Here is a 288358-nt window from a genome sequence, read left to right on the forward strand (position 1 = left end):
GAAAAGACAAGGAATTGGGTCCTTCCCAGAGTCTTCAGAAGGGAGGCAGCCCTGTCAATATATTGATTTGAGGACTTCCGACCTCCAGAACTTTAAGATAATTTGTGATTTTTATTTTATTTTTTTTTTATGTCTCACTCTTTAACCCAGGCCAGAGTTCACTGTTATGATCTCAGCTCACTGCAATCCCCACCTCCTGGGTTCAAGCAATTCTCCCACCTCAGCCTCCCGAGTAACTGGGATTACAGGCACCTGCCATCATGCCTGGCTAATGTTTTTGTATTTTAGTAGAGACAGGGTTTTACCATCTTGGCTAGGCTAGTCTTGAAGTGACCTCAGGTGATCTGTCCACCTTGGCCTCCCAAAATGCTGGAATTACAGGTGTAAGCCACTACGCCCAGCCTAAATTTGTACTGTTTTAAGCCACTAGGTTGATGCTAGTTTGTTAAAGAAACAATAGGAAATCAGTACATAGAACAAAGAACCTGCTCTAATTTGGGGCAGGTTCTAGACACCTCCTTTGAGAGCTGAAAGATGAGGAAATAACCAAGCAAATGTGAGGAAAGAAGGAAGCATTCCAGACTATGGGACTGGTCCCTAAGGTTGGGCAGGAGGACAACTGGCACATACAAATAATTAAGAGATCAGTGGGGACATGAAAGGAGAGTAGTTTTAGATGTGGGAGAGAGGGAGGCAGGAGCTGAGTCATTTTTATAAGCCATTCTATAGAATGGGGATAATAGTATCTAAAACTGTTGTTGTGAAGATTAAAATAATTCTTTTAAGTGCCTGGTACATAGTAAGTAATAAGAATTGCAGCTGTTATTATTAAAGTTTGAATTTAGAATCTTCAAGATTTGATTTTGAACATGATATGCAAGATATCCAGAGAGGAGAAAATGATTCTTTCCTGTGAATTATGGAGTATCTCACTTTTTATTGGTTTTATTCATTGCTTATATATTAGTCAGATATTGCCGTGATAATGCTGTGTAACAATATACCCCAAAACCTCAGGACATACAACAAAAGGATTTATACTCATACTCACAGACTTGAAGGCAAATGAGATTTTGCTGGACTTGAAAAGACTTGGCTTGGTAGCTCTTCTTCAGGCTGTGGACTGACTGAACTTGCTTCCAGGTTGTGTGCTGGGTTCAGGTGTATTCCACATGTGTTCATTCTAGGGCCCAGATTGAAGGGCAGTAGCTACTTGCCTCATGTTCTTCTCATGATGGAGCACTAGAGTATAAGGGCCAAGCCAAACTCATGTAAGGCCTCTACCTGGGTCAAATCGGCCAATGTTCTATAGACCAAGGCAAGTTATATGGCCAAGCTCAAAATTAAGGAGGTGGTAAAGTACACCCTGCCCTCAGTGGGATGGAAAGAGAGATATTTGCTTACCTATAATTCAGAGTCACACCTGCTAGTTCATAATACTTTTAAAATTTCATATTAAGGGATAACCTCAATTAACAACTATGATATTTTATCCACATTTACTAATATTATATTTAGCAGAAATTTGTAATATGAGGAATTTAAATCTATACATAATGTAACATAGTAAATAATCTCTACAATATGGAATTTTAAAATAAAATCACTGGCTTCTTTTCAAATGTCTGACAACACATTAGGCATTTTTCTTCTCTTAATTTTAATTTTTAAATGTTGTCCTTCAGCAATCATAACTTTTATTAAAGGGTAGTCACTGAGGATAACTACAGAGACTAAGTTTATGTCTTTCTGTGTTTTTGTTTTTGTCTTTTGAGATGGAGTCTCATTCTATTGCCCAGGGTGAAGTGCAGTGGTGCTCTTGGCTCACTACAACCTCTGCCTCCCAGGTTCAAGTGATTCTCCTGTCTCTGCCTCCCAAGTAGCTGGGATTAGTGGCATGTGTCAGCCACCACACCCGGCTAATTTTGTAGTTTTAGTAAAGATGAGGTTTCACCATGTTGGTTAGGCTGGTCTCAAACTCCTGATCTCAGGTGATCCACCTGCCTCAGTCTCCCAACGTGCTGAGATTACAGGCATGAGCTACCATGCCCAGCTAAGTTTATGTTCTTTTGGTAATGCCAGAAAATTCAAGCCAGAGTTAATTTCTATTATAACCAATTAAAAAATAAAATAGGACATTAGTATTCCAAATATATGTCATGAATGAGTTTGTAACATCCTTAGCACATTAAGTGGAGTCACATATAATTCCCTATTGCTTCGCCTAAGTGTGTCGACCCTTAATTAAGATAATTTCTCATTTCTGTCACATTACCTTTAAAGAAACATTTTTTACTGCAAAACATAACAAATCTGTAGAAAAGTGCATAAACATATAGACAGAGTTTTACAAGGAACATCTATATAATAATGAACTAGGTCACAAAATAGGGCATTGCCAACAGCACAGAAGCCTCCACTGCCTTCCTGATCAAAACCTGTATCCCTTCCTGATCAAAACTTTCGTCACCACCACAGGTACTCATACTTCTGTATTCCATAGTAACTGTTGTCTTGATTTTTCCTTATAGATACACCACCTATATGTCTCTATCCCTAAACAATATAACTGAATAAAGCCTCTTTGGAATATTATAAATGGAATGACGTAGTATGCATTCTTTTGGGTTTTGTTTTTCCACACAGCATTATATTTTTAAGTTTTATCAGTGTTATTGTGTGCAGTTGTAGTTAATTCATTTTCATTCAGATAAAATATGACATTATTTGGCTATATCACGATTTGCTTATCTTTTCTACTATTAGTTTGCATTTGGTTTATTTTTAGCTTGGGCTGTAACAAATAGCACTGCTATGAGCATTCTTGTATATTTCTTCTGCATTCATATTCCCTCCATTACACAGCAACATTATTCTTTCAGATGATTAGATTGTGTAATCACTTTTCCACTCTAAAACGAAAAAAAAATTACTCTGTCCTCATAAGATATAAAGCAAAAATCTAAATTTCAGTTTATTATTTCACAGATTTACATCAAATGTTTATTGTGAGGTCTAATGGCATCATGGTAGATTGAAAGGCTTACAGTAATGAACAAAATGTCAATTCAACCATCAAAGAGGTTATAGCCTAGTGAGGGAGAAGATATGCATAAGAATAATTTGTAATAACTAATAGAAAGTTTGTAATAACTAATAGAAAGGTACATAAAAAAATATAATAGGAGTCCAAAAGAAGGAGTGACTACTTCATACTGAAAGGAATGAAAGAATGCCTTGGAGAGGAGGTGAAATTTAAATTTTACCCTCAAGGATGGGTAGGAATTTGGTTTGTATAGATAGGAAAAAGACATTCCATGGCAGAAAGACCAGCTCAAAGACACAGAGGAAAGTCAGCCAGGGACATATATATGAAATCTATAGTAATTACAGTTGGCCAGTGCATAAGATAATTAATAATATGAACAATGAGAACACATGGAAGCAGGGAGGGTAGCATCATACACCAGGGCCTGTTGTGGGGTAGGGAGCCAGGGGAGGGAGAGCAGGGGGCAGGGGAATTGGGGAGGAATAATTAGGAGAAATACCTAATATAGATGACAGGGGTCGAGATGGATGCAGCAAACCACCACGGCACGAGTATACCTATGTAACTATCCTGCACGTTCTGCACAGTTACCACAGAACTTAAAAGTATAATAAAAAAAATTTTTTTAAGAATTTTTTTTCACTTATTTTTTCCATAAATATTTAACATCTGAAAAGTAGGCTCGGGTCAATTATAATAATGGACAGCAAAAAACAGATATGCTCTCTTGTCTTTGTGGAGATTACAGCTTAGGCAGGGAAACAAACATTAATCAAATAACCACATAAACATGCAAAATTGAGTCTTTGACAAATGCTTTGAAGAAAATACAAAATGAATGTAACAACAGCAGGATTCGTTCTAGTCACAGAGAACAAAATAATTTTTTAAGGAAAGGATATCTGAAGTGACAGATAGATGAAAAGCTAACAGGAAACTAGTTGAAATAGGGGAGGGAAGAGCATTCCAGGTAGAAGAAATAGCTGTGCAAAGAGCCTATGGCTATGAGGAACACAGAGTGTGAAGAGCATTTGAGAGACAGTGAGTGAAAGGTCAGGCCAAGGTTTGAGACTTTAAATGCCAAGCAGAGACAATTCTTCCTAGACTATGTGAGCTCCCTGAGGTCAGAGAACCTATCTTATTCAATTCTGTGCCAGACATAACATAGCATCTGATATGGAGTAGATGCCCAAAACATTTGCTGAATTGACTTGAGTGTAGATTTTATTTTGTAGCTAATAGAAGCCACTGAAAAAAAATTGGGGTGGGGAATAAGGTGGGGATCAAGTAAATTATAATAGGCTCTGGTTAGTGCTCGTAAGAAAAGTATGTAGGCCGGGTGCAGTGGCCCACACCTGTAATCCCAGCACTTTGGGAGGCTGAGGTGGGCAGGTCACAAGGTCAGGAGAGTAAGACCATCCTGGCCAACACCATGAAACCCCATCTCTACTAAAAGTATAAAAAATTATACTGGGCATGGTGGTATGCGCCTGTAGTCCCAGTTACTTGGGAGGCTGAGGCAGGAGAATCACTTGAACCCAGGAGGTGGAGGTTGCAGTGAGCCGAGATCACCCACTGCACTCCAGCCTGGTGATGGAGCCAGACTCCCTCTCAAAAAACAAACAAACAAAAAAATTGGCTATTTTATTTTTCTTTCTAGGGTGAAATTGTCATGGAGCCTGGATATTTCAGGTTCATACGTATGCATGATCAGTGTCCCACTGTGGTCGAAAACATCAGTGGACTTGGTGAACTTGGCTTCCTGGGGCAGCTGTATTTATTAACAAGCACACTGCCTGATTCTTATTTTCAAGAACGTTTGAGAAACCCTAGTATAGAGAACATTCTAGGGGAAATGAAAGGCATGTGCAAAAGTATGAATACATTACAGAACTAAAAGGCATATTCAGGAAATGGTTGGAGAGCAGGGAGTCCATGAGGAAGTGGTTATTGCTGAGGCTGGAGAGAGGGATGGAGGCCAGATTGTGGAAAGGCTTATTAGGCAAGCAAAGTAATCTTGTGAATAATGGGGAACCAATGGAATATCTTAGGCAAGATACTGTTTTGAAGGAAAAGATAACCAGAGAAATCAAAGAGTTCAGGTTTAAGAGACATCCTTTTTTTTCTTTTTGAGATGGAGTTTCACTCTTGTTGCCCACGCTGGAGTGCAATGGCACTGTCTCAGCTCACTGCAACCTCTGCCTCCTGGGTTCAAGCGATTCTCCTGCCTCAGCCTCCCCAGTAGCTGGGATTACAGGCATGCACCACCACGCCCAGCTAATTTTGTATTCTTAGTAGAAATGAGGTTTCTCCATGTTGGTCAGGCTGGTCTCAAACTCCCAACCTCAGGTGATCCACCCACCTTGGCCTCCCAAAGTGCTGGGATTACAGGCATGAGCCACCAGGCCAGCCCTAAGTGACATTTCTGAGGGAGAATTGATAGTGTTTAATGGCCACTTCCACAAGAAGTAAGAAAGGAGAGGTGGAGGATGAATCTAAGATAGGTTGAATGAAACAAGTATGTGTTAGGCTGCCTTTGCTACAAAGGGATCCCATTTTGGACTTAACACACCATGACAAATGACTGTACACAGATAGATCAATCAGATAGTTGGAAATAGCTACCTCATGTTTGGTCAAATGTTCTCAGGGCTGAGAATATGGGTTATGAGAGTCTTTAATATGGAAGCTGTGAGAATTTCACTTGTATGAGGATGTAAATTGGTAAGTGGACCAAAGACATAAACAGAGTGAAATAGATATGTTTAAGTAGCACCTAGAGAAGAAATCAGCTAAGGAGACTAAACAGAGATAGCAGAGGTAACAACTGCAGTCTTGACTACTCTAAATCATCAGATGTTCCATGAGGTATTCAAGAACTGAAAAAGTAAACAGAGATCCATAATGATTGGACTGATAGAACATATATTTGCCATCTATCTAGAGCATTCCAAGCACCTAGTAAAATTCTAGAAAGCCTGTTATTGAATGGCTTGATCAACTTAAATAAACATAAAATCTAGGTAAGCCACTGATCCCTAGATGCAAGAACACCAGAAGTCTTTAGAACTTGCATTTTTTTGTCCTGGTTCATCCACTAATTTGAGCCAATCATTTAACGTCTACAAATTGTTTTTCTCCTCTTAATAAAAGAAAAGCTATGGAGGCTGGGATTGTCAGATGACATCATAGGTTGCTTCCAGCTTTAAAATCTAAAGTCTCCAGAGACCCAAGCAATTCTGAGAGGGAAATCTTAAATAGACTCAAGAGCAAATGCTGAAGTAAGGATTCCTGTTTCCCAGTGTCACCCTTCCCCCTTCCTCAATGATTACTGATTGGGATTCCCAAAAGTAAATAGGAGGCATAGAATACTTCTCTAGTTCCTGTCATGCGTGCAGGTGATTGTCACCCATTCACTCTGAATGGTGCCTGGCATCACATTGGTGGAATGGCATTCATTTGTACCCCACCCAGAAGAGCCTCTCCTTCAGTACCTTTGCAGTGGCTCACCAGGCACTTGATACTCCCTTACATCCCAGTGGAATGCCATAAGCTTTCTTCAGGTAGTTACGTTAAATGAATCTGGGTTCTCTGAGGAACTCTGTCAGGTTCAGTACACATTCAAGGGCTCAGGAGTTAAGACGTTTTAAAGAAAAAAAGAGTTTTTTTCTCTCTATCAGAATTTTAAAGCAAGAAAAAAGTAACAAGATAAAGAACTATTTACTTTTTAAAAAACCTGATGACTGTTTTGCAAGGGGCATGCATGTTACACTATACAATCAAGTAAAACTGGCTGAGGGACGGCTCAGGAATTGTATAACCCATGTCTGTCTCTTTTGCTTGATGACTGCAACACTGTGTGCCGGGCACTGTGCTGGTTTCTGGAGTTACATTACTTTTTTAAAAAAATAAATAAAAGACAATTCCTGTAAACCCGCTGCGGATTTTCGTGGCCGCACGCAGGAAACTGCGGTACGCAATCTTTCAGAATGGCAGGTGAGTCTTTCTTTTTTCTTTTTTTTTTTTTTTTCTCCCCCCGAGACGGAGTTTCACTCTTGCCGCCCAAGCTGGAGTGAAATGGCGCGATCTCGGTTCACCGTACCCTCCGCCTCCCGGGTTCAAGCGATTCTCCGGCCTCAGCCGCCCGAGTAGCTCGGACTACAAGGCAGCCATGCGCCACCAAGACCGGCTCATTTTACATTTTTAGTAGAGACGGGCTTTCTCCATGTTGGTCAAGCTGCTGTCGAACTACTGACCTCAGGTGTTCCGCCCGCCTCGACCTGCCAAGGGGCATCACAGGCGTGAGCAACCGCGCCCGGCTGCAGGCGAGTATTTCTTCAAGGACTGGGATGGACGCCTTCGGCTCCGACTAAAACACTCACTGAGAAGCCAGCCGAGGCTACAGCACCGAGGCCACAGGGAACAGCTGACGTCCGGGGCCCGCCCCCACCAGGGAAGAGCTGACTTCCGGGGCCCGCCCCCACCCGTGACTCCGCCCCCGGGTCCGCCGCTCTCCCGGCAGGCGCTGCGCGCGCACGTTGCCTCGCTCCTCAGGCTGTGCCCCGCCCCGTGTGGCGCCGGAGAGATGGCGGAGTTGGACATTGGGCAGCGCTGTCAGGTGGAGCACTGCCGGCAGCGAGGTGATCGGGGAGTCCCCAGCCCGCATCCCCGGCCGCGGGTGACAGGAGCTCCGCTTTGGCTCCGCGGATGGTGGCGGCGGGTGAGGGGAGGCTACAAGGCTGGGCAGAGCCTGAGGAGCGGGGTGGGAGCGTTTCTTCTGGTCTGCAGTGAGATCTGTTGGTGCGTGTTTTTCTTGGCCGTGAGCCTTTGAAATGACATGTGGTCTCCCTGGAAGGGAGCCATGTAATTTCTGTAAACGTACCTTGCAGTGTTCATTTTGGTTTTCGAGTGTGCCGTGTCCGAGATGCGCACGGAGCCCACTGCTGGGTCGCGTGGCGCACACTTACTCCGCTGAGCGCGGGGATGGGGACCCGTAGGCCTGGTCTGGGGGAGTTCTCCTTTGGCTTTGCACTGCGACCTGCAGCCAACCACTTTCCCAAATTTTTTGTTTACTTACCTGTTACTTAGTTGTCAGAAGGAGTTGGGCGAGATCCACTCTGCCAACTGGTGTTCCGGTGCAGGTGTGTCCCGCAGAAGGCCCTTCCTTAGCTTATTATTGTTTGAACAAACATTTACAAATCATTGATTTTGATGCTTGGACCACATAAGGGTGTAAACTACAGTCTTTTACACAGAAGACCATTCCAACTAGTAAGCTGCATTTAGAGAGAATTAATTATATGGCGGTGGGCTCTCATTGCACTGAGAGACCTTGGGATATACCTAGTCCAAGGTAATGTGGCACTGGCTTCAATATATCATACACCTGGCAAAGGCAAGTTTTTGAAGCATTAGAACCACACAGACTGCTCAGTATTTGCTACTAGTTTTCACTCCAAGTGTGTGTCATATGTAATGACACAAACTACATAAAGTAGCAAACAGGTTTCATCTCCCAATTTAACTCCAGTCATTGATATCAAGTGCCTGAATCACTGTGTCAAGGACTCTGAGGTTTAGCCCAGTTTCATAGTGATGTCTGCTGTGGACATGTGTGACAGGACAAGTGACACAATCCCTGCTAGGTTCTTGTTAGCCCTCTATGTATGTGTCTTTCACTACTGGTTGTGATCACAATCCGTGTGATTCAGAGTGACTTTTTTCATGTAGAAGCTGAGCCATGTGGGTTTCGACCGTAATTTATGTATATCCGGTATGCCTGATCCCCCACTAGAGAGTCCAATACACATATGGCATTCATGACATGGCTCATTTTCCTTTCTAGCTATACATGTGTTTAGTGTCAATAACTGAGATGAGGCCAGGCCTATCTGTTTGGGACTAGTGGAAACCAGTTAAGATTTAGACTATATCAAGTGTATATCCTAAATTTTATCTACCTTCTGGAGGGATTTAAGGATGGTATCAGGTGCTGAGATATTGTCTTGACTTAACTCTTTGCCCTGGGTCCTTCTAATTTGTGTCTAATACTTTATTATCAAAAGTCTCAAAATAGTGAGCATCTCTACCGTGTCACTGCAGTATTGTTCTTTGTTTTGTTTTTTGATGGAGTCTGGGTCTGTTGCCCAGGCTGGAGTTCAGTGGTGCAATCTCAGCTCACTGCAGCCTTCACCTCTTGAGTTCAAGTGATTCTTCTGCCTCAGCCACCTGAGTAGCTGGAATTTATGGGCATGCACCACCATGCCCAGCTAATTTTTTTGTTTTGTTTTAGTAGAGGCAGGGTTTCTCCATTGGCCAGGCTGGTCTTGAACTCTTGACCTCAGGTGATTCGCCTGCCTCAGCCTCCCAAAATGCTGGCATTACAGGCATGAACCACCATGCCCAGCCCCTGGCAATATTGTTCTGAGTTGAATATACTCAAAAGAAGTTAATTGTTGTATTATTCTTACTAATTATAGTTACTGTATTACTATTCTGATCTTTTACATATATCTCATTTGGTTTTTGTAATTACCTTGTGAGATCAGTGTAGCATACAGCACAGATACAGATATAGATATATTCATTCACACATGCATACACACACATATACATATATACACAGGAAAGATGTGTTTATATGTTTATATCTATCTGCCTCTGTATCTACCTGTCTGTATCTTTCTATTTTTGTTACTCAGTAAGAGCTTTGCTTTTGTATGTGTTTATTTACATACATATATAGAAACACATACATATAATTTAGGTAAGTGTACTATGTATTACATCAAATATATATATTTGAAATTCCATAAATCTTATAGATGTATATATAAATATAAATGTATTTGAATAGTCAAGCTTTGGATATATATATATATATATATATATATATATATATGTTCATACAGGTATATATTAGTACACAGATATAAGTATATAAATAAATATATTGGAGATATATATATACGTATATATGTATATATATATATATATGCACATATCTGCAAAGTTTTACTGTTAAGTAACTTGCCTGGCATTGTTAGATTAGTAAGCAGTGGAATCAGAACTGAATCCTAGGTTTTTAACTGCAAATGCGGAATTTTTGCAGTATACAGTCATCAAAAACAACACCTAGTAAATCTGGAAAACAAAACAAAAAAGAAAAAGAAAACCACTAGAACTTATTTTTGTCTGATTTAGTAAAGTTACAAGTAACATCTATTAATACCTTCTGTTAATCCAGTTAATTTCTGTCACAGTTATTGAAGTTGTGGTTACTTTTGTTAGAGTGGTTACATAGTGCTTGCTACACTAGAATGTTAGTCAAAATGGGAAGTTTTTCCATAGAGGTTATGTTCTTGCTTAAGAAAACTAAATCGAAGTCAGATACTGACCAGTACATATATTTACTCTCAATTTTAGATTTTCTTCCATTTATATGTGGTGATTGTTCAGGAATATTTTGGTAAGTTGTTTTTATGCAGGATTTGGGAGTAACTTTAGTGTTTAATAATATAGAGTTATTTCTGAAAAGTAGAATGATTTAAAATAATTGTTACTTTAGCCATTGATTATTGATATTCATTAAAGTAATAGGCTCTGATTACTTTTTTGTATATGTGACTAATTCTTAATCTTCCAAAAGTGGAGTTATATATTTGAATTTTATATTAAAGTTGCATTTTAGTCTTTTAATTACAAGGAGAAAATAATATTTGCAATATAAATATTATAGTAAAAAATCTAGCTATAATTATTACTCTTTAATTAATAAAATAAAAAGAGCCCAACCTATAAATGCCTTAAAACAGGAATCACAGCATTTGACTACATCACATACCAAGTAAAACCTGGGAATTAACCAAGAAGTTTGGAAAATGAGTTTTCCTTACAATTAAACTTTAAAATGTCAAGCATTTAATTTATGAAATAGAGCACTGAAAGAATAAATTCTTTTCAGAATGTAATTCAAAATGATTTCTTGGAAATAAATAAAAGTAATATATGTTTTTAAATTATTCGAAATTAGAGCACTCTTCACGTTTTACTACTGATGATCTTTTAGAAATAAAAAGAACTGAAAGATTTGTTTATATTTTCATGTACCCTAAAGCATTCAAAGTCAATGTAAGTTAGGGTGGTGAATTGTTTTTACTCATATTTATGTGGATCATTTGTGTTTTAAAACTTTCGAGACTATAGATGCTCCACCTTTATCTGACATTTCAGTTTTTTCTCATATTCAAAGTTATTAACACATAATGCTTTAAGCATAATGTGTCTTAAGAATACTGAACATGAAAATACCACAAATTACTGCAGTTATCTTTAAGTATGTTATTTAAATAAATGTTTATTGTTATTTTTTAAGCCTTGAACACAGAAGCAGGGAGTCTCATGGTTGTCCTGAGGTATGTTAATATTTTTCCAATCTGATAAAATGTATTTATATTTACGTACTTTCATTCAGAATTTGATTAGATTTAAAGCCAGTCAGTATCACAGAGATTAAGGTTTGGCATACTAAACTGATTATGTAAAGAGTCTTTTGCTTCATTTATATTATTTTTCTTTGTTTGAAAGAAAAATTGTTTTACTTGGTATTTGTAAATTTTTATCCCATTTCTTATTCCTCAACATTTCTGCTTAGGTAGCACACTTACAGCATAAGGCTATATATTTATTTGTTTGTATGTTTTGTTATGTTTCGAGACAAAGTTTCGGTCTTATCGCCCAGGCTGGAGTGCAATGGCAGGATCTCAGCTCACTGCAACCGCTGTCTACCTCCTGTGTTCAAGCGATTCTTCTGCCTCAGCCCCTCATGTAGCTGGGCGTACAGGCGTGCGCCACCACGCCCAGCTAATTTTTGTGTTTTTAGTAGAGGTGGGGTTTCACTGTGTTGGCTAGGCTGGTCTTGAGGGAATGTGTTTTTTTTCCAGGTTCATGAGGGGGCGTAGTTTTAAGGGCAAGAACTTTCTAGCTCCATTCCCTCCTTCCATTTTTTTTTTTTCTATCCAGGAGATTTAACGGTTTATGTTTAAATTTTGCTGATGCGAGAAGAAACTAAAAGTTAATTACTCCAGCAGAAGTTTAAAGGGACTCTTTTCATTGGCCAAAGGAAGTTGGGAAGGTGGGAATTTCTTCTATGATAAATTGCTCTGCTTCTTTACCCACGCTGGATTTCCAACAATTAATGCCCCTTTTCCAATAAAAGTTAAATTTTCCTGTTCAGAAGGGGGAATGAGGGAATGTGTTCTCTTTCCGGGTCCATGAGGGGGTGTAGTTTTAAGGGCAAGAAGGTCCCAGTGCCATGCGCCCCCTCCTATCTCTCTCCATCCAGGAGATTTAATCATTTATGTTTCAATTTCCCCAGCACGGGAAGAAACTAAAAGTCAGTCACTCCAGTGGAAGTTTAAAGGAACATCTTTCATTGTCCAAAGGAACTGGGAAGGTGGGAATTTCTCCCAGGATAAATTCCCTGCTCCTTCATCCACACTGGATTTCCAACTCTCTGAAATCCCCTCCCACATGGTGGGAGCTCCTTCTGGGACTTCCCCTCTGGAATCCCCTTTCACACTCTTGGTGGAAGTCTTTCTCTTCTTCTCCTTTCCTTCTCTTTTCTCTACCTAAATAAAATCACCTTTCTGCAACACTTCTTGGGTCCAATATTTACTTTTACAAGCATATGGCACACCTGCAATGGTCCCAGTGCTTATTCCTTAAAAGGTTGAAGGCCAAGAACCCACAGCCTTCTCCTAGGGAAGCTGTGCCTCACCAACACCCAAAAAAACACCCAGTTACAGTCTCAAACTCCTGACCTTGGCTGATCCACCTGCCTCGGCCTCCCAAAGTGCTGGGATTACAGGTATGAACCACCACTCCTGGCCAAGGCTGTCTATTTATAAATATACACTGAAGTGAATGTCCTCCTTATATATTCCCTCCAGTTCACTGTGTCCTTTACTGTTGTGTTCATTTTCATTGATGCCTGCTGACAGGATCTGTGGTAGTAAATCATTCTGGTTCAGTAAGCCTAAGACCACCGGGAACAAATCTATAGTTTAATAAAATTCCTACCCTATTTTGCACAAATCATAATTTAAGAAAGATCTGGCAGATAGGAGTCAAAATATTACCCCTATTACTGGTAAAGATAAGTTGAATGATAAAGCTCAGCATAGAGCCAAATGGGTTTGCATAGAAAATCCAGAATTAAGCAGACTTGCCCAGCAGTCATGGCAGTATTGGATCAGGTTAGTCTTTCTCCCTGAAGGCAGTTCAATTCCAAGAGGAAGAGAGAAAGCTAAGCCCACCATGCCCAATGTGCTCTACACTTTTCAGTGGACATTTATTCCTGCCCATAATTTACCAAGTGCCTTACCAAGGATTTTCACATCTGTTCTCTCAGTTATAGAAAGTTAAAGTTACATGAGGTTCTGTTGAAATCTGATTCTTTCAAGTGTAAATGATCAGTCAAAATCGGACTCTTTGAAGTTTACGTGATCTATTTGAGGAACATTAAAATTACCTAGCATGTTGATTTTGTGCAGCATTAATTGGAGGAAATCTTTAGTCATAAATAAAACTTACTGATGTTTCTTATAGTTTTTAAATCTATCCTGTGTTTTCTTTTTTCTTAGGATATAATTTGATTTCTCTGAATGTCTCTCAGATAATTAGATCTCATTAATTAAATACTGAAATATAATTAGACCATTGCTACAAGTTCAAAAAGATACTTAATTACAACAAGATGTGACTATTATTTATAAAAAGGAATTCACTTTGGTTGTAGTTTTCAAGCAATTATTTCCCTAAGTTTACTCATCTTTAGAAACCTGCTTTCTTAATGCCCAGAATAACCTGGCTGATCTTGATCTTGGTGTTTTTTTTTTAGTCTTTCAAAATCTTTTCTTCCTGTAATGGAGTATTTGCTGGTAATAAAAATATAAAATAAGGCATAGAGAATAATATATGATTATGAAAACTGTCTTTAACCTTTTATCTCATGAATAAATAAATAATTTTTAAGTGTTTTATTCTCTGAGTTAAGTGCTTCATCCCCTAAAATTAGTGTGGAAAGTAGGTTGACTTGCCATTTGATGGTTGATGAGATAATTACCTGAGCATGTTATAGGGGCATCTTTGCGTGAGACTGTTACAAAGCGGGTTAATATTGTAGAGAGTAATTAAATAGTCATTTTAACTTGACTTAGAAGATAAACACACCACAGTAGGAAAATTATGAAAATGTAGAGCAGTCAGCATAGTAATCATTTGTCACACAAAATATTCGTTACGTTATAATCTTTATGTGAGAGTAAGTAACTTGTTCTAATAAGTTTAAGCAAAAATAATATGAATGCTGCCTTCTAGAATGGACATATTTATTTGGTTTTGGTCTGAAATGTAATACATTTCCTCCTTTTTGCATTTTCAGGTGACTGCAATCAATGAGAGGCCAAAGACAGATCAACATACATCTTACCCGTGCTCATTCAAAGACTGTGCTGAAAGAGAACTTGTGGCAGTTATATGTCCTTATTGTGAGAAGAATTTTTGTCTGAGGTAATTGCTTAACTGTTCAAACTTTGTATATCTGTTTAAGTCATATACAAATACATGAACTAGTGTCACTTTTCTGTTCCTCATAGACACCGTCATCAGTCAGATCATGAGTGTGAAAAACTGGAAATCCCAAAGCCTCGAATGGCTGCCACTCAGAAACTTGTTAAAGACATTATTGGTAAATATCTACAAAGCCCATTTTTTTTTTTTTTTTTTTTTGCTTTCCTAGTTCCAGAGCTCTTGCTTTTTATGTCTGCTTTTCAGTTATGGGAGGCATCATTAATAGCCCCAGTGGTATTCGTATTAACTTGTATTTTGATGATATTCTTGTGACAGTATTTCTTACAAGGTCTACCTGACCAATGAAAATGTGAAAATTATTTGGAAGTACTCCACCATAAATATTTATCTCTTTTGCTGAGCCACCTAGATTAGCTAGTTAACCATCCAGGCTAGAAGTGGTATTCATGAGATTGAAGTAGTCAGTTGCTTTCTCTATAGACTGAACTCTAAGCCTAATCAGCTGTGCTGTGAATGCTACTGCTAATTAGAGATACCAGGAAAGAATGTATCTGTGATGTAAATCAGTCTCTCTGTTAGTATGTTAGCTCAGAGTTTTTATCTCATATTAAGGATAGTACCTTTATTAAAATCTTGCATAACCAATTTTTAAGGTTGTCTGTAGAAGCATTAATGACTGCTTTAGGTTAGCTAGGCTTAAGTTCGAAAGAAGAACATTTTAGTGAATTTTTTGATGTGGAGATTGCTTGGATCAATCTCAATGATATTTTTCCATTGACCATGTAAATATAATACCTGTACAATGAATGTGGTCTCTATATATCTCTCTTGTGTGTAATTTTTTTTCTTTTTGAGACCGAGTCTCATTCTGTCACCCAGGCTGGAGTGCAGTGGCATAATCTTGGCTCACTGCAACCTCCACCTTCCGAGTTCAAGAAATTTTCTGTCTCAGCCTCCCCAGTAGCTGAGATTACAAGTACCCACAACCAAGCCTGGCTAATATTTCGTATTTTTACTATAGATGGGATTTCACCATCCTGGCCAGGCTGGTCTTGAACTCGTGACCTTGCGATCCACCCAGCTCAGCCTCCCAAAGTTTTGGAATTACAAGTGTGAGCCACTGTGCCCAGCCATGTGTAATTTATATATGTTTCAGGGTCATAATTAATAAATGCTATATAATAAAACTCTACTTGTAATATGAAAGTTTTATGTGATTACATGCTTACACTTAATTCTTAGATTCCAAGACAGAAGAAACAGCAAGTAAACGACGAAAAGGTGCCAAAAATAGTAAAACAGCTGCAAAGGTTGCATTGATGAAATTAAAGATGCATGCTGATGGCGATAAGTCATTGCCACAGGTTAGTCTTAGAGATTTTTAAAAACACAAAAACTTCAAATATAGTTGAAGTCCTCTTTGTATTCCTCGTTCCCATCAATTAACAACTAACTTAAACCTGGTATGTATCATTTTTGATATTGCATGGTATATGTCTGCATAAATAATACATAGTTTTGTGAGTTTTTTTGCTTTGCAGTTATGGCAGTGAACCATATATATCCTTCTTCTAGTTGATTTTTTTTTCCCCAGTTGGCATGTGCTGTTAACATTTATCCATGCTGAGACATTTATTCTTACTCATTTGTTTTGATAGCTGCACATTATTTCATAGTATTAATATACCCCAATTTATCCTTTTTTTTTTTTTTTTTTGAGAAGGAGTTCCACTCTTGTTACCCAGGCTGGAGTGCAATGGTGCGATCTCGGCTTACCGAGATCCTCCGCCTCCTGGGTTCAGGCAATTCTCCTGCCTCAGTCTCCTGAGTAGCTGGGATTACAGGCACGCGCCACCATGCCCAGCTAATTTTTTTTTTTGTATTTTCAGTAGAGACGGGGTTTCACCATGTTGACCAGGATGGTCTCGATCTCTTGACCTCGTGATCCACCCACCTCGGCTTCCCAAAGTGCTGGGATTACAGGCTTGAGCCACCGCACCTGGCCATTTATTCTCTTAATAAACAAAATTCAGATTTTTTCAATTTTTGCTATTATAAACTGTCTATGGTTACCATCCTTGTGTATATGTAGAAGAATTTCTCTAGGACTATTCCTTTAGAACTTCACAATGTCAGTTATTTTATATAACAACCCAATATATGTACATACCTTAACACTGTTTAGTTGCGTGGTACTTACCGTTAATATGTGTTATATATTATGATATTTTTATTTTCTACTTTAAAGACTGTTAGTCAAACCTATTAGGTTGATTTTCAACCCTTGATGGATTGAGACTACCAGTTAAAAAAATGCTACTTTAGGGAATATACCTAGAAATAGAAAACCTGGTTTATGGACTTTGCTGATCTTCAGCTTTACTACATGTGGGCAGCTTCCTGTTGTCAGTGGTTGTATCCATTTGTCTCTTTCTAGTAGTGCTTTCAACCATGTCTATTTTTGATCATTTATTCCTTCATAAAAATTTTAGGATCACTTTGCTGTATTCTATGAAATTACGATTTTGATAGAAATAATGCTGAATTTTAGATTAGAGACAGTTGACATCTTTAGAGTTTTGACTCTTCTCATCTACGTCTGTTGCATATCTTTCCAACTTTCTTTCTTTTCTTTTATGTGTAATTATAGAAGTAAGATTTTATAATGCTTACCATGAGTATTTACGTACCTTTTCTTAGTTTTATTCTTAGGCTTATTATAATTTTTGCTGTCATTATAAATAATACCTTTTTTAAAACATCACATTTTCTCCGGGCTCGGTGGCTCATGCCTATAAGCCCAGCACTTTGGGAGGCCGAGGCAGGCAGATCACGAGGTCAGGAGATTGAGACCATCCTGACCAACATGGTGAAACCCCATCTCTACTAAAAATCCAAAAATGCTGGGTGTGGTGGTGCATGCCTGTAGTTCCAACTACCCGCAAGGCTGAGACACAAGAATCACTTGAACCCAGGTGATTACAGTGAGTGGAGGTTGCAGTGAGCCAAGATCATGCCATTGCACTCCAGCCTGGTGACAGAGTGAGACTCAGTCTCAAAAAAATAAAAAATTACATTTTCCCAATTATTGTTGGTTGATGTTATATGTCCTACTATTCAGCAAATAAATTCCTAATAGTTCCCATATTCTGTAGATTTTCTGGGCTATTTTCTGTGTAGTCATATCTTCTGCAAATGCCAATTTTTGTGGATTTTTTTCTGCAGATTTTTTTCTTCTTTTCTTTGTATTATCATTTTTTGTCTTAATGTTGAGATCTTCAGAACAATGTTGAATAATATGGGCAATAGAAGGACTCTTCATCATGTTTCTGACTTTAATGCAAATGTGTCTGAAGTTTCATCAAGTATTAGATATACTGTAAAAATGAGTAGCCTTTTTCATGATACATTTTTTTCTATTCCTAGTTTGCTAGGAATTTATATTATGAATGGATATTAAACTTTACTGTAAATTTTTTTCTTACGTCAAGTAAGATCATTTTTTCATCATCAATGTAATAACTTTTATTAATCAGTTTTTCTGTCATTAGGTCATCAAATATTCCAGGATAAATCACTTGACTCTGGTATATAATTCTTTAAAATGCACTGATAAATTGATTTGCTAACATACTCTTTAGTGTGTGTTAGTGACATTAATAGCAAGATTATGCTCGAAAATTAGTTGAGTAGCTTTCCCTCTTCCATTCTTTGAGGTAGTTGTAGAGGGTGGGAATTATTTGTTCTCGAAGGTTTGGTAACACTTAGTTGTAATTCTTGGAGAATTTATAATACCATTCCAATGTGTTACATCTTGGTTTATCTGGATAATCTATTTCTTCTGAAGTCAATTTTGGTAAATATTTTTCCAAAATATTATTTGATGTAGATTTTTCAGTTTATTGTTACCAAGTTGTTCCAGTTATTCTTGTTATACTTCAGAATCTCTATGTGCCTTTTGTCATTCTACTTCTTTCTTAATATTTTTCATTTGTACTTTTCCCTTTTCCCTTTTTCCTTTTAGACAGAAAAGCTAGAAGTTTATCCTTATTTTTTCTTAGTGTTTTCAAATAACCATGATTTGGATTTAAAGACTTCCATGTTTTGTTTTTTGTTTCACTAATTTTTGCTTTTCTGTTATTTCCTTCTGCTTTGTTTAGATTTTTCTTTTTTTTTTTTTGAGACGGAATTTCACTCTTGTTACCCAGGCTGGAGTGCAGTGGCGTGATCTCGGCTCACCACAACCTCCGCCTCCTAGGTTCAGGCAATTCTCCTGTCTCAGCCTCCTGAGTAGCGGGGATTACCGGCGCGCACCACCATGCCCAGCTAATTTTTTGTATTTTCAGTGGAGACGGGGTTTCACCATGTTGACCAGGATGGTCTCGATCTCTTGACCTCGTGATCCACCCGCCTCGGCCTCCCAAAGTGCTGGGATTACAGGCTTGAGCCACCGCGCCCGGCCCCAGATTTTTCTCTAGTGTCCTTTTTCCAACCTTTCACAGAGAATGGTAATGTATTTATTTTTAATGTACTTGTTTAGGTGTCACAGTATATATACTTGTTTGGTGTCTTTATTTTGATACCATTTCAAACACAGGCAAGTTACAAACATAGAGTACAAGTAACTTTTCCATATCCTTTACCCAAATGTACCAATTATTTGCATTTTGTCCTGTTTGTTTTATTATCTACTATCTTTTTCTGTCTATATGTACTATATGTATATGTGTGTACTTAATTTTTGGTCCACTTGATTTATCAGTTTCTCAGATAGGTTAAAAATCTCCCACTATGGATGTGGTTCTGTTAATTTTTTTATATAACTCTAATGGTTTGTAGAGTTATATATTATCAAATGCATAGAATTTCTTCATTGTTATATGTTCTTTATAAATTTTGCCTTTAATCATGTTTTGAATTATAAGATTGCTTTACTAGCTTTCTTTTAGTGAATATTTAACAAGTATGTAACTTTTTCATCCCTTTATATTTCAACTTTTTTGTTATTTTGTTTTAGGATGTCTCTTGTAAGCAGCATATAGCTGGACTTTTTTTTTTTTTTTAAACCAGTTTGATAGTATCTCTCTTTTGTAGGTGAATTGAATCCTTTCTTGTTTATTGTGGTCATTGGTGTATTTGAACATATTTCTTCCATCATGTATTTTCTGCTCATCACCCTTTTTCTTTGAGTCTTTCTCTTTGCTTTTGTATTGATTGAATTTGTTCTGATGGCTTAGAAACCATTGATTACAATTTTTTATTTAAATGACTACCCTTGATACTTTCTTTTATTGAAATTTTATTTTATATTTTTAAAATTGCAAAGATAGTACAAGCTTTTAACAAGTATAACTATCAAAATATGCATATGGAGAAAAAACATACACTCTCCTATGTCTCTCGTTCATTTTCATCCCACTAAAGCAGCAGTTCTTAACTGGGAGCAGTTTTGCCCCCCAAGGGGACATTCAGCAATTCTGGATACATTTTCTGTTGTCACAGTTGGGAATGGGGTACTCCTGGTATTTAGTTGGTAGAGGCCAGGTACGCTGTTAAATTCATACATTGTAGAGGACAAGGCTGACAACAGAGAATTTCTTGGCCTAAAATGTAAATAGTGACCAAGTTGAGAAGACCTGCCATAAAGTATTCAGTAATACTTATATTATTTTGCAATTCTTCTGTTACTTAAAACATAGCAGTAAAAACTTCTACAAGACTTACTTTGAGACATTCTTCTAACACATTTTATCCTTGCAACAAGCTTATAAGGTATGCACTTTCACAAAAAGAGCAACTTTTTATTAACATAGCTAGTAAGTGGAGAACTATGAATTGAAACTAGGCAGTCTGGTTTCACAAACCATCTTCTTCACACACTTAACAATATATCTATCATAAAGCATTCTATAAATTTGTAGATAAAAGTTTTTCCTATATTATTAATGTTTGTGTGTATATAAATATAGATATACTAGCAGTATATGTGTGTCTATGTGTTTATACATATATGTATAATATATACGTGTAGCATATACATGTATGTTTAAGTGTGTATTATATGTGTGTGTATCTTTTTACATAAACAAACTAAAAAAAAAAATACTTTCTATATACCAAGCCCTGAGAATACAGCAGTAAAGAACAGGGTCCCCGCCCTTATGAACCCAGAGTTCCTGAAATTTATATGCCACTAGGCTGAGACAGATATTAAATACAATAGTTCATGTAGTGATTAGGGCTATAAATAAAACTAAAGCAGGTTGAGAGTAGATGACATATCCTTCTCTCTTTATATCCTACTCTGATTAATGCCTAGTAGAAACTCCCTCAAGTGAGTTCGTGTGACTCTAAATCATTTTCTTTGCAAACTGCATCCTTTTCTGTGGTGTGGGTATACTGTGGCTTATTTTGTCATTTTTTTCTATTAATGAGCATTCAGTTTGTTTCCAGTTTTCGCTACTGTGCTAATTAGCCTGTGTGGTACTTTTCTTTCTGTGAGATAAATTCCCAAGAACATGTTTGCTGTGTCAAAGGGTATGCCTATTTTAAATTTTAATAAAAATTGCCAAGAAATTGCAACAATTCACGTTTCTAATCAAACTTCATTGACTGATTGCCTATGCTAAGCATTGTTTTATGGCTCTAGGTTTTTAATCACCTTTAGTACTTAACAGCTCTTCTGAGATACATTTTTATTCTAATTTTACAGATGAGTAATCTGAAGTTAAGTATTTTTGAGAGCACTAACTTGGTAAGAGCCTGCCATTCTAACCAGTTCAATATACTGCCTCTCGTGGCCAAACATGAGAGTACCCTTTTCCTTTACGGTTTCCAGTAGCTATTAGCATTCTTTTTAATATTTTACAGACTGGTGGCTATAAAAAGATATTTCATAAATGCTTTAATTTGTATTTCCCTGACTACTGTTCAGGTTGGATAACTTTAATATGTTTTTTGGCATTTGGAATTGCTCTTCTCTGAATTGTTAATATGTATCCTTTGATCATTTTTCTTTTGGGATATTTGACTTTTTATTTTGTTTGGTCAACTTATAGGAGCTCTTAGACTATAAAAGATATAATCCTTTATAATCGTTCTTCTTTATAAACTGTTTTTCAAATCTATCAATGTATTGATTTTGCTTATATTTCTTATTGACATATCAATATTTTACCATTACATTTTCCAGGTTCTGTCTTTCCTTTCATTCCTGTTATGGTTTCCCTTTGGGTTTTGTGTGTGTTTTTGTTTTGTTTTGCATTAGTCTTTTTTTTTTTTTTTTGAGACAGAGTTTTGCTCTTGTTGCCCAGTCTGGAGTGCAATGGTGCAATCTCAGCTCGCTGCATCCTCTGCTTCTCGGGTTCAAGTGATTCTTCTGTCTCAGCCTCCTGAGTAGCTGGAATTACAGGTTTGTGGTACCACATCAATTTTTGTATTTTTAGTAGAGACAGGGTTTCACCATGTTGGTCAGGCTGGTCTCAAACGCCTGACATCAGGTGACCCACCCACCTCAGCCTCCCAAAGTGCTGGGATTGCGGGTGCAAGCCACTGCATCCAGCTTGTTTTGCATTAGTCTTCAACCCACCTGGTTTTTGGGTTAGCATGAGGTGTTAGCTAAGGGCTTAATTTTATTTTCTTCTAGTTGTTTAGGTAGTTTTGCCATCACTGATGAATAAATTATCAATGTTTTATTGGATTGGAATACCAAAATATCACCTTCATGAAAAGCTGAACATTTCATTTTCTGTATATGAGTTTATTTCTTAATTTTCTATTCTAGTCTACTCATTTATTTTTTACTCATAAGTTAATACCAAATTGATTTGGAACAATAGCTTTATAGAATGTTCTATATCTGATGATGCAAGTTCCATCTATATTTTTCCATTTTTTCTTAGTACTTTTTTTTTTTTTTTTTTTTGAGGTGGAATTTCGCTCTTGTTACCCAGGCTGGAGTGCAATGGCGCGATCTCGGCTCACCGCAACCTCCGCCTCCTGGGTTCAGGCAATTCTCCTGCCTCAGCCTCCTGAGTAGCTGGGATTACAGGCACCCGCCACCATGCCCAGCTAATTTTTTGTATTTTTAGTAGAGAAGGGATTTCACCATGTTGACCAGGATGGTCTCGATCTCTTGACCTCGTGATCCTCCCGCCTTGGCTTCCCAAAGTGCTGGGATTACAGGCGTGAGCCACCGCGCCTGGCCTTTTCTTAGTACTTTTATTAGCATTTATTCATCCATCTGAATGTTCAGATTTTGAAAAATACCACTCTTAGGATTTCTAGGTTATCATAATGGGGCAGAGTTGTGAATAATAGCCTTCAACATAGCCTGTTAAATAAGTTAGACTCTTTAAAAGCAAAACTGTGGAAACTGAGGATATGACTATAAAAAGCAAAAGTTAACAGCATAATCTTAGATACAAATGTGGGTTCGTACATCCCTTCATGTCTGCCACAGAATTTGATAAGTGAACACTGCCTGGAGGAAATGAGAATTTGATCATTTGCTTGGAAGCCCCTTTACCATTCTTGTGGGGATATTGTACCATCTTGGCCTCCTTTATTATGTCCTGAGGATTCCAGCCCCTTTCCTGCTCATAAGATTCCAGTAATTCATGCAAAATATCCTTTATGAATACCTGAGTGATTTCTATGAAGTTAGGTGAAGTACAGTTCAAATTCCCACCAGTATCTACTAGCAAGTCTAGGCTTTTGACCTGACTCAGAACCATTCCTGAAGGATTCACATTGGATTTGCTTTGTATGCCATACATTAATTTTGGAAGAAATGACATTTTTATGACATTGTCTTTCTATAAGGACCTTGTACGTCTTTATTTATTCAGATGTTTTATTGCCTTCTGTAACTTTTTATTTATTTATTTTTAATTTTTTTTTTTTTTTTTTTTTTTTTGAGACAGAGTTTTGTTTTTATTGCCCAGGCTGGGGTGCAATGGTGCAATCTTGGCTCACTGCAACCTCCGTTTCCCAGGTTCAAGCAATTCTCCTGCCTCAGCCTCCCAAGTAGCTGGGATTATAGGCATGTGCCACCAAGCCTGGCTAATTTTGTGTTTTTGGTAGAGTGGGGGTTTCTCCATATTGGTCAGGCTGGTCTCAAACTCTGACCACAGATAATCCACCCACCTCAGCCTCTCAAATTGCTGGGATTACAAGCATGAGCCACTGTGCCTGGCCCTCCTTCTGTAACATTTTGTTTTTCTTCTTTTATTTTGTATTCCATATTTTCATTGCTACTTAGTTTATGGGTTTGTTTAGATTAGAAACAGAATATTTTCCCCTCTTCTATTGCCAAGTACTTATTGCTAATAAAGAGAAAAAATCTTGAGTTCTGTATACTCATATTATTCAGCTGCATCACCAAAATCTTCTATTAATTTTAGAAGTTTTTTTCTATTAGTATTTTCAATTTTCTAGTTAAAAATTATACCTCATTAACAAATAAGAATAGCTGTAATTTTTTGAATAATTATGCTCATTTCATTTTTTATACCACATTATCTATAATCTCCAGTATAATATCCTAAAATGGTAATGATGATAACAACTATGTGCTCACATTCTTTATGTATATAATTAAATAGCATTTTTTTCTCAAAGCCTAAAGTTAGTTGGTATTATATCCTCCTGAATACGAGCTTGAAATGCTTCATCCATTTGACTATCTCCTATCCTGTCATCTTACTTTAACATATAAAAATTAATTTTAAGTTAATAGCTATTTAAATTTACCAATACTTCTTTGTTTTTTGTTTGCTTGTTTGTTTAGTTTCTCCTTCTTTGGGGCTCACTTTTATTTTGGCTAAAGTACATTCTTTAGCAGTTCATTCAATAAAGGTCTCTGGTAATAAAATTACTCTATTCGTCTTTTTGTTTGTTTGAACATGCCCTATTTTGCCGTTACTTTTAGCTGGATTGCCTATTGAACTTTCTCAATTCTTTTAATACACTTTTTCATCTATTATTGCAGAAATATCTGTGTCGTTCTTACTCTATGAATAATCTATGTTTTTTGGTAGCTTTTAAGATTTCTTGTGATATCTTCCAGTTTTTGTGGAATGTTTCTACATGTGGATTTATTTTAATTATTCAATTTGACACATTTTAAATTTTGGTTTTTTGGAAAATTGTACTCATTTTCTCTCTAAATAGTGCTACTTCACCACTTCTTCTTTTCTGAATCTCTTGTTGACATATTTTGGGAATCTATAATTGCTTTTGCTTTGAGACAGAATCTCTCTTTCACCCAGGCTGGTGTGCAGTGGTGCAATCTTGGCTTACTGCAGCCTCCACTTCCTGAGTTCAAGCAATTCTCATGCCTCAGCCTCCTAAGTAGCTGGGACTACAGGTGCGTGCCACCACACCCAACTAATTTTTGTATTTTTAGAAGACACAGAGTTTTGCCATGTTTGTGAGGCTGGCCTCAATCTCCTGACCTCAAGTGATCTGTCTGCCTCAGCCTCCCAAAGTGCTGGGATTACAGGTGTGATCCATCGTGCCCAACTTATAACTGTTTCTCTCTTTGTATCTCTTTATGCAGTGTTCTGGATGACTTCCTCGTATCCATCTTATAATAAATTAGGGCTTTTTATTGAGGATTATAGAAACTTATCTATATTAAATTTTGAGTGTTTTACTCCAGAAGCTATTTTTTAAGCTGTATCTTCATGTCTTTTCTTGTTTTATTTGTGCCAGTTTTGACTTTATAATTTTTTGTTCCTTTTTATGGATATTATCACTTTTTTATCTAATTGTACATCCTAAATACCTTATTTTAATGTCTTTTTAAAGTTCAACTGTCTTATTTGCCCATAATGAGTTAACCTTTAGTTTATTTTGAAATTTCAGTTACTGAATTTCACACATTCATCTTGATTAGGAGGTTCTTCCTATATTTCTCCTTCCCCTCACTCACAGATCCCTGTCTAGCAATTTTGCACTTAAGCAGGCTTTCAGCAGTAACTTCTTTAGCTGCCCTTCCTGGAGCACAGGTCCCTCACACTCCTCTGCTTCCAAGTAGGGAGCCTGACCCGGGAGTTTATACTTATCTCCCTGTGGTACTGTTATTTCCCACTTACCTTAAGCTAAAGTTACCTCTTCCTCTTCTGGAGCCCTGAAAGCCTGTGGCTCACCCAGCCTGTCACTTTGCATTTCTGTTTCATTTTTGATCGTCATACATATTTATCTTTTTTTTTTTTTTTAAGATAAGGCTGTATCTTTTAAATTTTCTCTTTCTCTGTCTTCCTCCTACTTTGTTTTGGAGCAGGGACTGTTTGATTACGGAGGTGGCTCACCATTTGAATTTCCAGTGATTTCGTGTTTTTTCTTTTAATACTTCTTACCTGTAATAACAAAACCCCCTAATGCCGAGATGGGAATTGTGTTGAATTTATTATTTCTCAGAATAATTATCCTCTTTCCCCCACAAGTTAGAGATGCTCCAGTTATGCCAAAATTTTTGTTCTAGCAAGAATTGATCTGTAAAGCCAGCACTTTTAAAAAGCAGTTTTTAGGAATCAGTGAAGATCAAAGGCCAAACCTTTTGCTCCTATTCATTCTTGCCTGCCTTTTTTTTTTTGTTTTTATTTGTTTTGTTGAGATAGGGTCTTACTCTATTGCCCTGGCTAGAGTACAGTGGCATGTTCACCACTTACTGCAGCCTCAACCTTCTCAGGCTCAAGTGATCCTCCCACTTCAGCCTCCAAAGTAGCTGGGACTACTGGTACACACACTTTTAAAAAGCAGTTTTTAGGAATCAGTGAAGATCAAAGGCCAAACCTTTTGCTCCTATTCATTCTTGCCTGCCTTTTTTTTTTTTGTTTTTATTTGTTTTGTTGAGATAGGGTCTTACTCTATTGCCCTGGCTAGAGTACAGTGGCATGTTCACCACTTACTGCAGCCTCAACCTTCTCAGGCTCAAGTGATCCTCCCACTTCAGCCTCCAAAGTAGCTGGGACTACTGGCACACACCACTCTACTCAGCTAATTTTTTTGTACTTTTTGTAGAGATGGGATAGAGTTTCACCATATTACCCAGGCTGGTCTTGAACCCCTGGGCTCAAGTAGTTTGCCTGTCTTGACCTCCCAAAGTGCTGAGATTACAGGCATAAGCCATTATGCTCAGCCATCCATTTGTTAATTAGGCAAGAAAATACAATATAAGGAGAGGGCAGATAGGATATAGAATACCAGAGAAATCCTTTCCAAATTCCTTCTTTTGTTGATAAGGTACTTGGGGTTTGGGGTCTTTTTCTATCTTTTTTTTTTTTTTTAATGTTTCCTTGTTCTGAAAAGTCCTTCTGTCCCAATGTATAGTGAGGTATTTCACACAAAAAGAAATGTTATATGTGTTAAAAAATCTTTGAATTATTAAATGGCAAAAACTCAGTTCCAACCAGAACAATCAAAACAAACTTTTTCCCTCATGTAATGGGGAATAATGAATTGATCTGGTCTTGAGGGATGACCAAATTCAGGGACTCAGATTATGTCAAGTTTATCTGTTTTTGTGTTATTTCTCTTTCTACACTGACCTCATATTTTCCCATTTGAGGAAACTTTTTCCGTATTGGTTCAGGAATGACTATGGGTAACAGGGTTCACTGTAGGCAACTCCAGGTTTAATTTGATGAAACTTAAACAAATTAAGGAGAGGCCAGATGTGGCTCACGCCTGTAATCCCAGAACTTTGGGAGGCCTACGTAGGCAGATCACCTGAGGTCAGGAGTTTAAGACCAGCCTGATCAATATGGTGAAACCCTGTCTCTGCTAAAAATACAAAACTTAGCTGGACATGGTGGTGCATGCCTGTAATCCCAGCTTGGGAGGCTGAGGCAGGAAAATCACTGGAACCCAGAAGGCAGAAAATTGCAGTAAGCCAAGATTGTACCATTGCACTCCAGTCATAGCAAGAAGAGTGAAACTCCATCTCAAAAAAACAGATCACCCTGGCCACGGTCTTGGTCCTATGCCCATGCACTTACATGTATTTTTGGCTACTGTGATTGATATTCCAAACAATAGGTACATTGTTAGAGGGTAATTCTGCTCTGACCAGAAGAGCGGAAAGGTTGGCACCAGACAAAAACTGATGTCTATTTCCTCTATGTAATGGTTGTTTTAACTTTTTCTTTTTACAGACAGAAAGAATTTACTTTCAGGTTTTCTTACCTAAAGGGAGCAAAGAGAAGAGCAAACCCATGTTCTTTTGCCACCGATGGAGCATTGGAAAGGCCATAGACTTTGCCGCTTCTCTAGCCAGTCTTAAAAATGACAATAACAAATTAACAGCCAAGGTAACATCTCATTATGATAATATTTCCATAAAGGTTTTATGATGCTCCATTCAAGCATGTTTATTTGTTAAAGTATGAATTACTTCTCCCTTCACAGAAATTAAGGCTGTGTCACATTACTTCAGGAGAAGCCTTACCTTTGGATCATACTTTGGAAACCTGGGTTGCTAAGGAGGATTGTCCTTTATATAATGGTGGAAATATAATCTTGGAATATCTTAATGATGAAGAACAATTTTGTAAAAATGTTGAATCTTACTTGGAATAATCATTCAAGGATTCAAGTCAGAAATCACAAGGAAAATTCTATTACATGTTTAAGTTCATTTCTTTTACTACAAATACTATTTTTGTAATTTTTTTAAAGTTGCATTTTAACTTATCTCCCGCTTATGTCACATTTTAGTTATGAGTTTTCTATTAAATTAGAGTGTTTTGGTTTTAAGTTTAACTGGGTATTGATCCTCAATTATTAGCAAATTCTTATATTTAATTAGCTTTCATTAGGTTGTGCTGTAGTGACAACAGCAAAGATGTGTTTCCCAATGAGTGATGTTACCTGCTGACTGACTCTGGTACCACTCTGTGTCATCTGCACTCCATGATCAAAAGTGAAGGAAGGGCCCTCTTTTGGGACATTGTCATTGTTTTAGCAGAGAGAGAAACAGAAGAAATGCACTTCAGTTTTCTCCTAAAAGATGCATGTGTCATATTTGCTTTAAGCAAATCATGTGGCCGAGCCAGAAAGTATTATCTGCTGTCTATCTACATCATAATGTATAAATTGATAGATGTACATGAATTATAGAAACTTAGAGGTCATCTTTATTCAGTCTTACAATTTTTACATGAAGAATCTTAGGCCTAGGAGGAGAAAATGATTGTTTTCCTATTACCTAACTGGCTTGACAGATATTTCTGATAAAGACCCACCTCTAGTAAGATTCTTTTTTTGTTTGTGGGACTATATCATATGAGAAGAAAGATGGGATAGCTCAACTTCATTATATGCCAAAGCAAAACACATGCCAAACGATGACTACATTTTACCAACAAATTTAGATGAGTGTTCTTGACTAATGTTTACTCTCTATACCCCCAAAACTACTACTATATAGACAGAATAGAAATTATTTCTATTTTTCCTTTTTCTTTCTTTCTTTTTTTTTTTTTTTTTGAGATGAAGTCTTGCTCTGTCACCAGACTGGAGTGCAGTGGCACAATCTCGGCTCACTGCAACCTCTGCCTCCCGGGTTCAAGCGATTCCCCTGCCTCAGCCTCCCGAGTAGTTGGTACTATAAGCATGCACCACCAGGCCCAGCTAATTTTCACTTATATATTACTAGAGACGGGGTTTCACTATGTTGGCCAGGATGGTCTCGATCTCCTGACCTCATGGTTTACCCACCTCAGCCTCCCAAAGCCTTTTTCCTTTTTCCACTCTAATTGTCATGAACATATGTTGTGGCTGTAGGTTTACTTAAAAAGAATTAACTTGGAATGCTCATTTGGTTTATTGTCTTTCAAATTCTCCATATTATTTTTATGTAAGGGATGGAGATAATTTCCAACTTTTATTGTGTGCTTGTACTTTCATTCATTAGCATAGTTATTTGAGTTCCCACTAATGGTAGGGATTTGTCTCTAAAGGCCATGATTATCACAATGAAGATGTTTCAACATCCCTACATTTAGTGGGAACTCAAATAAAAGGTATACCTTGGAACTATTGTGGGTTCAGTTTCAGACTACCACACAAAGCAAATATTCTAGTATATTGAGTCAGACAAATTTATTTTGTTTCCTAGAGCATATAAAAATTATGTTTACACTATACTATAAACTATTTAGTGTCCAATAGCATTACGTCTAAAAAAAGTGTATACCTTAAATAAAAAAATACTTTATTGCTAAAAAATGCTAATAATCATCTGAGCCTTCAACAATTTGTAATGTTTTTGCTGATGGGGAATCTTGTCTAATTTCAATAGCTATTGATTGATTGGGGTGGTAGTTACAGAAGGTTGGGGTGACTGTGACAACTTCTTAAAGAATACCACAATGAAGTGTGCCATGTCGATTGACTCTTCCTTTCATGAAAGATTTCTGTGTAGCATGCAGTGCTTTTGATAGCATTTTTTCCTAAGTAGAACTTCTTTCAAAATTGAAGTCAATCCTCTTAAACATTGCCACAGCCTTATCAACTAAGGTTATGGAATATCTAAATCTTTTGTTACCATTTCAACAATGTTCATAGCATCTTTACCAGGAGGAGATTCCCTCTTGAGTAACTACTGTTTTTTCATCCACAAGAAGCAACACCTCATCCATTCACCTTTTGTTAAGAGATTGCAGCAATTCAATCACATTATCAAACTCTACTTCTACTTTTTGTTCTTTTGCCATTTCCACCACAAGTATAAGAACACTAATTACAGATCACAATAACAGATGTAAAAATAATGAAAAAGTTTGAAATATTGAGAGGATCAACAGACTGTGACACAGATACACAGAGTAAATGCATGTTATTAGAAAAATGGCTCTGATAGGCCAGGTGTGGTGGCTCACAGCTGTAATCCCAGGACTTTGGGAGGCCAAGGCAAGTGGATCCCTTGAGGTCAGGAGCTCAAGACCAGCCTGGCCAACATGGTGAAACTCCATCTACTAAAACTACAAAAAATAGCCGGGCATGGTAGCAGATGCCTGTAACCCCAGCCACTGGGGAGACCGAGGCAGGAGAATTGATTGAACCCAGGAGGCGGAGGTTGCAGTGAGCTGAGATCGTGCCACTGTACTCCAGCCTGGAAAACACTGCATTCAGTTTAATCTGATGCACAATAAAATGGAGCACCATAAAATGTGCTATGCTTGCACTTAACAATAAAAAGTAGTGTAACAGATGCTAATTTAATAGATAAGTATGGCTATGTTCCAATAACTTTTATCAGAAAGTATTATACTTAAATATATTCCCAGATACCAATAAGTTTTAATGTAAACTAATACCATAATGTTTATCACAAATACTTGCACATAGTAGAAGATCAACACATGGTCATGCAGTTGACTAAAACTATGCCAGAAAAATAATAACTGGATGTTGAGAAGTGGCGAAGTAAGGTTGACAAGAATTGAGTTAAACCTAAGGAGAATGAAGTCCTATCAATTATTAGGTAGAAAAGAAACAAGGAGCCAGGCATGGTGGCTCAGTCCTGAATCCCAGCACTTTGGGAGGTGGAGGAGGGTGGATCACGAGATCAGGAGATCATGATCATCCTGACTAACACAGTGAAACCCCATCTCTACTAAAAATGCAAAAAATAGCTGGGCATGGTGGCATGTCCCTTTACTCCCAGCTACTTGGGAGGCTGAGGCAGGAAAATCTCTTGAACTCGGGAGGCGGAGGTTGCAGTGAGCTGCGACTGCGCTACTGCACTGCAGCCTGGGTGACAGAGCAGCAGTCTGGATGGAAGGACTTTTATTACTGTTGTTATTATTATTATTATTGAGACAGAGTTTCACTGTTGTTGCCCAGGCTGGACTGTAGTGGTGCAATCTCGGCTCACTGCAACCTCCACCTCCCAAGTTCAAGCGATTCTTCTGCTTCAGCCTCCTGAGTAGCTGGGATTACAGGCATGTGCCACCACACCTGGCTAATTTTTTGTATTTTTAGTAGAGATGGTGTTTCACCATGTTGGCCAGGTTGATCTTGAACTTCTGACCTCAGGTGATCCACCCACCTCGGCCTCCCAAAGTGCTGAGATTACAAGAGTGAGCCACCGCGCCTGGAGGAAGAACTTACATTTTGAATATTAGCAGGCTTACTGGTGGTAAGTTAGGTGTGATGCCAGATAGTGGAGCAAACTAGTCTGGAGGAGACAGGAGCTAGCATCCTTAGTACTGGGACCTGGTTGCTGCAGCAGGAGCAGTCTCCTAAAGAGAACTAGGTGTGGGAGAAAGAGGAAAGACTCAGTTGCTAGCTCTCTATTTCCACATTACTCAGAAAGCAGACAACTGCCTCAGGCTTTCTATTAGGGCTTTCAGTTGAAGATTCTTAAAAAAATTTTAAAGATTCACTCTCCCCATTCCACTCTAGCATCCTTCCACCTACTTGCAGATAAAATTGTAAGTAGGGAATCCACAAAGAGAATAAAAGTTTTAAATTTACATAAGTAGTGAAAATAACAGTATAATACAAATGAGTTCTAGTTTAGAAAATCAGGCAGCAAATATGAGAGAACTTCAAAAAGTTCATGGAAAAACTGAAAGATAATAATAGGCCAGGGCCAAGCATGGTGGCTCACACCTGTAATTCCAACACTTTGGGAGGCAAAGGTGGGTGGATCACTTGAGGTCTGAAGTTCAAGACCAGCCTGGCCAACATGGTGAAACCCCATCTCTACTAAAAATACAAAAAATTAGCCAGGCATTGTGGTGTACACCTGTAATCCTAACTACTTGGGAAGCTGAGACAGGAGAATCATTTGAACCCAGGAGGTGGAGGTTTCAGTGAGCTGAGATAGTGCCATTGCACTCCAGCCTAGGCAACAGAGCAAGACTTCATCTAAAAAAAAAAAAAAAAAAAAAAAAGCCAGGTGTGATGGCTCACACCTGTAATCTTGACACTTTGGGAGGCCAAGACAGCAGGATGGCTGGAGCTTAGGAGGTTGAGGCTGCAGTGAGCCGTGATCTTGCCACTGTACTCCACCCGGGCAACAAAGTGAGACCCTTTCTCAGAAAACAGATAAAAATAGAAAACATAAACTTTGTTTTTCAACATAAGCTCCATCAAGTTTAAGACACTTTTGTAAGCAATGATATCAGCTATTTAGTCCATCCCCAAATAAATTAAGGGTCCCGGCTATTTAATCATGTTAATGCAGTCTGTTTACATTGTTAACTAAAGAAAAATGGGTACCCCTTAAAATTTTTTTGTTTTTTGGTTTTTTGTTTTTAAAGATTAGGAAAGAACAAGTCAGAAGAGGCCAAATTAGAACTCTAAGGTGGATGCCTAATGACTTGCAACATTGAAATTCAAAATTGCCCGTGTTTGACGAGAGGAATGAGCAGGAGCATTGTCCTAGTGGAGAAGCAATCTCTGGCAAAGCTTACCTGGGCATTTTTCTGCTAAAACTTTGGCTATCTCTAAACACTCTCATATTTTTTTTCTTTCTTTCTTTCTTTTTTGGTAGAGACAAGCTCTTGCTATGTTGCCCAGACTGATCTTGAACTCCTGGCCTCAATGGGTCCTCCTGCCTTGGCCTTTGAAAGTGCTGAGACTACAGGTATAAAGCCACTGTACCCAGCCTCAAAACACCTTTATAATAAGCAGATGTTATTATTTTTTGGCTCTTCATAAAGTCAACAAGAAAAATGCTCTAAGCAGCCCAAAAAACAGTTCCCATGACCTTTGCTTTTGACTAATCCACTTTTATTTTGACTGCATCACTTCCGCCTTGGTAGCCATTGCTCTGTTTGTACTTTGTCTTCAGAATTGTCTCTTGGTAAAGCCATATTTCATCTCCTGTTACAATTCTTGGAAGAAGTGCTTCAGGATCTTGATCCCACTTGTTTAAAATTTTTGTTGAAAGGCAATCGAAATTTTAAGTAGGAAAACCACCAAGAGAACAAAAGTACTCTTGTCTGTAGCTGATCTGAGTGCCTATCAAGTTTCAGTACCTATCAAGTGGAAAGTTGGCTCAAGTTTAATTTTTCTGTCAGCATTGTGTAAGCTGAACCAACTGAGACATCTGTGATGTTGGATATTGTATTAGGCCATTCTCATACTGCAATAAATAACTACTTGAAGCTGGGTACAGTGGCTTATGCCTGTAATCTCAGCAGTTTGAGGGGCCAAGGCAGGTGGATCACCTGAGGTCAGGAGCTCAAGACCAGCCTGGCCAACATGGTGAAACCCAATCTTTACTAAAAATACAAAAATTAGCTGGGCGTGGTGGTGAGCATCTGTAATCCCAGCTACTAGTACAGCTGAGGCAGGAGAATCAGGGAGGTGGAGGTTGCAGTGAGCTGAGGTAGTACCACTGCACTCCAGCCTGGGTGACAAGAGTGAAACTACATCTAGAAAAAAAGAAAAAGAACTACCTGAGAGTGGTTATTGTATAAAGTAAAGAAGCTTGACTCACAATTCCACAGGCTGTACAGGAAGCATGGCTGGGGTGCCTTGGAAAATTTACAATCATGGCAGAAGGGGAAGACAGCTGATCTTCACATTGCCAGCAGGAGACAGCAAGCAAAGAGGGAGGTGCTACACACTTTCAAACAACCAGATCTCATGAGAACTCTATCATGAGACAGCACTAGGGTGATGGTGCTAAACCATCAGAAACCATGCACATGATCCGGTCACCTCCCACCAGGCCCCTCCTCCAACACTTCCTCTCATTACAATTCTACGTGAGATTTGGGTGGGGACACAGAGCCAAACTATAGTAGATATTGTCTGTGCTATAATCACTGGTACTCTTTAATGAGAGAACATACAAGATGAATTTTTTCCTCTCAAATTGCTGTGAATGATCTGCTTCAGACTTCATATTCAGCATTGTCTCATCTCTTAAAATGAGTTATCCATTTGTAAACTGCAGATTTATTTGGGGTATTGTCCCCATAACCTTATTTGAAGCATCAGTGATTTCACCATTCTTCCACCCAAACCTCACCATAAATTTGATGTGTGTTCTTGCTTCAATTTTAGCAGAATTCATGTTTCTCTGATAAAAGGGCTCTTTTCTAACTGTCTTATTCTTGTTAGTGTCCCTCACCAGGTCCTTTTCAGACATGCTATAAAAAGTTAGTTTATTCTGGTGCAAAAAAAAATTGACATCCATGCACACTTTTTTATAATACATATTTTCTATGAAAATTTTGAAGAACCCTTATACAGATGAATTATAGGTTATCAAAGTTTTCCTGGATTTTTCAGGCTTTATTCTTAACAGTTTTCAAATGAAAGGGCTTGGAAAAACCGAAGAACTAAAAGGGTTGCAGATAGAGTTTTGAGGGAAAGAAAAATTGACATACTCACATCTTCAACCTGGGCAACAAAAGTTATGAGTCAAGATATTTGGTCACATAACTTAGGTTTTATGATGAAAGTTATCACATAAAGATAACTTAGGTTTTATGATGTTTTTTGTTTTTTGTTTATTTGTTTGCATTTGTCATTTTAGAAGAGGGAAGTTTTAACTGCAACATCACTGAACAGTGTCCCATTCCCTATTCTCACCATTGGTACGGTGGATCTTGTTTTTCTTAATGTGGTACATATTAATAAAATTTATGAGATCTAAGGTCTATTGCACTTGAGAGATTAACCGACATAAATGGTATGCTTTTATAAAATCTGTTAAAATGACAAAAATGTTTTGACATCTTTAAGGAACAAAGTGATCTAAACTTCTTAATATGAATTGGCATTACCTTGAACACATTGCATTGTGATTACATGAAAGATTTGCTGAAATGGTCACATGTTCAGAAACTACTACATTTTAATAGTAAACAGTTGCCCTTGTTTGTTTCTTTGGTTTGCTTGTTTGCTGCTTAGCATCAGGACACCCACCCCTTGTGTGGGAAATACACAATTTTGTGACCCTATGGGTTGAAACCCAAAAAGTCTGATGCTTTTTCTCATTCCTGGCAACCAAGGGATAGGACCAAATTGGGTCAATTGAATGCCCTTGCCCCTAACTATGAACAGATTAGTGTTATGAAGAAGGAATAAGAGATTAGAACCATGCTGGTATCCTTCCATTGCCCCATCATTTCAGGATCCAAGTGTTCAGTAGCCATGGTCCCTTAGCCAGCCTGTACCTTTGGCCATGGTACCAGCTAACTACTATCTCTATGTTCCCAAGTTATCTGGTAACCATTCAGGAAATTATTTTCCTACTTAAGTATACAAAAAACAGTGTCAGTTTTCACCTGACGGATTCAGTCACCTTTCAGAGATGTAGGAAAACTATTAGCAGCTGAGGGATACTGCCAAGGCCAGTGTCTGGGCTCTGCAGTTTTCTAACTTGTTATATTGGGTCACCCCACTAAGCAGGAGAGCAGCGACTCCATCTGACTTAATCATTATGGGATGGCCAGCTCCCAGCTCCATGCCCTGGGCAAACAGACATTCAGTGTCTGTTTATTTGACTTTGACTTGATTGAAGAAAACAGTAACACTGAACTCTAGGTTTGCTCAGTATCTGTTACAGATTTCTTGATCCTGATTGCTTTTAGTCTAATTTTTTTTTTAGCAAGAAAGAACTAAGAATGATGACACTAGGCTTTAAATGCAGGTAAACAGGAGGCTGAGTTTTTTGCATAAGCAGAAATGAGGAAGTCAAGAGGAAGAGATTAAATTCTGTTGTAATAAATTGAATCTGCTAAATGCCATGGCTTTTTAATTTTCTTAATCACAAGTTAAACCGGTTATATTGCTGCCTAGATGGCTATATATTTGTTTAAAAGTACAGCAGTCCCTCCTACTGGACTTTGATCCTGCAAAAACAACTGTTACCTAACTCACCCTCAGACTGTCACTGGAACACCTGCATGAAGAATATTCTTTCATTTTTTAAAAAAGGTTTTGCATATATATGATTTAAGCTTTCAGAATGATTAGAAAACTTTTTATTCCTCTACTTTTGTTGCTTGTGACTATAGAAGAAGCAAGGTTATCATCTCTCAGTTTTCTGAACATAGAGAAGACTGAAATACTATTTTTCACAAAGACTGAAGAGACCATCATTGTAAATTCAAGCTACAAAGATAGACGGCCTAATTCCAGCTACCTCTTTGTAAAAATAGAAGATCCTAAAATGCTGCAAATGGTGAATGTGATCAAGAAGATCTCATCAGATGGTACAAACTTTACCATAAATCTGGTGACTGATGAAGAAGGAGAAACAAATGTGACTATTCAACTGTGGGATTTTGAAGGTAGGCAAAAAAGACTCATTGAAGAAATCAAGAATGTGAAAGTCAAAGTGCTTAAACAAAACGGCGGTCTTCTCCAGGCATCAATGCATATTGATAGAAATATCCTAATGCTTATTTTACCACTAATACTATTGAATAAGTGTGCATTTGGTTGCAAGATTGAATTACAGGTGTTTCAAACAATATGGAAGAGACCTTTGCCAGTAATTCTTGGGGCAGTCACACAGTTTTTTCTGATGCCATTTTGTGGATTTCTTTTGTCTCAGATTGTGGCATTGCCTGAGGCACAAGCTTTTGGATTTGTAATGACCTGCACATGCCCAGGAGGGGGTGGGGGCTATCTCTTTGCTCTGCTTCTAGATGGAGATTTCACATTGGCCATTTTGATGACTTGCACATCAACATTATTGGCTCTGATCACGATGCCTGTCAATTCTTACATATACAGTAAGATATTAGGGTTGTCAGGTACATTTCATATTCCTGTTTCTAAAATTGTGTCAACACTTCTTTTCATACTTGTACCGGTATCAATTGGAATAGTCATCAAACGTAGAATGCCCGAAAGAGCAAACTTCTTGGAGAGAATAATTAGACCTCTGAGTTTTATTTTAATGTTCGTAGGAATTTATTTGACTTTCAGAGTGGGATTAATATTTTTAAAAACAGATAACCTCAAGGTGCTTCTGTTGGGTCTCTTAGTTCCTGCTTTGGGTTTGCTGTTTGGGTACTCCTTTGCTAAAGTTTGTATGCTGCCTCTTCCTGTTTGTAAAACCGTTGCTATCGAAAGTGGGATGTTAAATAGTTTCTTAGCTCTGGCCATTATTCAGCTGTCTTTTCCACAGTCCAAGGCCAATTTAGCGTCTGTGGCTCCTTTTACAGTAGCCATGTGTTCTGGATGTGAAATGTTACTAATCATTCTAGTTTACAAGGCTAAGAAAAGATGTATGTTTTTCTTACAAGATAAAAGGAAAAGAAATACCCTAGTCTAACAATTAAAGCATTACTGAATTCCTACCCTGGGTAAGGCACCATGGGAGAGTCAAAGAATAACTGCAATGATACCTGCTCTAAAGCCAGTTATAATCTAGTTAAAAATCTGATATTGGGGATAGAGAATACATATATGTATACACACACACACACACACACACATGGATATTCATACATGCTAAGCGTTCAATGAGTGGTGGAGATGATAATACAAAAGTTCAAAGTAAGGAGACAACTTTTCAACTGTGTTGGTTTGAGAATGTTTTATAGGCTATGATGTGAATGTGATACTTCCAGTGGTCTCCTAAATGAGACAAAGCAATAGAAAAGTGATTATGATATATCCTAAGTATTTAAAGAAGGCACACCCATATAGCAGACATTTGGTAAATTCTCACTCAGTGAATGAATTTGTAAATTTCTATTTGGTGCTCTCACTAGCACATCAAAATGAGTATGTTTTAAAGTAAATGTGGCATCTCTGCTCTCAGAGCTGAGCTTTCTCCTGTCTTCCATATTAACCCACCAAAGGTATTACCGTTTACCCTGAAACACAGGGTCAGCTCTTCGACCCCTTCTCTCTTCTGTCTTCTTTCTTTATAGTCAATGTAGTTCCTAAGAAACAGTCTGTAATACAATTGCCAGTGCTCTTCTCAGTTCTCAGTGCTATCACTTTTTTTCTGCACTCTATTGTTTCTTCCCTAAACCTTTCTAAATTGGCTTCCTGCTTTCCCTATTTCCTAGCCTTATGATTGATTGTAGGCACATTCTTTAATCTTCTTATAGTCCAGTTTTCTCACATAAAAAATGAAGCTAATGGTGTCAACTCCATAGATTGTCCTAGGAATTAAGTGAGAGTATACAAGTACAGGGCTTAGAAGAGTGTCTGGGACATCGTAAGTGCTATTATTTTATCAGTTTTAACTTTCAACTCTGGTAGATCTGCTGCTAGTTTGAAATAGCAATCATATAAATATGTGTGGGACCTAAAACTGTCAACATTTTCTATCAGTACTGTTCACCATTTTATCATAGAATTAGAGAATTTTTACTTACTTTGCCCGTTGATAAGAAAACCAAGGGTTGTTTTTTTTTTTTAATGCCACCAAAACCCATATATGACTACCAAGATTTGTGCAAAATAATGCTAATTGCCTAAGTAGAATATGTTACTCCTTTAAACAGAAATACCCACTATAGGTTTAATTAGAATGACTTTTGTCCAAATTTAACTTACATAATGTTTTTGTTTGTTTGCTTTTCATTTGGAGATGGAGTCTCACTCTGTCACCCAGGCTGGAGTGCAGTTGGTGCAATCTCCACTCACTGCCTCCTGAGTAGCTGGGATTATAGGCGCCCACCAGGACACTCAGCTAATTTTTGTATTTTTAGTAGATACGGGGTTTCTCCATGTTGGCCAGCCTGGTCTTGAACTCCTGATCTCAGGTGATCCAACCTCACCTTCCCAAAGTGCTGGGATTACATACATACTCTGAATAAATGTATTTTACTACCTGGGAGATGAGATACCTACTTTCTAGTTATACTTTATTATTAACCTTGTGACCTTGACCAAGACACTTTTCTTCACTTTAGTTTTCAAATTTGTAAAATAAAGAGATTCAACTGAAGTTTAGATCTATACAACTCTGTAAGTCTGTGATTCTGGCGTAGAACTCAAGGACCTAGTGTTTTGAACAGGGTGATAGCATAAAGTAATAAAGATTCAGGATGATGAGAATAGTTGCATACACATTTGCTTTCTAATTAGGGAAACAAACAAACTATGAGCTTCCTTCAGACAAGGATCACTTACTGTTTTTTCAAAAATTTCCTAGTGTTGGCTGTGAAAGAAAAATAAATCTTGGGGCCCCCAAATCACAAAGCTAAAAGGAAAAGTCAAGGTGGGAACTGCTTAAGGCAAACCTGCCTCCCATTCTATTCAAGGTCACCCCACTGCTTATTGAGATAAATGCATTCTGATTGCCTCCTTTGGCGAGACTAATCAGAAACTGAAAAGAATATAACCATTTGTCTCACAACCTGTGACCTAGTAGCCCCCTCCAGCTTCCACTTTTCCTGCCTTTGCTTCCAGTTGTCTGGCCTTTCCAGATCAAACGAATGTTCAGCTTACATATGTTGTCTGATGTCTCATGTCTCCCTAAAATCTTTAAAACCAAACTGTACTCTGATCACCTGGGGCACATGCCATCATGACCCCCTGAGGCTGTGTCACACGTGTGTGTCCTCAAACTTGGCAAAATGAATTTTCTGAATTAACTGAGACCTGTTTCGGATATGTGGGGTTCACGCTGCACAATGATTGAAAAGAGTAGGTCCTTAAAAAACACTTATTGAACAAATTAATCAGTAGTGTCTATAAAGGTCAGGATCAGATGCTCTGGAGCTACACTGTGCTTGGGCTGCACTTCTGGCACTCTTAGTTTTCCAGCTGTGGAACATTTTGATCAAGTTACTTGATTTCCCTATGCCCAGATTCATGTTGAAAATAGCAATAATGGTAGCACCTACCCTGTGGTATTATTCTGACGATCAAATGAATGAATATGAGCAAGGTCTTTATAACAATGCCTGACACATGGTAAGCCCTCTTATTATTTTTGTTACTTTATGCATATTTAAAGAATCTTACAAAGTAGTTGAAAGGTCATGGATGGAATTTGGAATGTATTTTATTTCTGTAATAGATGTATCAAGGAGGACAGACTTTACATAGTAAAACTTGTCCAAAAATATGGATAGGGATGGGGTGACCCAAGTTATTCGTTTTTTTTAAAAAAAAAAAAGAATGAGAGGCATAAAGCAGATTGTCTGATCAGTTGAGTTCATACTTATTATTTTAAACAGCCATGATTAGATAGAATAAAGATCCAGAGATAGAATAGTTATGCCAGTTTTTTCTTAAAGTTTCCATCTCTTAAGAGAGACGATTCTATGATACGCTGTTCCAAGAATAACAATTTTATGATACATATTTTTATGTCTTGTAAAGCTGATAGCATTATAAGGGCATGTCAAAGTCCTAACCAATATATGCCACTCCAATCTGTTATATCAAAACACAAGGTCTGATTAGATATCCTTGCACACTCCACCTCTGAACAGCTGTACGTGATATATATAAATTTGATAATTTAAATAAAAACCCACTTAAATAATTATTATAATTATGAACGTTTTGGCATGTGGAACCTGTATTATTTTGTAATGAAGAGAGTGATTATTTAAAAGAAGTCATCTCCAAAGACTAAGTGTAGTTGGCAAGATGCCCACAATTTCTGGGGAATGAATTCCTGTGGTCCCTCTTTATCGTACAAATACAGAACAAGGAGGCACCTGTTGCCTACTGGGAAGGATGACCAGACTATTTTGTGGCCTCACAAAGGCCACACTTCCCTAGAACTCTCTTGTGTACACTCAGCTGTCTAGGGAGGTGTCAGGGGCATTGGATCTCACCTCTCCTTCATTCTGAGGTTCAGCGTAATTACAACCTCTCCAATAGATGGAAGTCAGCTGACAGGAAAAGATACCAAAGGCCTCCAAGAGGGAACTCTCCTTAGGGAAAGTCGGAAGAGTGAGGAGCTGGACATCATGCCAGGAAGCAGAGTTTGTGCTACTGTCCTCTGCCCCCTACAACCACCTGGACACAGCAGATTTCTTAGGTTTGGGAACAATGGGTGCAGATGGGACTGTAGTTTTCAAAACTGCCCCTTTGGGAACTCAAGGACCGTGCATCCCATACTGAGGTGTCTGCAGCCATCTGAACTACCTTCACAGCATCAGAGAAAAGATCCTTTGGATTTGTAAAACCAGTTTGCACTTTTGCCACAATTGAATCTGAACCCTAAGACTTCCCTGTGCACTGGCAGATTTTCATTTCACTTTCAGTAGCTATTTGAAAGCAGAAAGGCCTCTTTGGACTGAAAAAAAAAAAAAAAAGCAACCGAGTTACCTGAGAACAAATGTGAAGTAGCCGCTGAGGTGAGGCCTCTCAGAAAAACTGGATTTCCAGCTCACCTGATGTAAGAAGCTTGAAAGGTTTTCATTTGAAGGGATAAGATATTTGATATTTAATTTATTTGACTTCAAATTGGTTATGCTGATTTTAGCAGTTTTTCAAGTCACCGAAGCCATGTTCATTTACATAAACAGATGACTGATGACTTTTCTGCCAAAACTTGGGAAATATTAGTTGGTTATGAAGGAACACTTGTCAGCAAAATACCCAACAAAACAAAAAAACAAAAGCAAAAACAAAAATATCCCATACAATTGCTTGAAGCATAGTAAGTCCTCAATAAATAGTATCTAAGTAATTTATCAAGAATTGGGCAGTTGGTTCTGGTTATCAGTTAACAAAAAAAAAAAAAAATCTAGTATAGGTTTACCAGCTTTAGGTTAGCACCTAAAAACTGCACAATCGGAGTCATAGCTACAATTTGGGTTTTGTCAAAACAGTACTGTCGAATAAATGGGAGAACGGAGAAAAAAAGCTAAATGGGAAACCGTGAATGAATGGAGAATGAAAGAAGAAAAAGGCAAAATAAAGAGAGAAGTCATTTTTAAAAATTTAGAGGTGAAAGGGCAAGCAGGAGAAAAGAACCTTAAATGAAAAAGAAGATGCAATATCCGATGCTCCAGAGCGGGTCAGGACCAGGCCAGGCCTGGCAGAGCCTCGCAGGGCGCAGCTCGGGGCGGGGCCCGAAGCAGCCACGCCCCCTCAAGAACGGAGTTTTAAAAGGCGGAACTTCCTGTTGCGAGTAGCCCCTCTACCTCCGGAAGAGCCGAGCGTGGTAACCGCGGGCACAGAGCTAGCCAGGACGCCCTCTGACTCGAGGTGAGACTCCTGTTTTCCTCGCGCGCCGTCTCTACACCCTCCGGGTTCGGCGGGCGCTGTGGGTTTTCAGGGTGGCCCCTTCCCTCCGCAGGGTCGGGGAGGAGCGCGGTGCGCGGTCAGCGCCTGGGGCGGAGGCCGCATCTGGGTGACCCCTACCTGCCGCGTTGTCCGGGGCTGCCCTGGGGTGACGGGGAATAGTCCCGACGTTGGAGTAGCGATTCGCCCACGCGACCTCACTTAACCTCCGTGGCGGCTTCTGTAGAATCCTTGCCCCTTTTCATGTGCCCGACTCCGAAAAGCTCAGAGAAACTTGGCGCATCTCCAGGGCCAGGTAGTCACTGTAAGTGATAGGGCAGCTCCCAGGTCCTGTGCTGTCCGCAGTCGCGCTGCTGGGACAAATGGCAGGCAGGAAAGAAGGTGGTCTGACTCCCACGCTGGAAGGCTATGACCAGGACAGTAACAGCGGGAAACAGTTCAGGTTTTTATGGCTTTGGGAAAATGAAAGTGAGTAAACTGCACAACCTGCCCATCAATAAATATACCTGTGATTTCTGTACACACACACACACACGTTTTTATCCACCATTCCTGGCTCATAACTCCCATAGCCCTTGACGGCAACCTTGGACCACCTTTCTGTCTTAGAACTAGCCATGAAGAAATTCTCTGACCTGCCTTGTCTGATTGTAGATCATAAGACCTCCATTTCAAAAGGGGTTTGGCCCTGTATACAGGAGAAAGGAGCGTTGGACGGAGAGGCCAAGATGAATCTGAACAGACAGTCCTTGCTGGGTTTCCACAGTCAGTCTATTTTCCCTTTGGATCATACTGATGTTGTGTGGATTACATTTCTACACAGTTGTCAATCATGCATATCCAATGATGTCCAGACTCAGGACCTCAGTTGCTGTCTACCCAAGTAACTTACATGTTTAAATCTGCAGGCCACACCTCTCTTGTGAGCTCAGGTTCCATGATTCAGCTGCATAACTGACATCTTTTGATTTTACAGAGACCCCCTCATCTTCTGCTAATTAAACTCCTGATCTCCCAAACTCCCACCCATATCCCAAACTTGACTCTTTTTTTATTACTCCCTGTTTCAGTAGACTGTGACCTTTACCCGTACAGTTGCCAGAGTGGAAAATCTGGGCATCCAGATTCAGAGGGAATCTGACCTCTTCCTCTCCCTGGTACTCTGTAGCCAATCCATTGCTGATTCTCCCAAAACAGGTATCTCTTGACTCTCTTAACTTCTCTACCAGCAAAACTTCCTTACCAGGTTTGAGCCAATCGTCAGGTCTCCTCCACACTACTGCATCCTGAATGTAAATCTGCTAATCCTCTACCCACACCTATTTTCTACCTTTCTGTTCAGTAGCCACAATGAAGTGATTTCTGAAGCCTCTTTGATCAATGTGTTATCCCTAAGGCCCTGTAGGGGATGATCCCCACTACCTCCCCAGCTTTATCCCTTCTGTTTGCTTTGATCTCTGAGCTGTCACACTTAGGCCCTTCAGTTAGTCTTCACGTAGCAGGCATCGTGCAGTTGAGTGAATTCATGCCTGTTCATTTGTTCTTACCCTGCAGTTGAGTGAGTTCATGCCTGTTCACTTGTTCTTCCTATCCTGCAGTTGAGTGGGTTCATGCCTGTTCACTTGTTCTTCTTATCTTGGTTTAATCCTGTCTTCAGGGAAACCTGATCTGATGCCCAAGTCCACGTGGAGACTCACCTGTTAGATGCTTCTCATTGCACTTCTCCTCCATAGCCTTTGTTTTTCCAGTTATTACATTTTGCATGTAGTCTTTAGTTTTTGATTAATATCTGAGTCCCCTCCTAAAAAGTAAGTGTGAACAGGACCTGATTTTCCTCTCCATGGTGCAGTGTATAGCATATAATAGGTACTCAGCAAACATGTATTGAAGGGTGAAACACATAGTGACTTCTGGGTAGAGAATCTCTAGAAGAGACAGTAGATTTTGAAATGGGACCAGAAGAATTTGTAGAGTTACATTAGTGTTGTTAGAAGGTGGGGGTGTGAGTGGCTTGAGCTGTTTCTGGCAGGAAAGAAGCTGCAGCTTGAGAACATCTAGTTCTGTTAAGACTAGTGGAGCAGAATGGGAGTAAGAGTGAAAAAAAGGTTTGGAAACAATTCTTGAAGAGTTTGAAGGAGTTGCTTATATGACTCAGAAAGTGGCTTCCTTTAAAAAAAATTTTTAAAAATGTTTTTAACAGAAAGAAAAAGCAACAAGCAGAAACTCACCATGTGGGTCTTTTGCTCTCCTTTCCTCTCCTGTCCCCTTTCCTATAATGTGGGCCCCAAGCCAAGGGTTTCTGAGTAGTCTTCAAGGTCTAACTCAGTGTCTATTTTCTATTTTAAAAGAGACAAAATTAGTATTGCTTTATAAATGGTGCCACAGTTTTTAGTCTGACAGCTTAAAAAGCTTTACTGTGCTAGGTACAGACTTCTGAGTGTGATCAAGCCAGTGGTGTTATTTTAGTCTTCAGAAGTCAGTGGAAAGCTGGACAGTTTGGAACACAAATATATGTTGGTTTTTTTTTTTTTTTTTTTTTTTTTTCATCTCTGAAACTCAGGGAAATGAATTTGCTTTTTTATTTTTATTTTTTTGGTCCTGGAATTTTCTCTTCTCAGAATGTTATGATAATAAGAACAATGGAATCAGAATTCAGTTCAAGTTCTGACTGTATCATTTGTGTGTAATCTTAGGCAAATTATTTGTCTCTGAGCCATAAGTTCCTCATCTTTACACATAATTTTTTTAAGTACCCTTTGCTGCTTCCCTTCAAGCTTCTTTTATTTCAGTATTCCTAGTGTTCTTTCTCTTGTTTTCACTTTATTATCCTTCCAAATATTATTCTAGCTTTTAAGGTATTTCTTGTGTCGTTTCTTATCTATTCTCCAAACAAATGTTTTGTTTTAAATATAATATTATATGGACACACTGGAAAGCAAAGCAATTTTATAGAATAATCTTTATTATTAAAATATTTATATGTAGAAATGAGGTAAGTTAGGTAAGAAATGTTTTTTACTGAGTATAGGCATAAATCTTGGAAAAAACTGTAGGGCATGGGTGAATCCTGACATGACTGTAGGGCATGGGTGAATCCTGTTTCTAATTAAGATGCTTTTGACAATTAACTATTCTATAATTAAGACTTTTAAGACAGTTTTAACTACTTTGTACAGATATTTGTTAAATATTTCAGAAGATGGCTGATCCTTGGCAGGAATGCATGGATTATGCAGTAACTCTAGCAAGACAAGCTGGAGAGGTATGAACTACGGTTTTCTCAGTTATAATGTGATTGGTGAGGACACTGTGTTGTTGCTTTGTTTCATTTGTTTGGTTTGGTTCGGTTTCTTTTTTTAAAACTGTCTTGCTTGTCACCCAAGCTACAGTGTAGTGGCAGGATCATGGGTCAATCCAGCCTCAACTTCCTGGCCTTGGGCTCAAGCGATCTTCCCATTTCAGCCTCCTGAGTAGCTGCAACTACAGCAGATATGAGCCACCATGTGCAGCTACTTTTAATTTATTTTAATTTTTTTGTGAAGATGAGGGTCTCACTATGTTGTCCAGGCTAGTCTTGAATTCCTGGACTGCCTTGGCCTCCCAAAGTGCTGGGATTACACACGTGAACCACCACATTTAGCCTGCTTTGTTAAGTAAAATACTCATTTTGATCAAACTACATTTGTGTTCATTGTAATAAATACTTTAAATAGAGCATATACCCTAATTTTATATGATCAAACTTACTGTGATGACAGCTGTGATCTAAAATACGATGTAAGATTATATAATTTTTGTTTGTAGAAAGTTGTAACTATTAAAGGCTTATTTTATGGATATATTTGCAAGACATTTTTAAGATTTTTTTAAAGAATATTATTTAAGACAGATTGAATGTCTTAAGCCATTTCTGTATGTTATCTTTTTATTTAAAATTATTTATGCCTTTTCTATTTGTTCACCAAAAACTCTTTTTAGGTAGTTTGTGATGCTCAAAAAAATGAAATGAATGTTATGCTCAAAAGTTCTCCAGTTGATTTGGTAACTGCTACAGACCAAAAAGTTGAAAACATGCTTATCTCTTCCATAAAAGAAAAGTATCCATCTCACAGGTATTTTGATTTATTCTGTACAGGAAATGTTTATTATCTCATCATTTCCTGGGGTTCAACATATGAAAGTAGCTGAACTGCATGGTTCTTGCCAAGGTTTTCCATGAAGTTAGTCTAAGTGTTGGGGCTGCAGTCAACTGAAGGCTGGACTGGGACTGAAGGATCTATTCACTCATGTGATTGCTGACAGATGTCAGTGCCTGGAGGGGTTGTCTGCTGGTAGCTTCTCTCAGTTCCTTACCATGTAGCCTCTTCACAGAGTAGCTCACAACGTGGAAGCTGACATCTCCTAGTCTGGAGCAGGTAGCATATGGAGGGAGAAACAGAGTGAATCAGATGCAAACCAGAGGGGCATTTTGTGAACAAGTCTCCAAACTTTTGTACACTGTCACTTCCATCTTATTGGTTAGAAACAAGTAACTATGGGTAGCTCATACTCAAGGGACATGAGGCAAGGGACATGAGGCTCTGCGTCTTGAAGGGAGGAGTGTTAGAGTGTCTAGACCTATTTTTAAAAATCATTACATCTCCTTAATGATTTCTCATCTGCCGCACATGTGTGTGTGCATGCATCTTACCCTGGTATAACATGTTAGAATTTGAATTCTGACATTTTTCACATCAGTTTGCTCTGGAGGAAATAAATTAAAGCTTTACTTTTATCAGTCCTTACCTAAAGGAAGAAGAAGCAACAATAGAAAAGTGTAGGGTATAGACTTTTGGTATGTTTTATAGTACTCTGTGTAGCTAAGAAAATGTTATGATTTGGAAATGGTTGAAAGCAACGTAAAGATTAAGAGTTTGTCCTTCCTTTTAGGTTCATTGGTGAGGAGTCTGTGGCAGCCGGGGAAAAAAGTGTCTTAACTGACAACCCCACATGGATCATTGACCCTATTGATGGAACAACTAACTTTGTACACAGGTATGTTTTTAAATTTCTACTATCATTACTCTTTGCATATTAACTGGATTGACCTGTAGTTAGGAACATGTTTAGGAACATGTACACTTTAGAAAATTGCATGCTTTGTTTATGCTTCTTTATTCTAATAAAGTGTATATAAAGTGTAATAGTGGAGCAAAATGTATTATGCAGACTTAATCAGATATGGAGGAGGTAAAGAAATATTAATGTGATCTTGTCTTGTGGTGCCAAGTGCCCTGTTCACCGTTCTTTTTCTCACTGTTGGCACTATGTAAAAAGGGAAGCAAACAAGATTGCTGCTTCAAGAGTGGGAATGGCACTTTGCACTGCATGCGATTTTCTGTCCTTTGAGTATCACATACCATGTATCTATATGGATCTGTTAGTAGTAATTGTGTAAAAATACGGGGTTTTTTTCTTTTTTTTTTTTTTGAGATGGGGTTTTGCTCTTGTTGGCCAGGCTGGAGTGCAATGGCTCAGTCTCGGCTCACTGCAACCTCTGCCTCCTAGATTCAAGCAATTCTCCTGCCTTAGCCTCCCAAGTAGGTGGGATTACAGGCACCTGCTACCATGCCCAACTAATTTTTGTATTTTTAGTAGAGATGGGGTTTCACCATGTTGGCCAGGCTGGTCTCAAACTCCTGACCTCAGGTAATCTGCCTCTCTTGGCCTTCCAAAGTTTTGGGATTACAGGCATGAGCCACTGCACCTGGCCAAAAATATGTTTTCAGAAAATAAAAATAAATTTAAAAATTTTTAAACTGATTATGGTAAAAAAGAATGTATTTTAGGCTGCGCAAGGTGGCTCATGCCTACAATCCCAGCACTTTGGGAGGCCAAGGAGGGCGGATCATGAGGTGAAGAGTTTGAGACCAGCCTGGCCAACATGGTGAAACCCTGTCTCTAAAATACAAAAATTAGCTGGGCATGGTGGCACATGCCTGTAATCCCAGCTACTTGGGAGGCTGAGGCAGGAAGATCACTTGAACCCAGGAGGTAGAGATTGCAGTGGGCTAAGATAGTGCCACTGCCCTCCAGCTTTGGCAACAGAGGAAGACTCCATCTTTAAAAAAAAAAAAAAAAGAGTGTATTTTGGTGAAACTAATGAAGTCACTCTTGGAATGTTGTTGTTATAGAATGAATTCAGTCCAGGAGAAAAACAGGCTTAAAACGTGTAGGGGAAGCCCCTTCCCTTAGCCCTTGGGATGGGGCTGGGGCTGGCAAAAAATTAAAATAAAAATTACATGGGTGTTAGGATCAATAGACTTCAATTCTGGTGCTTTTTTACCGGCTTTTTCACCTTAAGCAAGTTAGTTAAACTTTCTAGGCCACCGTATTAAAAACAATTTATAAAAAGTCTGTATTAATAGTACTTGCCTCATGGAATTGTTTGTTACTTGACTCTGTGAATAGTACCTTCACATAAGAACTTAGTATAGTATCTGGCACAGGGAAGTATACGATATTACTAGAAGGAAGCCTGATGGAATTGCCCATGAGAGTTAAAATTAGTAGCCACTTGTGGTAGAATTACATATAGATGTCGTATTTGAGGCTCCCATGTAGTTGTACACATGTGTACTATATATACAGTCCTTGAAGTCTACAGAGCTACGATTTCAAAACTATATGTGATAGAACGTTCTATCTTTTAAATGTGGACAGATGCTACTGTATTTTCACAGAAGAGAAGATTGTACAATACAGTGTGTATAGAGTGATCTTATTTTTGTTAAAATAAAAACTAGCCTACATATTTAGAAGTTTTTATATCCAATAGCCTTAGCTTCATTAGTCTAATCTATTTTGTCTGTTTCCTTGATCTTAATTCTCTTGTGAGTCAGCCGTTACAACTTGTGTTCAAACTGTCATGCAGCTATAGAAAAATGTTGGCTTAACGTTTACTTTTCAGATGTCAAGCTCAAAGTTTGCTGTTGGAGTAGAGATATGTAACTGCAATTTATTTTGTTCAGTGCAGTACTTGTGTTTATCATGGTCTAGAACATAGGAGGAAAAAATCACTAAAATATATGCTTTTTAACCAAATCAATTTAAAAGTTTTTTTTGGATTTTTTTTAAGAGGACAGTGTCTCTGCAGCTCACTGCAGCCCTGACCTTCTGGGCTCAAATGATCCTTCTGTTTCCACTTCCCAGGAAAGCTTGGACTATAGGTGTACACAACCATACTCAGCTAATTTTGTAATTTTTTTTTTTTTTTTTTTTTTTTTTTTTTTTGGTAGAAATGGGATCTCACCATGTTGCCTAGGCACGCTGGTCTCGATCTCCTGGGCTCAAGCAATCCTCCTGCCTCAGCCTCCTAAAATGTTGGGAGGAGTGAGCTGCTGTGCATGGCCATGAAAAAATATTTTTACATAGTTACTATATTCATGGAATTTGACCTTCAAAAGGTAGAAAATGCTGGGCAAAATGCTCTTTGCATTCTATTTCTGGTTTCCCAGGATCCATCTCTGGAGATGACCATTGTTATGAGTTTCTTGTGGATCCTTTCAGAGATGTTTTATGTCTATAGAAGCATTGTGTGCGTGTGTGCGTGTGTGTGTGTGTGTGTGTGTGTGTGTGTGTGTAATACGTCCCCTTTATCTCCTATTTACAAAGGGTTATATACCATACAAACTGTTCTGCATCTTAAGATTTTGTGGGTAATGGAGATGAGAGTTTTTGTAGGAAAAATTTTATGAGCATTATATTATGAAAAGATTAATTTTATTAACAAAATTCTATGTTGGTAAATTTGTGTTTTGTCCTTTTTTTAAAAGATTTCCTTTTGTAGCTGTTTCAATTGGCTTTGCTGTAAATAAAAAGGTATGTTTTTTAAACATATGGTTAATTATATGCCTTGCTCTCATTTTCTGAGAAAAAGTAAATATGTTTTCATAATAAATTCAGGTTTGTCTATGTATTTGATTTATATAACTGCATTATTTTGAATATAAGCTACAGGACTGTTAAAATTTTTATGATAAATTTCGAATGAATAAAATTTAATGTCTTCTGAGAAGCAGGAGTTGTACGTGGAAAATACATGAAAGTAACTGAAAGACAACTCAGTATTTAGTAACCATTATATATGTGATAGAGTCAGATGGGATAAGAGTTGATATGTGATTTAAAATGTGTCGTGGAGGAGGTAAGATTTGAGCTGGGAATGCTTTAGTAGGTGTTAGTGAAGAAAGACATTAGAGACCAGCAAGTAGCAGGGGCCAAAGCATATTGGAAAATACAGAGTCTATTTAGGAACCTTCACATAGTTCAGGGTATGTCTTATATCTGGATACATCTGTCTAAAGTCCAGCGGAATAAAACACATAGCTATAGCATTTCCTTGCTGTTTGGCTACTTAGTTGGTCAGACAGTAAAGGATCGTTACTAACATTTTACCTACCTGTCTTCAAGGAACTTTTGATATGTAAGGTCAGCATGTACAAAAGCAGTTATAAAATTTCCGAACATAAAACACAAATTAGACAAATGACAACTTGGCCCCAGGGTTGTATTAATCAGTGAGAATGTCCAGAAGGAGCTAAGTGAGCATTCAGTATGTAATCAGCCCTAGGCTGTGTGCTAGCCCTCACATTGAACTCACACCTCAGCACGAAGTTAGGTGTGTGAACAGGTAAAGATGATATGTGGTGAAACCAAGAAAAAAATACTGTGGGAACACAGCATGTCACCAATTCTGCCAAGAGTAGATTGGGAAAATCTTCATGACAGAAAGGGTCTTAGAAGTTGGTCATGTGAGTTGGCCCTTAGAAAACTAGGAGTTTCCCAGATGGGGGAAAAAAAAGAGGAAAGTGTTTTAATCAGAAAGAACAGCTTGGAGAAATTGAAGATCATGACATGTGTGGGGAATGGTGAGATGTTCGTGGAGAGGGAAGCACCGCAAGTGGCCGGGGCAGGGGTTAGTTCGGCCTCACTGTGAGGCACAGTGGCCAGTCCGTGCAAGAAAATTTAGTTTTTATTTTTAGGTTGTTGGTTTTGAAGTGGAAAGTGACAGAGATTATACTGGGGTGTGGATGATTCTGAACTAAGTAGAGGCAGTGAGAATAGCCAAGGAAATGCCAAAATTGGAAAGTGTTTTTAAGATTAAATTTGAAGATTTATGGGAAAAGAATGGGAGGTAATCAGGCAAGGAGTGATTTTGTCTTTGACTGAGATTTTGCAAGACAAGGTTTGGAATCATAGGTTCTTCCCCTGATTATGAGGTTGATGGAAGCCAAAATGGAATTTGTGGACTGGAAAGAACCAACCTGTATGAATGTGGAGAACTGAAAGGGAAATGGAAGCAATGGGAGAAGGAAGAAAAAAGCCTGAGGTGCCTAACTTATAACGGTGAGGGAGAAAAGAATGTTCTAAAATTATAATTCTGAGACGAATTAGTAAGTGAGGTAGAACTAAGAGAATAATGCTGGGAACATGGAGGTCCTGAATTAAGTATTGAATAAATGTTGAGCCGGCAGGCTCCAATTCTTCAGACAAGGCATTTGAGGCAACAAACAAGAAAGTTTGTTGATATTCTCTTTGTGGGACTTTCAGAATAATGAGTGATCAGGGCAGAAGCCACATTGTGATGTATTAAGAGAATAGGAGATGTAAAATTACTCATTGGCAGTGAAGGGGAAAGGATAGAATAACATTTTGAAGGTTTTGTAAGGAAGAGAGAAACTTGATGAAAAGGTATGAGAAGAAAAATCCAGGAGACAAGGGAATCAGCTGATGGAGTAGTTTTTCAGAGAATGTATGAGAGGGTAGGAGTCCTAACACAGAAGTGTTCACTTAGAAAATCGGAAAGCTCTGTCTTCTGAGGCAGGAGAGAGAGACAGTAAGATAGGTATTCATAGATCTGGACTTGGACTTGGATGGGAGCAGAATCAAGGATTTCAATTCTGGTGACCTCTTTCTCTTGATTAGTCTGGAAATTAACATTTTAAATATCCCACAGTTCAGCCATTTCAATCCCTAGTTAATAGTATACCAGATTTTCTTGTTATTTTCTTAGAAAAAAAGTATTGGCTTAATGATGAAACATACTCAGGTTTGGTAAAGGAAACTTGTTTTCCTCTGCAGATAGAATTTGGAATTGTATACAGTTGTATGGAAGATAAGATGTACACTGCCAGAAAAGGAAAAGGTGCCTTTTGTAATGGTCAGAAACTACAGGTTTCACAACAAGAAGGTAGGATTAATTCCAATTTTTGGTGTTATTTATATTGTGTACTTATATTTTATTGTTTTTTAATGTTCACCTATGTCTCCAAGTATTAACTGATTGATAAATTGTGTTTATTTTCTCTATTCTTTTTGACTTCAGTTTTAAATTTGGAGTGGAAGCAGGGAAAGAAATGTAATTGACAAACACTTCAGGGTCAGCATTTTGTGATAGAGATAGGAATATGATTAAGATTGGCTTCCTATTGTGAACCCAAAATATCTGAGATAGGTCTCAGTGTTCAGGTTATAGGTAGATAAGAGACAAATGATTATATTCTTTTAAGTCCTGAATCAGCCTTTGAATATACAATTGAGTCTGGCTCAGTGAATGCATTTTTACATAGAGTAGCGCAGAGGAAGCAATCAGATGTGAATTTGTCTCAGGTGAGCAGAGGGTCGACTTTCTCTTCCACACCTGTGAAAATAAGCTATCAGGCTACATTGCCAGGGTGAAATTCAGCCAGAACTGTTTTAGGGTAAGGATATTGAGGCCACAAGGAATTTCCTTGTGGGCAAATTGTGAGGGAGTTATGTAGCTCTTTTGTCTTTGTAGGTGTCTTCATTTAGGAATTAAATGAGAGACAGATTTGCCTGACATAGTTCCCAGCTTGACTTTTTCCTTGGATTAGTGATTTTTGGGTCCTCAGATTTATTTTCCTTTCACACTGTCCTTGTGGAGTTCATGGTTTGTTTTATCTACTGCATTTAAAATTCTTTGTAGAATTCCTCTGATCTGATGTTCCTAGGACCAATTACTACAAAATAAATGGAGTGGGGGGAGTCCATTTAAGCTGGGAATCACTGAAAATGAGACATATATATTTTATATGACCTGAATGGCAATTTAAGTTTTCCTTTTCTATTACATCTGTTGGCCTAAAAAAAGGAAGCTCAGGCAAAATTAACATAGAGAGTTTATTTGGGCCAAAGTTGAGGACTGCAGCCCTGGACACACTTCCAGATTGCCCTGGAGAGTGCTCCAGAGAACTTAGGAGAGGCTGAGGCTTTTAAAGAAAAAGGGACACACTGGGAGAGGGGGTCATTAGAAAAGCTGTTCTTCAGGAATTCTCATTTGTTTACAGAAATAACATTGCTTAGTGATTGGCTATACACTGTTGAATTATAGGATGTATGGCATTTTATGACTACTTGGCATCAGTTAGTCTAGAGCCCCCAAAGCAAGTGGCTTCAAGTGGTAATTATTTAGCTCCAGTGGGAGTGAGACTGTCTGCTGGTATATTTTAAATGACTCTTCGGGCCTGATAATTTAAAGGGACTGGCATTGTGTAGATTAAAACTTTTTTTTTCTTTCTCACAGCTTACTGAAGTTTTAAGCTACTGTTCTTTCATAAACCACATCAAGCATTTGCCACTGTTTGCACCTTGAGATTCTTTTCAGTGCAACAAGAACTTAGAGATACTTGCAAAACAGTTCGAGTTTAGAATATTTCTAGACTTTTATACTTTTCTCTCTCAATCAAACACTTAATTAAAGAGCAGATTTTTAGGCTATTTACTTTTTATTAAAATCTAAGACCCCATGAAACAGAGGATGCATTCTTATTTTCTAGATGTCAACATGTGAGAAAATACACATCTTAGACCTGAAATAATGTGATAGCTTTCATAGAAACAACTCTTTTCCTTTGCATAGTCATTCTTCACTTTACAAAGTATTAAGTCATGTAACTTTTTTTTTTTTTCCAGACGGAGTCTTGCTCTGTCACCCAGGCTGGAGTGCAGTGGCGTGATCTTGGCTCACTGCAACCTCCGCCTCCCGGGTTCAAGTGATTCTCCTGCCTCAGGCTCCGAAGTAGCTAGGATTACAGGTGTGCGCCACCGCACCCAGCTAATTTTTTGTATTTTTAGTAGAGATGGGGTTTCACCATGTTGGCCAGGCTGATTTGGAACTCCTGACCTCATGAACAGCCCATCTCAGCCTCCCAAAGTGCTGAGATTACAGGGGTGAGCCACCATGCCTGGCCCTAAATTATGTAACTATTAAAAGTAGTACAGCAGTTACAAAAATGCTCAGAACAAATATAACTGGTGAACATACATCTTAACTGGTGGGAGCAGGTGAGATATGGGATGTTGAGTGTGTCCTGAGCTTCAGTCAGGATGTTTCAGAGGAAAATGGAAAGCCCTAGATAATCTGTCAGCCTTGTAAATGGATGTCGGAGATTTTTACTTTTGTCATAAAAGTAAAATTTTTACTGTAATTTGTTTTCTTACAAATCTGTACATAAATCGCTTATTGAATTTAATCTCTCCTTTTTCCTTTTTAAATATTTAAGATATTTGCTTGTTTCCCACCAAAGGTGTTATGTATGCAGGCAAATTGGTTACATTATGTACTTTTTCAGGAAGGGTCTAAGCAGCTGGACTCTGATGCTTATAAAAAGGATTACTTCGGAATAATAAATTTATCAGTATTTTAATATTTAAACACAAACATTTGATAAAACAAGGAAGAGAGATACAAATGTTCTCTTCTGAATTACAGGTGTCAGATATTTCCTAGAATTCTAAATATTGAAACCTAACATTTTCTTTTCAGATATTACCAAATCACTCTTGGTGACTGAGTTGGGCTCTTCCAGAACACCAGAGACTGTAAGAATTGTTCTTTCTAATTTGGAAAAGCTTTTTTGCATTCCTGTTCATGGGTAAGCTCTTTACCTTTATGCTGTCTCTCTTTGTGTATGTGTGTGTGCATACACACGCTTTTTTTCCCTTTATCGTTTTAGAGTAAATTACATACATCATGGTTTCTGAAGAATAGGGAGATTCTGTTCCATACCATGAAACCATTTAGGAAACCATTGATTTCATAAATACACTTTTAATCTAATTTGTCATCCATATTCAGTTTTGTCGGTTGATCTACTAATGTTCTTTATAACATTTGTCTTCTTATAGAGTAGGATTCAGTCTAGAGTCAGCGTTACTTTTAGTTATCATGTCTCTTTAGCCTCCTTTGATCTGGAACATTTTCATTGCCTATGAAATTACTGACTTCCTTTATGTTTTCAAATTATTTGCACAGAATTCTACAAGAGAGACTCTTATAATTAATTTCTGGCTTCTCTGTATCAGCAGTTATTTCCCCCTCATCACTTCTTATTTTGTCTATTTGTGTTTTTTTCCTTGTTCTTTTTTCTCAACCAGGATTTTAATTTTACCTGTTTTTTTTTTTCTGCACATTATTTTCATCCTTGTGCTTTCTTTTGGTTTTGTTTCCTTTTTTCCTTTTTGATTAGAAAATTTATTTAAATTCCTTTAGGTTTATTGATGTAAGTATTTTGGCTATGAATTTTCATCTGATCATTATTTTCATTGTATCCCAAAGATGTTGATTCTTACTATTTTCATTATCATTATTTTCATAAATTCTGTAATTTGCTTGTATTTCCTCTTTCACTGAAGAGTTATATTCTTACATTTTTACAAGGAGAGTCTGTCTTAGTCCATTTTCTGTTGTTCACAATAGAATACCTGAAACTGGGTAATGTGTATGTATAAAGAAAAGGAATTTATTTCTTACAGTTAAGGAGGCTCAGAAGTCCAAGGTCAAGGGGCTGCATCTGATGAGGGCCTTCTTGCTGGCAGAGAGTCTTTGTAGAGTCCTGCAGTAGCATGTATGACATAGTGGGGCTGAGCATGCTAGCCCAGGTCTGTTTTTCTCCTTATAAAGTCACCAGTCCTAGTCCTATGATGACCCATTAATCTATTAACCATCAGTGGATTAATCCATTCATGAGGGCATAGCCCTCTTAGAGACCCCACCTCTCAGTACTGCTAGACTGGGGATGAATTTCAGCATGAGTATTGGACACTACAAACATTCAAACCACAGCATTCCACCCCTGGAACCCCTAGATTTGTCTTTTTCACATACAAATACACTCATTCCATCCCCAGGATCCCAAAGTATTCACTTGTTCTATCATGAACTTAAAAATTTTAAAGTCCAGAGTCTCATTTGTGAGCCTGTGAAATCAAAAAAAGCTATCTGTTTCAAAGATACAGTAGTAACACAGGCATACGACAAGCATTCCCATTGCAAAATGGAAAATTAGGCAAAAAGAAAGAACAGGCCCTAGACAAGTCCAGAACCCAGCAGGGCAGACATGCAATCTTAAAGCTGAAGAATAATCACTTTTGACTACATGTACCCCCTCATGGACACTATGGGGGTCGAGGGCTGGGTAAAGGCCTCTGGCAGCCATGCCCCTGTGGCTTTGCAGGTATAGCCCATATATCTACTGGCACGGACTGGAGTCCAATGCCTGAAGCTTTCCAAGGTGTACCTTGCGTGTGGCTAGTGACTCCACAGTTCTGAGGTCTTGGTGGTGGTCCTGCTTTCATGGTTCTGCTAGTCAGGCATTACCCTTGTGGGGCCTCTCTGTGGTGGCCTTACTTCCTGGACTCTGCTAGGCTTTACATCGGTGGAGATTCTCTGCTACCTCTACCCCCACAGTTCGACTGTGGCTCTGCCCTTGAGACAAGTCTCTTCCTGGGCTCCCAGGCTTCTCAGGACAATCTTTGAGGCCAAGTGGAGGCTGGAAAGCCTCCACAGCTCTTGCTTTCTGCAAGCTTGAAGAATTAGTGTCATGCTGCCAAGATTTACAACTTACAGCTTGTAGAGATGTGGTATAACTCACACCTGGGATCACTTGATCTTGGCTGGGCTGCAGGGAGCACAGTCTTTGGTAGCTCTGGGCAGCCGGCATTGGAGAGTGTCCAGGCCTGTTCCATGAAACAAGTCTGCCCTGATAAGGGCAGGCCCATTGTGGACCAGTAGAAGGAGGGACAGTCTTGAAGATCTCTTAAATGCCTTCAGGTTCTTTCTTTAATTGTCTTTAGAAATAACACCTGGCTCCCTTGTAGCTGTGCTAATCTGTTTAGCAAATGGTTCCTGGCTAGCCCTTGGTTTCCTCCTCTGAACACACTTTTTCACTCTTTACTTGGCCAGATTGAGAATTTTCCAAGTTTTTCTGCTCTGCTTCCCTTTGTTTGTTTGTTTGTTTGTTTTGTTTTGTTTTTTGGAGATGGGGTCTCATGCTGTTGCCCTGGCTGGCTTGCAGTGGCACGATTATAGCTCACTGCAGCCTCAACCTCCTGGGCTCAAGCAGTCCTCCCACTTCAGCCTCCCAAGTAGCTGGGACCATAGGTTTGCATGACTACATGCAGTGAATTTTTGTATTTTTGGTGTTTTTTGTAGAAATGGCATTTTGCCATGCTGTCCAGGCTGATCTCCAACTCCTGGGCTCAAGCAATCTGCCCAAGTTGGCTTCCCAAAATGCTGGGATTACAGGCGTGAGCCACTGCATCTGGCTACTCTGCTTCCCTTTTAATTATAAATTTGTTTTTAAATTACTCCTTTGCTTGCAAATCTCAGCTTAAGTGGCCAAAATTAACCAAGCAGCTCTTTCTATAATTTGTTTAGAAATTTCTTCTGCCAGATACCCTAATTTTTTACTTTTAGGTTTAGGCTTTCAAGAAACCCTCAGTCATGGACACAGTTCGGACAAGTTCTTTGCTGTTTTATAACAAGGATGGCCCTTCCTCCAGGATACTTTGTTCCTCAGTTTTATCTGAGACTGAATCAGAATACTGTTCCGATTTCTATCAGCATTCTGGCCAGAGCGACCTAACCCAACCTCCAAGGTGTTCCAAACTTTCCATGGCCTTTTCTGATAAGCCCTCACCCAAATCTCCCTTAATGCTTTATTCACGGAAATGCAGGTATTTTGTAGCCTGCTTCCCCAAATTCTTGTATCTTCTACCCATTACCCATTTCAAAGCCGCTTCTACATTTTCAAGTATTTGTTATCAGCATCACCTCACTCTTAACCTATAATTCATGAACCTATGGATAGATGAATCCATTCATGAAGACAAAGCCCTCATGACCTAATCACTTCTTAAAAGCACCCCCCCAATACTGCCACATTCGTGATTAAGTTTCAACATGTGTTTTGGAGGGAACAAACATTTAGCCATAGCAGACACCTTTTTGCTTATTTAAAAATTTCGTCTTTAATCTGTAGTTTTATTACATTATAATAATTCTGCTTTCTGGAACCTACTGATGTTTTCTTTGTACCCTATTCTATGATCAATATTTGTAAGTTTCATATGCACTGAAAAATGGTATAATTCTCTATTTTCAGGGTATAACATTCAATATATAACCAAAAGATTTACCTCATTAATTTTTTTTTTTTTTTTTTTTTGGTCTACTTGCCCTGCCTTATACTGATAGTCTCTGATGTATCAGAGTCTTTCAGTGTGTTTCTCTGTATTTCTCCTTGCAACTCTGTTATTTTATGTAGGTGGAAGCTATATTATTTGATGGCTATTCATAATAGTTACATACATAGTTTATTGTGTAATTTTTATGTGTTCTATGTCTTGTTTCATGTTTTTTTGCTTGAAATTTACTTTGACATCAGAATTGCAATTCTTTTCTTTTTTTTTTTTTGGAGACAGAGTCTTACTCTGTTGCCCAAGCTGGAGTGCAGTGGCACAGTCTTGGCTCACTGCAACCTCCACCTACCAGATTCAAGCAGTTCACCTGCCACAGCCTCCTGAGTAGCTGGGATTACAGGCACATGCCACCACACCTGGCTAATTTTTTGTATTTTTTAGTAGAGATGGGGTTTCACCATGTTGCCCAAGCTGGTCTCAAACTCCTGAGCTTAGGCAGTCTGCCTTTTAGCCTCCCAAAGTGCTGGGATTACAAGCATGAGCCGCTGTGCCTGGCCCCCTAATCTCTTATTGTTCTTATTTGTCTGATAAATCTTTGTCCATCCTTTTATTTTTAGTCATTTTAATCACTGCATTTGAAGTGTGCCTGTTGTATACAGTATTTCATGGAATTTCACTTTATAAGTCAATTTGAAAATATTTTTCTTTTAATAGATAGGTTAGGCCTATTGATTTATTGATATGACTGCATTTGTCTCAATTCTGTTGTATTTTGTGTTATAATTACTGTCTGTATGATGTTGTAGTTACTGTGTTCATTTGATGTGCCTTCTCTGCTTCTTTTAAACTTTCTTTTTTATTTGTAAAGATTATGTTTTATTCCAGCGGGTTTCTTTTGTAATAAAACTTTTTACAGTACCTTTAATATTCTTTTCTTAATTATTTACTATCTAGAATGCCTTGGCTTTACCTAATGCCTGTGTAACTATCTCCCATTCCCTGTATCTAGTTCTTTATCCCATTTTTAAAGTTACATTCTGTCTACTTTACCAGAACATATTATATTTACATATTTTTCAACCCACGACCCTGCTCTTTGAATCCTAGCTCTTTATTTCACATTATAAAATGCTCCCAGTCCTTCTGTGAAGTGTTCCAGCTACCTTTTTAATTGGATGAAGTTCATCCTCTGGTAGATTCCTTGCAGGAGAGCACATGTGCACAGTTTTCCCTGAGTTTGGGTATTTTGCAAAGTGCTTTTCTGTGGCCTTGAGACTTGCAGGACAGCTTGGCTGGATATAGTATCCTTAATGAACCTATAAATTTCTTGAAAATGTTCTTTCACTGTTGCCTTGCTTTGTATATTGTTTTGGGGAAATCTGATGTGAATCTAATTTTTCTTGGCTTTTACATTATTTTATGTTTTAACTGGAGGCTGTTTTTTCCCCCTTAATTTTTGGCTAACAGTTTCTAAAGGAAATATCTTAGAATTGTTCATTCTGGGTCAGTTACCTGTTTCAGTATGTAGATTCATGTCCTTTTAATTTCTGGAAGGTTTTCTTAAGATGTAGTAGTTTACATACTAGTATACTTCTATTATAATATTTTTCTTTAAAGACATCAGTAGGAATGCTCCATCTCCTTGGTGTCTTTATTTCATCCACTTTGTGTCTGTCTGTCTCTTTTTACTTCTTTTATTCCTTTTCCCAATTTCTCTTTACTAAGTTTTCTTTTCATCTGTTTATTTATTGGTACCTTGTAATTTATTCTTTATTCCTGACATAATTTTGTCTTTTATTTATTTCTCCACCCCATTTCTTACCTGAGTTCAGTCATACTGTTTTTTGTTTGTGTTTTGGTCCATTTCTGCTCTTAGTTTCTGTATCTCTGATTTAACATAAAGTATTCACAAGTTTTTGTTTGAAAATATTTAACTCAGATTGAATTCATATTCATTTTATTCCCCTTCATTGTTGGTTTTGGGGAGAGACTTTATAGCAAAAACAAAAAGAAAAAACAAAACCATTTTTATTAACAGTGTCTGATGTTTTGCAGTAGTTTTGTGTGAATGTGGTCTACTTTTTTCTGTTTCATTTCATTTTGTAATCAGGGTTCCTGGTTTCAGAATTTCTTATTTTGCCAGTTGTGCCCTTCTGTCCATTTTCTTTTATGAATATCTGGTGGTTGTAGATGGAGTTGGCTTCTCTTGTTTATTATTCATTTCTGCAGGATCCTTAAGTTTTCACTTAGTTCCTGCTTTTCCTCTACTTGTTTCCAAGGAGTACCACCTCTGCTATCTTTATCTGATTCGCCTTCAGCATCACAGCTTCTGTGAAGCTGCCTGGTCAGGTTCTGCATGTTTTCTAGCGCCTTACTGTAGCCAGGACTATGAATTAACAAGTGCTGGTCTGTGCTCAGTGTTTTTGTGTTTATTGTCTCACTTACTCTTTTCCGAGGGTGGTTTTGTCTTTGTTCCCTGTGAGTCCTCTGCTCCTCCCTGCTCTTCCTTACAAAGTCTTTTCTGCCTTCTCTCCCCTACTCTGTGCATCTAGGGCTTCTGGCGCTCTGTTAAAATTCATTTATTTGTTTTCTTCTACTTAGAGGTAGTTAGAGTTTGTGCTTCCAGATTTCTAGAAATGCTGAAGGAATGGGTCCTATGGGCTTTATTTGTTCTACTTATTGATTTCATTTTATTATTTTCAAGGAGGATATATAGGAAGTTTCAAAAATTGACATGCCATTATTATTCTCCAAGCCTCAGAGGCTCTCTGTAATGACAGTTTTATATATGGAGAAATTAAAAGGAAATATTTACCCTTATTTTTATCCTTAAATCTTCAAGAAAAGCTAGAGGTTTGAGGTCCTTAACTTTAAAATAGTTAATGCTATATTTTATAGCATTTCTTTGACCATAGATGTCTATGTGAAAAATCACAATAAAAATCCGTTATTGAAAGAAATCTGGGGATTTTGAATAACCACAGATAATATTTTCACCACCTACTATTCTTACCTTTTTCTTTTTGAAAATATCATCAGTGAGTTAGAAGAGTCTTAGAACTGATCAAAAATCATCTAATAATCTAGCCTTATTTTGTAGATGAGTTGACTGAGGTTCAAGGAGGTGATGTGGCTGCTTGAGTTCGCATAGGTGAATGGAAATATTGACTACAATCCTGGCTCCCAGATCATTTCTCTTCAATATTGGACTTCTCTTACGAGTCAGAATCTTCAAAATACAGTTTGAACAAACTAATTATATACTCTGCACATGTAGTCTCTATAGTAATGAGTAAAGTAAAAGAGGGTCTGGTCAAATAGCTACAGAACCTCCCAGAATGATGCCCTTGAGGGAAAGGCAATGAACTTACTGCTGCAGTATGCTATCTTGAAGCAAAGACTTTAACCATGGGCTGTAAAATGGTTATGTTAGTCATAAAAGAACTGCAAGAGGTTTACAGCTTTAACCTTTAATTTTGCTGTTGGATGAAATAAAAACTAATTTTTACTTCAGATTTTTTTCAAAAGTATAACCAGGAAAATATTGCTAAGGAGAAATACTGACTTACTGATTTCTTTCATGATCTTTTGCATTCAGCTGATTCTTCAGTTTTGCAATGGGATTTCAAAATTACTTATGCAAGCAATGAAACTAAAGAGAGTTATAATCTGAATGAATGCTTTAAACAAGCAGAAACAGTCTAATAGTTTCCTAAGAACTAACATTTATGAGGCAAAGTAAATTATTCTGGATCCATTTCCTTTGTTTAATTTTCAGGAATTCATGTAGATGAAATGTACTATGTATGGTATATGATATTTTCTGATACAGTTTAGAGAATAATTTTATCATAAAAGTAGCTATTTTTATTATGAACACTATATGCTAGGCACTCTGCTAGGTGCTTTATAAATATTAGCTGCAGTCATTAGTACAGTTGTCCAAAGTAAATTGGAATCCTTATTTGATGACATGAAAGCAACAACTTAGAAAAGAAACTTCTTCAAGATTATGGTTTTTAAGCAGCTGAGCATGAGAGCAAACTCAAATCTTTGTTACATCAAACATAATCCTTTTTACAGTATACCATATTAGCTGTATAGGCAGACCACAGCTGTATAGGAGGACTACACTAAGATAGGATTCAGAACACATAGTACAGAATCTACATCCTAGTCTTAATTACCTGGTAGTTAAGTAATCTGGTAATCCGTTCATATTTTCCATAAAAGAATATTCTTGTCCTGATTGCAAGACCGCTTGCCTGAAATCCCATCATGCTCATTAGAAGTGACAGAAGCACCACTAGTAGGTATCATTGTTTTTACACTAGCCTAGGATTCTATATCTGAATAGAATACCAGGGAATTACTTATGAAAAACGTTGCTATTTGCATTCTATGATGTGAGATATCAGCTATTATATATCTCATGTGAAAAGTGGGGAAATGCACTTTTCTTTATAACTCAAAAAATGCCATGAAAGTTAATTTGATTTTATTTATCTGGGAAACAAACATCTGTGGAAATTTGATGGACTTACTACTGCTTTCTCAAATTTGATGTGCAGCAAAAGCATATGAAGGAAAACATGCCAAATCGATGACATTATGTTATTCTAATCCTTTTTTAAATTTCTTTGACTTGAAGGATGTACTTAGATGCAATATTTTTTAATTTTAATTTTTGGGATGTAAAAATTCATAACACCACATTATTCAGCAGTTTCCCATGTTTTTAAATAAATAAACTGTGAAAGATCTCACGATACAGAACTCACTCCCTTATATCCATCACTTTAAACAGTTGCAGAAGGAGTTTGTTACTTGAAAGTTACTTGCAAACATGATGATGTTTGTCTTCTAAATACACATTTCAGTGTGTATGTCTTTAATGAAAGGGACATTGTCTAACACAGCCACAGTACAATGACAAAGGAAAGGGAATTAACATGGATACATAATCTAATATAAAGACTTTATTCACAAGTTGAACATTTTAATCCAACATCCAGTCCAGAGTCATGCATTGTATTTAGTTGTCATTTCTCATCAATTTCCTTTAATTTAGAACTTGCTTAGTATTTGTCTTTTATGACCTTGACATTTTTCAAAAGTATAGGCCAATTATTTTGTAGTCTGTCTCTTGATTTGAATTTGTCTGGTTTCCTCGTGATTATGCATTTTTGCCAGGAATGCCACAGAAGTAATGTTCTGTTCTTCTCAGGGCATTTTATCAGGCACATTTCTTTTTGTTCCATTATGAGTGATAATAACCTGGATCATTGTAAAGATGGTATTTTTCCATTGTACTTACTATGTGTCTTGTGGAGAGACACTTTGACACTCTGTAAGTATCAAACTTTCACCCACTGATTTTAACATTGATGATTCTTTACTGAATAAATTATTACTGTAATTCCTTTTAAGCGTATTCATATTTAACTTAACTTGTTTTCAAGGAAGAGGTGTTATGAGAGGGAAAACCTGCAGTAATTTTCCAAGGCAGGCTTAGGTCTGTGCAGAGCCTGGTGTGCTGTTGTTGCTTTAGGCAGATGTATGATGCAAACCCAATTGGGAATGACCAATACCATGGTATTTTACGCCTCCTAGAGACTATTTGCATTGTGGGGTATATTTGTATGTGTGTAAAATAATATAAGCTTTAATAGCTGGATTTAGACAAATATTAATATACTTGTATTTTATTATAGTTGAATTAAGCATTATTTTCAGTTTTTTCCTGAAAATTTATTGTTTTAATGTTTAACTTTTTAACTTACTGCTTTGTGAGGGTTAGTTTTGTGATTTATATAACATACCATGATAATTAGATTTATACATACTTTTATTTTACAATTAGATATCACCTCTTAAAATCTTTATCCTCTAGATTGGTCCAAGTTTCTTCAATTGACACTTAAAGTGAAGTTAAGGAGGAATATCTTACTTGGAAGGATTATTTTTTTCAATTTTATTTCTAAATTGTATTTGCTAGGATCCGGAGTGTTGGAACAGCAGCTGTTAATATGTGCCTTGTGGCAACTGGAGGAGCAGATGCATATTATGAAATGGGAATTCACTGCTGGGATGTCGCAGGAGCTGGGATTATTGTTACTGAAGCTGGTGGTGTGCTGATGGATGTTACAGGTAAAATTATGGACAATGAAGCAGATCTCCACACTTCTGTTGGACTTTTCTCCATATGTAGAATTTAAAAAACTGTTTGATATATGTTATACTGCAGCTTTTGAAGCAGAAACAAGCTATATATTTATGTGTAAAATCAAAATAAGCATTAGGAGATAGAGGTGAGGATAAGAACTAATGGTAATGCGAGACTTACAATGGTAAATGGCTAATCCTTTTCTAGTGAGAGTTTCAGGTACTCCTGAAAGGCTGCAGAAAAAGCCTAGACGAAGCTTGTTCAGTCTGCATCCCATGGGCCACATGCAGCCCAGGATGGCTTTGAATGTGGCTCAACACAAATTTGTAAACTGTCTTAAAACATAATGAGTTTTTAAAAAATTTTTTAGCTCATCAGCTATCATTAGTGCTAGTGTCTTTTATATGTGGCCAAGACAATTCTTATTCTTTCAGTGTGGCCCAGGGAAGCCAAAAGATTGGATAGTCTCAGCCTAGACAGTCACTGATTCTGAAGCTTGTACCCAGAGCTCTTTGAATGGTGACAGTGGTGATAGTTGATGATGGATTTCTTCCACCATCACTCTCTGTGTGGCAACTAGATAAGTGAAATATTTACTTTGAGCTGATGGTGAAAATTTTAAAGCGAAGGGTGAATCTGGGTTGAAAGAATTCACCAGTGATCTGGGAGAAAGGCAACAAAGGAATAAGGAAATGGGAAGGACAATGGTATGAAAATGCACTGGATTTACATTTTCTGTCTGTAGATTCTTAAACAATAAAGAAGTAATAAAAATCCATAAAAATAGAAATAGAGAAAATATGACATTTTCTAACTGATAGGACTTCATTAGTTAATCAAAAATTATGCTTAGATACTTAGTTATATATTGCCTATGCTTCCACATTGTAGAAATGTAGCAGAGTAGATTTTTGTTTTAGAAAACTGAAAGTATTAAAATGTTACGTGACCATAGTACATACTGCTGTACTAGTTTTATACGAATTATTTTTGTACCAGTTAAAACAGTTTTCATACTTGTTTACTTTTAGGTGGACCATTTGATTTGATGTCACGAAGAGTAATTGCTGCAAATAATAGAATATTAGCGGAAAGAATAGCCAAAGAAATTCAGGTAGTACCTTTGCAACGAGATGATGAAGATTAATTACAGCAGCCTCATAGTCAATTGCAGATGCTTCTCCCTAGATTTGGTGACTCACCGATGGATATGTGTTTCAAGAGTATGATAACGCGTGGTTTAAATTCTCTTTTTCCAGGTTGAAAATTTGGCACTTGTTCCATATTTTACTATGACTAGGTTTGTAAGAATTGACATAATGTTTGTTTCATTGATTTAAAAAAATGTGTATGTTAGAATGTAGTTTAGGGAACATACCCAGGAAGTATAGTTGATAAGTCTAACATCAGCTGAAATAGTCAATTTGGTGTTTCTAAATATCTGTGGTCCTCTGAAATTTTGACTTACTTTATAGGTGCAGAGACACCCACTTAGAAAGTTAACTGTTTGGAAAAAAATTTCTCTTTAGTTTTAAGAACCATATATAATTAAATTTGTAAGGATATACTGAATACTTCCTAGGCCAACATTTTTTTCTTTGCAGAGAACCTTTTTAGTTTTATTCTTCAGGATTCATATAACACCTGGCCCATTACATACATATCTAGGCAACTAAAACATTGTATGAATGAATATTTTTAAGGTAGTAATTCCTAGTTGTTACAATAGATACATAAAGTAATGAGATCAGCATTCTGTATTTTTGCTCCAGGCTTGAAGTAAAAGTTATCTAGTTAAATTTTTTATATTTTACATTACCATGCCATTTCACATTACCGTACAGCCAGATAGCATTGCTTATTGTGGGCATTTATGCAGTGAATACGTTTTCCAAAACAGTTAAGTTGTCTATTTGGATTTGCTTTAAAGTTCTGCGTAAAAGAGAAGAAACTATTTCTATAATAAAAAGCACTCTCATCAGATATCAGACATAATTAGATAGAACATTTAACTAAATCCAGTATTCATGTTTTAAAGGTGTTTACACTGATTTGACTATGCTGGCAAATATACTGTATTGTTAATATTGAACTATTTATTTTTCTCTTAGTCTCTTTATTTAATTCACTTCATTGCTGCTGGATTCTCTTCAGCCTTTAAAAATATTTCTTAGTGGTTTGTTGCCCTGCAGAACTCAGAAAGAAAATTGTACTGGTTCGTAGACATTTTAAAAGGGTTAATTTATTGTTCAGCCTTATCCCTTGGCATGTGAACAGAGTACTAGGCTTATTGTAGGTTCATATGAGCTTTGTGCTGTAAAATGAAAAGTGCTTCTATAAAGTTTTTAAGGTAGGGAGTGATTTTATTATTGTGTATATCTAATAAATATGTGTGATACTAAGGTTTGAGTGCTATTATTTTGTACTGTTGATCACAACACTTAAAACATCTGATACTGTATTATTCTAGGACACTTTTTTCAATTACATTTATTTTAATTAAAATGATCATGAATAAAATTTTAAATTAATTGATATTTTTATTAATCATTATTATCGTTGTTGTTGTTGTTGTTAATGTTATTTTTAGATTTAGTATCTTGCTTTTGCCCAGGGTCTCACTCTGACCGTGCTATGGTGCAGTCATAGCTCACTGTATCCTTAAATTCCTGGGTTCAAGTGATCCTCATTCTTCAGTATCCTGAGTAGCTAGGACTGTAAGTTCATGCCACCGTGCCCTGCTGATGTTTTAATTTTACCTTTGTAAAGATGGGAGTCTTCCAATGTTTTCCAGGTTCCTTGGCCTCCCAAAATGCTGGGATTACAGATGTGAGCCACCAAGCCAGGCCATGATATTTACGTTATTAAAGTTAATAGTTCAAACTGCTTTTAGAGGTTTGGTTTTGTTTTGGTTTTGTTTTTTGAAGACAGAGTCTTGCTCTTTTGCTCCAACAGGAGTGCAGTGGCATGATCATCACGCATCGCAGCCTCAACTTTCTGGGTTCAAGATACCCTCCCACCTCAGCCTCCCTAGTAACTGGAACCACAGGTACATGCCACCATGCCTGGCCAATTTTTTATTTTTTAGAGACAGAATCTTTCTATGTTGCCTAGGCTGGTCTCAAACTCCTGGGCTCAAGTGATCCTCCCACCTCAGCCTCCCAAAGTTCTGGGATTACAGGTGTGAGCCATTGTACCCAACATACTTTTAGAGGTTTTGCTTTGAGTTACAAATATTTGAAACTTGCAAATATAACTTAATCTACATTCTTTTTTGCCTGTAATTTTTCCAACTTTTTCAAAAAAAGTAAATTTTTTTTCTATAATAGCTGTTATATCTATTTATTCTAAATGCAATTGCATGTTTTGTGTCTGAAATTTCTCTAGACATTGAAAAAGGATAATTGACAAGAGAATTATCTAATATTTAAAAGTATTTCTTTGAGTAACAGGACTTGTTAGATTTAGCACTTGTATGTTATAGTCAGTGTATATCATCTTTCTGTATTTGTACACATACATAGATACATATGTAAAATATATGTACTTGAACACCTGTCCCTTGCCTTTTACACGAAATTGCATTCATTCATTCTGTCCTATGCTTATGAAGAATTCTTTGACTTTATTATGAATTACCAGCCATTCCCAGAATTGGTTTACAGTGTCTAAGTCAGTAGTTTTCCTGGGATGTGTATTATTGTCACTCGTTTGTCCTTAATTTTAACATCTGTTAGAGCCTAAAATATGTTTGAAGAAAACAAAAGTAATTATTTCAAACCATTTCCTTTTACCACAGTTCCCTATGTTTACCCTGCCTCATTTAGTAAAAATACGTAGTTTTTATTACTATTTAATCACACACATAGTTTAAAATTTCAAATACTGCTACACAGCTCAGAATGAAACCAGCATTTTCCTGTTCCTTTCTTTCCCACCCCTGAGTTCGTCTCCTCAAACTCTTAACAGTTGTTCCTGGTATTTACCTCTATCTGTGAAAAGGATAGATATGTTCTACTAAATCATTATTTATTGGCTTTACTTCATCTCAGTTAACTTATTAGGCAAGAGGACCCCAGGAGTTACTTTTCCCTCCTTTCCATCCTTCTACAATAGTGATACATAATTTTTTGTTAAAGTTAATGTCCATTGTTTAACTTACAACTTTTATTAACTGGCTAACTAACAAGTAGTGTATTATGATTACAGTTTCTTTCCTGAGCAACTTTTTATACTTTCTGAAATTAACAAATTTCTCCCAGGATTGTGAAACTACTTTATTTTCCATTTGTTCACCATACTTAAGTATTCTGTTCTATGAGTACTATTCTTTTCTCTCTAGAGTTAGCCCTTTAGGGGCCCTTATCCTGTTCTTCTGTTTGAACTGGTTGCTGGTGGGGTGTGCCTCACCATCCTTCAGGGCTTGCCTCTGCAATGTTCCATATCCTGGATCTGTCTTGGCTCATTTTGATGAGCCCATCTCCAAGTGCTTCCTGTGAAAGGTACCTGGGAGGTATTTTTTTGTGATCTCCCATGTCAGCAGATGTCTATTGCTGCTTGCTTCATTCATAGTTTGCCTACATCTAGAACTCTAGGTTGCAGCAATGTTTCCCTCAGCATTTGTAAAGCATTGCTTCACTCTCAGAGCTTTCATCATTGCTGCGAGACATTGTTCTGACGGTCACTCCATTGTCTCATCTGGAAGATGTTAGGATTATCCCTTATCTGGAGTTTTCTGATTTTCCCATGATGATCATTGACATGTCTTTTTTATTCCTTGTGTTATTCATGTCTTTTTGTGCTGGAAATTCCTCCAGTCTTTAATGTTTTGTTTCTGTGGTAACTTCCCCTCTTCCTTAGTGTTTTTCTTCTCTTTCTAGAACGTCTGTTATTTAGTTGTTGAAACCTGTACATTTCTCAACTTATTTCCTCTGTTAAACATCTCTTTGCAGCCGGGTACAGTGGCTTATGCCTGTAATCCCAGAAGTTTGGGAGGACGAGGCAGGCAGATCACCCGAGGTCAGGAGATTGAGACCAGCCTAACATGGCGAAACCTCGTCTCTACTAAAAATACAAAAATTAACTGGGCATGGTGGTGGGCACCTGTAATGCCAGCTACTTGGGCGGCTGAGGCAGGAGAATCACCTGAACTCGAGAGGCATAGGTTGCAGTGAGCCAAGATCGTGCCATTGCACTCCAGCCTGGGCAACAAGAGCAAAACTCTGTCTCAACAAACAAACAAAAAAAGCACATCTCTGTTTTAGTTTCTAGGAGGTCCCCACAACTTTATTTTCCAACCCTATTAAGTTTAAAAAAAAAAAAAAAAAAAAAACTCTCTTCTTATTTCATTTACTGTGTTATCCTTCTCATGATACTCATTTATATATTTTTAAAAATTATTCTAGGTCCTGCATTGTCCCTTTTAAGTTCCTCAGTTTTTAGTTGCTTTTGCATTTTTGACTACATTTTTTATTTGTTCTTTCATTTTTGAGCATCCTCAACTATCTAATGGTTCTTTGTTTTATAAATGTACTAAAATGTGTGAGAGACTGGTAACAGTACTAGCCATAGGGAAATCTATAACCTTAGCTGCAAATTAGGGAAACAAAATAGAGGGATTGACTGTTTGTTAGAAATAAAAATATTCCATAGTCTTTGTGATTGTTCACTTAGAAAATCCAAAAGAATCTGCAGCAGAGTGATGTCACTAGAGATAAGGTCAGTGTACAAAAATCAACTACATTTGTATAAGCTAGCAATACTTAAGATAGAATTTGGTGAGGACAACATTTACAGTAATATTTTTTTAAAGCCATCAGATACTTAGAAATTACTTCTGACAGACCTGCAAAAGCTCCCACAAGAAAAACTATAAAACCAAAATATCATGGTGAAAAATTTTAAAAGATCATAGCAAATGGCATAATGTACTATGTTTATGGTTTGAAACTCAATATTGCTGAGATGGCAATCCTTCCCAAATTTATCTATAGATTTAATAAAATCCCAATAATGCTTGGGGGAGGGAGTAAACAGAGAGGACTGAATTTATTTGAAATATAGAGAGCCAAAAAAAGCTAAAACCGTTTTAAAGCAGAAGAGCAATGTTAGAAGACTAGACCACTAGATAGCAAGACTTGCTGTAGAGCTCTGCACTTAAAGCAGTGATATTAGCACAATGCTAGACAAATAGACCAGTGGGACAGAGTGTCCAGAAATAAACCCCAAAATATAGAACTACCTAGTTGATGAAAATGATGTCATTGCAATGTGGTAAGAAAATGATTGTCTTTTCAGTAAGTGGTATGGGAGCAGTTGGATATCCATGTTAAAGGAGAACATAGAATATTTGTCCCATCATGCCATGCACACAAATCAATTCCAGATAATCCTAAACTAAAAATGAAAGGTAAAAGAAAGCCTCCAGAAGATAGCATATCTTTTTGTCCTTGGTAGGCAAAGACAGGATACAAAAACCAAAATACAAAAAGCACTAATTCTAAAGAAAGTCTGATAAATTGGTCTGCATTAATAGGTCTATCATCAAAATACACCATTAAGAGTCAGAAGGGCAACCCACAGAGTTTGCAATACATCTATCTGACAAATTATATTGAGAGTATAAATAACTCCTATGTAGTAATAAAAAGATCCAATCACAAAATAGGCAAATAATACCTGTGCCGCAAAATGATGTATTTAAACAATAAACAAATGTAAAAGTGTTCAATGTTATTAGTCATCCAAAATTGCAAATTGAAATAATCTTATACCACTACATACATCAGAATGGCTAGAGCAAATAATAAATCCAGTGAACATAAAAACTAAACCCCCAATATCATATGCTATTGCCAGGGGTGCACGTGGTATAACTACTTTAGGAAACTCTGGTAGTCCCTACTAAAGCTAATCATCTGTTTGTCATAGGACCCAGCAACTTCATTCCTTTGCACCTATTCACCATAAATGCACACATATATCACCAAAAGGCACATACAACTATGTTTGTAGTAGCATTCTGTTATATTAGCCCTAAACCGTAAATAGTGCAAAAGTCTACCAATAACAGATTTTTTTTTTTTTTTTTTGAGATGGAGTCTCACTCTGTTGCCCAGGCTGGGGTGCAGTGGCTTGAACATGGCTCACTGCAACCTTGAATTCCTGGGTTCCAGCAATCCTCCCACTTCAGCCTCTTGAGTAGCTGGACCTACAGGCAGGTACCACTAATTTAAACAAAACTTCTTTTGTAGAGATGGCCCACTTTCCCTGATAAGGTGACACAGGTAAGTGGTGACACTCCTGCAGTGATAGTGCTAGGGTCTGCAGTCTTAACCCTGCTGCCCGGAGATCCTCCCCCTCCAGCTGCACATGGGAACCACCCCGGGGTGTGCAGAACCGTCCACGTCTGGGGTCTCTCCTGAGTGGATCTGACTGACCAGGTTTGGAGAGTTGCCTGGCCATCTGTATATACATATATATATTTCTTTTTGGGGGACGAAGTCTTACTCCGTCGCCAGGCTGGAGTGCAGTGGTGCAATCTTGGCTCACTGCAACCTCCACCTCCTGGGTTCAAGCAATTCTCCTGCCTCAGACTTCCAAGTAGCTAGGATTACAGGTGTGCACCACCACACACAGCTAATTTTTGTATTTTTAGTAGAGACGGAGAGGGGTCGGTTAACCATGTTGACCAGGATGGTCTTGATCTCCTGACCTGTGATCAGGTGATCAGCCTTCCCTGGCCTCCCAAAGTGCTGGGATTACAAGCGTGAGCCACCCACTGAGCCCAGCGCCATCTGTATATATTTTTTAAAGTTTTCATGTGACAATATCAGGCAGCCAGGATTGAGAATTATTTTGTTTTCCAGGAGTAATTGACTTCTTAGAAGTAGCCAACTCACCCACTCACCCATCTCAACAAACCCCAGAGGGTCTTAGGGTATGATTTGATACCTTTAAATTTAAATGTTGCTGTGAGTCATGCCTTTGCCACCTGATGAGCCTGCTTGGAAATTATCGTACTTGCCATTTTTATTTCCACAAATTAACACTAGATGGCAAACTACACACGGGGAATCATGTTAAGCATTTCCATTTCCGAAACACTTTTTTTTTCCTTCAAATAACCTCTTTAGCCAATATTTGGGTTTAATAATATAGTATTAAAACCAAGGGAATTCTTTGTAAATTGAATTGCTCCGGGTCATGGGTTAACTCACATTCCCTTCAGCAGACCCATAGTATACACTATGTATACACTATGTATACTCCCCTTGTATACACTATGGCCTGGATTCCAGTTGTCTTAAAGGTTCAGCTGTTAAAAAATGTTTATTAATCATAAACATAGAAACTAAAATACTTTTTTATCACACCTGCGAACACTTTTCCACCAATATGTGTCAATATTCCCTGTTAAACAATTGACTCTAATAAAAAAGTTTACCTGCTTAACTTTTTGGGGGAGCTGGTCGTATCTCCAGGGATACAAGGCAGGGGGCACTTATATACTACTATATGCCCACTTTCCTGTTCTTTTTCCTCAGAAACGGCTTGGATGATGAAGTAATGGAGGTGGGGCATGTGAGAAACAGTATGAGAGAAGTATACATGACTATGTTGAGGAACAACGTAACAACATTGTCATTGATTTAGTCTTTCGTAACTGGTAAAAAAAATCCTTCATATCCCTGACCTCAAAGTAGCAGCAGCTCATCCAGCTACCTCAGAGTTGGCAACATCACTCATCTGCCTTACACATACAGGTGAGGTGTGGGGGATTTGTTTTATTTTATTTTTAAATACTTTATATATGTGTGTATGAATGAATGAATGAATGAGTGTTTTGCTCTGTTGCTCAGGCTAGATGCAGTGGTGCCATCATAGCTCACTAATCTCGAATTCGTAGACTCAGTTGGCCTACTGACCTTCTCTGCTTAGCCTTCCAAATAGCTGGGACCTCAGACACGTGCCACCACAACACCAGGCTAATTTTTAATTTTTTTTTTTTTTTTTTTTTTTTTTTTAAGAGACTGGGTCTTTCTGTGCTCCCCAGGCTGATCTCAAACTCCTAGTCTCAAATGATCCTCCTGCCTCAGCCTGAAAAGTCCTGGGGTTACAGGCACGAGCCACCACGCCCGGCCAGTTGTGAGGGATGTAGAGTTTCAAGTAATCCTTCTAAATGCAAACATATGATCACCAACCTAATGGTTTCTCAGTTTTCTTGGGATAAAGTCTGAATTCCTTAATTTGGATTAGAAGGCCATTCATGATCTGGTTCCCCCTCCTTTTCTCTCATACTTTTCACCTCCAGCCTCACATACTCATGTAGAGGTCGGGTTGGATTTTTTTCAGCTTCTGCATCATGCTTTCTTCTAGCTTATGAACCTCCACAACAAGCTAGCTCATTTTGCTCTATTTTTAGTAAGACTCTCTCCTACCTTCCCCTTTGAACTCCATTTTAACTCAGGCTTCACCTACCTTTACACGTTTAATATCTATTTACATACTACCCACGTTTGGTTTTAGCTTACTTTTAACTTCCTCCAAGAATCCTGTGACCTCTGAAGTGTGGCTGTATTTCCTCTCCTGAGTGCTCTGCATTTCTTCATCCAGACAGCTCATCTGCTGTGTTATAACTGCCTCCTGTAGGTAAAGACAGTCCTGTGAACACCGTGGAGAATGGAGGCACTCCTTTGCTCATTCTTGTATTCTCAACATACGGTGCAGTGCCTGGTTATCAACAAGCCCTCTATAAATATTTGTTAAGTACTTGAGGTGTCAATATCTAATGACGCCTCTCTTATGCCATCTTGTACCCAGGTTTGAGAGCCATAATTTATGCATGCCTACAAATAACAGATTGTCTAGAACTGCCCCAAGTTTCCCAGAAAAGCTAAAGACCAGACCATCTAGTACTTGATTTGTTTTTTTTAAAGCCAAACTATGAAGAACCCCGAAGTCTTGCAGATTCACTTCAGATTCAAAGTGACAGATATGAGATACGAAAAATATAATAAAATTTCTGTCTGTTCTAAAAATCAAAATGAATGTAACTTCGTGTGATCATGCAAAATTCAGGTATATTGAGAACTTCACCATATTGAGAACTTATTAGGGGGGTCTAATCTTTTGGCTTCCCTCGGCCACATTGGAAGAAGAATTGCCTTGGGCCACATGTAACATACACTAATATACATTAATGATAGCTGATGAGCTTAAAAACAATAGCAAAAAAAGGCTTAATGTAAAAGTCTATCTTGAAGGTTATTGCTTATTGTAAGCAACAGCCTGTGACCTCTGAAACGCATCTCTGTCCATTATATCTTATAAGATTCTCTTTGTCACTTCCTGGAAGAAAATCCTATATGATTTTAATATCAAAAATAACTGTTGTTGTCTTGAGTGATTCCTTTGTTATCATCTGAGAGATCAGTGGGAACTTGATGAAATTATAAGTTCCAGCACCTCATCTCAGATCTATAGAATTTGAGAATCTTTAAGTGGGGGCCTCAGTGATTCTAGTTTTATAAATTCTTCAGGTGATTTTGATGTACACAAAGTTTGGAAATCCCTCGTATGGAGAGGAATTATGTAATTGACTAGGATTCTCTTCAAATTTGGCCACTGGAAAGCTTAGAGGTGAATTTGTGGTTCACTAGTAGCAGATGTGTGGAGCATGATTTTTAGTTATTTTCCTGTCTGTTGTGGGTTTACCTTTGGTTTGTTTTTATTTCTATTTTCATTTCACTTCTAATTTAAGTTCTTGTCATGTGACATATCCACATAAGCCATCTTAAGTCCTTTTTGGAACATGGCAAGAAACAGGCAAGTAGATAGCCAGGCAAATAGAAAAATAGTTATTACACTAAACTTCTGTAGAGAACAAGGTATTCTTGGCAACTGGTGCAGAGTAAACACCCTTGGCAAATCTGGAGAAGGCCAAGTGTGTGTGGGTGTGTGTGTATGTGTGGGTGTGTGCATATATTGTGTGTATGTATGTTTGTGTAGGTAGGTTAGAGGAAGTCATGCATGTGAATTAGAAAACGATTGTGTTTGCATTTGAATTAGAAAACTATTGTGTTTGTTAACCAGTGAATGACTTTTTACTTTTCCATCAAAAGGTAACTGTTGGCTGGGTGCAGTGGCTCCTGCCTGTAATGCCAGAACTTTAGGAGGCTGAGGCAGAAGGGTCACTTGAGGCCAGGATTTTGAGACCAGACTGGGCAACACAGCAAGACCCCATCTATATGAAATTTTACAAATTAGATGAGTGTGGCAGCATGCACCTGTAGTCCTAGCTAAGGAGGCTGAGGAGGGAAGGTGGCTTGAGCCCAGCAGTTGGAGGTTACAGTGACTTATATGGCACCACTGCACTTCAGCCTAGATGACAGAGTGAGACACTGTTTCTTAAAAAATAACAAATAACTGTACTTCCTTGTTGCTCTTCATTCAATTAATGGTACACGTACTTGCTAGAAAGCTCATGTGAAACAATCATGTGGATAACAGGACAAATCCTTATCCTCTTTTGTACCCTTGCTTGGCCACAAGCCTTTCCACCTTAGTCATCTTTGTTACCTACTAGCTAATCCCTATGAAGGCATTCATTTATCACAGCTTTAGAGACGAATTCTGAGAATTCCTGGGGGTGAAGGCCTCCCCTAGATTGTTTTAGTATGTTTCCGTAAGGGGAAACTCACTTTCCATTTTCTGTCTGCTGGTTGTAGTACAACCACCCTGCCTGTGAGAATCACCATAAATGGGGTTGAGCTCGAGAATCACACTGTTAGTGGTGGAAAGTGTTCAGCTTCTTGGCATCTTGAATAAAGACTTGAACAAAACCCACAAACAAAGCAAGGAAAGAATGGAGGGTTTTAGTTGAAAATGAAAGTACACTCTACAGTGTGGGAATGGGCCTGAGTATAGGGGCTCAAAGGCTCTGTTAAAATGGGGAGCTTAAATATCCCTGAGAGGATTCCCTTGGTTACTTGGGGTACACCCTATGTAAATGGACAAGATGAAGTAAAGGTACAAAGTCATTTATGGTGTATGCACTGTAGACAGGATATTTCCTATTACCGCTGAAGTGTGAGTTGGCCTTATATTCCCTTTCTCCAGACCCTATATTCCTGCCTCAATACAACCTAGAGAGACTGTCTGATTTACCTGAGAAGTGCTCGTGTGTTACGGCCAAGCCAGGTAAACCACATCTTCTTATCTTGTATTACTCTCCCCAGTCATTCCCACGAAGAACCTCCAGTGGGATCAGAATTTGAGACCTCTCAGCTAACCTCAGGGAGACATTAGTGGATGTAGCCAGATGCTACTTTCTGCCTTAGGAATTCAGAATTGAAGAGGCTGGATGTCACTGCATTTGCTGGGCTTGCACTTTTCTGGATACCTGGTTGTAACATGGTTCGATGTTTTCCAGAACACTGTCAGCTGGGCTTCATACCAAGAACAGCTTTAGAATAATTGAGTAAGAATTGGGCTGTTTTGGTCCAGCTGAAACCCTAGAGCCTGCTTAATTTAATGCAGGAATATCCTTTAGTTATCACAGTGCTTGTCAAACTGCTTCTAAATTCTGAGATAAGTATTAAACAAAGGGAGCCACCTAAAGACAAGGTCCTTCGGTTCAGTCAAGCACCTATTTTTTGGAGGTATGGGCCGGGCACTGCAGGGTCTGGAGATGGGGAGGCTGAGTGCTCTCTCTCTCTCTGGATAATAATGTTTAATAAGAGTAGCATTTAGTGAGAACCTGGCAGTTAATATACATGATTTAATTTAATTAGCTATATAATACATAGAAGAAGAATATAAGGAAAGTTTGATGGAATAAAACCAATAATGTGCTATAAAGATTTGGAGGTGCCAGTGTGGTGACTAATACCTGTAATTCCAGCACTTGGGAAGTGGAGGTAGGAGGATTGATTGAGCCCAGGTTAAATTAAAACATGTATATTAACTGCCAGGTGCTCACTAAATGCTGCTTTTATTAACTATAATTATCCAGAGGGAGAGCACTCAGCCTTCCCATCTCCAGACCCCTGCAGTGCCCTGCCCATACCTCCGGAAAACAGGCGCTCAGAACCTTGGTTGAACTGAAGGATCTTGTCTTTAGATGGGTCCCTTTGCTTAATACTTATCTTAGAATTTAGAAGCAGTTTGATAAGCACTGTGCTGACTGATGGAGCACTAAAAGATACTGCCCGATTATATTAATCAGGCTCTAAGGTTTCAGCTGGAACAAAATAGCCCAATTCTTACCCAATTATTATAAAGCTGCTCTTGGTAGGGTGAAGCCCAGCCGACAGTGTTCCAGAACACATGGAACCAGGTGTTTGAGACTAGCCCCGACAACCTCGGGAGACACGTAGTTCTACAAATAATTTTTAAAACTAGCCAGGTGTGGGGCATGTGCCTGTGGTCCCAGCTATTCAGGACGCTAAACAGGAGAATTGCCTGAGCCTGGGAAGTGTAGGCTGCAGTGAGCTATGATCTTACCACTGCACTCCAGACTGGGCAGCAGAGTGAGACCCCGTCTCAAAACAAAATAAAACAAAGATTTGTAAGGAAAACTCGAGGGAGGAATTGGAAATTCTCCATGGAAAAGTTGGCTTTTGAATCTAAGGCCATAAAGAATGGATGAAATCTGGAAAGCTGGAGGTGGGACTGGCATACCATGAAGAGGAAACACCCAGAGAAAACCCTGGGAGACAGAGAAGGACTGATTAGTTTAGGGAAAGGTGAGAACTCTGATCTAAGGAGCATGCAGCATAAGTCCTTGGGAGGGACCCTATTGTGCAGGGTCTTGGATGCCAGGCTGGGCTAAGGAGTTTCTCTCTAATTTGCCAAGGGCCAAGGCTGTTGAGCAGTGGAGAGATTGACAGCAGCTATCCCACAGGACTTAGATTGTTGAATAGCAGCATGCAGACAGGAGTGTATTTGGAAATAACTAAAGCCAGTTAAAAGACTTATGGTAGTCCAAGAAAGAATGAGTGAGGGAAACCTGGCTGTAGGCAGAACAGAAACTCACAGGATAAGGACAGATCCAAAACTCTTGGTGGAGATATCATCCATGGGATTTTGGCAAAGATTAGGGAGACAGTGACACAGGAGCAGATTTGGGGATGAGTTCTTTTTGGGGCATGTTGAGCTTCAAGCAAAATAGGAAGTCCAAGTAGAGATGTCTAGAGGATAACTGGAATCAGCACCTGAGTTTGGGAGGAGAGAATTAGGAAGATTGAGATTTTCTGCTGAGGTGAAAGGTGACACTATGGGAAAAGAGGTGAATGCAGAAATGCAAAAAGATTAGATCAGAGGTAAAAGATCCTCCTTTGGGGATCTCTTAGTGTGGATCCATCCTCTTGAAGAAAGGCTTGTCAAGAAAGTTATGTATAAAATAACAATAGTGACTGAGGCCAGGCACAGTGGCCTCTAATCCCAGCACTTTGGGAGGCGAAGGTGGGCAGATCACTTGAGGTCAGGAGTTCAAGACCAGCCTGGCCAAATGGTGAAACCCCATCTCTACTAAAAACACAAAAAATTAGCTGAGCATGGTGATAGATGTCTGTAATCCCAGCTACTTAGGAGGCTGAGACAGGAGAATTGCTTGAACCAGGAGATGGAAATGCAGTAAGTTGAGATCCCGCCACTGCACTCCAGCCTGGGTGACAGAGTGAGACTCTGTCTCAAAAAAATAAAGTGACTAAAAGCATTTAAACCCACTGGGAACTGATATCTGGACCTAAGATGTTGGCTATCAGCACAATTTGACTATGGAGGAAACAATCAGACGACATGAAGGAAGAGCTGCAAGAAATCATTTGGCAAATTTATTTTTCAAAACTCCTTGTACAGAAAAGACTTAACAGGAGAGGAGAATCACCCCTCTGATTTTAATAAAGTTCGGATGACAGGCTAGGCCTCCTGATTTATGATATTTGGGATCACCCTATTTGACTTTATTTTTATGACTGTTGTCCTGAAATAATCTCTGTTCTGTTTCCTCCTTTTGGTTTGTTTTACTGTGTCTGTTGTAACAGGAACAGGCATAGATAATTCCTCTTTAAAATATAAACCTAAATAACAGGTTGAGAGAGATCCACCATAAAACTCGTTCCTGCACCTGGTAATTTTTCCTGCTTGTTTCAGCACTGGAAGTTGCTCCCACATTTTTACCTAGTGATTACCGAGGCAGGGCTTACAACCTGAACAAACATTTATTCTAGCCAGAAAACACTTCAAATGGCAAGTTTCAATATTTACTAATCTGCTATTAGCTTAAGCCAGTATACTTCTAATGACTTTTAAACATATAAAGAAAGGTTAATAAATCTGAATGACAGCTATCATACTTTTAAGTCACTAGGTTAGTGGCAAATAATGGTATAGACCATATAATCGAAGAAATAACTACTATAAAATAAATAACAAAATATTACCAAGGAAATGAACCCATTTATACTGGCATGAGAGTCTACTCACAGCAGCTGTCTCAGCAAGTGAAAGGGCAGCTCCATTCTGTCCAGCTCCACTCTCCAGCCTGAGAGAATGAATGGCCCTTTCAGGGGAATACATTCCTCCATGGGTGAAGGCACTCTGGAGTCTCCCAGTTTTCTCTAGTGGTAAAACTCAGGAGAATTGGCAAAGGAGAATCTGTTTAAAGATTTTTAAATCTTCTACAGAATCAGATCTTGTTCATTTTAGACTCATTTTCTTTGCCTACTCTTTAAAAAAGTAGAACCAACATAGCTCTGAAATAATTCAATTGAGCCATCCAGGAAGGGGTTGCTTCCTGTTTTCTGGACACTTATGCAGGCAGTAGAGACATTGATGAGAAAGGCTTTGGTGTCAATTAGTCTAGAGTTCAACTCTCTGCTCATTTATTTCATTATGCTTAAGTCATTTAACCAGGGGTTTCTGGAGAATCTAGTGGCAGCTTTCAGGACCCAGGGTTATGGTGATGAACAAGTAGACACACTCCCTGTTCTCATGGAGCATACATTTTAGTTGGAAAGGACAGATAATTTTTAAAATACCATAATAGGCTTGGCATAGTGGCTTGAGCCTGTAATTCCAGCACTTTGGGAGGCTGAGGAGGGTGGGTCACCTGAGGTTGAGAGTTCAAGACCAGCCTGATCAACAGGGAGAAACCCCGTTTCTACTAAAAATACAAAATTAGCCGGGCATGGTGGCACAAACCTGTAATCCCAGCTGCTTGGGAGACCGAGGCAGGAGAATTGCTTGAATGGGGAGGTAGAGATTGTGGCGAGCCGAAATCAGGGTGCCATTGTACTCCAGTCTGGGTGACAGAGCAAGACTCCCTCTCAAAATAAATAAATAACAACAATAATAAACATAAACACAAGGCCACAAGCCTTAGATTTTCTGTGTGATCTTTGGCAAGTGTGTTAGTGCCTCAGTTTTCTTTCTTTCCTCTTTCTTTCTTTTTTCTTTCTTTCTTTCTTTGTCTTTCTTTCTTTCCTTTTTTTCTCTCTTTCTTTCTTTCTTTTTTTTTGAGACAGAGTCTTACTGTGTCATCCAGGCTGGAGTGCAGTGGCGGGATCTCGGCTCACCGCAATCTCCACCACCTGGGTTCAAGTGATTCTCCTGCCTCAACCTCCTGGGTAGCTGTGATTACAGGAACGTGCTACCATGCCCGGCTTTTGTATTTTTAGTAGAGACAGGGTTTCACTGTGTTAGCCAGTATGGTCTTGATTTCCTAACCTCATGATCTGCCTGCCTCAGCCTCCCAAAGTGCTGGGATTACAGGTGTGAGCCACTGCACCTGCTTTTTTTTTTTTTCTTTTTTTTTTGAGATCGAGTTTTGCTCTTGTTGCCAAGGCTGGAGTGCAATGGCGTGATCTTGGCTCACTGCAACTCTGCCTCCCGGGTTCAAGCAATTCTGCTGCCTCTGACAACCAAGTAGCTGAGATTATAGGTGCCCACCACCACACCTGGCTAATTTTTGTATTTTTAGTAGAGATGGGGTTTTGCCATGTTAGTCAGTCTGGTCTTGAACTCTTGGCCTCAGATGATCCACCTGCCTTGGCCTCCCAAAGTGCTGGGTTTACAGGCATGAGTCACCGTGCCTGGCCTAAGATGCTCAGTTTTCAAACAGGGTTGTTGGGCATTCAGTTCAATAATAATTGCAAATAACTAAGTATGTGATCTGGCATGTAGGAACCACACAATGGTCATCATCTGATATTGCTTTAAATTTCACAGTCACAGGATTTTGAATTATTTTGTTCACTCACTGCTACATCCCAAGGGCATAGAGCTATGCCTGGCACATGGCAGGTATCCAATAAATATTTGTTGGCTGACTGACATTAAAGATGAAGAAAATCATGATGGCAGAAAAAGAGAACAACAGAGATGAAATTAAATCACAAGGAAAACTCATACACTGCTTGCTGGAGCCTTTGTAAATTGAACATAACAAAGTGTTCTTCTTCTCCTTCCCCTCCTTTATCTTCTTTTCACATTGTGGTCTCATTCTGTAGCCCAGGCTGGAGTGTAGTGAGGGATGGGATCATGGCTCACTGCAGTCTCAGCCTTCTGGGCTCAAGCAATCCTCTCGTCTCAGCCTCCCAATTAGCTGGGACTACTGGCATGTGCCACCACACCTCGTTACTTTTTAAATTTTTGGTATAGATAGGGGTCTCACTATATTGCCCAGACTGATCTGGAACTCCTAACCTCAAGTGATTCTCCTGCCTCAGCCTTGCAAAGTACTGAGATTACAGGCATAAGCCACCATGCTTTGCCTCAAAGTGTTACGTTTTTGGAGGAAACCTAAGCCCAAAACAGAATTAGTGCTTAGAGATTGAACTCAACTAGCCCTGAGTGACTCAAATACTTTCTTCTCCATTTCATCCACTAGAGGGATTATAGGTACGACTTAATACAAGACGGCCTTTCCCAAGCACAGCTGAAGCTGCTTTAAAATGATGTTGATGGAACCTAATGACCTACCCCTTACATTTTCGCTTAGACAGATGATTAAACTAAACAGTCTCAAATTTAAAAAAATAGTATCTAAAAGAAATTATCAAAATGTTATTCTTATAGTTCCTCAAACTTTGAATAGAATAATAAACATTAAAGAAATTACATCAATTTTATTTCATTAATAGTAAAAAAAAACCCTTTTAGAGTTTTGGTGCCCCCGTTAGAGTTCAGCATTTCTACGGAGCAGGAGACTGCACCACTACTTTTTTTTCCATTTTTTATTTTTATTTATTTATTTATTTTTGAGACGGCATCTTTCTCTGTCATCAGGCTGGAGTGCAGTGGCAAGATCTCAGCTCACTGCAACCTCCACCTCCCGGGTTCAAACGATTCTCCTGCCTCAGCCTCCCGAGTAGCTGGGATTACAGGCGTGCGCCATCACACCCAGCTATTTTTGTATTTTTAGTACAGACAGGGTTTCATCATGTTGACCAGGCTGGTCTCCATCTCTTGACCTCTTCATCCACCTGCCTTGGCCTCCCAAAGTGCTGGGATTACAGGCATGACCTACCGCGCCTGGCCCGCCCCCCCCCCCGCCTTTTTTTTTTTTTTTTTTTTTTTTGAGACGGAGTTTCGCTCTTGTTACCCAGGCTGGAGTGCAATGGTGCAATGGCGCGATCTCAGCTCACCACCTGCCTCCCAGGTTCAAGCGATTCTCCTGCCTCAGCCTCCTGAGCAGCTGGATTACAGGCATGCGCCACCGTGCCCAGTCAGCTGTACCACTCTTGAACATCACCCTCTTCTCAATCCTGCTGCGCTCCTGTGGCCTTCCTCTTCCCCGTCTCAGAGGCTTCCTCTGGGATGTCTTTCAGGCCTTGCAGTACAAAACAAATTCTTATTTCTCCTCTGTAAGAGAAACCTCTAGGATGAAACAGCTGCATAAAAAATGTTAAGGAAGTGGGGGGAAAGTTCTCACTCTATCCTGAGCCTTACACAAAAGGAAGAATAAGATAAAATTTTAATATCTTTACAAATTATTCTACTGAAGTCTCTTGCCTCACCACAGCTTCCTTTCTGGAAACACTGAGAAATACAGGCAGAAAGACCTGGTATTTTCAAGGAGACAACTGGGCAAAGTGGACATAAGCCAGATTATGTGCCCAGGGTGCAGCTGAAATGAGTTTACAGAACTTTGGGTAAGTATATTTGTAATTAAAACCTGAAAATTTGCAAACATGTTAAATGTCTCCTCCTAACTTTAGTATCACTAGGGACTTGGGGAGGTATGTTTCGAAGGTGGCTTAGCAGTGGTATATTTGTTTCGGCGTCTGATAGGACTCTGCAGGAGCTGACAGCTGTTGACCAGTAAGGTCAAAATGCACCAATATCAGGTCAATTGTCAGGCTTTTCTCTTTCTGGCAAAGTACAAGGTGAAAAGTATGTTCTGCACATTATTTTAAAAAATGTTTAAACCAGTATGTTTATATCTGCCTTCCCTCAGAAGGACACTCAATTTTCCTTTGTAAAATAACTTTTATGAATCCACTGTTACTTTTTTTTTTTTTTTTCATTGAGTCAAAAAAAGAATAAATGGCAATGAAATAGGCATTTCTGTATTTTAAGAATGGAAACCCATCTTCAGGTCACTGCTGAAGGAAATATGATTAAAGCTTTGACTTTACATCATCAAAGAAGCATCTCAAGAAATTTTCCTTTCAAACATTTATTTGTTGAAGTCATTTTGTTTATATCCCAGCTCAAGATAACTCAGTTAAAATGTGCTTAGGAACAAAATAATGAGTAATATTAACATATTTGAGGACATTACACCAGTAACATGCCAGCAAGAGTATATTTTTCCATTTGAAAGAAGCTTAGCAGGTGCCAAAGAAGAATAAAAAATTAATTGCCTCAAAATGACATTTGTTTTAAGGGAATCATTATGTCATTATGTGATGATTTTATTTAGATCATATTTGTCAATCTAAACATTTAAGTTGTGCCTGAAAAAAATTGAGAAATAAAAAAGTCCAGAACACTTACATATTTTTAGTTTGAAACTTGTTTCTGGAGATTCTTTTTCACTATTTTAGTTAGTGGATCTTTTTTTTTTTTTTTTTTTTTTTTTTTTTAGATAGAGTCTCGCACTGTTGCCCAGGCTGGAGTGCAGTGGTGGGATCTCGGCTCACCGCAACCTCTGCCTCTTGGGTTCAAGCAATTCTGCCTCGGCCTCCCAAGTAGCTGGGAGTACAGGCGTCCACCACCACACCCAGCTAATTTTTTTGTATTTTTAGTAGAGACAGGGTTTCACCATGTTGGCCAGGATAGTCTCGGTCTCCTGACCTTGTGATCCGCCTGCCTTGGCCTCCCAAAGTGCTGGGATTATGGGGTGGATCTTTAATTATTTAAACTATAAGATACCCCCTCTTTAGTCAGGCAGTTGCTTTATTCCCTGCTATAAGAGAAGGAAAGAGTAAAATTAAAGGTATGAGTCGACTGAGATAACATTGCTTTCTTTTGACTTTCACTGGGGAATACTGTAGACTGAAAGAAAGAGTTCTTCTCCTGCTAAATATTTTACATCCTTAAAAATGAAATGGTGACTGGTCACCAAAACAGAAACTTGAATTGAATAAATGTGTCAGACTCTGTATTGAATATTAAATAATTATTTTGTCTCATGCAAATACTCATTTATATTCTGTGTAAACTGCTGTAACTTGCTATGTATTTTCTATTGTTTATTTCCCAAAAGCCTACAAACTACTTGAAATTAGGACTTTAGCCTCCTTTTCTATAAGCATGGAATGATTACTGTAGGACTAGAATATAAATTATGCTCAATAATTACTTGTTGGATTATGTTTTTAATACTGTAAGCCAATATTTTCCCAAATACGTTCTGTTGAGAATTAGGCTTTCTAGACAGAGGCTTGTAAAACATTAGGTCCATGGTCAAATAAATTTGAACTACCGGGTGTATTTTTTCTTCATTCAACGAACATTTATTTCGCTTTGACAGTCTAGGGTCTTGTTGGGTGCTAGATTGGTCTTTGCAGAAACAAGAGAGTATGGCAGAGAAACAAAGAAAGGCCATCGGGAAAAGTGACATCTGCTGCTAGTGTAATAGTGTGAAAATAAATCATATGTTATTGTAATAAAATGTATTTTTTCTGGATTTATCATATTTCTCATTTAAAATTTTTTAAATTTTTATGGATATATAGTATATATACATGTATAGGTACATGAAATGTTTTGATTTATGCATATAATGCATAATAATCACATCAGTGTAAGTGGGACATTTATTACCTCATTTATTATTTCTTTGTGTTAAGAACATTCCAGTGATACACTTTTAGTTATTTGAAAATGTCCTATAAATTACTGTTGACTGCAGCAACCCTGTTGTGCTATCAAATATGAGATCTTATTCATTCTATCAAAGTGTATTTTTGTACCATTAACCACCCCCACTCCCCCTGCCTCTCCTCTACCTTTCCCAGCCATCATTCTGCTATCTCCATGAGTTCAATTATTGTAATTATTAGCGCCCACAAATGAATAAGAACATATGAAGTTTGTCTTTCTGTGCCTGGCTTATTTCACTTAACATAATGTCCTCCAGTTCCACCCATGTCCTCCAGTTCTTGCAAATGACAGGATCTCATTCTTTTTTATGTCAGAATCATACTCCATTGTGTATATGTACTGCATTTTCTTTATCCATTTGTCTGTTGATGGACATATAGTTTGCTTCCAAATCTTGGCTATTATGCTGTGATAAACATAAGAGTGAAGATACTGCTTCAATATGCTGATTTCCTCTTTGGGATATATGTCTAGCAGTTAGAATGCTGGATCATTTGGTAGCTCTATTTTAGTGTTTTGAGGAAGCTCCATACCGTTCTCCATAATGGCTATATTAATAATGTACATTCCCACCAACACTGTACAGGGTTGCCTTTTCTTCACATCCTTGCTAACATTTGTTATTGCCTGTCTTTTCTATACAAGCCATTATATAACTGGGGTAAGATGGTGTCCTGGGTTGGAGTGCAATGGCTCAATTTCGGTTCACTGCAAACTCCACCTCCTGGATTCAAGTGATTCTCCTGTCTCAGCCTCTGGAGTAGCTGAGATTAAAGGCGCCCACCATGATGCATGGCTAATTTTTTGTATTTTTAGTAGAGACAGGGTTTCACTAGGTTGATCAGGCTGGTCTCTAACTCCTGATCTCAGGCGATCTACCCACCTTGGCCTCCCAAAGTGCTAGGATTACAAGCATGAGCCACTGCAGCCAGCCACAAATAACACCTTATAATCCATTATTTTAAGCTGATGATAACATAACTCTAATTGCAAAAACAGCCAAACTAACAAACAAGCAAAGAGAAAATTAATAAAAACTCTACACTTTATCTCCCCACTTTTTAAGCTTTTTATTTTCTATTTCTATTGTATTATAATGTATATGTCTTGAGAAGTTTCTGTACTTATTATTTTTGATGGGTTAATGTTTTTGTCTTCCTGCTCAGCATATGAGTAGTTTACACACAACAATTAGTGTTATGATATTTTCTAGTTGTCTGTGTATTTCCTTTTACCATTTAATTAGGTACCTTCAATGATTTATTTCTTGTTAATATCCTTTTCTTTCATAATGAAGAACTCCCTTTAGCATTTCTTGTAGGACATGCTTAGTATTGGTGAAATCACTCAGCTTTCATTTGTCTGAAAAAGGCTTTATTTCTTTTTTATGTTTGAAGGATATTTTTGTTGGATATAATTTTCTAGGATAAGTTTTTTTCCTTCAGCACTTTACATATGTCATGGTACTCTCACCAGGACTGCAAAGTTTTAACTGAGAAGTCTATTACCAGATGTATTGGAGCTCCATTGTATGTTATTTGTTTCTTTTCTCTTACTGCTTTTTGGATCCTTTACTTATTGGTCACCACTGGGAATTTGATTATTAAATGCCTTCGGGCAGTCTTACTTAGCTTAAATCTGCTTGGTGTTCTGTAACTTTATTGTACTTTATTGTTGATACTTCTCTCTAGGTTTAAAACGTTTTCTGTTATTAACTCTTTGAGTAAACTTTCTACCCTGATCTCTCTACCTCCTCTTTAAGGCTAATAACTCTTAGTTTTGCACTTTTGAGGGTATTTTCTAGATCTTGCAGGCATGCTTCTTTTTTATTTCTTTTTCTATCTCCTCTGCCTGTGTATTTTCAAATAGCCTGTCTTCAACCTCAATAATTCTTCCTTCTACTTCATTCATTTTGCTGTTGACTCTAACACATTCTTCAGTTTGTCACTTGCCTGTGTTTGAAATTGTATCAAAATAAAGATCATTTACAAAATCACATCTAGACAACTAAATTAAAAACAGTTAAGTTTGCCATCCTATGTGAGAAGCTGGAAAGAGAACATTAGAGAAAATTTTTTTTTTTTTTTGAGACGGAGTTTCGCTCTTGTTACCCAGGCTGGAGTGCAATGGCGCGATCTCGGCTCACCGCAACCTCCACCTCCTGGGTTCAGGCAGTTCTCCTGCCTCAGCCTCCTGAGTAGCTGGGATTACAGGCACGTGCCACCATGCCCAGCTAATTTTTTGTATTTTTAGTAGGGACGGGGTTTCATCATGTTGACCAGGATGGTCTCGATTTCTTGACCTCACGATCCACCCGCCTCGGCCTCCCAAAGTGCTGGGATTACAGGCTTGAGCCACCGCGCCCGGCCTGAATCTCTCCCAATTTTATCTCCCAAAACAGATCCTTGACTCTCTTAACTTCTCCAGCAGCAAAACTTCCCTCTTTAGGTTTCAGCCAATCATCAGGTCTCCTCCACAATACTGCATCCTGAATATAAATCTCCTAACCATCTACTCACACCCACTTTCTGCCTGTCTGTTCAGTAGCCACAATGCAGTGACACCTCAAGTGTCTTCCATCGAAGTGTTATCCCGGAGGTCCTGTAAGGAATGATCCCCACTACCTCCCCAGCTTTATCCCTCCTGATTCCCTTGCTCTCTGAGCTGTCACACTTAGGCCCTTCAGTTAGTCTTCATGTACCAGGCATCCTGCAATTGAGTGAGTCCATGCCTTTTCACTTGTTCTTTTCATCTTGGTTTAATTCTATCTTTAGGGAAACCTGACCTGATGCCGAAGTCTAGGTGAAAACTCCTCTGTTAGATGCTCCTCATTGCCCTTCTTCTCCTTGGCCTTTATTATTACAGTTATGTTTGCATGTGGTCTGTGCATTTTTTATTTAATATGAGTATCCTTCTGGATAGTAAGTGTGAATGGGACCTGGTTTTCCTCCCTGTGGTGCAGTGTATAGCATGTAATAGGTACTCAGCAAACAGCGATTGAAGGGTGAAACACTTAGTGACTTCTGAGTGCAGAATCCCTAGAAGAAAGGGTAGCTTTTGAAACAGGCCCTGAAGAATTGGTCAGAGTGACAGTAGTGCTGTTAGAAGGTTGGGGTATGAGTGGCTTAAGCCATTTCTGGCAGGAAAGCAGGTGCAGCTTGAGAACATCTAGTTCTGTTAAGACTAGCGGAGCATAATGGGGATCAGAATGAAAAAACAAGTTTGATAACAATTCTTGAAGATCTCTCAGAAGTTACTTATATGACTCAGAGAGTGGCCTCCTTTAAAAAAAAATGTTAATGTTTTTATCAAGAAGAAAAAGCAACAAGCAGAAACTCACTGTATATGGCCTTTGCCCTCCTTTCCTCTCCTGTCCCTTTTCCTATAATGTGAGCCCAAGACAGGGATTTCTAAGTATCTTCAAGACAGATCTCTGTATTAGCTATTCTCAGTTGTAAAGGAGACAAAACTAGGGTTCTTTGTAATAAGTCCACATTTTTGGAATTTGACAGCTTAAAAAGCTTCACTGTGCTAGGAATAAAGTGTGATCAAGCTACTGATGAATTATTCTAGTCTTCAGAAGTCAGTGGAAAGCTGGACACTTCAGAACACAAATAAGTGTTGTTGTTTTTCCTCCTCTCTGATCTCAGAGCAATACATTTCATTTTTCCTTTTTTATTATTCTTGTGGTCCTGGAATTTTCTTTTCTCAGAATCCCATAATAGAAAGAACAGTGGAATTTAAAATCGGTTCAAATGCTTACCGTGTTATTTCTCTCTATCATCTTGGGTAAAAAAGTTCTCATCTCTAAGCCTTAAGTTCTTGATCTTTACAATCCTATTAAAAAATAAATCTCCTGTGTAGAACACGTGCCTGTCTGGCATTTAGTTAGAACATGTGCCTCTAGCTCCGTCCCTTCAAAGTTTCTTTTATTTCAGTATTCCCAGTGTTCTTTCATTTTCCCTTTATCTTTCGCCCAGACATTTACCTATCTTTAAAAATGTTTCTTACGTCCTTTTTCTCAGTTTCCTAAACCAGTGTTTTGTTGTTGTCGTTTTTGCCTCAATTCCCTTTATTTCACATAGCTATGCAAATTGTGAGGTCCAGGGATATGATTGCAAACAATTAAGGTTTAATTTACATGAATAAGCTTTCTTCCTCATGAATATAGTATGTGTCACATCTCACTTGGTCTAATACACACAAAATTCCCACCCTATCTGGCACAGATACACTCAACATGCAACATTAACTACAATTTCCATTTTATTTTTCTCTAGAGAATAGTCCGTCTTCAGTCTTGAAGGACTCAGCTCCTTACATGGGTTTGGTGGGGGTCGTGGGGCAGCACCGCAGGTCAAATCGGGTGGGGTGTTGGGTCCTTGTGGGCTTCATGAGATCCATTCCTGACTACTTTGCTGTGAATTGCACAACTCACAGTCATGTAGCTTCACATACAGTTCTGTAAGCACATAGGCATGGAAGACACACGCTTCAGAAATGTCCCTGAATGCTGCGGCCTCCACTATGTTTCCAATGAGGAATTTCTTTTTTTTTCTTTTTTTTCCAGTGTCATGTGATACTACCAATGATGAATTTCTTAATGGCCTTGTCCTTGGGTATGTATCAGGCACAGTTCATGTCGCGAATAGACTGCATGAGGCCTCGGCCCTTTTTTGGCACGAACTTGTTTCCTCTTTTCTTTGTCGTCCTGGAGGCACGGACCGGAGAGCGTGTTTTGTTTTTTAATGTGTTATGATATAAACGCATTTGGAGACAATTTAATAGAATTTGTTTTTGTTTATTTCTGCATTAGCAGTGAAGTAACCAGGTAAAAAAAATGTTCTTTAATTGGTCTAGGAGTAAATCTTGGGGAAAAAAATTGAACTCTGGAATAGGGCAGAGGGATAAATTCAGAATGAAAGTCTGTTGCTAATTAAGATTTTTTTTGGTGAAAAAACTATTCTATAATTAAGACTTTTAGAGAATTCTAACTACTTTGTGCTAATATGTGTTAAATATTTTCAGAAGATGGCTGATCCTTGGCAGAAATGCTTGGATTATGCAGTAACCCTAGCAAGACAAGCTGGAGAGGTATGAATTAAAACTTTGTCAGCCATAATGTGATGTGTGTGAACAGTGTGTGGTTGCCTTATTAAATAAAATATGTATTTTGATCAGTCTACATTTGTTTTCCTTTTACTAAACACTTTACAGTGAGTACTTGAATTTTATATCATTAAATTTCTTGTGATGGCAGTTATGCAGCTAAAATGGCACATTAGATAATATAATTCTGTACCTAAAAGGTCACAATTATTGAAGGCTTATGTTATAGACATTTCTGTAAGAAATTCTTTAAGAATCTCTTTAAGGAATGTCATTTAAAGTCAAACTGAATGTTTTAAACCATTTTTGTGTTTTATCTTTTGTTCGATTTAAAATTACTTATGCTTTTCTATTTGCCTTCTAAAAATCCTTTTTAGATAGTTTGTGATGCTCTTAAAACTGAAATGAATGTTTTGCTGAAAAGTTCTCTAGTTAATCTGGTAACTGCTACTGACCAAAAAGTTGAAAAAATGTTTATCTCTTCCATAAAGGAAAAGTATCCATCTCACAGGTATTTCTTATTTTCATTTCAAATGATAAAATGAAATCTAAGTTGGAGTCACTTCTACTAGGCAAATATTTTGATTTTAGACACAGAAATTGACTTTAGTTAGTTTAAGCTGAAAAGGGATTTATGAGAGATTTATGTTGAGGGTGTGGGCTCCTTGGGCCAGAACCATGGGCGGGAGGAGGAGTATCTGGAGAAGACACAGGAGCCATGGCTTAGGAGGCCACTGGTAGCCTCTGACTCTGATGGTTTGAATACTTTCTAACTTACCTTGTATCTTTGCCTCATTAGTTTAAGATTACAAATCCTGTTATAGATCTATAGGAATACTTGTGATTTTTGCACGTTGATTTTGTATCCTGAAACTTTGCTGTAGTTGCTTATCATCTTAAGGAGATTCTGGGTCGAGACAATGGGGTCTCCTAAATATACAAACATGTCGTCTGCAAATAGACAACCATGGCATGTTGTCTATATAACAACCTATATAACAATCCTGCACGATCTGCACATGTACCCCAGAACTTAAGGTATAATGACAAAAAAAAAGATTACAAATCCTAGGCAGGAGTATGCGGTTTCTAAGCTTAGGTGCTTTTCGCATGCTCCAGCTGACAGGAAGTAGAAAAAAGGAGTATTTGGATTCCTTCAGAGCAAAAGGAATGGTTGAGTGCTGGGAAGCTAACGAGACAAACGTGTGCTGTTGGCTTGATTTAAAAGTTCAAATTCGTTCTCTGTATCGTAAACTTCTTTATATGGTAGAGTAGCAGTAGCTCTAGAAAGTCTGAGAGAAAATCCTGAAATTAGGGCTCTTTTACAGGCACAGAAATTTAACAGAAACATTATTTTCATTCTAAACTGTTAGCACTGTAATTCTGAACTTCTTCCTAGTCATGTTATTGGCCATTCCTGGTATTTTTAGCTGTTGAGAAGAAAAAGTGTTTAAAGCCGTGGCTAAGTATTTTTCTTCCAAATAAAAAAGATTTAGAGCTAAGAGAAAAAGAGATAAACGAACATGATGATAGTTATTATTAAGACAGTTCAGTTTTAAATGAAGAAAAATAATATAAAATAAAATAGGAAAGAAAAAAAACTAGTGAACTCTAGCACCATTTATGGAATTTCCATAAGATTTAATTAGAAACGAGTTACCAAGTGTAGTTCACACTCAAGGCAAAGGGTATTGGGTCTGCCTCTTGATGGGAGTAGTATTAGAGAGTGTCTGGACCTATTTTTAAAATCATGGCATTTCCTTAATGATTTCTCATCTGCTGCAAATCCTCTTGTCTAGGGTGTGTGTGTGTGCATATGCACAAGTGTGTGCCATTACGTACTCCAGTGTTACATTTTAGAATTTGTTTGTTTGTTTGTTTAGAGACAGAGTCTTGCTCTGTCACCCAGGTTGGTGTGCAGCGGCATGATCTCAGCTCACTGCAACCTCCGCCTCCTGGGTTCAATCAATTCTCCCGTCTCAGCCTCCCAAGTAGCTGGGGCTACTGGTGCCCACCACCACACCCAGCTAATTTTTGTATTTTTAGTAGAGACGGGGTTTCACCATATTGATCAGGCTGGTCTTGAACTCCTGACCTCAGGTAATTCCCCTTCGCCTCAGCCTCTCAAAGTGCTGAGATTATAGGCATGAGCCACCGTGCCTAGCCACATTTTAAAATTTTTGAATTCTGTAATTTTTCACATGACTTTGCTCTCAGTGAAATAAAATAAAGCTTTCCCCTCACTGTTATCCTTTTATCAGGCTTTATAGGGACAAAGAAGCAACAATAGAAAAGTAGGGTGCAGACTTTTATTATATTTTATACAAAACTGTGTAGCTAAGGAAATGTCATGGTTTGGAAATTGTTGTTAATAGAATAGGAGTGTGTCCTTCTTGCTTTTAGTTTCATTGGTGAGGAATCCGTGGCAGCCAGGGAGAAAAGTGCCTTAACCCTTAACCGACAACCCCACATGGATCATTGACCCTATTGATGGAAGAACTAACTTTGTACATAGGTATGCTTTAAACATTTTAATATAATTGCTGTTTGTATATTACCTGGATAGCCCTTTAGAGTACTCTGTGCAGGAACATACACATTTTAGAGAATTATGTACTTTGTTTATGCATCTTGATTCTAACAAATGGTATCTAAAGTGAATAGAGCGAAATGTATTATGCAGATTTCTCATCAGATATGGAGGTGAAGAAATAATGATGGTGTGACCTTTTCTTGAGGAGCAGAGTACACTGTTCACCTTCTTTTCTTACTCTTGAAGCCATGTAGAAATGGAAGCAAACAGCCTTGCTTCTTTGAGATCGATGAAGAAACTAATGAGTCACTATTGAAGTCAGTATTGCTGTCAATATAGAATGAGTTCAGTCCAAGAGAGAAAACAGGGTTAAAAATTGGAGAGGTGTTAGGATCAACAGACTTGGACTTGCATTTTGTGTTTTTTAATTGACTTTGCGACTTTGACTTTGGTCAAGTTAGTTAATCTTTTTAAGCCTCAGTTTTAAAAAAATTTATAAAATAGCCATATTAATGTTACCTATCTAATAGAACTGTTTATTGATGGGACTCTGTGAGTGGTCCATTCATGTAAGGACTTAGTAAGTTCTTAGCACAGAGTAAGTATAGGCCTGGCACAGAGTAAGTACATGATATCACTAGAAGAAAGCCTGATGGAATTGCCCATGTAAGTTAAAATGAGTAGCCAACTATGGTGGGATTCCATATATATGTTACTTTTCAATTTTCTTTTGTTTTTCTTTTTTTATTTAAGACAGGGTCACACTCTGTCATCCAGGCTGGAGTGCAGTGGCAAGGTCATGGCTCACTGTGGCCTCAAACTCCTGGGCTAAAAGGATGCTCCCACCTTAGCCTCCCAAGTAGCTGGAACTACAGGCACAAGCAACCACACCAAGCTAGTTTATTTACTTATTTTTGTAGAGATGGAGTCTCACTATGTTGCCCAGGCTGGTCTCAAACCCCTGGCCTCAAGCAATTCTCCCATCTTGGCTTCCCAAAGTGCTGGGATTACAGGCTTGGGCCACTATACCTGGCCTATCAGTGTTACTTTTGAAGTTGCCATGAAGTTGTACGCATCTGTACTATGTACAGAATCATTAAAATCTATAAAGTTTTATAGACTTTAGAACATGTATATGATAGCGTTGTATCTTTTAAATGTGGAAGGATGCTTATGATATATTGTAATGTAAGAGGAGAAGATTGTATGAAACAGTGTGTATAGTTTGATCCTGTTTTTGTTAAAATAAAAACTCTCACATATTTAGAGGTTTTTATTTTTAGTAGTTATGTTGACCCTATTTTGCCTTGATCTTGACTCTCTAGGAAGAAAGACATTTCAACATATGTATTCAAACTGTCATGCAACCATAAAAATAATGGTGAACAGTTTACTTTTCAGATGTGATGTTCCAGGTGTGGTATTGGAGTAGAGACAAGTAACAGCAATTCTGTACAATGCAGAACCTGTGTCTACCAAGGCTCCAGGCTGCAGGAAAAATGATGAAAATGGACTCATCTTAACAATTCACTCGTTTCTTAAATTTACTTTTACTTTTCGAACAGATATTTTCACATAGTCATTAGCTTATGGCACTTGATATTCAAAAGATAGGAAATGGCATACAGTAGAAGGTACCCTTGCCACTTCTGCCCCCAGTTTCTCAGGATCCATCTCTTAGGTGGCCATTGCTATCTGTTTCTTATGAATCCTTTCAGAGATGTTTCACGTCTGTAGGAGTATCTTGTGTGAATGCATGTATGTACATATAATATGTTCCCTTCCTTCCTATTTACACGAAGAGTTGTGTACAATATACACCGTTCTGCATCTTAGATATTGTGGAGAAGAGGGATCAGACTGTTTACAGAAAGTTTGAGTACTTACATTATGAAAAGATGCATTTTAGTGACTATATTAACAATGACTTCTATCTTGGTAAATTTGCGTTTTGCCTTTTTTAAGATTTCCTTTTGTAGCTGTTTCGATTGACTTTGTTGTAAATAAGAAGGTATGTTGTTTTAAATGCATAGTTGATTAAATGCCTTGCTTTCATTTTCTGAGAAAGAGTAAATGTATCTCCATAATAAATTCAGTTTGGCTTTATTTTCAATTCATATAACTGCATTATTTGGAATATAAGCTACAGGCCTGTAAAAATGTTCATGATGCATTTCCCTTGAAGAAAATTTAATGTCTTCTGAGAAGCAGGGGTTGTAAGGAGAAAAGGCACACAAGTAACTGAAAGGCAGTTCAGTATTTAGCCACCATTATATGTACCATAGAGTCAGATGGGATAGGAGTTTACATGTGATCTAAAATGCTTCATGGAAAAGGTGGGATTTAAGTTGGGAAGGCTGTAATAGGCATTAGTGAAAAGAGCCCTTTAAAGACCAAGAATTAGCAAGGGCGAATGCATGGTTTGAAAATAGAAAGTGTATTATGAAATTGACACATTATTGAATACTTGTGTCAAAAGCCCAGTAGAGTAAAATCCATAGCTATTGCAGTTCCTTGCTGTTTGACTGTTTGTTTGGTTAAACAGTAAAGATGTTTGCTATTATCTTACATCCCTGTCTTCAGGGGAATTTTTGATAGGTTTGATCAACCTATACAGAAAATGCTAAATAAATTTCTGAAAATAAAACACAAATTGGTAGAAATAGAGGCTTAGCCTGAGGGTCGTATTAATTGTGAGAATGTCCAAAAGGAGCTAAGTGAGTATTCAGTATGTAATCAGCCCTGGGCTGTGTGCTGGCCCTGCCATTGAAGTCACAGCTCAGTACAAAGTTGAATGTGTGAACAGGTAAAGATGATATGTGGAGGAACCATGACAAAAAATATTGTGGGACCACAGGATGTCACCAATTCTATAGAGAGTGGGTTGGGAAAATCTTTATAACAGAAGGGGTCTTAGAAGTTGGGCATGTGAGTTGACCCTTAGAAAATTGGGGCTTTGCCAAATGGGGGAAAATAAAAAGGAAAATAAAAAAGAAAAGTCTTCTAATTTGAAGAGCAGCTTGGAGAAGTTGAAGACCATGACATGTGTGGGGAACGGTGAGATGTTCGTGGAGAGGGAAGCACCACAAGTGGCCGGGGCAGGGGTGACTTTGGCCTCACTGTGAGGCACAGTGGCCAGTCCGTGCAAGAAATTTTAGCTTTAGTTTCTTGGTAAAACAGAACCAGTAGAGGTTTTGAATTTGAAAATGAGAGGTAATTCTAGCAATGTAGGGATTATACTGGGTGATTCTGAACAAAGCAGAGGCAGTGAGAAGAGCAAGGAAATGCCAAAATTGGGATTTTTTTTTTTTTTTTTTTTGACTCAGTCTTGCTCTTCTCTGCCAGACTGGAGTGCAATGGTGCAATCTTGGCTCACTGCAACCTCCGCCTCCTGGGTTCAAGTGATTCTCCTGCCTCAGCCTCCTGAATAGCTGGAATTACAGGCACCTGCCACCATGCCCAGCTAAATTTTGTATTTTTAGTAGAGACAGGGTTTCACCGTGTTGGCTAGGTTGGTCTCAAACTCCTGACCTCAGGTGATCTGCCCGCCTCAGCCTCCCAAAGTGCTGGGATTACAGGTGTGAGCCACAGTGTCCAGCCTGGGATGTGTTTTTACGATTAAATTTGAAGGAGATTTGTGGGGAAACAATGAGAGGTGATCAGGCAATGAGTGATTTTGACCTCCTTGATAGAAATTCTGCAAGGCTAGGTTCTAGAGCATATGTTTTTATCTATGATTATGGGGTTGATGGGAGCCAAAATTATTGTGAGTTGCATTTGTGGACTGGAAAGACCAACCTGTATGAATATGGAGACTTATAAGGGAAATGGAAGCGATGAGAGAAGGAAGACAATCCTGAGGTACCTGACTTTTAAGGGTGAGGCAGAGAAGGAGGTTCTAAAATAGTGACTCTGAGATGATCTGGTGAATGAGGTAGAACAGAAAGAGTAATTTTGGAAACATGCAGGTACTGAATTAAATACTAAATAAGTGTTGATGATGGTCAGCAGTCTCCAATTCTTCAGACAATACATTTGGTCAGGAAAGTTCATTAATAGCTTCTGTGAGACTTTCAGAAGAATAAGTGATCAGGGCAGAAGCCAAATTGTAATGTATTAAGAGGAGCATAGGAGACGCAGTGTAGACTAATCGTTGGCAGTAAAGGTAAAAGGAAGGAATAACATTTTGAAGGTTTTGTAAGGGAGGCAGAAACTTGGTGAGAAGATATGAGAAGAAAAATCCAAGAGAAGAGCGATTAGTTGATGGAACAGTTTTTCAGAGACAATAAGAGAGGGTAGAAATCCTCACACAGGACATGTGTTCACCTTAGAAAATAGAAAAGCTCTGTCTTCTTCTGGAGCAGAGGGAGAGAATGAATGCTATTAAGTCTGGACATAAATGAGGTGAGAGTAAAGGGTTCCAGATCCGATGACCTCTTTCTCTGATTAGGTTGGAAAGCATCCTACAGTATAGCCATTTCAATCTATTATTCCTAGTGTTTCTTATTACTGTCTTAGAACAATTCACTGATTTAACAGTAAAAAATACTCAGATTTGGTAAAGGAAACTTGTTTTTATCCTGCAGATAGAATTTGGAGTTGTAGACAGTTGTGTGGAAGATAAGATGTACACTGCCAGGAGAAGAAAAGGTGCCTTTTGTAATAGTCAAAAACTACAGGTTTCACAACAAGAAGGTAGGTTTATTCCCCAATTTTTAGTGCAATTGATACTGTATACTCTTATTGTTGTTTTAATGTTTACCTATGGAATTCCCTATTTGTTAAGTGATTCATAAGCTGTGTTTATTTTCTCTTGGTTCTGCTATTTCAACTTCAGTTTTGAATGTGGAGTGGAAATAGGGAAAGCAAATGTAATTGAGCAAACACTTCAGGCTCAGCATTGGATTTGGTGATAGAGATAGGAAGATGATTAAGACTGGCTTCCTACCCTTGTGGTGGTCATGGTTTATGTGTTAGCAATCATAGCTAAAATTAATTGTAAAATTCCTCTGATATGATGCCATTGCGACAAATTACTGAAAAGTAATTTGGGGCCAGGTGCAGTGGCTCATGCCTGTAATCTCAACACTTTGGGAGGCTGAGGAGGGTGGATCATGAGGTCGGGAGTTTGATACCAGACTGACAACATGGAGAAACCCATCTCTACTAAAAATACAAAATTAGCTGGGTGTGGTGGTGCCTGTGTATAATCCCAGCTACTTGGGAGGCTGAGGCGGGAGAATCTCTTGAACCCAGGAGGTGGAGGTTGCGGTGAGCCGAGATCATGCCATTGCCCTCCAGCCTGGACAACAAGAGCAAAACTCCATCTCTAAATAAATAAATAAATTCTAAAAAAGTAATTTGGGGAAAAAAGTCAATTAAAGCTGGAATCACTTAAAATGATACACATACATTTTCTATGAGCTGGATGATTGGCATTTGAAGTCTTCTTCCTCTGTGACAGCTGTTGACCTTTAGGAGAAAGCTCAGGCTAAATTAGTGTGGAGAGTTTATTCGGGCCAAGGCTGAGGTTTGCAACCCAGGACGCACTTCTAGGTTGCCTTGGAGAGTGCCACGGAGAACTAAAGAGAGGCTCAAGTTTTTTTTTTTTTTTTTTTTTTTTTTTTTTTTTTTTTTTTTTTTTTTTTTTTTTTTTTATGAGAGGGCGTTTTGCTCTTGTTACCCAGGCTGGAGTGCAATGGCGCGATCTCGGCTCACCGCAACCTCCGCCTCCTGGGTTCAGGCAATTCTCCTGCCTCAGCCTCCTGAGTAGCTGGGATTACAGGCACGCGCCACCATGCCCAGCTAATTTTTTGTATTTTTGGTAGAGACGGGGTTTCACCATGTTGACCAGGATGGTCTCGATCTCTTGACCTCGTGATCCACCCACCTCGGCCTCCCAAAGTGCTGGGATTACAGGCTTGAGCCACCGCGCCCGGCCGAGAGGCTCAAGTTTTTAAAGAAAAAAGGATAAATCAGAAGAAAAGGTGATTTCTAATGTTTTTTGGGAGTTACTTTGGTTTACTGATATCACATGAATTAGTGATTTGCTGTACATTGTTGAACTATAGAGCATATGGTCTTTTATGGTTACTTGGCATCAGTTAATCTAGAGCCTGCATAGTAAGTGGCTTCAAGAGGCAATTATTTCGCTCAAGGGGAGTGAGACTGACTGCTAGTATAATTTAAATGCCTTTCTGAGCCTGGTAATTTTAAGGGGCTGGCATTCCACAAATAAAAATGTTTTTTTTTTTCTTCTTTCTCACAGCTGATTGAAGTTTCAAGTTACCTTTCTTCCATAAACTACATCCAACATTTTTCACTGTTTCCACTTTTGAGATTCCAAGTGCAGCAAGAACTTAAAGATACTTGCAAAGCAATCTGAGTTCACAATCTTCCTAGATTTTTATTTAATTTTTCTCCTCAATCACTTCATTTGAGAGCAGATTTTTAGGTTGTTTTCTTTTTATTGAATTCTAAGGCCTCAAAGATTGGATGAGGCATCCTTGTTCTTGAGATGTTAACATGTGAGAAAATATGCATCTTAGAACTGAAGGAGGCAGGGCCAGAGGTCCTGGAGCAGATTCTCTTTGGCGCTCCTGCTGGCAGGAGGAAGCTGCACGAGGCTGTCACAGGGAATGCTCGCACCTCCCACCAGATGACCAGCGCTGGGCCGGGCAGTCTGTGTGCGCGTGTGAGCCATGGTACCCAGTGCCAGATCGTGGAAAGGAAGCTGGGAGGCTGGCCTGTGGACTGGGGTGAGGTCACTGCTCTTTCCTTTCAGGCTGGAGCTACTCTGCCAGGGCTTAAAATTTTAAATGGCAAGAAAGGGTTAGTATTTATGAGAAAAGAGAGAGTAAATCATACCTAGCCTCCTCCAGTCTTTTTTTTTTTTTCCTAAGGGACCAAATTAAACTTACACAACCTTCCAGCTGTGATTGTCCTTCAGTTATAGAGAGTGAGAGCAGAGCTGGACCGTGTCTGACATAGAGAAGCAACTCATTCCTTTAAGGACATTCACACTGATGTCCTATTTTCAGACTATTTGAAAATTGCATAATTCTGCCTCCAGTACTGGCAGTTTCTCTGTTCTGTGATCGATGCGATTCACAGGAACATTTTAGGTAACAAAATGAGGCAGGGGTGTGGAAATACGACTTTTATACTGGTCTGGGATTGGCTATGAGTGCCAACATTTTCATTGAAGGAAGTTTGATTTGGGGCAGGAAAAAAGGATTCTGCAATTTGCCATAGAAGGCTCTAGGAGAGCAGGTCAAGGTGGCCACATAAATCCTAAAGAATGACTGTAGTAGGCTGGACTGCTGTCAGTGGGAGCTGCCGAGGTGGCCAATTTACCTGCTTGTGGGTTTGCACCGGCCATGCTGGTGACTTCACCAAGACCTCTCGGCATCCTAGTAAGTGCCATTCTTTCTTCATACTTTCTAAAAACAGAATCTTTATGGGAAAATTGGGTGTTTGGTAAGTATTTGAGGATCTACAGTTATGATCACTCATCCTCCAAACAAAGAGGATATTGAAACTAAATATCTCACCAGCGAGGTGATCCAGGTTTTGTGGACTTTGCAACATTTGTGATCATTATGGCCGTGAAATCTCCACCATGGACAACAATCTTGTGTACGTAACAGTCTGCTCTGTCATCGGCACATTTTCAGTCTCCTGGGTTAAGAGCCTAGGCCATGCTATCAGAGAGCTGTTTGCTGGAAAGCCTGCACTGCCACATTCCCTGGCCTGTATTTTGCTGCTAAGCCTCATCATTTGTGCAAACACATAGATTAGTTACCTAAATTGGACCCTGGATATATTGAACACTTCCATCATTACTCCATTGTATTACATATTCTTTACAACATCTGTTTTTCAAGTTGTTCAGCTATTTATTTTTCTTACAGAGGTTTTATTGCATTTGGTCCACAGTTGCATGTCACATTGTTTCATGGAGCAGGGCACCTGGGTGGAGGGCCCTGTAAAGTACTTGGTGGGGCATGTAGAAGGCAGAGATGGAACAGTATGGCTGGTCAGGCCCAGAAGGGGAGAAAGAGGGCTGGGGGATCCTTAAAACCTACTGAGAGGCTGGGTATGGTGACTCATAGCTGAAATGTCAGCACTTGGGGAGGCCAAGGCTGGTGGATCACATGAGGCCAGGAATTCGAGACCAGCCTGGCCATCATGGTGAAATCCGTCTCTACTAAAAATACAAAAATTAGCAAGGCGTGGTAGAGCACCTGCAGTCCCAGATACTTGGAGGGTGAGGCAGGAGAATCCCTTGAACCCAGGAGGTAAAGGTGCAGTGAGCCAAGATGACTCCACTGCACTCCAGCCTGGGCAACAACAACTAAAAAAACCTACTAAGGCTACTGTGGGGAGTGCTTAGCATGGAGACAAGGTCAGGCTTAGCCCCAAAATCTTGGAATTCCACTTCCTTGCAGAGGCCTCACTTTCCCCACTGGGCCCCAGGGCAGGTCTGAGGGTCTGAGATCTGTTGGTCTGAGGGAAATCCAGCCACTTGGGAGCTGAGATATCTAGCATCGTGGCCAGGCCCCCTTTCCCAGGAGACTCATTTCCCAGCACCCTCTCCACTGTCCCCACCCCATTCCTCCAGGAAAAAAAAAAAAGTGTATATTTCTTTTGTTAATACTTCCTGAAACGTTTTCAGGTACAGAAACCACGAACTGGTCTAGTGACAAAAGGAGGGAGAGGCAAGGCAACCAAAAACCTCTGGGGACCATTTACCTCCAAGCCCAGGTCTTTTCTCTCCAGCTCAGCTCAGCCCACAGCCTGGACGTGCCAGCAGGAACCCTCACCCTACACAGATCGGGATATGACCTTGACCCCTTCCCCCATAGCCCGGTGGCTCAGTCCTGCGAAGGACCAAGGCAGGGGGTAAAAAAGCCCTGCTGCCTGATCCCACGATGCCACTCACATACCCTCGGCTGATTGGCAGCACTGTACAAGTTAAGGAAAAAAAAAAAGGTGAAAACACAGAAAAATCCCAAAACCCAGACGGGGAGATCATGTGAGGAGAGAGCATGCTGGGAACCTCAGTAGCCAGCCTCCTCCTGGTAGTAAGATGGATATTCAGGGACTTCCCTTGGGCCTGGACAGTCGCTGTGGCCCAAGGGAGCCCCATTGGCCTCCATGTTTTGTAGGCACTACTTGCCATCCTGTACCTGCCAGCCCAGGCCGAAGACCTGGCCACTCTGGTTGGTGCTTTGCATGTAGCCCATCTGCAGGGACATGGAGGAGTTGTCACACTTGTCAGTTTCCAGCTTGGTGTCACAGATGTGCCACCACATCCCAGGAGCCATCATGCCCACCTGGCTGGCACACTTATTTGTTCCTATCTGGAGGCTGATGGTGGAGTGGTCCATGGGGGACAGGGTGTGGTTTGTGGGGTTGTAGAGCTGCCTCCTCATACCTTATGCAGTCATGCCTGACTGGCTGGCACATTTGTTGGTTCCCATCTGCAGCCCAACGACACACTGGCGGGCCTTCATGGTAGCATCATTGAAGTTCTACTTCTGCTTTTCCAAGTACTTGACGGCGATGTCTACCACACTCTGCAGCCCCTTAGTCTTGGCCTTCCCTGACAGGGCAAGAAGAGACATCTCACCTGCATCATGTGCCCACCTTCAAACAGGTCAATGGGGTTCATGCCGTAGCTGACCATGGCCTTGATGAAGTTGGAGAGGTTTTCTAGCTGGTGCCAGTTCTGCACGGAGTGATTGATCTTGGGGACTGAGCCCAGCTGTAGCTTGTTAATGAGTATGTATAAGATAATCCTGTCCTTGAGGCCCTTCTGGAAGTCAGGACCCATGGAGAGGCTGGCGAGTCCCTCGATCCAACTGCGGAGCTCTGCCTCCTTCTGGGGGTCATATTTGTACAGGAACCAGTTATTGACCTTGGCTGAGGGGCTCTTGTTGAATTGCCTGGAGTTCATCAGGACTGGATGGTTAGATGGTTAGGAGTGGCAAGATATGCCCATTGATGATGTCATTGTTACTTTTGAGTGGCTTTACAATAATTGTGGCGATATTGTTGCATGCTTTTAAAGGTGTCAGCTTTAGTCTAGCAAGTCTGCCTGTGTCTCTTTGAAAGACAAAAAAGCAATGAATGGCAATCTCTTTAATATGTAAGAAGTTCTTAATAATGAAAAATCTTAACCTGTGGAATCAAACAACACACTAGTGAAAATATCTCCTGAAGAAATGGAATTCTGACAGCTTTTTAAGAAAGATGTAATTAAAAGGTTAACCTATAATTAAACTGAATTTGAATATCAGAATGTGTCTGAAAAAGTACTGTTCTCAAATAATGATATTTAAAGACAATCTTCTTAAAGGTTTCACTAATTTGAACTAAGAAATTACTTTTTAAAAATTTAAATGATGGTAGCTCACTAAGCTGACCTCAGTGCATGACTAATTTCTATTAACATTGTATTATTGTAGAGGTATTTTACATTTTGAATTCTTCTCCAAAATCTAAAACTGTCTAAAATGACAGTTTTAAGTCTATGGAAATGCTTTATTTTTTCATTGGTGATGAAAATCTGAAATGTACATTTATTTGTCATCCCCACTCCATTAATCCTCACCATATCAGGCTTTTTGACTTAAAAAAAGAAAAACAAAATTATGCTGTGATTTACCTTACCTATTATAATAAAATATAATCTGCATTCTATTTTATATAAAAATTATAATAGAATATATATTTATATATCAATATAATCTATATAAATAGGTAAGGTAAATCACAGGATAATAGAAATATATATGAATCAAAGGAATGTGATAGCTTTCATAGAAACAACTCTTTTCCTTTGCATAATCATTCTTCACTTTACAAGTATTAAATTATATAACTATTAAAAGTAGTACAACAAAAAGAATAAAATAGCTAGGAATACAGCTGTCAAGGGAAGTGAAGGACCTCTTCAAGGAGAACTACAAACCACTGCTCAAGGAAATCAGAGAGGACACAAACAAGTGGAAAAACATTCCATGCTTATGGATAGGAAGAATCAATATAATTAAAATGACCATACTGCCCAAAGTAATTTATAGATTTGATGCTATTCCCATTAAACTACCATTGACATTTTTCACAGATTTGGAAGAAACTATTTAAAAATTCACATGGAACCAAAAAAGGGCTCATATAGCCAAGACGATCCTAAACAAAAATAATAAAGCTAGAGGCATTATGCTGCTGGTCTTCAAATTATACTACAAGTCTACAATAACCCAAACGATATGGTACTGGTACAAAAACAGACACATAGACCAATGGAACAGAATAGAGAACTCAGAACTAAGACTGCACATCTACAACCAGCTGATCTTCAACAACTCTGACAAAAACAAGCAACGGGGAAATGATTCCCTATTTAATAAAAGCTGGGCAAACTGGCTAGCCATATGTAGAAAATTGAAGCTAGACCCCTTATACCTTATACAAAAATTAACTCCAGATGGATTAAAGACAAATGTAAAACCCAAAACTAAAAATCCTAGAAGAAAACCTAGGCAATATCATTCAGGACAAGGCAGAGGCAAAGATTTCATGACAAAATCGCCAAAAGCAATTGCAACAGAAGCAAAATGAGATCTAATTAAACTAAAGAGCTTCTGCACAGCAAAAGAAACTATCATCAGAGCGAACAGGCAACCTACAGAGTAGAAGAAAATTTTTGCAATCTATCCATCTGAAAAAGGTCTAATATTCAGCATCTACAAGGAACTTAAACAAATTTACAAGAAAAAAAAACAACCCCATGAAAAAGTGGGAAAAGGCCAGAGACACTTCTCAAAAAAGACTTTCATGAGGCCTATAAACATGTGAAAAAAATCACATCACTATTAAAGAAATGCAAATTAAAACCACAATGAAATACCATTCATACTAGTCAGAATGGCAATTATTAAAAAGTCAAGAAATAACAGATGCTGGCAAGGTTGTGGAGAAATAAGAATGCTTTTACATTGTTGGTGGGAATGTAAATTAGTTCAACCATTGTAGAAGACAGTGTGATGATTCCTCAATGATCTAGAACCAGAAATACCATTTGACCCTGCAATCCCATTACTGGATATATACTCAAAGGAATATAAATTATTCTATTAAAAAGATACATGCACGTCTATGTTCACTGCAGCACTATTCACCATAGCCAAGACATGGAATCAACTCAAATGCCCTTCAATGATAGACTGAATAAAGAAAATGTGGTACATATACACTATGGAATACTATGCAGGCATAAAAAGGACTGAGATCATGTCCTTTGTAGGGACATGGATAGAACTGGAAGCCATTATCCTCAGCAAGCTTACGCAGGAACAGAAAACCAAACATCACATGTTCTCACTTGTAAATGGGAGCTGAACAATGAGAACACAAGGACACAGGGAGGGAAACAGCACACACTGTCAGAGGGTGAGGTGGGGGGAGGAAGAGCATTAGGAAAAATAGTTAATGCATGCTGGGCTTAATAACCTAGATGATGGATTGATAGGTGCAGCAAACCACCATGGCACACATTTACCGATGTAACAAACGTTCGCATCCTGCACATGTACTCTGGAACTTAAAATTAAGTTTAATTTTAAAAAGTGGTACAACAGTTACAAAATGCTCAGGACAAACACACCTGGTGAACATACATCTTGTCTGACGGGAGAAGGTGAAGCATGGGGTGCTGAGTGTGTCCTGAGCTTCAGCCAGGATGTTTCAGAGGAAAATCGAAAAGCCCTGGATAGTATGTCTGCCTTGTAAATGGGTATCAGAGAGGAGCTACCATGTAATTTTGACTTTTGTTTTCTTTCAAATCTACATATAAATTTCCCATTGAATTTAGTTTCTAACTTCTACTTTTTTTGTGTTTAAGATATTTGCTTGTTTCTCACTATACGTATCATGCCTGCAGGCAAATTGGTTATATTCTGTACCTTTGGGGGAATGGTCTAAGGAGCTGAACTCTTTTTGATGCTTATAAAGAGCTGACTTGGAAATAATAAGTGTATCAGTTTTAATATTTAAAAACTTAGAAATGAATTTGATAAAACTAGGAAGAGGGATAAAAATGTTCTATTTTCTTCTGAATAAAAGTGTCATTTTTAAAAGAATTCTAATTATTAAAATCTAGTGATTATTTAAAACATTTCACTTTTAGATATTACCAAATCACTCTTGGTGACCGAGCTGGGCCACTGCAGAACCCCAGAAATTATAAGAACTATTCTTTCCAATATGGAAAAACTTTCTTGCATTTCCATCCATGGGTAAGTTCTTTTCATTTTCCACCTAAAGTTCTAGATCATTTAACATTTTAAAATAATACATATTCGTTTAGAAATGAAATATTTATTAATAGAAATGAGATTAGTACCATAATTCTAACTTTGTAATGTAGTTTTGAAATGTTGTCTTTGAAAATAATTTCAAACTTAAAAAAGTTATAGAAATAAAATAGTACAAAGAACAATTGACTTTTTTTCTTGATTTGCCTATTGTGAATATTTTACTCCATTTGCTTTATCATTTATTCTTTCTTGTCCTCTCTTTACATGTGTGTGAGTGATGTACACAGACATTTTTTTCTCCTAATCATTTTTAGAGTATGGTATATATACCATGGCTCTTTAAGAATAGGAATTTATTTATTTTTTATTTATGAGATGGAGTTTTGCTCTTGTTGCCCAGGCTGGAGCGCAATTACATGATCTTGGCTCATTGCAACCCCCACCTCCTGGGTTCAAGAAATTTTTTTTCTATAACAACAGTACAATTGACTTCACAAACTTACTTTTTGTCTTATCTGCCATCCATATTCAGTCTTGTCAGTTTTGTCAGTAGATCTAATAATGTCTTTTGTAACATTTGCCTTCCACAGGTGTAGGATTCAGTTTAAGGTCAGCATTACATTTAGATGTCATGTCTCTCTAGTCCTCTTTAATCTGGAACATTTCCATAACCTAAGAAATTACTCATTTCCTTTAAGTTTTCAAATTATTTGCATAGAGGTCTGCAAGGTAGAATTTTATAAACAATTTCTGGCTTCTCCCTATCAATAATTATTTCCCTCTTGCCACTTCTTATTTTGTGTATTTGTGCTTTTTTTCTTTGTTCATGTTTTTAGTCTTGTTATCTAGCGGTTCATCGGTTTTATTTTTTCAAAGACCCAGGATTTTTATTTATGTACTGTTTTTCTCTTTTCTGCCTTATTATTTTCATCCTTGTGCTTTCTTTTTGTTCATTTTGTTTTCTTTTTTCCCTTTTGTAGAAAATTTTAGGTTTTAGGCTATGAAATGTTATCTGATCACTGCTTTTAATGTCTTCCATACATTCAGATATTTATTGTTTTCATTATGATAAGTATATTTCATGACTTCTGTAATTGGTTGTAGTTCCTCTATCACCCAAGAGTTGAATTCTTAAATTTTCACAAAAAGAGGTGGTCTTAGTCTGTTTTCTGATTCTTATAACAGAATACCTGAAACTGGATAATGTGTAAAGAAAAAGAATTTATTTCTGAGAAGTTGAAGGTCGAGGGGCTGCATTAGGTAAGGGCCTTCTTGCTGGTGACATTAGGTAAGGGCCTTCTTGCTGGTGAGGACTCTTTGTAGAGTTCTGAGGTAGCACAGGACATCACATGGCAGGAGGGCAGAGTGTGGGTGCTCAGGTCTCTCTTCCTGTTCTTATAAAGCTGTATTCCCATGATAACTCAATGAACTACTAATTCATGAATAGATTAATCCATTCACAAAGGCAAAGCCCATGTAACCCAACCTTCTCTTAAAGGCCCCACATCTCAATACTGCTACTGGAGATTAAGTTTCAACATAAACTTTGGAGGATATAAACAGTCAAACCATAGCATTCACCCCTGACTCCAGAACTCATGTCTTCTCACATACAAATTTATTCATTCCATTACCACGATCCTAAAGTCCTAACTAATAGTTTTACAAGAATATCTTAGAATTGCTTGTTCTGTATCAATTTTCTATTTAATGTGTAGATACACATCTTCTTTACTTATGGAAAATTTTATTGAGATATAGTTTTAAATATTACTGTACTTCGGTTATCATTTTCTTCTTCAGAGAGACCAGTAAAAATATTCCATCTCCTTGTGTCTTCCTGATTTCCTCTAAGTTTTTTTTTACGTCTGTTCCCCTCTGGGCACCTTGTAATTTATTCTTCATTTTCTTCCCATTTCTTTACTGAGTTCACTTATCTTTTTTTTTTAATTTAATTTTTAGGTTCATTTCTGCTTTTAGTGTCTGTATTTCTGATTTAAGAATTTTTTTTCATATTCACAACTACAAGTATTTGTTTGAGGATATTTAACTCAGATTGTATTGATGTTTCAGATTTCTTCTGCTTCATTGTTTTTGTGTTGTTGTTGTAAAAGATAGAATGCTGTTTTTTATTTCCTATTGATGTGTTATAGCAGCAATTTTTTAAAAGTTTTATTTTACTTTAAGTTCTAGGTTACATGTGCTGAACGTGCAGTTTTGTCACATAGGTATACATGTGCCATGGTGGTTTGCTGCACCTATCAACCCTTTATCTAGGTTTTAAGCCCTGCATACATTAGATATTTGTCCTAATGCTTTCCCTCCCCTTGCCCCTCATCCCCTCATAGGTATGTGATATTCCCCTCCCTGCATCCATGTATTCTCATGGTTCACATTGTTGGTTTTTCTGAGAGACTTCAGAACAGAAAGAAACCCATTTTTATTAGCAATGTCTGATGCTTTGCAGTAGGTTTGTGTGGATGTTTCTACTTTTTCCTGTTTTGATTCACTTGATTATCAGGGCTCCGTGGTTCAGCTCTGTATTTTGTCAGTCCTGCCCTTCTGTGCAGTTTCCTTTATAATATCTGTTGAGTGGCAGTGGTAGGCAGGGTTGGCTTGTCTTGTTTATTATTCATTTCTGTAGGATCCTTAATTTTTCACTCTTAGTTTCAACTTTTCCTTCACTTCTTGGTCTCCAAGGGTACCACCTCTTCTGCCTTACCTGATTCTCCTCCAGAATCACAGTTTCTCTGAGGCAGCTGGACTGTGCATTACCAAGGGCTGATCTGTGCTCAGTGTTTTTGTATTTATTGTCTCAATTACTCTTTTCTGAGGGTGTTTTGTATTTATTGTCTCAATTACTCTTTTCTGAGGGTGTTTTTTTGTGTGTTCCCTTTGGGTGCTCAGCTCCTCCTTGCTCTCCCTCACAAAGTCTTTTCTGCCTCTTCTCCTCTATTCTGTTAGAATTAATTTGTTTGCTTTTGTGCTTACAGGTGGTTTGAGATTTGTGTTTTCTGATTCCTAGAAATGCTGAAATAATAGGTCTTGTGGGCTTCATTTGTCCTCCTTATGATTTTATTTTTCATGTGCATAATGGGGAGTTTCAAAATCAGCATGCCACTATTACTCTCCAAACCTCAGTCCTTCTGTAATCACAGTTTCATAAATGAAGAAATTAAAAGCAGATATTTATCCTTTCTTTTATGTTTATATTTTTTTAAAAAGCTAGAGTTTTGAGGTCTTTAACTTTAATATAGTTAACACTATACTAAATGGCATTTCTCTAACCTTTATTGTAGTTGTTTGCACTAAAGATGGTAACTTTTGTTGTTATTCAACAAAATCTGTTAGTTTTGAATAACAGATACTTTATTGCCTACTGTTTCTTTTTTTCCTTTTGAAAATACCATCACTGAGTTATATGCATCTTAGACATGATCAAAGATCATCTAATAATTCAGCCTTATTTGTAGATGAGTTGACTGAGTTTCACAGAGGTGATATGGTTGCCTTAGATTGCACAGCGGGATGGAGATGTAAGAGGGAGATGGTGACGCAGGAGCAGATTTGGGGATGAGTTCTTCTTGGCTCATGTTGAGCTTCAAGTAAGAGTAGGAAATCAAGGTAGAGATACCCAGAGGGCAGCTGGAATCATCAACTGAGTGTGGGAAGGAGAATTAAAAAGACCGGCAGTTGTCTGCTGAGAGGTGATAGTTAACACTGCAGGACAGAAGGTGTTTGCAGTAAAGCAGAAAGATGAAATCAGACATCAGAAATCAGAGGAATCCTCAGAGGATCCACTTAGTATAGATCTCACCTCTTGGAGAAAGGTTTATCAAGGAAGTTGTTACACACAAAATAAAAACTGTGACTCTAAAAGCACTTTAACCCACCAGAAACTGATATCTTGATCTGTCTCAGTAAGATGTTGGTTGTCAGTTATCATCATAATTTGACTGTGGAAGAAAACAATCAGGGTGAAATGAAGAAAGAACTGCAGAGAATCAACTGACAAGCTTATCTTTCAAAACTCCATGTACAGAAAAAGCTTAACAAGGAGGGAAGAACCACCTCTGTGAATTTAATGAAGTTTGAATGACAGGCTTGGCCTCTTGATTGGCAATGTTCAGGGTCATCTCACGTGCCCATGTGTGTGTTTTAAACTGTTGTCCTAAAATAACCTTTTCTTTCATTTGCTTTTTTGGGTTTGCTTTACTAATGCCTTGTGTAATGTGAGCAGACAATGATAATTCCCCTTTAAAATACAAACCTAAAGAGTAGGTTAAGAGAGGTCCGCCATAAAACTTGTTCCTGTCCCTGCTAATTTCTCCTGTTTGTTTCAGCACTGAAGGTTGATCCTGCCTTTTGACCATGATTACCCAGGCAGTGCTACAACCTGAACAAATATTTATTCTTGCCAGAAGACACTTCAAATGGCAAGATAACTCTTTCAATATTTACTATTCTGCAATTGGTCAGAGTGCTGCTAATGACTTTTAAACACACAAGCAAAGGTTAATAGATTTGAATGATAGCTATTACACTCTTCAGTTACTTGGTTAGTGGCAAATAATGGTACAGAGCATATAATGATTGATGAAATAACTACTATAAAATAACAAAATAGTACCATGCAAATGGGCTTCTTTATACCGGCAGTAGATTCTACTCACAGCAGGTTTGGCTGCACGTGCAAGAGCAGCTCATTAATTTTTTTCCAAAAAGATGTATTTAATAAAAGCTTATTATATAAAATTAAACACTTAACATTGTCAACATTTTATCATAATTCAAACTCACTGATATCTAACTGGGAGTAGTTTGTATTTTGGAAGACTTCCTAAGCTAAAAGTATTTTACATATTTACAACACATGTATATATAAGTGAAGAACTACTTCAAATAATGTTGAAATTCATAGAATTCTAGTGATTTATAGTTACAGTTTAGAAGTATCACCAATTTGTCTGCAATCAAATGTACAGGCACTAATTATGAAAAATGTTTTAACAACTATTAAGCCAAAAGAGGAGAAAGAATGGGAGGGAAATATATGCTTTTAAAGTCCTGTGACAAAGACCTAGAAGATTAAAACGTAATAATATAAAATCAATTTAACAACCACATTTTTTTAAATCCCCGATTGTCATTCTTGGTAGCATAACCCAGTCTGTCAGAAGGCAGTATGCTCTGTCGTCAGGAACGCCACACTGTCTCATCAGAGCCACGCTAGATGCAGTGACAGCCCTGGCTGAAGACAAGGAAGTGGATATTAACAACTTTGAGTTTCACACACCTTCCGCATTCAAGCTAAGTGCTTATGCTTATTTGTATTCCTGAAAGATTAAAAGGCCCATCACCCATTCAAAAAATACTTTCTTAACATGCTTTAAAATGATTCCTTACTTTTTTTTTTTTTGAGACAAGGTCTGGCTCTCTGGCCTAGGCTGCAGTGCGAGTGGCATGATCTTGACCCTGCAACCTCAAGGGCAACTCCTTTCTGCCCAGCTCATATGACAACTTCCTTGATCCATCTTTCTTCAATAGGATGGATCCACACTAAGATCCTCTAAAGAGAATTGTTTATAAATTATCTTATCCTTCTGCCTTTATGCAGTCACCTCTTTTACAATGTCAACTATTACCTCTCAGCAGACAACACTTAATCTTTCTAATTCTCCATCACCAAACTCAGGTGGCTCTTAGAGCTGCCCTCTGGCCATATCTACCTGGACTTCCTATACTTGCTTAAAGTTCATCATGTCCCCAAAAGAACTAATTTCCACAACTGGTCCTGCATCACCGTCTCCCTAATCATTGCCAAATTCCTGTAGATGATATCTCTAGTGGGTTTTGAATCTGTCCCTCTCTGATTGTCATTTTTGGTAGCTGCCCACAGCAGAATAGGTCCTTTCAGGCAAATACATTCCTCCAAGAGTGAAGACACTTTGGCTTCTCCCTGTTTCTTGTAATGGTAAAACCCAGGAGAGTTGGTGAATAAGAACCTGCTTAACCCTCTTCCCGTTCTCCCCAAGACTACTCGCCAGTGGCACTAGCAGCTGCATTTACTCTGAGATAACTTCCAGGAAGTATCTCACTTTTATTATTTTCACATCTCTCTGGTATAGTGACCTTGGAAACAAAATCCATCATTCTATTTACAGCATTCTGTTTTCAGAGGTGGTATTTTCATTTTACAAAATATAGTAATTCTTGATCACTGAAAATGTCAAATCCTAAAAAATGTGCTATTCCTACCATTGTTCTCAAGCAGTTGTTGGCCAAAGAGTCACTTGATGAATCCAATTTTCAAAAATAGACAATTCTGATGATTCAGATGATTCTCATACCAGTTCTGTTTAGAAATAATTTGAAGAACAATGTTTACATTTTATGTCTACATTGAAAATCAGTCAGACTTGCTTCAGCCTCAAAGAGCATGTTTATGTAAAATTAAATGAGCACCGGCAGTGAGCTGCATTTTTTTTTCCAAACAGGAAAAGGGCTAAAGATTTTAAAACCTTCTACAGAATCAGATCTTATTAGATGCATTTTCTTCACCTACTCCTTAAGAAAAGGGAGCTGACATATAACTCTGAAATAATTCAACTGAACCTTCCAGAAAGTGGTTGCTTTCTGCTTTCTGGACACGGATGCAGGCAGTAGAGACATTGGTGAGAAGGGCGTTGGTGTCAGTTAGTCCAGAGTTTGACTCTCTGCTCATTTATCTCATTATCCTTAAATCATCTAGCCAGGTGTTTCTGGAGAACCCAGTGGCAAGTTTCAGGTGCTAGGGTTATAATGATGTTAGTCGGAGAAGACAGGCAATGAAAAAAAAAGTATACCACAGTGAAAATCAAGACAGGGCCACTCAGAATTTCTGGGTTGTCTGTAACTGACCGGATGGTCAGAGAAGTTCCTAAGGTGTTCTGTCTGCCAGTATCTGTGTGAGCTTGGCCAGGTTTCTTAGCTTCTCAGTTTTCAAACGTGGCTGTTGGGAAGACTCCGTTCAATAATAATTGCGAACCACTAAGAACATAATCTGGCATGTAGAAAGCACATGATTATTATCACCTTATATCGTTTTAAGTTTCCCAAAGACAAGATTTCAAATTGTTTTGTTCTCTCACAGCTGTATCTCCAGTGCATGGAAACATGCCTGACACATCGCAGGCATCCAATCAATATTTATTGGCCGAGTAACTTTAAGGATGAAGAGAACCATGGTGGAAATAAAAGGCAACAATGCAGATGAAATTAAACTACAAAGAAGTTCATACAATGTTTGCTGGGCAACCCAACAAAGTCTAGTTTTGGGGGAATCCAAAACAAAAACCAAAAATACTCAGTCTGCTCCTCTCATCTTTATCCGCTAGAGGGAGTCTGTTACTTAACATGAGATGGCTTTCTTCAAGAGCAGATGAAACTGCTTTAAAATGATGGGTTGATGGAACAATGATTAGAGCTAATGACCTATCCTGCACATTTCTATTTAAGTAGATGGTTAAAATAAGTAGTCTCAGGCCGGACGCAGTGGCCCACACCTGTAATCCCAGCACTTTGGGAGGTCCAGGCAGGCGGATCACCTGAGGTCACGTGTTCGAGACTGGTCTGGCCGACATGGTGAAACCCCGTTTCTCCTAAAAATACAAAATTAGTCAGGCTTGGTGGCACACACCTGTAGTCCCAGCTACTTAGGAGACTGAGGCAGGAGAATCACCTGAACCCAGGAGGCGGAGGTTACAGTGAGCCGAGATCACACCACTACACTCCAGCCTTGGTGACAGAACAAGACCCCATCCCTAAATAAATAAATAATAGTCTCAGATCACATCAAGTAGTAATCAAAAGAAATTATCAAAATGTGATTCCTACAGTCATTCAAACTTTGTAAAAGAAGAATAAACATTAAATAAATCATTTTTATTTTATTAGCAGAAAAAAGCAAAATAAGTAAAGCTGAATATTTAAAAAACAATCTTTGGGCATTCAAAATATGATGCTTTAAAAATATTATCACTTGATTGTTTTAGGAATGAAAGTTAGCCAATATTCCTTTTTTGCATGTTTTCTTGAAGGCTCGATCCAGACAATTTGAGAATCATAATATTTTGCATTTCATTAAAACTTCTTTCTGTCTCTTATTCTTGGATATAGTTTGTAAAGTATAAATGGTCCCTGTAAAAACCAATGTTGAGCATATGTTGAAACGGTGAGACAGGAAGCATAAATAGAACACTAATCCTCTAACAGAGCCTGGAAATCCTCTAACCTCTGGGCACTCATTGGTAAGTGCTGCCTCTGCATAATGTGCAGGTTCTCTTGGAATTCTCAGGTAGGACACTCTATTGCTTAAACTGAGATTTTGCTATCGCCATTAGAACAATTTTAGAATGCCTTTTGAACTTATTGTATATGTGTACGTAATAGAATGTTGTTTGGAATTTTTCATGTTGGAATTTCACTGGCTCAAAGCTATGAACAAAAGTCGTTACATGGTTCAAATTTTAAGTTCAAGAAAGCATCTATGTTTAAGGCCAACTATTTCTCAAAAGGCTAACTAGAGAGAGACCACTCAGAGCCAGCTGTCTTCTCTGGGTACTCGATGCCTTCCTGCAGAGAGAGTTTAAGGCAGCCTGTCTTAGAAGGTACAGTTGGCATGGAGAGAGCGATGTTTGCTCCCAGGAAGCCAAAGAGCTGGAGGTGCCAAAAGAATCTTCATAAGGCATGGTGCTGTCTGAAAGACAGAAAAATAGATACTTATTTTTAAAATGTCTGCTTAAGCAGGGGCTTGTCAGTCTTTCTTTTTCTCCTTAAATAGGGGAAAAGCAAATTAGGGGACCTGCTATCTCAGGAACTGCCAGGTTAGGAGTGGGGTCAGAGGGAGGGTCAGGGCTGTTTGTGGTTTCTGGGAGGTGAAAATAATGGATCCCCTGTGTTTTTGCCAGCTAGAGAGATTGTTGCAGAGAGGAGAAGGGTCTTTTTTAAAAATTTTTTTGTGGAGATTGGGTCTCATTATGTTGCCCAGGCTAGTCCTAGGCTTAAGCAATCCTTCATCTTTGGTATCCCAAAGTGCTAGAATTACAGGCATGAGCAACACTGCCAGGGTTTGTTTCATTTTAAAGGATTCATTTCTGTTCATTTAAAAAAATTAACTCACAAAATTTAATTTGAAGATTTTCCCCACGACTCCAGCATTGGCAAGATCCAACTATCCAGTCCCAGTCTTTCTCCTTTGGGAAGGAGGCATGATTTGCTCTTTATGGACCTTTCCCTTTTCCCTCTTCTAGTTGCTGGTTCCTTCAGCATCTTGAAATGCTTGAATATATCCTTACTTATGCAACCTGAGTGATGTGGCAATCACCTGCTTGGTCGTCCATAGTTGCTGATTTGGAGTGCTGTGCTTAGGGATGGGCTGTGGCTCCAACATGTCCTGCTGAAGTGGGTTTTAGCCTTTAAAGCTCTCCTGATTCACTTCTAAGTTTGGACACATCCACTGCCAATTCCCAGCTGGGATATTCATATGGCTTTTCTCTGATGCCATCATCTCTTTGCTTTCCTTCCTGTGGTGTTTGCAGCATACCTATATCTCCAAATCCTTTCTCTTTAAAGGTCTGTGATTGTACTGAGTGGGGAAACATTTAAGGCCTTTCCTGTAAGATTGAAATAATACTAGAATGCCTACTTTCCCCAGTTTTATTAAACATAATACTGGAAGTCCTGTCCAGAGCAATTAGGCAAGAGAAAGTAATAAAGGGGCATCCAAACTGTAAAGGAAAATGTCAAATTACCTTTATTCACAGACAGCATTATCTTATTCTTAGAAAGACATAATGACTTTACAAAAAAAAATGGTTAGAACTAATAATTCTGTAAAGTTGCAGTATACAAAATTAATATACAAAAATTAGTAGCATTTATACATACCAACAGTGAATAATCCGAAAAAGAAATCAAGTAAACAATCCCATTTGTAATAGCTACAAAGAATATAAAATACCAGAAATCCTAGCCAGAGCAATTAGTCAAGAGAAAGAAGTAACAGGCATCCAAATAGAAAGGGAGGAAGTCAAACTATTTCTTTTCAAAGACAATATGATTCTATACCTAGAAAATCCCAGTCTCTGCCCAAAGGCTCTGTGATGGTTAATATTGGGTGTCAATTTGATTGGACTGAAGGATGCAAAGTATCGCTCCTGGGTGTGTCTGTGAGGGTGTTACCAAAGGAGATTAACATTTGAGTCAGTGGACTGGGAGAGGCAGACACACCCTCAAACTGGGTGGGCATCATCTAAGCAGCTACCAGAGAGGCTAGGATAAAAGCAGGCAGAGGAACATGCAAAAACTGGACTGGCTTAGTCTTCCAGCCTACATCTTTCTCTTATGTTGGATGCTTATTGATTTTGAACATCACACTATAAGTTCTTCAGCTTTTGGACTCTTGAACCTTCAAACACTGACTGAAGGCTGCACTGTCAGCTTCCCTACTTTTGAAGTTTTGGGACTCAAACTGGCTTTCCTACTCCTCAGCTTAAAGATGACCTATTGTGGGACTTCATCTTGTAATTGTGTAAATCAGTACTCCTTAATAAACTCCCCTTTATTTATATATACATCTATCCTATTAGTTCTGTCCCTCTAGAGAACCCTGGCTATTACAGGCTCCTAGATCTGATAAACAACTTCAGCAAAGTTTCAGGATACGAAATTAACGCACAAAAATTAGTAGCATTTCTATACACCAATAATGTCCAAGCTGAGAGCCAAATCAAGTTCTCTTGGCTCTCAATTGAACATTATTGGTGTACAGAAATGCTACTAATGCTTTTGTGGCTTTAAAATAGCCAAAAAAAAAAAAAAAAAAAAAAAAAAAAGAATAAAATATCCACAAACGCAACTAACCAGGGAAGTGAAATATTTGTACAATGAGAATTACAAAACGCTGTTCACAGAAATTAGAGATAACACAAACAAATGGAAAAACATTCCATGCTCCTGGATAAGAAGAATCAATATTGTTGAAATGGCCATACTGCCCAAAGCTATTTACAGATTCAATGCTATTTCTATCCAACTATCAATGGCATTTTTTACAAAATTCAAAAAAATTACTAAATTCATTTGGAACTAAAAAAGAGTCTGAATAGCCAAATAAATCCTAAAGGAAAAGAACAAAGCTAGGAGCATCACAATAACCAATTTCAAACTATACTACAAGGATACAGTTACTAAAACAGAACAGTACTTGTTTGAAAACAGACACATAGAACAATGAAACAAGTGAGAACAAGAAATAAAGCCTCACACCTACAACCATCTAATCTTTGACAAAGCCAACAATAACAAGCAGTAGGGAAAGGACACCCTATTCAATAAATGGTGCTGTGATAACTGGCTAGCCACATACAGAGGATTGAAACTGGACCCTTGCTTTTCACCATGTACAGAAATTAACTCAAGAGAGTAAAGACCTAAATGTCAAACCCAAAACCATTAAAATCCAAGAAGAAAACCTAGGAAATACTATTCTGGACATCGACCCTGCCAAAGACTTCATGACAAGGACTCCAAAAGCAATTACAACAAAAACAAAAATTGGTAAGTGGAACTTAATTAAATTAAAAAGCATCTGCACATTAAAAGACGCTAACAACAGAGTAAACACACAACCAAGAATGGGAAAAAATGTTTGTATGCAAACAAATCAACAACCAAAAAACCAAACAACCCCGTTAAAAAGTGAGCAAAAGACATGAACAGACACTTTTGAAAAGAAGACATACAGGTGGGCAACAAGCACAGGAAAAAGGGTTCACTATCACTAATCATTAGGGACATGCAAATCATGACCACAGTGAGACACTGTGTTCACACCAGTTAGAATGGCTATTATAAAAAAGTGGAGAATAACAGATTCTTGTGAGATTGTGAAGAAAAGGGAACATATATACACTGCTGGTTGGAATGTAAATTAGTTCAGCCATTGTGGAAAGCAGCCTGAAGATTTCTCAAAGAACTTAAAATAGAACTGGTATTTGACTCAGCAATACCATAACTTGGTATATACCTAAGGGAATATAAATTGTTCTGTCATAAAGACACATGCATGCATATGTTCACTGAAGCACTATTCATAATAACAAAGACCTGGAATTAACCTAGATGCCCATCAACAGTGGGATAAAGAAAGAAAATGTGGTACATATACATCATAGAATACTACACAGCTATAAAAAAGAATGGGATCATGTCCTTTGCAGCAAAATGGATGGAGCTGGAGGCCATATTGTAAGTGAATTAACACAGGAACGGAAAACCAAATACCACATGTTCTCACTTATAAATGAGAGCTAAACATTGAGCACACATAGATACAAAGAAGGGAACAATAGACACTGGGGCATACTTGAGGGTGGAGGTTCGGAGGAGGGTGAGAAATGGAAAACTATTTATTATTATGCTGATTATCTGGGTTACAAAAGTATTTGTACACCAAATACTCACAACTTGTAATTTACCCATGTAACAAACCTGCACGTGTATTCCTTGACCCTAAAAGTTGAAAAGAAAAAAAAGGACATAAAATACATAGGAATCAATTTAATCAAAGAAGTGAGTGATCTATACAAAAAACAAACAATAAAACAGTGATGGCAGAAATCGAAGAGAACACACAAAAAATCGGAAGTTTTTCCATGCTCATGGATTAGAAGAATCAATATTGTGAATACTCAAAGCAATTTATACAGATTCATTGAAATTCCTGTAAAAATGTCAATGATATTCTTCACAGAACTAGATAAAAAATCCTAAAATGCATATGGAACCACAAAAGACTCTTAATAGGTAAAGCAATTTTGAGAAAAAGAACAAAGCTGAAAGCATCACACTATCTGACTTCAAATGTTAACATAAAGCTATAGTAACCAAATGAGCATGAGACCAGCATAAAAACAGACACATACTAATAGAACAGAATAGAGAATTCAGATATAAATCCAGATATTTACAGCCAACTCATTTTCAACGAAGATGCTAAGAACATACAATAGGGAAAGGACAGTCATTTTAATAAACAGTGCTGGTAGAACTGGATAACTAAATGCAGAAGAATAAACCTAGAACCCTATCTCTCACTATATACGAAAACAAGACAAATCACAATGCATTAAAGACTTGCATCTAAGACTTGAATCTATGAAACAACTAGAAAAAAGATTGAGGGTTTGCTTTAAGACTTTGGTCTTGGCAGATTTTGGGGGTACGACCTCAAAAACAGGAAACGAAATGTAAAACTGACAAATGGTATAACATCAAGCTGAAAAGCTTCTGTGTAACAAAAGAAACAATCAAGAAAGTGAAGAGGCAATTCACAGAATGGAGGAAAATATTTGCTAACTCTCTATCTGACAAGGGATTCGTAACCAAAAGATCTGAATAGATATTTCTCAAAAGAAGACAAACAAACGGCGAACAGGTATAAGAAAAGGCGCTCAACACTACTGACCATCAGAGAAACGTGAATCAGAACCGCAATAGCTGTCATCTCACACCAGTTAAAATGGCCTTCATCAAAAAGATTATTACAGAATAAATGCTGGTGAAGAAATGGAGAAAGAGGAACACTTGTACACTGTGGGTGGGAATGTAAATTAGAATATCCGTGAAGAACAGTACGGAGGTTCCTCAGAAACACGAAAAATAAAATCACCATACGATCCAGCAATTCCACTTCTGAGTATATATCCCGAAGAAAGGAAATCAATATATCGAAGAGATATCTGTAACAGCTTGGCTCACAGGGGATTGGTCAGGAGTGGGAAGTCACATGTTGTGTTTCTAATCTAAAGCAATGCAGCTGTGTGAATTCCCAGCAACTCCTCAAGCTGGGCTCAGAAACTGTGAGAACTGTGGAATTTACCTGTTGTAAAAACTGCAGGTATCTGCAGTGGCAATGGCGGCTAGTAAGAACTTTTGCTTACTTACTTTTTGCCTGCAATGGGAAGTCCCGTCTGAGTCCAGGCCAGTCTAATCTAGGTCGGGGAGATAGAGCTGCAGAGGCTGCCTACGTGCTGCTCTTTTAGACTTCCAATCAGCGCAGGTGCATCTCCATTCATCTCCTGCACTCTAACAACATCCCTTTGACAGTCCAGTCAAATCTTAGCTGTTTATTCATTGGCTTGGTCCTTTCTTGTTGGGGGGAAGAAGTCTAGGCTTCTCCAGTCAGCCAACTTACTGATGCCATTCCCTGGGATACTGTATTTTATCAAATGCTTTTTCTTTGTCCATTGAGACTATTATATGATTTTTGTCCTTCAGCCTATTGATATGATGTATCACATTGACTGATTTGTGTAGTTGAACCACCTTTGTATCCCTGGAATAAATCCACTTGATTATGGTGTATTATGTTTTTGATGGGCTGTTAGACACAGTTTGATAATATTTTGTGGAGAATTTTTGCATCCACATTCATCAGTGACATTGTCCTGTAGGTTTTCTGTTTTTGTTGTGTCCTTGTCTGGTTTTGGTGTCAGGTTTATGCTGGCCTCATAGAATGAGTTAGAGAGAATTCTTTTCCTTCAATTTTGGAAAAGTTTGAGGAAGATTGGTGTTAGCTTTTCTTTAAATTTTTTTTTTAAATTGGTGTTTTTCTTTAAAATATTTGGTGGAATTCAGCTGTGAAGTGATCAATTCCTGGCTGTTTCTTTGTTGGGAGACTTTTTATTATTACCTTAATCTTTTTTTTTTTTTTTTTAATTTTGCCTCACCCAGTTGCCAGGCTAGAGTACATGGAGTGCAGTGGCGCAATCTCAGCTCACTGCAACCTCCGCCCCCCCAGGTTCAAGTGATTCTCCTGTCTCAGCCTTTCAAGTAGCTGGGACTAGAGGTGTGTGCCACTACACCCAGCTAATTTTATATTATTTTATTTATTTATTTATTTATTTTTGTATTTTTAATAGAGACAGGATTTTACCATGTTGGCCAGGATGGTCTCAATCTCTTGACCTCCTGATCTGCCTGTCTTGGCCTCCCAAAGTTCTGCAATTACAGGCATGAGCCACTGCACTCAGCCTATTACCTTGATCTTATTACTTGTTATTGGTCCGTTCCAGTTTTCTATTTCTTCCTGACTCAGTCGTAGTAGGTTGTATATGTCCAGGAATTTATTCATTTCCTCCAGGCTTTCCAGTTTTGTAGTGTGTAGTTGTTCATAGTAATCTCTGATGATCTTTTGTATTTTTGTGATATCAGTTGTAATGTCTCCTTTTTCCCTTTTGATTATGTTTATTTGGACATTTTTTTGATTGGTTTAACTAATATTTTATCAATTTCATTTATCTTCTTAAATAACAAACTTTCTGTTTTGTTGATCCTTTGTCTCTATTTTGTTCAGTTCTGCTCTGATCTTTGTTATTTCTTTCCTTCTGTGGATTTTGAGTTTGGTTTCTTCTTGCTTTTCTAGTTCCTTGAGGTGCATTGTTAGATTGTTTGTTTGAATATTTCTACTTTTTTGATGTGGATGCTTATTGCTATTGTAAACTTCCCTCTTAGCACTGCTTTGGTTGTATCTCCTAGGTTTTGATTCATTGTGTTCTGATTTTCATTTGATTCAAGGCTTTTGATTTCTTCATTAATTTCTTCCTTGACCCAGTGGTCTTTCAGGAGTCTGTTGTTTAATTTTCATATATTTGTATAGTTTCAATGTTTCTCTTTCTATGGATTTCTAGTTTTATACATTGTGGTCTGAGAAATTACTTGATATAATTTTGATTTTTTTTTTTTTTTTTTTTTTTTTTTTTTTTTTTTGAGATGGAGTTTCGCTCTTGTTACCCAGGCTGGAGTGCAATGGTGCGATCTCGGCTCACCGAAACCTCCGCCTCCTGGGTTCAGGCAATTCTCCTGCCTCAGCCTCCTGAGTAGCTGGGATTACAGGCACGTGCCACCATGCCCAGCTAATTTTTTGTATTTTTAGTAGAGACGGGGTTTCACCATGTTGACCAGGATGGTCTCGATCTCTTGACCTCGTGATCCTCCCGCCTCGGCCTCCCAAAGTGCTGGGATTAGAGGCTTGAGCCACCACCCCCGGCCTATAATTTTGATTTTTAAAAATTTGCTGAGATTTTTTTGTATCCTGACATGTGGTCTATCTTGCAGAATATTCCATGTGCTGACAAGAATATGTATTCTGTAACTGCTGAATAAAATGTTCTGTCAATGTCTTTTAGGTTAATTTGATCTAATGTTCAGTTTAAATACAGTATTTCTTTGTTATGTTTATTTCTAGATAATCTGTTTCATGCTGAGAATGGGGTATCACAGTGCCCAACTATTCTTGTATTACAGTCTCTCTATGCCTTTAAATATAGTAATATTGGCTATATATATCTGGATCCTCAGTGCACGGTGCATTTATGTTTAGAATTGTTGTAATCTCTTGCTGAATTGATATCTTTATCATTATTTCGTGACGTTCTTTGTCTCTTTTTACTATTTTTGACTTAAAGTCTATTTTATTTGATGTAATTATAGCTATTTCTGCTTGCTTGTGGTTTCTGTTTCAATAGAGTATCTTTTTCAATCTGTTTACTTTTAGTCTACATGTGTCTTTACATGTGAGATGAGTTTCTTGTAGGTAGCTTATGGTTGGGTCACTAAAAAAATCCAGTTAGCCAATTTATTTCTTTTAAGTGGCTATTTAATCTGTTAACATTCAGGGTTATTGTTGATAACCTTGGTGCTTATTTCTTCATTTTATTAATTAATTTGATTGTTTTACTTATTTTTTATTTCTTTCTCTCGTCTTGTTTATTAGTGTAGTTTGGTGGTTTTCTGTATTGGTAATATTTGAGCTTTCCCTCTTCCTTGTTTGTGTGTTTGCTTTACCAGTTGTTTTTATATTTTTGAGTGGTTTCATGATGGTTGATTTGCTGTTTCATTTCTAGGTGTAGGAATCCATAAGCATTTCTTGTAGTCAGTTTAACTGTGATAAATTCTCTCAGCTTTTGCTTGTTTAAAAAATACTTTATTTCTCCTTTATTTATAAAAAATAACTTTGCTGGGCGTGGAATTTGTGGCTAACTTTTATTCTTTCTGCATTTTGAATATAGTATCTAATTCTCTCCAGTCCTGTAAAGTCTCTGCTTGGAAACCCACTGTTAATCTGATGGGTGTTCTTTTATAAGTGACTAGATGCTTTTCTCTTGCTGTTTTTAGAATTCTCTGTCTTTGGCATTCAAAAACTTGACTATAATGTGTCAATGAGAAGACCTTTTTATCATTGTATCTGTTTAGGGAAGTAGAAATGTTACATTCTTTTATTTGTTCAAAATGAAGTTAAATCTGGTTCTGAGCTTTATCTCACCCAGGATGCTAAGAAATTCAATCTTAGTAGGTGGTAGAGAATTCCTTCTCCTTCCTGAGGGTCAGATCAGACTTTTGGAACAGCAGAGTGTTTCCACAGGTAAGAATATTAGGGAAAAGACATTTATGGTCACAGTCAAAGTCCTCACTTTCCAAGCCTTGTGACTGAGTAGCATTAACTCCAATGGGCTGAGCAAAGGCATAAGTAAGAGCCTTGAAGAGTGGGCTCTGCCTTCTTTCCAGCTTTCATTGCATTCTTGTTAGCACTTCGATTAGAGTTTAGCATTTCTACACAGCAACAGACTCTGGGGGTTCTACTACTCTTGAATATCAACCCCTCCTCAATCCTTTCTCAATCCTGTTGATTTCTCTTTCCCTTGTCTTAGAGACTTCCTCCAGGCCATGCTTTTTTTTTTTTTTTTTTTTCAATGCATATTTATGAGCTTCTTTTATTCAAATATATTTTCACACATCTGATCTAAATACATAATACAGAAGCCTGTGTGACTTGGGCAATGCGGCCCAGGAGGGCCTGAGACAAACACATCCACCTCTAGGCCATGTTTTTAGGCCATGCAGTCAAAAGCAAAGTCCTACTATTTCTCTCCTGAGAGTAAGAGAAACCTCCAGGATAAAACAGCTTGGATAAAAAATGTTAGCGAAGCAGGAAAAAGTTCTCAGTCTATTCCAAGTCTTACACAATAGGAAGAATAAAACCGAATTTATTATATTTATAAATTATTCTATTGTATATTTTACTCAAGACTCTTGCCTCACCATAGCTTCCCTTTCTCGATGAACAAAAATATGGGCAGAAAGACCTATTTCAACGAGAAATTGGGAGCAGCTGAGAGACATCGCAAGAACTTTGCTTTTGGGGGGAACAATGAAAAACTCCAAGGGGATTGTGACCAAAATCTGGATTCTCGTGTAGAAAGTACATGCTTTAGGGCCGGGCGCAGTGGCTCACGCCTGTAATCCCAGCACTTTGGGAGGCCGAGGCGGGTGGATCATGAGGTCAGGAGATCGAGACCATCCTGGTCAACATGGTGAAACCCCGTCTCTACTAAAAATACAAAAATTAGCTGGGCATGGTGGCACACACCTGTAGTCCCAGCTACTCGGCAGGCTGAGGCAGGAGAATGGCTTGAACCCAGGAGGCAGAGGTTGTGGTAAGCCCAGATCGTGCCATTGCACTCCAGCCTGGGTAACAAGAGCGAAACTTTGTCTCAAAAAAAAAAAAAAAAAAAAAAAAAAAAAAAAGAAAGTACATGTTTTGTCCATGGAATGTGTCTTAAAACAACTAAAGAAGACTAGGTGCTAGTTTTTCTTTACTTTTGTGTGTTTGTTATAAGTCTGTATTTTAACCAACATATTGAATATTTATCCTACTATTTCAAATATATTCAAAGCAAAGATGTTATGGCTTAGAGTAAAACTTACAAAAGTAAAGTACAGATTATCTAAAGGCATATAATTGTGTTCGTTTCTATTTCAAATAGCAATAAATTAGGCAAATAAAGTGGCACCAAAATAAGATTTTAAAAATCTTTAATAAATTAACACATGTGCCGGGCGCGGTGGCTCAAGCCTGTAATCCCAGCACTTTGGGAGGCCGAGGCGGGTGGATCACGAGGTCGAGAGATCGAGACCATCCTGGTCAACATGGTGAAACCCCGTCTCTACTAAAAATACAAAAAACTAGCTGGGCGTGGTGGTGCATGCCTGTAATCCCAGCGACTTAGGAGGCTGAGACAGGAGAATTGCCTGAGCCCAGGAGGCGGAGGTTGGGGTGAGCCGAGATCGTGCCATTGCACTCCAGCCTGGGTAACAAGAGAGAAACTCCGTCTCAAAAAAAAAAAAAAAAAAAAAAAAAAAAAAAAAAAAATTAACACATGTTTGTAACTAGAACCTAAAAAGTTACAAACAAGTTAAGTCTTTCATTCTAATTTTAGTATCACTAGGGACTGGGACAGATGCATTTAAGAGGTGGCTCGGCAGGTGTATATTTGTTGAGGTGATTGATGGGACTCTACAGGAGCCAGCAGCTGTTGACCAGCAGGTAAAATGCAACAATGTAGGGACAATTGTCAGGTTTTTCTCTTTCTGGCAAGGACCAGGTGGAAAGTAGGTGTATACGTTGTTTTTTACAAATTTTAAACCAGTATGTGTACATATCAGTTTTTTCTCAGAAAAGAACTCAAATTTCCTTCATAAAATAGCTCACAAGAACACACTGTTACTTTTTTGTTTCATTAGGTAAAAAGGAAAGAGAATAAATGCAAATAGGCATATTTACATATTTTTAAGAACACAAACCTATTTTCCGATCATTACTGAAAGAAATATGGTTAAACCTTTGATTTTACATCATCAAAGAAGTATCTTAAGAAACATCCCTGCCGCGTGCGGTGGCTCAAGCCTATAATCCCAGCACTTTGGGAGGCCGAGGCAGGTGAATCACAAGGTCAAGAGATCGAGACCATCCTGGTCAACATGGTGAAACCCCGTCTCTACTAAAAATACAAAAAGCATTAGCTGGGCATGGTGGCACGTGCCTGTAATCCCAGCTACTCAGGAGGTTGAGGCAGGAGAATTGCCTGAACCCAGGAGGCGGAGGTTGCAGTGAGCTGAGATCGCGCCATTGTACTCCAGCCTGGGTAACAAGAGCGAAACTCTGTCTCAAAAAAAAAAAAAAAAGGAAAGAAAAAGAAAAAGAAACATCCCTTCAAAACATTTATTTGTCAAATGCATTATTTAAAATATCCTAACTCAAGATAATTCAGTCAAAATGTACTTAAGAACAAAATCATGAATAATATTAACATGTTTGAGGACATTACACCAGTAACATGCCAGCAAGAGTATACTTTTTTTCATCTAAAAGAAGCTTAGCAGGTGCCAAAGAGTAATCAAGAATTAATTGCACCAAAATGACATTTGCTTTATGGGGATTTTTATGTGATGGTTTTTCTCAGATCATATTTGTCAACCTAAACTTACATGTTTTAATTTGAAACTCTTTTATAGAGACTGTCTCTTTTTCCTTATTTTGGTAATGAGTCTTCAGTTGTTTTAACCATAAGATACCTCCTCGTTAGACAGGCAGTTATATTATTCACTTCTGTGAGAAGAACATGGCAACAGTAAAATTAAAGCCATGAATCAACTGAGATAAAATTTGTTTCCTTAGAGTTTAATGGAGGAACACTTTAAACTGGCAAAAAAAAAAAAAAAAAAAAAAAGTTTTTCTCTCATGCTAAGTAATTTACCTCCTTACAAATGAAATGGAGAATGGAGACCAAAACAGAAACTTGAATAAGTATGTCAGAGTCTATTGAAAATTAAATAATTCATTTGTCTCAGGCAAATTCTCATTTATATTCTGCATACATAGAAGTGACTTGTATTTTTTGTGTTATTATTTCCCTTAAGCTTGCAGACCACTTGAAACAAAGATTTTGGCCTACTTTTCTGTAATCACAGAAGGAATACATAGGGCTAAAATATAATTCATGCTCAATTGCTACTTGTCAAATTATGGTTTTAGTACTATAAACCAGTATTGCTCTAAATATATTCTTTTGAGAATTAGGCTCTCTAGACAGAAGCTCATAAGACATTAGCCCTATGGTGAAATAAATCTGAGGAACCATCTGGTGTATTCTTACGTTGGAAATTTAGTTTCTGAACTTATATTAAACGAGGCTGTGAAAAGTCCTGTGGTTAAAAAGTTCACTGATGTTTAACCTGATGCTTCCCAAACTAATGTAGTCATAGAACCATATTTTAATATACCACAATCAACCTTCCACGGGTCTATTGGGAAATCTAGCAAAAACAAATCATTAGAGGATTCCATCTTCTAATCCTAGCCTTAGTGCAACATCCAGGACTGTGATCCTAACTTAACTGAAATTTAAAAGTAATCGTAAGAATACTGGGAATAAGATTAAACATAAAATATTGTAGCTATTCTTGTTTCCTATTCCAGCTCAGAGAATATAGCTATAATCAGTTGTGTCCCTAGAAGACTTCTTTTTCATTTTATCTTTTCACTTCGACGCCCAGGCTGGAGTACAGTGGTGCAGTCTTGGCTCACTGCAACCTCCATTTCCCAAGTTCAAGCAATTCTCTACCTCAGCCTCCTAAGTAGCTGGAATTACAGGCACGTACCACCATGCCCAGCTAATTTTTTATATTTTTAGTAGAGGCAAGGTTTCGCCCTGTTGGACAGGCTACTCTGGAACACCTGACCTCAGGTGATCTGCTCTCCTCGGCCTCCCGAAGTGCTGGGATTACAGACATGAGCCACTGCACCCAGCCATTGGAAGATTTCTAGAAGATACATACGATAACTAAATACATTTAAGCAGCTAAAGGCCAAGAAACATAATATTCTTTATCCAATACATTTAGTCAAATTAAAATTATAAAACATATCCCTAAGATCTTTAAAGAAAATACCTCCACTGAAATACCTTTTTGCTTTCATATCCCACCTCAAAAATAAATATGTAATTTTAACAATTTGTGTTCAGTGTATGTCAAGCAGAGAAGCTAAATTCCTGGTGTGCTGTGTGCCACAGGCAGACTTGTAAAGATGCATGCAAAATTCTACTTCCAGGAATATATCCTATAGATACATGCACATGTGCAAAATTACATGTGCACATTTTTGATAGTATTTATTTATAGTAGCAAATAATTGAAAACAGTTAAAGGATCATCAGCAGAAAACTGTTTTTAAAGGTATGATAGACCCTCTGGTTATTAGGGATGCCTAAATATTTTCAGCATTTCCTCCTTCTATTCAGGTGGTATATGGCCATCTAACCCTTTTGTCTAATGCCATAGACAGAAATTAAGTTCTGCCACTTTTAAATGGAATCATTTAATTTTAGTATGAGTCTCTCTAAAATTCTCTTTCCTACTGCTAAAATGACTAGATAAAGTTGCTGCATTTGCCTGGATGGCTTACTGATGTAGACATGGAATAGAACTCTGAGTCAACTCGTGATAAACATATAGCACGAGCCAAAAATAAAACTTTGCGGTTTTAAGCCACTGAAATTTGGGGATTGTTTATTACTGGAACATACCCTGGGCTATATTAACAGCATATCCATTTAACTGAATGTTAAATGTCTACTCTATTAAAAAGAAAGAAAAAGAAAAAGAAAAGAAAGAAAGAAAGAAAAGAAAAGGAGGCTTGGCGTGGTGGCTCAGGCTGTAAAGCAGTTTGGGAGGCCGAGGCGGGCGGATCACGAGGTCAGGAGATAGAGACCATCTTGACTAACATGGTGAAACCACATCTCTACTGAAGATACAAAAAATGAGCCATGTGTGGTGGCACGCACCTGTAGTCCTAGCTATTTGGGAGGCTGAGGCAGGAGAATCGCTTGAACCCAGAAGGTGGAGGGTGCAGTAAGCTGAGATCACGCCACTGCACTCCATCCTAGGCGACAGTGCAAAACTCCATCTCAAAGAGAAAAAAGGAAACAATTTATGTATTTATGGAGTGATGTTCAATATATATTGTCTAACATATATTGTTACGTGGAAAAATTAAGGTGCAGAACGGTACACATAGTATAATGTGTGTGTGTGTGTGTGTGTGTGTGTGTGTGTGTGTGTGTATGTGTGTGTGTGTGTTATATAACATAGAACACCTCTGGAAATATACTCAAGGCCCTGTGTCTGTGTGTGTGTGTGTGTGTGTGTGTGATATAACATAGAACACCTCTGGAAATATACTCAAGGCCCTCAAATTTTGATTTTCTATAAGAAAAAATACTTGATTGAGAACTAGAGTGGGAGAAGACCTTTTACTACATGCATGCATTTTTAGTTGTGTGAAAATATTATATATTACAAATTTGGAGAAACATACATGAATACTTTATAAGAATTATTCATTGGGAAACAAATGTCAAGGCTCCCCTCTGAGTGCTAGTCTTATAAATGTGGCATTGAAAACGGGATTTTTTTATGCTTCTGATTTGAGATTTTATCACTATCGTTACATCATTCAAGTCAAATCATAAGTAAAGGCTAGAAATTAAGGGGAACGTCATTAGTCTTACAGCTATGTATTTTTTGCCAAGAAAGTCTCCAAATCTTAGCTGAAGGCAGATCTTAAACATTCTTTACTCCGAGTTCTATTAGCTTGGGTTAATCTTAAGGCTGCAGTGGCTGGCACAAAATTGACCAAACCTAGATATCAGCATAGCTTAGTTAAACTTTAGTTTATTACTGAAGATTTATCTCTACTGTTTCTCATTGGGGTGTGGTTCAGCAAAGTGTTTTGAGCTGCATTCGTGCATGCTTGATACCTGCTCCTTTTGATCCTAGTGATCTAGGGGGCATTTTCACTGGGGCGGGGATGCTTCAATGTGTAATCTTACTAACAGCTAATAGAAAGGCCAAGGCCAAGTTTTATCTGTTTATGGGGTTGTGCGGACCCATCTAAACATTTTCAGTGTCTCGCTTTGAATAGTTAAGCCATGTTAACTGCATAAAATACTTAAGTGTAAAATAAAAATATGAGAAGGAAAGAATTAAGTATAAATAGTAGTTTACAGTTTGGGAATTCAGTGTCTTTAATGTTGAATTGCCAGAGGATTGGCTAAGAGGGTTTCTCATAGAGTATAATTGATTTAGGATATGATATATGGAGTAGTTTATCATTTTAATTTGCAAATACATGTACTTTCCTATCAGTTAAGATGTTTTTGTCTTTAAATAAAGGCTTCTGATTAGCTATATAGAGCAGTCCCCAAACTTTTGGCACCAGAAACCAATTTTGTGAAAGACAATTTTTCCATGGATGGGAGTCAGGGGAGTAGTGGTTTCATCAGAAATTGGTTAGATTCTGATAAGGAGCATGCAACCTAAATTCCTCACATGTGCAGTTCACAGTAGGGTTCAGGCTGTCATGAGATTCTAAGAATCTAATGCTGTCACTTATCTGACAGGAGGAGGAGCTCAGGCAGTAATGCTTGCTGGCTTGCTGCTGCTTACCTCCTGCTGTGTGGCTCCCTTCCTAACAGGCCGCAGACCTGTGGAGGAGTACTGGTTCACAGCCTGGGGGTTGGGGACCCCTGATAGAGAACATTGGGTTCAACAATAATAATAAGGCAAAGTAAATCAATGAGCAGTTAATAGGTAAGTTAGGTGTCAGATGTAATATATCAGTGTACCAGTCTTTGGGACTCCCTTGCTTCTGCCCTCTTCTATGTAGGCTCATGGGAATTGATTATTATTATTTGTTATTTTTTTAGAAAGCATATAAGTCTAATGGCCATTGTCAAGCAAGTTCTTCATGTCTTAAAATCATGGCTCAACAAACTATGGCTGACAGGAAAAACCTAGCCTGCTGTTCATATGCAAGGTTTTATATACAAAAGTTATGCCTGTTCATTTAGGTACTCCCCATGGCTGCTTTTGCTATTCAATGACAGACTTGAGTAGTCGTCATAGGTAGCATATGGCCTGCTGAGCCTATAATATTTACTCTCAGGCACTTTGCAGAAAAAGTTATTCAAGCACTGCCTAAGATATCCAGCAGCAAAAAACCATGGCATAGTTTTTGTTCAAATGGGGAATAAACAGAAACATTTGTCTCTACCTTCTGATAACTCAATAAAATGATTGTAATGCGGGTAGACAGGAAGGTGGGCTGTAAAAGAATTAGAGAATTTAATAAACTTTCTGAAAGATGGAAAGGGCTGGGAACTTTAAAACAGAAATAAAAATTTTGAAAAAGCAGGCCAGGCATAGTGGCTCACGCCTGTAATCCCAGCACTTTAGGAGGCTTAGGCAGGCGAATCACAGGGTCAGGAGTTCAAAACCAGCCTCGCCAACATCGTGAAACCCTACCTCTATTAAAGATACAAAAGATTAGCTGAGCATAGTGGCGTGTGTCTTTAATCCCAGCCACTTGAGAGGCTGAGGTAGGAGAATCACTTGAACCGGGGAGGTGGAGGTTGCAGTGATCCAAGATGGCGCCATTGCACTCCAGCCTGGTGACAGAGCGAGACTATGTCTCAGATAAATAAATAAACAAACAAACAAATAAATAAATAAAGGCATATGGACCAATGGAACAGAATAGAGAACCCAGAAATAAACCCAGACGCTTACAGGCAACTAATCTTTGGCAAAGCAAACAAAAACATAACGTGGAAAAATTACATCCTTTTCAACAAATGGTGCTGGGATAATTGGCAAGCCACATGTAGGGGAATGAAACTGAATCCTCATCTCTCACCTTATACAAAAATCAATTCAAGATAGATTAAGGACTTAAATCTAAGATCTGAACTCTAAAAATTCTAGAAGATAACATTGGAGAAACACTCTAGACATTGGCTTAGGCAAGGATTTCAACTATTTATCTTTGTTTTTATCTCACTTGCTTTTGGGTTCACCAAGAACCCAAGGAGCTTTTGTTGGGCAAAAGAAACAGTCAGCAGTAAACAGACAACTCACAGAGTGGAAGAAAATGTTCACAATCTATAGATCTGACAAAGGAATAATATTCAGATTCTACAATGAACTCGAACAAATCAGTAAGAAAAAAACCAATCCCATCAAAAAGTGAGCTAAGGACATGAATAGACAATCCTCAAAAGAAGATATACAAATGGCCAACAAACATATGAAAAAATGCTCAACATTACTAACGATCAGGGAAATGCAAATCAATACCACAATGCGATACCACCTCACTCCTGCAAGAATGACCATAATAAAAAAATTTAAAAAAACAGTAGATGTTGGCATGAATGTGGGGATCATGGAACAGTTCTACACTGCTGGTGGAAATGTAAACTAATACAGCCACTATGGAAAACAGTGCGGAGATCCCTTAAAGAACTAAAAGTAGAACTGCCATTTGATTCAGCAATTCCATTGCTGGGTATCTACCTAGAGGAAAAAAAGTCATTATTTAAACAAGATACTTGCACATGCATGTTTATAGCAGCCCAATTTACAATTGCAAAATCATGGAATCAACCCAAATGCCCATTAGTGGGTAAGGAAGCTATAGTATATATGATGAAATACTACTCAGCCATAAAAGGAATGAATTAGCAGCATTTGCAGTGACCTGGATGAGATTGGAGACTATTACTGTAAGTGAAGTAACTCAGGAATGGAAAACCAAACATTGTATGTTCTCACTAATACGTGAGAGCTAAGCTATGGGGATGCAAAGGCATAAGAATGATACAATGGACTTTGGAACTACCCTCTCTGCTGACAGCTGCAGATGATGGGACAACCTGCCTGCAGAGAGGAGCCACCCACTCTAGGGCCTCCTCTCTGCCAAGAGCTGCAGACTATGGGACAACCAACTGCAGAGAGGAGGTACCCTTTCTGCTGAGAGCTGAAAACTTGGGACGACCTGCCTACAGAGAGGAGCTGCCCTCTCTGCTAGGAGCTGAACACTTGTCGGGACACCCTGGCTATGAAGAGGATCTGCTCACTGCAGGCTTCTCTGAACTGTTCTATTACTCAATAAAGCTCCTCTTTGTCTTGTTCACCCTTCACTTGTCTGCATGCCTCATTCTTCTTGGTCGCAGAACAAGAACTTGGAACCTGCTGAATGGTAAGAGCTGCTATAACACAAACAGGGCTGAAACATGCCCCTTGCTTGCCATGTTGTAAGCAAAGAGAAGGAGAGAAGAGCAGTGGCCCTTTTGGGAGCCCAGACCTGGGAGCTCCCAGAGCCAGGGCTGTGATTCCCTCTTTGGGTCCTTGTGGGTCCTAGCATCTCCAGGCTTCTGGGTGCCACCACATTCCCCGGTGCCAGCTGGGGAAGCTTCTTGCAATGCACCTGGTCCAGCTTCAGCCTTGCAGAAAGCTGGCACCAATGCCGGCACCTGGAGCTGCTCACCCCATAGCAGCAGCTGGCATGCCCTGACTGCACAGTGACCAGACCCCATGCTCCTTGCAGCTCCATGCTTGACACCAGTCTACTTTAGAGGCTTGGGATTCAGGCCAGTAGCATGAACTGAGTGCAGGCTGCCAGGCTGAGTGGGCCTGAGCAAAACTCGAGCAAAGGCGCCACCGGCCACAGGTTTCTGGCCAGAAAAGCAACACCCCAAAGAGCCCATAACAATAATATTAAAGAAAATGATAGCTATTACCTGGAGGGAATGTTTTTATGACTAAGAGGCTGCTGGTTTAAAAACACAGGCGAATAACCTATTTCATTCCCAAAACTTTTTGGAATAAATTGGGCCCTCTGAGTGGGCTGTCAGAGTTTAAAACTGCTTACTCAATCTTGGAATGAGCACATATTCTGTTTGCAGTCTCTTCAGTTTGTCCTTTTTATTTTGATGAGAGATACAGACTAAAGGAAGCATAACCTCAGACTTTGCTCTCTCTTTCGACTCAAACCACAGAAGAAATGAAGATGGAATTGCTAAGTCACCTACTCCCTTAAGAACAGTGCTGAATCAATCTGTTTCTTGTAGATGCCATCTCTTGTAGCTGCAGTGTTGAAAGGCTGGGTATTTCCACTGAACGTCATCACTGTTTAATCTGGCTCCAATACAGAACCATACAATAAACCACAATGTAAAAAAAAACCGGTTTGACAATGATCTTGGTTTCTACGAAAAACCTCTCTGATTAAATTAACATTTTAAACACCAATACTTTTTGAAAATTTTTCTGTGGGTATGTATCAGGTGCATATATTTATGGGGTACATGAGATTTTGATTCAGGTGTACAGTATATAATTATCACATCTGGGCTAATGGGATATTCATCACATGAAACATTTATCTTTTTTTGTGTTACAAACAATCCAATTATATTCTTTTCATTATTCTGAAATTTACAATAAATTATTGTTTACCGCAGCCACCCTGTTGTGCTATCAATACTAGATCTTATTCATCCTATCTGACTATATTTTTGTACCCATAACCATCCCCACTCCCCCACTCATCCATCACCTCCCTTCCTAGTTTTCAGAAACCATCAAACTACTCTCAATCTCCATGAGTTCAGTTGCTTTAAATTTTAGCTCCCAAGAATAAGTGAGAAAATTCAAAATTTGTCCTCTATGCCTGGCTTATTTCACTTAACATAATACACTCCACTTCCATTTATGTTGCTACAAATGACGGATCTCATTCTTTTTTATGGCTGAATAGTATTCCATTGTGTATCTATACCACATATTCTTATCCATTTATGCACTGACAGACACTTAGATTGCTTCCAAACTGGCAATTGTGGATAGAACTGCAATAAACATGGGAGGGCAGGTATCTCTGGTATACTGATTTCCTCTCTTTTGGGCATTTACCTAGCAGTGGGGTTGCTGCATCATATGGTAGTTTTATTTTTAGCTTTTTTGAAGACCCTCCATCCTGTTCTCCATAGTGGCTGTACTAATTTACATTCCCACCAACAGTGTACAAGAGTTCTTTTTTCTCCACTTCTTTGTCTCTTTCCAGATCTTAGAGTAAAACCTTTCAGTTATTTTTCATTCAGTATCATACTAGCTGTGGGTCTGTCTTATATTGCTTTTAGTGTGTTGAGATATTTTCTATACATGGCTTTTTGAGGTTTTTATTTTGTCATAAAGGGATTTTGAATTCGATTAATTTTTTTTTTTTTTTAGCATCAGTTGAAATGATTATATGGTTTTTGTCCTTCTTTCTGTCTATAGGCTGTGCCACATTGATTTGCATATGTTAAGCCATTCTTGCATCCCTAGGATAAATCTCACTTGGTTATGATGATTTTTTTAAATGTATTGTTAAATTTGGTTCAATAGTATTTTGTTGAGGACTTTTGCATGAATGTCCATCAGAGATATTGGCCCGCATTTTTCTTTTTTTGATATATCTTTGTGTGATTTTGGTATAAGGATAAAACTGGCCTTGTAGAATGAGTTTGAAAGTATTCCCTTCTCTATTTTTGGAATAGTTGGAGTAGGATTGAAGTAGTTCTTCTTTAAACATTTGGTAGAATTCACACTGAAGCCATCAGGTCACTGATGGCATTTTTTGCTGCAAGACTTTTTATTATGGCTTCTGTCTTGTTACCTGTTACTGGTCTGTTCAGGTTTTGGATTTCCTTATGGTTCAATCTTGCTAGGCTGTATGTGTCTAGGAAATTATTCATTTTCCCTAGACTTTCCAATTTATTGGCATATAGTTGCTTATAGTAGCCATTAATGATCCTATGAGTTTTTTGTGGTATCAGTTGTAATGTCTCCTATTTCATCTCTGATTTTATTTATTGGGTCTTCTTCCATTTTTTCTTAGTCTGACTAAAGGTTTGTTGATTTTATTAATCTTTTCAAAAAGCCAACTTTTCTTTTTATTGATCTTTTGTATTCTTTGTTTCAATATCGTTTTTTACTGCTCTGATCTTTATTAATTATTTTCTTGTACTAATTTTGGATTTGGTTTGCTATTGCTCTTCTAATTCTTTAAGATGCATAATCAGGTTGTATATTTGAAGTATTTCTTATTTTTTGATGTGGGTGCTTATACTGATAAATTTTCCTCTTAGTAATGCTTTTTCTGTATCCCAAAGGTTTTGGTATGTTGTCCTTTCATTAACATTTGTTTCAAGAAATTTTTAAATTTTCTTCTTAATTTCTTCACATTGACCTACTGGTCATTCAAAACATATTGTTTAATTTTTATATGTTTGTATAGTTCCCCAAATTCCTCTTGTTATTCTATTGTGATCAGAGAAGAAACTTTATATACTTTCCATTTTTTTTTGAAATTTTAAAGACTTATTTTATGATCTAACTTATGGTTTATTCCTGAAAATGATCCATGTGCTGAGGAAGAATGTGTATCCTGCAGTCATTGGATGAAAAGTTCTATAAATATCTGTTAGGTGCATTTGGTCTACAGTACAGATTAAGTTCGATGTTTCTCTGCTGATTTTTCTGTCTGGATGCTCTGCCTAATGCTGAATATGGGGTACTGATTTCTCCAGCTATTACTGTATTGGAGTCTATTTCTCCCTTTAGCTAAAAAATAACTGCTCTATAGATCTGGGTGTTCCAGTGTTGGGTGCACATATATTTAAAATGTTATATCTTCTTGCTGAATTGGCCCCTTTATCATTATACAGTGATCTTTTTTGTCTCTTGTTGTAGTTTTCTCCTGAAATATATTTTGTGTGATATGATTATAGCTTTTCCTGCTCTTTCTTGGTTTGAAAAATTGGTATGAAAATTTTTTTTTACATCTCTTTATTTTTACTCTATGTCATTTTGGGTAAAATGTGTCTCTTGAAGGCAATAGATAATTGGATCCTGTTTTTAAATCCACCCAGCCAGTCTATTTCTTTTGATTGGAGAGCTTAGTCCATTTACATTCAATGTTATTATTCATTTACTACTGCCAGTTTGTTATTCGTTTCCTGGTTATTAGTTTTGTCTTTTCTTTTCTTTTCTTTCCTTTTCTTTTTTCTTTCTGTTTTCCTTTTGGTGAAGGCGATTATCTATGGTTGTATGTTTTAATTTCTTGCTTTTTATTTTTTGTGCATCTATTGTTACATTTTTTGATTTGAGGTTACCATTAGGCTTGAAAATAACATCTTATAACCCATTATTTTAAACTGATGACAACTTAGCACTGATTGCATAAACAAACTAACAAGCGAAGAGAAAACTGATACAAACTACACTTTACATTTGTCTTTGCACTTTTGAATTTTTTGTTTCTTTTATTTTTATCTTATTGTATTGTCTATATCTTGAAATGATGTTGTAGTTTTTTTTCTTGGTTCATCTTTCAGTTTTTCCTCTCAAGATATGAGGAGTTTACACATCACGATTACAATATTTTATAATATTCTATGTTTTTCTTTGTACTTTCTATTACCAGTGAGTTTTGTACCTTCAGGTGATTTCTTATTGCTCGTTAATTTCCTTTTCTTTCAGATTAAAGAACTCCCTTCAGCATTTCTTGTAGAACAGGTGTGGTTGATGAATTCCCTTAGCCTTTGTTTGTTTGGCTAAGTCTTTATTTCTCTTTCATGTTTGAAGGATATTTTTGCTGGATGTACTATTCTAGGATAAAAGTTTTTGGTTTTTTTCTTTCAGCACTTATATATTTCATGCCACTCTCTCCTGGCATTGTAAGGTTTCCACTGAGAAGTTTTCTAAATGTATCGGAGTTCCATTGTATGTTATTTTTTTCTTTTCTCTTGCCACTTTTAAGATCCTTTATTTATCCTGGATCTTTTTGGAGTTTGATTATTAAATGTCTTGAGATAGTCATATTTGGGTTAAATCTGCTTGCTGTCCTATAACCTTCTTGTACTTAAATATTGATATCTTTCTCTAAGTTTGGGAAGTTTTGTCATTATCCTTTTGAATAAATTTTCTACCTTCTACTCTTTAAATTCTCCACTCTTTAAGGCCAATAACTCTTAGATTTACCATTTGAGGATATTTTCTAGATCTCGTGGGTGTGTTTCTTTCTTTTTTATTCTTCTTCCTTATTTCTCTGCTGAATGTTTATTTTTAAATAGCCTGTCTTCAAGATCACTAATTCTTCTGCTTTATCAGTTCTGCTAAAAGGCTCTCATGCATTCTTCAATGTGTCAATATGTCACATTTTTCAACTTCAGAATTTCTGCTTGATTATTTTTAATGATTTTAATTTTCTTGTTAAATTTATCTGACAAGATTATGAATTTTTTTCTTCTGTGTTATATTGAATTTCATTGTTTCCTCAAAATTACTATTTCTTATTTGTCTGAAAGATTATATATCTCTGTCTCTCCAGGAGAGGCTACTGGTGCCTTATTTAGTTCATTTGGTGAGCTCATATTTTCCTGGATGGTCTTGATGTTTGTGGATGCTTGTCAGTGTCTGGGCATTGGAGAATTAGGTATTTATTATAGTCTTTGCAGTCTGGGCTTGTTTGTATCCATCCTTCTTGGGAAGGCTTTTTAGGTATTTGAAGAGACTTGGGTGCTGTGATCTAAGTGTTTGGTCACTGTAGCGCTATCTGCATTGGGGCATCACAAGCCCAGTCATGCTGTGGCTATTGCAGACTCAATGAGGTACCACCTTGGTGGTCTTGGATAAGATATAGAAGAATTCTCTGGATTAGCAGGCAGAGACTGGTCTTCTCTCCTTAATTTCTCTCAAACAAAGTATCTCACTGTGTGCTGAGCTGCCTGGGGCTGGGGGAGGGGTGACACAAGCACTGCTGTGGCCACCCCCACTGGGCCTCTGCCGGGTCTGACCTGAAGCTTGCACAGCACTGGATCTCACTGAAGTCCTGCTGTAATCACTGCCTGGCTACCACTTACACTTGCTCAAGGCTCAAGGCCTGAGGGCTCTAAGATCAGAGGTTGTGAAGCCAACCAGGCTTGTATCCTCTCCTCAGGTAAGTAAGTTCCCTGGATCCTGTGCAGTTCCAGAGATGCCATTCAGAAGCCAGGGCCTAGAGTCAGAAACCTTAGGAATCTACCTGGTGCTCTATTCTACTTCAGCTAAGCTGGCATTGAAGCCACATGATGAAGTTATTCTCACTCTTTCCCTTTCTATAAGCAAGGGAATATCTCCTTATGGCCACCACTGCCCCAGGCCTACAGTGAGTACTGCCTGGCTACCACCGATGTTCATTCAAGGCCCAAGGGCTCTTCAGTCAGGCTGTGGTAAATGGCAGAGGTGGAACTCTGACATCTCCCTTCAGGCCAGTGAGCTCCTGACTGGCCTAGGGCAGGTCCAGAAATGTCATCCAAGAGCCATGGCCTAGAATTGGGAAACCCAAGATCACACTTGGTCCTCTACCCTACTGTGGCCAAGCTGGTAGGTAAGCTGCAAGACAAAGTCCCTTTACTTTTCCCTCTTTTTTTCTCAACCGGAAGGGGCCCCTCCCCATAGCCACCCGAGGTGAGAAAAGATTGGAGTCACCCCTGAGGCCAGCACATCTCTGAGTCTCACTCAAAGACCATGGTGATACCGCCTGGGTACCACTGCTGATTTTTCCGGGCTCTTTAGTCAGCAGGTGATGAATCCTGCCAGAAATGGGTCCTTCCCTTTAAGGCAGCAGGTCCCCTTCTAGCCCAGGGTGTAGCTGGGAATCAGCAGCTGGAATACGGGCCTCAGAACTTTGCCTGCTGCCCTATCCTACTGTGACTGAGCTGGTATCTAAGTTGCAAGATAAAGTTTTCTTTATTCTTTCCTCTCCTCTCCTCAAATGGAAAAAATCTCTTCTGGGGCTGGGAGCTGTACTGCCTGGCATTGGAAGAGGCATGACACAGCGCTCCTCTGGATGCCCGGACTAGTAACTCACTAAGTCACCTGCACCCTAAGTTCACCTGCTCCAATCAGCACTGCACCAGGACTTTCCTGGGACTTGTAATCCTTGTGGCCTAGACTGGCATCTAAGTTTATTTAGGAGCCCAGAGCACTTTGGCCCACAGTGATGGGGCTTGCTGGAACTCAGGTTCTGAACACCGGGATGGATAATTCACCTCTGGCTAGGGCTGGCCTCAGTTCTCCCTCTGTGGGCACCAGCTGAGTTCTTCCAGTGTTGCTTTCTGCTTTGACAGGGCAGCACAGAGTTTTAATGCAAAGTTCCACAATCACTGTGCGCTCCCTCCCCCCTGCACACAGATGTCATCTCTGTGCCACTGGTGATTTAAGACTGTCTTTCCTCCCCTCTTCAGTGCCTCTCTTAGTGATATTAAATCTCAGTGAAGTTAAAGCCAAGCACTGTGATTACTCACGTGATTTTTGCTTCTTATGAAAGTGCTTTATGTATGGATAGTTGTTCGATTTAGTGTTTCTGCAGGGAGAACAATGGTGCAGGCTTCTAGCTGGTCATTTTACTCCACCTCCCATATCACCAATGCATTTTAGAACCTTTGGTACAATACTTGAAGAGAAAAAAATCAGTTTATGCCACTTGAATTTTTGCTAGTTGGTTCTCAACTTTTCAAATTTAAGATTGAACCAATCTATTACTTAGATTATTTTCCCATTTATGAAGTACTTTCATATACACTGTGATCATTTTATTGTTTCAGAAAGAATAGGAGATAATTACTCTGTTTTAGAGATTTGTCTTTATTTTAAGTCTTTGTTTCATTGTACCTAGAGACCAGCAATAGCTATATGTAAATATATCTGAGAGAATGGTGAGGAACTATTTTGTTGGGAAAATATTTTAAATATTTTTTCTCAAAATGAATTCAGAATAAAAGATTGTGGCTTGGCTGGGGATGAGGATGGAAGAACAGAAAGAATAAATAAATAAACAGAACATATTATTTTTCCATATAGTGATATTTGAACATTACATTCCTACAAATAATGATTTGAACTATGTGGAAATCCTTTCTGCTTGTGAATTATGGTTCAGTAGTTCAGAAATTAAATTGCTTCCTCCTGAACTAGACTCTAGAGGTTGATCACTTCATCCTGCAGACAAATTATAGCCTCTTATTAAATCCAGTGGCTTGAATCTCTCCCCAGTCTAGAGACCAGTAGCGTTGCAACATTCACCCAGATCTTTCTTGAACTCTTGGAAACGGAGCATTGGACACTGAAATTTTTGCAAAGAGTTAGCCAATATTCCTGGGGATGACTCATCCTTTGAGGGCTCAGAAAAGTGTAGATCAAGGATCTGCCATTCCAGATTTATTATAGTTGCAGAAAGCTAGACTCATGGCAAGGGACAAAAGCTACATGGCAAGGCAAGTAAGGAAAGAGGTCATTTCCATCACGTCACTGTTGGCTCCATTTGGACCAGTCCCCAATCATCCTGGCCTAGAAAAGGAAGTGGAGCCTAGACCCCTAAATGAAAAGAACGTAGGATCTAGCCTTGGACAATCCCATATTTGATCAGTTGGCCAGCAGGGGATTTTCCAAGGTACCACTCTTCAAGACCACTGTTTTATTTGCCTCAGAAAAGCTGTTTACATCCTAACAATTCTGGGGGGCATAAAATATCACTGGGAATGCTACTTTGAAGCAAACTGCATGCATAGTCTAGACTTGCAAAGTTGTGTTCCTCTTTGGAGTGGAGAAAATTTTATCACTGGAATGAATTCCTCTCAGGGAGAGAACTGTTAGGTGTTTAAAGGAATACATTGATAAGTAGCTTGAAATGGATGAAATTTGGAATAAGACTCCAAAGGGGAATGCTCAAAGAACAAGATATGATAGCTAGCCTCTCTTCTAAGGAGAAAGAGTCTTCTCAGATCAAGTTTGTGTTTGGCTGAGTGTAGTACGTAAGTTTGGAGGTGGAGTGGAATTATCAGTACCTTAGAAAAATTCCCCTGTCACTAGTAGGTTGGTAGATCCTCCTCTGTCCTTCCCCTGGAAGTACTCATCCAACTTATTTTTTTTCTTTTTTGAGTTGGAGTCTCACCCTATCACCCACGCTGGAGTGCAGTAGTGTGATCTCAGCTCACTGCAACCTCTGCCTCCCAAGTTAAAGCGATTCTCCTGCCTCATCCGCCTTAGTAGCTGAGATTATAAGTGTGCACCACCATGCCTGGCTAATTTTTGTATTTTTGGTAGAGATGGGGTTTCACCATGTTGGTCAGGCTGATCTCAAACTCCTGCCCTCCTGATCCACCTGCCTCAGTCTCCCAAAGTGCTGGGATTGCAGGCGTGAGCCACTGCTCAGCCCTCATCCAACTTCTATGCACTTAAATGCCAAGAGTGTCTCAGCTGTGTGATTGTTGAGGGCAGATGGGTTTTGTTCTATGACTGCCTTCACGGGGAGCAGGCTCAGGGGCCTGCAGCAGCCCGGAAGGGAAAGTGGGCAGGCAGGGCAGGCTCACTGGGGTGCAGGAAAAGTGGAAGAGGGGCTCGTGCGAGTGCAGACTGGGTCTTCCTCACGTCTACTGTTATCTTTCCCAGACGTGCAAATTGCTCAAAATCTGTCAGCTGAGGATGAATGAACAGAATTCTTATTCTAATTGCTATGCACCCTCTTAGGTCCACATGGAAGAGAATCCTTCTGACTTACATTCATTCCCGACTCGGTATGTGAGGAGGACTGGAAGGAATGTGTCCCGATGTGCTTCTTTGTTTACTCTTTTCTCCCTTCCCGGGACAAATGCTAGCGTTCTTCCTCCTTCCAGAGCACACAATAAAGAAGCGAGGTTCCCTATTGGCCAATAATAATACTCACGCTATCTTTGTGTCTGTTTGGCCTAGAGAGAAACTTGGGCAATCTGGCTCTTCTGTGATCCAGAGGCCTCTTCCCTAGCTGGACTCCTGCACCTCCCTCACCAAGTGCCCATGCTGACCTAGGGCCTCCACAGGCTTCCTGCCCAGGGAGGGCCAAGGCCGTGAGTACCGGGGTGTTGCTTTGAAAACTCAGGACTGAACACAGAGAAAAACCAGCGTTATCTGATTAGTCCCCTATGAGATTTTAAAACCAAATTTAAATGATTTTACAAAACAAAAAGCATTTTCTTATAATAAATGATTCATTTTTATCTTTCTGCTAAGAAAATAAGAAAGTAAAAGACTCACTACAGGAAACAAAACTAAAGTATAATTTTGCCTTTGAAAAAAGTTGACATGTTTAACTCAGATGTTGGCTAGGAGTTCCCTGTAGTTTAAGAAAAACACTTAAAGATTTTAATTGATTTCAGACTGAAATAATTATTACTTACATAGCTGTCTATGACAGCTAATATCTTACAATAATGTTCTATCACGTTCAATTTTCATCTCAAGAGCTCTTTAGTTCAGGGCACCAAATTTTAAGAAAATCCTTGAAAATTTAACACACATTCAGAGGAAAATGATAAGAATGATTAAAGGATAAAAAGCCATGCTGTATGAAGAAGGCTCAGGAGTTAGTTAACTTCCACCTGGAAAAAATAACAAGTACTTGAAGGGAAAATGTCAGCTGTCTTAAAATATTTGGAAGAAAGCTGGATTTACCTTGTTCATATCAGAGAGCATGATTGTGTCTTATAAGTAGAGAGTTATAGAAAAATGGGTTTTACTTAGAATAAGGAAGACTATTTCAGAAATCAGTAGCTTCTAGAAATGAAATGTGGTACTTAAGTAAGGTGTCAGCTTAGCCTGGTGCAGTGGCTCACCCCTGTAATCCCAGCACTTTGGGAGGCGGAGGCGGGTGGATCACCTGAGGTCATGTGTTCGAGACTAGCCTGGCCAACATGGCGAAACCCTGACTCTACTAAAAATACAAAAATTAGCCAGGAGTGGTGGTGTACACTTGTAATCTCAGCTACTCAGGAGGCTGAGGCAGAAGCATGACTTGAACCTGGGAGGCAGAGGTTGAAGTGAGGCGAGATCATGCCACTGCACTTCAGCCTGGGTGACAGATGGAGATTCCATCTCAAAAAAAAAAAAAAAAAAGAAAGAAAAAGAAAGGTGTGTGCTTCCCTTCCATAAAATCGTTCAATCAACAAATACTTTTTGAATGATTAAGTTCCAGGCACTGTTCCAGCACTATACAAACAAAACAAAAACAAATAAGGCTTGATTAGCCACATACGTAGGATGTTATAGAAGATTTTTTATTTAAAGAAAAAAGTTAAATTACATTATTTCTATGGGATATTTTCCTACTTTAATATTTTATATTGTTATTCATTTGAAGAAAATGATGACAAAAAGCCTATCTTTTACCATTAAGGTTAGTCCTTTCTAGACAATGACCGTAATTATTATTTTTCTAGTCTAGTCCTTTCTAGACAATGAAAATAATCAATGAATTGCCATTATGCTATAAAAAGAGGCACTTAATGAGTTCTGGATTCTGGCCCTACCAAACCCAATGAAAACACCACCATAGTAATGAGTTTTCTGTCCCTGTAGCCAGACAAGTATGTCCTTTCCAATTGTTCCAGTCAATGATTGATATTTTTAATATAACCTTTCTTTTCAAACACATTAACTTTTACCCTAAACTTTGTGCATCTGCACATTCAATAACATGCCTTCTGTATCTTCACCAAATCACCTGTAGAAATGTTAAACAGGACAGACACAAAGCATCCTGCTGGCTTTCCATCTAACCACTGATCAGTGTTATTGTGGAACCAAGAATGAAACTTGCTAACTATAGTGTTATACATACAATTTAAAAAATCTTGTTTATATAGATATTGTGAAAGATTTTGGAAAATGACTTATAAATATCAAGGCACTGTATTTGTGGCACATTTTGTTCTGCTCACTAAAAAAGCATAGTTTGTTATTAAGATACCCATGATCCCCTAAAAATCACCATTTCATTTCCTACATGCCCACAAACCATATTCAAGAATTTATTCTAGCAATTTTCCACAAACTAAATTTATCTAATTTCTAAAAAGAAAAACAAAACAAAACAAAAAAATCTAGGACATCTGGAGTCTTTGGTCACTCTTAAGTTAACTTTCTTCTCTAGTGTCTCTAGGAATAAAATTATTTTCCCGAATACTTTTAATTTTGTTCCATGTTCTCTTCTTTAAAATTTTTATTAAAAATGCAGTTTAAAATTTATTCCAAGCTGAGATGAACAGAATAGCTATATTTTCTCTATGGAATAGGGTGTTGCCTTAATTGAAGTGATACAAAGTAACAAAGAATCTGATTTAAAAATTGCAATAGGTTTTCTAACATATCCAAGACTTGAAGTAACAATCAAAAGATGGCAACTGTCCTTTGTGACGGTACTCTTTCCACTGTTCCCGTGGAAGTTTCATTAGTCACTGAATACATTTTCACTTTAAAACCAGGTTTCCATTTTCAAAACATCTTATTGTAAATTTTTTAAAAAAGCACAAAGAAAAATCGGAACCATTTGTCTTGTATTAGGACTTTGGGTTTTAAAAATTTCTAAAAATAATTAGTCAGATTTTCTAAACTCTAGGATAAACATTGAATTCTTAATGTTTGTCTATTTTTCTCTGTACATAGAAATATCAGGAATCTGAGGCTGTAGGCCTTTGTCTTGTCCTCTCCTGCTCCTAGAACAATGTCTGGCACAGAACAGAGGATAAGTAAATATACTTGAACTAACTAATTTATAGTTTTATTATCTGTCTAATTAAATGAAGATCATATGATTGTTTCTTTCCCAAGGAACATGTGACTGCCTTTTAGTTCACAAATTTCCCTTTTTGATCAGAATTAAGGGTGAAGTAGCTGTTTTCTTTTTCAGTTTTTTTAGTATTTTGAGAGGGAAATTTCTTATCCAAGTAATTTGTAGGAAGAAAACATGAAAGTGTGTGCCCTGACCTCATTCCAACACTAATGAGAGAAATTTAGGCTGAGGGCCAGAACCACTTTATCGCAGATCAAGATTATTCAACTGGTGGCCCGGGGGCCATATGCAACCTAGGATGGCTTTGAATGCAGCCCAACACAAATTCATAAACTTTCTTAAAGCCTTATGAGATTTGTGTGTTTGTAATTTTTTAAGTGCATCAGTTATAGTTAGTGTTAATATATTTTATGTGCAGCCCAAGACAATTCTTTTTTCACTGTGGCCCAGGGAAGCCAAAAGATTGAACATCCTGTCTTAGATCATAGTCCAAGGTGGGTTCTGGTTCTTCCCCTCAGCCAGTGACTTGGCTGATGGCAGTCAATCCCTGTAGATGTGATAACGTGAGTTGGGCAGGATGAGTTGGTTACTGTCGCAGCCTCTACACAAGTAGAATGTGGCTCCTGTAGAAAACAATAATAATATTCTTTACTATTATTGAGAGATCAACAGAAGGCTGAATTTCAGTTATTTCAATGTATCATAATGAGAGGGGAATGGGTTTGGAATCAGAGAGATCTGAGTTCAAATCCTGACTCTGACATTTAGAGACTGTGTATCCTTAGGAAAATCCCCCACAATCTCTGATTCTTGGTTTCTACACCTCATAGTTTTTGAGGGGATTGAAATAAATTTATGTATGCAAGGCATCTAGTACAGAGCTTTGCATATAGTAGGCCTTCCGATGTGGCTTCTATTGTTATTTTAATATCCAGTCTGAAAATACGGACAGTAATGTTTGTATAGCCCAACACTTTCTTGCCGTTATCTTTTATGTCTTTGATAAATTTAGGTGTCTTGTACAACTGAGCAAAGAGAATGACACCCTCACGATAGCTGCATCATAAACTGGCATTATATGCATGGGTTACCGATTTTTAAAATAATACTTAATTTTGATACACTGTTTGGTTGCAAGTGGAAGGGGTTGGATTTAACCTACAGGATAGGTTAGTTAAGAAGTCTTCCTAACCGAAGCTGAAGGAATGTGACACCTTAAGGAAGACTTAGATTTTCTGTGTGCCTACATCTCTGACACCAACGTTACATGAGTGAAAGAAACCCTTGCTATGTTGCAAGGAAATTGTACAATCATTTATAACAGTGACTTGTAGCATCCACAACATCAGCTCCAGGGCTCCTTGCCCCCTTCTTTATATCAGAGCACTGTACTAGGTATATGGAAGATGAAGAAACAGTACAAAAGTAATGTGGTCTTTGCCTCCAAGGGGTTTTAACCTAAATAAGCACAGAAACTAGAATTTATGAAAGTATGAGACACAGAGTGGCATAGTGGAAAAAGCCTGAACTGCAAGCTAGAAAATCTGTGTTTGAATCTCCATTTTGCTGCTAAATAATCTTGAGTACGTACAGATTCCCTGTGTAAAACAAAAGCATGACTAGATGCTTTCCCTAGGCTCTTCCCTTTCTGAATCTGATAATTCTGCTCTGCAGAAAAATATAATAATAACTACAATTAAATTAGATGACTATGACTTTACCATATCAAGTGAAAATATAGTATAAATTGGTTCAATGGCACTGTGCTTTACTCCAAAATGTTTGTTAGGTTGAAAATAAGATTTAAGGTAGAAAATGAAGTGATCACTAGCCACAAATTTTAGAACAGCAAGGGATTTTGAGAAATTATAGATATTAATGTTCTCTCTGCTTGAATCAGGTTAATAAAATAAGAGCTCCTGGAAGAGATAGGTCTAGTGGCTTATTATGAAGAAGGTGCGAAATAGGTTTCTGGAGAAAGAGAGAAATCCCTTCTTCTCTCGGTCACTTAAATGTCAGTGTTCCTCAGGTGCATCTTAGCCCCTCTTCTGTTTTTCCTCTGCATACCTTACGTAGCCATCTCCACCATGATTACATTAAATATTCCGTTGATGAGATTCAAATTACTTTAAAGATTCACAAATCCCAAGCCCGGAACTTTCTCCTGAGTTCATACTCTGCTTCACATTTCCATGTTTCAAAGTTTTGTCAAACAAAACATGTCTAAAACATGACTGGTCCAGTTGCTCCTCTAAACTTCCCCTCTTTTGTTTCCTGTCTCAGTAAATGGAACCACTAGCTTACCAGTTTCCCCAAGGCCACAACCTGGATAATATTCTTAATCCATTCTTAAAAGTTACCTACTATATCTAATCAATTCCTCAAATATTCATCATCTTCTACTGTGTGCCAGGCCCTGCTCAAAGCATTTGAGATTTATCAGTGAACACAATAAACCAAAAAAAATCTACTGTCCTCTGTGGAATTTCAATGAAGCATTGGTGCCCCTAATTCTTCTTAAATTTCTCACAAATGTATCCAGTTTTCTTCACCTCACTGTCATTACCCTACTTCCAAGCACTCTTATTTCCTCTGACAGTCTAACACAGGTGTCCCCAAACTTTTTTCACAGGGGGCCAGTTCACTGTCCCTCAGACCGTTGGAGGGCCGCCACATACTATGCTCCTCTCACTGACCACCAATGAAAGAGGTGCCCCTTCCTGAAGTGCGGTGGGGGGCCGGATAAATGGTCTCAGGGGGCCGCATGCAGCCCGTGGGCCGTAGTTTGGGGACGCCTGGTCTAGCAAGTCTCTTCGTCTCGTCTCCAACTCACTTGCCATACAGTAGCCTGAGTGAAAATGTTAAAATCCAAATCTGATCAAATCACTACCTAGTGTAAATCGCTTCAACAGCTTCCAAAACCCGTCTTTTAAGCATTTGTGACCTAACCCTTCTTCGTTTCTGGTTTCCTATTATAACACTTACCACTTTGGCACTACCTGCTCCTATTATACTGAACTTCTTCCAACTGCGCTAAAGGACCTTGTTCTCTTTCTCATACCCTGTGCATTTGTAATTATTGTTCTTTCTGCTTGGAATTGGCTTCCCCACTTTCTGCTTGTTCTTACTGTTCCTATTCATTCTTCAAGTTACTGCTTAAATGTCACTTTCTCAGGGAAGCCCTTCTGCAACCCATAGTTCGGTGAATTGCCCCTGTGTTGAGCTTCCTTGACACCCCATGTCAAACCTCTGTTTCAATTAGTCACAGATTCCTGCTGTTGCTTGTCTGCTTGTCTGTGGTCCAAATCAGATAAGCATTGTATTACAGGGACCTGGTTTGCCTTCTTCTCTGCCATATCCTGGGAGCTAGCACAGTATGGGACCCAGACTAGACCCTTAAAAATTTATTACATGAATGAATGATTAATACATGAATGAATGAATGAATGAGATGATCATGTGAAGCAGCAGACACCCAGAACTATTAGGCCATTCTAACATAGTCCCATCCCTATTGAAACCACCAGGGGTCCAGCATGACACACACACGTCACTATGTAGCCCTAAGTATCATTACTATAGTTTAAGTCTAGTTGAATTTGGATAGAAATTTTTCTCAGCATTCCAGTTCAAACTTTATAGTTAGTATAACTGCACATTTTTGTTTTGATTTAAATGTCTGTTGAGCTAAATATACTTCAATATACATCCCCACTACACTTTATGTCATAAGGTTCAGTCTTTAGATACATTTCAAACCCACACATAGTTTTTCATATTGTATTCTAAACATTCCCTACCTCAAGACTTTTTATAAAACAAGTTTTTCATCTCTGAAATGCATTAACCAATGACGATCAATAACATGTAATTGGCATAGAATGCTTCTTATTCTGAGAGCGCTGGGACCTCTCTTCCTGGAGTCAAAACACTTGTAGAGTGCCAAACTTTGAGAATAATAGGCAAGACTGTTCCATACATCAGAGAATATAGATCCCATTTAGAATAACAGTGACGTGAGGTTTGAGATCACTGTTGCCTGATGGTTTTAAATCAGAGCTTCACATTAGAATTACTTAGAGAGTTTCTAAAACACAGTTAAATCAAACCTATTAACATGTCTAGGAATGAACCTCAGGAGTCAGTATTTCAGTTCTCCAGGTTATCCTAAAAAGAACCATTTCTGTAGTACATAAGACAAATATATGTAATGATTAAATAGCAGTTTCTTGGATTTCTACATCCAGAAGGGAGATTTTATGTTATTATAGCGGAGAGTGCTCTGGTTGTATCTATTTTTGCTCTATGGGGCAATCCATTCTCAACTCAGATACTGCTTACCCACTGGGAAGGAAAATTAACCATCCTCACAGTTATTTAATAGAGTTGTGTGGCCATACAAATAAGAAAGGTAACTTCTTCTAAGATATTTAATAGCAGACCTTTTTTAGAGCATTTCAGACAAAAGAATCATGTCATTCCTGACATTGATTGAGACTAAGTGAACTGAGCAGTTGCATGAGTAGAACTTGATAATTTTCTGTAAATAGAAATAAAGGTACCTATGTTTGGTAATTTTTCTGAATCTCCAGACTGAGCTGCATCTGTCATTTCTAAATGTACCTTTCAATATCATACTTTTAATAGAGTTTACATTGATTTGCATGACTTTAAAAAAATTCCTTCCTTCTTCTACTTTACTATAAGCTCTAGGAATTGAGAGACTGTGTTTTCACTCACCAGACCCTTACCCAACCTTGTTCTTAGTAGAGATTCAAACATACTAATTAAATGAAAGAGAGGAGAGGTTAGGGAAGTGAGGAAGGAGGAAAGCTTTAAACTACTTCATATTGCATGCCTCCTGGAAAAGAATTTTATGTCTCTTAGAATCTCTACCCTTGAAAGTCCTGCTCCATCAAGTTTCTAGAAATCAGGCACCAACAAAGAAAACCTCGTCTTTGCAAAGCCAATGCACGTTCATCAGGTCACTGAGTTGGTATCATTTGGAATAGTTCTCCTTATTTACCATTTCATTTTGAGACATCATTTTCTAATATTATAAGACTATAATGAGAACAAGGTTATAACTTTTGTCTTGATCAATACTGTATTCCCAATAGCTGCCACTATGTGGGATTTAGGGTAGGTACTCAATACACATTTCTTTAATAAATGCTGAATAGGATAAGTGGGTATATGAATGAATGAAGCAGCATCTTAACATAGCCTAGTATAGAATACTGGAAAGGAAATGGACAGATTTTAGACAAATTAAGAAGAAACTCTTTACAGGTCTAGAACAGAGAAAATTTGCTTAACTATATAGCTATAACAGAGTATAATAAGCATAGATGATTTCAACAACACTTTTTTTTTTAAACAAATTCATGTTCAGCAACTTTTTCTGTCTTTTTAGTGGCACTATTTCAGAACACAAGTTGTATGGGAGCAAACATTTTTGAAAATAAAGTTAGGAATGTAGGTTATAAATTTCTAGTGTTCTTTGTTTAAATTATTTGAAGTCTAACCTGATTTATTTTTTAAAACACTAGACAATTTTTCATGGTTACTGCATCAAAAAGTACAGATTTAACATCTCACAAAATGACAGCAGATCATGAAGTTGGGACCTGTGTCAAGGATTGAAATCTACAGCCTCATTCTTCAGTAACCTATTTCACTTCTATTGCACTTTATCCCTGTGAATATATTAGTGGTTCTTTGCCATAACAATGAAGAAAACTCACAGTTTAACAATTTTTTCAATCCTGTTTTAGTAAATTACATATTCTACATAGCTGCTTCTCTTTCTCTGGTGCCAGTTTTAAAAAGAAAAGCATAACTGGGATTGATTCACACTATAGACTGGCGTTTGCTCTTTCTTCAAGTGCCAAAGGCGATATCTGTACTCTGCTCCCCTGGTTTACCTGAAAACTTCCAGAGTTCCAATCACGTGAAGACCAAGCTCTTTACTGTGTCCATCAAGGCATTCTGTCAATATATTCTGTCATTTTTCTGCTTTCTCCTTCTCTATTAGGGATTTCCAGAGAAACAGAACCAACCAGGGTGTGCATGTGTGTGTGCATGTGTGTGTGTGTGTGTATGTGTGTGTGTGTGTGTGTGTGTGTGTGTGTAAAGGGGTGAGAGAGAGAGATTAACTGGCTCACAAAATCATGGAGGTGCAAGTTCAAAATCTTCAGGTTAAGCTGGCAGTGGAGACCCAGCAAAGGGTTATAGTCCGAATCCTAAAGGCAGTTTGCTGACAATTCCTTCTTGCTTGGGAGAGCCCAGTGTTTGTTCTGTTAAGATCTTCAACTAATTGGATGAGTCTCATCCTCATTGTAGAGGGTAATCTGCTTTACTCAAAGTCTGTTTAAGCGTTAATCTCATCCAAAAAGTATTTTCACAGAAACAGTCAGAATAATATTTGACCAAATATTATTTGACCAAATAGTGGCCCAGCTATATTGACACATAAAATTAATTATCACATCTTCTATTTCTATTATTTCCTTAACATTTTCAGCCCCACCCCCACGCCATACACACCATACTTACTCTAGCCTTTCTTTGTCACCCAGTAAAAACCACTTTCTTACTGCCAAGAATGTCTTCAAAATTCTCTCCTGATGACTACCAGACTGCAGTGTGTGTTGTAATCATTAGAGCTAGCAAAGAATAGAGGCCCAACCTTGTGGGAGTAACACAGGGCCTGCGTATCTGCATTTTACCAAGTTTAATAAATTATTCTGATAGAAAAGTTTGAGAAACATTTCTCTAGTCAACAGTATATCCTACATTCAAGTGGCCCCCTGATATTCCCTTTATTTAAAAAGTTATACTTGCATGATCTCATCCCAGTCCAAAAGTAATTTTTTCCTTTTGTAAACTCCAACACTTTGAATATATCTCACACAATTTTAAATTTCCTTTTATATCCCCTTAAAATAGTTTGCTAAGTGTATTCCATTCGTATGCATTTCTGTACAGTGTGTTTTGAGAGTAGTGACCTGGTATACTGCATAACCAAATACATAAAAAGATCCTCTATCCTGGATTCACTTTAGAATCATTTGGTGGGTTTTTAAAAATCCTTATGCTCAGTTTTCATTTCTAGAGATTCTGATTTAATTATCAGGGTAGACATTGGCCACTGGAGTGTTTTAGAAGTTCTTTAGGTGATTCCAGTATATTCTCAACCAGGACTGAGAATCTCAGTTACTGTGCAAAGAGAAGAGAGAAAAGAATTTTTGTCCTTTTGGTATCATGGTGTATCCTGGGTACCCAAGGCAGTGCCAGATGTGTAGTGGGTCAAATATTTTATAGAATGGGTCAAATATTTGACCATTTTCTTGTCTATATGAATTCTGTAAAAGCTCTTTGACTTCTCTAAGCCTCAGCTCATCATATTTATAAAATGGGAATAACAATACTTATACCAGTAATGATGGGTTTGAAGAATAAACGAGATGACTAGTTATTTGTCACATGGCAGATGCTCATCAAAAGTGAACTCCTTCTCCTTCAGAAGTCAGTGTCCTCATCTTATTTCTGACACTGGAAAAGAGTTCTATGAGCACAAAAACTTACATACATGTGAAATGTGTATTGAATGAATGCGTTATGAAAAATTAAATGATAGATACATTACCTGGGACTAAAACATGATAATGTCTCATTTTAATTGTTGGCTTTGTGGATTCCATTGTCCCACTCTGGAGCAGAGATAAAACAGTAAATATTAATCACAGGATATATTGCAATTATTTATGCTATATTTCTGCCAGTACCCGCTGAAAAGAAGAGCAGTTATAGTTTATGTGAAATTTCTCAATGAAGGCATAGTAATTAAGAAACTGGAATGTGATCAAATGAACTCATTTGGTCCCAAACCTTACTTGCAAAATCATGGTTGATTTTCATGGACTCTCAGAGACCTTAGAGTTCATTGTGTAATGCTAGGACTAAACAGGGGAACGAAGAGAGGAGCACACTTTGAATTGTCCCTTCATTTGCCTGTGGTGTGCCTGTGTACACACAAACACACGTAGTTTGATGAAATGCACTTTGACGTACACAATGTTGAATTAAACTTGGTTTATGTCTCAGGACTCTGTGAGTTGGTGAAGGGCTACTTTTATTTCTAAATTGTCACTGGCTGTTCAACTTCTTTTTTTCTTCTCTCTCACTGTAAGCATGGGAACTTCTGACTTTTTTCCTTTCTTTCTTCCTCATGTTACTCAGAAAATAAACATAAAAAGAGCAAGTGAGTTTTTGCAAAGAACTCTTAGGAACCTGCTTGAGCAAGTAACAACAGCCTGAGGAAAAATGTTGTACTCCCAGGGCCTAGCTTCAAAAGAAACCTGGGTGTTCTGTGGCTTGAGGTGAGCCTGTGAAGACAGACAGCTCTCTGTGTTGGGCTAACTTGATTCAGTAACAGTGAAAACATTGAAACAAAATGTGAAAGGTTTACCGGTTGACGTTTTCTCACAGAAGTTTGCTTGGATGAAAAAAATGACACAGGAAAATCTGTATGTAGGGCTACTATATATTAAACCTTATATATTAAGGTTTAATTAAATATATTACTATATATTAAACCTTAAATTATATTTAGAAATTTATAGCACAATAGTTAAGATTCCTATAATGTCAAGAAACTAAACTCCATTGCTACATTTACTGTATTAGTTTTGCAAAGAAAATAAAAACCACTGTCATAAACAACAGTTTCAGGTTTTCGTCTCTTTTTTGAAATTGATTGGCAGAAAGCAGACCATGTTTGACTGGCTTGATAACAGAGACATAAGTAAAAGGATTAGCGTACTTCTAAGAATCATTGTCATTCCAATAAATTATCTACACGTACCCCCACTAAGTACAGTAACTTTTTACAGGGGACAGTGTATGTTGAAGTCATTAATTGATGGAGGTGCAAAGCAAGAACCCTAGGATACTCATTACATTTCAATCTTCCATTAAATTGTGAGATCTTGACATCTTACTCACTGTGTATCCAGACTAAAGGAATAACTCAAGGGATAAGAGTGGGCTGCATTCAGGTAGATAGTGGACCTACAACTTTCTTTCTAGAGAAGATTCCCAAGCCCATGAACTTGAAGCTAGAGATAAGGAATACATGGAAAGAATGAGGGAACCTGAATGAGTCTCTGCATTGGGATGACAAGATCCCTATAACATAGTCTTTTATGTAAGTCCAAAAACTATTTAAAACACTATTTGGAATCTTGGAAAATAAAAGGAAATTCAAAGTAATTAGAAATAACTTTCTAACAGTTCAAGAAGAAAAGTGAAATAATGGGGGTCATCTTTTTACATTGTGAGGGGTGAATGTTGAATGCACTTGGAGAAAAGTGTATAAAGTTAAGCAGGCCCTTATTGAAATAGAAAATAAAACTGCAGGATTCTTTATAGCTTTCATCCATTTTCAACGTATCTGACCACAAATCTTTTCAAAAAGCTCCAGTTCTTTCATTGGACTAATTTTTAATGAACTCATTTTTAAAATGCTGCGTTAATTTACACTGATTAGTCTCTCCGACTCTAGTTGTCATTTTAATCAATCATCCACATAATGTAATCTTTCTGAAACAGAAATCCAATTGTGTCCCTCTCATTTGAAAGAAGCCCCTTGCTTTCCAATGACTCCCTTTAGTTCTCTAGATCTAGATTAGAATGGAGAACATTTATGTTAGTCGCAGTCTCTGCCACAATCTCTTGTTCACTTATGCCCAAGAGTTACCCAACCTCTAGCCAGGTGTGGTGCTGGGCACCTGTAATCCCAGCTACTTGGGAGGCTAAGGCAGGAGAATCACTTGAACCTGGGAGGCAGAGGTTGCAGTCAGCCAAGACTCCACCATTGCACTCCAGCCTGGGAAACAAGAATGAAACTCTGTCTCAAAAAAAGAAAAGAAAAGAAAAAAAGAAAACAGTTACCCAACCTCTCAGTTTCCTAAACACTCTTTAAGTACTTCCTGACCTCTGAGCCATTGGCCATAAAACCTCTTCTGGAATTACACAATATCATTTTTATATCAGAGTTTATACTCAGTAAACTCTTCTTTGATCCTGCAGAAAATTACTTTTACCTCTCACTGGGCTTCCATTACACTTAAGATATTTTTCTATTTTAGCAGTTGAACAGTGCATTGCAGTTACTTTGATTACATACTTCTCCCTCCCACTGGACTCCATGAGGGCAGGGATGGGGTCTTATTCATCTTTGTATTTACGTTGAGAGAAGAGAGTGCCAAGTGCATTTGGAGAAAGGTATGTTACTCAAAATTAAGCAGGCTTTTTTTTTTTTCTTTTTAACTGCAGAAATTCTCATTGCCTGACCCCTGCAAAGGTATTAAGAGACCTTGTTCCTTATAGTTCTCACAATTGGTCATTCTCCTTCTGTAAAAGGTTAAATGGTCACCCTCAAAAACATTTGTCCACACTCTAATGGGAGGAACCTAGGAGTGTGATGTAAGCCCAAAATCCAATGACATGTTTCCTTATAAGAAATAAAAGAGGAGAAAGCAATGTTAAGATGGAGACAGACTGAAATGATGCAGCCACATAAAAGGGAACCTGGAACTACCAGAAGCTGGAAAGGGCAAGGATAAATTTTCCACTAGAAAATTCAGAGGGAGCATGTCCTAGCCAACATCTTGTTTTCAGACTTCTACACTTCAGAACGTCTAGAGTACCCTCCAGAACTTCCAGAGAACATATTTCTGTTGTCATAAGCAACCTAGTTAACGGTAATTTGTTACAACAGTCCTAGGAATCTAATAAACTCTTCCCTTTTCAGTTGCCCTCATTTGTTATTCTGATGCCTCCTTATGTGTTAGTTTTCCCCATAGCTCTGTTCCTGCTCCTCTTAGTTTGCACTGTAACCTGGAATTAACTTACCTATTTCAGACCTCCACATATTTTTGTGATCCAGGTCTTTATTTCCTGTGGTCTATAGCTATTTAACTAACTTTCTATTAGACACTGCAAATGTACTATCCTGTAGGTTATTGAAAATGCACTCATCTCCATCTCTCTCTCTCTCTCTCTCTCTCTCTCTCTCTCTCTCTCTCTCTCTCCTATAAAACTGCTTTTGGATGCCCCATTTTCTGCCTGGTACCATTTGGAGGGAACTTTATAATAATTTCTGATATAAACTACTAAATCCTATCAGCTTCCCAAGTCTTTGTTGAGCATATTTTTTCTTTTTATTTTTTTTTTTACTTCTTTTTTTTTTTCTCTCTCTCTTTTTTTTTTTTTTACAAACCCTTGTGTCGAGGGCTGACTTTCAATAGATCGCAGCGAGGGAGCTGCTCTGCTACGTACGAAACCCCGACCCAGAAGCAGGTCGTCTACGAATGGTTTAGCGCCAGGTTCCCCACGAACGTGCGTTGCGTGACGGGCGAGGGGGCGGCCGCCTTTCCGGCCGCACCCCGTTTCCCAGGACGAGGGGCACTCCGCACCGGACCCCGGTCCCGGCGCGCGGCGGGACACGCCCCGCGCGGGGCGGAGCGGCCCGCCGGCGGGGACGGCGGGGGACCGGCTATCCGAGGCCATCCGAGGCCATCCGAGGCCATCCGAGGCCATCCGAGGCCAACCGAGGCTCCGCGGCGCTGCCGTATCGTTCCGCCTGGGCGGGATTCTGACTTAGAGGCGTTCAGTCATAATCCCACAGATGGTAGCTTCGCCCCATTGGCTCCTCAGCCAAGCACTGTTGAGCATATTTTTTAAGAGAATTTATTCCTCTAACTATAGAACAATTTAGATACATAAAAATTATAGAAAAATGGAAAGAAAAACAACGTACCTATAACCTCACCATCTAAGACCATCAGCATTAACCACTGAATGCACTTCATGTCAGTCATTTTGTTATTCAATTTTTCATATTGGTGATCAGGGTGTAGATACTTTTACATACCTATAGATTAATGAGGACATCTCACTTGTTTTCAGAATTGTCATTGTTGGTTTTAGGATCTCTGAAACATAATTTCTCATCTGTTACCAGTAATCTCCTAACTTAATTTTAAAACAGTGCTTGCTCATCATCTTCACTTTGACTTGAACCAGAGCCCAGGCACTAAACCAGTTTTCCACCTTGTGTTCCCTTCCAGTAGAGCCATGGAGCCATAATCATTAAAATAGCGTGAGATGACGTAGTCTCTTTTGACAGCTACTCTACATTGCCCAAACCTGCCGAAGAATTATCATATGCAATTGTTTCTGGAATGTCATCATTCAGTTTAGATCTTACAGTTGATGTTAATATGGGAGGAATAAATTACTCACATACTGCCTAGCCTGAAGCTAATTAGTTTCATAAGCACATGTGTGGTCACAAAGCCAGAGAAGGAAGTGCTCTGCCTTCAATGACAATGTCTTTTACTGCTGGATATTTCATTGTAGTTTTTAGACTCCAAAGGGTCAAAATGTTAAGCTTAAAGTTCCTAAATGGCTGATCATATCAAAATATTTCATAAGACTTTTGATAGAACAGTGGACTTTCTTCCTACAGTTTTCACTGAGGTCAGCTCTTAGAGCACATGCTCCCTTTTCCAAAGCAGCAAGGGGTCAATGCTCTCAGGTAGCCTTTGTCCTCATCACTATCCGCCACTGCCAGCTCTCCTGACTCACCAAGTGTTTTAATCATTGATGTTGTGAAAGGTATTAATCTCATCTGTACTCTGCTCAAAATGTGGGAAAATCTTTTCTCAGTTCATCAGCAACGAGATTAGATCTTTTCAAAAGAGGAGATTAGAAATCATATAAAAGTTAGAAATGGGTGCATGCATAAGTATGGATTAGTGACCCAAAGGCTTGTCTGCAGATCACTGCAACTTGAGTACGCTGTGCACTCCTGGAGAGTTTCATGTTGGTTATCCACGCAACTCTACTTCTGGATGTATCCTGCCCATCCAGAGCTCATTCATGACTCAGAGAGATGTCGAATTTCATAAGCTTCTCCCTACGTCCTCTCACCAAGTTGGTTCTAGCTTTCGGGTTATTGCAGGGTTGCCTCAATTGCTCCCAAGTCATTTGAGTGCTGGTCTTCCTGTTCCCTGAAAAATCCCTGTGCCATGGTCCTGTTCAGACAGTGTTTCCCAAAGATGATAGTTGTCAAGATGCCCCAAGGTGGGTGCCCAGTGTTACCTTATATAAAGCAAGAACCCCCAGGCTCCCTTATGACAGACTGAGCCAGGAACATTTTTAAGGAGTAAATTCTCTTGTTTTTTAAGAGTAAGTTCTCCTGAGGTTTAACTTTCAGCATTTCACTTCATTCCTTTTCCCCAGGAGAAGACGATCAAGGCCAACAGCTCCTGGGAGGTTTCCTTTTTCTCCATTCTAGCTGGGATTCTAACACTGCGTTAGCAAATTGTCTTTACAGAGTCAGTACGTTATTGTTCGAGACTCCACTGACACAAAATAAAGAAAGTCTGGCCCTAGAGGAAATTGTTTGCCTTTCTAGTTTTATTCCCAGGCCTCTAGTGGCTCTTAGCCATTGCCTCTGAGCTCCGATCCTATTGAAAGATTTTCTTTTTCTTCTTTTTTTTCATAAACATTGGGACTCCTGGAAGTCTGTCTATTTGTAGAGCTGTTGATTGGGAAGTATTTTCTACATGCTGTCCTATTTCTGGATACTTCCAAGGCGTGGTTGAATCTGGCAAGTAAAGCACAACATCTGAGGTGATAGTGACAACAGATGGAAATCCCAGTGCTAGCCAGCATGGGAGACACATGGAGACTTCTAGAAAGCAGTACTTAAAATACCAGGCAGGTTGACTGTCAGCAAGAGGGAAGTCTGTGGCAGGTAGCAAGTCCACAGGCACAGAGTTAGGGATCAAAGGCAAAACTCCACTCAGTTATAAAAGAAAATGTTTCACAAACACAAGATATGGTCCGAGCCTCAAGAGGGGTGTTACCACGCAAGGACTGAGGCCAAGGGAATTGCTCAGAAGCTTAGCAGTCAGAGTTACTTCGCAAACTGAGTGTGTGGGGGGGGTCTCAAAAGTACACAGATGACCAATAATCAAAATTGATGCATATTTTAGGTCCAGACAAGATTGAGCTAATGTTAATTACCAGGCTGATGGTAAACAGCAGGGCTTCTCAAGTTTTATTGTATATTTAATTGACCAACGAAATCTTTTGAAAAATCCAGATTTTGATTCAGTAAATCTGGAGTTGGTTCTGATCATCTGCAAGAATAACAAGCTTCCAGGTGAGGCAGATACTGCAGATTTGTGAAACACACTTCGTGTGTGTTTTTATATTTGTTGATTTGTTTTGGAAGGTTGAAATAATTTTAGGTTTACAGAGAAGTTACAAATACAGTACAGAGCTCCTACACACCCTTTATCCTGCTTCCCCTAATGTTAACATCTAATGTGTATTTGTCAAAACCACTAAGAGAACAAAGCTATAATACTAGCAACTAAATTACAAACTTTATTTGGATTTCTCCATTTGTTCTACAAACGTTTCTTTCTGTTCCAGGATCCAGTTCGGAATCAAACATTGTGTTGATCATGTTTCCTTAGTTCCCTCAAATCTGTGACGGTTTCCCAGGTGTTTGTTATTACTCATGACCTTGACAGTTTGAAGAGTATTTTGCAGAATGTCCCTTGATTTTCTCCTCATATATCTGAGATTACATGAAGATTTAATTTGGGTTATGGGTATTTAGGAAGACCACAGAAGTGAAATGCCTTCTCATTGCATCCTAGCAGAGGGTACGTGATGTAGGCATAACTATACACTGAGGATATTAAACTTGATCCTGTGGTTAATGTGACATTTGCCAGGTGACTAAAGTTATCATTTTCCCCTTTTCATACTCTGTTCTTTGGATGTGAGTCTAACTGTGGTCAATGATTCTCAAATTTGAGCATGCCTCAGAGTCACTTGGAGGTCTTATTAAAACTAGGCTCTCTTTTCAGAGTTTCTGATTCATCAGGCCTGGGGTTGGGCTCAAGAACGTGCATTTCTAAAAAGTTCTTTGGGATGGAAATGCTGCCCAGTCCAAAGGCCACACTTGGAGAACCACTGCTTTAGAATTCGTTCTGTTTTTTTTTTCTCTAAATTTTTAAAAAGTAGATTTAATGTTAAAGGCACAAAACCTAGAAAATAAGATGTTATATGAAAAAAGGCACAATTTATGAGGAAGATTTAGCTATCAAATCCTTTTATACACCACATAATACAGGAAAAGAATAAAGACATAAAAATGATTTGAAATTCAAGTAGAAGATGAAAACACTAATACTGTTTCAGTGGGAGACTTCAGTATACCCATTTTAGAAATATGGATACAGATAATTCAGAGCAAATACTTTTTTATCTCTGCAAAAATAATTGGTCATATTTTTAGTCACAAAGGAAATTTTAAAGTTCAAAAAAGTATAAATTTAGCAGACATCTTAAAATTTATGTTCTCTGATTGTCATCCTATAAAATTAGGAAAAAAAATTAATAAAATCTTAGAAATGTGGGAATAAAAATTATATTTATAGATAATCTCACTGGTTAATGAGAAAATAAAAAGTAATAGAGATCACTTTATTTCCAAATCTAATAGAACATAAACTAAGTTGTACTTCATTATTAAAGACCAGATAACTAAAAGAAAGAACAAAAAAATTGGTTCACATACAGTTAAAGAGATCAATAGAATATAATAGAAAGTCTGGTAACAGACACAAATGCATATAAGAATTTATTAAATATTTACTGTTCATCTTATTAAATATCATCCCACAATGTTATTGTAAATAACTATCTGGATAGTTTAATATATGAGTATAGCATTATTTAACTCATCAACTACCAATAGAAATTTAGAATATTTCCAATTATTTGATATTATTGAAAGTTCTATTATGAATATGTTATTATTTTCTCAGTGAAATATTTCAGAAACCAGAAAGCATTTCTAAATTATACTCCAGAAATGTTGAACATACCCAGCGGCAGAATATGAAAGTGCCTTTTTCCAAATAGCCTCAACATAGAATACTAACATAATTTTAATCTTTGGAAATTTAATAGGTAAAAAATGATGTTCAATTATTTATTTGTGTGTACATATGTTTGCATTTGTGTGGACACATACATATACATATGTTTCTTTGAACTATCTATATTTCTTTGATCGTTCATGATACCACATGGTTATATGTTTATTATTTCCATTTCTTTGAGAATTGCTTGTCCATATCCCTTACCCAGTCATTGCCTCTCTTATATTGATTTCTAAGTGTAATTACATATTGAAGAATTTAAGTCCTTGCCGACTGACTCTCCAGTGAATACGCTTTTCCTACTTTGTTATCTACCGCTCATTTCTGTTCATGGAGTTTAGAAGTATGAAAGTTTCAAACATTTAAGATTTGAAAACTATTAAACTTGTTAGTCATTTTTACCTCTGTACTCTACTTTCTACTTAGAAAATCTTTGCATTGCCCAGTTTTTAAATAAATTTTCGCTTATATTTTCTTTAAAATTTCTTTCATTTCTCTCAGTACATATGAGTTTTTAATTTCTCAAGAAATTGTTCTAATGCATAATGAAAGTTTTATTAGACCTAACTATTTTGCTCGCAAGTAAATAACTGGTTGGCCCCTCTAAAAAATATGTTGAATAATTAGTCCTATTGGCAATGAAATACTGCTTTTAGAATTTGTTCTTAATTGCAGAGCCTTAGACTTGAGTCGGAATTGCCTGGGAATAATTTTAGAAATATACGTTCCCAGGCTTTGTCCTTGGCAATTCTGACCTATGCTGGCTCATAGGAGTTGGCGTTTTTACAAAGGCAAGTCAGGCTTGAGAACCATGAGGTTATTGCTACCCTGCAATAATCTGGTTAAAGTGTAATTGGCCAAGGGCCTGGGGGCAAGTGCTCAGGCAGCAGCTGGGGTCCTAGCAGCTCCAGCTGTAGGAAGCAAAGGATGGGAGAGCCTGGGAACCCAGCAGGGTCTGAATCACAGGCCTTCAGGCTGCTTGGGCCTGACCTTGCTGTCTTTATTCATCCCTCCAGGAAGTCTCTCTATTATTTTGATTTGTCTGAGTCACATGATTGCTCAGAAGCAGAGAGCACCAGCAAGTCAGCACTCAACCCCAAGACCAGCCTTCAGTGAACAGTCTGCTGAAATTCTAAAACAGACTAAGGTATAGCATAGTACTATTTACCAGCATCAACTAATTTATTTTATTGTCTAAATCTTAAATCCTTCAATATTTATTCAAAAGAAGTTGTATGATTACAAAGATTCCAAAAGAAAATTGGTGGGAGGGGGTGATGCAGGAGGGAGACATAAAAAATAAAACTAAAGAAGTAAAGAAAATGTTTTTCTTAAATGAACTTCAGAAAAAAATTTAATTTTTATAATTTTATTATATAGTATTAGTTATTATTCAGCCTTTTATTCCATTATAATAATTGCTATTACTTATAAAAATTACCTTTATCCGTGGTGAATATGATGAAAAATCATTTTTCATCACACTTTTAACTGACAAAAAACAATTCTGTATAACAATTTCAAATAAGTGTAAATGGTATTTTACATAATAAAATAAACTCTATTTAAAACATAAAGGTGGCCACGTGCAGTGGCTCACACATGTAATCTCAGCACTTTGGGAGGTGAAGTGGGTCTTGAGGTCAGGAGTTCAAGACCAGCCTGAAGAACATGGCAAAACTACATCTCTATCAAAAACACAAAAATTAGCTGGGTGTGGTGGTGCACACCTGTAATCCCAACTACTCGGGAGGCTGAGGTTTGAGAATCTCTTGAACCCAGGAAGTAGAGGTTGCAGTAAGCTGATATTGTACCACTGCACTTGGGTGACAGGGTGAGACTCCATCTCAAAAACAATAAAAAAAATTAAAAAGTAATAAAAATTGAAATAAAACATAAAGATTTCTAAGATTCTTTAAAATGAAGTTTTTCTCTGTATTACTTTCCCATGGCTGCCACAAAAAATTGCCACAAACTTAGAGGCTTAAAACAACAGAAATGTGTTCTGCAGATTTGGAGGCCAGAGGTAGAAACCAAGGTGTTGGCAGTTTCTAGAAGGCTCTGGGGAAAATCTTTTCCATGCCTCCCTTCCAGCCTCTGGTGGCTGCTGGCAATCCATGGCATCCCTAGGCTTATGGCAGCTCTTCAATTTCTATCTTCATGTGACCTTTTCCTTTGTCTACAAGTGTCTTAAATCTCCTTATCCCTTCTCTTATAAGAACAAATGTTATTGAATTTAGAGTTTGCCTAAATCCAATACAATCTCATCCTGAGATCTTTAATTAACATCTGCAAAGATCCCATTTCTAAAGAAGGTCACATTCACAAATACAGTACTGGGGTTAAGGCTTGAACATCTCTTTTGTGGGGGACGCAGTTCAACCCACTACAATTTCAGATATAGTTTGGGTGCTTACATCCTCCAAATCTCATGTTGGGATGTAATAATCCCCAGTGTTGGAGGTGGTGGTGCCTGCTGGGAGGTGTTTAGGTGATGGGGGCAGATTCTTCATGAATGGCTTGGTGCTGCCCTTGTAATAATGAGCAAGTTCTTGCTCAGAGTTCACAGAAGATCTGGTTGTTTAAAAGAGTGTGGCACCTCCCCATCTGTCTCTTGCTCTAGCTCTTGCTATGTGATACACCAGCTCCCCATTTGCCTTCTGCCATGACTGTAAGCTCCCTGAGGCTCTCACCAGAAACAGATGCTGGCACCACACTTCCTGTACAGTCTGCAGAACCATGAGCCAATTAAAGCTCTTTTCTTTATAAGTTACCAGTCTCAAGTATTCCTTTATAGCAACACACAAATGGTCTAATACAGTTCCCAACCCTATTAGAAAATGGTTAAGTGTGAAGAACGTTGGCATGGAGCAGTGCCATGTTACTCCTTTCCTGGAAGACCATGTGCCTCATCCCAGCCATTCAGTTCAGCTTCCTGCCTGCTGCCCACCTCCAGTTGTGCATTTGAGTTGTAGCACCAAAGCAGAAACACCCTGAGCCTCATGAATGGCCAAGTTTCCTGATGTTCTTAGTCAGAAAATACTAAGAGATGACCCAGTTCCCTTAATGCCCTTCCTACGAAGCCCACCCAATGTAAGAAGAGAATCATGCAGATACTTAGGTAGCTGTTTTTTGCCACAGCACTTAAATTTTTCTGATGAACTTTCTCTATTTTCAATAAATTTTACTTTAAAACTCACTGTAATTTTTTCCTTACAGCATGGTTTTAATCCAAGTACATTAGAACCGCATGGAAAACTTGAAGGCTTAACATCGCTAAGGTGATGAAAAAAGTAGAAGAATTTTACAGATACTGAGGACTTTTCTGAAGAAACTTTATAATCTAACAGGCTCATTAATCACGCAAGTTTAGACTCAGGAAAAAGCAGATAGCAGGAAAACTTTTTAAACTAGATTTCTTTCCTCAATTTCCCTACACAATTAATTTTTGATTCTTGTATTTTTCTGCCTTACAGCACTTCAGTACTTTTAAAAATATTCCATGTATAGTTGACTGATAACCATCTCATATTACTTTTACAAAATGCCAGAGCATGGCTCCTTATTTTAATTTTTCTGTTGGCAATATTTATGACATAATCATAAAAATGTCTTTTGATGAAAAATCTTTTAAATGAAAAGTGTTATCCACCATCTTCTATCCCAAGAAAAGAAAGCCTATAGTAGTTTTTAAGTTAGGATCCCCAGTTTTAAAAATTCACACTTGAGACTCGAAAACAGAGGTTGACAAATATTTTTTCTGTAAAGAGCCAGATAATAAATATTTCAGGCTTTGACGATCATACAGTATTTGTCGTAACTACTCAACCTCACTATTGTAATACAAAAGCAACCATAGATAATATGTAAAGGAATAAGTGTGGTTGTGTTCTAATAAAACTTTGTCTACACGTGGCAGCTGGATTTAGTATATGAGTTATAGTTTGCCAACCCCTGATAATATCAACTTGTTCCCCGGCTATCTACTATATAGCTAGATACCCACATGGAAATGCTAAGGAATTTAGTGTAGTTTCACATTCTTTTTCACAGAGTTGGAGACATTTTGGATGTCTCTTTCAATCTCCATTATATGCTCAGTAGTGGGAAAGACCTATCCTAGGGATCTTTGCTTTAGTAGGCACTCAAGCGTTTATTGAATTAGTCGTAAATGAGTAAGGCCTGAGTTCTCCTTGCATACCAATATCTGCAGAGCACCCATTCTGTCTCATCCAGCTCCAATACACTTCAAATTGCTTTGCTAAAATAACTCAAGTTTAATATCCCAGAAGGCTGGAAGATCTCGGGTGGTAGGGCTTTCCTCTCTTACTTTGTAGGAAAGTTATGAGATCTGTACTTCTGTTATGGATAAATATAGTCACAATACTTTTCTATAGAAAGAAAAAGCATGTGTGTTCACATGTATGTGTATATATGTTAGAAGAGCAGTCAGCTAAGTACATTCCATAAGAAAATCCAGAAGATTTTTTTCATGTTTACCAGACCATCAAGGTTGCACTGGTGAGAGGGGCCACAGCATCACTAAGAGTTTTAGCGGCTGCTCTCGTTGGATTGTCAGAGTTCAGCTCATTGGTAACAATGGGGATGAAGAGAATTTGAAACAATCTGGGCCAGATGGCAGCACTTTACTGCCAGAAGCCAGGGGATTGATTGTACTTTACCATAAAATGGGGCAAGGTTGAAGGCAAGGCTAAGGGTGTTTGAACTGAAAGGGGTTATGGAGATGATGAAAATAACATTGAATCCATAGAGGCAAAATAGATTGGTAGCCAACAAGGGTGCTGCTTCATATAAACATTCAAAAGAAGGCAAGAATGGATGGGCAGCAGACTAAGGATGGTCACCCCAGTAGAAAGTCATGATCCATTGCCCAGATTCCAGATATGAGGCAATTTTCAGACCCAGAAACCATTGGCTCAATAGGTGACAAGCCCACAGAAGGAAGAACCCTGAAATATCATAAACTGTTAATTTTCCTCCAAAGAGATCTGTTATCATCTACTTGAAAAAATAATCAATGAGAAAAGAGGACTACCTAGGTATTCTTATAGGCTTGGGTCTGAATTAATGTTGATTCAGAGTTCCAAATCATCACATTAGAGTGAAGGGATACAGCAGGTAATAAACAGAACTTTGGTCAAAGTCTAGCACTCAGTGGGTCCGGTAGGTCTGCGGATTCCTCCAGTAGTCATTTCCCTAGGCCCTGAATGCATAATTGGGACTGACATCCTTGGCTGCTGGAGTAAGCGCGACCTTTCTCATTGTAACCAAACAAGAATTAGTATAACAGGGAAGGCAACATGGAAGCTTCTGAAACTGCACCCTCACGCTCCCACCTTCTTCACTGCTGTCCTTTCTCCAGCTCTAGATAAGATGGTGAATAAAAAATAGTGTGCGGTGGCTCACGTCTGTAATCCCTGCACTTTGGGAGGCCAAGGCAGGTGGATCACGAGGTCAAGAGATCGAGACCATTCTGGTCAACATGGTGAAACCCCGTTTCTACTAAAAATACAAAAAAAAATTAGCTGGGCATGGTGGTGCGTGCGCCTGTAATCCCAGCTACTCAGGAGGCTGAGGCAGGAGAATTGCCTGAACCCAGGAGATGGAGATTGCAGTGAGCCGAGATTGCGCCATTGCACTACAGCCTGGGTAACAAGAGCGAAACTCCGTCTCAAAAAAATAAATAAATAAATAAATAATGTATATATATAGTACTTGGTGGCAGGGGAGGAGTGAGAAATAGCAGAAATTAGGGCTAGTCAAAAGGATTTTAAGACTGCACAAGGTGGTGGTTCATATAATAGCACCATTTAATTCATGAGTCTCATCACTGCAAAATCCAAATGAATCTTAGAGTAGTTCTAGCCTAGGGAAAAATCAACTAATAACTCCAATGGTGGCTACTGTACTTGATGTGTTATCTTGGATAGTAGAGATTAATACAGTGTCAGGTACATGGTGTTCAGTCATACCATATTTGGCATTCTTTCCTACCTCAATTGGGAAAGATCAGAAATGATTTGCATTTACATGGAACAGACAATGATACATGTTTACACGTTTTTTTTTCTGAGTTGGAGTCTCGCTCTTGTTGCCTAGGCTGGAGTGCAGTGGCATGATCTTGGGTTAGTGCAACCTCCACCTCCAAGGTTCAAGCAGTTCTCTACCTCAGTATCCCAAATAGCTAGGATTACAGGCACCTGCCATCATGCCTGGCTGATTTTTGTATTTTTAGTAGAGATGGGGTTTCTCCATCTTGGCCAGGCTGGTCTTGAACTCCTGACCTCATGATCCATCCACCTCAGCCTCTCAAAGTGCTGGGATTACAGATGTGAGCCTTGCCTAATTTTTGTAATTTTTAGTGGAGACAGGGTTTTGCCATGTCGGCCAGGATGGTCTCAAATTCCTGACCTCAGGTGATCCACATGCTCCGGCCTCCCAAAGTACTGGGATTACAGACATGAGCTATTGATTTTGTCCTGTGGCTATGTTAACTCCTACTCTTTTTTTTTTTTTTGAGACGGAGTTTCACTCTTGTTACCCAGGCTGGAGTGTAATGGCGTGATCTCGGCTCACCACAACCTCCGCCTCCTGGGTTCAGGCAATTCTCCTGCCTTAGCCTCTCCTGAGTAGCTGGGATTACAGGCATGCGCCACCATGCCCAGCTAATATTTTGTATTTTTAGTAGAGACGGGGTTTCACCGTGTTGACCAGGATGGTCTCGATCTCTTGACCTCGTGATCCACTGGCCTCGGCCTCCCAAAGTGCTGGGATTACAGGTTTGAGCCACCGCGCCCGGCCTACTCCTACTCTTTATCATAATGTAATCGGAGGAGATCTGGGCTGTCTGGACATCTGGCACAATGTCATGTTATCAGTCAGGATGAACAAGAAGTGGCTAGTACACTAGAGGCCTTGGTATGACACATTCAACACAGAATATGGGAGTTAAAGTTGGTGGTGATTGAGGCAACTTCTACTCTTGTAAAGTTTTTAGGGGTCCAGCTTTGCCAAGGGCATGTAAGTTTATCTTTTCCAAAAGACAAATTGCTGCATTTTGTCTCTCCTATCAAAATTCTTGTGGGACTCTTTGGCTTACGGTGGCCACATATTGCACATTTAGGCATATGCTGCAGCCTATATACTGAATGGCATGAAAGACTCCCTGCTTTGAGTGGAGCTTAAAGCAGGAAAGGTTCTGCAGGAAAGAAGGGCTATGATATGAACTGCCCTGAGGCTTGGCTCATGTGATTGGTAAACTCTACAATGCTGGAGGTGTTGGTGAGAGGAAAATATGCAGTATAATGTGTATGGGGTGTGTGTGTGTGTGTGTGTGTGTGTGCGCGCGCACGCACACACACACATCATAGCACCGATGTCTGGGGTTGTGGGGAAAGATCATGCCGTCTGTAACAGAGACTTATACATCTATTAAAGAAGAGTGCCTCATGTGTTACTGAGGTGCCATAGAGACAGAATTCTTGACTACAGGATACCAAGTAACAATGTAACTGGAACTGCCCATTATGAGCCAGGTTCTGTCAGACCCACAGAGTCATCAAATCAGACACGTCCAGCAGCAGTCCACAGAGATCAAATTGTACATCCGAGATCAAGCCTAAACAAGACTAGAAGTCATAAGGTAACTGCATGAGCAGGTGGTGCAGGTCCCCATGTCACCCACCACTACAGCACCAGCACCCCTCCTTCAGATCATGTGCCTGACAGTATGTGGGTCCCATGTGACAAGCTAAAGGAGGAGAAAAAGCCTGAGCGTGTTTAATGTACTGGTCAGCTCAGGGTATGGAGGCAAGTTAAAAATGGGCAGTGATTTCATTACACTTGGGGTGGTGGGTGTGGCACTTGAGGAAATGGTAAGGAAAATCATGTCAATGGACAAAACTCAGAGTCATGCACCTGTTCCCTATTTCATGTGGAGAACAAATGGCTTGGGATGGGACTATATATCTACTCATGGATGGAGGTGAACTGTCTGAACAGCCGGTCAGGGACCTGGAGGAGAAGGACTGAAAAATTGCAGACAAGAATGTTTGGTGGGAAAGGAGTGTGTGTGAACCTGTACAAGTGGACACAGTTTGTGAAGATTTTTGGCTCTCATATGAATGAACACCAGAAAGCATCAATCACAGAAGGTTGTTCAATCACCAACCAACCAAGTAGACAAAATGACTAAGCCAGCTGACAGCAGGCAGTCTCTGAGCTGATGTGATGGACACTTGAGCAGAGGAGCCGCAGTGCAGAGAGAGAAGCTGTGCATGGGCTCTGTCTCACACCTCGGTACTAATGTCTCTGCAAGTCTAATCTGCCAGCAACAGGGAAAAACACTGCTCCAAATATGGCATCTTCTTCAAGGAGGTGATCTTCAATCATGATTTTCCTTGTGGGAGGGGATCAATGTGCATCCAACAAAAATAGCAGCACATTAGACATTTTCTTGAAAAATCCTGGGAATTTTAATGCCTTCAGTGCCTAATTTTAGTGCCCAGATTACCCTCAATGTTGGGTCATTTCCGGGCTTCAGCCTCATGCCTATTAAGTTGAATGAGCATAGTCGTACAAATTACTCAGGAAGGGAAAACCAACCAATGAACTATGTTTGTTTTGTTTTGTTTTTTGAGACAGAGCCTCGCTCTGTCTACCAGGCTGGAGTGCAGTGAAGTGTGGTGATGCAATCTCACCTCACTGCAACCCCCACATCCTGGGTTCAAGTGATTCTCCTGCCTCAGCCTCCTGAGTAGCTGGGACTACGGGTGCATGCCACCATGCCCTACTTTTTGTATTTTTAGTAGAGATGGTGTTTCACCATGTTGACCAGGCTGGTCTCAAACTCCTGACCTCATGATGCACCCACCTTGGCCTCCTAAAGTGCTGGGATTACAGGGGTGAGCCACCATGCACAGCAGGACTATGGTATCTTTACCAACCATATCTGAAACATTAAATCAATAGTGTAGACAAAATTTTTAGTCTCATATTAGGCATATAATGCTAGTTGCTTCATAAATGTTAGTTGAGTAATTATCAGTAAGACCATTGGCCTTGAAGTTAGAATTTGGAAATTTGACATTTTAATGGAAATTATTATAAGATGCTATGTCCCCATTCCTATCTTAAAATAATTTTATAACTTCAGTTTTTCTCAATAACTTTGTGTCAGCCTATGGACATCAAGCTCTGCCTAGCATTAATAACGATGTCCTCAGGGGCTGATGGACTGTATAAGGGCATGCTTGTTCTTTACTTAGCATTTGGAGTCTCCTTTTCTCTAGTTGATGTATTTGCTGTTATATTCCTTGGCTCCTGTTCAGACTTACAGATATCTGTGGACACTGAGATGCTACAGTCAAGGTTGAGAGAAACGGAAACTAGCCTAAATTAAAGAGGACTTAGAAGACATTTGGCATGGCAATGACAGTTCTCTAAGCTTTTGGGAAGTTGGGCTGGCACCTGGAAAAGGGTCAGTGGCAGGGCTTTGTGTGTGTGTGTGTGCACACGCATGTGTGTAACATGCTCTCTTTCCTTTTTTTCCCTGTCCCATTCTCTTATTCATTACGCACATGACTTAAAATGGTTGTTCTAGCTTTTACAAAACTTAACTTTTTATTTCAAATGTCAAGTACCATCTATGAAGTCTCTCTGGTTTTTAGTTCCAACTATCAAGAATGGGAATGATCTTCAAACAGCCAACAAATTGCCTTTTTCTGAATCACCTTTGGACAGACAAAGAGAGAGACCTGGGCCACAGAAGTTCCGTGGCATAAACACAGCTGTCTAGGCCCAGCCCTTACATGTTGCTTTGTGCCTGGCAGGTCCTAGGGACGGGACTTAACATTTAATTTTGATCGTAAATTAGCGCTGGAAAAGTTATGTATAGTTCTGCTAAATACTCTACATGTTTCCATTTTCATCCTGATTTATTTACATTTAAGGGAACTTTTCTGCTTTAGATGATACTCAAGGAACATTGCAAGGATTTGAGTTTCTTATTTTTTTCCCCTGACTTTTCCCATCTCATTCTATACCCAGAATTGTATTAAAAACAACTTCGCATGCTACTCCAGGGAACACCAACATACACATTCACGGGAAACTACTTTTCTTTGAGATCAACTTAACTCAGACCGAATGGTTGACCAGCTCCAAGGAATGTGGAAGTCCATTTCTTGTGAAAATTTTGAAGACTATATGAAGGAACTGGGTGAGCTATGTTTACTTGCATAACATATCCAGCAAAATGGCCATTTTGATAGCACAGAACTTTCTCTGTATAAAATAATATTAATCTTCAACTCACTAATTTTTCACATAGAAAAAAAATATTGATTCAGTACCAAGATACAGTTCTATGCAAAACTACGTTGGAGTTGACAATAATTCCTCATATAAGTTACCATGAATTTACATAAACAAAGCAGGCCTGTACCTTACACTAAACAGCAAGTGATTTTAATAAATGTTTTAAAACAAAAACCACAACTATTTTTAAAGTAATTATTTTGTAAATATTTGCTCTAAGCTTTAGGGATCTTCAGAATAGACTTCAGAATAGATCTTATTTTTCAGCTTCTACTGGCTGCTGACTTTCCTTAGTATGTGGTGGCAATACTCCAAACTTTGCTCCCATTTTCTTTTCTTTCTTTCTTTCTTTTTTTTTGAACTCTACACACTCCTGGAAAATTTGCTCCCATTTTCACACTGCTCTCTCTTCTTCTGTAGTATAGCATCCCTCTTCCTCCCTCTTAAAAGGAAATTTGTGATTATGTTTGAGGTCTGCTCTGATAATCCAGGATAAACTCCCCATCTCAAGATCCTTAAATTAACTATATCTGCAAAGTCCCCTAACATATAAAGGTAACGTTCACAGGTTCCAGGGATTAGGACGCGAATATCCTTAGGAACCATTATCCAATCTGTCACATCCTGTGATCATGTTGTATGATATGAATTCCATGAACTACATTATAGTACTTTTCCCAGTGTGTCTTCCCTTAGAATTTTAACTTAGGTATTGTAGTATATGTAATGTTGTTTCTACTGAAAATACTCCTATGTGTGCTGCACAGAGCTATGTGTACAAGGATGTTCACTGCATAATTATTTGTAATTACAAAAATAGAAACAAATGAATTGCTCATCAAAAGAGAGACAGTCAAAATAAATTCTGGTCTATACACATTGTGGAATATTATATACTACGAAAAAGTACATATCTATATGTAGTCACATGGAAAATTTTCAAGACATATAGATAAGGGAAAAAGCAAGTTGAAAAACAATAGATATAACTTTTTTGTTTTTTGAGACAGAGTTTTGCTCCTGTTGCCCAGGCTGAAGTGCAATGGCATGATCTCAGCTCACCACAATCTCCGCCTCCTGGGTTCAAGCAATTCTCTTGCCTCAGCCTCCCGAGTAGCTGGGATTATAGCCATGCGCCACCACATCCGGCTAATTTTGTATTTTAATAGAGATGAGCTTTCTCCATGTTGATCAGGCTGGTCTCAAACTCCTGACTTCAGATGATCCACCCACCTTGGCCTTCCAAAGTGTTGGGATTGCAGGCATGAACCACAGCACCCAGCCAACGTTTATATTTTTTAAAATCCTATAAATAATGATGATGGTTGTACAACATTGTGATATACTCAATACCACTGAATTGTAACTTAAAATGGTAAATTTATGTTATGAATATTTTACCACAATAAAAACATACATCATTGAGGAAGCAAACCCATATATGTATACATGTAAGAATATAAGTGAAGAGCTAAGTAGCTGGAAGAATCCATTCCAAAGTATTTTGTTTGTATGTGAGTGCATATAATTTTAAAATAGGGAGATGGTTTATAGTTTTAATGAGATTTTCAAAGGGGTCCAAAAATCAACAAGATTAATAACTATTGGACTAGTCAAAAAGGATGATCACTAAACAAAAATTAAAGACAGATTTTTTTTTCTGCAAAAATAGTCTATTTTAGCATGTAATGATGGAGCTGCTTGCTTGGGATACATGAACTCATGCAGCATTAAATCTGTTCAACTGGCAAACCTCCTAGTTAGCAAAGAATTATACAGATAATGTTGAATTTTTGGAGTCAACAACAGATTTAAGTATTGTATTGAATGCAATGTATTTGTAATTCTTTATGTGAAAAGATAACATTCCTTTTTATCTGGTTTTCAGGTATAGGAAAAGCCAGCAGGAAACTGGGCTGTTTGGCAAAACCCACTGTGACCATCAGTACAGATGGAGATGTCATCACAATAAAAACCAAAAGCATCTTTAAAAATAATGAGATCTCCTTTAAACTAGGAGAAGAGTTTGAGGAAGTCACACCAGCTGGCCACAAAACAAAGGTGAGGCCTATGACAGACGTTCAGATATGTTTCAAAAGAATATTAGAAATCATCCTAGGTAAGTAAGCAATTCTAGCAAACATGTCTAAAGTCCTTATGAGAAGCTTTTGTCTAAAACATAGGTCTAAGGAGGTCACATATGAAGATACAAATCTTCTGGGATGCTTGTGAAAAATGCCTCCTGCTCACTGCCATTCCCAAAGGCTCTGATGTCTGGGGTAGGCACCCAAAAATTGCATTTTTAATCAATTTGATGTACATGCTTAGCAGACCACATTTTGAGAATCATTTCCCTAGATTACTGTTTGGTCCTCTCAGAAACAAATGTTTCCCTAACCATTTTGTAGCAGTTTTTCACACATAGAATTACAGTGAATAAACCTTGTATGAGCTGCTAGAGATAAGGTTATGGCATCATAACAGTGAACACAACCTGCAGTAACTTAACACAATGGGGATTTATTTCTAACTTACAGTACATCCATAGTGTCAGGTGGCGTTGGGGAGGTTTGTGTGTGTGTAGTGGAGTAAACAGGAAATCTGCTCCTCCTCATCTCTCAGGGATCCAGGTTAAAAGAGATTCAACTACCCTGTATCTTTACCTGCAGAAATTGTGGTCTTCCCCAACACTAAGGTAGATATAGAGACACTGGGCTTTTTATTGCCTCACCCTGAAAGTGCTACACAGAGTTTTCATTCATATCCAAGGAGCACGTATCTCAGGAATACATTATTTATTTGTAATATGTAATTTACTTCTATACTTACTGCTTACAGTCTTTTTCCCTACAACAAAATGTAAGCTCATCCAAAACAGGATTTCCTGTCTGTTTCACAGAACCCAGTGCTTGGTCAAAACAGTCATTCAATAAATATTTGTTATTTGAATAAATGAGCTCAATAGACAATTGTTAAACTATATGGAGGGTAATATCCTGATAAAATGAACTGTCATAACATGGTAATAGTTACTAAATGAATCTGAGAGTTTAAGTTCTTGTACCACATAAAATGGAAGAAAAGTTTTGACTTAAATTTTTAAAAATTTACTAGAATAAAAAAGCTAGTTTGGGTGCAGTGGCTCATGCCTGTAATACGAGCACTTTGGAAGGTCAAAGCAGTGGGGTGCTTGATGCCAGGAAGGAGTCTGAGACCAGCCTGAGCAGCATAGCAGGACCCCGCTTCTACACAAAATACAGCAATTAGCCACTGTGGTGGCGCGTGCCTATAGTTCCAGCTACTCAAGAGACTAAGGTGGGAGGATTGTTGGAGCACAGGAGGTTGAAGCTGCAGTGAGCCATAATCGCACCACTGCATTCCAGCCTGGATGACAGAATGAGACCCTATCTCCAACAACAACAACACAATAGAAAATATTATTGGGATAAGAAGAGGAAAGAAGCCTTCTTTAAGTAAGCTCATATAATGAGAGTTTGAATTAGTTTCACATGAATTATTACTATTATTGACACTGGGTCTCTGTTACCCAAGCTGGAGTGCAGTGGTTCAATCTTGGCTCACTGCAGCTTCAACCCCCTGGGCTCAGGTGATTCTCTCACCTCAGCCTCCTCAGAGTAGCTGGGACTACAGGCATATGCCACCACACCTGGCTAATTTATTTTTTGTAGAGATGGGGGTCTCACTGTGTTGCCCAGGCTGGAGTTTCACATTTATTTTGAAAGTTAAAATGTATTTGTAACTCTTTATGCAAAAAGATAATACTATGCTTACACAAAGATCAGAAGAACATTTCACAGCTGGGCATGGTGGTTCATGCCTATAATACCAGCACTTTGGGAGGCAGAGGTAGGCAGATCACAAGGTCAGGAGATTGAGACCATCCTGGCAAACATAGTGAAACCCCATTTCTACTAAAACTACAAAAATTAGTTGGGCGTGGTGGCACATTCCTGTAATCCAGCTACTCAGGAGGCTGAGGCAAAAGAATTGCTTGAACCATGGAGTCGGAGGTTGCAGTGAGCCGAGATCGTGCCACTGCACTCCAGCCTGGGCAACAAGAGTGAAACTTCATCTCAAAAAAAAAAACAAAAAAAAAAAACCATTTCTTCAATATAACATTATTACAGTTTTACTCTTGTGAAACCTTTTCTCTTCAGCAGAATTAGCCGACAGATTTACTGCTGACAAAATCTTAAAATAAACGGGATTGTCAACACCATTCTAAAACTACCTGAGAGTATTACAACAACTAAAAAGAATTTAGCACTTGATAAAATTTTAGTATTGAAATAAAACAATCTGATCTGAATTTAGTTTTTTTTGTTTTTGTTTTGTTTTGTTTTCAGAATAAAGTAACCTTAGATCATGAGTCCCTGATTCAAGTTCAGGACTGGAATGGCGAAGAAACCACCATAACAAGAAAGCTGGTGGATGGAAAAATGGTAGTGGTGAGTGAGCTGGTCTTTTCTATCTTCCTAACTTCTGCAACAACTACTGTAAAATCACTCAGATGACTTCTTCTAAAACAATGAAAATGAATGCCATTTTTCTTTTTCTCATAGTTTATGAGAATGAGAAAAAATCATGAGATAAATGTATAATCATAAGCATTATATAGAATAGGCATCCCCAAACTATGGCCCGCGGGCCACATGCGGCCCCCTGAGGCCATTTATCTGGCCCCCCTCCACACTTCAGGAAGGGGCACCTCTTTCACGTGTGGTCAATGAGAGGAGCACAGTATGTGGCGACCCTCCAACGGTCTGAGGGACAGTGAACTGGCCCCTTGTGTAAAAAGTTTGGGGACACCTGATATAGAACGTGTATGAATTGAGGAACTAAGAAACTAAAGAGAATGAAATATTATGTAGCGTAAGTCTTTGGTGCACAGGTAAAGCAAAGCAAGGCTGTATTTGTACAATGTAGATTTTAGCAGGGATTGAGGGTTGTTGCCAATCCTCTACTCCATGCCAGGATTAACTTCTTATTGTTTTTCCATCTCAACACCGAACAAAAACACGAAAAGGAATTCTAAACCAGGAATAAGAAACTGAAGTGATTTTTTTTTTTTTTTTTTTTTTTTTGGTGTACGAATGAGTCAATGCATGTCACTACCATGTTCCTATGTTTTCATGTATTATTTCTCCAATTTCCACAATAATCCTGTAAGGTAATGCTTATTATCCCATTTAATAGTGAGGAAACTGAGATTCAGACATTGACTTACCTAAGGATATACAACTAGAAAAATGTGGGGGTACTGGGATTAGAAGTCAGGTTGTTTTCATTGAAAAATCTGTATTTTATAGAATCCATCCTGCTCCCTTTCAGATGGTCTCCCAAGTCATCTTCCCCATTCTCCAGAGTAGAGGGATGTGTGTTCATAATTTTCCTCCTCCCAAACCCTTATTTACACCAAAATGAATAAAATGGTAATGTTCTACATAATACAAAATAGTTCTAAGGGAATATGCGAGATATGTGTGTGTAGGTTACAAAAATCTAACCTCGTTTCTTAATACAATGATATTTTTTCTTTCTACAATGAAGAATACATGTTATTCCTGAGATAGTCACAAGGGGAAGACTAAGGATGATTGATTTTATTGCTGTTTATAATGATATTAGCCAATAAACAGAAAGGTTTTATAGTTCATTAAGAAGAACACTAAATTCAGAATCCGAGGATGTGGATTTCCACCCCTGCCATTCAGTACTTATATGACTTTGGACAATTCATTTAATCTCTTCAAATTCAGATTCCTTGCCTTTAAGATGTAGACAATGTCTTTGGCAAAGGTTTTCTGAGAGAAGTAAATATCATCATGTGTATAGTAGTGCCCTGAAAACCATAAAATACTACATCAAAGTAAGCTAGTATTATTATTTACAAAATGTAGAGTATGTAAAATAGCAAAAATGCATCAATGTTGGCATTTAAAATACTTAAATGAAAACTTCAAATTCCAAATTGTATACCTTGCTTTATAAATAAATAAACATGATATATACCCTATACATACCACATACATGTGATTTCCCATATATAGGTTGTTTAGAACATGGCAAAATCAGCTAACAAATAGGTCCTATGTATAGTCTATATAGATATCTTTCAATATTATTAAGGAATGTCTGTATGCATAGTAAATGTCAGTTTCCCCAACTATACTGAAATACCTCACCTTTCTTTTGTCTTATAGGAAAGCACTGTGAACAATGTTATCTGCACACGAACATACGAGAAAGTATCTTCAAACTCAATATCAAACTCTTAAGGCTTTCTCAGGCTGTCCTCCAAACTACTGAGGTTGTTTAAATACAACTCCAAAGTAAAGTATTATGACTGTTAATATGAGAGAGTCTTTCTTTGCAGAAGCATCAACAGTTTTGCTTGCCAAGTTGAATATGCCTGTATCTGTAGTACTTTGGCATTGGCGGGCATGAGAATCCAGGTTGATATATCCTGTTCAATGAAAGGCTGGGATAATATTTTCAGAGAGGCACTTCATGTTGATTGTTTCTTATAATACATTTTATGTCCACCCTCTAAATTCAACATAATCTTCGCTTTATTGGGAGAATAATATTTTTTAATAAATAGGATACAGCACACCTCACAGGTACACCTTAGCTATATATGAAAAGATAAGAGACACTTCTAGAACTAAGGCAGTCAATGACATTCTAATGTAAATACCAAACTGGTATGACAGAGGACACCATACCCAGTATCACTGAAAGCTACCTCGGAGAATATTCTGTTTTACTAGCACAAAATCTCATGCACTGTTTTGCTTAGGAGAGATTTTAGAAACTGTGTGGACTGAACACCTTATTATGTGGATGGGGGAAACAGGCCCAAGTCAGTTAATTGTACACTTCACTATCACTCAGATGGAAGAATTAGAACCAGAATCCATGTTGCCCAGTTATTAACGTTACAACCATAGCAAAGGGAAATCAGATTGGGATAGTTAAGTAGAAAGAGACTCATGGTGTACAATTATGAACCAAATGTAATACTACATCATACTCATTCTTATTCTCAAGAATGAGAATGATCTTCAAACAGCCAACAAATTGGCTTTTTCTGAATCACCTTTGGACAAAGAGACCTGGACACAGAAGTTCCGTGGCATAAACACAGCTGTCCAGGCCCAGCCCTTACATGTCGCTTTGTGCCTGGCAGGTCCTAGGGAAGGGACTTAACATTTAGTTTTGATCGTAAATTAGTGTTGGAAAAGTTATATCTAGTTCTGCTACACACTCCACCATGTTTCCATTTTCATCTTGACTTATTTATATTTAAGAGAGCTTTTTTCTGGTTTAGATGATACTCAAGGAACATTGCAAGGATTTGAGTTCCTTATTTTTTTCCCCTGACTTTTCTCATCTCATTCTATACCCAGAACTGTATTAAAAACAAGTTCCCATGCTACTCCAGGGAACACCAACATACACATATACAGGAAACCAGTTTTCTTTGAGATCATGTTACTAATGAATAACAAACTTCCATTTGTCTTAAAATGTGTGGCAGGATGCCAGCTAAGTCCAGATGAGGACACAGAGTTTTACTATTTGAACCTGAGACCTGTCATTGTTTATTTGTCTGAACTGATATATGGGGGATCTCAGTCTTCTGGTAGATGTGGGAGAAGCGCTTGTTTATGTTTTGGTGCACTGAAATGACAAAAAGGACAATGGAAGGCATTGAAAGATATCTGTACCCCAAGCTGCTTGGACTGGACAGAGAGGATTTGAGGCAGATGCCAAAGGAGCTGTTTTCCTGAGGTCCTGTGGATGTATGTGGATGTGAGCAGCTTGACTGTTGGCCCAGGTAACAGCTTGCTGCGAAGACCGGAGAGAGGCAGTCTCTCTATTGGAAAGGAGCCCAGCACTGCTCTGACACCTCTAGGGTTAGTAGCTAGGGGAACTTTGAAAAACAGTGCTCCTGGATTTCACGTTAGGGTGTCTTGCCTGCCGTGGTTATGGAGACACTCTTGTAGGCAATAAGAACCAGTGCAGGAGTTAGCAGATACCAGGAGAACATAGGAAAGATAGCCCTGATGACTCTCAGGAACACCTGGGGGCCAGGGCTGGAAGGAGGATGGGCTTTGCAAGGGCTTGAGTTTTTCATGAGCAAGGGCATGACACGGGATATAGACGTTAATATAATTTCAGTTGTCAACAATCTGATAAAATCTAGGGGTGTCTGAGTACTTAACTGAAAAAACAACCCACAAAAATACCACAACAGCAACTGCAGATTTCTGGAAGAGGTGAGCAGCCTGCCCAGCCTTCTCATTTTCTTTATGCAGTTGAGAATCATTAAAGTAGAAAGTCATTCACTGTGGTTGATGGAAGTGCGTATCTCTCAGGAATGATTGAGAAACTGACTTAAATAAACCAAATCAAACAAGACATACCACTGCTCCAAAGTGATGTTGTAATTCAGGATTTGCTGCACGTCTGCCGTGCACCAGGCACTGCGTGAGAGCTGGGAATAGGAGAATTAAGTAATGTTTGCCACCCTTGATCAACTCCATAGAGAAGTGATATATTGGAAAAATATCACATGGGTGCACTAATCTCCAGGAATGTATAAGCAACAGATTATAAAACAAATATTTCTTTCTTTTCTTTCTTATTTATTTTATTTTATTTTTTTTTGAGACGAAATCTTGCTCTGTTGTCCAGGCTGGAGTGCAGTGGTGCAATCTCAGCTCACTGCAACTTCCACCTCCCAGGTTCAAGCGATTCTCCTGCCTCAGTCCTCTTAGTAGCTAGGATTGCAGGCATGCACCACCACACCTGGCTATTATTGTATTTTTAGGAGAGATGAGGTTTTCCCACATTGGCCAGGCTGGTCTTTAACTCCTGACCTCAGGTGATCACCCACCTCGGCCTTCCAAAGTGCTGGGATTACAGGCGTGAGCTACACACCTGGCCATAAAACAGATGTTTCTACTTGGAGAGAAAGATCTAAAACCACTTTCTTGGTGAATAATTGCCTTGCCCAGGATGCAAGACAACTAACAATAGGGCGCAGACATATCAGCATGAATGGACTCCTGCCATTCCTTGTCATGACATCTGTCTTCCTGAGCCACAGCCTCAGTGCAGTTTGCATTAATTCAGTTCAAGTCAGCAATCATCAGTCAAGATATTTAAGAAATACGGAGTTAGTCCTAGTGAGGCATAGCCTCTTCTTTGTAAGCTGGGAAAAGTTTGGGGTTTTAAACAAAATCATATTATTTGATTCAGATGTAGCCAAAATGTAGCTAGAACAGAATTTTTTTTTTTAATTGCATTTTAGGTTTTGGGGTCCATGTGAAGAACATGCAAGATTGTTGCATAGGTACACACGTGGCAGTGTGATTTGCTGCCTTCCTCCCCCTCACCTATATCTGGCATTTCTCCCCATGCCATCCCCCCGCAACTCCCCACCCCCCGCTGTCTTTCCTGTTTCCCTCCAACAGACCCCAGTGTGTAGTGCTCCCCTCCCTGTATCCATGTGTAGAACAGAAATTTTTAAAAACACTAAAGAAAGAGAAGATGTTTAGGTTTATTTAAACAGTAGAGTTAATGCTGAATATTTCCTGTCTATAAGTTTGGGAAATAATGTTTTATTTGAAAAAGTCCATTGACAACCTGGGATGGAAAATGAAATAATAACAATGATAATGGCTGTTTGTTGAGTCTTACTAAATGCTGGGCACTATGTTTAAACTTTCTATTCATAACTTCATTTTCTCTGTGAGATATTTGTAAAAGTATACACAAAGACTCAGATAGGTTAAATGGTTTCCTTAAAGTTCCTCAGCTCATCAATCCCAGGGCCAGACTTCAAAACTAGGTCTTGATTTCTGGAGAAGCACGCCAGAATCAAGAATTACATTATTAGAGATTTTTTTTAAGTTTTTAAAAATTTCCAGGAATCGAGAAAATCATTATTAGAGGTGTTTTAAAAGAGTCTTTTTATGTAATAATGAATATGATAAATAAATGCATAGTTAAAACCATTAACCTGAACTTATGAAGCCTGAGAAATCCACCCTAGATGAACTCTCCTGCCCTGAACTGATCAGAAAGATTACTTTTTGGAGCTAAAGATTTAAGAGGCAGAAAACAACCAAGTCCTGATTAATGTGTCACCTGTGTTGTGGGGCACCTCCCACCATGGTATCCCATCTACACAACGACTACCACAGAACTCTTTAAGGACATGTGTGCTCCCCTCACTTATTTCTCATACTCCCGTGAAGAAAGTGTCTTCTGGGCCTAGCATATGATAAACTATTCCCAAATTCGAATTTCCTTAAGATTTCGGATTCCTTCTCTATGTCAGACCAAGGAAATTTTAGAATATCAGTCTCATTAAATATCAGTTTGCCATTGAGCCCAAGTGTCAACTCACCAAGTAAATTGTTAAGAGACAAATTGTTAGAATAAATTGCTAGCTGCACAAACTAACACTTAAATCAAGAGCCTCTGGCAAATGAAGTCACATGGATCAAGTTGGACTGATTAAGTGTTGTAGTTTGTTCTCCTTGGTTTACTAGCCTTAGAATCCATTCCAATGCATATTTCCCAGGTCTCTGTCAATATAAATGAGCATCTTTAAATTCTTTCAGCGTATAATTCGTTTCCTCCTGAGTCAGACCTCACCCTTGTTCTCCTAGAACATGGGAGATCTTATCTAATTTTAGGTGTAGTGGCAACCATATATGGTTGCAGTGAGTCCTAGGGAGAAAGGCACTTTCTTGCAAGGCAACTGTTCCAGATAAGGCCATTAAGCAAGAAAGCTTAGTCTTTTCATACACTGAAAGGCAGTTGGCTTCTACTGTCAAGAGAGGCTCAGAGTGATCCTAGAGCTCCAAATTTTCAGCTTCATCTATGATCACCCAGATGTCCCCATTACAAGTGTCATTATTTCAGTCTTTCCCAAGGAATGCCCTAGTTTTCAAGTGAGAAACTTAGTGAAGACGTGAATTCAACTTACCTTGTAATTCTACCCCACACAACTAAATTTTGCATCTCATTGTCAGCAAAGTCAGCTATGCCATTATAAAAATATTAATTTTAGGCTCCTGCAGATGCTTTCTAGTTCTCTCAACATGACTTAAACTGAGAGTATAATCATATGAGTTTGCCATTTTCTTTGGATCATTCCATACCATTCTTGCCTTAACAGACAAGTGCTACAGCCATCAGGATACGTACTTCACAATCAATACAGATTGATTGTGGCTACAGATTTGTACAATACAGATTGATTGTGGCTACAGATTGTACCACAGATAATTAGGATCATACAGATTGTACTACAGATAATTAGGCTAACTGTGATACCATTACCACTTCATTTTCTGTAAGGAAGGAGCTCATGCCTACTTTGAGACCAAGGACCCAACCAACTTAAACCATAAATCTCATCTGCTCTGGTTTGAAAGTTTCTCCCAACTAACCTGGGACTTAATGTTAAAACTTAATCCCCAGTGTGGCAGTATTGATAGGTGGAGCATTTAAGAGGCAATTAGGTCATGAGGGTTCTGCCCTCATGATAGATTAGTCCATTCATGAATCAATGAATTAATGAATCAGTGAATTGTGGTGGCTTTTTAAGAATATGAGAGACCTGAGTTAGCATGCTTAATCCCCTCACAATGTGTTGCCCTGCACTGCCTCAGAACTCTGCAGAATACCCACCAGCAAGAAGGCTCTTGCCATATGTGATCCCATAACCTTGGACTTCCCAGCTTCCATAACTGTAAGAACCACAGAAAACCCTGAATAGCCAAAGAAATCTTGAGCAAAAAGAAAAAGACAAAGCTAGAGTCATTACACTATTTGACTTATACTACAAGTGTATTATAGTAACTCAAAAACAGACACATAAACCAATGGAACAGAATGGAGCACCCAGAAATAAATCTGCTATTTACAGCCAAGTGACTTTTGATAATGGCATCAAGAATATTCAGTGGGGAAAGGTAGTATTTTCAATAAACAGTGCTGAGAAAACTATATCCATATGTAGAAAACAAAAACTAGTCCCTTTTCTTTCACCAAATACAAAAATCAAATCAAAATGAATTAAAGCCTTAAATATAAGATCTGACACTATACAACTACTAGAAGAAAGCATTGGAGAAATGTGTTGGCCTGGGCAAAGATTTTTTGGGTAAACTGCAAAAGCACAGGCAACAAATACAAAAATAGACAAATAAAATCACATCAAGCCAAAAACCTTCTGCATAGCAAAGGAACCAATCAACAGAGTGAAGAGACAAGCCACAGGATAGGAGAAAATATTTGCAAACTGTTCATCCATCAAGGATTAATAAACAACACATCTATGGAATTCAAACAACTCAACAGCAGGATAGCAAATAATCTGATTAAAAACGGTCAAGCAATCTGAATAGACATCTCTCAAAAGAAGACATACAAATGGCCAATAGTCACAAGCAAAAATGCTCAGTATCACTAGTTATTATGGAGTGCAAATCAAAACCACAATGAGATATCATTTTATCCCTGTTAAAATGTATATTATATAAAAGACAAAAAATAACAGGTGCTGTGAGGATGTAGAGAAAGGGGAATGCTAGTGCACTGCTGTTGGGAATGGAAATTAGTTCTGCTATAGTGAGAAATAATATGAAGTTTCCTAAAATATTAGATCTAAAAATAGATCTATGTATTTCAGCAGTCTCATTGCTGGGTATATATTCAATAAAAAAGAACTCAGTATCTCAAAAAGATATCTGCATGCCCATGTTTATTGCAGCACTGTTCAAAATAGTCAAGATATGAAATCAGCCTAAATATCCATCAGTGGATGAATGGATAAAGAAAATGTGGTATAGATGCACAATGAAATACTATTCAGCCTTATTAAAAAAAAAATCTGGTCATTTGTAGCAACATGGATGGAACTGAAGGTCATTATATAGGCTGAAATAAGCCAGGCACAGAAAGACAAATATCACACGTTCTCACTTATATGTAGGAGCCAAAAACTTTGTCTCATGGAGGTAGAGGGTAGAATGACAGTTACTAGAGGCTGGGAAGGGGATGGGGGTAATGAAGAGAGATTGGTTAACTGGTATAAAAATACAGTTAGATGGAAGAAATAATTTCAGTGTTTGATAGCACAGTAGAGTGACAATAGTTGACAATCATTTATTGTGTATTTCAAAATAGCTAGAAGAGAAGATTTTGAATGTTCTCAACACAAAGACATGGTAAGTATTTGAGGTGATGGATATCCTAAAAACCTTGATTTGATCATTACACGTTACATGCATGGATCAAAACATTACATATACCCCATAAATATGTACAGTTATGATGTACCAATTAAAAGAAATGGAAAACAAAAAAATATCCCTTTTCTTTATAAATTACCCAGTTTCAGTATTTTGTTATAAGCAACAGAAAATGGACGCAGACATTATCTTTAAAAACTTCTTGCACTAAGTTCTATATCCCTCTGGGTTCAGTCTGGACTTAGAAACCAAACTAGTTATTTTATGTAGTAACAGAGAGAATTTAATGTGGAGATTTGTTATGGGAATAAAAAATTTATGTGGCATAAAAAGAACACTAAGATTTCACACAAGTAGCAACTTCAGGAAGCAGGTGACATCCAAGAATGTGTGTGTGTGTGTGTATGTGTGTGTGTGTGTGTGTGTGTGTGTGTAGACAGGGTCTCTACATTGCCCAGGCTATTCTTGATCACCTGGCTTTCAAGTGATCCTCCCACCTCAGCCTCCCAAAGTGCTGGGATTACAGGCACAAGCCACTGCGACCAGAAAGAGCTGAAATTTAGACTCGGAGGTGGCACTGCTCCTGTAGTACTGAAGGGATCCCGTGGGGCTGGGTCTGAGATCTATAAGAAGAGGGAGAGGGTTCCAGATGGTTTGTGCTGGTTTCTCTGAGGCAGTGCAATGAAGTTAGCTCAGAGATAATAAAAAACCGTGCAGTGAAATTAACTGCAGCAACTGTAACCTACTGCTGCTGGCAGCCTAGAGAAAGATTGTTGAGGTCATGCTGATGGGAGCAGAAAATATGACACTTGAGTAAAACTATGAAGGCAGTTAAGAAATGAGCCAGGCATATAACTCAGGAAAGGGCATTCTAGGCAGAGGGAAGAGACTGTATAAAGCCCCTGAGGGTAGCGACACGCTGTGATTGAAGACAAACAAGATAGTAAGTGTGGCAGGAGTAGACAGCAAGGGCGAGAGTAGCATGAGATGACTGCAGAGAGATAATAGTAGAGACAGATTATGGTGTGCGTCATTGGCCGTTGCTAGAATTTTGACTTTTACTCTGAGAGAAACGGGAGCCACTGGAAAGTATTTAGGGGAGGAGTGATGTAATCTGATGTACAGTTTGAGGGAATCAGGGCTGTTGGGTTCAGAAACTCAGAAGTGACTCAGTTAGGAAATCCTAACAATATTCTAGGCGTGCGCTGTTGGTGCCTTGCAGTGGGGATGATAGTTGGGAGAAAAAATAGTAAGACTTTCTAAGTTAGAGCTACAGAATATATTGGTGGATTAGATTTGAAAGCAGGAGAGAATTCAGAGTGGTTTAAAAGTTTTTGGTCTTAGTCCCAGAGAGCTGCATGGCATTAAAGGGCATTATGTCTAAACTTTGCCAAAACAGTTGCCTGATTTTATAAATGCACTGAAAAACTAAACAACACAAGACAGAACCTATTTAACTCATCTTGAAAAAGTGGCTATCTTGCTTGCTTAGAAAGCATTACAGACTTCCCTTTCTGGCCAAGATGGAGTAAAAGGGCCAGATTTATCCTTCCACCTGAAACAACAAAAAATGGACAGATCATATGAAACAGTGGTCTTCAAGACATAGGATATCACACAAAATAACAGTGATTCCCGAGAGAAGACAAATAAATGAGATGAGCTCAGTCATTGCCTCAGCCTCTCAGCGTCCATAAGCAAGGTTGAAGACTTGGAATGCATTTGCTGGGTGTAAATGGTTAAAGACATCCCTGCTTTCAACTGGTGTCAACATTTGCATTGCTTCCAGGTTTGGCAATTACTGTCGCTAATATTCACGTGTTAACACTCATTTTTCATTGGCCAGGAATAAATACTTGGAAGAGGAATGGCTGGATTATATGCTGGTTGGCCCAGGATGGCCAAAGTAATGTTTCAGCCAACCATATCCTGTTGGTTGTAATTTTTCACTCCAATACATAGTGTGATGACTACAGGGAAAACTGAAAAAAATACCTTTCACCTCTAAGAAGATGTGGCCTTGGGGATTATCAGGAGGCCACAGAAGCCTAAAATTCAGAAGTAATGTCCGGAATCATGAACATAAGAAACAAAATCATGAGATGCTTCCTTTGTCCTGGTGTGGTTAGGTGAGTTATCCAGGGAAAACTAAAATTTCCCTCCAAATACATAGTAGGTCATTTAACTCTAAGTAGTGAATTCAGGGCCATAGCTATATATTTTAATAGAAATGAGAACATAAATGAAAATAACTTATGATACTGCACCAATTAAAAAAATCCTATCTGATTGTTTCAAAAACAAAACAAAACAAAACAAAACAAACCACCACCAACAACAACAACAACAAAAAAAAACAGTAGACAAAAGGCAGAGCAGAGAGCGTTTTTCATAGATGTCCTGTGCCCTGTAATGACACAGCAGTGCCCCAGTACGTTGACTGGGATTTTCCTGGCCTGCCACTGTCTGCTGGGCAGTTACAGGTCCGACGGTGCTGGGTCTTCCTGCAAGGCCTTCACGATGATGGTTTTGTCATTTACTGAATGCCTGAGACGAATCAAGGGCCTTCTCTTGCTCCCGGGCACTTTGTTCACACCGTGGAACCACACTGTTCTTTATACCACTTTGTGCACAGCTCATCAAGGGCAGTCTTGTTCATCTTCCAGCCCCCATAGCACGTGGCAGTTCAATGGTGCAGCACAGAGGCCCCAGGCAGGGAGACCCCCCACGCTGCCGCCCTCACAGGCCCTAGCTGAGCCTCCCCTGCCTGCCCACCTTTAGGAGTACCAACACCAGCTCAGCCGCCTGCTCTCTTTTCCTAAGTCTGAGTCCCAGCTTCCTGGGACACCTCCTCCAAGCTTTTACATTCTAAAACTCCATCCCTTTCTTTTGCTCCTGCAGTCATATGGGTAGTAGCTGAGTCCTGCTGTTACTCCATGTTACCTCTGTGTTATTTTTTCAGTTCTCCAGTACCAGCTTCAACATTTCCTTGTTTTAAAATCTCTCTAATGTGTGTGTGTTTTTTTACCTTTCTGACACTATAAAATGTCTACAATGTGTCAAACAATGTACTAGGTCGTTCACGCTATTTAAAAAATTTTCAGTAAAGCACACTTTAGTAGATAAAAACCATACTTGTTTCATGATTCAGAAATTTATGTCTCAGAGAAATTAAATAATGACATTGATGGGAATTCCAGGATTGCAGTCTTTCTCACTGCAAAGGCTTTGCTCTCTATCACTAAGGAACACTGTAGTTGGACAAAGGGCTTTGGGGAAAAAAAAGAGTAAGGCTTTTGGCATTACTTCTAGGATTATGGCTAAAGCCAGGATTATTTCTATTCACTTTAAAAATTTCATTTGAATGAATTTGTAACTAGAGGAACTCTTCTTATAAAAATGCATTCCAAAGCTCAGCACATGTAGCAATCTCCTCCATGATTGGATGATCTACTCTATTTTGATAACTTCCTAATTATTTACCTCTAGTAGATATTAAAGGCTGGGAAGGGATAAAAAAATAAGTTGGCCTCAAGAATTCTATAAATATTATTTCAATGCCTACAGTGAAGTATTAGGACTCATTGTTTGCTTGATTTTTGGCAGTTGTGGTTGTGGTGACCTTCGAACACCAAGCACGAGTTTATCAAATGTGGAACACAGAAGTTCTTACATGCAAGATACTAGATCTTATACTTGGCAATCTTTGTCTGTTCTCTTGAGGGGAGTCTAAAATGTGTTTAAAAATAATCAAGTCCTGGAATGCCACTGCTTGGAAACATTTGGCTAACTTAGAGCAGTTCAAGTCTGCATCATTTTGAGTGTAGATTCTAGCTACTGTCTTCCCTTGTGATAGTGCTCTTTGTTTTGTTTTGTTTTGTTTGCTGTTGTTGGTTTGTCTCCTAGACAGTTACTGACCTAAGATTCCCAGATCCTATACAAATATAGAAATATAGAGAGTTGGCATATTGTGGCACTAAGGGTTATAGACATAATCCTTTTCAATTCTCTATTCCAGCACCTGCTTCTTTTCCCACTACTCCACGACTGACAAGGGATAAAAGCTCTGTCCTTTACCACCTTCACACGTTAGAACCTCAAAGACGTTGTCTTAAAGAACAATGTTATAAAAATGGAAGATATGCATTACTGAAATGAACTTGTATTAATACTTGTACCCTGCATGCATAGATGACATAAAGAGGAATGTTGGGACTGAATTCTAACCATGATTCAATCACAAAGATTCGATTGACCCTCATTCTTAAGAGGCTAGAATACTGAACAAAATATATGAAGCAGCTATTTTCAGATACTGGAGAACAGGAAATGTAGGAGGATCATAATGCCTTAGGAAAGTGAAACATTGGAAGTGAAACTCCACCATCCTCCCAGCTTTCTGTCGTGGAGCATATCCCCATGAAGGGAGTAGGGTCACAAGAAGAGCACTGTGGCCTCACTGAGGTGAGGAGAGATATTGAAAGGAAGAGATATTGAAAGGAGAGGAAGAGAAAATCTGCAGAATAAAGACCTCTAGAAATCTGTATGGAGAATCTTCCTTATTTTTGGCAAAATCCTTAGCTGTGCATGCATAGAGTAAAACTTCACTTGAGCCAGGGAAAGAATGGCCAGAGGGCTGTCAACGGAACAATTCCTGGGGCTTAAACAGGGCAGCGGGTTGTTGAATCTGTGGCCAGAGTGGAGGTGGTCAGTATTCAACTGGAGGATTCGGAAGAGACCCCAGAAAGGTATTGTCTTGGTACTATGGCTGAACTATTCTTGAGTAAAGGCTACACTAGACTCACCTTAACAAAGCTTAAAAACAAGCATCGGAAGGAGAAGCTTATCTACAAGTAACTTAAATTCCTGCCAGCACAAAGACCAATGCTATTTGAAGGAAGACAACACAATTCAAACACTCAATAATATTGCAGTCATAATGTCCATGCATCCAGTCAGAAATTATTATACAAGACAAGAAGCAGGAAAATGAGATCTATAATCAGAAATAAAACCTCTTAATAGACCCAGAAATGACAGAGATGATGGAATTAGCAGATACAAACTAAAACATATAAATATGCTCAAGTGCTCAGGGATTTAATGAACTTGAGCATAATGAAAAGATAAATGAAAGATAAAAGTCCTAGAAATGAAAAAATACAGTATCTGATATGAACATTTGCTGGATAGGATTAAGAACAGACTAGAAACTAGAGAAGAAAAGATTAGTGAACTTGAAAATGCAGCAGTAGAATCAATCCAGGCTGAAGCACAGACAGAAATGAAGACTGAGAAATGCTGTTGGCTAAAAAGAGCTCCCTTGTCCAAGTTTAAATACATTCCCACAGGGAGGGCAGCCATGACCCAATGGCTGTCTGATAAGAGGGTATCATCATTCCAGGATGAGGGCACAGCTGTCAGCCTTATGAAGCCTGCACTCCTGGCAACTGGGCTTACGTGTGCCTCATCTTGGACATGGGATAAGGGAGTACAAGGCAGCATCCACTACATTGCTTTTGTTTGTTTGTTGTTGTCTTTTGAGAAAGCTTGGAATTAATTATGGAGTGTTACAAATTAACTCTGATTTATGCAAGTCCTTTCTATAAAAACTAATTTAAAAAGCAAAATCACAATGGTATTTTTGTTTGTGATACAAAAGGCTTCCTCTAAATTCTTACCACATTGTTTAAATGTTTGTAAAATGAATTTATAGACAACCATAAATTATTTAAAAAGTAAGCTACTTCTCTTGACAACTAAGCTCTAAGGGAGCAGGGATTTGGGGTTGTTGCTTTCATTTATGCTTTGTTGTTTTCCCAAGCATCCAGAACAGTATCTGGTATACCTAGAAATGCTAAGTATTAATAAATACTGAATGAATCAATCAGTGAATCAATTAGGCTCTATTAAACATGAAATAGTATTTTGATTGTTTTCCTCAAGGTGGTGCTGTGTAGTACAGTTTAAGGGGTCACCTTTAAAACTGTTTTTTTTTTTCTAACAGAGCTTTGGTATCTGATCAATTTTCTTTTATTATGTAAATTTTTAAATCTTTCCATCTCTCTGATTTCCCAATCTTTCAGATTTACATTCTTTGTGGGCCCAGGCTTACAGGATTGTCAGAGGCATTGGTTTTCTTGCCTTTTCCTGCCCTTGTTTATCTCTACCTAGTTTTACGAGTAGACTGCATTTGAACAATCCTCAAAAGATATTACATCTACTGCTTTATTTCCATCTACTATCCCTATCATTTATTATAGAAAGATTTATCTAAAGATTTATCTGAAGTCTTTGATACATTTGATGTTTAAGTTTACATTTCTCTGTCTCTTGTTTTTTTCTAGATGTCTACTGTCCAGTCAAATTTTAAGCTGACCAGTTTCTTTGTTAAATAACTTTATTGAGATATATTTGACATAGAACAAACTGCACATATTTAAATTACACACTTCAATATATTGTGATGTATTGCATACCCCTGTGAAACAATCACCACGATTAAGATACTGAGCATATGCATTATTCCCAAAAGTTTCCTCCTGCCCCTTGGTGTCCCACCTCATGCCACTCCCCCTGTCATTTGCCCCACCCCATCTGAAGGCAATCTCTGATCTCCTCCCTTTCACTGTAGATTAGTTTTCATTTACTAGAGTTTCATGTAAATGGAATCATACACTGTTTTCCCCTTTTTTTCTGGCTTTTTAAACTCATCATGATTATATGTATCTACCTTCATTTCTTTTTATTTCTGTGTAGTATTTCTTTGTATAAGTATACCATAATTTGTTTATCTATTCACTTATTGGTGTGCTTTAGAGTTCTTTTATGTGTAGATACATTTTCAGATTCTCATAAATTCTATGAAATCTTACATATACTGACCCTAATTATTAGACACAAAGGTGAAATGTATGAATGAAGAAAATATCTTTTAAGAAATGAGGAGAGTAAAATTGTGGTGGATTATTCTCAAAAAGACTAACTCTAGAGACAAGAAGGACCATGTATTAAGTATTAGCCTTGCGTATAGGAGAAACTAGTCCAGGTCAAAGAGGAATAATTTGAGAGGTATCATGAAATCTGTTCTTCATTCCCCTTCTCCTCTGAGTTCTCCTATCAGGAGATCTCCAATGACATATTTTCCCTTTTGGTTCTTCAAAATGTTTATATCTTCAAGAGTTCCAAATACTACTAGGAAAAGGACTACTTTAGGCCCAATTGTTACCTAACACCAGATGAGTTTAAGTTTTGCAAGGTCTTATGGGCAAGTAGCCTCACGGTCTATAGGCTATTGATGTAACTCCTGCCATCAGCAAAGTTCTCTCTTCTGCCCCACTACAAAACTGTGAAGACTTCAGGCTACTCATAAATGCAAATATCTGACTGAACTCTGTGGAGCTAAATGTGTGGTAGGTATGCCCTTTCCACTACTGCAGATGCAGTGGTTTACCACAGATATTGTACATTCTTTCACGTTGTTCATGAAAAACTAACAATCTAAATACAGGAAAATGCAAATATAAAACAATTAAATTTATCATAACAAATATAAGTCAATATTTGTCAACTCTATGAGCATAGATAATCCATCTTTTTTAAGAATAAAAAGCATCTTTAATTGATGCCTCAGATAATTTTTTTTCCCATGTTGTTCTTGTGTTTTCTATTTGGCTGATATTTAAATTCAGGAGATACACAAATTCAGATTCAGGAGATATACAAATAAAATGCAGTATATATGTAAATAAAATGTTAATAAAATTACCTCTATGAAGCGAAACAAAGGCAGTCTAGTCTATCAGAGGAATAAAAGCAAATGTGAATAAGGAATTTTTACTCTTCAAAACTATAGGCTTCATTTGGCCTCGAGAGAGCCACTAGGCAAGGCATCTTGTGAAAGAAGCCATGGGGATGCTAATAGGGCTATGAGATAGGAGCATTACATTATACAGAACCCTCACCTAGAATAAATGGGCAGAGCTCAGGAAGAAACATGCCATTGACAATGTTTCTTCTGGCCACAGGGTTTTCTGTGCAGCCTCCCATGGATCAACGTACCAGTTAGTCAACCCACACATCAACATTTTCATGCTTTAGAAGCAGTAATGATATTTGCCACTGACAACTGTGTTCTATGTGTTAATGGGGCAGCATGATTCAACTGTAGTAAAATTTCTAAATAATTATTCATTTACTTTTAATATAAACTTTATTTTTAAAGCAGCTTTAAGTTCACAGCAAAATTGAGTTGAAGATACAGTGATTTCTCATCTACCCGGTCTCTACACATGCATAGCCTCTCCCTTTATCAACATCCCCCATCAGAGAGATGCAGTTGTTACAACTGATCAACCTACGCTGACACATCATTATCACCCAAACTCCCTGGTTTATGCTAGAGTTCATTATTGGTGTTACACATTATATGGGTTTGGAAAAACATACAATGACAACTATTTACCATTATAGTATCATACAAAATAGTTTCACTGCCCCCAAAATCCTCTGTGCTCAGTCTATTCATTCTCCTCTTCCCCCTAACTCTGAAAGCAGTGATCTTTTTCATTTGTTCCAGGATATTATGTAGCTGCTATTGTGAAGCATGTAGCTGCAATTGTGCAGTATGTAGCCTTTTCATATTGATTTTTTTTACTTAGTAATGTATTTAAGTTTCCTGTATGATTTTTCATAGCTGGATAACACATTTCTTTTTATCACTGAATAACATTTCATTGTCTGAATGTACCACAGGTTATCCATTTACCTACTAAAAGGCATTTAGGTTGCTTCCAAGTTAGGAAAAAATTATTAATGAAGCTGCTAAAATATGTATGTGCAGATTTCTGTGTGGACATACATTTTCAATTCTTTTGGGTAAATACCAAGAAGTGCAATTGCTTGGTATGGTGATGACAGAGAGAGAGAGTATGTTTAGTTTTGAAGTAAGCTGCCAAACTGTCTTCCAAAATGGCTATACGATTTTGTGCCCACTAGCAATGAGTAAGAATTCCTATTGATCCACATCCTCACTAGCATTTGGTGTCGCCAGTGTTCTGAATGTTGTTCATTCTAGTAGGCTTATAGTGGTATCTCGTTTTATTTGAAATTCTCTGATGACATATGATGTGGAACATCTTTTCAAACGCTTATTTATCATCTGTTTATCTTCCTTTGTAAGGTATCTATTCAGGTGTTTTGCCTATTTTTAATCAAGTCCTTCATCTTCCTATTGTTGAGTTTAACAGTTATTTATACATTTTGAGTAACAGCATTTTTACCAGATATGCTGTTTGCAAACATTTTATCTAAGGCTATGGCTTGTCTTCTCATTCTCTGGACAGTGTCTTCTGCAAAGCAGACACTTTTTGATTTTAATGAAGTCCAGCTTATCAATTATTCCTTTCATGAATTGTGCCTTTGAAGTCATAGCTAAAAAGTCATCACTATACAAAAGATCAGCTAGGTTTTTCTCCTATGTTTTCTTCTAGCAGTTTTATAGTTTTTCCATTTTATATTTTTGTCTGTAATCTACTTTGACTTAATTTTTGTGAAGGGTATGAGGTTGTATCTAGATTTTTTTTTTTTTTTTTAGCATGTGGATGTCCAGTTGTTTCAGCACCATTTGTTGAAAAGATTCTTTGCTCTATTGTGTTGCTTTTGTTCCTTTGTCAAAGGTCAGTGGACTATATTTATGCGGGTCTATTTCTGAGCTTTCCATTCTGTTCCATTGATCTATTTGCCCATTCCTTCACCAGTACTGCACTATCTTCATTACTGTACTTTATATCTTGATATAAAGTGTATATCTTTTGTCAGTCTTGCAACTTTTTCTCTTTCATTATTGTGTTGAGTATTCTGGGTTTTTTAAATCACCATATAAACTTCAGAATCAGGTTGTCAATATATACAACATTACTCGCTGGGATTTTGATTGAAGTTGCATTGAATCTATAAATCAATATGGGATGAACTGACATCTTTACAATAGCGAGTCTTCTTATCATGAGCATGAAATATCTCTTCATTTATTTAGTTTCCTTTGATTTTTTTCATTGGTGTTTTATAGTTCCCCTCATAGAGCTCTTGTAGATAGTTTGTTAGATTTCTATCTAAGTGTTTCATTTTTAGGGGTGGTACTATAAAGGTATTATGTGTCTAATTTAGACTCTACTTGTTAATTGCTGGTAAACAGAAAAGCAATTGACTTTTGTGTATTAATCTTGTATCCTGTTATTGTTACTTTTTAGTTCCAGAAATTTTTTGTTAATTCTTTTAGATATTCTACATAAATGATTATATCAACAGCAAACAGACCAGTTTTATTTCTTCCTTCCCAATCTGTATACCTTTTATTCCTTTTCTTGTCTTATTGCATGAGCAGATAACATAATTTATCTTTGTTATCCCTCTTCCTCACCTTCTCCTTTTTCTTGATGCCTGGCACATGGTGGTGGTGGTAGGATTATTCCAAAAGGCTATTTGAATTGCATAGTATTTTGAAGTTAGCAAGATGATAATTAAGAATTTGGTAGAGTTTAGCAAGTATTCAGAGTAGGGGAAAGAATAATTGAATGCTCATATTATGTAACCCTCAGTGGAAATACTCAATGATTTGGTCTATACTTAACTTGGGCTTATGTGTAAAGACTTTGGTGTCATACCGCTTTTGCCACTTTGATCAATTTACCAAACATTTCTGTGCCTTAGTCTGTCCTGCTGTAAAACTGGGATAATGATTATGCCCACTTCATGAGGTTGTTGTGAGGATTAAATTATTTAATCTACACAAAGCTCTTAATGCATTACCTGGTATATAGTAAGAATTATTTAAGTATTATCTATAATTATGATTAAGGTGATACAATGTCAAAAATATTGCTTCTCCACAGTAAAGAAAATACAAGTGGTACAGAGGAATAGATAGTTAAATATTCCAAACTCAAACTATTCGATGAAATTAACATCTTTCCTAACTCAAAAGTAATTTTTAGAGACAATTTTGAGACAGAAAAGGTTTAATATTTTTTCAGAAATCTTCTCATTTCTGACTCTGTTGATCTATAATTGACATTAGCATTTATGCTCTATTTCTTAAAAGCAGTTTTCTGTCCATGTACTGTGACTTTATTGTTTCACTTTGTTCACACCCTGAGCCCTTTAAATTGTTACTATATTTAAGTACCTTGCTTTCCTACTAACCTTGTAATGCAATTAATTCCTTCAACATGGTCTTTGTTAGTTAAAACACAGTCCAGAATTCTTGCAAAATAGAAACATTTAAAATTTTTCTAGTATTTAGATTAGTGCTTTCCAACCCTAGGGTGCCTGCTAAAAATCAGAACCTCTGAAGGTATGGATTACAGCCTAGGAAACAGAATTTTCAAAGGAGTTTGCAATCCAGATAGATATGTATACGTGCAATATTGAAATAAATACTTCCATTAATGAGGGATAATAACCCTTTTATTTTTCTACGCAATTTTAGCATTGGAAGGGGCTTCAGAATTCTCCCGTCCGTCTCAATTTCTTTAATCCAGAAAAGGCGCGTCAGTTTCCCAAATACAGTTTAAGTGGCAGAAGAAAGGTCAAAACCTCCAGATCTTCAGTGTTCTTTATGTCACATTATTCTTGCCATTTTAATTCAATTTTATTATTGCTCAATCAGTGTAAAGTATTCTGAAATTTAAAAAAGCATTTTATTTTTCTTTCTTTGGGAGATAGAAATAACATTATTAAATAACAAGTAGAGAGACTGTTAAGTATATTGATCTGGAGGAGAAAATGAACAAAAATTCGTATACTGTATTCTTTTCTTTAATTAATTAAACATGTGTCTTAAAAATCACAAAGATTGTAGTCATCATCATGGTCGTAATCATCATCACCACCATTAATCAATCCTACTTTAGTCACTAAATTTGATTAGTTAATGACAATCGTTGAAAATGTTAACAGGTCTCTAAGATCAGTGAGTAATATCGTTGCTAGTCAAATATCACAAGAATATCACACAAGCTAGCGGAGTCAGAGAACATTGGAAAACAATCTTAGTCTAGTGCTGTAAATATAATTTTTCAGTTCAGGTCATTACTTGAAATTCAGAAAATAAATCTAGGACTTTCTGTCAGTTAGAAAGACTAATCCTATAAGAGAAGTAGGTTTATAGAGAAGATATTATCCCAAATTTCTCTTGATTTTAGCTGCACCACTGAGCATCTACCCTGGAGGGGGTTTTGGTACCAGGTAACATCTGACAAAATAAGAGTTCAGAATGGAAAAGACTTGTTTTACTTCAAATAAATTATGGTCTCCACTGGATTGATGCAGAGCCAACTTATCCACTATGCACAGTAGCACAGCGAACATAGCTGGAGATACTTTTTAAAAAAAGTATATTAAGTTCTGGGGTACATGTGCAAAACGTACAGGTTTGTTACATAGCTATACACGTGCCATGGTGGCTACACTGTTCACAATAGCAAAGACTTGGAACCAACCCAAATGCCTATCAGTGTTAGACTGGATAAAGAAAATGTGACACATATACACCATGGAATACTATGCAGCCATAAAAAAGGATGCATTTATGTCCTTTTCAGGGACATGGATGAAGCTGGAAACCATCATTCTCAGCAAACTGACACTAGAAGAGAAAACTATACACCACATAGTCTCACTAATAAGTGGGTGTTGAACAATGAGAATACATAGCCAGTGATACTTTTAGGAACTCATGAAAATCTTACTTTCTTTTAAAATCAAAAGAAAAAATATTTTAGGGTCAAATAATGTTTTAATTTTTTCTTATATCAAAAAATACAATGTTCTAGGGCCCACACAAATCTATTAAATTTTGTCTAACAGAGAAAAGAAATTTAAAATATTTAAAATTGTATAAAATAATTTTAATATTGATATTATGGTGGAAGGACCTATAAAGGCAAAAATTGCAAGTACTCATGAAAGTCATAATGTTGCCCTGCATTGATTCATTGTTTTGAAATATATTTGCTATTGTTTGACAGATTAACTATCACCACACTTTGGGTTGCAATACTTTTATGATGGTGAATTCTAGTAATCTCCTTAGGAGAACAATGCTGTTGGATCTAAGCTTTTGATTGTTTTCTAGTTATTTGTTAAATCATAGCCAATAGAATATTTTTCATATCACTTGCTTTTGTAGCTCCTTATTTGTTCCCTAGTCCCCACCCATTCCTTCTTTCCTTTCCTACAGAGCACACTCTAGAACACCCAAACAGTATCAGGTAACTGATCAAGCAAACCTATTATGGGATCAAATAATAATTCATAGTTTCAAATTTAATCGAATATTCAGCCATTTGGGAAATTACGGAAAAGGGTCAAGTTAAGGTAATAGTGGACCACTGAAAAGCAATTATCCTTGAGAAAGGTTTTCTTTCTGCCTGCCACATTTGCTCTCCCTGAATGCATAGAGAACTTCCAGAGAAACACCACAGGTCACTCTGAAAATGCTGGTCGTCCAATCTGCGTGACCACTTCACATTGCTCAAATTTTCCAGTGGACTTCTTTATGTAATTATCTATTCAGAATATTACTTTTCTTCCAATTCCAAACCTTAATGCATAAAAATTCAAGAGTTTGAGTTTAAAATAAGAGAACAACAGATTACTTTGTAAAAAACAAACAAACAAACAAAACCCAGAGACATTAAAGCTGACAATTAGATAATATTTAAGCATATTCTCATACTAACTTTGTTAAGACTAAGGGCTGTTTCTTGCAATCCTATATCAAGGGAACTCATGACCAGAGATGCCCAGTATAATTTAATGAATAGCCCTGATTTAAACAGAGGTGTTGTTTGGGGGTTAAATTGAATGCTGCCTGTTTCAATGTCAAAAATAAAATCTACTCCATTCTCATCTATTTTCAGGGCATCTTGAGTAGGTCTATCTTGCTGGCTGTCTCCTTCTTTTCATGCTTGACATTATATCTTTCAAACATATTTATTTCCCTAGTAAGCTAAGGCTGGTTATTTCAACTTAGTATTTTTCTGGTTCAATTAAAATTTATTTGTATCCAGGAAATAATTTATACTTCCTTTTTCTCCCCACCTTTTGAGACAGAGTCTCAATCTCTCCCAGGCTGGAGTTCTATGTCATGATGTCAGCTCACTGCAACCTCTGACTCCTGGGTTCAAGCAATTCCTGTGCCTCAGCCTCCTGAGTAGCTGGGATTGCAGGCATGCACCACCACACCTGGCTAGTTTTGTTGTTGTTGCTGCTGTCTTTTCAGTAGAGATAGGGTCTTGCCATGTTGGCCAGGCTAGTCTTGAACTCCTGACGTCAAGTGATCTGCCTTCCTTAGCCTCCCACAGTGCTGGGATTACAGGTATGAGCCACTACACCTGGCTTATACTTTTTTTTTTACATTAAAGAGTCTAGAGAGCTAGACACAGGACATTAAACTGCATTTAGCTAATGAAAGCCAAATTCCTGTGAGTTTAAATCTATCAGAAGCTAAGCTTGAAGTCTGTGCATAGTAGGCTTGTCAGAGGGTGTGTCTTACAATGATTGACCATGCACATTAAAATAAATTGTTTTGCAATGGTAGTTTACCTAGTACTGGTCAACATCATGGTCATCAACAAGGAAGTCCTTATTCTCCACAATGGCAATCATAACATGAACTTAACAAAGATTGTCACCACAAAGCAATTGCTGCATTGGGCAAATGAGTGCTGGGACCAAATCTTCAAGATTTGGAGAAGAGAGAAAATCGTCCTCAAAAGTGGGAACACTTGAGGATGATTTCACAGAAGGGATGAATCCTATGTGAGAGAAGAGATTTTATGAGGAAATTTGGGTTGGTGTAAATACAAAGAAATGGAAATGAATCGCCAGTTGTGGCTGATGAGAAAAATAAATAATCGAATGGCAGGTTTTAGAACCTTGAGGTACAGGAAGAGATCATCAGATCTAGCCTCTTGGTTCTAAGGAGGTTAGGTTTTATTATCTCCTTTTGCAGATAAAAATATATTTTAAGGACAAAATACCTGGAGAGGTTAAACTAGGTGACTAAGTCTTTAGTCTAGTGATTTTTAAAAATAACTTTACTGCATAGGAATCACCTACAGAGATTTTTAAACAGGTAGATTTTTGAGCTAAATCCCCAGGGATTCTGACTCAGTAGGTGGATTGGGGCCTGGGATTTCCATTTTTCATGACCCTCATATGGTCACCAATGTGAGAACCTCATTTGGGAGATGGTGCTTTGATATTATAGATAGCCAGGGAACATCCTGTGCCATATTCCTACATTAAGAATAATCCTGATAGGTTGACAAATATTTTATTTATCTCATTGTTGGTATTTGTTATCTATTTTTCTAGTTTTCAAAACTTCTTTCACAGCTGAAAAATGGAGGCCTGCCATCAGTGCCCAGAACTTTGAAAAATTCTGCAAAAATTTGAGTCCCAGAAGAATGCATTTGGCTTGAGCACCCTATTTAAATGTTCTTTTTTTTTTTTTTTTTTTTTTTGATCCTATGCAGAGAGATAGACAGCTACATCGAAAGCTGGATTCAAAGCAGAGAAGTAAATCCTATCTCAAACTAGTTTACAAATGTTGCAAGTTAGAATGTGATTAGGGCAATGGTATTTCAGAGAAGGGAGAAGTGGTGGTCATGTGGTTGCAGGAGATAAGAAGACATACATTATCTAAAAACAGCAAATGATAACAAATTATGATGTAGTAATAAAGAGAGTGGAGTATTAAAAAAATCACAGATTGCAAGTCAAGAAGCCTCTCTGTGTGTCACTTTAGCTTCTGGTGCCTGCTTTATCCCCATCCTAATTCCCCCTGTCTTCATTATTTTCTTCAATTACCAATAATTGCACCTCATTCACTACATTCTGCACACTGCACAAATCTTTTTTTAAAAATCATTTTATTATTTTAGTATCCTTCTAATTTGGTCTCCTAGTCACAATTGCCAGTTGCTCCTTAAACTAAACCACTCTGCAACTAGAAATCACCTTGTTAAAACTTTAACCAGGCCAGGCACAGTAGCTCACTCCTGTAATCCCAGCACTTTGGGAGGCCCAGGTGAGTGGATCACCTGAGATCAGGAGTTCAAGACCAGCCTGGCCAACATGGTGAAACCCCACTCTAGGAATATACAAAAATTGGCAGGGCATGGTGGCAGGTGCCTGTAGTCCCAGCTACTCAGTAGGCTGAAGCAGGAGAATTGCTTGATCCTGGGACGTAGAGGTTACAGTGAGCTGAGATTGCTCTACTACAATTGAGCCTGGGTGACAGAGCAATAATTGATCTCAAAAACAAAGAAACAAACAAACAAACCCCCCTAAAAAAATCAAACAAACAAACAAGAAAAACCACTTCAACCAGATTCCTAAAAAAATTTTCTCACTGGCAAGATTTGATGACTTCTCTCTTGCTGAGGGACAAACTCCTTAGCATGACCTACGGCTGTAAGATTGCCTGTCCCCAAAGACTGACACCTCACTCCCTGATCTCCACCCTTCTGCACACTTTCAGCACTAGGTTGTTTTTTTCTTATTTCTGCCCATGCACCCACCCTGCCTCTCTGCCAGACTCCTTACACTTCTTTTCCTTCTGGTCCCTACAATGTCCTTTCTCTCCTCCTCCACCTGGCAAGCTTGTATATATTCATCCTTCTACATTGAGCTCAAGTGGCACTTTCTCAGGGAAGTCTTTTCTACTCTCTGGATGGAGTTGGCCCTTCCCTAATAATTCTGAACTAAGTGCATCTAGATTGCAGTGACATTTATCTTTTAAAGACCCACCTGGAGTTTCCCAGCCAAATGGGAGAGCAGCCCTATTACTGGCAGGTCTGGCCTTCAAAGTTAATTCTCCTCTTGTTCTCATTGGAGGTAGAATGGATTGGTCAGTTGTATTCTGCTATTCTCTTTCCATAAATGTGTGTAAACAAGAGGAATTATGGGAAGGCTCACATTTTACCATAGGAGGGAGGTCATCCTCTTTCCTATTTGCAAGTTCTGAAAGGTTTCTTACTGGAAGCCTACCTATTTGTCCCATCATGGTGAATTAAAGCAAAAATGTTGGGCTGCTACCATTACTCATTTGAAAGACTTTTCAAGACTGTCCTTTCATCATCCCCGTTCACAAACCAGTAAAATTTTCCTTCAATGCAATCAACAGAGTTTCTTATTGAGCAAAAAGCTTGAATGGCACAATCACGGAGGAGTCATTAAACCAGAAAAAAATAAATAGTGGAGCCAGATCGACTTTCACTGGCATAATACTCTGTTTCTGTAGGATTTTCCACCCCAACTCCTTAATCTCATTTTAATCTGTATTGCAGTCATTAAGTTCTAATACTGTACTTGAGACCCAGCAACCTGTTTTGTTGCTGTGGTTTTATGCTCTCTAAGTTGTTGATGTGGAGCCAGGTTTGGGAAACATGACCATGGAATTGATAACTCTCACCTGTGTAAGCAGCTTCATCTAAAATTCTTCCTCTGCCCTAACTCCTACCCCCACATCCCAAGCAGGTCCATGATTGTATTAGATCCTTTTTAGGCTCAATTAACTCCACATTCCCTAGCAAGTGAGCCATGGAAAGATGATGATCCTTGCTTTCTGAACTGGAAACACAAGCATAACATGGTTAAAGGGAGTTCCCCTTGCCTTCTGAGGCAAATGAGAGAGGAGCTGGAAAAGAGCCTGATGAAAGTGATTAGATCAAAGGGAATTCTCTGTCCCACATCAGGTGGTGTTCCACATAATGCACACCTTGCGGCACACAACGTTAGTAAGTGCTGTGGCCATCTGTAGCTCTTCCTTCTCAAGCCCATCTCCTAATAGCAATAAATTGCGAGATGGACCTTCTCACAGCTTATTAAGACTTTTCATCTTAGCCTCTTTGTTTTTCCAAATCTTTTGTGGCAATTCAGTAAAATTACAATTCAGCTATCCCTTTGTAGTTACACAGGAAAGGTTTGTGAACTAATTATTTCATGTATTCAAGCAGCAGAAAGGTAATTTATCAGAAATGACTACATTGGGCAATGGCTCCCAAATCTGCGTGTCCAGCCCCAGGTGCACTCTTGCTGTGTGAGGATTCCCTACTCGACCCTAGGCCTTCAGATCTTTAAAGGGATGGAATCTCAAAGGCTATTTTTTAAAAGTTCCCCTAGCTGGTTAGACAATTAGATCGGTTTCAGAAAGACTTGTCTAGTGGCCTCTTGGAAGGCTTCCTCATATCAGTCTCCTCTTGAGAGACTGTAAAACGTGCAGATTTCATGTCCAACTCCAAGAGATTCTAATTGCTGGTTGGTATCTAGAAACAGGCATTTTTAACAAGCTGTCAAGGTGCTTTTGAAACAGGTGGCCAGTGTACCTCTAAATGTTTGTTTTGCATCTACTTGCATCTATACACACCAGTGCCAGAGAGAGAATGAGGCTGGAGAAGACAACTGTGGTCACAGAGTGGGGCTCTTCCTGGTGTATCTTGCTGTTTAAAGGCACAGAACCAGGCAGACGTTCACGTCTTGCCCTCCTTATCTGCTGTAAGAGTTCCTCACCAGCCTTGCCTGCAATGTCTTCCTGGCTTGCATTCCTCCCTTTTCCCAATTTGATTTCAGTTACAACTTTTATATTGTTACTAGAATTAATTTTTGTTTCTCTAGGGCTTAACACTCTTCAAAGTATACACAATAATTTTTCCCTACCAAATCCAGACTCCTCTGCAAAGGATTTCAGGTCAATTGGCATTTGGCCTCTTGTATATCTCCAGCTTTGTCTTCTGTGCTGATTCAAATAGCATGAACAAATGCCTCTACCTGCAAAGTGCTTTCCATGACTGTTCAGGAGGCTTTTCAACTTTAACCTTAACCTAAAGCATGATTCATCATGTGAAGGCGTCTATGACCTGTTTGAGTAGAATTACTCTTCTCTCTGAATCTTGTACATACCTGTGCCATAGCACCTATTACTCTGTATTACATTTATTTATTTTAAAGTATATTCTGTACAACAGACTGCAATCATGTTTTAATATTATTTTATCTTAATGTTTATTCACATTAATATAAATACTTAATATTTAAATAAGGATAAAAGTAATAATAGTAGCCATTCAATGATTGCTAATTACTGTAGGAAAGTTCTATGCTTTATAAGTTATGTGAATTATACTTAATCCTTTTACCATGTTAAAAATGGTTACCACCCATAAAAAACAGGCAGTTAGTGTTAGACAACAGGTCTGTCTGCCTTCAAAGTAGGCACTTTGTATTCAGTAGGCTCTTAGTAAACATTTGTTGAATGAATAAATTATTGGTATATAAAAAAATGAATGAATAAATGATGCCAACTTTTCAGAAGAGTTGTTAAGTAAAAAGTTATGGCTGTTGCTACTAACAAATGATCTGCAGGGGGTTCTTGGGCAGTATTTCTATTGGCAGAAAGAGAAAAAATGAGGTACTAAAAGTGTGGGTTTTTTTTTTTTCTGTCTAAAAATTGCTTTGTCAACAATGAGGCTCACAAAGAAAACTAGAAGATAGATATTGAAATAAAATTCATGTGTGAAGAAATACACAGGAAAAAAAAGGACCTTAAAAGTGAAATCAGTGAAAGGAGGGCAGGAATGTGCATGGTATTTTAACCTGTTCGTGCCCTGGTCACTCAGTGTCCCCCTCCCCATGGTGGAGGCCACTCCATCCCTTCCGGTGTTTTGCCTTGCTTCCACTTCTGGGACAAGCCCTGTCCTGGGAAGTCCAAGTCTGCCTGAGTCATCGCTCAGGGACAGCTTCATCTCGCCCTCTGATCTTGCAGCCCAGGCTCCAAGGCATTGATGTCCTGGTCCTTGTAATCGAGCTTTCTTCTTGTTTTGGGGAGCTGGTGCCTATTTTAGGTAATAGATCCAGGGTGAAATTGCTGCCTCACCCCAGTGTCTGGCCTCATGTTGTTAATCAGACTCCTGGTCAAGTCCCAAATGTGCCTTGTCCTAGAGATCCTGCTATGTGCATAAGAGGCCCACCCAACAGTGCCTGCTCACCTGGGTCTTTGAATGTGCTTGGCACTCTCGTAAAGGTACGACGTCTGGCACATCAGCTTAGATTAGGGAGTTCGTCAGGTTAAGTTGGTGATAGTTTGCCACCATCTGCCATGATCTATTTAGTTTTTTCAGGGGCTAGACAGGTAAACAGAATAGGACTAGGATAAGGACCACAATTTCTTCATTCTTAAAGTCTTTGGTGATGATGATGATGACATTTCTTTTAGGATTGCAGTATTATTTATGATTTACAGTTTTGGCTGCTTTGGAGGCCCGGGCAGAGGAAATAGATGAAGGCCCAAGAAACAACAATGAGAAAAATTAAGTAGACGCTTAAATATGTTCACTACAGAGGGTGAATATAACAACTGCCAACAAAGTATACATTGGACTATAATTTAGGAAAAATAGAAAAACACTCAGAAAATGAAGTTTCAGTATGGAAGAGAACATAAAGAGTTAACTTTGTTTCAAAACTGGCCAACTCAGTATCTGTGTGACTCTGAACACACCATATAACATATTGGGACCCTATTTTCTCATCCATAAAAAAAGAAAATTCATTGGAGGTCAATAACAGCAGCATAATTCCGTGACTTTAAAAATTATTTTCTTGGTGTCATTATAAAATCTGAGTAATTGAAGGAATCTAGGGGAACAGTAAAAAGCAGTACATTTATAAACAACAATACACTTTCTATTTCATGAAGGAAAAATAACATTTTGGAAAAATTAACTTAAAAACAGCAAAAGGTAAAGCCTACATACTATGTATAAAATGATCATATGTCTTCTTCTATATATTTAAATTTTTTCATTTGCACTTTCAAATATTATTAGACAAGTATATAACAATTAAAATAAATAAAGTACTTTTAAAAGGATATGTTCACTGAAGTTTTATGTTCCAGATATTTCTGCAGCTATGAAATAATTATGTTATACTCTGGATTACTATTTCTGTGGTAAGGGTTATTTTTCAATAAAGACAATACATTTTCTTAAGTAAAAAACATGGAAAAGGGAACTAAGAATGTGTCATTGACTTGATTTAAAATAGTCCATGTTCTGGAGTTCAGAGGAACTCAGAAGTATGTCATAGGGCAAGGGAGAAAAAAGCCATGCAGAAAGAAGTGAGGACAATGTCCTTTGGTCTGATTTGTGAGAAAGTAAGAATTACATTTGCAGAGTTTGGCAAGACAACTAGGAAAAAGAGCAAGGGCTGGAATTACTGCTTCCAAGTTCCAGGGCAATCAGAAATCAAAACCCCAGAGGGACCTGGGTAAAGGGAAATTTCACTTTGGAATTACTGGGAATATTTAAGCTCATAGTCTTGCCTGATAATCTTATAAAAGGATTCTGATTCTTTCCTTTGGCTAAACCAGTAAAGGAAAAGAAACACAGTCTCTAAAACTCAGATATGGTAGGGCAAAGAAAAAAGCATTTTCAATTAGATGTTTTCCCTAAGCCAGAACTCCTTCCTTTTGGAATTTAAGAAATAAATAATTAAGACAATTTTAAGGAATATAAGTACATTCCAAGGAATATTTTGGAGCAGGAACACAAATATTGAAAATGTAGAGTTAAACTTCAATGATTATATGAAAAAGCACAGGCTTCAATATACAAACAAACTTACAGCCTCCACATTTTTTTGCCAAAACATTAAATGATTTCCCCAGAAAAAAAGGACATAAGAGAAATCTTTGAAAAAAAAAATCAATTCATGTCAAAGTAATGCAGGATTCTTTATACAAACATTCAGTGTTAATCTACTCAGAAATAATCAAGAGGTTCTCTTTATTTACATTAGATGAAACTGCACTTAGAATTTTCATTCATTGTTATTTAACACTAGTAGCAGATTTTTAGAGAAATTTTTAAGCATTTATATTCCTTGATATACCTCTGAAGAATGACTGATATTTCGTTTAGGCAAATCAAGTTATTCCTGGTTGAATTCCTCGCTCTCTGCAACACTGATGACTGGAGGCAGCTTCATGACGCACAGAACCACAAACACGGGAGGGTTATGAAAAGGACACACAGTTCCAAAGGTACACTCTTTGTCATGGAAATCATAAGGTTAGGAAACACAATCAACAATTTCCTGAAGGTTAAATCAGATTTTATGCTGGGTTTTCTCTGTTGATTTCCATGTTTAAGGAAGTAGTGTACTATTTAAATGTGCCTTTAATTGTATATTTATCACAGATTAGCTCTTCATTTGATTAGGCAACCTAGGTCCCTGACTGATAAACCTGTTCATATGGCATAGTCTTTAGTACATGTAGGAGACTCTCTAATAAATACACTTAAGAGAATCAGCATTAAAAGAGAATTGAAATCACAAGGTATTTATATCTCAGAAAAAAATGTAATATTTTAAACCTGTTTCCCATATTTACTATGAGAAAAAAACACCTGCATTGAGAGCTATGCAAATTCCCCGTCATACTTCGTAAGATCTGTTTTGTTTTGTTTTTTGTTTCTGGGTTTTTTGAGATGGGGTCTTGCTATGTTGGCCAGGCTGGTCTTGAACTCCTGGGCCCAAGTGATCCTCCTGATCAGACTCCCAAGTAGCTGAGATTATAGGTGTGAGCCACCATGCCCTGCTGTAAGGTCTTGAGTGGTCTTGAGAAAGTAGCTATGACCCAGACACAGTCCCAGCAATTTATAGGTCTCATTATTACAGAAGCCGATGAAAATATGCAACAATTGAAGGCTGCATACTTCACCTTTCTCTGATTGAAATTTGAAAATGTCCCATCATTTGCTTTAAGCCTTTTCAAGAGAAGTTGCTTCAAATTCTTTACTCATACGCTTTTACTTTTTAGCAGACAACCATGAATACTAATGTTTACATGTAATGTGACTTATTTTCTCATTCAATTCTTTTCCCTTTCCCAAGCTGTGTCCTTGACGATAGATAGCTAGATACTCAGTCACCAAATACGTGTCGAGTGACTACTGACTCCTGTGGACCAGGGCGTGTGCAAGCTTCTGGCTCTTGGTCTAGTACTCAAGTTTGTGTTTTTTAAATCTACTTGCTTTGTGCCCATTTTGGCTATTTTAAGTGATAAGTCCCATTGAAAGCAAAGCCCATTTTAAGCCATTTACTCTGAGAGGAAATAGTTCATCTATTGGGGGGAGTTTAAAGAACATGATCTCTTTGGAGGGCACTTAAAACTTTAAGTATATGTCAGCATTTAAATGTATATAACCATTGGTTCATCAATTCTTCCTCTAGCATGAATTATAGAAAAATATTTATACAACTAGACAAAGATATATATTTATTGTACAAGAATGTTTACTAAAACAATTTTTAATAATGATAAGCCAGAGTGTTGGTTAAAATGTGGCACATATGTAAATGGAATATTTGGCAGCAATTTTTTTAAAAAATGAGACATATCTATATCCATTGACACGAAAAGACGGCCATGGTGTATTACAAAGTGAAGACGAAGGTAATGGAAGAGTGCATAAATACATAGTCTTGATATTGTGAAAGAAAAATAAATCTTGGATCCCCCAAATCACTAAGCTAAAGGAGAAAGTGAAGTTGGGAACTGCTGGGGCAAAGCTGCCTGTCATTCGATTCAAAGTCACCCCTCTTCTCACTGAGATAAACGCATATCTGACTGCCTCCTTTGGAAAGGCTAATCAGAAACTCAAAAGAATGTAGCCATTTGTCTCTTATCTATTTATGACCTGGAAGCCCTCTCCCTGCTTAAAGTTGTCCTGTGCATTTCTTGGAGATGTCCCGCCTTTCTGGACCAAACCAATGATCATCTTGTGTGTGTTGATAGACGTCTCATGTTTCCCTAAAATGTATAAAACCAAACTGTGCTCTGACCACCTTGGGCACATGTCCTCAAGACCTCTGAGGCTGTGTCACGGGCACACATCCTCAACCTTAGCAAAATAGACTTTCTAAACTAACGGAGCTGTCTCAGATTTTTGGGATTCACGATACCATCCAATGTCTTTCATAAAACTCGTATTCCATGTGTATGTTTGTATATGTATTGAAAGGACTAAAAAGTATAGTCATGGAATTGTTAAACGATCACTGAAGAATGGAACAATTACTTTCTCTTCTATATAGTTTGAATTTTTGTATCAAGTATATATTAATCTTTAAAACATTAAAAAATTCTCATTTGGAGGAGAAAATTTTACACTATGAAAAAAAGAGAGTGTTAGCATGGTATTATCTCTTGAGAAAAAAAAAAAACCTCCTGAATCATGGATATCAAGAAAACTTACTTTGAATTGTATGAGTTTCTATAGCTGAGATTGCTCTCAAAACTAAACTTTCACTCCAGAATTCTTGCTAAAGAAAGTTCAATGTTTTGAGAGTTTTGAGACCAAAAATCATGCAGAGAAAGGCAATTCTGCATCAGAGAATATTTCCTAATTCTTCCCAGCCCAGGACTCACAACACCAAGTTTGTGATTTTGTCTTCTAGGACTATATTATTATCATTAATACTATTATTAATATGAGCTGCCATCTGAGTAAGGTATATGTTAAGGAACATATGCAAGTATATGCCAGGCAACATGCAAAATACTTGGCATTAAAAATTAATAATTTAAACAATAACCATAAAACCTAGTTTTTCAGTTTTAGAGATGAGAAAGCCAAGCGTCATTGAAATGAACTAGCTTGCCAAAGGTCGCAAGCTAGTAAATAGTGGCAATTACATTTCAACATGTCTTAATGCCAGAGCTCATGATCTTTTAATTCTATAACACAGTTTATAAGGCAACCAAGAAAATGTCACAGGTATGTTCATGTCCATTGAATATAAGCTTTAATACAACGACAAAGTTGTAAAGAATGATAGTTCCTTCATAGCATAGAATCAGCATCATGAAGGAATAACATCTAGATATGAAGAATCTTGGCAAGCCACAGAACAAACGCAGGAATACACATTTCACCCAGTGAGGGAGGATTTTCGTCAAGAGGGAAGTTAACACCCAGACGGCAAATGTATTTCACAGATGCCTGACGTTTGTGGTTTCTTACTCGATCAGAGTTCACTGGGGGAAATCTCACAGCAAAAATGCCTCCCACCAAGAAAACTTAGTGTTCCCTTATAATCAAAATTGTTCCTGGATGAACTGCTCCTATTCTGTCTCTTTAGCAGCATTTCATCACAGTTAGTGCCTATTGTAGCATCTGCTGCTATCTGGTGTTTTAATTACAGCACATGGTTCTCCTTTTGCCTGCAACATTAGGGAAACTGTGTCTTCATCCCAATATGCTATCTCTCACTTTTCCCCTTCCTCCCTTATTCCTCTTTACTTTTTTCTCCTTATTTTTCTCTTTCTCCTCCTCTCGTCCCCATTTTTCTCTCTCTCAAACATTATTTCCCAAGTGTCTACTATGAGCCAGAAACTCTGCTTACTGTTTGCCAGAAACACTCTGAATGTACAGTTCCTCCTTCAAGAAGCTCACAGTCTGAGGCTAGGTCTGGTGGCCCATGCCTGTAATCCCAGCACTCTGGGAGGCCAAGGAGGGTGGATCACCTGAGGTCAGGAGTTCAAGATCAGCCTGGCCAACATGCTGAAACCCTGTCTCCACTAAATATACAAAAATGGTCAGGATGTGGTGGTGTGTGCCTGTAATCCCAGTTAATCAGGAGGCTGAGGCGATGAATCACCTGAACCCAGGAGGCAGAGGTTGCAGTGAGCTGAGACTGTACCATTGGATTCCAGCCTCAGCAACAGAGCAAGACTCTGTCTCAATTAAAAAAGAAAAGAAATTCATAGTCTGGAGGTCAGAAACATAACCACATATGGTTTTGATGGTCAAAGTGCTATGAGATCATAGAAGAGTTATGGCACTTGAGAGAAATTGAACTAAAATCTGATGTTCCTTAAATTCATTTGCATGTTATACTCTTATAAAGTTTATCATGTGATTAAAAACTGCTTCACTTATTAATTTAAGAGTTCCAGGCTTTCTGGAAGGAGGAGCACAGATTAATGAAACAAGTAATGGTCTCAGAAAACCTGAATACCTTGAGTCCAGGAGTTCAAGACCAGCTTTGAGAATATGATGAAACCCTGTATCTATTAAAAATACAAAACAATTAGCCAGTCGCAGTGGCATGTGCCTGTAGTGCCAGCTATTCAGGGAGGCTGAGGTGGGAGAATCACCTGAGCCCAGAAGGTCAAGGCTGCAGTGACCTGAGATCAGTACAGGCAATTGGAGTGAGAACCTGTTTTAAAAAAAGAAGAAGAAGAAGAAAACCTGGTTGCTAGTACAACTCTCACTATTTTTGGTCTAACCTTGGCCCATTTTCACATAAAAAACAAACTTCACTATATATGTATAAGATATCTTCTATCTATAACATTTTGAAATTTCTTAAATTCTAAAGGGTTTGAATGTTTTTTAGGACACATAGCCACATGAAAGAAGACCAGCAATTGGTACAAACATTTTGGGGAGAAAGTTGGCAGTACATTTTTAAAGCCTTAAAATATCTATTTATTTGACCCAACATTTTCATTTCCAAAAATGTGGCCTAAGGATATCACTGGAAATATCTGTTTTGATATTTGTATCGTGATGGTCACTGGGGTGCAGTTTTCTCTATCACAGCAAAAAAACAAAAACAAAAACAACAACAACAACAAAAAAAAAAAAAACCCTGGAAACAAGTAAGATGTTTTATTGTAGAATATTGATTATATATGGTATACAATATGGTAGACATTCCATCAGTGAATACTTTTGAACCATTAAAAATGGTAGGGGGGCCAGGTGCGGTGGCTTATGCCTGTAATCCCAGCACTTTGGGAGGCTAAGGCGGGCAGATCACCTGAGGTCTGGAGTTCGAGACCAGCCTAACAAACATGGAGAAACCCCATCTCTAAAAATTACAAAAAAATTAGCCGAGCATGGTGGTACATGCCTGTAATCCCAGCTACTCAGGAGGATGAGGCAGGAGAATCACTTGAACCCGGGAGGTGGAGGGTGTGGTGAGCCAAGACCATACCATTGCACTCCAGCCTGAGCAAACAAGAGCAAAATTCTGTCTCAAAAAAAAAAAAAAAAAAAGAAAAGAAAAGAAAAAAAGAAAAAGATATAGTACCAGTATACTTATGGACACAGAATGAAAGTCAGAGTACGTAGTTGTATTATCAGTACCTAGAATACTGCTTGATATATAATAGATTTTAAGTACATTTTATGAATATTCTTTAAGTGAAAAAGTCAATTCTAAAGCAGTGTGGACTGTAATGCCATTTAGAAAATAGCATATGAATATATATAAAAAGTCTGGAGAATGTATACCAAAATGTTCAGTGTTAACTTCTGGATAAGTATTTATTAGTAAACTTTATTTTCAAATCTCTCCACCAATTTCCTAGTCCCACCCCAATCTATTTTCTACTCTTCAGCCAAGATAGTCTTGGAAACACTCAAATCTGACCATACTACTATCTCATTACAATTCCGCAGTTATTCCATACTGCTCTTCACCTAGGTCCGCAATGTTCAGCCTAGCTTGTGAGCTCCTCCTTGCTCTAAACACCATCTAATTCTCTAATGCCCCATACACACTCTTGCCACTCAGCATTTTTCCATTTGCCATGAGGCAGAGTTCCCTCACTTTCCCAGACTCCCTCTAGGTGCCTCATAAACTTTTCTCCCTATGTAGAACGGTACCTCTTGAACCCTGCTTTACCCAGTACACTCTGAGCCATCCTTCAGCCTTATTTTGGATGTCAGGCCTTTGGGAAGTCATTGCTAATCCCGTCCATCCTGATTATGGCCACATGAGGTACTATTTCACTCCAATAGCAGCCTGTGTGTGTGTGTCGGTGTGTGTGTGTGTCTGTGTGTGTGTGTGTATTTTGAGCTTATAATTTTTTGACGTCATAATGGTCCTCATGTGCCTTTTCCCACTTGTTTTATTCATTCTTGGACCAGAGCATCAAGCACAGTGACTGGCACTTGCTAGGCATTTAGTGAGTACATGGCTGAATGTCTTCTTTGCATTTAGCTCTATTTGCGTAATTAAAATTACAGTACATGTATGCTATTTTAAAAAGCAGATAAAATGTAAATGGACTGAGATTGGCAAGAACAAGGTTATGAACAGAAGTTTGGAAGAGCCAGGATATGTTCCTTCCTTGTGGACTGAAAACAATTCTTATAAAAACAAATAGCAGTTTACATCCTACCACATTTTTGGAGGGCCACACCTGAAATTTTTCCCTTGACTCTGTCACAAACAACATTGGGGAGGGGGTAAGTCAGGATTCAAATGCAAATACTTACATCTGCCATTTATACCTCAATGCAATTTAAATTAACCTGAATGATTTTCTCCTATTTCAACAATGAACTAGACAGAACTACCACGTCAGACATAAGCCTTGGGGATACAAGGATGCGTAAGACATATCCCCTATCCCCAAAGAGCTCACACCTGGGAATTAAAAGGGGAATAACTTAATGTTACATGAATACAAAGAAGAAAGCAAATGTGAAGAGTGTGTGTGTGTGTGTGTGTGTGTGTGTGTGTGTGTGTGTGCGTGTGTGTGTTTCTGTCTGTCCCCTTGGACATTTTCTAGGGATTTGTTCTCTTTGGCCTACAGTCAGTTCATAATGAGGACTGCTTTATTATGTAAAGGCAAAGTAGGGCATGCTACTTGATATTCAGAATGTGCTTTGCTAGCTCTTTTGTTGGCTCCTTCTTATACCCACTGCACTATATATGAAGAGTTCTTTTAATGAGTAAGAGGGCAAGTGAAGTGTTGGGCAACACGGCACAACCGAAGTCTATAATTAGCCACTACCCTGTAACTGATCCATAGCCTATGGCTTACTCACTCTTTCCAAAACTGTCACCATTTGGAGTTAGAGTTAAGAGTCAGTGACCGCTCACTGTGCAGTAAATGACACACAAAATTGTACAGAGCTACCTTTACTCTGCCTCTTAAACCCAAGGTAGAAAATGTAAAATAATTCTCATCTTAAATGTTACCACTAGTCCATGGAGAGAGAGAACCAAATAAAATATGCTTGATTTTCCTATTAGAGTTTCATTTTAAAATTCTAACAAATCCCAAAACACTGATACTAATGATGCATTAAGAAAGGAGCTTTGTTTCAAATAAAAGGAGCCTTGGCATGAACCTTTCCTTAACCTATTACATACATGCTGTGAAAACACTCCCCCTCATCAGGGCTTTTTCCCTACTCCTCATTATTCAGAGAGTGGGTATGTTTCCTCTTCAACTTAAAAATTGTCAGAAAAATTACTCTCATTTCCTCCAAAAGAAATAAACACAGGCAAAGGTCAGAGGGACGCATTCCATGGAAGCTGTCCATAGGAGAGCAAAGTGCAAGGCAGACGGCCTGAGCCAGGGCTATTAAGCACTGAGGGTCTGGGGCCATGTCCCCTGCCTCCACATCCCCAAAGAAAAGAAAAGCTCTGGCTACTGAAGATCCCTTGCCACAGCCCTAAGGAAACACTCTGACCTGGTGTGTGCATGTCTATGCTGTATTAGGGTATGTTTGAATAAAAGTATAGTCACCTCTGCGGGAATTCTTTTCATGGTCAAAGGCAAATTGTCACCTATGCACCTCGTTTCTGAGTTATTAGGTCCCTCCAAAAGGGAAGGAGCATCCTATATACTTTCTATATTGTTTCTCAGTTTCTTTCACTGCTATCCTATTGTCTCATTCCATTACCCTTGCTCAGTCCGCATCTCTCTTAACTCTTGCCTTGTGAGCAGATTTGCATCTGGACAGATTATCATGCAGAACAAATTGTGTCTCTCTTTTGTAATCGATGTTCCCATTCTAGTTACCAGTGTGGGACCAAAGTAATGTACAAAGCCATTTTAAAAGTGTTTTGTTTTGATAGTCTTCTTGGTATCAGCATGTTTTGTACAAAAGACACTTACAACTCTTCTAAATTTCTTTCACTGCTATCCCATTGTCTCATTTCATTACCTCATTCCATTATCCCATTCTCTGCATTCTATTTCTGGTCAGCTCATCATCCAGAAAGAGTTCTCTACCCTACACAAGACAACGTAGTGGACCTCTGCAGAGTAGGAATATTAGTATTCCATAACATGTTCCATGGGTTTAGGATATACATTGAGCTGCTTTTAAGGGTAATATTCCTTCAGGTAAGAAACTCTGCCAAGCCTTGTTACTCTTAACAGGTGATCATATGAAATGTCTTCCTGTGGACTCTACCTTCTCATATCTTAAATCTCTCATTGCTGTTTAAGTTACCAAGGTCCTTTGCTATAGATTACTACTATTTTTGTTTATATGAACTCATTAAAAGAGCCAGTAGTTGTTTCTAGAAAATCTCAACGACACCATGTCTCCAGCAATGATCAGACACGGCATATGCTGATGTAGAAGACGATGCTACTGGCCCACAAATATTCTTCAAGTTTTTTGTTGTTGTTTTTTACAGGCATGCTGGTGGACTCTCACCCATCAAAGAAGGGTTTCCTTCAGGCATTTTATTGAATATGTAACTACGTGTATCTAATAATGAATTAATCTATACTAAAAATACAAACAAAAAATTAGCTGGGTATGGTGATGGGCATCTGTAATCCCAGCTACTGGAGAGGCTGAGGCAGGAGAATTGCTTGAACCCACGAGGCAGAGGTTACAGTGGGCCAAGATTGCATCACTGCACTCCATCCCGGGCAACACAAGTGAAACTCCATCTAAAAAAAAAGAAAAAAGAAATTACCTATTGGGTACAATATACATTATTTGAGTGATGGTTACACTAGAAGTCCCGATTTTATCACCACTCAATATACCTATGTAACAAAAATTCACATGTAGTGCTAAACCTATATAAATAAATTTTTTAAAAAACCAAATTGCAGTGTTACAATACATATAGTCTGTATTCAAATTCAATCATTTAAAAACCTGTCTGAAGGAAATTAATTTAAAACATTATCAAAAACATCCCTCTATTAAGATTTGTCACTTTTATTCACTTTCCACCTGAAACGTCTTATTCAATGGGAAACAGGCAAATCACTGATAGCAAGCCTACCTGGATGGTACATTGCCAAAGTCTATGCAACAGTCCAGAGTAGATGAGCGTTATTACTGTGCCATTAACAAATGCAAAGCCTAACTTTATCAGGCTTTCATAGCTACTTGCTTTCCTACAGAAAATCCTGTTGTTTACAGCATCTCCTGCCACAAACATTTTTGGAAAGCCCTCAGGATAGTTACACAGGCTTATGAATCAGTCATATGCTCAGCGGGTCCTGTTCAGTGGGATACACAGTGCAGTGACGCATCACTCTGAAATACACTATTTTCTTTTTTGCCACCAAATCTGGGTGTGTTCATGGGAATTTGCAGCACATGTGAACATCTTCCATCATTCTTGCATGGGGTGAAGGGAATTGAAAACCACGATTACTTTAGGAAATTAATTTCACAGACTGGTCACTGTATAAAAGAAGGATATTGGTTTTGGTAGTTTGCAACCACACCGCTTCTGATCTGAATAAATTTGGTTTAGGAGACGGAAAGAATGAGGTTAAATTATTTCAATAAAATCTACAGTCCAGATTCCTGGTAGGTGAACTGAATGTACTTTTAAAATCATATAAAACATTTGAAATTAGAAATCTGAGTACTTTTAAATGCCATTATTTATTTTGTCTTAATTGCCAGGTAATTCCTGAGACAGTACTGTCCTAAAGAGGCTTTGCAATTATGTAAGACTCTCCAAGGCAGTTCTTATGTTTCTCAATTCAAAAGAACCACACAACTGCAATTTAAATTTTAAAACTCCAAAAGAAGGTCAAAGTTTATCTCAAAATAATTTCCCTTCTCTACACTGGGGTAAGTATGTATAGAAATAATAGGGAGAAATTCATGCACTGAGCATTAAGCTATCAAACCAGGAATGTTTAAAATATCCCGTTAGTGGTTTAAAAATAATTTTGTACTCTAAGTCCAATGACTGTTTGCCAGGGAGAACCAAAGTTGAGAAATTTATATGAAAAACATGACTCAGAGAAAAAAATGCAGAGGTCAGTAATGAAGGAAATGATTGGGTATCATTCCCAATTGGTCATTCCTAAGATCACATGTTCTGAGCATCTTTAAAAGAAAGTTATCTGGACTCAAGAGGGTCACAGCACCCTCCTGAAAACTGCAGCTTCCTTTTCACCTTGAAGAATAATCCTAGAAAACTCACAAAATGTGTGATGCTTTTGTAGGTACCTGGAAACTTGTCTCCAGTGAAAACTTTGATGATTATATGAAAGAAGTAGGTAAGGAAATGCATTGGGTAATGAGTGGATTTATAACATTTTCTTTTGGGGAAAAGAGTTTATAGTTGTGTTTACATCAGTGTTTGGAAGCTCTGGCCAGAAATGAAAATGCTGCTTTCTATAGAGAGGCTCCACACATAGCAAGCGATAATCATTTGTTTCTAGAGAAATTCTGAACCAAAGCTACAACTAATGCTTCCTAAAGGTGTACCAATATTTAAAAAGTGTCTAAATGGAATGCTTATGGTCTTTAAAAACAAGATTTGACTTTAATTGCAAAACTAGAGTATCTTTGGTTTACATAGCTCTCTGCATATTTTTCTTTCTTCCCCTTTTGCATATAAAATAAGCAATAACTTGGAAAAAAATGATATGCAATAATTTTCATTTGAAACTGAAAGCACTCAGTTTCCCTTAACTCAAGGCTCTTTTTCAGTAACTGTATGTTAGCCAGTTATTCTCTTTCTCAATGTCAATCCATTAAAATATGCGGTTGTTTTATGATAGACAAAAATCTTTATTTCAGAAAATGTGTTTCTTAAAGAGCTTAAATACTTCCTTTCACTAGAAACGACATAGGATGCTGTAGAATTATTAAGTAATTTAAAAAGAGACTGTTATATATGTAACATAGCTCTTCTTTGATAGTAGAGGTTTTAAATTTTTTAGATGCTAATAACATTGTCAGCAGGTTGTTGGATGAATGTCTCTCAGATAACTATGGAGGTAAAGCAAAAGAGGCAACTTCTCACTCAGGCAGATTCCACTTTGAAAGCCTTTCTCCCTCAACCCCATGCAGGATAGTCCACGGAAGTCAGAAATGGGGTTACAAACTGGGGAGGAATTTTCTGCAATCTGTTTCTTAGGGTTTAGAATGTAACAGTACTGTACAGGTGTGTTAAGTGTTTTGAATATATATATATATATATATATATATATATATATATATAGCTCATCTGTAAATTTTTTTTGTTTTTAGATGATAGGGAAATTGGTGACTTTAGCATCAGAGAGACCTAAGTTTCTAGAATACACTAAAGTGATTCAGTAAACTAATTAATATGCACGGATACAGAAATGCCAGGATTTGGGGACATTTAACTATTTATTTTTAAAAATTTTTTTATGCTTTTAATATTTGTATTTTCCAATAATACTGTATTTTTAAATTGTAGACGACTGATGATAATTAAGGTCAATAAAATACCTCCTGCATGAGATCAGCTGCTCTAATTGAGGATGAGTGGGCAGGTATTGTCTTCACCACTCAAATAAAAGCAAACTCAAGCAAATGGAGTCTATGATTTTTCCCAAGGTCAGCCATTCCTGCATCATACTCAGTTTTGCCTGCATTCATGAAGCCGGCTCACATCATACGTTTAATGTTATATTTTGTAACAGAGCCAGGACTTGAAGAAAAACCTGCAGCCATTTTTCAGACAGACAGCTAAGTCAGAGCCTCAGCATTACTTATTTGGCACCATATATCTCTTCCCAGTTTTTCCCAGTTTCTAGCCTTTGGTTGCCTTTAGTCAAAGAAAGAGCTTAGATTTACATGTACATGTTGAAAAATTCAAAACATCTATGACTGTCATAAATTCTGCATGGCATACACAGTAGCAGCAAGTTACTGCTGTGTTAGGATGTAAATTATTCATTCCATACCTTGCACAAGAAAATGTATTCTCCTTTTTAAGAAAGAAGAGTTCACAACTTAGGTGATTGGAAATCAAAGTATTGGCTTCTAACCTACTCTAAACTAAGAAACAGTGATTTCTTAAATGTTGAAGTTTTCACAATTTGATGACTAATGCCTTTTTAAATATCCCCTATAAATTACTAGGAATGATATCACCATTCTAAAATGTTATAAATGTAGAAAACATTTTTCCTTTTGTAGTAGTATGGGTGGCTTTTCTGTTCCCATGAAATTCATCAAAATCTACATTTCATGGTGGAGTAATTTGAGAAAGAAGCACAGAAAAGTAGATTTGGCAACAAATGCTATGAAATGTGATTTTTGTACACTCAAAACAGATGACTATTTAACTGTAAATAAGTCTACATTAACCCCCAAAATTCTGTTGAAAATTATTTGTCCCTTCTTAAATGTAATGTTGAGTATGTATACAATGGTCAAGTGGCCTCGAGTATTTTCTTAAAAGAGAAAAATAATAGTGGCTAACATTTTAAATATATATCTTCCCAAAGACTTAACCTTTATACATATTTTTGTTGAAAATAAACAATGGGTCTCCTGAGAAGTTGCATCCAGACCAGAGAAAGGGAAGTTTAAAGAATAGAGCCTACACCTATTGTTTCTCAGAGGTTGTGCTTTAGTTTTTTTTTTTTTTTTTTTTTTTTTTTTTTAAGTATTAGTCTGATTTTATTATCTGCAGGAACTGTTTAAATTAGGCCTTTAAGAAACTCACTAGTGTCTTTTTTCTCTTACACACATGCACCTGTGTACACACACACATTCTCTGACTTAGAGAAAATGTAAACCTGACATCTTTTCTTGTCTTAACTGTAGGAGTGGGCTTTGCCACCAGGAAGGTGGCTGGCATGGCCAAACCTAACATGATCATCAGTGTGAATGGGGATGTGATTACCATTAAATCTGAAAGCACCTTTAAAAATACTGAGATTTCCTTCAAACTGGGCCAGGAATTTGACGAAATTACCGCAGATGACAGGAAAGTCAAGGTGAGAAATAAGGAAGTGGCACAGAGTACATGTCTGTTTTCTAAATTACCACTGCTTAAAAGAAATCTTTTTTTTTTTTTGAGACGAAGTCTTGTTCTGTTGCTCAGGCTGGAGTGCAGTGATGTGATCTCGGCTCACTGCAACCTCCACCCCCTGGGTTCAAGCAATTCTCCTGCCTCAGCCTCCCTAGCATCTGGGGTTACAGGCGCCCACCACCCCGCCTGGCTAATTTTTGTATTTTTGGTAAAGATGGAGTTTTGCCATGTTGGCCAGGCTAGTCTCAAACTCCTGGCCTCAGGTGATCTGCCCACCTCAGTCTCCCAAAGTGCTGGGATTACAGGTGTGAGCCACTGCACCCAGCCGAGAAATCATTTTATAATAAAAGGAAGAAAACCATTCTATCATAAGCCAAAGATCCCTGAACTCCTACATCTAAACTGTGTCTCCTTAAATATAAGGTTGGTGAATTTTTCTCCATTTTCACCTCCTGAGTAGCTGGGAATACAGCTGTGTGCCATCATGCCCAGCTAATTTTTTATTTTGTTTTTTGGAGAGACAGAGTCTTACTATATTGCCGAGACTAGTCTTGAACTCCTGGCCTCAAGCAATCCTCTTGCCGTGGCCTCCCTAAGTGCTGGAATCACAGTTGTGAGCCACCACACCTGGCCTGTCTCCATATTAAAAAAAAAAATTATTAACATAATTTATTTGAGTCATATAATACATAGAGTATTTCAAGTGAATTAAAGTACTATAACAGTGTAAGAGAATGTTTTTAAAGATGGAAGAAAGAGGCCGGGTGCGGTGGCTGACGCCTGTAATCCCAGTACTTGGGGAGGCCGAGTCAGGTAGATCACAAGGTCAGAAGTTCGAGACCAGCCTGGCCAATATGGTGAAACCCCCGTCTCTACTAAAAATACAAAAATTAGCCAGGTGTGGTGGTGATCACCTGTAATCCCAGCTACTCGGGAGGCTGAGGCAGGAGAATCACTTCAACCCTGGAGGCAGAGGTTGTAGTGAACCGAGATCACACCACTGCACTCCAGCCTGGGTGAGAGAGCAAGACTCCGTCTCAAAAACAAAAAAAAAAAAAAAAAAGGAAGAAAGGAATAGAAAAATCACCCATACTACTACCATCTCAATGTAAATTTTCTTTTTATATTCCTGCACAGTACTTTTTTCCAATTCTGTAATTTGTATAACACTCCGGACATAACGTATCTATAAGTGGTAACTTGTTGTTTTGGAGACTCTTTTATTTTCTTGTTGCAATATATTCTTGTCACTTAGAATTACTAATGACCTCAAAATGTTCCTTTGAACAAAGATATTGTATTTTAAATTTTATTTTCTGCTTCCGTATGCAAATTATAATTACATTTTCTTATGCCTACAGAGCACCATAACCTTAGATGGAGGTGTCCTGGTACATGTGCAGAAATGGGATGGAAAATCAACCACCATAAAGAGAAAACGAGAGGATGATAAACTGGTGGTGGTGAGTATCTTCCAGCTACTTAATTCTGGATCTTACTGCTAGGTCATCTCATGATCACTATTCCACTTAAGGAAACAGATTTTCCTTTTGATTATATAAAACAAAAAGAAGATTTTATTGGAACTATGCTTCCACTCTGGCAATTGCCCTTCATGCTTTTGAGTTCAGCCCAGGCATGTTGTCTTCTAGGAATCATTCTCTGTCTGCTTCCAGGCATCCTAAGGCTGTCTCCAGTGGTGCCACCACCACATTATATTACCTATCTTTGCTTCTGTTTCTCACTCACCATACAGATTATAAGACTCCTGGAGGGGGAAACTTGCATTTTCCTGGCCTTTGTATCTATCTTATTACAATATGTGGGTACATACACAGGAGTCCAGAAATGAATATCTTTTGAATGAATACTGCTTTATTCCCAACATCGAGAGATACAATAAATAAATCCATAGTTTAATCCCAGTGATTGATCAATTGTTTTATGTGCCTAGGAATGCATCATGAAAGGCGTCACTTCCACCAGAGTTTATGAGAGAGCATAAGCCAAGGTGCGTTGACCTGGACTGAAGTTTGCATTGAACTCTACAACATTCTGTTGGATATATTGTTCAAAAAGATGTTGTTTTCCATGATTTAGCAAGCAACTACTTTTCTCCCAAGCTGATTTTACTCAATATGGTTATGTTGGTTAAACAAATTTTTTTTTTAGATTTAGAAGGTGATATAATGATGTATTCATCGTGCTGGATAATTTTTTAGTCATAATTGAGTGAAGGAAATAGAAAATTTGCATTATTGCTTTGTTCTGATAGAGATGATAAGATCTTTCATAATAATTCAAAGTAAAAATGGATAGCTAGAATTTTCCTAGGTAGGAAGTAACAAGTACCTACTTGTTACGTGAATGCCATTACTGAATATTAAATCCTTTATTGTAGCTACAGTTAAGTAAGTTTATCTCAGAGACCTAAGGTAGTTTTAAATGTAGTGAAATTGCTCATAGCCAGTTGGCCCAAGTGCTCATGTTTTATACCTGCTCTGTCTTAGAGTGTTGCAAGAGAGGAGTATACACAGTAGTTGCCCCTTATCCACAGGAAATAAATTTCAAGATCCCCAGTGGATTTCTGAAAGCACAAATAGTACTGAATCCTATATATACTATGTTTTTTTCTATACATAAATACCTACAATAAAGTTTAATTTTTAAATTAGGCACTATAACTAATAATAAAACAGAACAGTTATAACAATATACTATAAATAATAAAAATTATGTGTATGTGATCTCTCTTGCTCTCTCACTCTCTCAAAATATTTTGACTATCTCTCCAGAATTCAGTGCAAATAATTCCATCATATTCATTTCAGAAAAGTGACGATAGTCTTGTATATGAGTAGATTCAAATTTTATTGTAGTGGTTTCCAAACTTGTATTTGTCTCACCAATGGAACTTTTTATTCAAATAAAATCTCCAAGGAATCTCAGTTTATAAGGCATACAAAAGTGATAATGAGTTTTCCAAGGTACTGTGTGTGTGAATGTGCATGTCTGTGTATGTGTTGTCTGTATGTTTTTCCCACCTCTCACAGAAGCTATGAAGCACCTTTCCAGATTGCTGAGGTTTCTTATACATAGACTGAAATTTACAAATTAATGCTAACATTTTATTGTAAGACAAAAATATGCCAAAGTACATGCTTCAGTTGATATCATTCTGTTTGTGATTCTTTCTTTAAAAATAAGTTCAAAGGTTTTCACTTTCTGCAACTTACCCTGTAACACCATGATATCAAAAGGCCAGAAGAGAAGGACTATTTCCCTGACCATAAGAATTTTTTTTTAATAAAAACATAGGGTTAGACTCTCACTTTGGGCTCACTAGAGGTTTGAGGAACTTAAATAGAAAAGATATATAGACATTTTTAGGACAATTCTTGGTAAACCAATATTTATTAAGCACTAATGATGGTGCCAGTCACTTTGCAAGCTTTAAATCATTTGTCATCAATATAATCTGATGTGAGGATTTGGATTTCTGTTTACGGAGAAAAAAATTGAGGCACAGTTTAACATCATAAAACTGAGTAAGAAATAGATATAATAATCAGAAATTCAAAAGAGTTATACTGTCTGGAAGCCATAAATGTGCAAGTGATAACTTGATCCAGAAATGTGATAAACTCAATTATGAGAAAATTCTGGAAGATAGAGTAGGATGAGCAGGAATATGTCTTCCTACCTATAATAATCAGAAATTCAAAAGAGTTATACTGTCTGGAAGCCATAAATGTGCAAGTGATAACTTGATTCAGAAATGTGATAAACTCAATTATGAGAAAATTCTGGAAGATAGAGTAGGATGAGCAGGAATATGTCTTCCTACCTAGACAACAAATGCACTGGCAGAATCTGTCTAATTTATCTATTTTGAGACTCTGAAATCTATTGAACCCTTGCAATATTCAGGGAAGTCTTGGATGATAAGTTGCAGTTAATTTTGGTCAATTTCAGCTCTTAACCCAGTTGCAGATACTCATGCCCACCCACAATGCCCACAAAGGCAGCTGTGCACATGTTTCTGGAGCAGCTTGCAGTCATCTTGCAGGAACTAGGATGGACAATAAGAACCATGTTTTCCGAATGTTATGGATCTGTGTTTTGATTAATGATTGCTGCTTCTGATCACAGAACTGCAGACACATTGGCCAGCAGTCGTTGCACACACACACACACACACACACACACACATACACACAACACCCCTTATTGTTGTAAGTCATTTCTTCTTGGGCTGGAGCAGCTTTTGGTGTATTTAAAAAGTCAGCTCCTCCCCTACTTCCCACATCATATTTTTTCTTTTTTCCTTTTAGAATCCAGACATTAAAGACTAGGACATTCAAAGCAACCACATATATAAGGAAAATTAAAAAGTCAGTATGCCTATGTAGGGAAGTCACAGGCTCAGAAAGAACCTGAGAAGACCTTAAGTTTATTCCTAAAGCTAACTCTGAAGATAGCTATGGAATACTATACAGCTATAAAAAAAATGAGTTCATGTCCTTTGCAGGGACATGGATGAAGCTGGAAGCTATCATACTCAGCAAACTAACACAGGAACAGAACACCAAACCTCACATGTTCTCACTCATAAGTGGGAGTTGAACAATGAGCACACATGGACATAGGGAGGGGAACATCAAACACTGGGCTGGGGCCTGTCAGGGCTGGGGGCAAGGGGAGGGAGAGCATGAGCATCAGAACAAATACTTAATGCATACGGGGCTTAAAACCTAGATGATGGGTTGATAGGTGCAGAAAACCACCATGGCACAGGTATACCTATGTAACAAACTTTCACATTCTGCACATGTATCCCAGAACTTAAAGTAAATTAATAATAATAATAGTAAAGAACAGTCCCAGTACAGGTGAATTTTCAGTGTGGTCAACTGCTTCCATATGCTCCTAAATAATGAGCACTTCAAATAAATAACCTTCACTAAAAAAAGAGAAAGAAATTGCTATTTTTATATATACTTACTAAGCAGTAAATAATAGATATGAGATGGACTTACTTTGTAAGTAGTAAAAATAAACTGGAAGTTATCATATCGAAAAGTTTATTTGCTCAGAATTTATTTGGTATGATTGTCTTAAGTAAAATTTTTGTTTTAAGTGAAGTGATGCAGGAGTAAAAACAATGTAAAATTTCTCCTAAAGCCCCCATACATTAAAAATTATTGGAAAAAGTGTTGTTCTTAAAATATATCATTTATGTTAATAAATAGTCTTTTGAAATTACAACATTACTTTCTCCAGTGTAGAAAATACTAGCAAATCAAGGACTATTTCAATGATTGAATATTACATTCAGACTATTTATTAACCCAAGTGAATTTCAAAATAATTGTTTTCCATATTGGGTAATATAATATCACCTTAAAAAGAAAAATTTTAAATACTGAACTACTTTTCATATTCCTAGATTAAATGTATACTTTGAAAAGTTATTAAGAATATTACTGCATCTATAAAAATAGATGACTGAAATTGAATGATGAACACAGTAAGGAATGTGATACTTAGAGGTGCCACTGCATGTGGAAATAAAAATCTTAAGATGCTTTATCAAATCCAGCTAAAGTACTATATGTGCAGCAATAAATTATCAGGCATATTTCTGAATACTTGTGTAGCTTCCAGTATATGTTTAACTTTACCAGTATCCATCATCAGTGGTGACTGTAGCATCTCAAATTTAAAAATTATTAAAAACTACTTGATGTCTTAGAATGTCACAAGAAAGTCAATATAGAAAATGAGTTGTTGAAGGAGCATACAAAAATAAAGTCTTGGAGAAATAAGCCTTGAAACTGTCATAGAAACAAGACATGTATCTATTTTATAACAAATTACAGTATTCTAGTTCCTTTACTAGGATTAAAATTAGGAACAATCTAATTTAAAATTTTTTTTCTACTTGAGGAAATGGTGCTTACCTTTTTTCTTTTATAATCAAACCAAAGTACTAAAGGCTAGTGGTGGCAGCAACAGAAATAACAGAGAACTTTCTTAGTTGAGAACGGAGACTTGTACTATGTAAAAATGAAACACTGAGAAAGATAAAGAGAGTCTCAGCATCCCTCCACCATCTGATAATGACCAGAATAAAAGGCCTGTCATAGGTTCAGGTCAGGAGAGGATAATGTACTAAAACCCTGTCTTTAGTCACTGTTAGAGAGATAAAGAACACTAATGAGGAGAACTGCCAGTTTAAAAATATACTTTCTTTTTTTGAGACAGAGTTTTGCTCCGTTGCCAGGCACCAGTCAAGTGCAGTGGCAGGATCTTGGCTCGCTGCAACCTCCACCTCCCAGGTTCAAGCAATTCTCCTGCCTCAGCCTCCCGAGTAGCTAGGAGTACAGGTGCACGCCACCACACCCAGTTAATTTTTGTATTTTTAGTAGAGACCGGTGTTCACCATGTTGGCCAGGATGGTCTCGATCTTTTGCCCTGGTGATCTGCCCGCCTTGGCCTCCCAAAGTGCTGGGATTACAGGTTTGAGCCACCGTTTCCTGCCAAAAACATATACTTTCTTTTGTCACTCATCCATAAAACATTTACTGAACACTTATGCCAGATACTGTCTTAAGGATACAGAAGTGAGTGGGAGATATTTTATTTTTTTGATATTCCCCTAGCTCAGGAGACAGCTGGGAAACAGCTATTTGCAGCACTATGAAATAAGTTGTCTAATATACATCTGTTAAGCATATAATTCTATTTTCACACCATGGGGATTACCTGCTCTGAACCAGTCTCACAAAGAAAGAGATGTTTGAGTTGGTTCAGGAAGATGGGTATATGCTGTCACACAGCCAACTCTATGTGATCCACGCAACTGGTTGTTGCGAAGGTCCCAATTCATCATTTGGTGAAGCTATTTACAAAGGCATATTAATTAAGAAGACTTGTTCTGCGAGTTACAAAAGCTCAGAAACAAAATTGTTTAAGAATGGAATTTATTAACTAACATAATATAAATTTTTGAAATAAAGTGGTCTTTAGTTCCTTCAACATTTCTGCTCTGCCATCCTCAGTTCTGGCTCCGTCTTCGAGGAGGTAACACAATGGATGCAGCCGTTGTAAGCATCACGTGAGATAGGAAAGTGTGTAGAGGCAAAAGAGAGATTGACTCTCCCTTTGGCTCTCTCCTGTGGGTGGGGAATTTTACAGAAGCCAGAATTTTTATTTTAAGTTCTGGGATACATATGCAGAATGTACAGGTTTGTTATATAGGTAAATGTGTGCCATGGTAGTTTGCTGCACCTATGAACCCATCACCTAGGTATTAAGCCCCACATGCATTAGGATTTATCCTGATGTTCTTCCTCCCCACGTAGCCCTGACCCCACAGGCCCCAGAGTGTATTGTTCTCCTCCCTGTGTCCATGTGTTCTCACTGTTCAGCTCCCACTTGTAAGTGAGAATATGCGGCGTTTGGTTTTCTGTTCTTGCATCAGTTTGCTGAGGTTAATTGAAACCAGAAATTTGCTGTTAGCTTTAGCCTCATGGGCCAACTGAGTTCTGAAATGAACCACAGGAATATCATTCTATGACAAAATCAAAACAATAAGGAAGGTTATGTTGATGGGAGATCTTTACTACACTACCCTGCTGGCCAGCAGGCATAGCAATGTATGCTTGCTGTCTTTAAAGCAGAGAGTACACATCTAGAACCAGTTAAGCAAACGCTTAACAACTTGCTCCGTATTTGAACATCACCTCTGAACACACGTTCAACTGCTGAGGCACTTATTTTGAGCTTGGATCTTAGTTTCCTGAAATTAACTCTAGGATTTTTGCTTACTCTGTTTTACACTATAGATAATTTAATAATTGTTCCACCTATAAAGATATCACATTATATGTTTCTTCTTTATATGTTTTCATCAAAAGCAATTCTTTATTCCACTTAAGTTATTGCTTTACAATATCAAAACATCAACCTCTTGTTTATTTTGTCCACAAAGAGATGGTTCGAATAAATATTTTCTGAATTAAAGAAATACTTTGTACAAAGTAGGTAAAAATATAAATATTCTTCTTCTAGTCCTTGACACTAACTTTCCAGGACCTTCAAAACTTAACTGGAGTTCAAAACTGTAGTGTAAATTGGCAACTACTGAACCTAATTCTTCTTACTAAACTCAGTACCTGCAAAGTCCACCTCCATTACTGGGGTTGCAGAAGATGCTTTCAGAAATAATTGCACAGAGATTTAAACTATTTGCTGCGTTTGTCTTTCTTTTAGAATGCAGATTCTAAACTTCTTTTTCTACACAAAACTTCCCCAAATTTTTTCTTATAATTTAAAAGGATTTTTTTAATGTAGAGGTTACTTTGTAAGCCTGAAAGACAAATTTTCTAGGCATTAGCTCCACTTCCTTTGAAGGGCTTAAATCACATACCATTACTCAATGATAATTGTCACCTTTCTTTCCAGTCCTCAATTATCTTTGATTAACAACAATGATAATATATTAATCACATTTTTCACCTCTTTTCAAGTAATTGTAGGCATTTCAGTTACATTAACTAATATCAACTCATCAACCCTGTAAGGAAGGGAAGATATTATTTTAATGAAGAGGATGTTTGAGCACTGTGACTTACCCAAACAAAAAACAGCTGAGGTGGACCAAGCAAGGATTTCTTGTCTTAGGTGGGAAAACATCTCAGTCAGGTGTTTATCAATTTGTCACGATATTCCTTTAGGGTTGACTCAGTATTCATTGCTCAAAAAGCTGATGTCAACTGAAAATTGTCTCAGTTCCACAAGTAATATTTATCAGGTGACTCAGGTGTAAATCTTTATGCTAGAAGCTAAAATCATTGATCTTAAATTTACCTGACAATTTTCTGTCTCTTAATTTGGAGGTGAATAAAATGACTCAAATGCCGGTTCCTAGAATCTTTAGTCTTGCTGCTATTGCCCATTGGCAATTTCACAAGAGTCATGTGATAAAGGTGCTCTTTAAATTAAGCCACTGGCAGCACCGTAATACCTATATTTCTTTGGTTTTCAATTATAAGTGGCTCTTCTCAGCAAGTATTCCAAGATGGCTGAGCCTTCTTGGGAACCTGGAAGCTGGTCTCCAGTGAAAACTCTGAGGATTACATGAAAGAGCCGGGTGAGAAATATCATTCCAGATTTGGAAATTGACAAATCATTTTGTGATGTGGTTGGGTTTGTGCTTTACCACGAATTTTCCTACAATTATCTTTTGTGATCCTAGGGTATATTCCTATAACCTAACATAATTTATGCATCTACCTTTGCTTTTTAAAATTACTAGTAATAATTGTCTCTTTTTGGAAGACTAGGCCCACAGACACCCCTGCCCAGTCATAATCTATGTATTTAAATCAATTTATCCTTTTTCAAAATACTTCAACTTAACTTCTAGACAGAATTTCACTTTAGCTTGGTCATTTCATTTAATAACATTTTTCCCAGCTTCAAATTTATAGACAGTTAATACTACCTACAATTAAATTGATCAATTAAATTTGTTTAAAGATTTGCTTTAAGTTATAACTTTAAAACAACAGTAGCAACAAACAAAATTTCTGGTTGGTTAATTTTTAGAGTTCTCAAACATGTGAGAGATATTTTACAAATATGATTTTGAAGAATTAGAAATTTGGATGGAAGAAACAGAATATTTTTACTCATTGGACGTTTCACCACTAGATATACCTCAGAATTATAAACCCTACCTATCCTTTAATCTCTAATTCAAGTCATACAGTTACACATTAATTATAATGGCTTGGGTGTATAATAGCTAAATTGTTCTTTACTAATAGAGAAACAGCAATCTTTTTTTATATTTAATTAGGAGAAACCTCCCTTGCAATAGCAAACTGTATATAAAGCCAATGACTTTCTTATCTTTACTTTGTTTTAAACTTACTTAAAATGTTCAATAGATGCTTACAATTATTAATTATGTTTACTCATTCTAGACAATGAAATAGCAATGCCTTATCCCCATAATAAGTCAATGTGCTTATAAATGTAATATTTGCTCCTCTTATGTAGTCAGTATTAACTTTCTCAGACGGTCATAAGAAACAAGTTTTTCTATCTCTTCATATTATAGACTCCCTTGTTTTGAATTAAAATTGGTGTGTGTGGGGCGGGATATATAAAAAACTTGGAGCTTATGGCCAGAATAGCATTGGTGTTGATTGGGAGCTGAGTTAGGCATAATGCAAGGAGGAATAACAGCTGAGCAGTTTCTTTGTGCCAGTACCATGCTAAATCCTTTCACTTAATCTTTTAAAACATCCACGAGGTAAGTATACAGTTATCCACACTTTACTAATGGAGAAATCAGAAGGTTAGGAGAGGTAAATAATATGACCAAGCAAGCAAGTGGCCAAGTTAGAGCCTGTGTTTTAACCATTTCACTCTTCTTTGTGATGCAAATGTCTAACACTGCTTCTCTGCAGTGAGCTGTCATATCAGTTCCACAATCTGAATGTGAAATGGAGTTTGATAATAAGACAGAGAGGGAGTCAGCGCTTCTGCCCACCAACTGCAGGAGTCAAGATGACAATGGGAAATTCCCAACCAGAACAACAGGGCCAGCCTCTAAGCCAAACTCCTCCTGCACCCACACGGTTGTTGCAACACTCCACAAAGCGAAGTGCCAGCATTTGATCTCTTGAAAGGCACCATACAAATTTACATTTTAGATGAAGTGTAATAGCCTCAGAGAGTGGATTTAGCTTTTTTAAATGTCACATATAATTACATGATACACCTTATGATTGGGAGGATCTAGCTCAACCCAGATATCACAGAGAACATAAAATAAGTTCCTGTACATTATCCAAAGTTTCAATATAAGTGAAGTAAGCATTCTTTGAAAACTGACTTCCAGAATAATTGTGAACAATGTCTTAATAAGGTCCAAGGCTATCTCTGTCTTATAGGAGTGGATTTTGCAGCCCAGAACGTAGCAGGGTTAGTGAAGCTGACAGTAAGTATTAGTGTTGATGGGAAAACAATGACCATAAGAACGGAAAGTTCTTTCCAGAACACTAAGATCTCCTTCAAGCTGGGGGAAGAATTTGATGAAACCACAGCAGACAACCGGAAAGTAAAGGTCAGAACTATCTCTTCCTGGTGTGCAACAATCAGGAGAAAGCTGGAAGGTGGTTAGGCATGGTTTACTCCAATCTGATTTATCACCAAGTCCGTCTGGGCTTGTTCTGTTAATATTCTCACATCTCTAAAGTTAATCCTTTTGCTAATATTTTGATGGTTAACAAAAGGGCTACAAAATTCAAATTGTTTTCATTTCTTTCTTTCTTTCTTTCTTTCTTTCTTTTCTTTTTCTTTTTTTTTTTTTTTTTTGAGACAATTTTTTGCTCTGTTGCCAGGCGCCAGGCTGGAGTGCAGTGGTGCAGTTTCGGCTCACTGCAACCTCTGCCTCCTGGGTTCAAGCAACTCTCCTGCCTCAGCTTCCTGAGTAGCTGGGATTACAGGCATGCGCCACCATGCCCAGCTAATTTTTGTATTTTTTATTAGAGATGGGGTTTCACCATGTTGGCCAGGATGGTCTCGATCTCTTGACCTCGTGATCCGCCTGCCTTGGCTTCCCAAAGTGCTGGGATTACTGGCGTGAGCCACCGTGCCTGGCCTTCATTTCATTTTTTTTTAATCTCTTTGTCACGATATGAAAGAGCATGTAGAAAGAAAAAATTAAACACAAATAGCTTATGCATTGTTTGCCTAGGAAAGAGCACTAACTAAATACTCTCTTGAGACTTCCTCTAGTTTGATAGTACTAAATCATGACAACCAAATTGAAGATTTAAAAAAAAAGAATTTCAAAATAGAAATTAAAAAGTGGATATCCAATTTCATGTAGGTTAGAAGGTAGCGAATTGCTACTTTTAACCGATTTCTTCATGATTTATAGAGCACCATAACATTAGAGAATGGCTCAATGATTCAGGTCCAAAAATGGCTCGGCAAAGAGACAACAATCAAAAGACGAGGATAGACTGGATAGGGAAAATGTGGTACATATACACCATGGAATATTACGCAGCCATCAAAAATGATGAGTTCGTGTCCTTTGTAGGGACATGGATGAACCTGGAAACCATCATTCTCAGCAAACTGACACAAGAGCAGAAAATCAAACACCGTATATTCTCACTCATAGGCGGGTGTTGAACAATGAGAACACATGGACACAGGGAGGGGAGCACTACACACTGGGGTCCGTTGGGGGGAAAATGGGGGAGGGACGGGGGTGGGGAGATGGGAAGAGATAGCATGGGGAGAAATGACAGATACAGGTGAGGGGACGGAAGGCAGCAAACCACACTGCCATGTGTGTACCTATGCAACAATCTTGCATGTTCTTAACATGTACCCCAAAACCTAAAATGCAATTAAAAAAAAAGAAAGAAAAATTGTGGGTGAAAAGATGGTAGTGGTAAGTTTTGAAGTCTCTGTATGTTCCTAAATTGACGTCTCTATATGTTCCTATCTGATACATGCCTTTCAAGTTACTCAATTGTTTTTGCATCCTGAATGAAGGGTTTGGTCTGAGGAGAAAGGTGCAGGGCACGTTTAGCCAGTTATCTACCAACTCTAATAGATCCATCTTGGCCTTTAGGAATGTAAAATGAATAATGTTGTCAGCACCAGAATCTATGAAAAGGTGTGAAGAAAGTCCACAGCAATGAAAACTTGTTCACCAACAGGGAACTAGTACTTGAAGAAGATATGCTTCAGGGCCAGTGACTTTTAAAAAACGTCTCAATATTAATTTGCTCAATAAAAGCATCAAATTAAGTGCAGTTTTGAAGCTATTTGATAATGAGAATCACCAACAGACCCCTGAATTGATGAGGCAAGAAGCTACTTGCCCGTGGTGTGATCGTAACAGCACCAAAGTCCCCTCTGTCCTCTGCCCGCCTGACTTCCACAAGTCCTTGAGTTCTCACTGAAGGACACTCCATTTAGGTTAAGGCATTCTATCAAAGCCATGTGGAAATTCGGGTGACCTCCTAGGCAGCTCAGATTCTAAAAAGCAACATTGCTGAGTTTTTATTTTTTCAGAAGTCTGGCCCCACTTAAAGCAGATACACAGATTAAATGATGATGATACAGACAGATAGCAGTAGAGACTGGATGTCATACACTATGGATGAGTTGCTATAAAAGAGCATTTAAAACAGTCATCTAATTTCTCCATAAATCCATTTAAATTAATCAGGCTGATGCATCTGTCACAACTGTTTACAACTTAGCTTTTGCGGAATGTCATCTTATTAAATGCCAGTCCTGAACTTCTAAATACCTAGTAAGAATATAATTGTTAGAGCTACACAAAGTCCCTTAATAGTTTCACCAAAGGCTGTTGCTAAAAGCTGATTCTCTCCAGGCTTAGAGTAAAACAGACTAATGGAGGTAAAATTAAAGGACAAAGCCAAAAAAAAATCACTGAATATTTTATAACTATAGCAGTGGAAAAAGGAGAAAGAAAGCGGTGGGGGGCAGGAGGGAGGATTTTCTAAATAATCATTTTGTGTCTCAAATTGAAACATAGATAGTATATGGTCAAATGTAAGTCCTCAGAATCATGTCTAATATTCACTAGAGTAGAATGTTCATGCAACTTGTCATCCAAACTGGATGAGAAATTAAACTTGAAAATGGCCACTATTAACAATTACACTTGGAGAGTAGGAATAACCTGGGACTGATCTAGGCAAACTAGGGGTTACTGGCTCCTTAGTAAGGTGATATTGAAGGGTAATAAACTAAAGAACTACAACATGAGGTTGGGACATGAACTGAATCCCTGGCCAAGGAAAGAAGCTAGGGTTGTCACATTAAACCCTGAAGACCTCTGAGTTTTCAGCTGTGGCCAGCAGTGATGGGTTTGGTGCTGGCTATGCAGCTGCTGGATGTGGGCAATGATGGTCATTCCAGCATGACATGTCCTCCTCCTTCCTAAGGACTTGAGTGTGTACCAACTGTAACCATGCCTGTGCTCCAGAGGTCAAGATGATGTTCAGCCTCTGAAGTGATGTCTTGCACAAAGGGGAACACAGACCAATGCCTCCTTGATCAGCCTCTGCAAGGGAGCTGGAAATGACAGCTGCTTTAGTGACATCTCAGAGTGGGGCCAGAGAGTTTTCCACAACCATAATTTAGAAGAAAGTACACTAAAAAGCACTAAGCACCTACTCACTTAAATCTTTGACTTTACACAGGCGTGATTAAGAAAAGAATAACGCTGTTCCTAATTTTTAAGACATTTCTCTTTTCATATATGTCACAGCTCAAAGTACAATGAGGCTGAATGAGAAACAAAATCCCCATGTTGAGTGTTTTAGTGGTTGGAACCAAAGATACTACTCCTGAGGAAATAATTCATTCATTCTTCCAACAAGTTCTTCCTCTGTGATCACTGTGCATATGATGCTGTCTTAGGGACTAGAAAACATTAGAGTTAGGTAGGGTGTTCACAAATTCCCTCTTATATTTCATGTAGCAGAGTCATCTTGAAACATGAATCTTTTTTTTTTTTTTCTTAAGATGGGGTTTCACCAGGTTGGTCAGGCTGGTTTTGAACTCCCGACCTCAGGTGATCCACCTGCCTTGGCCTCCAAAGTGCTTGGATTACAGGTGCGAGCCACCACACCCATCTGAATCCTTTTAATTTCAGTCAAATTGTGTGAAAATTTTCTCTTAAAAATATATTAAAAGGTATACTTAGAATCGTTGATTTTTAGTAAGAACTTTCACATAATCAGTCCCTTGGTATATCCGACTTGTCTTCAAAAATCATCATCTATTTCTAAGTAAATGATAACATGATATTTGTTATGTTGTATTAGTATTATTATAGAAGAAAGATAAGAGAGGGGCTTTTCATTATAGTGAGTTAATCAATGTAAAGCCATTATTTGTTCACTTTCTAAGCAGGTTTAAAATAAAATAAGTGAGAGAAGTGTTTATTCTCACATATAAATATTCAGAATAAAATTTATTTTATATATTTTATTTTATATATTATATATTTATTTTATATATAAAACATATTTTATTCTGAACATTTATATCATTGTATGTAAAATCCACACTGAAGTTTGTGGGAAAGTATTAATTATCCAAAGATCAATCATACTGATGTCATCATTAATATATGAATAACAAATAGTTCACCAGATTTTCTTTGCTATCCAACACTATTAATAAATCACTGAATAATAATTAAAATTAATTAACTAAAAAAAATTAAATTAATTCAAAATTTAAATGATTATGCTAATAATATATACTATAGAAACCATCATTATTATATTAATTATATTATGTGTATTATATACTAATATAATAAATATATTGTTATTTATATATTATGTTATTTATTATTAATATATATTAATAATGTAATATATATTTATAATAATTCTAAATCATTATAATTATTAAAATTAAAATTAATTTGTTTTAAACATTTTTAGTAGTATTTAATTTTCATACCTTTTGCACAAAAATGCAATAAACATAATGGACATGCTTTCTTTCACTGGCTATGAAAAGACAATGAACTATTTCAAAGATAGTAACCAAAAGTAGATGAAACATCAGGACATAATCTAGTCTCAAAACATATGCTCTTGTTATTTCTCTCCTGAACATTTAGGGCAACAATATAATCTTTTCATTTTGGAGTTTGGTATCCAGGCCCTTGTGTCCCTTTTCCAGGAAGGTGGGAATTGACCATCTAACTACCAGCCCCACTGATAGAATGGAACTCACCTGTTGTCCCACAGATGCACGCGGTGAAATGGAATGAGGTTGGAGGACCAGTGAGACCTGGACTGGAATACTGCCTTTGCCACTGGCAGCTACGTGACCATGTATGAGCTGCCTAATCACTTAAATTTTCTCCTTTGCAAAATGGAGACTTACCTACTTCTCAGGGTTGTGTTGAGGATAAATGAAACCTTATAAAAAGGACACAGAAAATTCCTCAGGTCTTCTCATCTTTCCTAGATCCCCTTCTGAGATTATAAGGAAATTAGAATGCAAAGAGTGGGAACAATGTAATTGTCAAGTATGTGCATTAAAACAGTGAGCAGAAAAAGAGATCAAGAGGGTCTCAGCAGAAGAAAGCTTAGAGCAACTCATTGAGCAAAATGAGCAGGGAATATGGATTCTAGTTTACGTTGTAAAACAGAGTTTGAATATGAGTAGATGCTTATTAAAAATAATAAGTTTCAATACATAAGTTATAAAACAATTTCCCAAAAGTTATCTTTCTTGATCCTCAAAACAATCAATATTTTACAGATAATAAAACTTCAACCCAAATGAAATCTACGTATTATAGTAAGTGATAAAGCTAAATGAGAACTTACTTCCAAATTCACTATCACATTCTGTCTTCTTAAGTTAAGAAATAATGTCAGAACACAATGTACCACAATTTGAACGCCACTGTGACAGAGATGGTTAATTACCCAGTAGAATCCTGGGGTTACGCTTCCATGGTATAGCATTGTTGCTAGAAAGAGTCTGCCAGCCAGGCACTGAATTGCCCAGTCCCTCCCCTGTCTCCATGGGGCCTTATGACAATTTTGCATTAGAAACTAAATAGAAATGATACGTGCCACTTCTGGGTCAAGGAAATCTGTGCCTGCCTGCTTGGAGAAGAGGACTTTGAAGCCTGAGAGCATGGTGTAGGCACAAGATGAATGAATCCAAGGCCTCTGAGTCACCTCATGGAGAACAGCTACCTATAGACCAGGAGACCTTATACTGTACTGGATGTCAAGCAAGAAATAAACTTCCAAGATAAGCCACTGAAATCCTGGAGTGTATTACAGCAGCTAATATTGCTCTGAATAAGTGTGATATTTAAGAGATTACATTTTTACAGTTTGTCTCCTGTTATGAACATGTTATAAGCTGGAATTTAACTAAAAAAAATTCTAGTTTTCAGTTATTTGAGGAAATAAGAAATGGATTGACATGAATTTAAAAAAAACTGTTTAAATATGAATTTAATTATCTGATTTAACTTTACTTAGTTTAAATACATGTATGTAAAAAGTTCATATGTAAATTACTTTTTCAAGCCATCATACCATCTTAATTGTTTTAAAAAATTGTAAGACATAATCAAATAAATAAATTAGAACACAAAGTAGTCCACCTGGATACCACATGATTAGAAAATCACCTGAATTTTTGAGTTTGTATTTTCTCCTATGAAATTAAGCTAGGCACATACACACACATTTTTTACAATGTATTGAAGTGAATTATTTTTAAGGGATTCTTTTCTCCCATAGCAATGTGGAGCAAATGGATGAGTCCTAAATAGTGTCTCCTACAGCTCTTAGTGCTAATACCTGAAGTACAATCTACTTGAATGTCCTGTATCTGGAAAGCGTTAATGTTACCTTTTCTCTAAGAGAAAATACAAATGAGTGAAAAATGGGCTTAATGACTTAAAATGTTATCATGACCAGAGGAAAAAACTCAGATGCATAAATCATGTCTTTTATTTACTCCCCAGTGATTAACTCCAATCCTCAGGTGTTCTATTAGCAATAATGATGTGAAATCTTAGACTAGCCTTTGGAAAAGAGGCCATGTGTGTTAGATCCTAATAAAAGAAAACAAACAAATGTTGCTAACTGAATTGTTTGGAGGAATCACAAACTACTTCTTTTCTCTCTTTATTGCCATTCGATAAAAAAGAAAAAACTATTAACTACCTTTGGGGCTTCATAAATGCAATTGTCACCATAGTAACCAAAAGGCCAAATATCCACTGGTAGCCAAGAAAGTTGCATGAAATGGTTTGCATTAAGAAAGCAATTTTAATCTTGACATTGTTAAACTTAGAGAAAAACTCTTATTTGAAACATGAAAGAGGAGGTTATCAGCCCTGAAGTGCCGTTGTCACTTTTTGCTAAATAACTGTCTGGGAAGGGTACCCATTGCTCTAGAGGCTGACTTCTGAAGTTAAATCAGATCATTAGTCTCATGATGGTGCCTAAGAAATTTCATAGGGTGTCTTCCTAGGTAGTAATAGTGAGTGGGCTCTTAATGGCATTTTCACAGTATCCATCTGCAAATGATAAAAAAATAATAATTGGATATCAGGTGTCTTGATTTTTCATTTAATTTCTGTCTTACTAACTAGAGTATAAGGCTCACAAGGGCAGGAACTATTGCTATTTCACTCATCATATTATCTCTAGCACTATCACAGTTCAAGAAGTATATGTTGAATAACTGTCTGAATTTATGTTTGTGAGATAATGTACAATGAATCTTAGAATCATCTTACCGGCATGTTCCTAGTATCATAAGATTAGGTCACACTGAACATGGAAACAACTGCCTGCTTTTACCACTGACCAAAGGTAAGACCAAATGAAGGAATGAGTGACAGTTATCTCCCAAGTCTGTTCTTTCTGTGTCTCCAGAGTGTATGAAAAAGAAAAGAAAGAGAAGACAGAGGAGGAAGAGGGGAGAAAGAAGTTTAGAAGAATAAAATTACTGATCATAAGAACTATGGGACTGGGTTTCCTCAGCCCTTGTTCCAGTTAGAATCAGCCAATGATTCTAACTGTAATGAGCAAATTCATCATATTTTGGTTCTTATAAACAGTGCCAACCTGTTTACTAAATGTATGAAATCTGGTAATATCAGTTGTCTCACAATCAGAATCAATGCTAAGGTAATTAAAAAAAAAACCTGCTAGGAAAAGATATAGCAGAAATTAAGAGATTCTTAAGAGCAACACTTATGTCCTAAGTGGATTTACATTTGTTCCCCTTGGTCAAAGACTGGGACTTTGGTATAATATAGTAGGCTGGATCTCCTGATTTTTACCCCTCTTCATTTTTCGAAACGAGCATAAGTGTTGCTAGACAATCGTGGTGCTATCAGCATCAGGTAATCTCTGGCCAGGGCCTCTGTGGATGTAGCATGTATGATATATAATAGAAGCAGGGTAAGATCATGGTTTAGAACCTGGGTACTGGTGGCAATGCTGGGTTCAAAACTGTCCTCTCCTTACTCAAATTTTGGAAGCAATTTACTAATTTATCCCAAGCCCTTTTTTCTCATTGGTAAAATGAATATAATAATAAATATAATAATAGTTCCTAACTCTTGGAGTTAGTGATATAATTAAATGAGATCACCTGTATTAAGCACTTAGCAAAGTGGCCCGTAGTGAGCTCTCAATATACATTAGAATTCTTTCTTTTTTTCTTTTCTTTTCTTTTCTTTTTTTTTTTTTTTTTTTTTGAGATGGAGTTTCACTCTTGTTGCCCAGGCTGGAGTGCAATGGCGCGATCTCGGCTCACCGCAACCTGCACCTCCCGGATTCAGGCAATTCTCCTGCCTTAGCCTCCTGAGTAGCTGGGATTACAGGCACGCACCACCATGCCCAGCTAATTTTTTGTATTTTTATTAGAGACGGGGTTTCACCATGTTGACCAGGATGGTCTCGATCTCTTGACTTCGTGATCCACCCGCCTCCGCCTCCGAAAGTGCTGAGATTACAGGCTTGAGCCACCGTGCCCGGCCCCACATTAGTACTCTTTCTATAAAAAATCTTATTATAAATTGTTGAGTCATTTAAAATGACTTAAACACAACATGGTTATAGTTGCTAGGAACCTGCTTAGTTCAGACTTTAAGTATTTTTAGAAGAAAATCTTTACTGTGGTCAAAGAACATGTTATAGTGCTACTTCTTGTTTCATCACATGAATACAATTTCTGTGCTCTGCTGCAATAGACTGACCTCTTTGTCTGCCTACTCTGCCTGCCTGGGATATGTGAACTATGCCAAGACTTCTTACCTATGAATACTTCCTCACACTGCTCCCTTACATTTCTCTCCCACAACATATTTGAGACTGTTATCATAATACTTACAGATATTTTCCTCTCTTTCTTCCCTTTCAACAAGAATTCTTAATTGTGCAGACTCAGGATTGAGAGTGACTGACATGCCTAAACACACACACATGCATTCACGACAATAATTCATGCAGTCTTTTCCAAAGCATGAAGGGCCTAAGCCTTCTTGTAAATATAAGATGGATCAAAAAATTTTTGAAGGTTCAAATAGTAATCTCATTCATTTTATAAATTTTTCGGAGACAAAAGGAAGTATTATGTGGGGTTTTCTTTTATCCTATTGGGTGGGCAGCTGGTCATTGAAAAGCCATTCATTGCTTAGTCCTGACACTGCCTCTCCCCATTGGGTCTCTCTAAGAGTCACATGCTCTGGGCTTCCTTGAAAAGAATCTTCTGAGGCCTCAGCATCTTATCTGAATCTCCTGAATCCCACTTAGAACTGTGTTGAGCTCTCACCCATCACGATGAGCAACAAATTCCTGGGCACCTGGAAACTTGTCTCTAGTGAGCACTTTGATGATTACATGAAAGCTCTGGGTAAGAAATGCTCTTTTTTGTTCTGAAAAGTCTGTTTTTAAGAAAACTACATGACATTTTCATCTAACACCTTTAACAGGAGACTGGGGAAGTTTGCACAGCCTGCAGTACAATCCTCTTTTAGGATTAATCTCTTGTTGTGTCATTCAGATAATTTATTTGCATTTTATTTGTGGTAATTTTTATAGACTTTAACTTAAATGAGAGAGCTACTTAAATGCATGGAACTCCCACTGATTTCAAGGGCAATTTCATACCAAGAAATGCACTATTTTTGACATGCAAAATTTTGGTTGCAGACCCAAAGAAAAGAAAGCTTAAAAGCATGGTCAAACTCTTTTCTGGCTTTTCTGAGAGCTAAGTTTATAGCAACTAAATTGTTCATAAAATAAAGAATTGAATATATTGCGGATCCTAGAAAACCTCAATTTAAAATTTTAATTTTGAGCTAACCTAACAGGTTTTTCTCTCTACCTTGAGGTTGTCCTTTATTACACAATCATGTAGATACAGAGAGTTTGAAAAACAAAAATGCTTCCTAAAATATTATGTTGATAGCCTAGGGAAGTTATCGAGAGAAAAAGAACTGGAGGTGTGGCAGTGAATTCAAACTCAATTTCACTAACATCAGACGTTCCTGGAGTTGGAAGAATGAATGGAGATGAAAATCCTAGTTATTAGTTACAACAACTTTATTTGATATGATTTCTATAGTATGTCCCATCAGTATAACACAATAGATATAAAGAGTTTTGAGGAATCTTCAGAACTATATAAATATAACAAAGAGTGATGCCAGTGACCTAAGGTTGCTGCACTTGCCAAAGTGTCTACTGCTTTACTTAGCTGTTCAGAAAGCTTGTATAAAACGTTCTGTTTTAGGTAAAACAAGCAAAGTAATGTCATTATTGCCTGGAACACTATGAGAACTTATGGGCATAAATTCATACTGGGAGATGTGTTAGATTTAAAGACTTCACTTTACAGCTGAGGAAGAAGCCAAATAAGAGAAAGTCTCAGTGAAGGATTCTCTAATTTCGTTGTTTTCCAATTTTAGTGTGCAAAAGGATATTTTGGGATTTGGTAAATATAAATTCTCAGGCTCTGTCCCAGAAATTATGATTTAACTTGAAAAACATCATCCTAAAATAACAAAAGATTAATTGGAATTTGAAGAAAGAATATAGGGTATAGTTTATTGGCTATAACGCTTAACTTCTTCTTTAGTATATAAAAGTTTGGGATCTTTTTAACTGGAAAAAGTACGTCCAAGCATTGAGATATCCTGGGAAACTAGTTTTTCTTTCATATATTTTTTTATTTGACATTTTTCCTTTTCCATGTATTTTATAGTCTTAGTGATAATAGTAATAAACTTAAGAGTTTTATTTTTGAAGAAGAGAAGTTTTGTTTTAAAACTATTTTATTCATTTATAATAGTATAGATCTCAAAGGTAGATGGTTAGTTTTTTTCTACCAGGTAGATAAAGAAGCTACAAAATTTCAGAAGTGAGAGTCTATCAAAAATATGAGGGGAATACTTCTCCACATCTATAATATAGTATTGAGAGAAAATATCACGGGACAATATGTATATGCTATAGTCCCATTTTAAAAAAATCTATAGCATTTGAATGTACAAATTAAAATCTCTATAATGATTTATGCAAATCTATAATTAGTAATTTTCAATGAGGAGTAGGATTGGTTTTAATAAAAATGGATGGCATGCATTATTTCAGCTGGAAACTTTTACTCTTGAAAATCTGCAGACATTACTTCTGTAAAAACAAAACTTAAAATGTGTGGGTTCTGGGCATGTATTTCCATTGGGAGTGAAACATGGGAGGAGATCCCTAGTAATAAGTGATACTACCTGCTATCAACACAACTGGGGCACCACCCAGCATAGGATGTGGCCACCACAGTCTCTTTGGGTATGCCGTCTTGGGCAACATAATTCTAACACTATCTTAATTTTCAGGTGTGGGGTTAGCCACAAGAAAACTGGGAAATTTGGCGAAACCCAGTGTGATCATCAGCAAGAAAGGAGATATTATAACTATACGAACTGAAAGTACCTTTAAAAATACAGAGATCTCCTTCAAGCTAGGCCAGGAATTTGAAGAAACCACAGCTGACAATAGAAAGGCCAAGGTAATCTCTAATGTTTCTCTTCAAAGTTGGCCCAGTGGGCTGCTTGAGAAAGAGGAATATTCTTGCTAGTGTTTAAAAGGGTAGACTCTATTCTGACGAAAAGGGGTGTACCTCCTGAGACATCTGTTATGAAAATGATTCAGTACTGAATGAACTTCTTTGATCAACAAATCTCAGGCAAGTCAATTGCACGACCTTTTCTTTGCAGAGCATCATAACCCTGGAGAGAGGATCACTGAATCAAGTGCAGAGATGGGATGGCAAAGAGACAACCATAAAAAGAAAGCTGGTGAATGGGAAAATGGTAGTGGTAAGAGTATTTTCACTTCTAAATACAGAAATAATGCTATATAAACAACTTGATTATACTATTTTCAAAGTACTCTTTGTTCTATGGAATGTAGATGAATAAAAATGACTAAGAATAAAGTAAGAGTTAACATTTAAATGATATTTAAACTATTACAGGCTCCTCTTCAAGTATTGATCCAAGATTTTGAAATAAAAAAGCCCATTTGTTATTTTAGAAATAAAAATACCTGAAAATGGTAGCAAAATTAAAGAAAGTTTAGGTAAATCTTACTAGTTTGGACTCAGAAGAAAATGAGTCTAAATTTTAAAAGCAAAATACAGTCTGCAAGGCTCATTTGTAGACTATTTGCAGATATCCAACCATTTTGCATTCAAGAGGCCATAGTAACTTAGAGTAAACCATATCAATAAAGCAAGCTGAGCTCATTGGAGACTTCTGTTGGCAGATGAGAATAATGACAAAGGTTGTATGTGATGACCTTCGATGATTTTTTTTTTTAGGGTTAAGGCTTTATGTTCACTAATTAACACATACATTGAATGTAAATAGATTCATGTACTTTCAAATGTTTCTTTAGTACAGTAGTTCTTAGCCCTTGCTGCACAACAGGTTTACATGGGAAGTAAATACTAATATGGGGGCCCCCAAACAGATAATTGAATGTAAACCTCCTGGCAGAGGAAGAGCCATTACTATGTTTAAATGTTCCCCAAGTAACACAAATATGTAGACAGTTTTGAAAAGCACTGCCTTAGTAGATTTAAATGCAAGTGAATTATACATAAAAACTCGCCACTTACAAAAATTCCTTTACAGTAACAAATCGACTTTTAAATTGTTTCTTCTGTTTCAATTCTGAATTAATTCTGAATATTAATAATTCTAAATTACTGGAGACTGACATACTGATATTTTGTTATTTCTAAATTAATCTTATGAGTTTATTTTGAATTTCTATTTTTATTATAAACTTTTGGTTCTCTGGTTTGAACTTGAGATATTCAATTAACCTCTCTCTTTTTTAAGGAATGTAAAATGAAGGGTGTGGTGTGCACCAGAATCTATGAGAAGGTCTGAAAAATTATTTCCTCACTGAAGTGGTTTTTGATCATTTAATAATGGAAATCAATTACTTCTACTGGCAAAACCTGAATACACTGAAACATTTGTTTTTGCTTTTGTCTTTATATATCAGATAGGCAAAGACCTAAACTGAGAATTAATCTATAATTCAATGTTATTTAAAGATTTTTAATGTGCATGCATGTCATTACTACATTAAAGCATATATATTGACCAGACCGGAACAGTTGATGATGTCATTTAATTAACTATAAAATTCTAACCTATGTTGTACTTTGTATACTTTAAATGAAAGTAAAAAGGATGTTATATGTTCGGAAAAGGAAATCAAAGTATTGATCAGGGTAGCAAACTCAAATGCTGACAGGGGTCAGGAGAGTTATGGGGAAGGAGCATCAGAAATCAGGCAAGTTAGGAAAATGGGCTATTTTGAAGTAAAGAATTGTAGTCTCAGCTAAAAGGGATAGCCGCTACTCCAGCCAACTTTTGCAAATTAAAGGATATTTTATAGATAGTTAAATGCACATATATTAAGGGTAGAGTTCAATCCGCTGTGACAAATGTATGCATCCATATAACTTACATCCCAATCAAGATACAAAACATTTTCTTAATCCTAGTACGTTTCCTTCTGCTTCTTCCCAATCAGTGTCGTCTTCTGTTCCACCCCTACCGAAAGCAAGTAGTGGTTTGCTTTCTATCACATAGATTCATTTTGCCTTTTCATATAAAGGAAATTATACGTCATGTATTCTTTTTTGTTTGCTTTTTTAAAACCCAGCATAATGTTTCTGAGATTCCTCCATATTGCTGCATGCAGCTGTAGTTTGTTTCTCTTTATTTCCAAGTATTATTCCATGGTATGAATATAGCACAGTTTTTCCATTCTATTATTAAGATAATGCTATTTCTAATTTTTGGCTGCTATGAATAAAGCTGCTACAAACATTTTTGTACAAGACTTTTTGTAAACTTAGGAGTCCCTTTATTTTGAATAAATAACTAGTCATATAGGCATAGGTGCAGTAATATTTGACAGGCAAGAATGGGGACCATTGCATTGTGCCCAAGTATAATAAAAGTATTTCAGATGTATTATATGATTGAGCAAATGAGAAAACATGTTGATGTGGATGGGAGTCAGGATGTTCACTGTGGAAAAAGGAACATACAAATATGAAATGAGGGAAGGCAAGAAAGAACCATGTGGGAATGGAATAGAAGTGATATAAATTCATAATTTCTAAACCATGTATATATACATGTATATGTATTATGATTGCATATACATGCACTTGATAATAGACATGTATTTATGTGTGTATGTGTGTGTAGACACATGCATTTATTTTCTAGTTCTATCTGCCAAAAGGTCTTAGACACAAAAACACCTCAGCAGAAATGAATATACCTAACACTCAGATCTTCATGTCTAAAATAATTTGCCACTAAAAGGAACCAGGGCTACTTGGAGAAATGGCTGATTCCAAAGGAAAAGCAAGGTAGAAAAAATATGAGCCTGAAATATCTTGTTATGCCAAAAAGTAATGTTCAAAAAAAAAATTGAGGTGCATTGCCAAAACATAGAGCCAGCTTGAAGGGGCTCCCATTGGCCAAACTTGAGCCAATTTGAGAGCAAAATAATTGAAAAAAATAATAAATTTTAAACCAATGGGAAAAAACAGAAATCCATGAATCCATACTGATATAATAGATGACAGATAGAAGATGATAGATAGATAGATAGATAGATAGATAGATAGATAGATAAATGATAACATTTCTTCTTTACAATAGAATGTCATGGGCCAGCTGGTCAATGTGAGTGGAAGGAGTTCTGGAAGTGGAAAACCATCATTTCTCAACCATCACAGTAAATACGGCTCAGGCAAGAATTATCAATGAATGCTAAAGCTAGGGGAAAATTTTGATTAGAAGCAGGATATTAGGATACTAATCTGGGCTTAAAGTATCTCCTCACAGATTGCTTGTTAGTTTCTGGGGAAAGAATAGTGACTATGCAATGGGAAAAAAAGGACAACCTCTTGACTGGGTTATCAAAATTAACCTCACCAATAAAGGGTGATGTTCAACATGTGCCTTCAAATGTGACATGAGAAGGAAACAATATCACTTATGGAGTATTCTGACCAGAAATCCATATCTGAATCTAATCATAAGAAAACATCAGGCAAACTCCCGATGAAGAGTGTTTTTTTAGAAAAAAAAAAAATACAGGGTGTTTTCACTGAATTCTTTAAAAGTATCAATGTCCTAGAAGACGAAGAGTTGTAGAAATGTTTCAGATTAAATTACACTAAAACATCTGACAACTAAATATAAGAAGTGATACTAGACTCAATCCTGTATTAGAGGTAAATAAATGCTCCAAAGAACAATTGACCATATATATTCAATTGCTAAATTGGAATATATATGGTCAATCAGATAAGAAGCATCCTTTAATTAAGTAAAAAAAAATCCCTATTCTTGGAAAATATACAAAGTATTTTTAGGTATGGGCCATATTGTAGGCAATCTTCTCTCAAAAATTCAGAAACATATATTTATGTGCATTTGTGTGTATGATAGTACACACATACATACATAAAGAGGGAAAACAATAAAGCAAATGAGGTTAACAATAGAGTAATCTGATACACATACTTAGAGAGAGAAAGAGCAATTGATAAAGCAAATGAAGCAAAATTTAACAACAGAGTAATCTGAGGAAAGGGTATATGTGTTTTCTTTGAAATAATCTGATTCTTGCAACTTTTTCTGTAAGTTGGAATTTATTTCCAAACATGATCAAAAAATAAAAAACCTAAACTTGGCAACTTCTTCTCTTTTTCAGCCTAGAAATGTCTGTGTTAAGTGGTTTTCTGTTTATTGCTGTTATTTGTTGTTATTGCTGTTTTGTCTCCAGGCTTCAACTCCAGAGTTTAAAAACTGTGCAGCTATTTTTGGACATTTATAATAATACATTATATAATGTATTCCTCAATAAATATAATTTCTCTACTATACAAAAATTATGAGTGCTTTTTATTTTTATAACAGAAAATGTCAAACTACACTGATAGGAAAGAAGACTAAATAATCATTTCAGCAAACCGTATAATTATTAGATTTGGAAAAGATTTTAAAACAACCATAAGAGAGGGAAAAATAAAACCAAACTTGATGTTTTAGTAAATTTGGACTGCTGTTACAGCAAAATGAAATAAACTGAATAGCTAATAAACAACAGAAATCTGTTTCTCACAGTTCTGGAGTCTGGGAAGTCCAAGATCAAGGTGTGGCAGATTCAGTGTCTACTGAGGACTGGTTTCCTGGTCCATAGATGGCATGTTCTGGCTTCATCCTCACTTGTTAGAAGGGGAAAATGAGATTTCTTTGACTTCTTTTATAAGGACCCTAGTCCCATTCATGAGGGCTCTACTCTCATTACCTAATCACCTTCCTAAAGGTCCTATCTCTTAATACCATCGACTTGGGAGTTAGGATTTTAGCATATAAATTTAGGAATATACAAACATTCAGACCATAGCACTTAGTTCTGTAACATTCAAAAATAGAATCAGAATATAATTTTCCTTCTCTAATTCTTTTTGAATATAACACGGTTGTTAAAAACACAGTTAGAGGCAGGACTAGCTTGCAGCTCCTGCTCCGATGGACACAGCAGTGGATAGACTTTTGGTTCAAAAACTACTAAAGGACATACCAGGAAAGTGGAGAGAATCCACAGACCCTTTGAAGGAACTGAATCACCACTACAGGCTCCCTGAGATGCCAAAACACTGTGAGTTAGATTGCTTTCTCAATGGCATGGCTCATGGTCTGGGGCAAATTTTCAGCCCTGGTCACAGACCAATATCCCTGATGAATATTTATGCAAAAATCCTTAACAAAATACTGGGGAGCCAAATCCAACAGCATATCAAAAAGCTAATCCACTATGATCAAGTGGATTTCATACCAAGAATGCAGGGCTAGTTTAACATATGTAAGTCAATAAATGTGACGTCTCACATAAAATTAAAAACAAAAATTACCTGATTATCTTAATAGACCCAGAAAAAGCATTTGACAAAATCCAGCATTCTTTCATGATAAAACTCTCAGCAAATCTGGCATACAAAGGACATACCTTAAGGTAATAAAAGCCATCTATGAGAAACTCACAGTCAACATTATACTGAGTGGGGAAACACTGAAAGCATTTCTCCCTGAGTACTGGAATAAGGTAAAGATCCCTCTTTTACCACTTCTATTCAACATAGTACTGGAAGTCCTAGCTAGATCAATAAGACAAGAGAAAGAAATAAAGGACATCCAAATCGGGAAAGAGGAAGTCAAACGGTCACTGTTTGCTGATGATATGATTGCATACTTCGAAAACCCTAAAGACTCATCCAAAATGATCCTAGAACTGTTAAATTAATTCAGCAAAGTTTCAGGATATAAAACTAAAGTACAAAAATCAGTAGCCTTGCTGTACACCAACCGCAACCAATTTGAGAATCAAATCAAGAACTCAACCCCTTTAACAATAGCTGCAAAATAAATAAAACACTTGGGAATATACCTAACCAAGGACATGAAAGACATCTACAAAGAAAAGTATAAAACACTGCTGAAAGAAATCATAGATAACACACAAAAAATGGAAACACATCCCATGCTCATGGATGGATATAATCAATACTGTGAAAATGACCATACTGACAAAAGCAATCTACAAATTCAATGCAATTTGCATCAAAATACCATCATCATTCTTCACAGAACTAGAAAAAACAATAATAAAATTCATGTGAAACCAAAAATGAGCCCACACAGGGAAAACAAGACTAAGCAAAAAGAAAATAACTAGAGACATCACATTACCCAACTTCAAACTATGTTATAAGGCAATAGTCACAAAAACAACATGGTACTGGCATAAAAATGGGCACATAGTAAATGGAACATAATAGAGAACCCAGAAATAAAACCAAGTACTTACACCCAACTGATTTTCAACAAAGTGAACAAAAAACCTGAAGTGAAGAAAGGACACCCTATTCAACCAATGGTGCTGAGACAATCGGAAAGTCATATGTAAAAGAATGAAACTGGGTCCTCATATCTCACCTTATGTAAAAATCAACTTAACAGGGATAAAAGACTTAAAAATCTCAGACTAGAAACCATAAAGATTCTAGAAGATAACATTGGAAAACCCTTCTGGACATTTGCTTAGGCAGACTTTATGACCAAGAACTCAAAAGCAAATGCAACAAAAACAAAGATAAATAGATGAGACTTAATGAAACAAAAAAGCCTCTGCACAGAAAAAGAAGTAATCAGCAGAGTTAACAGACAACCCACAGAGTGGAAGAAAATCTTCACAATCTATATATCTGACAAAAAAACTAATGTCCAGAAGCTACAAAGAACTCAAACAAATCAGCAAGAAAAAAACAAACAATCCAATCAAAAAGTGAGCTAAGGATAGGAATAGACAATCCTAAAAAAAAAAGATATACAAATGGCTGACAAGCATATGGAAAAATGTTCAATATCACTAGTGATCAGGGAAATCCAAATCAAAACCACAATGTGACCACCTCATTCCTGCAACAACAGCAGCCCTTGAATCCTAGCTCTTCCATAAGAATGACCATAATCAAAAAAATAAAAAAAATTAATAGATGTTGGCATGATCGCAGTGAAAAGGGAATACTTTTACATTGTTGGTGGGAATGTAAACTAGTACAACCACTATGGAAAACAGTGTGGAGATTCCTTAAAGAACTAAAAGTAGATCTGCCATTAGATTTAGCAATCCTACTATTATGTTTAAGTTTAACTTACAAGTTTAATATAAGTTAACTTATACCTGGAACCAACTTATAACTTATACCCAAATGCTCATTGATAATAGACTGGACAAGGAATATGTGGCATGTATACACCTTGGAATACTATGCAGCCATAAAAAAGGATGAGTTCATGTCCTTTGAAGGGACATGGATAAATCTGGAAACCATCATTCTCAGCAAACTGACACAAGAACAGAGAACCAAACACTGCATGTTTTCACTCAAAAGTGGGTATTGATCAATGAGAACACATGGACACAGGGAGGGGAACATCACACACTGGGGTCTCTTGGGGGGTGGAGGATTAGGAAATGAATAGCAGTGAGTGGGGAGATTGAGGAGGGATAACATTAGGAGAAATACCTAATGTAGATGATGAGGGGATGGATGCAGCAAACCAGCATGGCAACAATCCTGCATGATGGGCACATGTACCCCAGAACTTAAAGTATAATAATAATAATGATAACAATGGTACTTCTGCTTAGCTTTTAGGATGATTTTCTCTAGTCCAAGTTGTAACTCCCTAAGCATAGCTGCACATTAGAATCCCCTGGATATTTATAAACATACAAATACCAAGATTGCACCCCAAACTCACTGAATTACAAATCATGGGTGATGGGCGAGACCCAGGCACCAATATTGTTAAAAGATAAACTTAGGCACACAAAAATTTGAAAGCATTTATTTGAGCCAACAGTGATTCATAAATCAGGCAGTCCCAAACCAGAAGTGGTGTGGGCTCTAATCAGGTAGGAATCAGGGAAAACTTTTATAAGGTGATTCTAGAAGTAAGACAGAAAATATTTAATTGGTTAAAGTAGAACATCCCTAGTTGGAGATTAGTTGGCAGTTTCTTATTAATAAAATTTCTAGTTAGAGGTTAGTGTGTGGTTTTGTGGTTTCCGATTGGTAGATTCTCTAGTTAGATGCTAGTTTGCAGTTCTGATTGGATAAGCTTAAGTTTCATTTTACTGTTTACACCAAATTGTGTTTTGGTTTGCTTAGGTAGGAACCCAAAGTACTCAGCCTAATAACCTCCTAATTACTTTCTTTGACACTATTTTTCTTAACCTCCCAGGTGATTACAACCTGTGGTGTTTAAGCACCGCTGTGCCAAAGTCTTCCTTAGTTAGAAATAGAATAGTCTATTGGGTTGCTATTTATTAAAATGGAATGAAATGTTATCAAAGTCAGGAGTACCAAGGGTTTCCAATGTGATATTAGATAATAGTAAATAGTAAAAATACCACCTTAAAAGCAATTTAGATGTACTCAAGTGCTTTGTTAAGGAAGCAACTGTTTATGGCTTATCTTTGTTATTTCCACTGGAAGCAACACAATTGGCCATTACTCATGACAAAGCATATGGAAAAGTGACGGTTTAAAAATAGCAAAGTGTGGATCAAGGAAAACAGAGCTGTAAAATAATGATACACCTTTGCAAAATATAAATCCTTTTTCAGCAGAATTTTAAAAGGACAAATTACTCAAACAAATGAGTATGGAGCTAATTATTTAAATGGCATTTCCCACATTTCGCTATCTACCTAAAAACATCAAAGATGGCATGCAAAGTTTTCAGGACCCAGTTATCTGGGTTGGAATTTTGGCACTCTTTTTGGAGCATAAGATCCGCCCTGTAGCTAACTGCTGTGCAAATGTTTTAATTGGCCTGGTGGTACAGAGTGAATTTCTCAGTAGCACCAAAGGATTGATGCTTCTACCAGGAAGGGGTTTTGAAAACTCCATCTGTGACAAGGCTGTTTTCCATCCATTAAGAAAAGTAAATAAATTTCTTTGGGCAGTATGGCCATTTACACGATGTTGATTCTTCCTAACCATGAACATGGAATGTTTCTCCATCTGTTTGTGTCCTCTCTTATTTCGTTGAGCAGTGCTTGTGAGGGGAAGGAAGGCAGCAAATCACACTGCCATGTGTGTGCCTATGCAACAATCTTGCATGTTCTTCACGTGTACCCCAATACCTAAAATGCAATAAAAAAAAGTAAAAAAAAGAAAAGTAAATAATATGATTCCTTTGTTGGAATTTAAGGTAGACATAAATTTTTTGCACAACTTGGCATTTGGCATTATAGTACTATTATTCTTGATCTTCTGTAATTATATTTTTCCAGATAATTAGTGCATCATTAATGCATACAAATTGTATTAAATAAATGTAAGTAGAATAGTGTAAATTGATGATAGTACAGTTTGGGGATTTTCAAAATAAATCACCAGTAGTCTTTTATTTCTTAATGTAATTTGGCAACTGGGGAACACTTACCCTTAAAACCAGCATGAATTTAGATACTTATTGAAATCTATCTTGCATTATGCCTCATTTTATTCATTTCAGTCTCATCTTCCTCAGATAGATTGTATGCTGTCGAAGGTGGGACACAGCTACCTAAACTGCTTTGTTTCCAGGAAAGTCTAGGTCACAGCAAGTGTTAATGAAATATAAGGCTGACATGAGGAGGTGCATGGCATTTATTGCTTATTCCACATATTAGAGATGCCAGAATACTGAAAGTATAGTGGGAAAACAAAGATTTGAACCTTGGCTTTGCCCCTCATTACCTGGGTGGCATTAAGTTACAAACTCTAACTTGCAATTTCCTAATTTGTACAATGGACCATAATGGACCTAATTTGTACAATGGGCCACACAGTTGATATGAAAGAAAAACATATGATGCTTGTGAAAGCACTTTGTAATGTGTAAGGTGTTATCCATGCATAAAATATTGTTATTATTATGCCTGTATTTCTAAGCACACACAAATACAAACTTTTATATTCAGTATGAATTTTTATTTTGAGTGGCTTTCTTGTATCAGTGCTCCAAATAATGACTACATAGAGAGCCTTTTCTGTTTATCAGGCTCCTGAATTGGTTGTTAAAAAAAAAAAACAGAGTAAATAAAATTAAATACATTACACACCTTTGATTTGTTCTAACTAATAAAGGGAAACGGATTAGGTAAGATTCTGTTAAATCAAGTTTTATTCAGCATCTGAAATCACAGATTAGGACTCTAGTTCTATTACCCTCTCACCCTTCCTACTGGCCGGGTGACCTCACGCAGCTCATTCCATCATTGCATAGCTCCAGCTTCTCCATCTTTAAAGGAGGGGCTAATCTGGATGATCTGCAAAATCCCAGTTAGTATAGATTTCATACTGTTGTATCTAATATAATTGGCTATTTGATATTGAATTAACATTATTTTGTTTGTGAACTTTTCTGTTTAACAGCTGTCTGCTTTCCAACACTTCCAGAAGTTCTATGTGAACAGAGATAAGCATTTTACATATTTTCCTTTCACACCCCACCTTGTTTCCCATCCCATAGATCCCTCATCACTCTTCAAGAGACAAAAATTCCATTTCTGACGTCTCTGACCTGCATGGAAGGAGATACATTTAATAATTCTCTTCACTTTGCTAGCACTGCGATATAACAATTTACTTAAGCCTCTAATATTAGAATGAGAGTTTGATTGAAAAAATACAAATTTTTTAATTTAAAAACTTTTCAGCCTACAGTGTTAGATTTATAAAAGAGTCTTTGTAAATGTTTGCTGAATACAGAAATGCGTGAATGAGTACCAGTTCACCAATTCTGACCGTGGTATCCTGTACACAGAGGACCCATCCATGCTGAGTTGGAAAACAAACAGATGGATAAACTTCCCAAAGGTTAGTCAAGGTAAATTTCTTTCCTTGGAATTTCACAGACAAAGGGGAACAATGAAAGGCCGTTATAGTATGCTGTCATATCTAATTTTCCCCTTCTTTCCTTTTGAAATAGTTAGGCCTGGAATGTTAAAGTATAAACAGGAAATCCCTCGGCTTCTCTGTTTCTCTGGTAAGTCACATGCATAGCCCAGAGATTGTAGCTAAAATAATTCCACAGGAAAGCCAGGGATTTTCTTATTTAAAAATCATGAAAGACAGATGAATGAATGAGTCTATGAAATAGTAGTATGATTAAGATTTATTTCTGCTTGAACAAAATAGATTACAGCAGTTCTGAGACCATTTCCAGTTGCATGCTCTGTATTTATTTTGCATAGGATTCATGTTGGTTTTAGATTTTTGCAATGTTCACGTGAGTGTAAAAACATTTGGGTGTGGAGAACACAGGGAATCATCAGAAAAGCACAGAAGAAAACTCCTTTGGTTCTCTATGTTTTTGTGAACTGTCTTTATAGCTCATTGAATCCCAGAATTCCCGTCGGGTTCATCAGAAATCCACACAGCCTTCCTGTTGATTTATATCCATTTTGCAGATTCAGCTGGTAGAAATGTGAGATCACTTTTAGACTATTCTACAGTCAGCAAATGTCCAAATTAAAGCACATTTGCTTGCTTTCAACCAAAATGATTCAGTCATCAGCATGGTAGTGGGTGAGAAATGAGGGAAAATATTTGGAATAACTCTCAGGTAGAAACTGAAATAACTCCCAGGTGAATAAAAAGGAATGTAAATCTAGCCTGATGAAAGGTTCTCCTCCCTGGAGAAAGTAGGAAGAAGGCAATACCATCAAATATTAAACTAGAGCTATCACTATTTGTGGCATTACTCCAGAAAGTAAAATTATGGTTCAGTGCCACAAGAACACTAATGCTGCGATCGTGCTGAACCCCTATAAACTTCAACAGAGATGGCTCCAGGTCTAAGAGGCTGAAGAAGAGACCCACAGCCAGCAAACAAGACATAGGGTTTATTGAGGACTTACATTAAGGGGCAGGAACTGCCCCCATTTCTAAAAAGCATGCAGTTTATACAGATCAGGTGCATCTGCATTCTCGGGATATGCATAAGTGAAGCTATCGCTCTCAGGTGCATCTGCCAGACACTCCATCCCATCATTCCTCTGAATGATCCTCACTTTCCTCTCACTTCATTCTTCTGCAGTTTCCCTGGGGCCAAGTATGCAGAGGAGCATTGCAATCAGATGCAAAAGCACCCTTTGCCCATAGAGTTTCTCCATCGCTCCTAAGTCAGAGGCCACTGGGGCTGCTTGAGACACTGGCTCTCCTATCAAGGGGCTCACGTTGGGTACCCATGCACCATACCATTGGTTGGGTGTTGACTATAAGATGGCTCTTTCATGCCAGCAGTGAAAAGCTCATTGTCGGGACCTCACCAATGTTCAACATAGCATGCTTCTCCACTGCTTCCCAGAGGATGCACTGCAATTCCTCCAAAGTCTGCCATAGCAAAGGAGGTGTGGGGACATCCCCCTCACTTGGATAGGCTGCCTTGTAACCCACAGCTACCCAGCTGAGGAAGGGGATGGCCCAATCCTCATTTTCAGCTCTGCAGAGATGCTGCCTCAGGGCTGAGAGGTCTATGATAGATGCCATTTTACTAATCTCAAATCTGGAGAGTACACTACCCTCTGCCCCCATGTCCCACAGATGGAGACGCCACCCCACGATCAACTCCCTCCTCCACTGCCTGAACCCATTTCTTAGCTCCAACAGCTCCACAGCAATGTATAATCTTTTAGGACGGGGCAAGTTTTGCTTGTCTACTTCCTGTGGGTGTGGCCAGCCTGCCTCCATTCCAGTAGTGACCATGGTTGAGCAGAGAGGACAAGAACCTCTACAGGCTCCTCCCAGTCCTCATTCTCCTCCCCAGTAGAGCCCTCTATTGGGTCCCAGGACTTAGAGTCCCAGGATGATTAAGTCATCGTAGCCCTATCTTGTTGGCATGGGAGTACGTGACCCTTCAAACAGGCTACCCAACAAGCCAGTGTCTCCATTTTGCCATCCTATTCCTTCAGGAAGGACAGTAATGTCTCCAATGTTACAGCCTGAACTAATCTGGCACCTCTATCTTGTCAAAGCTCACCTTATAACTGACGAACTCTTGCCTGCACTGTGAGCTCGGCCTCAGCTTGGAGCACAGTCAGGAATGGCCAGTCAACTCGGCATCCGACCTTCGCTCAGGTAGATCTGTCCCCTGCCACAGCTTTTCCAGACTCCAGTATTTTCAGGGTGTCCCCATACTCACATGGTGAGCCCCATCCATCAGGGATAGTGGCTATCAAGCCCCATATTAAAGTGAATAGCCAGCCCTATTTCCCCCCAGAGATTACCCTTTCCCTTATCCCATTATCTCTGTACTCTTGGGGTTTTCTTCACTTACTGCCTGGCTCACCAATTGTCCTGAGAAATCCCTATAGACTTCAGCAGGGATGGCACCATGTCCAGGAGGCCAAAGAAGAGAGCCAGTGAGTGAAACATAGAGATGGTCCAGTGGCAGTGGGTTTGACAGGAGAACCACTCTCGCTTGTAAAAAGGCTGCAGTTAATACGGATCAGGTGCATCTGTATTCTTGGGGCATACTTAAATTATTGCTATCAGGTGGATCTGCCATACCCCCCACCCACTTTCTTGATCCCAATAAATATAGTGGGAAAAAAACATTACTTCTACTACACAGTAATTGTTAAAAATAATTAACATCCATTCTGTGGATTGTACCTTCATTTTGTTGATTTTGTCTTTTGCTGTGCAGAGCTTTTTAATTTGATGTAATTTAATTTGTCCACTTTTGCTTTAGTTGCCTGTGCCTGTGTGATATTGCTGAGGAAGTCTTTGCCCACTCCAGTGTCCTCAAGAGCTTCCCCAAAGTTTTATTTTACTAGTTTCACAGTTTGAGGTTTTAGATTTCAGTCTTTAATAAATTTTTATTAGATTTTGGGTATGCAGTGAGGGTTAGGGGTCTACTTTCATTCTGCTGCATATATATATCCAGTTTTCTTAGCACAATTTCTTAAAGAGACTGTGCTTTGCCCAATGTATATGCTTGGGACATTTGTCAAAAATGAGTTCATTCTAGATGTATGGATTTATTTCTAGGTTCTCTATTCTGATCCACTAATCTATGTGTCTGTTTTTATGCCTGTACCATGCTGTTTTGTCACTATAGCTTCATAGTATAATTTTAAGTCGGGTAATGTGATTCCTCCAGTTTGGCTCTTTTTGCTTAGGATAGCTTTGGCTATTCCAATTCTTTTATCATTCCATGTAAATTTCAGAATTTTTTTTTTCTATTTCTGTGAAGGATATCATTGGTATTTGGATAGAAATTGCATTAAACCTGTAGATTGCTTTGGGTAGTATGAACATTTTAACAATATTTATTCTTTCAATACAGGAAAATATAGTATCCTTCTATTTTTTTATATTCTCTTCAATTTCTTGCATCAGTGTTTTATAGTTTTTATTGTAGAGGTCTTTCATGTTTGTGTTAATTTCTAGATATTTTATTTCTAGGTGATTTTAAGTGGAATTACTTTCTTGATTTCTTTTCCAGATTGTTCCCAGTTGGCATACAGAAATGCCACTAATTTTTGTATGTTGATCTTGTATCCTGAAACTTTACTGAGTTTGTTTATTCCGTTCTAATAGTTTTCTGGTGAGGACTTTAGGTTTTTCAAAATATAAGATTATAGTGTCTTCAAACAAGGATAATTTGGCTTCCTCCTTTCCAATTTGGATGCCTTTTATTTCTTTTTCTTGTCTGATTGCTCTAAATGAAACCCCCATTACTATGTTTGAATAGCAGTGGTGTCAATGGACATCCTTGCCATATTCCGGATCTTACAGGAAAGGCTTTCAGATTTTCCCCATTTAGTATGACACTAGTTGTGACTCTGTTGTATATGGGTTTTCTTATGTTGAGGTATGTTCCTTCTATATCCAGGGTTTTTTTTTTCAGGGTTTTTATTATGAAGGGATGTTGAATGTTATCAGATGTTTTGCAGCATCAATTGAAATGATTATATAGTTTATGCCCTTCATTCTGTTGATGTGTCATATTGATTGTGTTGCCTATGTTGAACCATCCTTTCATCTCAGGGATAAATCCCACTTATGATGAATGATCTTTTTAATGTGTTGTTGAATTTTATTTGCTAGTATTTCGTTGAGGATTTTTGCATCAATATTTATTAGCCATATTGGTTGGCCTATGCCTTTTTTATTTTTGTTTTTGGATGTGTCTTTTTCTGGCTTTGGTATCAGGGTAATATTGGACTTTTAGAATTAATTTGAAAGTGTTTCCTCCTCCTCCTCTAATTGTCAAAATGGTTTGAGTAGGATTAGTTGCTTTTTTTGTTGTTGTTTAGTTGTTTTTAATGTTTGAAAGAATTCAGCAGTGAAGCCCCTGAGGCCCAGATTTATCTTTTTATTTTGGCTTCTATCTTATAACTTATTATCGGTCTGCTCAGGTTTTGGATTTCTTTATGGTTCAGTCTTGGTAGGTTGTATGTACCTAAGACATTCTCCATTTCTTCTAGGTTTTCCAATTTTTATTGTCACATAGTTACTTATAGCAGCCATTAATAATCCTTTGAATTTCTGCAGTATCAGTTGTAATGTCTTTTTTTTTTAAATCTCCAATTTTATTTATTTGGGTCTTCTATCATTTTTTCTCAGTTGGCCTGACTAAAGGTTTGGCAATTTTGTTTAACTTTTCAAAAAACCAAATTTTTGTTTCATTGACATTTTGTATTGTTTTAGTCATTTCAAATTCATTTATTTCTGCTTTGATCTTTATTATTTCCTTTCGTCTACTAATTATGGTTTTGATTTGCTCTTGCTTTTCTAGTTCTCTAGGACGCATTATTAGGTTGTTTATTTGAAGTTTTTCTTCTTTTTTATATATACTTATAGCTATAACCTCTTCTCTTAGTACTGCTTTTGCCGTATCCCATAGGTTTTGGTACATTGTGTTTCCATTTTCATTTGTTTCAATAAAATTTTCAATTTTCATCCTAATTTCTTTATTGACTCACTGGTCATTCAGGAGTATATTGTTTGATTTCCATGTATTTATGTAGTTTTCAAAATTTCTCATTGTCGATTTCTAGCTTTATTCTATCATTGTGGCTGAGAAGATGCTTGATATTAATTCTATTTTTTAAATGTTTTGAGACTTATTTTGTGACCTAACACATGGCCTATCCTTGAGAATGATCCATGTGCTGAGGAAGAATGTGTATTCTGCAGCCATTGGATGCAATTGGATGCAGTGTTCTGTAAATATCCATTAGTTCCACTTGGTTTATAGTGCAGATTATGTCTGATGTGTCTTCGTTAATTTTCTCTTTAGATGATCTATCCAATGCTGAAAGTGAAGTGTTGAGGTCTCCAGCTATTATTGTAGTGGGGCCTCTCTCTCTCTCTAATTCTAATATTATTTTCTTTAAATATCTGGGTGTTCCAGTGTTAGGTGCATATAAAAATTTACAATTGTTATATCCTCTTACCAAATTGACCCCCTTTACTGTTATATAGTGAACTTTATCCTTTCTTACAGTTTTTGTCTTAAAGTCTATTTTTTCTGGTATAACTATAGCTATTCCTGGTTTTTTGGGTACTCTTTGCATAAACAAACAAGCAAACAAAAAGAAAACTAACTCCACACCTTAACTTCATCTGTCTACTTGTTAACCTCTTGTTGTTCCTATTTATATCTTACTGTACTATGTCTTGCAAAGCTGTTGTAGTTATTATTTTTGGTTTGTTCATTGTTTAGTCTCTCTACTTAAGAGTAGTTTACACATCACACTTAAGATTAGTTTACACGCTGCATACTTGCTTTTACTAGTGAGTTTTGTACCTTCAGATGATTTCTTATTGCTCATTGACATTTTTTTCTTTCTGATTAAAGTACTGCCTTTGGAATTTGTAGTATGACAGGTCTGATGTTAACAAAATCCTGGAAATTTGTTTGTCTTTTTTTTTTTCCTTCATGTTTGAAGGATATTTTCACCAGACATGCTATTCTAGGGTGTAAACTGAAAAGTCTGCTGCCAGACGTATCACAGGCCCATTGTATGTTATTTATTTTCTCTTGCTTCATTTAGGATCCTTTCTTTATCCTTGACCTTTGGAAGTTTGATTATTAAACACCTTGAGGTAGTCTTCTATGAGTTAAATCTGCTTATTGTTCTATAACCTTGTTTTATATTTGGATTTTGATATCTTTCTCTAGGTTTGGGCAGTTATCTGCTATTATTACTTTAAATAAACTTAATGCCCCACCTCTTTCTCTACCTCCTCTTTAAGGCCAATAACTCTTGAATTTGCCCCCTTTGAGGCTATTTTCTAGATCCATGCTTTATTGATTTTTTATTCTTTTTTCTTTTGTTTCTTCTGACTGTGTATTTTCAAATAGCCTGTCTTCAAACTCACAAATAATTCTTCCTTCTGCTTGAGCAATTCTACTATTAAAAGACTCAAATGCATTCTTCAGCATATCAATTGCATTTTTCAGCTCCAGAATTTCTTCTTGATTCTTTATAATTATTTTAATCTCTTTGCTAAATTTAACTGATAGAATTCTGAATATCTTCTCTATGTTACCTTGAATTTAGTCGAGTTTCCTCAAAATAGCTACTTTGAATTCTCTGTCTGAAAGGTCACATATCTCTGGTTCTTCAGAATTGTTCCCCAATGTCTTATTAAGTTCATTTTGTGAGATCATGTTTTCCTGGATGGTCTTGATACTTGTGGATGTTTGCCTGTGTAGGTGTTGAAGATTTAGGTATTTACTGTAGTCATTGCAGTCTTGGCTTGTTTTACTTATCTTTCTTGAGGTGGTTTTCCAGATATTTGAAAGAACTTGGAATTATGATCTAAGTTGTATCTGCATTAAGGGGTACCCCAAGCCCAGTAACACTGCAGTTGTTGCAGACTAGAGATAGCATCTTGACATCTTAAACAGGATCTGGAAGAATGCTCTGGATTACCAGACAGAGACTCTTGTTCGTTTCCCTTAATTTCTCTCAAACAAAGAGTTTCTGTCTTTGCTCTGATTACATGGAGCTGGAGGTGGTGTGACATAACTTCCCCTTTGGCCACTACCACAGGACTATGCTGGGTCAGACCAGAAGCTAGCACAGCACTGAGTCTCACCCAAGAGCTGCTGTAACCACTCCCTTGCTACCACCTAAGTTTGCTGAAGGTCCTGGGTCTCTACAATTAGCAGGTGGTAAAACCAGCCAGGTCTGTGTCCTTCTTTTTGAGACAATGAGTTCCACTAGTCCCTGGGCAGGTCCGGAGGTGTGATGAAGCCAGGGACTGGAGTCAAAAGCCTTAGAAGTTTGCTTGGTGTTCTATTGCACAGTGATTGAGCTGGCATTCACACCACAAACACGCCGTGCTTCCTACTGTTTTCTTCCATTTCCAAAGGCAGGGAGCCTTGCCCTATGGCCTTTACCACTATGGGACCCCAAGGAGTACAGCCAGACTACCACCAGTGTTTCCTTAAGGCCTAAGGTCTCTTCAGTCAGCTTATGATAAATGCTGCCTGACCTGGGACCCACTCTTCAGGATGGTGGGCTTCCTTCTGGCCCAGGGAAGATTCATAAATGCTAAGAGACAAAGTTTGGAATCAAGGACTTTAAGGGCCCACTTAGTTCTCTACCCCTCTGTGGCTGAGCTGGTACATAAGGTGTAAGACAAAAGCCCCTTTACTTTTCCCTCTGCTTTTCCCAAGAAGAAAGAGTCTCCCCATAGCCTCCATAGCTGGGAATGTGCTGAGTCTCACCTGCAGCCATCCAGATAGTCTCAGAGTCTCACCCAAGACCCACAACATACTACCTAGGTATCTCTGCTGACTATTCAGAGACCAAGGCCTCTTCTTAGCAGGTAATGAACATGCCAGGGCTAGGTCCTTCCCCTGAAAGCAGCAGGTTGCCACTGGCACAAGGTGTGTCTAGAAATGTAATTTTGGAGTTAGGGCCTGGAAGGAGAGTTTCATGACTCTGGTTGGTGCCCTATCTTGCTGAGGCCGAGCTGATATCCAGGATCCTGTAGGCATGCTTTATTGTTTTTATTTTTTTTCTTTTGTTTCTTCTCCTGTGTATTTTCAAATAGCCTGTTCAACCTCACAAATTCTTTCTTCTGCTTGATCAGTTCTGCTACTAAAAGACCCTAGTGCATTCTTCAGTATGTCAGTTGACTTTTTCAGCTTCAGAATTCCTGCTTGAGTCTCTTAAATTATTTTTAATGTCTTCATTACATTTATGTGATAGAATCTGAATTCCTTTTCTGTGTTACCTTTAATTTAATTGAGTTTCCTCAAAACAGCTATTTTGAATTCTGTCTGAAAGGTCAACATATCTGTTTTTGCAAGACAAAGTTCTCCCCACTCTTCCCTCTCCTCTCCTCAAGCAGAAGGAAGGGATCCCTTTTGGAGCTGCAAGCTGTGCTGCATAGGGTTAGGTGAGGTACGGTGCCAGCACTCCCCTATCCACCACAACTGGTGTCTCAGTAGGTCACATATCCTCACATATCCTTTGGCTTTGAGCCCAGTTCTGCAGTAGGACTTGCCTAGGAGTTGCAGTCTTTATGGCCTAGATGGTTTTTCAAGTTTATTTAGAGCCCCAAAGCCTTTTAGCCTACAATAGAAATGCTTGTGGGAACTCAAGTTTCAATTGCTGGGTTGGGCAATTTCCCTCCGGTTAGGGCTCTGCTAAATGCTCTGTATACAGGTGTCAGCTGAGTTCATCCATTTTGCTTTCTGCTATAACAAGGCAGCACTGAGTTCAACGCAATGTTTCACAGTTGCTGTGCTATCTCTCTCCCATCACTCAGATTCTCTCTGCACATACTGCCATTGCTGGGGGATATTCCTACCTCTTCAGTGCCTCTGTCAGTGAGATGAAGTTAAAACAGGCACTACGTGTGCTCAACTGATGTTTTGGTTCTTATGAAAGGTTTGTGTGTGTATGTATGTGTGTGTGTGTGTGTGTGTGTGTGTGTGTGTATGTGTGTGTAGATAGTTGTTAAATTGATGTCCTTTTGTGGGGGGGATGATTGGTGAAGCCATTTATCTATTCTGTCATATTGCTTCACTTCTTCCTCTTAGTAAGCTTTGTACGCTGCTATATGAAAAACACTATATTAAAAATTTCAAAGATAATTACATTGTTTGACCAGCGTTCTCTTTTACAAACTTAGCATAAGAAAACATGCAAATGTGTACCAGTTAGGGAAATCAAATAAATACCAGAATTTTTAAAATTTTGACTCCATTTGTATAATGAAATATTATGCAGCAATTTAAAATAATTACAGGTCCATATTTACTGACATGGAAACATGACCTCAACATATTACTAAGTGAAGAAAGAGTAAAAAGTAACATGTATAGTTTTATCTTATTTTTGGAAATTTTATCTTATAACCTGTTAGTTATAAATATGTGCATGTAGTGATTATAATACTAATATACATTTTTTAGAACAGGGTCTCATTTTGTCACTTATCCCACCTCAGCCTCCCAAATAGGTAGCACTACAGGTATGCATCACCATGCCCAGCTAGATTTTTTTTTAATGTTTTGTACAGACAGGGTCTCTTTATGTTGCCTAGTCTTGTCTAAGATTCCTGGCCTTAAGTGATCCTCCCACTTCAGCCTCCCAATATGTTGGGATTACAGACATGACCCACCATGCTTGCCAGTAAATCTTTATTAACTATTGCCACGTACTAAGTTGCACGTTTTATACATATTAACTCATTAAATCTCCAACCATAGGTGACAGGTATCATTTTTACTCCCATTTTATGGAAGAGGAAAAATATGCTTTCACAGTGAAAGACTGAATAACTTGCCCAAGAATATGAAAGAATGCTCACAAAAAAATGTTAATTATGTTCATCTTTGGATGATGGAATTTGGAGGAACATAAACAATAATTTCCTATATTTTGAATTTTCCCCCAAATAATATTAATTTTATATATATCAGAAAGATAGTTTTGTTTTTTAAAATACAGCTTTTTGCTGTCTAATTTGCTTATTTCACATACATCTCAAAAATTTTTAAATTAACACCAGATGGCTTCTAGTAAAAAGAGAACTAATTGAAATCAATAATTTTCTCTTGAAACGAAAGTAGCACTTCACATGTAAGTCATGGGAGAGATTTAATGGGTTTATCCAGGGACTTTTATATTATAACCAAATTAAAAAGACCTATTTCAACTTATAATCAATTGGAAAGTTATTCTTTTTACCATATTTAGAGTGGTAGCAAAGTCAGTGGCACCTGGAATTAGATGACGTATTGAAAAGGAACAACCATTCACAGCTAGTAAACAATTGTTGGCAGACACTCTGCAGTGCATTTTGAAGGCATAGGGCACTCTTTCAAGTTGAGTGCAGAAAACTAACACTAGAGAAATATACTTGGTAAAGATTCAGTATTGGACTTTTGAGCAATTACAAGCTGAGAAACTGAGACTTCACTATAAACTGCTAAGATTCCCAGTACATAGACGGGACCATTCCAGAGAAATAATGGTTAAGGTTGAATGTGAAACAGATTTGGATGCCTGCAACAACTACTTAATTATAGACTGCGTCACTGCACAGACCTCAGCTACACTCAGCCAACAGCCTCAAGAATTCCTTTTAAAGGATGCAGGAAATTAATAATGAACCAAACTATTGAGTATTTTTGTTTTCTTATATTCTCCATAATAATGCTTTTAAAAACTCTGTAATAAATGAAAGAAAAAATGAGGGTAGAATTCTCATTGTGTAGCTGAGATACACTCAACAAACTGAGCTCAAAATATCAAACTAAAGGATCTCATCAGTTATTATTATAACTAGATATTTTACTATCTGTTCCCTATTGATTATTTTAGTAAAGATGCTGGCAATCCAAGAGGAGTGACACAGTAAGCAGCAAATCTTAGAGAATGGTGCCTCAACAAAGTTTATGCTTGTGTGGCTTTATTACAAATCACAGCAGCACATTTTTAGAGGTGGTTATTTTGGTAGCTAACTAAAAGCCAAGGCACTACTGTATCTATAAAGTGTAACAATTGCCCATTAGAATTGAGTCACCAAGAGCTGTATATCATAACACTATATCTTTATGGAATTACAGCAGTATTTAAAGAATTTCACCATCTCCTCTTTGTTTGGAGTAATTTATTATAAAGTTATTTTCTTCTTGACATTTGAGAGCCAACTTTTACAAATAGCTATAAATCAGGGAAATGAACCTCAGTAACACGGAAAATTATTCTGAACAATGCATAATATCATGGCAGGCTACCAAATCACTGTAAAAATGCCAGAAGGAAGTCATTTCGTTCTAAATGTGAAAGATAAGAATCCTAGTTTACAATGTCCAATCAAGACATGTTATACTAGGTGTCCCAAGAGAATACTCTTTAAATACAGCTAAGGTCATAGAGGCTAATGATTTTATCACTGTCAGATCACTCCCCAGTTGGCAGAATACAGACTATTTCTTTTACAAACTGAATTTCTCTAGTTTCCTGCTGTCTTTACAGCAAACCATGAGCAGGGCTGGCATGTTCCAAGCCCGCAATTACTACCATCTCTTGCTCTAGATTTACTCCCCAAGAATGACACTCACTTAAGAACAACAAACTATATCCAGATACAGTATTGGCAGGAAGATTGCTTAACAATTCTGTTACCCTATGTGTAGTTATTTCACCAGTATGGTATCAAGATGTAGGGACAACAGACGGGAAAGCTCAGTCTTCATCACTCTTTTCACCTATGTTATCTCTCCCCTTTACCTCATTCTTTTTCATCCATTGCAACTCAATGTGGAGTCTGCAGACCGGCTTTACGGACTTCACCTGGGAGTTTTTGGAAACACAGAATCTCAGACTCCACCAAATGTAATGAATCAAAATCTGCATTTTAACAAAATACTCCAGGTGAGATATATGCACATAAAAGTATATAGGATAGCCTTCTAAAGATATAATCTGCCCTACCAACAACTAGAGAAACAGGGCATTGATCTTTTTTGGTATTTTCACTTCTATATCTCCCCTATCATTTAATAAATAATCCAGAATAAACCTTCTTCCCCCAAGCCAAAATAAAACAGATAACCAACATATGTTTAACCCTTTACAATGTACAAAATGCTTTCATAATCATATCCACTTGAAGCTCACAGCATAGGCAAGTGTTTCATGATTCTCATTTTATCCCTTAAAATATCATGACTGACAAAAATGACATGCCTCGGATCATATAAAACTAGTTTTTTTAGCCCAAATTTGGTGCTTTTGCTACTGTACCATGATCGGACAGAAGATCTGAAAACAGAATGGCAATAAAGGTGAATAAATTGAGGACACAAAATAAATTTGGAAGTCCTTGGAAAAAGTTGATGGAAAATTAATTACGTCATTTGTAGTCCCCTTATCTAAGACTCCATCCTCTGATGGCAGGGATATACAAACAACTCTCTTAGATTTTCTTAGAGCCATTCAGCCTCTTCCTGCTTGGGAGCTCTAAACATAGTCATGAGCAAGGGAGGAGAGGAAACTAAGCTATGCATGCCTCAGTGCACTCCCTGAGAGCGACCCTTTCAAGCACATCAGCAGGAACCAGCCAGGAGACTTCGCAGTCGAGCTGTAGCCCCACCTTAAGTCCTCTAGGAAACTCTTGGTGCCCGTTCTCACCTAGTCCATATTTTGCACCAGTCAGTCAGATATTATATGACTACCATGTTTTCTGGCAATATTTTCTCCCAGGAAAAAGTCACCCTTGCTTTGTATGGATTTCTGCATTTGTTCAATTTTCTGCACAGTTTACTTATTACCCTTCTACAACAGGAAAGTTTTAGCTCTTTTTTTGTATTTCCTTAGTAGGAAAAGACAGGCAAGTTTTCCTGAGAAGAGTTTCTTTGCCAAAGCCATTGCCAGGATCCTGCCACAGAACTTTATGTTCTGACATCACACATTCCTCCACACAGGGATCTGTACATGGTGTGCATGACAATGTCAGATGCCAACCTGTGCACTGTAGACTCTGAGCTCAGGCATTCTATTCCAAACTGTATGTAAGTCTAAGGCAGGTCCTCATAAAAGGGTGAAAGAACATCTTTGGGAAAAAAAAGACCCAATTTTATTATCAACTCCACAGGCTTTCCTTTCGAAAATATTAGGGTGAAAGGTGATTTGGCAATTTGGGAAGTTACTGCGTCAATTTGAGAATGCCCAACTTCTTGATATAATTTTCAAAATGCTTTCCTTAATATTTCAGGATCGGGTCAGCACATTAAATGGGTGGTAACAATTCCAAGGCATATCTTAAGCATCTGTGTTATAAGCGGGATGCATTGAAAACACGGAAGGGCTGACGCCACAGCAATGTGCTCAACATGATGGGATTTCCAGATATAGAACTGCACGATTCCTCAGGGATTCACATTGGAAAAGAGCCCTATACTCAAGATGGAGAAAACAAACCTTCTTAAGTCCAGCAGAACTAGGAAAGGATAATTCTTCCAATTATAAAGTAAACATATCCCCAGCTAAATGTGGGAGGGACAATGTGTCCTCAAAATTAAAGTGAGATCTGTTTCAGAATCACTCAAAGACTGGCAACATCAAGAATTTCCTAAATAAGGTTAAAATTAATCAATCACATGTTCTAGTATTTTTTCTCTTTACATTTCAGTAATTTGCTCTACACATTCCTGAAATAATTTATTCTAGGGCAGGCGTCCCCAAACTTTTTACACAGGGGGCCAGTTCACTGTCCCTCAGACCGTTGGAGGGCCGCCACATACTGTGCTCCTCTCACTGACCACCAATGAAAGAGGTGCCCCTTCCTGAAGTGCAGCGGGGGGCCGGATAAATGGCCTCAGGGGGCCGCATGCGGCCCACGGGCCATAGTTTGGGGACGCCTGCCCTAGGGGCTTATGCTTGTATATTTCCCACTTGGCCATCAAACTTCAGTGCTTTGTATTTTTTTATTTTTTATTTTTATTATTTAACAAGTGTTTTAAAATAGAAGGCATAGTGAACATGAGGAAGCATAAGTAATAGATAGTTCTAAGCTATGAGACTTTCCCAAAGTATCCTGCAAATAAATACGTTGGTTCCTCCTAGCCTTGCCGTTTATGCTGAACAGGCCAACATATTCTCTGTCCCAGAACTGTGTTCTCTAAAATTCCCTTCTCCCTTCTCTTTCTATGTCTGCTGCTTCTCCCCTGGTCTATGCTTAAATGTCCTGAGAGGACTTCCCTGACCACATCATCTAAAGAAGAAGCCTGTTACTCACCATCAGAATATACTATTTATTATTTTATATCATTTAGCATAATCTTTATTTTTTTAATTTGTTTATTTTTTGTTTTGAGACAGAGTCTTGCTGTGCCACCCAGGCTGGAGTGCAGTGGTGCAATCTTGGGTCACTGCAACCTGTGCTTCCCAGGTTCAAGTGATTCTGGTAGCCCAATCTTTTATTACCTGTTAATTTATCTGCTTATTGCTTATCTCCCCTAGTAGCATGCCAAATGTTGAGGACTGGAATCTTGTTGTCTGTCTTTATTATTCTTATATATCTAGCGTCTATTCTAGAACACAGTAGGTGTTCCAGCAAATATGTTTCAAATGGTTGAAGGGACATTTCAACGTTGCTTATATATATAGTCCTAATGTCAAGGCTTTAAAGATTTTCTGACTCTCCTATTATCATTTTTTAAACCAAATCCAACTTTTTGATCAAAATTTTATTTACCTACCACATACAAACTATGATACAATGTGGCCATTTTAGCCTGACAGACATCTTCTGAATTTAATAAATGGTCCTCTTGAATCTGAACTCTGACTTAAAGATAGACACAGCCACTTCTAAGGGGTAAAGTTGTTGGAAAATAAAACACTCACTTCTTAACTATTGAATACAACCAATGACAAAAAAAAACAACTACTTTTTAGAATAACACTAACTCAGTTGGTTTTTAAAAATGCTTCAGGCCGGGCACGGTGGCTCAAGCCTGTAATCCCAGCACTTTGGGAGGCTGAGGCAGGTGGATCACAAGGTCAAGAGATCGAGACCATCCTGGTCAACATGGTGAAACCCTGTCTCTACTAAAGATACAAAAAAATTAGCTGGGCATGGTGGCACGTGCCTGTAATCCCAGCTACTCAGGAGGCTGAGGCAGGAGAATTGCCTGAACGCAGGAGGCGGAGGTTGCGGTGAGCTGAGATCGCGCCATTGCACTCCAGCCTGGGTAACAAGAGCGAAACTCTGTCTAAAAAAAAAAAAAAAAAAATGCTTCATTGATTCAAAAACTCTGATTTAAGATTCATCAAGCCAACAAATACTCCTGAGCCTTTTCCTATGGTTAATGTGATTGCTCCCAGTTTGCAATTGGGCAGATTCAGGCACAGAAATAAAGGCAGTTTTTCAGATGAAAAGTACACAGGACATCAGGAATAGCTTCTGTCTACCCAACTCATAGTACACAGACATCCACAAGCCTGGGACCATTTATAAAGTACTACAGGTATCAGATTTGTATATGGCTATCACCTAGCATCCTGTCTCCTACTGAGAAAAAGGCTATGTGTTCTCATGACTATTCTTCCCTTGTCTCTCCCACTGATGACACTAGATTTTTAATTGGCTACATGGCCATCAACAATAAAGATGACATTTGTGGCTCCTGTGTAGCAATATGTAATTACTTACCCACCTTGAGATGGGATGTGAGTGAAAATAGTTCAGGTGACCTAAAGGGGCTGCCTCATTAAAGGAAAATGGTATCTTCCCTTTTTGTTCTGTCCCTTTCCTGCAGTCTGGAATGTGAACTTGCTGGTAAGCCGGTTTCTCTAATAGAGATGAGGGCAATCAATATCCTAGAAACAGAGGCACAGTCGGATGAAAGGACCTGGGGCCCCTCCTGGCTTCATGGCGGCAGGTTGCTATGCGACTTAGGCTTGAATATGAGAGCAAAACAAACTTCCATCTTATTTATGCCCCTTTCATTATAGCTACCAAATCTGCATCCCACATGATACGCCCACATATAATTCTCACACACATTGTTTTCCAAAACGCTGAGTAAAATAATTTACTTGATTTTAACTTCAAATTCTTCTTTCCAGCCTTCCAGCCTTCTCTTCTCCCTGGAATTCTATGGGTATTTCTAGGGTACAGAATAACTGAATATACATTGGAATGAGAGCTATTTTCAATCTAATAAGGGAGTGAGTGTATCAGTGCTGGAAAGTGACCTAAGATAACATTGTCAGTTTGGGCTTTCTTATGAGGAGTTGTGTTCATGTTGAAGACAACATTTCAGTAATGGGCAAGTCTTTTTTTCCCCCAAGAGGGTTGAAAAGAATAGATTGAGACAAGTATTTAAAACACAACTTCCATGTCTCAGAAGACACTAAGATGCAGAGAATTCTGAACTTAAGTCTTTGTGAACAAGCCTTTCTGACTTTTAGAACACGTAAGTATAGCAAGAATTGTTGAAATCAAACCTTTGCAGATAGCCCCGGAGGAGAAAGGGAAATGCTTACATGTTATCTGTTTCGAGAACACCTGTATTTCATCACTTTGAAAATCTTTTCTTTAGGCACAATTCAGAAATAATATTGGATACAATCGTATTCCTTAGAAATTGATACATTCTGAACCCTCAATCTAACATGGATTAGGTCCTTACTGTGGTCCAAGTGCTTTGTATGTAGCAATGTGTTTGAGTATGAGAAACCTGAGTCACAGTAAGGTCAATTGCCCAAGATCCTACAGCTGAAAGGTTGCAGAGACAGGCTGTCAAAGATGACTCTAGAAATTCTAGTCTAGAAGACTAAAATTCTGCAAGATTTAATTATAAAAGTCAACAGTTGTTAGATTTCATGAGCAGATCCCAAGAAAGAATAAGGGGTGGCTCCAGGGACGTTCATCACTCTCCTATCAAAGTCCAGTCATTCCTTTCCCCAAACTCTGAGGCTATACTTTATCCTGTTGAAAGTGATTATCTGTGTTATTCTGCCTGAAGACAGACACATGTTGGGGAACAATGTTTATATTTTCACTTGAAGTCCGATAAGTGTATCTATAATCATTTGCACATTTGACCACAGAATGTGATATTTCTTTTTTATTATTTCCTGTGAGGTAAGGAAAAAGAGATAAAAGAACTGGAGAGTACTCCAGGCTACCCTTTGTACCAGCCATATTTTGCATCAATAAGCAGGCTTATAAACTTCTACAGAGTCAAGCTACATTGATTTCCAGGTTGCACATCAATTAGTGTGTTTAAAATACCATGCATCATCACCAAAGAAAGATGCCTCTGTTCATATCTGCTGCCTCGGCAATTCCCTTAAAATTGCTGGGAAGTAGAGGTAAGTGAAAAATTGGCTGTCAACAAATTCACTGCTGTCAACACTAGCCAACACATTGGCTAAGAACCAGCTGAGAGTGTCATGCCCTTTACCAATCCTGACTTCAATCTTTACTGGAATTGACTGCATTTGTCCTAGAGAAACCATGGAACAAAGGGAGTAGCTAGGGAAGTGTGAGCTGAATGCAAACAGAGTTAACATACTTTCCACTGTGGTGATGGTTAGATATTCATTTACAGACACTGAAATTTGCACAGCTTTTACAAAACCAGGGATTCTTTTTTTAACAAAATGTTCAACTGTTTCATGCATGTGTAATGATTATTTTTCTGTGGCCTAGCAGTCACCCAGAGATTTCTTCCAACCATAGTTAGAATAATACCATTGTGACATTTTATCATAGAAAGGAATGTAAGCCCAGGTACGGTGACTCATATCTGCAATCTCAGCACTTTGGGAGGCAGAGGCAGGCTAATCACTTGAGGCCAGTAGTTCAAAATCAGCCTGGCCAACATGGTGAAACCCTGTCTCTACCAAACACACACACACACACACACACACACACACACACACACACACACAACAGCTGGGTGTGGTGGCATGTACCTGCAATCTCAGGTACTTGGGAAGCTGAGGCAAGAGAACTGTTTGAATCCATGAGGCAGTGAGCCAAGATTGTGCCAGTGCACTCCAGCCTGGGTGACAGAGCAAGACTTCAAAGGAAGGAAGGAAGGAAGGAAAGGGAAAAGAAAGGAATGTAACATTTTTCTAGCTTGTGATAGTCATCAGTACTTTTTATCAATTTTTTGCAAGTTGCCCCCTTTCTGGACACACAGCAAGTCCCATTATTGGGGATATGTAACATTTTCTTGCCATTGAGTAGAAGAGACATGTGATGCTCTTATGCTGCGTATTTAGTTGATGGTGCAAGACCTTCTATGATCCTCTTTGCTCCTTGGTACACCAACCAACTAATTTAGCATGGTGGCTATACTTTGTTAAGCTTGGATTCTTAAAGGACTAAAATGTGTAAACACCCAACCAATACTTAATCGAATGTGTCCTCTGTGAGAAATACTTTGTTTTTTTAAGTCATGAATTTACATGGAGGTTTTTGGCTATGACAACATAATCCATACTAGCCTGATGGATACAGAAAATAGTATCTATAAATAGGGTGCTATACCAAACTAAAATATATGATATTGGTTTATAGACAAAACAGTGGCTAGCAAGGAAACTGTTCGTTGGAGCCCACAGGATGGCAGTCTGTGCTTTTCACTGTCAAAACCTTCAGTAAATCCTTACTTGAGATAAATTGGCAGCATATAAGACACTTAATGAACGCAAGGTCTTAGGAAGAGGTTTGAAACTGAATACTGGTCGGATGCATTGGTTGCTTTGCTTAGCACCTGACAAGGTAGTGAGCCTGAACCCCTAAGTGATTTTACAGACCAAGGGTCTGCCAACCCCACGGTAGATATGTGAAAACCTTTGTTCTTTAATACAACTGAAATTTTAGGTGTGTGAGCAAAACCAACCCGATCCTGACTGAAATGTACTTTAATTCACTTCATTTTACAATAAAAAGGTTGAAAGCTGTTTGGTGAAATCTCCAATGCTTCAAAGCTATTAAAGACAGAACTGACACAAACCAGTGTTTGTGTCGCTGTGGACCAGTGTGTATCCATTTTGGCACCAAACAGGGCACTCTGCTAATAAAATCTTTCTCCTTGTATTTTTGTCAAAATTTGTGGACAAATGGCCCATAAAGACTCATCTGAGAAAATACAGGATGTGCTCAAGAAGACAAGAACAGGAGGTCATAGTCTAATATTCCAGTCAAGGAGTAGGAAGATGAAACAGAAACCACTACAATGCACACAGGAAATGTACCCTCATTCATTCTTCAGCAGCGAGCATCTAAAAATGACAGAATAGAAATATAAACTATTTATATGACTTCCCCCATTCAACACTGAATGGTAGAGACTTTATATGCAAGAAACAGGTAAACATTCAAAAATAGAATATAAACTCTGTACTTGGCAAGCAGTATCTCAGACTCTGCTGGATGTTTCAAAAGAATTTGTGTCTCTCCATGTTTTCATGTCTTATCTCCTGTTGAGTAAAACCACAACAAAAGTTTGAGGTCAAATGAGGAGCGTTTAATATAGCTTAGCCTCCCCTTATATATGGATTGGAATAACAGCAGTCTTTCCCTGAGGTCAAAAGAATGTTTTCAAGGCTGTCTGCTAGTTTTTCACACAAAATATTTTCCATGAGAATGTTTCACAAGATATTCTCTGGAACATGGTCCTATCAGTCCATGTGTGGAGAAATTCCTGATCTACTTAGCAGCACAATGACAAGTTATCTAATCCAAACTTATGTCCCTAACAGAACCAGGAAAATTATTGAAAACTAAGTTCTCAGAGATCTTTAGATCCTCGTTTATCTCAGTTTCCAATGAGAGCAACTTGTGTTTCTTGAGAGTTTCAGTGAGTGAATGGGAACAAAAACACATTTAAAATGGTCAGAAAAATATGGTGTCATCAATGAAAAATCATTTCAATGATGAAATAATTCTGACATTACCTTTCTCACTCTCTCATCAGTTCATCTCCAACCACAAAAAGAGTATGAATAAATGAATGCAGAGATTACATTCTTATTCTAAAGTTCCGTTTTTCATGCAATTTCTCATGAAACATGGCAGATTATTTTATAGTCATACTCTGATGGCACTTCGGCATATTAATAAGCATTTCTAACAATACTAATGCAAAACACAGCCAAGGAGGTAGCCAGCTCCTCTCTTTCTGAATCAGTTAACCCTCATCTTCTTGTCTCTAACTTTGGAGATGTCTCCTTCTACTACTTCTTCAACTTTCTCTTAGCAACACTTCTGAAGTTTTTCATTGAATTTATTCCTCATTTTTCTATGTCTGTTTTCCCCAGAGCATATGTAAGTATTTGAGATTTGTTCTTGTCTCTGATTGCAAATATGACAGGAAAAACACATAAGTTTTCAAACAAAAAATATTTTGTTCTAAAATAATGTTCTTTGTGTGTTTTCAAGCAGGAATATTTTTCTTTTGTTTGTCTTAGCATTCCCTTTCCTGAAGTCCTGGATAGATTCAATACTGACACAATCCTGAACTGATTTCAAGTCACCAAATTGTAAAAATAGAGTGTGCTTTGACATTTCTTTCCCCAACCGATGATCTCCCTGTCACTTGTTCTGACTCAGTCACTCCAAATGAAACAATGCCCTATCACTAAATAGCATTAAAGAGAAACCTCTGAGAAAATTCAAATCAATATTATTCTTACTGATACAAGAATTTACCTATATAAATATGATTGAGCTGAATGTTTTAATTAACAGCACAGAGGGGTTGAATTCTTTTTATTACTTTCATTATTTAAACCAAGAATTCTCAAACTAAGACTTCTGAACCAAATTTAACCAACTGCCTATTTTTATTGGGCCCACAAGCTAAGAATAATATTTATATTTTAAAGTGATTTTTAAAAATCAAAAGGAGAATAACATTTGGTGACCCACAAGGAAATTATATGAAATCAGCATATTAATGTTCATCAATTTTTATTGGAACACAGCCATATCCATTCATTTGCATGTTATAGATGATTGTTTTTGTGCTAAAACAACAGAGTTGAGGAGTTGTAACAGAGGCCACATAGCCTAAAGCTGGAAATGTTTACTATCTTCCCCTTAGAGAAAAAGCCAACATTTGATTTCAGACTACCTGACTTCACTGTTTAAAAATTATAAAAGAGGGTGTAAATCCTGACAACTAAGTTTTTCTTTAATCAAGGAAATATTGAAACCATATGCATCAAAAATTTGACTATTTCTCTACAGACAAAATAAAAGTTACAGTTATAAAATTCCAAATAAGGGCCGGGCGCAGAGGCTCACGCCTGTAATCCCAGCACTGTGGGAGGCTGAGGCTGGTGAATCACAAGGTTGAGAGATCGAGACCATACTGGCCAACATGGTGAAACCCCATCTCTACTAAAAATACAAAAATTAGCTGGGCGTTTGGCACACGCCTGTAGTCTCAGCTACTCCGGAGGCTGAGGCAGAATTGCTTGAACCCAGAAGGTGGAAGTTGCAGTGAGCCAAAACTGCTCCACTGTGCTGCAGCCTGGCGACAGAGCAAAACTCCATCTCAATAAATAAATAAATAAATAAATCCAAATAAGGAATGTGAAATCATAAGACCAAGATTTAAATCAAGTTTCTTTACACACTGGTGATTTTGACTAAGTTACTTTACTTTTCTTTTATTTATCCATTTAAAAATTATTGAATTCAAACCATGGACAAGATACAGACCCTCTCCTCAAAAGTTCTTAGGATTGTTGTAAAGATTAAATATGTTTGAAAGCACTCTGGAAAATTTTTTAAGTACTATATAAAAATGAGTAATCATTCATATATTTTGAAGCCATAAGTTTGTAGGAATATTTGTCTTTGGTCATATCAGATCTTGCAAAGCTTAGGAGACCTTTAGAACATTTCTGCTGCCTTTTAATAGGTGAGGGGTATTTTATTCTACCCTTAATTTTTTTTATTTTGATGTCATGTTAGCTATGCAATCAATACTCCTTTAATAGTGTATTTCTTATTAAGTATGTGATCCAATCACATTATTCATTCTGCACATAAGATGCAATTTAAGAGACAAACAACAATAATATTGGTCAAACTGGCTTCTTATTTATATTTTGATAGGCTGAAATGGATTTTCTTTAAAAGAAAAATTACTGGTAAAGAGCTTTTATCTTGCCACTTAAGGATGGTTTGTATCTTTACTATGCTGCTAAGTAAATCCTTTAAGAACTATTTAGATCTTATATTAAAAGTAAAAGCATTTCAGATTATGTTAAAGTTTTTGATAAGAGTATTGGGGAAAAACTATGTTTATATTTTCTATTAAAGAAATACTTATTAAATACTATTACAAAAAATATTTATTTGGCGTTAATGATACTTTTAATTTTTTAAGAAGAAATGACTGGAGCAGGCGTCCCCAAACTTTTTACACAGGGGGCCAGTTCACTGTCCCTCAGACCGTTGGAGGGCCACCACATACTGTGCTCCTCTCACTGACCACCAATGAAAGAGTTGCCCCTTCCTGAAGTGTGGCAACGGCCGGATAAATGGCCTCAGGGGGCCACCCGCGGGCCGTAGTTTGGGGACAGCTGGACTGGAGTAACATCAACAAGAGGGAAAAATAGACATTTTCAATACTCATTTCCATAGAAACATCAATTTGAATAACCATGCACATATGAAAATTCTTTCACAAGAGCTAAGGAACCCAAGTGAAAGATTACTGCACCTGGATGGAACACAGAAATAAGAAAATACACACTGAAGAGAGTAGAAAGTAAGTTTCATTATCCATTTCACCCCTCCCCAAACTCTGCATAGTGTAGCATGGAAAAAACGTCTTCCATGTGCAAAAAGAAAAATTAAGTGAGTACCTGACTTTGTTGCAGCTCGCAAGCACCAGGACCACACCAGTGAATCTTGGGTATCAGCTGCCCCTTGTGGCTTCAGGCCTAAAACAGTACCACACCATTCCTGGTGGACCCATGCTCCAGGTTAGCCCTCATGACCCAAAGTCTTCCCCCACAACCCTAGGTACCAGGTCCACTACCCACTGACCCAGGAACAAGGTTAGCCAGATTAAGGTCACTTGCAGCAAGCCCACCCATGGGTCCTGGCAGCTGGCCCACTCAGAAGGGGTCTCCCTGTCAAAGTCAATCTATAAAGACTAAAATAGGTACCTACTTCTTCAAGCATGCACATGCTAATACAATACTATGAAGATAATGATAATCAGGAAACTTGACACCTCTACAGTAACGAAATAAGTAATCAGTAAATGACCCTAAGGAAACGAAGATCTGTAAACCTCCAGACAAAGATTTCAAATTAATAACCTTAAAGAAGCTCAGTAAGGTACAAGAGAAAACAGATAGATAACTAAACAAAATCAGGAAAACAATACATGAAGAAATGAGAAATTCAACAAAGATGAAAACAATAAAAAATGAACTGAACAATTCTGAGCTGAAGAACATAATGACTGAAATGAAAAATTCCAGAGAAGATTTCAACAACAGATTTAATTAAGCAGAAAAAAGAATTGGCAAACTTGAAGACAAGTCATTTGAAATTACTCAGAGAAATAAAAAGAAAAAGGAATGAAAAACAGTAAAGAAAACATAGAGGACTTATAGAACACCAACAAGTAAACCAATACACACATTGTTGAAGTGGCAGAAAGACCAGAGAAAGAGAAATTGGCAGAAAGCTTATTTAATGAAATAATGCCAGAAAACTTATCAAATCTTAAGAGAGAAATGAACATCCAGATCAATGAATCCCAAAGAACTCCAAGTAAATTAAACATAAAGAGATATTTACCAAGTTACATTATAACCAAATTATCAAAAGTCGATAACAGAGAATTTTGAAAGCAGTAAGAGAAAAGTGATTCATTACATGCAAGGGTATCACCATAAGATTACAGAGATCTCTCTGCAGAAACTGTAGGCCGGAGAGAGTGAAATTGCTAAAAAGTGACTCATCATATGCAAGGGAATCACCATAAGAATGCAGAGATTTCTTATCAGAAATTGTAGGCCAGAAGAGAGTGAAACTGCTATTTGAATGTTCCCACCAAAACTCATGTTAGAAACTTAATTCCTAGTGTGACAATGTTAAGATGTAGAACCCTTCAGAGATGGGGCCTAATGCGAGGCCCTTGGGTCACAGGAGCCCTGTTTTTGTGGACAACTTAGTGTTCTGCTTGTGGTAGTGACTGAGCCCTCACTCTTGTGAGAATAGATTAGTTCATGTGAAAATGGAGAGCAGGTTGTTATAAAGTGGGGATATTTCTTGTGTTTTGCCTGTTTTCACACATGCCTGCTCCCTCTTTGAACTTTGCCATGTTATCATGCAACACCAAAGCCTTCACCAAAAGTCAGCAGCATACCTTTGAACTTCACAGCCTGTAGAAAAGTGAACTAAATATGTCTGTTTTCATTATAAATAACCCAGTCTCAGGTATGCTGTCATAGCAACACAAACCAGTCTAAGACAGAAAATTGCTATCAAGGAGTGGGGTATTGCTATAATAAAATTTGAAAATGTGGAAGTGACTTTGGAACTGGATAATGGCCAAAGTTTGGAAAAGTTTGGAGGACAGATGTGATATTATGATTAATGTCATAGAAATACAAAAGATTGTAAGAAAATACTATCAACAATATACCAAAAAACAAAGAACCTAGAAGAAATAAGTCCTAGACACATATAACCTTCTATGATTGAACCCAATCATTCTCTGCAGTCATTTCCCTAAGAGCAGAATCATTCTCCCAAAGCTTTACGTCTCTGATGGTTCTTAACATTTCTTGGGTCATGGTTCTATTTGAGAACCTGCTGAAAAACAGACATTTTCCCACATAAAGGTCACATACATATGTATACTTACAGTCATTAAAGTCTCAAGATCATTTCAGTGTCTTTATGGACCTCACCTGTGCAGCTGACTCTACTGTATTAACTCCACCAGGGGGAATTTTATGCCTTGGCTCCATTTTAGATACATAGCTAGGGCCTATTGAGATTGCAAGTAAATCCTTCATTTTTTCGTGTGTGTGTGTGTGTGTGTGTGTGTGTGTGTGTGTGTGTGTGTGTTTCAGCAACTAAAACATTTTAACAGAACATCGGGGTGGAGTCCATACCCGATAACATGCAGGAAGAAAGTTGTCATTTCTGGAACTTTTCCATGGCCTGAAGAAAGTAATGAAGCACCAAGAAGTTGGCTTTTGCCCAATTTTTATCTGAATGGAACATCAAACTTAGGAATTTTTTTGAGGAGATAAAACAATGCTGTATAATATCTTTGCTATCCCACTCTAATAATTCCCAGATTGTATTTCCCAGGAGCAAGTGCTGGTAAGACATTTCTCCCTCTAAGATGGGAGAAATATAGATTTCCAAAATTTACACTCACTAAAGACTAATGAAGGCACCTGAAAATGAATGTTCTACCAAGGACAGTAATTATGCAAAACAGCTTTTGTAGCATTCAAGTATCCCTTGCACTTTCCTCTGGAACCACTCCTTCCCCAGCAATTATTGTGATCGCCCTTTTACCACGACCTGCCTACAAGTTATGATTCCTCTTGCTTTTTCCCAGAAAGTATTCTGTAATAAACGGAGAGTTTAAAGCTGCTATATAGAGACATTGCACCTGTCTAATTCATTGTTAATACCATGAGGGGATTTAACATTTGGTAGAAGAGGTATTTAAGGGAAACGGGATTTCTGGTATTCTTAAATCCATTTAGTAGCCCCACGTGTAAGGTGAGCTTTTTTGTTCCTGCCAACTCTATCTGGACTATCACAATTCAAAAAAGGATGTGTTTACAGCTGTTGATTGGAGTTTTCCATTTCCATGCCAGTGCCAAGAATAAATCTAGAAAGCATGAGGGACATTTGGGGCGCTTCTTCTTTTCCTAGCATTTCTGGAAAAAAGATACATGTTGCCTTCCCAAGTGTAAAAGAAGCCTCCACTTCCTATGCACTAGTAAGTATTTTTAAGATTCCCTTTAGCCACCTGATTCTGTATTAACAGGAAGTCATTGAATTAAAAAATTGTTTTTTTAATAACAATACCACAAGTCAGTTTTTCTATTTCCATCTGATGACTACTCTATCTTTATTCTATGACTTTTGAGCAAACAGTCCACAGTTATTTCAATATACAATCATTCTTTAGCTCCAATCACTCTCTGCATCCACTACAGGCCATTTTTCAAAAGGTCAGACAACAAAACTTTGACTTGTTTGCCTTTGGGTCAGGAAAACATGTCCTGTGTCACGCAAACCAGAGAGGTCTCTCTAAAGTTGCTTGCCAGAAGTGGTCATCATCCTCACAATTGAACTCTCAGTATCCATCCTTACTTCAAGTGGACGAGAACAATAACTACCTCTGCAGCTGCAGAGTCAAAACACATTCCTAAAGTTTTTGTTATTGTTTAAAAATAGTAAAATAAAAAAGAATGTGCACAGTATAATTTATTGAGAGAAAGGGAAGTTTGGGAAGGAACTAGAAATAATTGTGCAGAAAGTCCCATGGAGTTCTTAAATTACTCAGTCTTTTTATGCGTTTAAATAAGCTTGAAAAGTGATCATCAGTTCATAAAATTTGCATCTGCAGGCTCACAACTAGCATTGCCCCCTCTCTTTTCTAACCACGTCCACTCCCTTATATCCACTTTCATTACTTCCTATTCTGTAACCTCTCTGTCTATTCTAGCAACAAAACCAGAGTTTTCAGTAATTTTATTTAACCAAGAGAATGTAAGTACCACTCAGGAAATATTTTCTAAGTGCTTCACATCTTATACTCCCCCTGTATACAAACTGTCAAGAAAACTAAATTTAAAAAGAATTAAGAACACTTTAAAACAGGAATCTTTAAGGTATTCTATATGTTTGCACATGATGGTAAATGTGACATTGGTTTTGTTAAGGTAAATTGAGAAATAATTTTATTTTTTATTTTTATATTTTTCTAATACTCTTGCTCTTTTAAAAAATATTTTAATTTATACTTAAGTTCTGGAATACATAGGTAGAACATACAGGTTTGTAACATAGGTATACATGTGCCATGATGGTTTGCTGTACCTATCAACTCCTCATCTACATTAGATATTTCTCTTAATGCTCTCCTTCCCCTTGCCTCCCACCTCTCAGCAGGTTCCATTGTGTGATGTTCCCCTCCCTGTGCCCATATGCTCTAATTGTCCAGCTCCACTCATGAGTGAGAACATGTGTTGTTTGGTTCTCTGTTCCAGTGTCAGTTTGCTGAGAATGATGGTTTCTAGCTTCACCCATGTCCCTGCAAAGGACATGAAGTCATTATTTTTAGGGCTACATAGTATTCCATGGAGTATATGTGCTGCATTTTCTTCATCCAATCTGTCATTAATAGGATTTTGGGTTGGGTCCAAGTCTTTGCTATGGTGAATAGTGCAGCAATAAACATATGTGAGCATGTGTCTTTACAGTAGAATGATTTATAATCCTTTAGGTATATATCCAGTAATGGGATTACTGGGTCACATAGTATTTCTAGTTCTAGATCCTTGAGGAATCACCACACTGTCTTCCACAATGGTTGAACTAATTTGCACTCCCACCAACAGTGTGAAAGTGTTCCTATTTCTCCACATCCTCTTCAGCATTGGTTGTTCCCTGACTTTTTAATGATTGCCATTCTAACTGGCGTGAGATGGTATCTCATTGTGATTTTTGACTTGAATTTCTCTAATGATCAGTGATGTTAGCTTTTTTTCATATGTTTGTTGGCCACATAAATATCTTCTTTTGAAAAGTGTCTGTCCATATTCTTTGCCCACTTTTTGATGGGGTTGTTGGTTCTTTTCTTGTAAATTTGTTTAAGTTCCTTGTAGATTCTGGATATTAGCCCTTTGTCAGATAGATGGATAGATTGCAAAAATTCTCTCCCATTCTGTAGGTTTCCTGTTCGCTCTGATGATATTGTCTTTTGCTGTGCAAAAGCTCTTTAATTAGATCCCATTTGTCAATTTTGGCTTTTTAAAATTTTTTTACTTAAAAGAGTACAAGTTAAAATCAGTTTTACTTCATTATTTCAATAGGTTTTAAAAATTAGCTTTAAGGAAGTAAGACATTGAGACCAATGTTTCTTCCTGGAAGTTGACAGTCTGTTTCTTGAAATGTGGATCAATTTCATTAATTTTTAAGGTATTTATGGCCTGATTTTCTTTAGGCATTTACAGATTTTTAACTAATTAATTAATTATTTGTTTTTATAAGACAAGATCTCGCTCTGTCATCCATGCTGGAGTGCATTGGCGTGATCACCGGGCTCACTGCAACCTTGACCTCCCAGGCTCAAGAGTTTCTCCCATCTCAGACTCCCAGAGTCGCTGGGACTGCAAGCACATACCACAATGCCTGGCTAATTTGTCTACATTTTTCGTAGAGATGGGGTTTCACCATGTTGCCCAGGCTGGTCTTGAACTCCTTAGCTCAAGAGATCCACCTACCTCAACCTCCTGAAGTGCTAGGATTACAGGTGTGAGCCACTGTACCCTGCCTCCAGATTTTTTTAATAGGAACTATAAATCAAATGAATTTATTTTTCAGACATAGTTTATATTTTCCCATGACATCAGTTCATGAGATAGTCTTCCTAGTAATATACTATTAGAGACATATATTGCTTTTGAGTGAATTTCTACCTGCAGCATCATGTGACTTCTACTAAAACTTTACTAATTATTTTTCAAATGCTATTCACATAGGATATTTGTGAATAGCTCAAGGATTAAAATCACATATTCATATTTTCAGCATCAAATGAAATAATTCATAATGAAAAGCTGTCATTTTGTAGAGTAGACTCTATTATTTCATTCACTCAAATCTCCCTTACAGACCTTGGATGATGCCAATATCACTAGGATTATTGCAAGTTTGCTAAGTGTAGATGCTGAAGATTTGGTAAGTAAATTAGCTGTTCTACCTTAAAACAAATGGCTTGAATCCTACACTGAAAAAGAAGTATCTATGTGGACCCAATGTGATAACAATTTCTTGATTTCTGCCAATATCTGAAGTAATTTCCTTCAACACTGTAGAGAGCTCCTTGAACAATTTGCTTCTTTCTTTCTCCTCCCCACCCCACCCACCATACTTGAATTCCTGCCATAGGGGAGGGGTTTTCTCAGAATAAGAATGTGAACTTGGTTCCATCCCTTGTTTACTCTACCCATTGTATCCCAAAAAAGGTCTCGGAAAGCTCAGTGGCTTGACTAAGTGAATTAAGAAAAAGAGCTCTGAAAAGGTGGCATTTTTGCCCTGCTTCTGAATGAAATTGAGAAATCAACAGCTGCCTGGGGCTGAATCACCAGGGTGGTTCCAGCATCATTGCAACTCTTATTGGCCATAAATTTAGTCCAATGCAATTGGGCTATTTTCACAGAAACTCAGTGGAAGACAAGTGAAGTAAAATTTATAGCCTGATGGCAAATGACTTAGATCAGTGCCAGGGAAGTAAAGGAGGGAGGAATAGAGCTGCTATATCATATCATCATCCTCCCAATACTGGCTTAATGAATCCCAGAGAAGCTGATGGTAGACTAGTAAGAGCATCACTAAACACATTTCTTCATTTATAGTGTTAAGGCATACAGATTATTTGCAAAAAGTAATTCAGTACTACAATTTAACTTGTCTTTGAAGAGAGAGAGAGACAATTGAGATTTATTTCCTTTTTCTTTTTTAACTTGAAAAGACACTCTTTCAATTAAATATTTTTCTGGTATAGATCAAAGTAATCTATACCAGAAAACTTTACTGCAATCTCAAGGAATAAATAACAACTGAATTAATTACTGCAAACTGAGAACTGAAAATAGACAGCCAAACTTAGAGATGTCGAGGAAATAACTTTGTCAATAAAGAAATTAAACAAGATTCTTCACAGCTTGATTTATGTAAATGTTTTTAGGAAATATAAGAAACAACTAATTTTTATTACATAATTTAGAAAAATTTATGGAAAAGTCTAAAGCAGTTATCTATAAAGCACTCAACCAAATATGTAACCAATGCGAATGATTCTGAAAACACAGGGCTTATAACTTATTTTTAAATTGTGTTGAAATAAAGAAGGAGTGATACTTAATAATTAGCACACTCAAAGGGTAGTTGTTCCTCCTCAGAAGAGCATACACACAAGAAACTAAGTAATAAAATTCCCAGTGTATTGTTAGTACTACCAGGGGATCATTTGTCCTCTGACCGTCCAGTCTGTTGTCCTGAGTTTTATCACTTGGCTACTGAGTGTCCTGGCCTGGACCACAAAGCTATTTAACTTCCTGTGCCCTGCTTTTTGGTTTAACATGCCCACTGCATACCATGATTTTCTTTGTTAGCAACTGCTTATTTAATTATTTCAATCTTCTTTTGTAATACCTTTTAAGAAATAATTATTAGGTAGTATTTAAAATATTGTATTATGTAATTTTCTTTTTAAATACTATTATAAAACATATATATGAAGGATGATATGGTTTTATAGGTTTAAAGAATAAATAATTTTTAATGTACCCACCATACAGCCTAGAAACTCCTAAAAGAAATCAACGACTTCCCCCTTACCCCAACCCATCCTGGAGATAAAACCATCATCTTGAATTTTTGAATTAATCCTTCTCTTCCATTTCTTTATAGTTTTATTATTTCTGTATATGTCTCTAAAATCATCTATTATTCATACTTTATACTTTATATATTGTTCAGAGACTTCTTACTTCACTCATGGTATATTTTGGAGATTTCTCCATGTTGGTACATATAAGTGAAGTTAATTCAGTTTCACTGTTGAGTATCCTCCATTATATGAATATCTTCCATTATATGAATATGAGTTACATATTTGGGCTATCAGTGACAGGTGTTTGCTTTGTTTCCGGGTTTTTAGTTGACAAACAATGTCACTGTGAGCATTCTTGTATGTGCCTCCTTGTACACATGTTGAAGAGTTCCTCTGAGGAACATACCTAGAAATTGAATTACATCAGGAAAAGCACCACCTTTTCAAAAAATGATGATAGGAAAATTGGATAGCCACATTCCAAAGAATGGAACTGGACCCCTATCTCTTACCATATACAAAAATAAACTCAAAATGGGCTGAAGACTTAAATACAAGACATGAAAATATAAAAATACTAGAACAAAACTTGGGGAAAATTCTCCTAGACATTGGTCTGGGCAAGCAATTTATGGCTAAGACCTCAAAAGCACAGGCAACAACAACAACAACAACAAAGGCAATAGGACTTAATTAAACTAAAATGTTTCCATACAACAAAAGAAATAATCAACAGAGTAAAGAGACAACCTGTTGAATGGAATAGAATATTTGCAAACGATTCATCCAACAAAGGACTAATAGAATATACAAGGAATGCAAACACCTCAACAACAACAGCAGCAACAAAATAATCCTATTAAAAAGTGGGCAAAGGAAATGAATAGATGTTTCTCAAAAGAAGACATATAAATAGCCAACAAGTGTATTAAAAAATACTCAACATTATTTGTCATCAGAAATATGCAAATCAAAACCACAATGGGTTGCTATCTTACCCCAGTAAGAATGGCTATTATTAAAAGCACCAAAAAAGGAAAAATAACATGTCTTGGTGAGGATGCACAGAAAAGGGAACTCCTATACACTGTTGGTGGGAATGTAAACTAGTCATCCACTGTAGTTAACACTATGAAGATTTCTAAAAAAACTGAAAGTAGAATTACCATTTGATCTAACAATCTCACTACTCGTATCTACAAAATCAGTGTTTCAAGGGGCTACCTGCACTCACATGGTTATTGCAGAATTATTCACAATAGCAAAGTTGTGAAATCAACCTAACTATCCATTAATAGATGATTGGATAAAGAAAATGTATGTATAAAAGATTAAATACTTTATTCAACTATAAAAAAAGAACAAAATCATGTCATTTAAAGCAACATGAATGGAAAGTCATTATCTTAAGTGAAATAAGCCAGGCACAAAAAGACATATCACATGTTCTCACTTACATGTCAGAGTTAAAAAATTTTGATCACATGGAGGTGGAGAGTGGAAAGGTAGATAACAGAGACTAGGAGGGGTGAATAGCAGGGAGGAAGGATGAAGAGTAGTAGGTTAAAGGGTATACAAACATACAAATAGATAAAAGGAATAAATTCATTGTTTGACAAGAATAGAGTAACTATTGTTAAACAAAAATGTATTGTACCTGGGTAATGGACACCCTGAATACTCTGACTTCATCACTATGCATTATACATATGTAATGAAATTTCACATGTTCCCAGAAATTTGTACAAATTTTTAAAAAGATAAAATCAAACACTCAAAGAAGGATGATTCTTACTTTCTTTTTGTTTGCGTTTATATAGGTTGCCTTTGCTCTTCCTCTTATTGTCAGCCTTTCTGAATGACTTGGTCAATCTATTCTTAAAGCAATGAACTTACCTAATATATGTAACAGATATTTGAGAAGAAGTAGACCACAGCCATGTTTTAGCTATTAAAAGGGTGTCAGAATTCCTGAGAAAATTTCCATCTCAGTT

At 37.8% G+C, this 288358-nt stretch overlaps 7 protein-coding genes, 1 long non-coding RNA gene and 2 pseudogenes across 25 annotated transcripts; 8 read left to right on the forward strand and 2 right to left on the reverse strand.

Annotated features, from left to right (window-relative positions):
- The first annotated feature begins 7608 nt into the window (after positions 1-7608).
- On the forward strand, positions 7609-33251 carry ZFAND1 (zinc finger AN1-type containing 1). Of its 5 annotated transcripts, none has more exons than XM_074386953.1 (8): positions 7609-7689; positions 10475-10517; positions 11424-11463; positions 14493-14620; positions 14707-14798; positions 15884-16005; positions 27802-27957; positions 33153-33251. In XM_074386953.1, exons 1-8 carry the CDS (start codon positions 7635-7637, stop codon positions 33249-33251), a joined length of 735 nt encoding a protein of 244 aa, XP_074243054.1. In that variant the 5' UTR covers positions 7609-7634. The 5 variants fall into 5 exon arrangements, with proteins under 5 accessions (XP_074243054.1, XP_010349186.1, XP_074243053.1 ...); XM_010350884.3 differs by having other exon boundaries at positions 28055-33244; XM_010350885.2 differs by having other exon boundaries at positions 7671-7769; positions 28055-33244.
- Positions 33252-36577: 3326 nt separating this feature from the next.
- On the forward strand, positions 36578-39536 carry SLC10A5 (solute carrier family 10 member 5). Its single transcript, XM_074386940.1, has one exon. The coding sequence runs from the start codon at positions 36588-36590 to the stop codon at positions 37902-37904; it is 1317 nt and encodes a 438-aa protein (XP_074243041.1). The 5' UTR covers positions 36578-36587; the 3' UTR covers positions 37905-39536.
- Positions 39537-39627: 91 nt separating this feature from the next.
- On the forward strand, positions 39628-103436 carry IMPA1 (inositol monophosphatase 1). Of its 14 annotated transcripts, none has more exons than XM_074386941.1 (16): positions 39628-42763; positions 45976-46061; positions 46778-46911; positions 47729-47833; positions 50614-50659; positions 52922-53030; positions 55626-55734; positions 65280-65431; positions 66479-66561; positions 68403-68496; positions 73994-74212; positions 77568-77648; positions 84475-84604; positions 91354-91402; positions 91812-99120; positions 100694-103436. In XM_074386941.1, exons 2-11 carry the CDS (start codon positions 45999-46001, stop codon positions 74014-74016), a joined length of 918 nt encoding a protein of 305 aa, XP_074243042.1. In that variant the 5' UTR covers positions 39628-42763; positions 45976-45998; the 3' UTR covers positions 74017-74212; positions 77568-77648; positions 84475-84604; positions 91354-91402; positions 91812-99120; positions 100694-103436. The 14 variants fall into 14 exon arrangements, with proteins under 14 accessions (XP_074243042.1, XP_074243043.1, XP_074243044.1 ...); XM_074386942.1 differs by lacking the exon at positions 100694-103436 and having other exon boundaries at positions 91812-94407; positions 99012-100086; XM_074386943.1 differs by lacking the exon at positions 100694-103436 and having other exon boundaries at positions 91812-91877; positions 94296-100086.
- On the reverse strand, positions 55729-81193 carry LOC141581458 (uncharacterized). The gene is made up of 3 exons (XR_012514099.1): positions 80937-81193; positions 74981-75092; positions 55729-56694 (listed from the first exon to the last, which is right to left on the reverse strand). It is a non-coding gene; the product is annotated as an uncharacterized LOC141581458 (long non-coding RNA).
- LOC101051783 (magnesium transporter NIPA2-like) lies at positions 91815-103436 on the forward strand (annotated as a pseudogene).
- A 51-nt stretch (positions 103437-103487) lies between these two features.
- On the reverse strand, positions 103488-104386 carry LOC101042332 (calponin-2 pseudogene; annotated as a pseudogene).
- Positions 103524-181492, forward strand: FABP12 (fatty acid binding protein 12). The gene is made up of 6 exons (XM_003940177.4): positions 103524-107732; positions 144309-144442; positions 173271-173442; positions 175429-175601; positions 177908-178009; positions 179765-181492. The coding sequence occupies exons 3-6, from the start codon at positions 173370-173372 to the stop codon at positions 179837-179839; spliced, it is 423 nt and encodes a 140-aa protein (XP_003940226.3). The 5' UTR covers positions 103524-107732; positions 144309-144442; positions 173271-173369; the 3' UTR covers positions 179840-181492.
- Positions 181493-219061: 37569 nt separating this feature from the next.
- Positions 219062-225135, forward strand: FABP4 (fatty acid binding protein 4). The gene is made up of 4 exons (XM_010350891.2): positions 219062-219218; positions 221752-221924; positions 223321-223422; positions 223914-225135. The coding sequence occupies exons 1-4, from the start codon at positions 219146-219148 to the stop codon at positions 223962-223964; spliced, it is 399 nt and encodes a 132-aa protein (XP_010349193.1). The 5' UTR covers positions 219062-219145; the 3' UTR covers positions 223965-225135.
- Positions 225136-225971: 836 nt separating this feature from the next.
- Positions 225972-234680, forward strand: FABP9 (fatty acid binding protein 9). The gene is made up of 6 exons (XM_074386619.1): positions 225972-226065; positions 231054-231116; positions 232930-233102; positions 233922-233991; positions 234415-234446; positions 234630-234680. The coding sequence occupies exons 1-6, from the start codon at positions 225972-225974 to the stop codon at positions 234678-234680; spliced, it is 483 nt and encodes a 160-aa protein (XP_074242720.1).
- Positions 234681-242326: 7646 nt separating this feature from the next.
- On the forward strand, positions 242327-246238 carry PMP2 (peripheral myelin protein 2). Its single transcript, XM_003940179.4, has 4 exons — positions 242327-242461; positions 244446-244618; positions 244827-244928; positions 245958-246238. Exons 1-4 carry the CDS (start codon positions 242389-242391, stop codon positions 246006-246008), a joined length of 399 nt encoding a protein of 132 aa, XP_003940228.1. The 5' UTR covers positions 242327-242388; the 3' UTR covers positions 246009-246238.
- Positions 246239-288358: the final 42120 nt, after the last annotated feature.

The sequence above is a fragment of the Saimiri boliviensis genome, chromosome 15 (genome assembly GCF_048565385.1).
Source record: "Saimiri boliviensis isolate mSaiBol1 chromosome 15, mSaiBol1.pri, whole genome shotgun sequence".
Classification (NCBI taxonomy): Eukaryota; Metazoa; Chordata; class Mammalia; order Primates; family Cebidae; genus Saimiri; species Saimiri boliviensis.

Coding starts and splice junctions, on each gene's coding strand:
- ZFAND1 (XM_010350884.3), top strand. CDS start 7,635: ATGGCGGAGTTGGACATTGGGCAGCGCTGTCAGGTGGAGCACTGCCGG. Junction 10,518..11,423: donor GATTGTTCAGGAATATTTTG/GTAAGTTGTTTT, acceptor TTATTTTTTAAG/CCTTGAACACAGAAGCAGGG. Junction 11,464..14,492: donor AGTCTCATGGTTGTCCTGAG/GTATGTTAATAT, acceptor TTGCATTTTCAG/GTGACTGCAATCAATGAGAG.
- SLC10A5 (XM_074386940.1), top strand. CDS start 36,588: ATGATTAGAAAACTTTTTATTCCTCTACTTTTGTTGCTTGTGACTATA.
- IMPA1 (XM_039464533.2), top strand. CDS start 45,999: ATGGCTGATCCTTGGCAGGAATGCATGGATTATGCAGTAACTCTAGCA. Junction 46,062..46,777: donor TAGCAAGACAAGCTGGAGAG/GTATGAACTACG, acceptor AACTCTTTTTAG/GTAGTTTGTGATGCTCAAAA. Junction 65,432..66,478: donor TGTGCTGATGGATGTTACAG/GTAAAATTATGG, acceptor GTTTACTTTTAG/GTGGACCATTTGATTTGATG.
- FABP12 (XM_003940177.4), top strand. CDS start 173,370: ATGGTTGACCAGCTCCAAGGAATGTGGAAGTCCATTTCTTGTGAAAAT. Junction 175,602..177,907: donor CAGCTGGCCACAAAACAAAG/GTGAGGCCTATG, acceptor TTTTGTTTTCAG/AATAAAGTAACCTTAGATCA. Junction 178,010..179,764: donor TGGATGGAAAAATGGTAGTG/GTGAGTGAGCTG, acceptor TTTGTCTTATAG/GAAAGCACTGTGAACAATGT.
- FABP4 (XM_010350891.2), top strand. CDS start 219,146: ATGTGTGATGCTTTTGTAGGTACCTGGAAACTTGTCTCCAGTGAAAAC. Junction 219,219..221,751: donor TGATTATATGAAAGAAGTAG/GTAAGGAAATGC, acceptor TCTTAACTGTAG/GAGTGGGCTTTGCCACCAGG. Junction 223,423..223,913: donor AGGATGATAAACTGGTGGTG/GTGAGTATCTTC, acceptor TTATGTGCCTAG/GAATGCATCATGAAAGGCGT.
- FABP9 (XM_074386619.1), top strand. CDS start 225,972: ATGCCCACAAAGGCAGCTGTGCACATGTTTCTGGAGCAGCTTGCAGTC. Junction 226,066..231,053: donor AAGAACCATGTTTTCCGAAT/GTTATGGATCTG, acceptor AAGATGGCTGAG/CCTTCTTGGGAACCTGGAAG. Junction 233,103..233,921: donor CAGACAACCGGAAAGTAAAG/GTCAGAACTATC, acceptor CATGATTTATAG/AGCACCATAACATTAGAGAA.
- PMP2 (XM_003940179.4), top strand. CDS start 242,389: ATGAGCAACAAATTCCTGGGCACCTGGAAACTTGTCTCTAGTGAGCAC. Junction 244,619..244,826: donor CTGACAATAGAAAGGCCAAG/GTAATCTCTAAT, acceptor TTTTCTTTGCAG/AGCATCATAACCCTGGAGAG. Junction 244,929..245,957: donor TGAATGGGAAAATGGTAGTG/GTAAGAGTATTT, acceptor CTCTTTTTTAAG/GAATGTAAAATGAAGGGTGT.